The sequence below is a fragment of the Pantherophis guttatus genome, chromosome 6, assembly GCF_059756535.1.
Source record: "Pantherophis guttatus breed Tessera chromosome 6, ASM5975653v1, whole genome shotgun sequence".
Lineage (NCBI taxonomy): Eukaryota > Metazoa > Chordata > Lepidosauria > Squamata > Colubridae > Pantherophis > Pantherophis guttatus.
The window spans coordinates 96,917,409-97,197,500 of NC_142068.1; the positions used below are offsets into that span (position 1 = coordinate 96,917,409).

The 280,092-nt window shown below is 43.8% G+C and overlaps 6 protein-coding genes and 1 long non-coding RNA gene across 45 annotated transcripts in view; 2 read left to right on the forward strand and 5 right to left on the reverse strand.

Moving 5' to 3' along the window:
* The first annotated feature begins 5,752 nt into the window (after positions 1–5,752).
* PHYHIPL (phytanoyl-CoA 2-hydroxylase interacting protein like) lies at positions 5,753–64,408 on the forward strand. Of its 2 annotated transcripts, none has more exons than XM_034435357.2 (5): positions 5,753–5,883; positions 50,368–50,564; positions 59,921–60,095; positions 60,982–61,099; positions 62,809–64,408. In XM_034435357.2, exons 1-5 carry the CDS (start codon positions 5,757–5,759, stop codon positions 63,344–63,346), a joined length of 1,155 nt encoding a protein of 384 aa, XP_034291248.1. In that variant the 5' UTR covers positions 5,753–5,756; the 3' UTR covers positions 63,347–64,408. The 2 variants fall into 2 exon arrangements, with proteins under 2 accessions (XP_034291248.1, XP_034291250.1); XM_034435359.3 differs by lacking the exon at positions 5,753–5,883 and adding an exon at positions 26,429–26,770.
* Positions 64,409–69,615: 5,207 nt separating this feature from the next.
* On the reverse strand, positions 69,616–111,039 carry FAM13C (family with sequence similarity 13 member C). 6 transcript variants are annotated; one of them, XM_087871933.1, is made up of 14 exons: positions 110,610–111,039; positions 100,184–100,364; positions 97,553–97,674; positions 95,292–95,355; positions 88,716–88,803; positions 85,329–85,539; positions 83,702–83,840; positions 81,983–82,064; positions 79,566–79,762; positions 77,799–77,882; positions 74,768–74,863; positions 73,836–73,897; positions 73,098–73,199; positions 69,616–70,666 (listed from the first exon to the last, which is right to left on the reverse strand). In XM_087871933.1, exons 1-14 carry the CDS (start codon positions 110,957–110,959, stop codon positions 70,543–70,545), a joined length of 1,902 nt encoding a protein of 633 aa, XP_087728059.1. In that variant the 5' UTR covers positions 110,960–111,039; the 3' UTR covers positions 69,616–70,542. The 6 variants fall into 6 exon arrangements, with proteins under 6 accessions (XP_087728059.1, XP_087728056.1, XP_087728054.1 ...); XM_087871930.1 differs by having other exon boundaries at positions 73,836–74,020; XM_087871928.1 differs by having other exon boundaries at positions 73,836–74,023.
* Positions 111,040–114,940: 3,901 nt separating this feature from the next.
* Positions 114,941–117,965, forward strand: LOC148113198 (uncharacterized). Its single transcript, XR_015728384.1, has 2 exons — positions 114,941–115,290; positions 117,449–117,965. It is a non-coding gene; the product is annotated as an uncharacterized LOC148113198 (long non-coding RNA).
* A 19,585-nt stretch (positions 117,966–137,550) lies between these two features.
* LOC117676117 (protein FAM13A-like) lies at positions 137,551–149,206 on the reverse strand. Of its 3 annotated transcripts, none has more exons than XM_034435350.3 (6): positions 148,996–149,206; positions 145,620–145,776; positions 142,694–142,903; positions 141,553–141,736; positions 140,364–140,499; positions 137,551–138,043 (listed from the first exon to the last, which is right to left on the reverse strand). In XM_034435350.3, exons 1-6 carry the CDS (start codon positions 149,023–149,025, stop codon positions 137,879–137,881), a joined length of 882 nt encoding a protein of 293 aa, XP_034291241.1. In that variant the 5' UTR covers positions 149,026–149,206; the 3' UTR covers positions 137,551–137,878. The 3 variants fall into 3 exon arrangements, with proteins under 3 accessions (XP_034291241.1, XP_034291240.1, XP_034291242.1); XM_034435349.3 differs by having other exon boundaries at positions 145,620–145,779; XM_034435351.3 differs by lacking the exon at positions 142,694–142,903 and having other exon boundaries at positions 145,620–145,779.
* A 3,010-nt stretch (positions 149,207–152,216) lies between these two features.
* SLC16A9 (solute carrier family 16 member 9) lies at positions 152,217–166,335 on the reverse strand. Of its 5 annotated transcripts, none has more exons than XM_034435343.3 (6): positions 165,999–166,335; positions 161,026–161,255; positions 156,431–156,574; positions 156,034–156,129; positions 153,948–154,850; positions 152,217–153,219 (listed from the first exon to the last, which is right to left on the reverse strand). In XM_034435343.3, exons 2-6 carry the CDS (start codon positions 161,219–161,221, stop codon positions 153,026–153,028), a joined length of 1,533 nt encoding a protein of 510 aa, XP_034291234.1. In that variant the 5' UTR covers positions 161,222–161,255; positions 165,999–166,335; the 3' UTR covers positions 152,217–153,025. The 5 variants fall into 5 exon arrangements, with proteins under 5 accessions (XP_034291234.1, XP_034291237.1, XP_034291238.1 ...); XM_034435346.3 differs by lacking the exon at positions 165,999–166,335 and adding an exon at positions 165,219–165,478; XM_034435347.3 differs by lacking the exon at positions 165,999–166,335 and adding an exon at positions 164,915–165,146.
* Positions 166,336–177,502: 11,167 nt separating this feature from the next.
* On the reverse strand, positions 177,503–209,782 carry CCDC6 (coiled-coil domain containing 6). Its single transcript, XM_060694154.2, has 9 exons — positions 209,381–209,782; positions 196,394–196,543; positions 190,358–190,486; positions 186,522–186,625; positions 185,497–185,657; positions 183,248–183,404; positions 181,131–181,231; positions 180,439–180,563; positions 177,503–178,963 (listed from the first exon to the last, which is right to left on the reverse strand). Exons 1-9 carry the CDS (start codon positions 209,693–209,695, stop codon positions 178,811–178,813), a joined length of 1,395 nt encoding a protein of 464 aa, XP_060550137.2. The 5' UTR covers positions 209,696–209,782; the 3' UTR covers positions 177,503–178,810.
* Positions 209,783–217,139: 7,357 nt separating this feature from the next.
* Positions 217,140–280,092, reverse strand: part of ANK3 (ankyrin 3) — a 286,682-nt gene continuing 223,729 nt past the window's right edge. For 9 of the 27 annotated variants that reach the window (XM_087872279.1, XM_087872283.1, XM_087872293.1 and 6 more), the window contains 25 exons: positions 279,994–280,092; positions 274,802–274,904; positions 271,936–272,042; positions 268,505–268,537; positions 266,180–266,404; positions 260,421–260,575; positions 258,447–258,658; positions 257,071–257,278; positions 255,844–255,940; positions 254,689–254,917; positions 254,308–254,433; positions 253,340–253,462; positions 252,762–252,788; positions 248,549–248,630; positions 236,302–243,972; positions 235,558–235,632; positions 233,934–234,065; positions 233,331–233,474; positions 230,319–230,409; positions 228,390–228,771; positions 226,776–226,880; positions 224,406–224,489; positions 224,211–224,267; positions 220,291–220,376; positions 217,140–218,780 (listed from right to left, as the gene is read on the reverse strand). The exon at positions 279,994–280,092 is cut by the window's right edge and continues 25 nt beyond it. In XM_087872279.1, the coding sequence (XP_087728405.1) occupies positions 220,308–220,376; positions 224,211–224,267; positions 224,406–224,489; positions 226,776–226,880; positions 228,390–228,771; positions 230,319–230,409; positions 233,331–233,474; positions 233,934–234,065; positions 235,558–235,632; positions 236,302–243,972; positions 248,549–248,630; positions 252,762–252,788; positions 253,340–253,462; positions 254,308–254,433; positions 254,689–254,917; positions 255,844–255,940; positions 257,071–257,278; positions 258,447–258,658; positions 260,421–260,575; positions 266,180–266,404; positions 268,505–268,537; positions 271,936–272,042; positions 274,802–274,904; positions 279,994–280,092 (10,636 nt within the window). In that variant the 3' untranslated portion in view covers positions 217,140–218,780; positions 220,291–220,307. Of the gene's footprint in view, positions 218,781–220,290; positions 220,377–224,210; positions 224,268–224,405; positions 224,490–226,775; positions 226,881–228,389; positions 228,772–230,318; positions 230,968–233,330; positions 233,475–233,933; positions 234,066–235,557; positions 235,633–236,301; positions 243,973–248,548; positions 248,631–252,761; positions 252,789–253,339; positions 253,463–254,307; positions 254,434–254,688; positions 254,918–255,843; positions 255,941–257,070; positions 257,279–258,446; positions 258,659–260,420; positions 260,576–266,179; positions 266,405–268,504; positions 268,538–271,935; positions 272,043–274,801; positions 274,905–279,993 lie in introns of all 27 variants that reach the window. The other 18 variants (XM_087872280.1, XM_087872292.1, XM_087872287.1 and 15 more) reach the window with 11 other exon arrangements.

Here is a 280,092-nt window from a genome sequence, read left to right on the forward strand (position 1 = left end):
CTGACTCTGCTGCTAGCTCTGCTGGCAGCCGATGGGCCGCAACAAACCCACAGAGCCTTAGACAAACCACAGAGGAGGACGAGGAAAAGGAGCACAGAGTGAAAAATACAGAAAATCACAGTTGCAAGGACCGGTTTGTAGAGGTTTCCTGCGAGTGGCCTTCACTGAGGGTGGCCAACAGCCTGAATCCAGGAGAAATGAATTCTTATCTCTATAGTCACTTGTAAATTTTTCAGGGCCATTAGCCCTTATCTTTCTAAGCACTCACCCTTCATTGCTGTCTGTCCCACATTTCATCTGGAAATTAACAGGCACATAAAGAGCCTAGAGATTGGATCCTTGATCATCTAGGAACCACAGGAAAAGCTCATGCATCTTATACTGTGCTTGACATTATTGTCATTAAGAATTGGCTTGAGCATTATAGGTCCAGAAACATCTGTTGCTTGCAGTTCCTGGCAACTGAAGAGCCATAGATGACCATTCCTTTATTGCGCAAGAAAATTGCCAGGGACATCTTCAGGATGGAATAGAACAGAGGTCTTCAAACTTGGCTGGCTGGAGAATTCTGAGAGTTGAAGTCCACAAGTCTTAAAGCTGCCAAGTTTGAAGACCTTTGGAATAGAACAATGTTAAGATGGCAACCATGAAGGTGCAGTCAAAGTTCTGCCTACTGCTTTGCATGTTTTCTGGGTAAAGCCTTGATTGCACCAAAATGGAAGTCATCTTAACTTTTTTGAGGGCATACCTGGATCTGTTGATTGGTTTGCACCTGAATCCTACAAATTTGCTCCCATCTCTTGGAGGCACGGTGAATTCTCGCCTTACTCTCCAGCTAAAACATGATTGTTTGTGTTGTGTTTCAATGTGCCACATGTCTTTCACGATGTAGAACTTCACATCAAAGGAAAAGGTAACAAGAAAGGAATGAGGCAGGGAACCCACCTAAAATCAAACCCTGCCCATGCTGACAGGGAGAAAAGGAGAAGCGGGGAAGGAAGGAAGGTTGTGAACATGACAGAACAGAAATTCAGTTACTTTTATGGCCTTCGCATCAGCTTTGCACAAGTGAAATAAGATATTGTAGCCCTGCAGGCGTTCAGCCTTTTCAGCCTTGTGACTCAGCATTAATCCTAATCTACAGCACGGATTTCATGTTTCATTGATACCAATAAGTGTCTTTACCCATCTCCCTTCTGATGCCTCTCCCAAAAAAACCCTCCAAATCACACAAGGCTGATGGCAAGGGAGGGAGGGAGGGAGGGAGGGAGGGAGGGAGGGAGAGAGGGAGGGAGAGAGGAAGGAAGGAAGGAAGGAAGGAAGGAAGGAAGGAAGGAAGGAAGGAAGGAAGGAAGGAAGGATCTGTTGCTATGTTTCCGAAGTTGGGAACCACCACAGGCATGAGGCTTCATTTGTCTAGTTGGGGATTATGGGAACTGAAATCCAACACAACTGGGCAAGCCCAAATTCAACAGAATTGGGTTCTGTGCGTCTTAATTTTTTAACTTCTTGCACCCTTTCTGTACTTTGCAGAAGAATGCCTACTCTGAAAAGGAACAGTAGGTTGGACATCTGCTGTTCTTCTAGAACCCATTCACTAGTGACTCACTTTAGTGGCAACAAACGTGCCTGTTCCACACCAATTTAGCTGTTCTCTATGATGTTGTTCACATGTGTGCCTTCTACATGCATCCACACTAGACTTCATCCTACCATGGTCACCTGGAAACCATGATGGAGATAGACACCATGGAGGCATCTCTGCTTTGGATATGAGGTTCATCTCAGGATGTTGGCCAAACATTCTCCTTCTGCCAAAGAAAAGGAAATCCTACAGTATTGCACCTATTTTTTTTTTTCCTTCAAAGAACAAAAAGCTGCTTTGAGACACTGTGGTGCTGGATGGACAGATCTTCTGTCTCTTTCCTTGGGTTTTGAGGCTGAACTAGATCTTTTAGTTGCAGCTCTTAGGGACCTAAGTTCTGGAAAATGAAAGAATGATGCTGCGTCCTGAAGGATGGACCTTCTGCATCTCACACTAATAAAAGTTTTGGATAGCAAAATCTCCAAAGCCACAAGATGACTTCCGGAGAATCAGGATTAGAGTAAAAAATCGGGAGAATGAGACTGTTATGGAAATCTGTATAATTTAAAGTCATTCCGTGGGCAAGCACCCTATTTTTAAAAACATGATAGCTGGGGTTTTTTTTAGGTGATTGGTTTATTTATTTATTTTTAGGAGATTGCAGAGACTGATCTTGGGCTCCTCCAACCAAACGCTTCAAACGCTGGAAAAAGAGGCAGCAAGTTTGAACGTCGCTCTCATTGGGCAGCCAGCAAGTTATACAAAACAACCACTTTCTGTTCTCATGTTTGTTTGTTTTTTAAAGCATTGCAACCTACTGGTGTATTTCCCTGCCCCCTCCAAATCAGCTGCACCATCGACAGCAAATGAATGGGGGGGGGAGGTTTGAGTCTGAATGCCTTATGTAACCCATTTAGAGAACTTGGGTGCTTGTATCTTTGTCTGCATTTTTGGGACCTATTTAGCAGCCAAGGCTGGCTGAAACCCAAGATGACTTTGAAATCCGGGACTCGTTGATATTCTGTTGCAAGAAAGCTGAATAAAGGCTTCCTTGTCCTGAAGATTTCAGTAGACAGTTGTGTTTGTATCTCAGGCGAAGCAAAGTTTTAATATGTATGCACTTGGCTGATTTAAATGGAGTGTCTCTCCTCTCTTTAAATAAGAGTTTGCTCTAATTCTTTCTTGGACTTAATTTAGTGAAACAAATTCCCTAAACTCTTTTCTAAACAAGAGGGAGAACGAACAAAATTATTCTTTTATCTGAAAGTTGCTCTACATGCTTTAGCAAGAATAAAATATTGAGACTTAAGTTGCCAAGATTTTGGGATCCAATACAATGATTTTATTCTCTCCCAAGTAGGTCAAAAGAATAAATGAATACACATATCACTTTTCAACTAAACATTTTCCAGGACATGACAAGTCAAAATCAGTAGTTGACCAAGGTTATCACCAACACACTCCTTAGCAACCTTACAGAGCTCAGTAAAACTTCTTCCCTTCCTCTTTTTTCAAAAAGAACTTATGAAGTTCCTAGAACTGGAACAATCATGCATCTAAAGTACAATTAATAAGGCAGCAATATGCTACGTCATACATTATCCCTATTTCCCCCCAGTTCTGCATATGATTCTTCTAAATCCTAAACATTCTCTGGATCCTGGTGGAGCAAACATTTGGGCTACTGTCTCCCTAGATAATATTGCTTTGATGCAAGATTTCTGAGAGGGGCAGAAAAGTAAGAATGTTTCTAGTGACCCAACTCCTTCCCACTCTCCAAAGCTTCATTCTGTTCAGAGCACATCATCTCTCCTTGGGGCAGAGGGGTTTGGAGATGACTGAGCCTGCTTATATAACAATGGCAACTGCAAAACAGAATAACAGTCAGAAGGGAACTTGGAAGTCTTCCAGTACAGGAGTCTCCAACCTCGGCAACTTTAAGACGTGTGGACTTCAGCTCCCAAGTTTGCTGGCTGAGGAATTCTGGGAGTTGAAGTCCACAAGTCTTAAAGTTGCCAAGGTTGGAGACCCCTGTTTTAGTCCAACCTGCAACCTCCACACAAATGGCTGTCCAGTCTCCTCTTAAAAACCTCCAGAGAAGGAGTATTCACAATTTCCAGAGGCAAGCTGTTCCACTGATCAATTGTTCTCACTGTCAGGAAATTCCTCCTTAGTTCTCTCCATGATTAGTTTCCATCTGTTGCTTCTTGTCCTGCCTTCAGGTACTTTGGAGAATAGCTTGACCCCCTCTTCTTTGTGGCAGCTCCTTAGAGAATAGAATAGAATAGAATAGAATAGAATAGAATAGAATAGAATAGAATAGAATAACAGAGTTGGAAGGGACCTTGGAGGTCTTCTAGTCTAACCCCCTGCTTAGGCAGGAAACCCTACACCACTTCAGACAAATGGTTATCCAATATCTTCTTAAAAAATTTCCAGTGTTGGAGCATTCACAACTTCTGGAGGCAAGTAGTTCCACTGGTTAATTGTTCTCACTGTCAGGAAATTTCTCCTTAGTTCTAGGTTGCTTCTCTCCTTGATTAGTTTCCACCCGTTGCTTCTTGTCCTGCCCTCAGGTGCTTTGGAGAATAGCTTGACTCCCTCTTCTTTGTGGCAGCCCCTGAGATATTGGAACACTGCTATCATGTCTCCCCTAGTCCTTCTTTGCATTAAACTAGACATCCCAATTCCTGCAACCGTTCTTCATATGCTTTAGCCTCCATTAGAACACTGCTATCATGTCACTCTTCATTGCTTTACTCTGCTGAGATTCTTTCTGTAGGCAAACAACAATAAAGGAACTACTCAGAAGTAACTCCATGTGTTGTTCTTGGTTCTTGGGTCCTGACAGTAGCAGTTCAGATGGTGCCTTTGAAGAAGAAATCAAGAGGCAAAAAAAGAGAGTTTTGGAGACCTCTCCCTTCCTCATAAGGGACCCCCAATCTTATTTTGGAGAATTGCAAATATACTCAAGCTGTCCAATGTCACATTGGTCTCTTGTGCTGTGGTCATACAGTGGTCAATCCTAAACATCTCTTTTTGGACTGGATGTTTCAGCCTTTCTGCACTGTCCTGGGAGCCTTCTTCCTGGAGAACTTTTACTTAATTCCTTTTTTTTATTATTCTGATAGGTACTTTTTCTACAGGTAGGTCAGATGGGTAGCTCACTGATTCTTCAGGGCAAATCATCCTTACCCTGTGCAAATTCAATGTTTTCAGAGCTGACAGGAAGTTGACTTCACTGACCAATAGAAAATGTACAGCTAGGATTCTGTGGTGGACCTCAACGCATCTTAGATGGCTTCTAGTACATTGGGAAGGAAATCAAGATGTCTTTGCCACTGCAATTCACATGGGTGCTGCTTTGGCTCCCCATCAGATATCCCAAATGTCTACTGGCTAGACAGGCAGGGGATGATGATATTTGTAATCCCTATCTGAAGATTTCTAGTGGATGTCTATGTTAATGTAGAAACTGCAGCATAAAGCAAATAGGACCCATGAACTCTTCCCTACTGACCAGGGATGATGGGGAAAAGAGCTTATTTGGACCAGCTGGTGTTTATTTACTGATTTATTGCAGAGGTCTTCAAACTTGACAGCTTTAAGACTTGTGGACTTCAGCTCCCAGAATTCTCCAGCCAGCTATCCTGGCTGGAGAATTCTGGAAGTTGAAGTCTACAAGTCTTAAAGCTGCCAAGTTTGAAGACCTCTGTTTTATTGCTTATTTTACCAGGCTTACATCCTGTTCCACTTGAATACCGGCTCCTATAGTACCATACATGTGCACAGATTCAGTAAAAACAATAGAAATGACAGCCTGCCAACAAAATCATAAAACATTAGCAAAAACCATGATGATGTATTCTACTTCTGTGGTTCAATGTGTGCAGTGGCACAAGATCTGCTGAGTTCTCGGGCCCAAAAAAAGTGAACAAAAAGCCCTTTAAGCTCAAATCAGAGTAACGAAAGGAGCATCGTAGCTGCAAGATGATCCGCTAATGAATTGCAGCCTTCCCCGATATTTGGCGCCATTGCCAAGGACTTGGCAGCCAGAGCAGGCACTGAAGGAAAAGGGCACAAAGAGAGATTGGAAGGCAGTGTTTATGCCATCCGTTCTCTTTGTGAGGAGCAAAGTTATTCTCTGAGGGAGAAGCCACAGGTTGCCAAAATGATGCCATCCACACTCAAGGAGAAAGAGTTGAAGACCTGGGGAAGAACTTCGTCACTTGCAAAAGTCGGGAGAGGAAACACCGTGAAAACCAAGCAACAGCAAGGAGGGGACCCCGGACAGGCAGGTGAGGTCTGAATACGGAGGGCTGATTTGTTGGGGTGGAAAAATAGAGAGCTTGAGGTGGGCAGGAATGGAATGGAATACTTGGAGAAGACCTGCTAAGGTGGGCTGGATGACTCCATACAACCACATTTCATTGCAAGCTCTGCTGTTGTCGTGCAGGCTGCATCATTTGGTGACATTTGGGTTGATCAAGAAAGAAATTAAGGATAGGACCAAAGAGAGTTTTTAGAAATCTCTTTCTAAAAACTAAAAAGGAGTCTCTTCCAAATCTTGATGCCTTGTTTTATTTCTTCTATATAAGTACAGACATTTGTGACAGAAGAAATGAATAAATAAATCCATGCTGGTGTAAATCTTTCCTTCCTTCCTTCCTTCCTTCCTTCCTTCCTTCCTTCCTTCCTTCCTTCCTTCCTTCCTTCCTTCCTTCCTTCCTTCCTTCCCAGATATTTTTGGTCACTGAATGTGGATGAAATTGGGTAAATGTAATTTCCAGTTTTGGAACATATCCTAGGGATCTTTACCCTTGGGCAAAGTATGGTAATATGCAAAAATGGCTATTTCATAAGGCTGAACATTTACACCTTAACTGGTTTCTAAGTGGTCATAGCCAGGGGAAAAGAAGAAAGCAAAGAAGAGTTGCAAGGGGGGGGGGGCTCAGAATAAAGGAGAATTGTTGGAGGAAGAATTATAGAAAAACAAAGAAGGCAAACGACAATATGGGGTAGAAAAATATGGGGTAGAGTCCAGTAGAAAAATATCAGGAAATATTAAAAACCAGGGAAATTAACATCTTCTCAATGAAGGCCACCAATCCTGTGTTGTAGGTATCTGGGCTTCACCAAGCAAAATGAAATCAATTTTCTTTCATCTGTTGGTTCTCATCAGTAGCAATCTTATTTTAATTATTATAGCTTAATTTTTAGGTTTATAAGCCCCTTTGTGTTTGATTTGTTAAGTTTGTCTATAAGTGTGCTAGCGTTTGGCCACATGACAATTTGATTTGGGTGTTTGAGCCATATTCTCAAGTGCAACGAACCATAAAACAAAAAGCCCTCATTAGACCAGGCTGAGGTTCTGGGAGAGGGTGTTGCTTTAGACCAGGGGTCTCCAACCTTGGCAACTTTAAGACTTGTGGACTTCAACTCCCAGAGTTCCTCAGCCAGCTTTGGGAGTTGAAGTCCACAAGTCTTAAAGTTGCCAAGGTTGGAGACCTGCTTTAGAGCACTTCCTGTGAATGTTCTCTGAATCCCAGTTCATCCATTGTTCAAGCTGCTTCCTGAAAGAAGGGGGAATTGTGGTTTCTATGGGAGGAGTGAGTTCTTTTTAAGCGCTCATGTTACTTCTGAAGAAGCAGAGATTGTTCCCATTGTTGCAGCCTTCAAGCTATTCTCCCCGTCTGGCACTTGTCTGGTTTTCGTACCTGTTTCTCTGCAGACCAGAGGGAAGGTCATGGGGTGGGGGGAGGTCTTCCTCCAGAAACTTCCTTCCATATACAAAATGCAGTTCTAGAGTTTTGACCTGCGTTTTCCCATTACCTTCTGGCTCTTCTCTCTGGGCAAAGGTTTACCTATTTATTCTTTATTCTTGGTTTTATATTGTCTTGGGAAGCCCCTTTTATGGTGTGAAATGCTGCAGTCTAGATGCAGTCTCTGATAAGTAGGTCCCTTATGGTGAAATAAAGACATGTTGCATAGTTTGGATCAGAAGAATAATGAAGATAGTCAATCAAGACACGAGTTTCCTTTGACACCTTAAAGATTAACCAACGTGGGATGGCCATGGAAAAGACTGGTAGAGAGAAGATGGGTAAGGATGTTTACCTTGAAGGGCGGAAGAGTAATAGGCAGAGCACTGTGGTTGATAGACTCAGATCTGTCTTCTCCTTCTCACCCCAATTCTCTCATCTTCCTCAGTGGGTTACAAAATGCTTTGACCACACATGCATGGTTTCTGCCTAAGAAAATAAAACTGGGCAAGAGAGGTTATTTTCAGGGTTCTCTGCCCTAGCAGACTTTGCTGAGAAATTTTAGCTGATTTGTCTTCCTTTTTCTCATCTTTCCTTGCCAGGAACTGCAAATGACTGTCTAGCCTAGGACTGCAATTATACTTTTCTTTTTTTTTTAAAGCAGGGAGCAAACTGCTTTTTAAGATACATCATATTCATTTCGCAGAAGCCTGGTTCAAAGAAAGGTTGCAGAAAGGTTCAAAAACCAAATAGGGGGCCTGGTGGCTCAGCAGACTGATAGCATTGTGATTAACACCAGCTGTCTGCAATTACTGCAAGTTCGAATCTCACCAGGCTCAAGGTTGACTCAGCCTTCCATCCTTTCTAAGGTAGGTTAAATGAGGACCCAGTTTGTGGGGGCAATAAGCTGACTTTGTATAAATATACAAAAGTATGAAGGCTATTGCTTAGTGCATTGTAAGCCGCCCTGAGTCTCTGGAGAAGGGCGGCATATAAATCAATTTTTTTAAAAAAATCATCTCGAATCAAAGCACACACACAGGCTTTAAATTGGTCTCAGGATATGAGGAAGTTTTAGTGGAGGGGGTTGAACTTACAACGTTTAGATGAGAGATAAATAGAAAGATAGAGATAGAGATGGATAGATAGATTGAGGGGGGGGAGAGAGAGAGAACGAGACTGTAAATAGATAACAATAGCAATAGCACTCAGACTTGCATACCGCATCACAGTGCTTCACAGCCCTATCTAAATGGCTTACATATGACCCCAACAATCTGGCCCCTCATTTTACTGACCTGGAAACAGTGGTGGGTTGCCCCCGGTTCGCACCGGTTCTATAGAACCGGTAGTAAAACCGGTGGGAGGCTCCACCCACTGACCCCGATGTCATCAGAACACTTCTGTGCAGGAGCAAAGCGAGCGAGTGCGCACGCGAGGCCCCACTGCGAACCGGTAGTAAAGGTAGGTAGTACCCACCCCTGCCTGGAAAGGATGGAAGGCTGAGTCAACCTTGAGCCTGCTGCGCCATCACGGAGATGGAGGGAGGAGGGGGAGAGAATCAAAGGGCTGGAAGGAATCTTGGAGGTCTTGTAGTCCAACTCCCTGTTTAAGGAAGAAGAACTTATAGCATCCTGGACAGTTGAGGGATGGAGCACCCACAACTCTGGGAGACAAACTACTCCATTGATTAATGGTTCTTTTAGGAAATTCCTCCTTAGTTGTAGGATGGACCACTCATGAACAAGAGTCAGACAACTGGAGAGGGAGGAAGTTGCAGAGGTGGGATTCAGCTGGTTCGGACTGGTTCAAGCATACCAGATGCTAATTTTACATCTGGTTCACCGAACCGGTAGTTGCAAGGACTGGCTGGCCCTGCCCACCCCGCCCTGCCTTTCCCAGGAGTCTCCACACAGCCCGTTTTGGATGCCAGGTAAGTGCAGCACCCGCATGGAGCCTCTGGGAGGGTGAAAAACGGCTCTCCTGCAAGTTCCGTAAGTCCGGAAATGGGCCTGTTTCCAGCCTCCGGAGCCCGGGGGAGGCTCGAGGAAAGCCTCAGGAGCTTGGTAAGGGCGAAAATGCTCTCCCCCCCCCACCGTGGTGCAGGAAGCTGAGTAGGCCACGCCCACCATGGCCACGCGCACCCAGCAACCGGGCAGCGAAACATTTCCTAAAATTTTTGAATCCCATCCCTGGGGAGTTGTGACTGTAACATAGTAGCATTCATCAAATCTCTACTTGTATGGGCTAGTAGTAATCATATTGCTCCAACTGCTGCAGATTCATTGATTCTTCCTCTCTGAATCATCATCCTTTGAACTGTTAATTCCCATGGATTATGTTGATGATGGAGCACTAACCAAGTCTGCCTTCTCCCATCAGAGCTACACCCTGCTAGCAACTAGGTGTAGCACCACCTCTCTTACAGAATCGGCAAATCTCTTTTACAAATGTGGCTGTGCATTGTATTTTGTAAACATCCATGCTATAAATGAACATATCAATATTAATGACTTTCTGAGCAAAGAGAAATAAATGATTAACTATCTGGAATTCATTTTGCACCTCATTAGTTTTTCCAAATCCTTTCATTTGTGGGTTTGCATTTTCAAAGCAAGATTGTTTTATTATAATTAACGTATTGATGATCTTTCCATATTATCTTGGTAAATGTCTACACAATAGAATTAAGGCACTGATTACTTTTTACAACTGTTACTTTGATTTCATATAAATTAGAGTTATCGTATCTGGGATGCAGAAATCCTGGCAATCGGTAGATGGCAGCAAAGATATCCAGAAAGCTGCATGTTTATACAGATTTTTGCAACCTGGATCTAATTTTGTGGGAGAATTAAAGCATAGATGTGGGTTTAATTTCCACATCGGTGGAAATTAAAATCACTTTCCTTTGGACTGGATCATGCCTGGATTGAATAGATAACAATTAGATCCCCCCCACTTTTTTTAGTGATCACTTGCAGTTTTTGTTGACATGCGAAAAGGGAACATTTAACTACAGAGAACATTTATGAAAGACTCTAGAATCCAGTTCTAAAGAGTTTTCCCCTTCTTGGGTAAAGGTGCTAATGTTGCTTTGACACATTCAGGGAAAAACACCCTGGTTGTGTAGTTGTTTGGTGTAATATGGCAGACACCATGGCTCGTATCTCGCATCTGCTAGACTGAGGAATGCATCTGTTCCCTTTGCAAGCATGCAAGTTGTCCTTTAAAAGTTTAAAATAACACTTTCATGGATAACCAGAGCTGCTAATTAATGGAAGCTTAAAAAAAAAAAAAAAGAAGACAGTTAAAAGAGTCATTTTTAACTGATTATTTAATTCAGCAGAAAATATTGATCTAGGCAATATTTTGAGATTATTTAATGGAGTTATGGTTAAATGACAATAAATCCTTCACTGTGCAAGGAAACCTTATTAAATTCTGTATCCAGAAATCTATGCATAAATTGCTTTCAGCGATGAATTGTCTGTAAAGCGGGAAAAGCACCAATTAAAGCACTGATAAATAACATCCCATGTTCTAGAGGTTTCCCAATATTTTTGAGGGTCTCTCCAAGGAAAAGATCAGTAGTGGGGCATGCCAACATGAGCAGTAAAACCCAGGACATTCACTAGATGGTAGCAAAGAAGCATTGAAAACTCCAATTCCAAATCTGGAGTTTTTTCTTTCTTTTAAAGAGCTTTTGATGAATGAGATGTGAGGTGAAATCCATCCATGCTGTTGAGAAAGCCTTTGAATCTAATTCAATATTTTAGTATTGCTTTATGTATTTGGAAGCTGTGGAAACATCTAATGAAGTTGGGCAGATCATAGAATTTTATCAGTTTGGCCCTACTCAGTCCTCAGATGGAGGATGGCTTGGAAACATCAGAACTAGAGTAGAAACGAGGAAAGAAGAGACACTTCTGGAACTTTCCCAAGAGAAGGGCAATCACCAGCAGTCACGACTGACTGTGTGGATCCATACATTGTTTCAAACACTCTGGAGAACATGCACCTATGCAATATGTGCTCACTCCAACACGCATTTGGGTTCACACATTTACTAAACTGGGCTTTGTTGGGCAATGCACAATGCCTGGATTCACACACTCAAAAAGAAACCATACAGTGGTTTAGTGAAACCTGTGAATCACGGCACAATCTTCTGTTTGTCTGAAGGAAGGACTTTCTAACCTCAACCAAGCTAGAAACCAGGAGACAGTGAGTTCTAGTTCCACCTTAGACATGAAAGCCGGTTGGGTGACTTTGGGTCAATCACCAGGAGATGGTGAGTTCTAGTCAGTGGTGGGATTCAAATTTTTCTACTACTGGTTCTGTGGGTATGGCTTGGTGGGCATGGCTTGGTGGGGTGGCACCTTGCTGTGAGTGACATCGAGTTGGCCATGCCCACTCAGTCACATGACCTCACCAAGCCATGCCCACCAAGCCACGCCCACAGAACTGGCACAAAAGGCAGCTCCTGCGACCTATCCCTTTATGGTCTGGGTGGGCAGGCAGGGGTGAGCGGCAACTAGGCGGAGGGGGCAGGGCCAGCCAGAGGTGGTATTTGCCAGTTCGGCAAACTAGTTAAAATTTCTGCTACCAGTTCAACCAAACTGGCTGAATACCACCTCTGGTTCTAGTTCCACCTTAGACATAAAAGCCGGCTGGGCCAGTCCCTCTTCTCTCCCCAACCTATCTCATAGGGTTGTTATTGGGAGGAAAAGAGAAGGAGGAAGGAGCATTAAGTATGTACTCTGCCTTGAGTTATTTATAAAAATAATAAAGAAGGGACAAAAACAGTCTTAAAAAATGTAGTAGTTCAGCTTTCATTCTGCGTACCAGATTCAAATTTCAAGGCACCCGTGGTTGTTTACTTCCTGTTTTTATGGACTTCAGATTTCCTTTCTTTTCTTAGACTTGTGAAAGAAGATTTTGGCACATGTGAAATATGGGGATAAATTTAATATTGTGTTAATTGTATCACTTCTCCTCACTTTCACTCATTGCTCCAGTTGCCTGCACACACCGGGGGAATTCTTATCAGTCTGAAACAGAACCGATACTATCTGAGCTGCTATATTAACTCTTTCCTAATTTAGATTACAAAGCATACAGCCAAATGTTTCATCTAATCTGATCTGGAATAAACAAACACAAATGTTTCTTATGTTGTGAGTGCAGTAACTATCCAGTGTGAATTCTAAATTTTCAGATTATATAGAGGCCCTTTTCTCCCCAAGTGAAGATTCCTAAGGAATCTAATGCTAAGGCTAAGGAAATTTGGAATCAGTGCTCAGAAAGTTTTAATGTTGTGAGCAGTGGATTCAGCTGGTTCGGGCTGGTTCACGTGGGTTCGGGCGAACCTATAGTTAAATTGCTGGCTGGCCCCGCATCTCCCTGCCCTGCCCCTTCCAGGAGTCCCCACGTGCCCCATTTTGGTTCCCAGGTAGAGAGGTCTCCTAGGCCCAAAACGGGGCACGGGGGTGCAGCGCACCCCCCATGGCCTGTTTTTGCTCCCAGGAGGCTTCAGGGAGGTTTCCTAGGCCCAAAACAGGGTGCAGGGAGGCAGTGCATCACCTCTGCAATCCGTTTTTGCTCCCAGGAGGGTCAGGAGGCCAAGTGCTGCCTGTCACATCCTCTGGCCATGCCCACCATGGCGTCACCCACCCAGCCGATCATTAAGGCAGAGAACCAGTTGTTAAATTAAATTATTTACAACCAATTCAATTATTTACAACCAACTCACAACCAATTAAATTAAATTGGTTGTGAGTACTACTTTTACATTTGGTTTTGGTCTTACAAATAATTTCATTTTATCCATCTTAGTAGTTTTTATATTGGCCGAATGCTAAAAAGCACAGGGCCTGGTTGCTTTAACCACTACACCCTAATTCTACTCCAATGAGATTTTTTTGAAGGGAGGAGCTATCTTGCCCTTTGGGGGCTGAACCAGATATGGCTTCTGATCACATAGGAAGCAAAATGAATGATCAACTGATCCTGATGATCAACTGACTGCAGTGGTCTTCCATTGTGCCAGCTACTTTGGCTGGGATGGTGAACCTTCGTGCCAACAGTCCTTGTGTCCATTGCAAGAGAAGAAGGGCTCCCTGTAAGGGGAAAACCTTGTTGCTGCAGCCAAACCTAAATGGTTCTTGTCATTGAGGAGCCCCTTTGACTCTTCAGATTAATTCATTTTCTGTACAGAAATGAAACCACAGCTACTAACGATGCTCTAGTAGACATAGTAAAAAGAGCCGTGGTGGTGCAGTTGTTAAAGTTCAGTATTGCTGCCAACTGCCAGCAGTTCGATTCACACCAACACAAGATTGACTCAGCCTTCTATCCTTCCAAAGGTCAGTAAAATGAGGACCCAGATTGTTGGGGTCAATAGGTAGACCATTTAGAGAGGGCTGTAAAGCATTGCGATATGAACCAGCAGTGTGCAGCGGCAGTCAAAAAAGCCAATGCAATCCTAAATTGCATTAACAGAGGGATACAATCAAGATCAAAGAAGGTATTAATACCACCCTATAAAGCCTCAGTAAGACCACACCTAGAATACTGCATCCAGTTTTGGTCACCACACTATAAAAAAGAGGTTGAGACTCTAGAAAGAGTGCAGAAAAGAGCAACCAGAATGATTAAGGGACTGGAGGCTAAAACATACAATGAACAGTTGCAGGAACTGGGTCTGGTTAGTCTACTGAAGAGAAGGACCAGGGGAGACAGGATAGCAGAGATCCAATATTTGAGGGGCTGCCCCAGAGAGGAGGGGGTCAAGCTATTTTCCAAAGCCCCTGAAGGCCAGACAAGGAATAATGAATGGAAACTGAACAAGGAAAGATTCAACCTAGAAATAAGGAGGAACTTTCTGACAGTGAGAACAATCAACCCATGGAACAGAAGTTGCCTTCAGAAGTTGTGGGAGCTTCATCACCGGAGGCTTTCAAGAAGAGATTGGACTGCCATTTGTCAGAAATGGTGTAGGGTCTGCTGCTTGGGCAGGGGGGTGGACTAGATGACCTACATGGTCCCTTCCAACTCTGTTAATCTGTTAAATCCTGAGATGAAACATCTGCTTGATGCAAGATCCAAAACCTTTATCATCACCAACCAACAACAGAAAGGGTTCAGGAAATAGCTCTGTCCTGGATAAAAGGATGGTGGGAGACTCATCCATGATCTCTTGTGTCACCATTTTGAGATAGGCAAGTCAGAAATGGTGTAGGGTCTCCTGCTTGGGTGGGGGGTTGGACTAGACTCTTCCAACCCTGTTAATCTAATTAGAGGTATATAAGTAAGTGCTATTGCTATTTTCCATCTCCAGATCCAAGTGGCCTTGAAATTCTTTTCCAGTTTGGTTGCTTTCTCCTCCTCCTCCTCCTCCTCCTCCTCCTCCTCCTCCTCCTCCTCCTCCTCCTCCTCCTCCTCCTCCTCCTCTCTTCCCCATCTCTTCTCCTTCTCCTTCTCCTTCTCCTTCTCCTTCTCCTCCCCTTTTCTTTTTCTCGATAGATGGTGTGATACATTGAGAAAGCAAATAAAAACCATATTAAACCATCCAAAACTTGCCCCTCCGTATGTAATGAAAGCCTCCACGAGATCCTTGGCACTCCCACCCTTTCTATTTCCATCCCTGTCCTAGAGGCAAATGGAAAGTGCACCAAGGTCACTCGACAGTTCCTGTATCACAGCTGAGCAGTCCCTGCCTCACACAAGGCATTTGCACAGCTTGATTAGAGCTTGAACTATCCTGTCTTCTGGATGGCTCAGAATCCATCCCGCTTCCAAGCATTTCCCCAGTCATAACAGCTCGGTGTAATATGTTGACAGCAGCATCTCAATCAAGCTATTTTTAGCAGGGCAATATTCCTATCAAGCTGCTTCGTATTAGTCAGATGTAAATACAACCCTTCTGTTCATCCTATACTACCTAATATAAATGCCTTTAAACCATTATATTCCTCCCAGAGTAATGCTTTTGTTCCTTAAACACTTGCCATAGTCATTAATTTGGGGTGGTTTTTTTTTTTTAGAAGCGCTCTTCTTTCAATTGTGCACTTATGTTTTCTTGACTAATTGCTTATTTCACAGTTGTCACCTTTATTTTATCAAGCCTTTCATCCAGTTTCAAAATAGTTGCCATTCAGAGCTATTATCTGTTCCCTTTCTTTCTACTGGCAATATAAAATCTCCTTCAAGCCCAACCCAGTTTTCACACCAATAGTTTTTACGGATGCCTTCCTCTTGGTGGTTCTTTTTAATGCCAATTCTGGTCCCATTTTGCCATAGAATGTCAGGCAAAAAGAGTTAACAGAGGGACACACTTCTCAGAGCCCACTTCTCACCCAACAAATGCTCTGGCCTTTGCAATCTCTTTGTGCATCATTATATGTATTGTAATCATCTCTGATAATGGATTTGTGTTGGATTTTGCCGAAGACTCTAACATGCAATCTGTGAAGTGGTAGACTTTCTAGTAACATCTTCCATCTTCAGCAGACCAGGACTCCTATATTATTTGCAGTTTGCTGTTAGAATAGAATTCTTTATTGGCCAAGTGTGATTGGACACACAAGGAATTTGTCTTTGGTGCATATGCTCTCAGTGTACATAAGGAGAATAAAATACATTCATCAAGAATAAAAAGATACAACACTTAGTGGTAGTTAAGGTTACTAATAAGCTATCAAATCATGCTAGGAAACAAATAAAAACAATATAATTGAAAGATAACAAGCAACATGGTTATAGTAATAAGTGGGAAGAGATAGATACTTGTAAGGAAGAGAAGAATAATAGTAATGCAGTCTTAGTAAATTATTTGACACTGTTGTGGGAATTAGTTGTTAAGCAGAGTGATGGCATTCAGGGAAAAACTGTCCTTGTGTCTAGTTCTGGTGTGCAGTGCTCTATAGCATCATTCTGAGGGTAGAAGTTGAAACAATTTATGTCCAGGATGTGAGGAGTTTGTAGGGAAACAATGAATAGCCCCTTCTCATGTTCATAGAGATTCAGCTGTAACAACATAAAGGAGTTTTCAGATTTTTTCAGAAAGTAGCAACTTGGATGAATCCCACTGTTGGAAACCCGAATTGGAGCTCTCAGCATCTACAAGTTTAATTCATAGGTAGTCAGTATAAGCCACATACGCCTCATGACATCATTTGTGTGAAGACGTCAGAACATGCAAATTATCCTTGTTAACTTGCCCATTTTCCAAGCATCAGCACTAAGTGATCATAGCCAAAAGCAGGTTTTCTTTCTTCCTACAGAATGGACCAGCACAGGAAATATGACTCTGACATTCATGTCTGCAACTGTACTGGATATAAAGTCTAGTGGAAAAGTTGATTGGAAATGTGAACATGACCAGAATCACCAGCATACTCAATGAGTTGTCCTTAATGGTACTACATCTACATGGAGGGAAGTAAGCAGCGGGGTACCACAAGGTTCCATCTTAGGCCCAGTACTCTTCAATATCTTCATAAATGACTTAGATGAGGGAATAGAAGGGGAACTCATCAAATTTGCAGATGGCACTAAGCTAGGAAGAATAGCCAACACCCCAGAAGACAAGCTCAGGATCCAAAAAGATCTTGACAGACTTGAACAATGGGCCCTATCCAACAACATGAAATTTAATGTGGAGAAAAGCAAGGTTTCACACCTGGGTAGGAAAAACCAAAGGTACAAGCACAAATTAGATGAAACCTGGCTCAAAAAACAGTAACTGTGAGAGGGACATTGGAGTCCTAGTGGATGATCACTTAAACATGAACCAGCAGTGTGCAGCAGCAGCCAAAAAAGCTAATACAATCCTGGGTTGTATAACTAGAGGCATAGAATCAATATCACATGAAGTATTAGTACCATTATATAAATCCTTAGTAAGGCCACACCTGGAATACTGAATCCAGTTTTGGTCACCACGTTACAAAAAAGATGTTGAGACTTTGGAAAAAGTGCAAAGAAGAGCAACTAAGATGATTAAAGGCCTGAAGACAAAAACATATCAAGAATGGCTGCAGGAATTGGGTTTGGCCAATCTAGAGAAAAGAAGGATTAGGGCTGACATGATAGCAGTATTCCAGTATTTGAAGGGCTGCCACAAAGAGGAAGGGGTCAATTTATTCTCCAAAGCACCAGAAGGCAGGACAAGAAACAGTGAATGGAAACTAATTAAGGAGAGAAGCAACCTAGAACTAAGGAGAAATTTCCTAAGAGTGAGGACAATTAACCAGTAGAATTAACCAGCCTTCAGAAGTTGTAGGTGCTTCATCACTGGAGATTTTTAAGAAGAGACTGGACAACCAGTCTTGGCCTCCTGCTTGAGCAGGGGATTGGACTAAAAGGTCCTTCCAGGTCTATTCTGATTGATTGATAACCATGAGTAGATCAAGAGGGATCTCTTACAGCAGGCCTTATCAGCTGTAATGTTGTATGACTTGCAAATATAAAACCAAGCATTGCTGTCCTGTTGTTAATAGTAACCTGTTGAGTCCTGAAATTTGAAAATATGGCTTAGCTTGGCTTGGTAGATCTCAAGAATTGGGTAGACCTGCACTGCCATTCTCTACTTAGCAATCTAATATAATAAATCCCACCTCTTGAAAACACAGCAACTGTATTCCAGCCAGTGGTGAAATCTAAAATTTGTTACTACCGGTTCTGTGGGCGTGGCTTGGTGGTGGTGGGGGTAATGTGACTGGGTAGGTGTGGCCAATTTTTTTTCTTTTAAAACCATTTTTTCTACAACCTCTTCGGCAAAGAGGTTGTAAAAAATGCTTTCAAAAGGCTCTGACGATCCCAGCTGAGTTGCCTGATCGGCAGAGGCTTTTTTTCTTTTAAAAGCCTCTGCCAATCAGGCAACTCAGCTTGCATCGTCAGAGGCATTTAAAAGAAAAAAAGCCTCTGCTGATTAGGCAACTCAGCTTGGATCGCCAGAGGCATTTAAAAGAAAAAAAGCCTCTGCCAATCAGGCAACTCAGCTGGAATCCTCAGAGGCATTTAAAAGAAAAAAAGCCTCTGCCAATCAGGCAACTCAGCTTGCATCGTCAGAGGCATTTAAAAGAAAAAAAAGCCTCTGCTGATTAGGCAACTCAGCTTGGATCATCAGCTGACGATCCCTTTGATGATTTCAGCTGAGCTGTGCGATCATCAGAGGCTTTTTTTTTTAACTTTTAAAAGCATTTTTTTTGGCCGAAGAGGTATAGAAAAAATGATTTTAAAAATTAAAAAGAAAAGAAAAAGCCTCTGATGTGCAGCTCAGCTGGGCATGGGGGAGGGGGGCAGGGATTTTTGCTACTGGTTCTCCGAACCACCCGCCTCCATCGCTACTGGATCGGGCGATCCAGTCCAAACCGGGAGCATTTCAGCCCTGATTCCAGCATGACAAGTCCATAGGTCTGGCATCTCGAATGCTTGGAAAATACAACCAAGAAGACAAGGAATTAAGGATGCTATGTGTTAAGTCCTATTAAAATCCATGGGATTTATGTATCCAAAACTGATCGGTCATCTGTGAAGACCTCGGGATTTTAATTAGCCCAGATTGTTAGCAAATGAAAGAGAGTCTGCAGATACAGAATTACACAGATTTCTTCCTTCTAATTTCTGTCCATTGGAAGTTATAACATTAAACTGTTTTAGAGAGTATCCACATGAAAGAGTATTAAATTTTATATTCGGGTTTCTAAATTACGAATTATGACTGAACGTTTTTGATTATTGCTTGGGTGTAACATAATTGCTCAGGACTCTTGAATAACATTCCATATTTCTGTTTTCCTCTGGAATTACTGGTTCTGCTAGCATCCATTGACAAGACCAACACACTTATTTCATCTCGCCTGAACACAGGATTAGCCCAGTTTTCCAATCCTGCCATGCATCCTGGAAAATAGCATGACCTCTGGTGAACCCTGAGCTCCCTGGGCCTTTGAAAACAAACCAACCAAAACAATAGGAATTTTCCCCTCTATTTTCTCATTTTATTGACCTCAGAAATATAATGAAAAAGGTATCTAAGGGAAGGATTATCTTGAAGCTAAAAAAATACTGGCCCTAATATTTTTTTTTTTAAAAAAAAAAAACTGTTTTTATGTTGGAGCTTTATTGCATTGGGCCAAATAAAATACCTGCAAGCTTTTTAATGGCCTGAGTACTTGTTTAACAATGCTTGATGGCTGGTGATTAATAATTGTAGACCATGACTGTACACCTGACCAGCATTGGAAGGAAAAAGCATGTGTTGGTTATATTATATAATTACCTAATATTATTATTAATTAATACATTGATTAGAATAAAAAGGGAGGCATGAACTACATTCCACTGTGCAGATTTATACTATAGAAATCAGTTCTGCTTTAAAGGCCAGAAATGTTGGTCTATTTGTTTCTGCTTGACCACTTACAAATATGTTCCTCTGATTGGCATCCACTAATCCAGAGAGATGCATTTTAGAATCAGCCATTTTAATCTGTGTGAATTGTTTTTTAATCTATAAAAAACTATATTATCAAATTATCGTCCAGTCTCCAATCTTCGCTTTGTTGCGAAGGTTGTTGAGAGTGTGGTGGCGTGACAACTACCCCGATACCTGGATGAAGTTGTCTATCTGGATCCGTTCCAGTCGGGCTTCAGGTCACGATACAGCACGGAAACGGCATTGGTCGCATTGGTGGATGATCTCTGGAAGGCTCGGGACAGAGGTTGCTCCTCTATCCTGGTCCTATTAGATCTCTCAGCGGCTTTTGATACCATCGACCATGGTATCTTACTGCACCGGCTGGAGGGGTTAGGAATAGGGGGCACTGTGCTTCGGTGGTTCTCCTCCTTCCTCTCTGACCGTTTGCAGTTTGTGTTGGCAGGGGGGCAGAGGTCGACCTCGAGGCACCTTATTTGTGGGGTGCCGCAAGGGTCAGTCCTCTCACCCCTTCTGTTCAACATTTATGTAAAACCGCTAGGCGAGATCATCCGTGGTTTTGGGGTGAGTGTTCATCAGTATGCTGATGACACACAGCTATACATCTCCACCCCAGACCACCCCAATGATGCCCTTGCTGTGATGTCCCGTTGCCTGGAGGCCGTGCGGATCTGGATGGGGAGAAACAAGCTCAGGCTCAACCCCTCCAAGACCGAGTGGCTGTGGCTTCCGGCGTCCCGGTATAGTCAGCTAGTACCATCACTGACAATAGGGGATGAGATCTTGCTCCCCACAGAGAGGGCCCACAACTTGGGTGTCCTCCTGGATTCACGATTATCTTTAGAAGATCATTTGACGGCCGTGGCCAGGGGTGCCTTTTATCAGGTTCGCCTGATCCACCAGTTGCGTCCCTTTCTGGATCGGGATGCCTTGCGCACGGTCACTCATGCCCTAGTTACCTCCCGTATGGACTACTGTAATGCTCTCTACATGGGGCTCCTCTTGAAAAGCACCCGGAGGCTCCAACTGGTCCAGAACGTAGCTGCGTGGGTGATTATGGGTGCAGCTCGTTACGCCCATGTAACACCTCTCCTACGCGAGCTGCACTGGCTCCCGGTGGTCTTCCGGGTGCAATTCAAGGTGTTAGTTATCACCTTTAAAGCGCTCCATGGCTTAGGACCTGGGTACCTACGAGACCGTCTTTTGCCACCAATAGCCTCCCACAGACCAGTTCGTTCTCACAGGGAGGGACTACTCAGGGTACCGTCAGTCAATTTATGCCGACTGGTGACTCCCAGGGGGAGGGCCTTCTCTGTGGGGGCTCCAACCCTTTGGAATGAACTGCCCCCGGAGATACGGAATATCCCTGATCTCCGTGCTTTCCGCCGTGCCCTCAAGACCCTGATGTTCCAACAGGCGGGGCTAAACATACGAACATGTGAATGATTTTTTAAATGTTATCTAATTCTGGTTTTATTTAATTGACCAAACTAAGTAATAATTTTAATTAGCAATTTTATGATGTTTGTGTGTCTATATTTTTCTTGACTGTACACCGCCTTGAGTCCTACGGGAGAAAGGCGGTATAGAAATATAATAAATAAATAAATAAATAAATAAATAAATAAATAAATAAATAAATAAATAAATAAATAAATATACCACAAATGTGTAAAAAAAGCAAAATCTCCTTTCAAAATCAACACTATCCTTTCAAAACTTGGTCCAGAAGATGGAGGTCATTTAATTAGGTCCTCCCTCAGATAATTTTATGGGTAGTTCCAAGACAAAACTGGAAAACAAGACAAGAAGCAATGGATGGAAACTAATTAAGAAGAAAAGTAACCTGGAACTAAGGAGAAATTTCCTGATAGTGAAAACAATCAACCAGTGGAACAGCTGGTCTTCAGAAGTTGTAGGTGCTCCAACACTGAGGCTTTTAAGAAAAGACTAGACAGTCTTTTGTCTGCATTGATGTAGAATCTCTGATTGAGCAGGAGGTTAGACTAGGTGGCCTTCCAATTCTGTTACTCTGTTATTCTGTCTTAGCTAGGACTCTCTCTTCCTTCAAGAAAGTCCACCTCATAGTTGATATATTTCCAGCATCAAGGAGACACGACCGCCATCTTAGATTTCACCATTTAACTTTTGAATTATTTATTTATTTATTTATTACATGTATTTATATGCCGCCATTCTCCCGAAGGACTCAGGGTGGCGAACACAAGTTAAGAAACAAGTACAATAAAATCCCATTTTAAACCAAATAACTAATTAATAGTAAATAATAAAACCCGGAATCAGAGTCAGCCTATTTGTTTGAACAGCCAAGGCTTCAGGTCGCGACGGAAGGAATTATGATAATTGTTAGGCTTTCCCTGGCATTTCTTCCTTGTAATAATGTTTCTGTACACTGCCTTTTCCTTTATTCAGTTAATTTCATGTAATACTACAAGAATTAAAAACAGCAACTGACAAATAATGTGCAAGATCAAATGATCGACTTAGAAAACAAGATTTACAAAACACCACACTGGTTCCACTCCTAAGGGAAGAATTGCTAGTGAAAGATGCCAAATATATCTATTGGAAATTAATTGTTCTTTGCTAGAAAATGGATCAAAACCAACTCATTATGGTGGTTTCTACAATTCAGCTGGTGGTTAGTACAACTGAGCTTTCATCAGTATTTAAACCTGGAACCTAAGGTGAAAATGCTCCATATTGTTGTCATCCACAAATCCATAGAGCTGCATTTTAGAATCGGTTATCTTTGATCTGCATGTATTGATTTTTAATTGGGAGAAGGCTAAAATATTGTCAGGATCGTGGATGAATATCTATTTATGTTTTTAGTGGTCACTCTTTATTTGTGTTCTTTTGTCCTTGTAATTACTCCAAGAATTCTATGATCACTTTTCTTCAATGCAAGCCATAAAAAAGTAGCTTTCAAACCAGAGATGCATTGTCCACAAAAGAATATAAGAATCCACACAACCTTTCCTTGCAAACGTATTCTGCTGCTTGCACACCTCCTGTTTTGTAATGCAATATATTAAGATATGCAAATTCCAGTCAAATCTATACTCATATGATTTGCATAGTAATGCATCTGTCATGGTAGTTTATGTTTATGTTCTCGAGTATGTTCTTAATTTTTTTGTGCAGGATTTTCTTAGTTTTATTCTTCCTTAGCTTTCCCATCATCACCGTCTTTGACATTTCTTCAGATTCATGGATTCATTTGTGCTTGTAAGCATTATAGATAATCATCTGACATCTTATTTCTCTGGTTTTCAGTTCTGGATTTGATGCGTTTTTCACGAAGATTCATCTAGGCAGTTCTGAAAACATTGATGTGAGGAGATGGAAATAGTTTGTCCAAAACACCGTTGGGTATCACTCTTGCTTCCTGATGGTCATTTCTGTGGGCATTGGAACTGTTACGAAGATACCAGATTAACATCATTCCATCCCTGGGAATCCTGGGGTCATTCTTTTGGCTTCCTGGATACGTTTTATGGGAAATTACAGGAAAGATCTTACATACTATAAGACCCTGAATTTTTTCAGGTAGAACATATCAGAGAGTAGCTTGAAAAGTCACCACTAGAATATCTGATTCCATTAGAAAAGTCACCACTCAATAACCTGATTCAATTATTGACTGGTTGATTTTGGAAACTAAGAGGTGTGAAGGAGGGTTTTGCTAGTTGTATAGTACCCTGTTTTCCCAAAAATAAGACCCAACTGGAAAATAAGCCCTAGCATGATTTTGCAGGATGCTCGTAATATAAGCCCTGTCCCCAAAATAAACCCCCGTTATGATCATCAGCAGACAGAGGTGTTTCGTACTGTATTTCCCCCAAAATAAGACCTAACCGGAAAATAAGCCATAATGTATCTTTTGGAGCAAAAATTAATATAAGACCCAGCCTTATTTTGGGGGAAACACAGTACTTCCTTTGCTAGTTTTTGAATGGGGATGTTAACCTGAGAATCCCAAACTATAGGTGAAACTGGGAGATTAGGGGAGGAAAGGAGAAGGAGGAGGAATGGAAGAGACAAACCATTTTCTCAGCTTTTGAAGAAAACTACATGGATGAAATATATTAGGAATCCATCCAAACAGGAGGACATCTTTATTCTTATCTTTACATCCACATACATATTTACCTGGGTATAAATCCCATTGAATTCTCTTGTAATCTCTTCTTTTTTAACTGATCTGTATAGGATTACACCATAAATTGATTCCATATGTTAATAATATATGATGCACAATAATATTAATAAAGGAGAATATTTATAGCTCAGGATTGAAATGAGAGGTCCTTGGTTTCAAGATCAGCAAGAAACGTTGCAGAAAGGTCTGCAAGAAAACAACCAAACTAAGAGAGCACCAAGGACCCCAAATTTCAAATCTATGTTCTGAGCAAGAAAACTGATCTGCTTTGTTATGTTTTTACACATTTTACAATGACTTGTCCTTCAAGGACAGACACTGAAGTCCTGCAAATATCTGTTCAGTACAAAATCCTATTAAACTAAAGGATTATTTTAGCTATAGTTAAATTGGAAATAAGCCCATTTGAACTTAGCAGGCCTTATTTCTGTGAGGTGTGGAGCTCTACCTGACTTTATTAGATGACCAATTAATACCAGCATAGACTCTCATGGTCATTTGAGATAGATAAAAATGCATCTATGTGGAGAAAAAAATAGACAATGTCTGTGCCACAGGAAAGATGAAGCTGCAAAGAATTAGGTCTACTCTTTTAGGTCCATTGTTTTAAGTGAAGGAGGAAAGTGATGCTTGTGGAAAGCAAAACATTAGAATAGGCTATCTTACTTCAAGAGCTAAATTACAGATGATTAGATAGATGATAGCTAGATAGACAAGCAGACAGACAGTGGTTGGTAAGGTAGGTAGGTGGGTGGGTAGATTAGATAGATAGATAGATAGATAGATAGATAGATAGATAGATAGATAGATAGATGAATGAATGATAGTTAATTAGATGATAGACAGACAAACAGACAGCAGATGAATGGATGATAGCCGGATAGCTGGATAGCTAGACAGACAGACAGATGCCTTCATCTAGACAGAGAGACAGATGCAAAAGAAAACTATGTTTCTATAGGAACAGCTTGGCTTGGCTGATCTAAAAGATAGCCCAAGAAGGTAGATAAGTGGATTATAAATATTTTGGAAATATTATTTAGCTGATGTATTTTAAAAATATGACAAATTATATTTTCTGAAATGGAGAACTTTGTTCAAAAAAAGTTATTAAAACATTAAAATTCAGGATATGAGGCTGGATTCCTACTTCCTTGTTTCTTAAATGATTTTAGCAAACAATACAAATTCAGATTCAATTCAGAATTAACACACTCTTCTTTCACTCCATATAGATGCTTGTGGGGTACTAACTCAAGATTCTAAAACAAGATGGGATGATATATTATGATATGTATATTAGAACATATAATATACAGTGTATGTTCTAACGGCTTGCCTTTAGAAGTTCTGGAAGCTTTTAAGAAGAGACTGGACAGCTGCTTATCTGAAACAGTTTAGGCTCTCCTGCTTGAGCCAAGGGTTGGACTAGAAGACCTCCAAGGTCCCTTCCAACTCTGTTATTCAGTATTCTAAGAAAATTAATTGGGTGAATGAATGTATTGTGTACAAGGTTAAAATGCTGGCCAGTCATTGGGTAGAGCCAGCCTACTACAGTAAACTGTGGTGGGAAATCTCAAGGAGGGCATGTTTTACTAACTTCCTGGACTGATGCCTCCAGCTTCCTAAAGATAGTTATAATGTGGGCCACCAGCCAAGTTGAACCTCTCAACTTCCCAGCTGGACAACTGTGGAATTCTGAGCTGCCCCCACGGAACTAACCCACTCTGCCCAGGAGCTGAAAGGAAGACGAAGAAGGAACTTCATCCTGCAGTTGGTGTCACTAGTTTTTCTCACGGTTTGCCCAGACCTTGGATTTCAGGCCCAGCTCCACTTTCACTGAGAAAGGGGGTTTGAGCGTGCCTGGAAGCCCCGGTGCACAGACACTTGCAGGAGATAGGCTGGAGATAATGAACTTGAGAGTCCAAAGACCGGGGCAATTTCTTGAAACGCGCAGGGTCTCCGGGGGCAAGCTCAGCACCAAATCCAAATTTTCATGATCCAAAACATGAAAGCGGATCCAGACTGAAAGGGTCTGGAGAGACGCTTTGGTGGGTGGGGGGAGGGCAGCAAAAATTCGGCCTGGAGAGAGCCTCTACCTGCCTTTCAGCGGTCGGTAGGATCGCCGCAGCCCAAAATGGCAGCGTTCCCGCGGCCGTGGGTCAAGCCTTACGTAACCAACGGGGGGCGAGAGGAGGGGGGGCTTCAGGGGCTCAACAGGACCTTGCACGGCCGGTGAAGGGGTGGGGGAGCAGGCGCTGGTCTGCATCTAGAGCTGTGGTGGCGTCACTGCTAACGGCGAGCTCCTTCCTGCGGAGCGAGGTGAGCAGCATCGGTGCCTTCCTCCTCCTCCTCCTCCTCCTCCTCCTGCTCCTCCCTTCCCGCGCCAGCGCAAGGGCTCGCCAGCCCGTCGCTCCTCCCGTCCTCTAATCCCCGCCCGCTGCCAGCCAGCCAGCCAGCCAGCCCCGGGGAGGGACGGCGGGAGGGAGCGCGCGCGCCTCTGCTGCACCGCGCAGTTCCCAGCCAGTCGGGGCAGAGGCAGGAGCGCAGCCAGGTTGTCGCAGAGGGCGCCCTCTCCCACCCTCCTGGCCCCCCGCTGCTCGCCCGCAGCTCCGAGGGAGGGGGCGAGACCCGCGCCCGTGGCCAGCCAGTCCAGCCCAGCCCAGGAAGGCGACCAGTCGGGAGGATGGAAGTGCCTCGCCTGGACCATCCCCGGAGCAGCCCGGCCAGCCCCTGCGAGGATGTCCTCAAGAACCTCAGCCTGGAGGCGATTCAGCTCTGCGACCGGGACGGTGAGTTGGCGCTTCTCTCGGGCCTTGCGGTGAGGGCCGGTGCCAAGACCCCCCCTCTCCCCCCGGCCTTCTGCGCCGCCGGCTATGGACCACCGCCGCCCCCTTCTCGGTGCAGCCCGTCCTTGCAATTTGCTGCTAACAAAAGGATTTTTTTTAGAGGGAGGGGCGGGCTCAGCTGGCGAGGGAGCCTGTCCCTGCCTGGAGAGGAAGAGACCGCCGCGGCCAGGTTGCCTCTGCCTCGCAGAGCCCGGCTCTGCTGCTGCGGCTTCCAGGGGCTGCAAGGAGGGGAGGCGGCTGCTCGCTCGCGCGGACCCTTTTGGACCCGGTACGAGAGTCCCGGTTGCGCGCAGGCCGCGGGGGCAGAGCTGGGCCCGGCCGGGGAGCTCCTGGCGATGCCCCCTTCGGGAGAAGCCGAAGCCCCCACCGCGGACCCACCGCGGATCAGCCCCTTTGCAGTGCCTTGAATGGTGGGGTGGATGTGTGCCTGGGAGGAGGTGATTCCCGGGGAGAGAAGGCGAAGGGGGAGGCGGTTCTTTTCCAGCCCCAAACCTGTTGCGGATCCGCCCGATGCGCGGCGCGGCCCCGGTGATGATCCGGCCCCTCCAAACTGGGTGGTGACCGACCGAGGCGGGCGGAGAAAGGTGGCAGCTCGGCGTGTACAGCGAAAAATGAGAAGCGGGCGGCTGAGAGGCTTCAGCACCTTGGACAGGGCTCGGCTCCACTGGCCTCCATTGAGGGAAGACCCGCCAGATGTGGCGCTTCGGTCCGCTGCTCAGCCCTTTGTTCTGTACCCGCCCAGTTCCAGATGTTCGCATCCTGGGAAGCTGAGCGGTTTTTGCAAGGAGGGTATGATCTGCTATGGCAGATCAGTCCTCCCTTATTAATGAACCAGAAAGTTAACCATGCTTAACAAATGAAGTTTAGCTTTCACGTGTGCCAGGGTCAAACCAGCAAGCCTAGAAGGCTGTCCAGGAATCAGTTTTGTATTACTGAAGCCTCTGTGCCCAAGGCTTGCAGTGATTATGACACTTATTAGTTCTCTATATTTATGTATTAGTGCACACAAAACCCAACCCGTGTCCAAAATTTAATAATTTAGAGGATTATTTTCCAGAGTGCGGTTCATTTTTTATTTTTATTTTTTTGGCTAATCTGCTTTCCTTCTCCTTTCTTTTTTTAATGTACTTATCAAATGGCTTGAACATGGGGAAATTTAATGTGAAATGTCTGATCTCTAAATACTTAGCCTATTTTGAATGTATGCTTGAAATAGCTCCTGGGTTTTCAGGGCTGCAGATGAAGTCAGGCAACAAAGAAGGCTGGCCACAGCCAGCAGTTTTAGAGGGAGTATCACGTACTTAACCATTCAAAGGTTGGGCATTTATGCAGTTTCTGGGTTTAAACAGCCTTTTAAGATTTTGTACAACAGTCCACCATTACAGGGTGGATTTAATGGGATAATTACAAAGTATTTTAGATTGCCACTGCAATTACTTTAAAATCTTGGCTAAAGAAAGCTTTCTAGATCAGAGTGGGCAATGACATGGCAGTCACACTTCGTTTCCATTACGATAATATTGGCCATGCAATATCTTTTCCTAAATTTGATCTGATTGTTTTGTTTCCCTCAAATGCCAATTTAATGTGAGTGTGGGTGAGAGAGAGAGAGAAGTGTGATTTTTTTTCATTGCTGTTGTAATCAAATCAATTTTGAGATGCCACATGTTGAAGGCACATTGTGCAACTTTCTTTGTCTCATTCAAAGTGGTGTGAAGTTCATTGTAGTAGGCTGCTAATTGGCACAGCATGGAATCTGATTTATCAAGCCCAATCACCTCATAACAGCCTTATTGGTGTGTTCCCTCTTCTTGGATGAAAAGAAAAGGACAAAAAAGACAGACAGACAGACAGATATCAGAGGGAACGTGGCATGCTCTCTCTTGGATAGGCCTTAGATGTCCAGCTAATGCCTGGAAGGATTAATCTGCTCTCCCTGTGATGCTTCAAGAGCTTTTCCCACATCAAGGGAGATGGTGCACTTCCTTGAGGAACATCACTTCAAGGCTTTTCAGTGAAAGTGGAAAAAAGAAAAGAACATGCATTCATATGCTTTATGTGGACCATTTACTAGTAGAGGTGGACAGTCCTTGAAACATATTTTAGTGTCCAACAAGTGTCATTGAGGAGTCACAAATGCCTCTATGGGGGAAACGCAGAACTGCAACAAATACTCTCTTTGGCAGAAAGACATATATTCATTTGCCCACAATCCTTAGTGCAACATAAATAGCATTTGTTTTTAAATAAGGGGTGCCCTTTGTCAAGGATGCTGTAGTAGAAAGAGTATTCCTGAGGTTCTGACCTCTGTGAAAACTTGATTGAAATGGATAGTTGTTTCACAACAGTCTTTTGAAGGAGGATGTGAGTTTGATTGTTAAAATCTATATTCCTTAAAAATCCCCTGGGTGTTCAGCTCCTCTCAAACTGACAAACGCTTTAATTCCACATTTTTTTCAGTTTATGCAAGCCTCAACTAATACCAATGCAGTCTTTATTTGATTTGATTTTCAAGGATCTTTCACACAAGAGAACGTGCAGGTTTTTAAATTAACTTTTGTTTTAATTTGCACAAGATAAATCTAACCAGGCAGTGTAATCTTACTTATGGATATGGATACATTGAAAAATGTGAGCATAATCTAGAAACAGAATTATTTTTTATCTAGAAATAGGATGAACAATCAGTATTTCATTTATAGATGTTCTACAGTTTTGTGGTATGGCTCATTCTAGAATTTTTTTTTTTCACTTGAAGTGGAAAGTTGCTGGTCTTGATGATCAAGAGATGCTGGGATCATTTCTGGAAAAATTATTTCCCATTCCTTGCTCTTTTAGTGAGATGCCAATTATAACTTCCATTAGAAAAGAGTAATATTTTCAATCCCAGGGCACAACAATCTTGTTTATGGAAAGAAATTTCACATGGACTGTTTTTTTGCTCACAAAAACTTCATTGTGGTGTTGTTTTTTAGGCAAGACTCTAGGAAAGTGAAAGAGAAGTTGAAGCGCAACTATTCCATCTGCCTTATATCTTCCTCCTTCATGCTCTTCTTGTTACAATCAGCTGCCACTATCCTGCTTATTTTGCTGAATCCAGTCTAAAATGCTTTATTCCATTCAACTACTTCTTCTAATTCAAAGATATCTGTGGCCTGCGCTTTAGGTTTCTTCTGGTGTTTATTCGCATCAGTCTTTCTAGCTGCACGGAAATTGGAAATGTCTAGACAGTTTTGAATTATTCCCATTTATTTGGTTCTTTTGCAGTCTAAACATTTCCTCTTTTTTTGAGATACACCCACACCTCTGAATGCTGAGTACAAGTATGTGGATCTTCTTTGTAAGTTCATTTCACAGTCAGAGGGGCAATATATCATTTTTATGTTGGGAAAATGTGCATTGCAAAGTAATTTCCCGTATTGAAAATGAAATGCAAACATTTTAGTAGAGTAGCATCAGCCACTTATATTTAAATGATCATTGAGAGGATACCCAACTTAGCCTTATCCTGAAGGTGCAGAAATAGTCAGTTATAGAATCCTGTTCTTGCTTCTGATCATAAATACCCCTTTGGGTCTTCTTTTCTTTAAATTCATAATAAATTCATGTCTAGGCACCTCCAGGCATGATTATCTTATTATTTGTGCAGCACAGCTTTGTGAACGTACAGAATCTATATAAAACCGGGTTGAACAAAATCTCCTAGAATTATCAGTTGGACCTTATACGATGCGTTCATGAGATTATTTTTCTTGTGTAGCAACCGTGGAAGAGTGGCTCTTAATTACCCATTCATTTCAGTGGCATATGTTTTTAATTGCTTTTTAATTTATATCTCCCTTTCACATCAACAAATAATATTCACAGGAATACTCCAATATGGATTTCATCTTTCAAACTTTCCTTTTGTGATTATAATGGGTTCCTCATGGACTAGCTCCTGACAAACAGCTCTCTATTTCTCTCGTTTTCATTTGGTGCCCAGTTTTGTCTAAGTTTTTTTCCCCTTAATTGCTTAGCAACCATTCACCTCGCCTTCAGAAAAAAAACCTGTTTGTATAAAATACAAATATTATCCTTCTCTGTCCATATTTTTAGCCTATAACCTTTTAATTGAATGAACCAGATGCTTCAATAAAACATTTTCAAAACTTGATCTATTTTCTCACTGTGAGAAATTGTGTATTTGTCTGCATAAGTCTCCCACTTGGCACTGGATGCTATTCCTAATTGACATTTGCTCTTCCATTCATCTTTTTCGCATCTGTTTTGTCTTCTGGCTTCCTAGATTTCTTGGCTTTGAAAAGAGCAACCTATGGCTGGGTCTTTAGACACCAAGGTCTGGGTGATGATGGCCTGGATGCAAGAGCCCTTGGGGGCCTTGCTTTGTGCTGATGAAAACTGTCTAACTCTTTGGCCAAATTCCTTTCTTTTCTTGAAGCAACTCCACTTTCTCCAAATGGGCAAAGAGGCACAGAGGCAGCCCAATACACCATTAGGTGCATGGTGTACAAAAGAGAGCTCGGCCTCTATGATGCACATGGGTACCACTGTTTCTGCATTACAGTATCTGTTTCAGCAGGGCAGTGTGCAAGTAGCAGTGGAGGGTGGGAATACACAACTGTGTGGACCATGTAAGCTAAACTAACCTGCTGCCTTCAGGTCAGTGCAGGATCCTGCTTCCAAGTCAGTCCCCTTCCAGATCATCACCTTCCCTCTGGAAGTCCAAGTCTTCATCTTGGCTCAGGCAGTAAGATCTCTTGGGTAAGCCTTTCAAACATCTGGTAGAGAAGATCACTAGGAAACTTGGCTCAAAACAACTGGGTTGCCAAGAAGGATCCAGTGCAAAGCAGCCACCTTTGTCCTTCACTTTTCCCACATATCTCTCTAAACTGCCTTTTGAGTCTTGAATGCCTGTCCATCCCTCCGTCTCATATCCTCAACTCTCCTTTTTAACATTCTGGGTTTGTTGTGTTCCTACCCCATTAATTCTCCTTTGCTTTTTGTATCCAGTGCATTTCTTCTTCTTCTTGGCATGCTCATTTAAATTCTACTACCTCCTCTGATTTCATTAACACCATGGGAAAGTATCTTAGTAGCATGGTTGCAGGAGAGTATACTATTCCCATTCATCTGTGTCCACCAGCTTCTGATCAGTGAAATGCAGATTCATGTAACATTTCATATTTTTTGGACTTGGTAAATGGCGACACTTAACTGACCTGGGCTGATCTATGCAAAGTTGGGCCTAGTTAATATTGGGATGGGGATTGTGTGGATTTCCATGACTCTTAACTAGTTTGGGAAATCAAATCTGCAGTATTAAATGTCTTCCATGTCATTGCCAAGAAAACAGCATGGTTACTGTCATCAAGACTCACACTTAAGTTGAGGATTTCTTTACCATCAACACCTGGAAGAAAAACAATGAACTGCTAGAGTAGCATCAGCCACTTATATTTAAATGATTATGTCATAGCTTTATTTTCTCTGCCAAGGAGATTGGTCACTCAGCAAATCCAGTGCCAGTTAAGCACACCGTTTTCTTCCATAATTTTTTTTTTAATTTGAAAACTAGCTTGGATTTTGTATAGTTTTGACATTTGTCAGCTCATTCAAAAATGTGTGATTCAGGAGGGAGGGCATATATTCATATACAAGAAAAATTCAAGTACAATTAAACAAGAACAAGAACAATTAATAGACAATCATCAACGTGCCTCAAAATGCAGAATTCCTACCATCCTGGACCCCATTATCCCATTGGGCTCATCTATAGTTAAATGGGAGGATAGCATCTCTGAAAGCCAGTCATGTTTATGAGATGCAAAATCCATCATCTTTCTATTTGACTTTGAGCTACTAATTCATTCTCACTTCAATCTACCTAAGAGTTAGAATAAAACATCTTAATACTCTCATGTATTCAAAAGTGAACTTCTAGGAGCAATGCTGAGCTACAAAGATGATAGACAAGATTAGGGTAGGGTTATCTTGAGCAGCAGGATAAGGGAGAAAGTCATAGTGGAATTGAACAGAGTCTTGGCTGGTTTTCATGTTGAGAACCAGGGGGATTTTTAAACAAGAAGTTTTTGCTTTCTCGAGTTGGTTACAGTTGTTGATCAAAGCTATGAACAATGAAAAATTATCCAAGGATTTTCTTTATATCTTTTCCACCTGATTGCCAGAAGTCTTCTATTTGACTAGAGTGGCTGTTTCTGTAGTCATTTCACAGTAGGACCATTATCATTTTAATGGTGTCTATGAAATATTCCTTCATATTGGGGCAATTGTTTTAAATAATGATACAAAGTAGTCATAAATGTTAGCTCTTCTTTGGAGCCACTATTTCAATCTTCTCTCCTAAAGGCCTAGCATTTTCTGGAGGTCTTCATCATCAAGTATTCTGAAAATAAATGGCTGTTCTGCTCGGCTGTTTTGTTGTTGTTGTTCGTTTTTGCATGATGACAATGCTGTGTAAAAATTGTGATAGAGATAGATAGATAGATAGATAGATAGATAGATAGATAGATAGATAGATGGGATGGGAGGGAAGGGAAAGGGAAAGGGAAGGGAAGGAAAGGAAAGAAGAGGAGAGGAGAGGAGAGGAGAGGAGAGGAGAGGAAAGGAAAGGAAAGGAAAGGAAAGGAAAGGAAAGGAAAGGAAAGGAAAGGAAAGGAAAGGAAAGGAAAGGAAAGGAAAGGAAAGGAAAGGAAAGGAAAGGAAAGGAAAGGAAAGGAAAGGAAGAAGTTTACTCCATGAGCTTTGGAGCAATGTACTTTGTCACATCTCTTGATTGACCTTGAAATAATAACTTTTCACTTGTTAACTGGCACGTTGGTAGCTGAATCAATTTCATTGTGGTGTTTGTAGCTGAATCATTAATCAATGTTAGTTTTATTGTTATCACAAAGTGTTCCTGTCTCTCTTCACGCTTGAATGCAAGTACTATTTTGCATAGATGGTTTTGGAAATAATAATTGCATTTCAAAAAAAAAAATGTGCTGAAGGCTTCAGTGAACCTTGGCAAAGTTACTCCAAGCTTGGGGAAAATGTATTTGCTGGAACACTCTAAAATGACCTACTTTAGCTACTTTGTGTATCAAATGTCTAAAGAAATGACAAAGTGCATTACCAAAACTCAACAGCCCTTCCTAACGCTTGCCCGTTGATTGATCTCTGGGCTGCAGCTTTTTACGGCCTTCCAGGAGAGAGAAATCTGGGTTTTAAAAGCTGTTAAGTTCTACTATCTTTTGGTAGTTTTTTCTTGGACTGCTATGAGGAGGAAGAATCTCAAAAAGCCCTTCAGCATTGAAAAAAGTGGGAGTTTTCTAACACAGCCATTTACTTGTGCCAAATCTATATTAAGAAAATACTTAACTGAAGGACTGTGCTAAATATGGTGTTCCATCTAAAGGGTTCATTACTATGAGCATCATATTGTGATATATTTTCAGCTAATATTGATGTGTGTGCAAATTAAAGTACTATTTTCTCTTGCAACATCTGGGCAACAGGACACTCCCCAGATGTTTTTGGACTGCAGCAGCTCCCGTTATTTCTCACTATTAATCGTGCTGAGGAGGAGGACTGGTGGCAGTTCTGCAGCATCTGGTGAGCCGCACAATGTATTTGCCTGGTTGCAAAAACAGGCATCAAGCAATAGTATATTTTTCTTATTGAGAAAAGAATTGGCAGCTGAGATGTAAGAATGGACGTGGCAAAACATTCAGATGTTTTTTGCCATGACTGTTAACCTGACTTTTAAATCCACATGGAGCTGAATTCTTTATCAAATACAACCACTTATTTTGCTTTCTCTATTATTGCAGCCGTCCTCTGCCTTAAACTCAACCTAAACCTCTGAATATTTGTAGCTGGAAAGTGACCTATTTCAGTTCAACCCATTGATTCAGCTCAAATTCAAATTTGAACCAGATCGATTCAGCAGTTTAATTCAAACCCCCTAATTAGGTCACTTTGACTAAGCTGTCTAGAACAAGCAAAAAAAAAAAAATGTTGAGTATGTGGAAAAGTTAGTTCATAGAGATTTGACCGGAAAAAAATTGAATCAAATCTCTGAATCAATGTCTTACATCCCCATAATTATTAGGCATCTAATCCCATCTTGTTATATTTATTTCTTTAACACCAACAATAAAAAAGGTGCATAATTTTTGAAAGCCTGAAATATCATCCACCTTTTAAAGAGTGAAACATCCTTTTGCATGATGGCACATCTGTCCTTCATTTCATAGCAGATGAAAGTCCAAAGACCAGTAGTTGTTCAACCTCTGGTGCAAAATAAAACTACAGACCTACAATGGCATTCATCTCATCCTCATATCCTTCTTAATTGGTTTTATGAAATCCATGCACGGCCTCAGTCCAAATGGAGTCTAAGCAGTTTCTAGAGCCAGACGTGTCCTGGGAGACTACAAAGACAAGTCCATGTCATCTCATTGCCAAGATTTTCAGAGATAGTTTGCCCTTGCCTTCATCTTAGGGTTGGAGAGGAAGACTCTCCCAAAGGAAGGATTAGAATTTGGGTTTTTCTACTCTGAGTCCAGCATCCTAATCACTAGGCTAAGCAAGCTCTCTTCTAGGCAATTTACAATGTATGTCATACAACAGAACACTAATAATGCAATGATATAAAATCTAAACAACATATGATGCCTGTTTGGGGGATCCCAAGCAGATATTCCCCTATCTATCTGGATGAGATAGGCAGATTTGATTAGAAAAAGGCAGTCTCTTGGATAGTCAGTCTCTGAGTCATTAAGGGTTTTAAAGGTAGCAACAGCATTTCAAACCACACTCAGAAATAACCTGGCAACCAAAGCTGCTGCCACAGTAACAGGGCAGCATTGAAGCTGACCAGTGAGAATGCAGGATGCTGACTGGTCTCCAGGTGGACCTCAAGGGAAGTCCTAGCTACAACTGATTACAGAAATCTTAATCAGAGATGACAGGGATGAAAGGGCCTGCCCTGTTTGCATCCTGCTCTAAAGAGAGCTGCCTCTGATGCACAAATGAAGCTGAGCAGAGGACCTCCTAGCCAGAGCCCCCCTCCCCCTTGCTCTTCCAGCAAGAGACCTCCCAGATGGTGAACCTGCTGGGTCTGGAGAATACGACTCCATGGAAAATCAAAGGAAGCCATTCCGTCTTGCCTGAGTTCAGTCCAAGCCTGTTTCTCCCCATCCTGAGGAATATCCTCAAATTAAATTGCAAGGCCCAAAATAACATTTGTGCCTGGAATCATAACATTGACCTTCCAAACTCAGCCATGGTGACCTTGTAATGGCTTCTCATAAAAGATTCATAATGAAATCAAATACTTTCTTCAGAAATGGGTTCCTTAGACAATATTACACTGCCCAAAATTAAATCTTACATCAGTTTAGCTCCTGCAATGCATTTGATGAAGTAAGCTATTGTCCTATAATATTTTTTTATATATAATTGGAAAAACTGTTACCAGACTCCTCTTGATTTTTGCTTAAAGATAAAGGTAAAGGTTCCCCTCGCACATATGTGCTAGTCGTTCCTGACTCTAGAGGGCAGTGCTCATCTCAGTTTCAAAGCCAAAGAGCCAGCTCTGTCCAAAGACGTCTCCATGGTCATGTGGCCTGCATGACTAAATGCCAAAGGTGCACGGAACGCTGTTCCCTTCCCACCAAAGGTGGTCCCTATTTTTCTACTTGCATTTTTTTATGGGCTTTCGAACTGCTAGGTTGGCAGAAGCTGGGACAAGGAACGGGAGCTCACCCCATTACGCGGCATTAGGGACTCGAACTGCTGAACTGCCGACCTTTCGATCGACAAGCTCAGCGTCTTAGCCATTTTTGCTTACCATAGCCTAAAATGGCTCTACTCCTAAAATACATTTGAAGTCCTATAGTCCTATAGTCAGTTAAAATTCAAGAATCTTTCAGGATTTGGGCCATTTTAACTTTTTTAATTTTCAAGTCTTGGCTTATATAGTGGCTCGCAAAAGCTTTTCAGTAGTGTCTTAAAGAAAAACATTGAGAATCTTATTTCTCTTTTTAAAGTTGTCATGTTATCTCCAAAGAGTCCCATTGTGGTTTAGAATTTCTCCTTCACACTTTCCTATTTCATAATATTTTTAATTACCTCTTCTGTCACAATATACCCAGAAGAGATAGTTTGGGTATCTCCAAGGCATTGCTAAATGCTTATATGTCAGAATGAGCCACTGGGAGCTGGAGAAAGCATTTTACAAGGTAGCCATTAGATTGCTAGCAAAAGGGAATTTGAGAATGGAGAAATTTCCAAGTTTGTTCAGGGACTGTCAGGTATAGAATGAAAATTATGCCTTTCATTTCACAAAAATCTATCTAAATTTACAGCTGTTGGAAAGCTGGGAATGAAATCACACTATGTCAAAGTGTAACTCTGTACAGGTGCTCTCTCAAATCATGTTGCTTGTTCTAGGAACCATTCATACCTTCAAATATTCAAAAGATATATATATGTAACTATTTCTTCAAGATGAGTCTTCCAGCTCAAGAGACAAAATGCCATCCCTGCCCTGATCTTGCAGATGCTTTAGTTCAGTGTATTATTTCACTAATTTAGATTTTCTTGACTTTAATTTCCCAAGGAATGATTATTTGTAGCTCTGCCCAAAAAATGGTTTGTTCTGTTGCAAAATCTAGTTATAAACATTGGTCGTTTGGATCAGTGACGGGATTCAAAATTTTTTACTACCAGTTCTGTGGTGGGCGTAGCATGGCTTGGTGGGCGTGGCAGGGGAAGCATACTGTAAAATCCCCATTCCCATCCCACTCCAGGGGAAGGATACTGCAAAATCCCCATTCCCTCTCCACTCCAGGGGAAGGATACTGCAAAATCCCCATTTCCTCCCAATCAGCTGGGACTTGGGAGGCAGAGAATAGATGGGGGCAGGGCTAGCCAGAGGTGGTATTTACTGGTTCTCTGAACTACTCAAAATTTCTGCAACCGGTTCTCCAGAACTGGTCAGAATCTGCTGAAACCCACCTTTGCTTTGGACCCAGTTGCAACCAAATGCTGGAAAGAGAAATATTAGTTGTAAGCAGATTGATCTGCATCATTGCCATAATTGCAACAGGTACACATCTTCCTGGCGGAGGTACCTTGCCTTGGTCAGCATTTGGATGCAAGTTTCTCTATCAATAAAAGAGAATATCTGTAGCCAGGGTTGAAATGTAAGATCCTGAGTTTAGTGGTTTTCTTGCAGGCATTTCATGACCCAACTAGGTAACATCATGAGTGCTAAGCTCAGGTTGCTGTTTTATTACAAACTCAAGATGAGCAATGGTGAAGATATGCTCACTCCATGCATTTTCCTTTCTCACACATTTAGAAGTCCATCTTATAGGCATTTCCTGCTGTACCAGCCTAGAATAGAATTGTGCCAACAATCCTCCTTGCTATGTTCTGAAAAGGATCTTGGTAGGAGAGAGAGATTATTGGATATAAAGCAGGGGTGAAATCCAGCAGGTTCTGACAGGTTCTGGAGAACCAGTAGTGGAAATTTTGAGCAGTTTGGAGATCCGGCAAATACCACCTCTGGCTGGCCCCAGAGTGGGGTGGGAATGGAGATTTTGCAGTATCCTTCCCCTGCCACTCCCACCAAGCCACACCCACCAAGCCACACCCACAAAACCGGTATTTAAAAAATTTGGATTTCACCATTGGTATAAAGTCACCTCATGTTCCCTCTCTAAAAGTATTGTAAGTTTTCCTTTACTTGCCATTTCCCGTTTCATTCTTTAAAAAAAACTGAAGTCATTTTTCTTCATTTAAATCTCAGCAGATGTCTCTTACATAGTTTCATCCCATTTTTAAAATGCAATCTTGAGAAAGTTTGTATTAGGCCTGCTTGCCAAGTTGAAGCTACTAGGGACAGTTTCCAGCAGCCAACCACTTTCCAGAAAGGAATCAAACAATCAAAATCATCATTTTTATTCTTTCTACAACAACTTAGAGGAGTGCTTTAAAACCAGCCAACATTTTATGTGCAAATATATAAATTCAGCTATCCTGTTTTCTATTTTTCTGAACCCTATGCTCTTAAAACTATGTTTATAATATCAAGGATTATGGCCTTTGCTGGTTCATGAATCACACTCAGATATAATGTCAGTTCAGTTTCACCTTAATGTATCAACATGATGGTTGAACTGTGCAAAGCATGGTATATAGTTTATGGAATCATGGTCCATAATGGAAACTCAGCCAACCTTAGTTTTGTTAAACCAAAGTTCATAAAGCCATGTTGTGTGAATCCAGAAGTTCTCATTGGGGCCTAGGTCTACTGTTGTGTATCTGTGAAATTGTCCTCAAATTTCTCCTTGGCCTAAACAGAGTTACCCATTAAATCAGAAAGCAGATTACAACATTGATTTGCAATATTTGCATAATATTGGGCTCATTTTTAAGTATAAGATCCAGCCTGCTATAGTAGTTAGGGTCTTTCTTTTCGACCCATAAGGGGGAAAAAGTGTGGAATGAATAGACTTCCCTTTTTACTACTACTACTACTACTACTACTACTACTACTACTACTACTACTACTACTATTACTACTCATTCCTCTTTCCTTTCCTCTCCATCTTGTCCTCCCCCTCCTGTTTGGTTTTCTGATGTTTTGGACATTAAACAGAATTCCTACCGAGGAATTCTAAAAATTTTCTCCCCTAAATCAGTATGAAGATGCTCCCTGAAATGCAGATTGCTTAATGATGCATGCTTCTGCTACGCACTCAGGGTAGGACACCTAGTCAATGAATAGAGCGATGTTTTGATTGAGCAAAGAGTTGAATGACAGTGTTGGCAATGGACACGTTGTTTGGGCTTGATGGTGTGGCCAAGATTTGGCCTCAAGATGCTTTTGATTTGCTTCCAGCATTGCAAGCTTTCCTGCCCCAAAATTCCCAAGGTTGGCAAAGTTTGATTCTAGTCATGACAAGAACCAAAGTGACAGACGTGTCGAGGTTTAAGAGAGTTTGGGGGAGGCCTGTTTCAGCTTCCACTGCACTGAACTATGACCTGAAGAAAAAACACCACCATCACATGCCCCCAAATGCCCCCCTAATGTTCATCCTGCTACCTGAAACTCAGTCTGAGTTCCCAAGTGGATCCTGATTACTTTATTTTAGTTTAAACATTTTTGGGAAGGTTCTGGGAAAGCCTGTTAGATATCTCCCAGATGGGACACTCGTTTCCTCATCCATTTTTGCCTGCAGCATTCTCATTCTCCAAGCACTCCCCCCCCAAAAAAGCTCCCACCTCCCCTAAAAACTATGAATTTCATGGCTGAGGAAACTAATGGGAAGTAAGATACGATCCACGCTGGCATTTAAAACTCTGCAGGTCCATTAGGCGCCCATCCCTTTTCCAGCAAAAGTCCCTCTCAAGAATGACCTTGTCTGTCCATATTATGCCACTCTCGTCAAGAAGTATTATCTAACTTGGAGGGTCATTTGAGGTGATGGTTTGTAGTCCAGGTTCTTAGCTGTTAAAATTTACACCCTGCAGTCTAGGCAGAATTTTGAAATACTAATGAGAGTTCAAAAGCCAGATGCTGGTCCTTCAAGTTGTTTTGGTCTGGGCTGCCTTTTTTTCTGGCCTTCAACTGTTTTAATTATTTTAACCTTTTTTATGGATTGGGTAAACTGTCCAGATGAAGAGTTTATATATATATAAATGTTTTATATATATAAACTCTATATCTATCTGAACAGCGTGTTGTCTGGGTACAATTAGTTTTGAATAGAGATACAACAATAATCATAATGATAATCATAATATACATATCAATATTAATCACATAGTAATAGTATAATTAGCTCATCCATGTTAAAAAAAATTCAATACATAATTAATTATCCTTTTAATCTTTTTAGTTTCTAACCTCTGTTTCTCTTAGTTAGCTATTGGTCAAACAAGTCCCATGTTAAGAAATATTCTGTTTCTTTCTTTTCTTTTTTTAAAGTGTTAATCTATCCATCTCAGCATATTCTAATATTTTTTTAATAACACTTTCCTCTGCGGGGATCTCTTCATTTTTCCACTGTTGTGCAAACACAATTCTTGCTGCAGTTAACACATGTAAAATTAAATATGTATTCCCTTTATTATACTGTTCTGGTAAGATACCCAACAAAAATATTTCTGGTTTCAAATCTATGTGTTGCTTTATCGTTTTTTCTAGCCATGTATGTATTTTAGTCCAGTATTTTTTCGCCTTTGGGCATGTCCACTACCTATGATAATATGAACCTGGTATCTGATTACACTTCCAACATTTAGCTGACAAATTTTCAAACATCTTTGCTAATCTCGCTGGTGGCATTTTACCCTTTTTTTATGGATTGGGTAAACTTTCCAGAGTCTTCTGGAATAGATGCTCATGTTAAACTGAATAAATTAAATTATATTATTGAAAGCTAAAGGAAAAAGCAGAAACATCACTTGATGTTGCTTCTTGCTGATACAATCCACTCAAGACAGCAGGTTGGGACTAGCGATATATAGATTGGTGTACTTGCAATCCATTTTACTGCGTTCTGCATGTGTTCCTACTGCCATGAATCCATTAGAAGCAATAAACTCCAATCTACTCCCAGCAAGATCTATGGTGAAAGTCCTTTACATCCCTAATAAGAATTTAATGTTTGGATGTACTCTTGCAGTCTCCTTCTCCTTTCAAAGCTTTTTACATATTCAAAAGTAACCTGGTGGGTGAGTTGGCTAACCTAGATTTTTCATCCTAATGAACTGGATGTAAAGAATAACAGAGTCAGAAGGGACCTTGGAGGCCTTCTAGTCCAACCCCCTGCTCAGCAGGAAACACTATACCATTTCAGACAAATGGCTGACCAATCTCTTCTTAAAAACCTCCAGTGATGGAACTTGAGGATGATTTTAACTCAGAAAATATGACTAGAAAATTGGCGGCAGGGGTGGGTGCAAACACAATCCTAAACTTCAGCCGAGGTGGCGCAGCCGAGGTGGCACAGTGGTTAGAGTGCAGTACTGCAGCTACTTCAGTACTAATACCACTCTATAAAACCTTAGTAAGACCACACCTAGAGTACTGCATCCAGTTTTGGTCACCACACTATAAAAAAGATGTTGAGACTCTAGAAAAAGTGCAGAAAAGAGCAACCAGGATGATTAAGGGACTGGAGGCTAAAACATACAATGAACGGTTGCAGGAACTGGGCATGGCTAGTCTAATGAAGAGAAGGACCAGGGGAGACAGGATAGCATCTTCCAATATTTGAGGGGCTGCCACAGAGAGGAGGGGGTCAAGTCTTTTCCAAAGCCCCTGAAGGCCAGACAAGGAATAATGGATGGAAACTGACCAAGGAGAGATTCAACCTAGAAATAAGGAGAATTTTTCTGACAGTGAGAACAATTAACCCATGGAACAGAAGTTGCCTTCAGAAGTTGTGGGAGCTTCATCCCTGGAAGCTTACAAGAAGACACTGGGCTGCCATCTGTCAGAAATGGTGTAGGGTCTCCTGCTTGGGTGGGAGGGGGGTTGGACTAGATGACCTACAAGGTCCCTTCCAACTCTGTTAATCTGCCTGTTAAAGAAGTCTCCAAAGGTGCTTTTTTTCAAAAGTCCACATTCTGGACAGAGAGGACTGCTGGTTTGAAAGAAGGATCAAAGAGACCATCTACATTAAGACTGAACAGCTGTCTCTCAACAGAGGGGGTGTGAATACCACACCGCCTATCTCCTGTTTACAACACGGTCCTTTCAGCAGTTCCAAGAAGGTTCCACACCCGTTTGGATTCTGATTCAGATGATCCTGAGGCTACAGAAAGAAACCCAAGTGGCCTCAATGACTTTCAGAAAGAGTGCTAATGACCTGAGGACTGCAAGGAATATAATTCCATCGTCCACCATTCAGTCAGAACTGAAGAAGCTTCTTGGATGAGAAGTGAAACGTCTTCAAAGAAAAACAAAGAAAGTCCAATTGCCTTTTGTAAAAACCACCTTTGGGATAACTATGACCCGGAAGACTGATAATCTCCATGGGCATTTAGTAAAAATAGAACTTGAATTTCCGTATCTCATTGTACTCACTGTATACACTGAATACACTATACACTGTATACACTGTAGTGTATTCATTCATGGATAAAACCAGCATTTGAGAAAATAACAGATATTTTAGCCCTTACAGTATAATGTGCCACATTTTCGGCAGCTACACACTGTCCCTATCATTAACACTAACTTGATTTATTTTGCTTTCCTCAATGACTTGCTTCCCCTCTTTAAGAGTCCCTCCTTCTCTGCTAGGGATATTAGATGGCAGAGTTTAAAGAAGTGGAAACTTAGTTGGAGAATCTATTTTGTCACTCTCTTCTTTTGCACATGGAAAGTGTGCATGGGAGCAGAAGCTGCTGCTCCTTTGCTGAGAACCTGAAGTAACAACTGCAGGGCCTGGGGAAATAATTCCCTTCCCTGGGATGCATTTGTCCCCCCCCCTTTTCAACAAAAGTCCACAGGGCCGATGAGCAGTCACAAGCTCGTAAGTAGAACCCAGGAATGTGAAATCACCAACGGGTCAAATATTATTACTTCAAGGTTACATATTTTTAATGCATTAACATTTTGACACAAGGGAAGTGGAAGGGCATCATAACACATCAAGGGCTTTAAAATATTGTTAAGAAATTATTTTTATTACTTTTTAGAACGCTATTTCACCTGCAGTGGGTGACTATGGTCTTCTCCCTGTCATCTTTGCAACAGCCCCAGTGAAGTAGGCTAGTTTTCTTTTCAGGGATGGCATTTTTATTTGAAGATCCTGAAGTTATAGAACAGGGGTGTCAAACTCGATTTCATTGAGGGCCGCATCAGGATTGTGTTTGACCTCGGGGGACTGGGGTGGGCGTGGCCAGCTCGACGTCCCTTGTGTCGGGGCAAGGGATGTCGAGCTGGCCACGCCCACCCCAGGCCCCCGAGGTCAAACAGTTAAAACATAGCTGCATGCATCTACATTTGGCTGCTAAGCACTGAAGGAAAATCCAGTCAGAAATGGACTGGTGGGTAGATAACACATGTGATGTTGTTCATGTTTGATCTATTTGACATTGCATTTGTTTGTTAATCAAATTTATATAGATTCTCATTTGACCAAAGGGGATTCGAAATTAGTCAATGCTAACTTCTCTTGATTACTATCGACCATCACCTTTTAAAGCAGAGGTGTCCAACCTTGTCCACTTGTGGACTTCAGTTCCAAGAATTCCCTATCACTGGGGTTGAATTCTGGGGTTGAATTCTGGGGTTGAATTCTGGGGTTGAAGTCCACGGATCTCACACCTTCTTTAAAGTTTCCATGTTGTCATAACCAGGGATGTGTCATAACCAGGGATGAAATCCAGCAGGTTCTGACAGGTTCTGGAGAACCGGTAGCAAAAATTTTGAGTAGTTCGGAGAACCAGCAAATGCCACATCCGGCTGGCTCCAGAGTGGGGTGGGAATGGAGATTTTGCAATATCCTTCCCCCAGGAGTAGGGAGGGAATAGGGATTTTGCAGTATCCTTCCCCTGCCACGCCCACCAAGCCACATCACGCCCACCAAGCCACACCCACACCACCGGTAGTAAAAAAAATTGAATTTCACCACTGGTTATAACATCCACATCATTTAATCCCAGGATGTTCTTGAGAAAACATCTGGGCAAAAGTGGGGTTGGGTATATATTCAGAAAAGCCTTAAAGTTATTTACAGTTCCAGCTGGAATTGAGGGATGTGTAAGATAATGTGGCTTGCAAGGCAGGAAAATGAGTCAAAAATGGGCCATGGCTGCCAGATTCCAAAGGATTGTGCTTTGTGCAATTAAAATTTTGTGAGGCTTTGGCTGTTTGTTCTGCAAGGCAAGGCGGTAATGAAGAGTAGGAGTTTGCTAGCACAACATGAAACTAACATTGTGTTTGACAACTGTGATCCCTTTTAGTCACTGCTCATATGGATAATAATTTAATTATACAATTAGCCATTTGTGAATCAAGGCCCTGAGAGGAAAGGAGTGGAGGTGGGGAACAGAGAAGCAATTGCTTTCTCCAAAGAAGGGAGTGACTCAGACATTGACACCTACAGGACTGTGGGATGGATTATGTAGGCCTGTTGCTCCTCTGAGACTGAAGCCTTTGGGCCAATCTTTTGAGGGCTGCCAGGAAGTCCCACACCTTGTGGTGGAAAGGTAGAAAGGCCAGAAAGAAAAAAAGGAGAGGGGGGGCAGAAAAAGGCTGCACTTCTCCAGCTCTCCAAACTGGTCTTCAAATATTATCCATGGGAAGGAATTAGTTCAGCCCAGCTTGAGAGATTGTCTGCTTGGGAAACGGAGAAGGATTTTGCAAAAGATAATATTCTTTCTTTCTTTCTTTCTTTCTTTCTTTCTTTCTTTCTTTCTTTCTTTCTTTCTTTCTTTCTTTCTTTCTTTCTTTCTTTCTTTCTTCCTTCCTCCCTTCCTTCCTTCCTTTCTTTCCGTGATTGGCAGTAAAACCATCAATGTTATAAATGCTCCCTCTGGAAAAAACAAAAACAAAATCATGTCCCAACTTAGGCATTCTGTTTTCTTTTTAGTTGCTAAAATGGCCATTTGCATGAATCAAATCAGATTTGTGTGTGTGATAAGCAAAGAAATGGCTCATTAAACCAAGGAAGAAGAAGGCAGACGTCAAAAGTACCAGACCATGAAAAACACGGAGCTTTCATTAAGAGGAAAAAAATAGAGAGGGAGAGAAATGTTTTTCTCACGATGGATAAATATATTCCTTTAGTCTACTGTGTCAGTTGGGAACCCAGCCTTAAGATCATAAATATTAGTTAAAGATAAACAAGGCAAATTTAGTGTTTAAGGAAATTAATTTCAGTATAGAACAATTAAAATCAGTTGCCCTGATGATTATATATTAGTCTTTGGGGTTTGAATGCCGTGTCCACTAAAAGGAGCTTGTATAGACTAGAATTCATGCTCACTTCCCATGCTGTACAGGTAGTCCTCAACTTATAACCATTTTTGGGACGATTCAAAGTTACTACAGTGCTGAAAAAAGTGGCTTGTGTGACTTTTCACACATTACAGCATCTCCTTTCAAGTATTTTCTCATTAGTTTATCAAAATATAAAATACATAAATGCCAAGAAAAATGAAAATGATGGGAAAATATGGGAGGAAAAAGGGAAGAGGAAAAAGTGTAAAAGGGAAAAGAAACAAAAGAAAAGCATTGACTTCCAACTCCCTTTGACACAGTAGAATAAGGTAATAACATACAATCAAAACTTTTTACTTTTACATAATAACATATACTAGCCATTTCTACAACAAGATGACCGTTACAGCATCTCCACGGACTGGACCGTAAGTCTTCCCCTGAAGTTTAGCAATCTCCTTACCCCACCACCGCTATTATCACTTCCAGAGATAATTTGGGGCACCTCCACTGCTTAAACCTATGTTACAACCAGCGGCCCAGAATGAGTAGCTCTCTCTCTCTCCCTCCCTCCCTCCCTCTCTCCCTCCCTCTCTCTCTCTCTCTCTTCCTCCCTCTCTCTCCCTCTCTCCCTTCCTCCCTCTCTCTCTCTCTCCCTCTTTCTCCCTTCCTCCCTCTCTCTCCCTCCCTCCCTCCCTCCCTCTCTCTGTCTCTCCCTCTCTCCCTCTCTCCCTTCCTCCCTCTCTCTCTCTCTCCCTCTCTCCCTCTCTCCCTCTCTCCCTCCCTCTCTCTCTCTCTCTCTCTCTTTCTCCCTTCCTCCCTCTCTCTCTCTCTCTCTCTTTCTCCCTTCCTCCCTCTCTCTCCCTCCCTCCCTCCCTCCCTCTCTCTGTCTCTCCCTCTCTCCCTCTCTCCCTTCCTCCCTCTCTCTCTCTCTCTCTCTTTCTCCCTCTCTCCCTCCCTCTCCCTCACCCGCTCCCTCCCTCCCTCCCTCCCTCTCTCTGTCTCGTTGAGAGATGTAGCTCTCTAACCCTGCAGAAGATGCAGAATTGCATTGCACCCGCAAGATCAGAGGACCACAAGGAAGTGAGCCACCCACAAGCCATCCACACCTTTCAGTGGACCAGATGTAGAGGGAGGGAGGGAGGAGGCATAGATTTATTCATGTGTTTTGGGGGTGTTAAAAGGAAGATGGGGAAGCAAACTTTTTTTTTTTTTTTTTTGCAGTAAAATAGCGGCAGGGCCTGGATCCCACATTCACAACAGCCACGTTGGCTTTTCTGATCCCTCTGATGACCCCCTTGGCTTATTGCCTTAAAAATACAATATTTAATTTCCATTGAAAAGAGCGTTTAGTTTACAGACCACCCTAAAATGGCAGTAAAGCAGACAATTGCAGTTAAAGCAAGAAAATATAAGTCAAAGGTGTGGGGGAGTCAAGACGCTTTTACACATTCGACACCATTTGATTATGGTGTGCTGTTTTATTTTCCTCCTGTTTGTAAGATTTATTTTCTGTTTTTTAAGTAAGGCCGTACATTTCCATTTTGTTTTGACCTGTCTCGAGGCACAACTCCAGGCAGGAACATTGGAAGTCACAGAAGCTTGAATAGAGACATCTCCAGTCTCTTTCCTCATCCAGGTGATCCAGGTGATCATTTGTGGAGATCTTTTGAAGTAAGGGATGCGGTGGCTCAGTGGCTAAGATGCTGAGTTTGTCGATCGAAAGGTCGGCAGTTCAGCGGTTCGAATCCATAGTACTGCATAACGGGGTGAGCTCCCGTTACTTGTCCCAGCTTCTGCCAACCTAGCAGTTCGAAAGTACGTAAAAAATGCAAGTAGAAAAATAGGGACCACCTTTGGTGAGAAGGTAACAGTGTTCCGTGAGCCTTTGCCATTGAGTCATGCCGGCCACATGACCACGGAGACATCTTCAGACAGCGCTGGCTCTTCGGCTTTGAAACAGAGATGAGCACTGCCCCCTAGAGTCGGGAACGACTAGCACATATGTGCAAGGGGAACCTTTACCTTTACCTTTGAAGTAGATGCTGCCTTCCTTTCAGTTTTTCTTTTTTAACTTGATAATGGACCTTGTTCCATGATACATACCTTCTTTTGTGTTAGGCATGTCTGAGATCCAAAGCTCAGGTTTTTAAGTGATTAAGCCATGCTTGAACTAAGGCTCAAGATATTTTAAACCTTTTGATTTCAGGGGAAAAGGTGTAAGCAACAAATCCTGGTTAGCTAAGAAAGATCCCAAAGATTCCACTCTGGCTGGATTGTGGCCCTTTGTGAAGCAGGTCCCAATTCTTGTACCAAGGATTTTGGGAAACTGTCTGATTGTTCCAGCCTTGCAGTAGAACAAAGTCTGCTTAGAGTGGAGCTGCAGGCCTAGTGGCTTCAGGGCCATCCTCAAGTTGCATTCTTGGCTTTTCCACTGTCTTCACCTAGAATGTTCTTTGGAATTTCTCATCTAGCTCTCATCTAGTCTCTCCTCCAAGTATTAACCAGGTGTGGCCCTGCTTAGCTTTTCAGATCATTCAAGGTGAGCTAATAAGGGCTGCTACCCAGCAGAGTTCTGGTCTGATAGAGTGGCATCGCAAAAATGTTATTTGCCATCATTGTTGCTGCTTTCGAGAAGAATCCAGGGTGTTGTGTCTGAGCTGACCCAGCCTTAGCAGAAGCAAGAAACAGAATCCTTGTCATGAAAAAATCCTCTTTATTTACCTCTTGTGAATTAATTGCATTCACCCACCGAAAAGTCCAGGCAAGAGTCCTTCAAGGAGTTCACTGCAGTAACAGACCTTATCACTTCCTTGAGATAATTGCAGGGCCATGAGCTCCCAGCCAAAAGGCTGCAAATTAAGTTCTGGCAAGCAATCTTTGTGGCACGAAACACCATGAGCAAAATCTTCAGAAATATGAACTGTTGTCTCCTACGACAACCACTCCCCTTTCCTTCTATTTATTCCCCAGCCAGGAAGGGGCCAATCCATGTCCATGTTTGCTTTGCTTCCCAAGTTGACTCCTTGTCCTCCATTGCTCACCTCTCCTAACTGCTCTGTGCATATATACTTCTGGAACAGGCCCCAGCTGTTCTTCCTCCTCACTCATCTCAGCCTCCAAAGGCAGCTGCCTCTACAGTGGCTTGGAAATTTCAGACGGCCCTGGCTCTATCTCTGCGTCCAATGCAGAGCATCCATCAGAGCCTTCCCCAGACTCCAGAACTGGCCCAAGTTCCTCCCAACCTCCTCATCATCTGGAGTCTGCAGCCAGTTCTGCTGGTAGTTGGCGGGCCACAACAGTGCCTGAGCTGACCTTATGCAATGGGCTTTTTAAAAAATTCCTCCCACATTTCCTGAAGCCTCCTCACCTGAAAAAAAGTGGGGTGGTTGTCCAACCCTTCTGAAAAAATTCTGGGAGTTGGTGAAGAAATTCAGGTAGAATGGAAAACTGCTTTTGCCAAGGTCCAGTCAAGAGATTCCATGACCAGATTCCATGACTGCATTCCAGCCATGATTATTCTTATCAAACACTGATATTCCTGCTCGTAAGAATTCAAGAACCTTTGAAGTAGCTATATTTGAAATCTGCAATTAATTTTTGTGCTCATTTTTCCCAGGTTGACAATTAGTAGGTTGAAGTTAAATTAGCAAAGGAGTTATTTTTTGAATAATAAATGTTCTATCTGTCTTTAATTACTTCATAATTCTCTCCGGGTAGCTTTAAAAATCACAGTGGCTCAGCTCTGCTTTTTCTTGACTATTTTTGAACTGGCCTGTTAAGCCTTAACCAATGTTGAAAGGTGCTTGGAAAAAGCACTTTTGGGACAACAGGAGAAATTCAACCCTGCTCTGAGATCCAGGAAAGATGGCAGCATTTTGAATGTTAGCTGGGACATTGTTTTATTGGATGGATGAGCCAAGCTTCACCATTGGAAAAGCATCACTCTCACAACTACACTACATCACCTGCCCATTTTGACCCGGCCACTGCCCTTCCCTGTCACAATCGGCCCCAAGATGCTCTGCTATGGGGCATGGAGCAGCGATAATGCCCAGCTCCAGTTACCAACCTACCCAATGGCCAGAACTACTGTGTTTTCCCCAAAATAAGACCCTGTCTTATATTTTTTTGAACCCTGAAATAAGCGCTTGGCCTTATTGCCATGCGCTCAAAGGCCTGATTGGGCTTATTATCAGGGGATGTCTTATTTTCGGGAAAACAGGGTAAGTTACTTGGTCCAGTTCTATAGTTGCCTCTTCTTTTCCTTGGCTAAATGAATTCCAGCTGTGAGACAGCACACAATTAATATGCTGCTGCCTCTCCTTGAAAACCCCAAATTTGCAACTAAATTGTTTGCTAAGAGGGCATGCATGGCTCCACCTCCCAATCTCTGTTGGTGGGTTTTTGGGGGGGTTTTACAACTCTTTTGTTTTCCAACTTAGTCTTGGGTCTTTACCCCATCTCTCTCTTCCCTCTCATTCGCCCAAGGAATGCATGCCAAACGACGCTCTCCAGTTGTGCTTCTGCTAACCAGGGCTATGTTTTATCCATACCTCTGCAGGGAATAAATCACAAGACAGTGGGATTGCCGAGATGGAAGAACTCCCAGTTCCTCACAACATCAAGATTAGCAACATCACTTGCGATTCTTTCAAGATTTCATGGGACATGGACTCCAAGGCGAAGGAACGTATCACCCACTATTTCATCGATCTAAATAAGAAAGAAAACAAGAATTCCAACAAATTTAAGCACAAGGTAGGTCTTCCATTCCTATTGGCAGAAGAAGCTGCATGAAGCACTGAGCAACACAGAGTTCTGATTTCTCTACTCAGATCCTCATATCTCTACTCGTAGTATTAGGAAGGGGAAAATCATTATAAATTGCTGACACAAAATGGGTTTTCTCAAAGAAAGGGAACCCCAAGTGTAGGTTTCTACCTCAGACTTAAATTTTTCTAACATCCTTGCAGTGGTTTGGTACCTCTGTTTAATCCAGACCATTAAATGTTATAATTCATCAGGGGCTTAATAGGCATTTGATTTAGTTGTTTTTCCTGCAAAGTTGGGGAAAATTAACAATGAACATGTGCGGTAAGTCATGTTGGATTTTCCCTTCGGATTTTTACAGTAGTACTCCTTTATACATTTATCACAGAGGAAACACCATTAAAATTATGGGGGATTAATTCAGGGTTATATATACAGCAGTCACTTGATCTTTTCTATATAATCTTTGAGATGAACATTTGCATGAAATGTGTTTGAAAATATGCATTTTCACATGCATGTCTCCTACCCTGTTTCCCAAAATAAGACATCCCCTGATAATAAGCCCAGTTGGGCTTTTGAGTGCATGGCAATGAGGTCAAGCGCTTATTTCAGGGTTCAAAAAAATATAAGACAGGGTCTTATTTTCGGGGAAACACGGTAATTCATACATTTCTGTGTATACTTCCAATATTATATGCGAGTTGCTTTCCTAATATGATGCATTTATGTTTATGACATCTAGATGGATTTGGTTTTGTTTCATGAGATGCTGAGCCCTGGTTGAGCCAGTACTCAAACCATAGGTGACACTGGGGTAGTGCTAATTGACCAATGGGAAGACTAAATGCATTATAATTTGTGGGGTTTGGAATAGCACGCAGGAGACTCACATCAAAATAACTTTAACAGGCATTAGCTTGGCATGAATTGAGCTGAAAGTCCCAGAAACAGTGGGAAGTTCAATTTTTGTCTGAACCTTCAGCTCAATTCATGCCAATCTACTTTGATTATGACTCCATAGTTAGGTACATACCACCAAGTGATATGAACAGTAATAGTATGGACAAAGGATGATCATCATGAATTCTTTTTAGGAAACAGACAAACTGATTTTGAAACTTTCTTAGATATTATCCACTTCAAATGTCTCAGCAATTCCAGAATTTACAAAAATTACCATATTTTTTGGAGTATAAGACATTCTGGAGTATAAGATGCACATTAGTTTTTGGGGAAGAAAACAAGAAAAAAAATTCTGCCTCTACCTACCAGCATCCATTGCTATTCATCTGGCTAGCATCCTTGCAGCAAACAGCCTAGTCAGCTTCAGCACGTTATCGCAGCCTGATTCAGCATGAACAGCTGATTGGTGATTGGATCGGCCTCTTGGAATACCGCCAATCAGCTGTTCCAGGCTGTGGGGATCACCACAGCCCATCGTTGCCTCCGCACGTTGTGTTTTCGGCCTCCACACGCCCCGTTTTTGGCCTCCACGCATCACACTTTCAGCTGGTTCCAGGTGGCGGGGATCGATGGCAATCTCCGCTGCCTGGAACCATCTGAAAATGTGATGCACAGAGGCCAAAAACAGGTAGTGCAGAGGCCAAAAATGTGACAGACGGAGGCCGAAAAAGCGATGCATGGAGGCAGCAATAGGCGGCAATGTGCTGTGGCAATCACTGCAGCCTGGAACGGATCTAAAACGAGGCATGCAGAGGCCAAAAATGTGATGCGTGGAGGCCGAAAATGGCTGAAGGGTGGGGGCCAGCGGATGGGCAGGGCTTCGCCAACATTCGGTGTTTAAGACGCACCGCAATTTTCACCCACTTTTGTGGGGGGGAAGTGCGTCTTATACTCCAAAAAGTATGATCATTATAAAGAGAAAGAGAATGAAAAAGCAGTTTGAACCATTGTCTTCTGGAGATTACATTTGTTTCTTTGTAAATAATCACTGCAATAGTAAAATAGCTTCTCTTCTTTCCTGTTATCAAGCTGTTGTTGTTTAAATGGCCAAGTACGTCACTCAGTTACTGAATCTTATTCAGTCTCGATAATTTTACATGTTGCATAGCTTTGTGCTACAGACAGAAGAAAAGGTGCTATTTAGAAAGAAAGTAAATACCAAAATGTCAAGTGTTTGCCCTCTAAAGTACTTTGAAAAATATGCATTTAAAGGACAAATAAACATTTGACAGCTAATAATCCTGACCCTGAAGATGTGAGAAGGCTAAATCAGTGGCTGTTATAAAAACAGCAAAAATTATTTAGCCCAACTAAAGTTGCCTTAACACATGTGCTCCCAAAATTATTACTCTTCCCTTTTCTCACTCCAATTATGATAGGAATGTGTTAAGTCAACAACAGAGTTCCAGGTGCAGATCTGAACCTCCAAAGTCTTGGACTCCTGAGTTTATGTCAGTCTAGCATTGGAAGCCTAAATGTAATTTATTTATATTCACAACAACAATATGAAGTCACCATTGCTGGTTTTAGTTGGTTTTTAGTTTTAACCCTAACCCTTCATAAGCATCACGTTCTTCCCAAGAACTTGGAATGTATCGGGATTAGTACAGTAGTGGACAAAATTGTGGAAACCTTTTGGGAAAAGTGTATTTTCTAAAACTAGCTAATAACACCACTTTTTTTGGAGTAATAGTACCATAAAATTATATATCAATGGAAAGATAATTTAATCAAGAATGTAATGCAATAACTTTTATGAAGGATTTGCCATCAGAATAGCAGTTACAGTATAAAGAAGAAAAGAGAAACATGTAGAAAAAATGAGATATACAAGAATTATCACCAGAGAAAAAACGAGATATGCAAAAATGATCCCCATGTCAGTTAATACTTCGTTGGGTAACCTTTAGCATGAATGACGGCCTTACAACATCTTCCCATGGAGTGAACCAAGTCTTTTAGTTCTGCAGCTGTTATAATGTGAAACCAAGATTGAATGATGGCTTCTATTAACTGGGTTTTATTGCTGGGTCGCTTCTGACTAACCAGTTTCTTTCGTCAGCTCCATAGATATTCAATTGGGTTAAGGTCTGGGCTATTTCCAGGCCATTCCAGCTGTGGAATAGGATTATCTTGAAACTCCAAAAAAAAAAAGAAGAAGTGGTGTTATTAGCCATCAGACCTCAAAAATACACTTTTCCCAAAAGGTTTCCACAATTTTGGCCACTACTGTATATGTGCAGACTTTTTGCCACTGATAGATAGAAATTGTGTCAATGCACAAAAGGTTTTCTAAGTCCAAGGTTTTTTGACATTTTGGTTTTTTGGAGAAGCACTGGGACCATCACAGCTGGTTTATGCCACAATTTTTCCACTTTGATTTTCAGATCTTGATACTTTGTGATCTTCTCGAATTCTTTGCTTACTATCTCCTGATATTGACATATCAATTAACCACACTTCCTTCAGTTCAACGACAATTATATCTGGTGTGTTGTGCGCCAAAACTTTATCTGTCTACATTTAGAAATCCCTCAATATTTTAACTTGTTCATTTTTCAACTACTTTTTTAACTTGTATGTTCTCACCAATTTTTTGGTCATTGGCCTATGATAATTTTTACAGATGTTCCAATGAAGCATTTTGGCATCTGTGCCATCATGGTGTTTTCATTCTCATTGTTATTAATGTATGTAGAGGCCACAATACAAAAATATATGCAGATCTCCGTTTAAAAGGGACATTTAGAAGGTGCTCTGCTCCTGAACAGATCAATCTTATACAAGTAGTCCCCAACTTACAACAGTTCGCTTAGTGACCATTCGAAGTTACAACTCCACTGAAAAAAGTGACTTATGACCATTTTTCACACTGATGACCATTGCAGCATCCCCATGGTCATGTGATTTCCATTCAGATGCTTGAAAACTGACTCAAAGTTATGACAATTGCAGTGTCCCAAGGTCATGTGCAGAAGTGGAATTCAGCCAGTTTGGGCGAACCGATAGCACCGACGATCAGTTGGCTCCACCACCACCCCACCCCCGCTCTATCCTGTCCTTTATTTCCTGCTTTGTAGCTCATCTCAATCGCGTGGCACAGCTGATCCTCCCTCCCCGAGCTGTTCTACTTATTGTTGCTGACTTGGAGGGGTAAGCAGCTGAGCTTCCAAATGCTCCATTTTCAGCGCTGTGCGCGAGCACCTTAGGCACCCACACAAAGCGTGGACTCACTAAACCGGTTGTTAAACCGGCAGCTTTCCACCACTGGTCATGTGATCACCTTCTGACAAGCAGTCAAGAGGGACGTCAGATTCACTTAACAACCGTATTAGTAATTTAACAGCAGCAATGATTCACTTAACAAATGTGGCAGGAAAAGTCATAAAATGGGGCAAAAGCAGTAGTGAAATGTAAAATTTGTTACTACCAGTTCTGTGGGCGTGGCTTGGTGGGGGGGTAATGTGACTGGGTAGGCGTGGCCAACTTTTTTTTTTTTTTACTTTTAAAAGCATTTTTTCTACAACCTCTTCGGCTGAAGAGGTTATAAAAAAAATGCTTTCAAAAGGCTCTGGCGATCCCAGCTGAGTTGCCTGATCGGCAGAGGTTTTTTAAAAAGCCTCTGCTGATCAGGAAACTCAGCTTGGATCGTCAGAGGCATTTAATAGAAAAAAAGGGTTTTTTTCTTTTATAAAAGCCTTTACGATCCCAGCTGAGCCGCGCGATCATCAGAGGCTTTTTTTTTTCACTTTTAAAAGCATTTTTTCAGCCGAAGAGATTGTAGAAAAAATGCTTTTAAAAGTAAAAAAAAAAAGCCTCTGATGATTGTGCGGCTCAGCTGGGCATGGGGGAGGGGCAGGGATTTTTGCTACCCGTTCTCCGAACCACCCGCCTCCATTGCTACCGGATCGGGCAATCCGGTCCGAACCGGGAGCATTTCACCCCTGGGCAAAAGTCACTTAACAAATTTCTCAGTTAGCAGCATAAATTTTGGGTTCAATTGTGGTTGTAAGGTGAGGACTATCTGTATTCCTTTTGGACAGAAGAAAGAAAAATCTCTTTTTTGGAAGGAAATTCTACAGCCATGGGATATGACAATAGAGTTGTTTCTTTAGCTGGTAATGGTCTTTCGTTCCCGAAAAGATCCAAAGGGCATGAATAGCTGATCTCTGGGACTAAACCTGCCCCATCACTGCTTTGAACTGGGCTGGCAAGCAAATGAGCAACTGGTGCTATTACTTCTGTTGCACGCCCAAGCATGTTCTCACTTCCTCCCCGCCCATCAAAAGTGGAAATTGCACTTGCACTGAAGTGTGATGTAATGTGAGAGATTATGGGAAGAAAAGGATGGGCTAATAGACATAAAACAGTCAAGAGACAGTTGGTAGCTCAGCTCACGAATGGCAACTCAGCCCAGGTGGAAAGAAGCATTTCAGATCATCCAGAGACTCCACCGTAATTAACTCATGGTAACTAAGGATGAAAAAAACCATCCTGCAGTTTACTTACTCTAAACTAATATTAAATTCCTTGTGTGTCCAATCACACTTGACCAATAAAGAATTCTATTCTATTGAAGATTCCTTTCAGGTATAGTTCTTCCTTCCATGATCACATCTGCCTGGTTCTGGGCACAAAACCGGAAAAATCATTTGCAATTTTCTCCTCTTCTAATTTCCTGCCGCCTTCAGGGCTCTCCCTGACAAGGAGAACCCCTCCTTAATTATCTCCAATGCCAATAGCAGCTTCCTGTCAATGAGTGGCCTCCAGTCCAAGCGAGTCATTCTGCTCCTGATGAACTTTATGAACTTCATTAATGAGCTTCTGCTTCTGAAACATTTACGAGGTCCCAGAATATCTACCAGCTGTTCTGACCTAGGCTTCCCAAGAGCATGAAGCCGACTCCTCGTCCCGATAAAACCTCTTCTGTTTTGGTTAAAGGGAAATTCCTCTCCAGCAAACAGTCTTTCATGAGATTTCACAACTACAAACCTTTATCAGGCTTGGAGAGTTGCCAGGCTGGTATATTCCAAACGCCACGCTGTAGCAGCAATTCCTTGGCAAGAAGTCAGGAGCAGATCTTCACCCTCATGAATTGAACCGATTGTCTCCTGCAACCCCCCCTCCCCTTTTGCTCCTCTTTATTCCCTATGGGAGGGGCCATTCACCATCCACCTGTGCCTTTACTCCTGAGTCGACCCTTGTTCCTGGTTGTTCCCTTCTCCTGGCAGCTCTGCGCATGCGCACATTGGGAACAGGCTCCAGCTGTTCTTCTGCCTCACTGATACCCGACTCCGAAGGCAGCTGATAACTGTTGGACGGCCCTGGCCCCCTCTCTGCCTCTGATGCAGAGCCCTCATCAGAGCCTTCCCCAGACTCCAGGACTGGCCCATGTTCCTCCTCAACCTCCTCACTGTCTGAGTCTGCCACCAGCTCTGCTGGCCACTGGCAGGCCATAACACCAGCCTTCCCTGCCCTGCTGAAATAGTGGGCTTCAACTCTTAAAAACCCCAGTCAACTTGACCCTTTGTAAGATCCGTTTTCCCTTCACAGTTTAGCCTGAAATTCTGAACTTGGCTGCCTGAGAATATGTCCCCTTTGATGACATTCATACATAACTTATATATATCTGAGGTATAATATATTACACCCATGTCATGGTCTTTTTCTTCCCAACACCATTTCACCCCCTCTTCTAGCATGATTACCTACTTAATGAATGTTTCTTATTAATAGCTACTTATGGTCACTTCTGCCTGGAGAATTGGATATTCAGATGAAAAGGAGTTATATCTATGAATGTCATTGAGTCTGAATGAGGATGATATTTCGGTAATTACAAGATAAGGAGGTAGAAACTCAAAGGTTGACCTGCTCTGCTGAAGAGGCTAAATTTTGTCCTTCTGAGGGAGAGTTTGATGCCGTCTCGTTTTGCTTCCAATTAGACCAGCAAAACAAACCAGGAAGGCTCACTGAATCCTGATCTGTATAACCTTGCTCACAAGACAGGCTCCGTCATTTGTAGCTGTTTTAGTAAATTGTTATTCCTGTTTATTTTAATTATTCTTGTATTTCTCACTTATAATTTATTTATGCAATATTATTCTAACCGGATAAGAAGAGAAACTCAAAAATGATGGCTTTTTTTCTGTTAGGGGGACATATTGTTTCAGATTATCTTTTATTCTTATTCTTCATTTATGATACTGTTCATTTATGATACACCATTAGAGGGGAAAGTAACAGCGGTTATATATTTTATTATTTGCAGTATTTCCTGTATAATATTTTATTGGTTGTATTAGGTTTTCACTTCTAAATAATGTTTTAAGACTGGTGTGAAGGCTCACTTTTCCACTGATATGTTATCCTGTATTTACCCTGATTTTCCTTAATCTGTTTAGGATTACCAGCCTCTTGGCCTGCCATAAATAGCTTCCAAGGAGCTTTCTTTGTAATGGATGGTAAATGGCACACATGAAAGAACCATCTTACAATATGAATAGCTTTAGAAATCTGGTCAAATATAAGAAACACCCTGATAATCTCCTTTCACGGAAGCCCACCAACCAAATAGTAAACCAGTAATGCTTAAGAAATCTTAGTTGGAAGATAAACTCATTGCCTACGAAATGTGGAATTGCTATAATACTTGCAACCTTATTCCATCTCTTCTGTCTATTTAGACATCTTTCTCAAGAAAAAAGTAGCAATACCTCTAGTTTTATAGCCTTCCAAATACTACCGGTATATTTAGGACGACTCTGTCTGGGCTGCAATAATTCAAATTGCCAGAAGATGGCAACACATCAGGATTAGACTTTGCAATATTACCTTGCTGCCATCTAGTGACTTCTAGATCAGGGGTGAAATGCTCCCGGTTCAGACCGGCTCGCGCGAGTAGGTAGCGATGACGGCGGGCACTTCGGAGAACCGGTAGCAAAAATCCCTGCCCCCGCCCCCCATGCCCAGCTGAGCCGCGCAATCATCAGAGCTTTTTTTTTCCTTTTAGATGGCTCTGACCAGCCAAGCTCTGACATCCCAGCTGAGTTGCCTGCTAATCAGGCAACTCAGCTTGGATCGCCAGAGCCATGTAAAAGAAAAAAAGTTTCTTTTTTTCTCCCCCCCCCCCACCTCAAGCCTCCAGCTTGCTTACCTTAGCTGCTGGTCGCATGACGATCGCAATCTATTGCATCAGCAATCTCCCTGCCTGCAATCAAGCTCATCGGTGCTCTTTCTGCAACTTTAAGACTTGTGGACTTCAACTCCCAACAAAGCTGGCTGAGGAATTCTGGGAGTTGAAGTCCACAAGTCTTAAAGTTGCCAAGGTTGGAGACCCCTGTTCTATTGGGTAAGTTTTTTTCCCCTTTGGGAGCATTAAAAATAGTTAATTGGGTTTTTTTTAGTTGTTCTTTTTTTAGACCTAGCCATTTAAAGATTAGGAAGTTTTAAATTTAGCTGCTTTTATATAAAAATAAATTAAATTAAAATAAAATAATATTTGTGCAGCTTTCTGAGATTTAGTGTGTTTCTGTAGTATTTCACTCTAAGTACACAAACACACAAAATCTCACAAAGCTGTATGTGGAATTTTGTGTGTGTAAAGTGTGAAAGTTGTTTTTTTGGGCTTTTTGTGGCTGTGTGAGGTTCCTGCTTGTTGCAGGGGTCATTTTGGGTCTAGCACAGCTGCTTTTACATTGTGGGTGAGCCAGTTGTGTTGTGTTGTGTTTTGTAGGTTAAAAAAGGGCAAAAAAGTGACATTGACTTGACCATGCCCACCCAGTCACCTTACCACCAAGCCACGCCCACTAATTAAGCCACGCCCACAGAACCAGTAGCAAAAAATTTTAGATTTCACCCCTGTTCTAGATGTTTGCTAATGCCATTCAGTCAATGCAATACCAGCTCTGGCAAATAATTCTGCTTCTCCTACAACCATTATGTTATGTTTGTTAGTGGGATTAGTGTAAGAGAAGCATTCAGGAAATACCAACTTCCTTCCTTCCTTCCTTCCTTCCTTCCTTCCTTCCTTCCTTCCTTCCTTCCTTCCTTCCTTCCTTCCTTCCTTCCTTCCTTCCTTCCTTTGTCATGGCCTATCCCCTGAATAATTATCTTCTATTAGTCAACTAACAAGAGAAAATAACATTTCAAAACCTCTGAATTCTAGTAAGAAACTAACCTCATCCACAACCCCCAATCCCAGGTATCTGGAGAAAGGCATGTTGAATATCACACGCATCATAATATCACTGTGGAGATAATACAAAGTATATAATTTGACATGCATTGTGTAATTTGCATTGTTTGTGTGGTGGTGTCCTAGCACAGGATGTTGCTTGTCCACTCTACAGCTGTTCCTCATTTCCCTCCCCAACTAGGATGTGCCTACAAAACTAGTGGCAAAAGCTGTCCCCTTGCCTATGACCGTCCGTGGCCACTGGTTCCTGAGCCCACGGACTGAATACACAGTTGCTGTACAGACGGCTTCCAAGCAGGTGGATGGAGACTACACAGTTTCAGAATGGAGTGAGATTATTGAATTCTGTACGGCAGGTGAGTCCTCTGCTTGTGGGAACCAGCCTATGGCCAAGAAGCAGCTTATCAGAAGCAAATAGCAGTTAAAAGAAGCAGAAAGGGCTGGGTGCCAGAGTGGCCACTTTGGGACCGGGAGCTGAGTACTGAGAAGGTCAGGAGAATCCCCTGGGAGTCGGATGCTTCAGAAGATTGTGAGGAAGGTAGGAAAATAGGAGGTCAAGGAAGAAGGGGCACTTGATTGTTGCAAAGGTGAATAGAAAAATAAGTGACCAAGTTGAAAAAAATGCATTCAAGTGGTTTGCTGATCCATAGAGAAGGAATGAGGATAGAACCACAAAATGAACAGATGAAGGAAGAGTGAAAGACACAAAAGGAAGACCAAGAAAATCACACTTGGACAGAGCTGATGAAATAACAGAATAACATAGTTGGAAGGGACCTTGGAGGTCTTCTCATCCAATGCCCTGCTCAAGCAGGAGATCTGTACCATTTCAGACAAATGGATATCCAATCCAGAGAGAGAGAGAAAGAGAGAGAGAGAGTTGAGAAATTGAGAACAAAAGGTGGGGTATGAATCAAAGTATGGGCATGATAGAAGCGAGGCTGTTTGCAAGAAGAGGAAGATACGGAGAAGAATACTAAATAATGTTGCTATTATTAAGATTACCTTTTCTTTTTTCCTTTCCTCTTTTATTTCCTTTCCCTACTGTGTCTTACGCTCCTTCTGAACTTGACATCATGTTGCTTACCCTGAAAGAGAATAACCAATGGTGAAATAGGGACGCGCATATGGATAGGTGTGTGTTGCTAGCTTTGGGGTCCCAGTTGATAATAGCACCATCAATCATCCATTTGGAAGCACCGGTGTATTGTCCTCACTAAGAAAAATGTTTTGTATTCACAGATTATTCCAAGGTTCACTTAACACAACTTTTGGAAAAGGCAGAAGTGATTGCAGGGCGTATGCTTAAATTTTCAGTCTTTTATCGGAATCAGCACAAAGAATACTTTGACTACATCAGGTAAGTAAAGGCAAAAAGAACCAGCTTTCCAGAGATGCCCGGTAGTAGGATTCAGCCAGTTCGCACCACTTCGGGAGAACCGGTTGTTAACTTTCTGAGCAGTTTGGCAAACTGGTTGTTGGAAGAAATCATTAGGGCAGAGAACCGGTTGTTAAATTACACCCATGTAGTCCCACCACTGGAGATGCCTGATTGCATGTGGAGGAGAGAAGAGCAAAGCTTTTCCCACTGATAAGTGACAAGGAAGCGCTCAGCCCCTCAGTTTTAGGAGCAACCTGCTTCTTAATTAGCAACCGTTCCCTGTAAGTGTTATCATTGATAAGTGAATAGCAGGTTGTACTCTTCAGTACATTTAGTTCCAATATTCTTGAAATCTAAAAAAAGCAAAGCAGTTTTACCAGATACAGCTTTAAAAACAAGAAAGCCAAGTCGTTATAATATAGAAGTCTGATGTTCAGGAAAAATTAACGATGACGTCTAGTCTTGGAGTAGCTTCATTGCTGGCCTAGGATTAGCTCATCTGGCACTAGGGGGTCACTGTGCTGCCATCCAAAAAGGGATTGCTCTGCTGCCCCTCCTTGTGGTCCAAAATGGTTTGTCTCAACTTTTAATGATGTTCATCTCAGCCCTCTTTTGAGATGTGGAATCCACAATCTTGGTTCTGAGAAATTAAAAAAAACACAGAAGATGAACCTCATCTAAAGTTTTCTTCACTTCAATGCATGGAAAGCATAGAAGAAGATGAAGTAGAACTAGAACTCATCTTATGACATTAAATTTTGCCCTAATGGAATGCTTTTCTTTGTGGACAAACATCTTACCATGGATGTAGCACAATCTGTAGCCCTTTGGCCAAATCCAGTGACTTTTAGGAAGGGGACAGAAGTAGATTTACTGCAATATACCGTATTTTTCAGAGTATAAGATGCACTTTTTCCCCCTAAAAGAGGGTGAAAATTTGGGTGCATCTTATACACCGAATGTAGCCCCGCCCACCCGCCGGCCCCCACCCTTTGGCCTCTGCCTCCCAGCAATTTGCCTCCTTGCAGCAAACAGCAAACAGCCCGTTTCAGCTTCAGCACAGCCTGATTAGCACAAGCAGCTGATTGTCAGTTGGATCGGCCTCCCAACCATCAGCTGTTTCAGGCTGCAGGGACTGTCATTGCCTATTGCCGCCTCTGCATGCCCCATTTTCGGCCTCTGCTGTTTGCTATAAGGAGGCAAATTACTGGGAGGCAGATTTTTTTTTTCGTGTGCTAATCATGCTGTGCTGAAAATGAAAATGAAACAGGCTGTTTGCTGTTTGCCACAAGGAAGCAAATTGCTGGGAGGCAGAGGGAGAGGCAGATTTTTTTTTCTTGTTTTCCTCCCCCCAAAAAGGTAGGTGCATCTTATAGTCCGGAGCGTCTTGCACTCCAAAAAATACAGTAGATTGTTGCAACTTTTTAATTGTACTTTCTATTCTAAAAATAAGAGGAGCCTACCCTGGGCTGCATTTGGTCTTCCATTCAATATCACACACTGCCTAAAATTAGAGACCCTCTCCAATAAGATACACAGCTCCCTGATAAAAAGCAGATTTGGTCTCTGCCAGCATCTGTATTGTCCAGTTTCTCTGCATAAATGCAAACAGGATGAGGGGGGTCTGCATGGTCCCCACTCTCTAATGCCACCATAGAACTAACATGTTCCCCATCCTTTACTTCTAGAGAGCAGCATGGAAGCGTCCTGCAGCCCTCCGTGAAGGATAACAGCGGCAGCCACGGGTCTCCCATCAGCGGGAAGCTGGAGGGGATCTTTTTTAGCTGCCACACCGAATTCAACACCGGAAAGCCCCCCCAAGATTCGCCTTACGGAAGATACAGGTTTGATATCACAGCCGAGAAACTTTTCAACCCAAACACAAATTTGTACTTCGGGGACTTCTACTGCATGTACACGGCCTACCACTATGTCATTCTTGTCCTTGCCCCCGTCGGCTCTCTGGGGGACGAATTCTGCAAGCAGCGCCTGCCTCAGCTGAACTTGCAGGATAACAAATTCCTGACCTGCACCGAAGAAGAAGACGGGGTCATGGTTTACCACCATGCACAGGATGTCATCTTGGAAGTGATTTACACTGATCCGGTCAGTCTCTCCCTCGGCACAGTGGCAGAAATCACCGGCCACCAACTCATGAGTTTGTCCACTGCCAATGCCAAGAAAGATCCAAGCTGCAAGACATGTAACATCAGTGTGGGACGCTAATTTCCATCTCCACCCTCCTTAGGACCCTCCTCCGTTGCCTACGCCCTCTCTCCACCCTCCACATCAGACGCATGACGAATGCCCTCCTTCCCAGAAGCGAGCCCCTGTCACCCAGTTCTTCAACAGTTCCTCTCGCGGAGCAGAGCTACATGTTCCAGCCACGCTGGGGCAGCCCCCTAAACGGCATCCAGTGAAGTATCTTTCTCCCTTTCTGCCCTACAGCATTGAAGCCGAGCATGCTGGCCGTTGTACCCACAGCTTATGTGCTTTCCCTGTTCCGGTTGGATGCTGCTGGTGGGGACACGGGATGGGATGGCCTCACCGTGCCAGTCAGTGGGTCCCTGCGTCATGGGGGAGAAAGGAAAGGAGCTCCACGTGGAGACAGTATTATCTGCAGCCGCCCTGTGTAGCATGTAGTTCTGCCCTTAGCATTTCCCACGTTCCTTCCCTCCTGATCCGCCATTGCTTCCAACTGTTCAAAATCTTGAGGGTATTTTAGTTTTCTTTTCTTTTCTTTTTTTCCCTAGCAACCATTTATACATCTAGGTGCTGCAATTGGTGTTAATTTGTCCCTCCTCTCTCCATACTGCCAAATGTAACAAATCTATATAAACAAGCTTGAGTAAAATAAAATTTCCTGGCTTCTAAATAGTGTTTAAATATGCATTCATTTTAACCTACTGAACAACTTAACTGGAATATTTCTAAACAGCATGAACAGGTATAATGGCAGCATGATTAACTCTCACAAGCCTAGGAAAAAAAACAAATGTCAGCACTTCCAATGTGTCGTTTGACAGTGTTATTTATGTTATTTATATGAGCTAACAAACAAACGGAAGACCTGTGTTTCATCATAATAGAAAAATATTTTATTTGTACTGTTGTATAAAATATTATACAATCATATAGAATATATAGATGGCATTTTAATAGCAACTGTACACATGTCATGACAGCATTTTCCCTTATCAAAGATGTAGTTTGTAAACTTCAAATACTTGTGTATCTGTTCCTGTTGCTCTGACATGAGTTTTAATTAAAACAGATTTATGAAGGAGACCACTCTGGTTCAGTTATAAATGATGCAGCCAACGACACCGAAACACCAATTGCCATAGAAACAAACAAACATACAAACAAACAAAAAAATCCACTTAGTTTAGTCATGGGACACGGACCTTTCCCAAATCATTAAAAGATTCCTCCCCCCTCTTTTTTTTTTTTTTTTTTAGAAATCATGCTTCAACTTTTACATATATTGACCTACAGACAAGGTTGGTGGATAATGGAATTCATCTAATGCCTTCCTTTATGACACTATAGCAGAAAGAGAGTAGACCCTGTCCACCTTTTGCATGAAGCTCTGGTTCTTGGGGGTATCTCCCCGGGCTTCCTCGTCATTTCTGATGTTGTGAAATCACCACCCTTCACACATGAACATCTCATCTGGTCCTGTCCTCGCCCACCTCTCTCTTTGCTTGTGGGAATCCTCCTTCATCTGTGCACCGGAAGGACAAGACCAAGGGCTCTGCCTCTCCTTTTCATGCAATTATTACAAAAAGACGAAGGCTAAAGACAGTACGTGCCTCTTCCTGGAGTCTTCTTTGAATCTGGTTTCCGTTAAACCTGTGTTTCTTGAGAAGTCTCCTGATTGTCCACCTCTGACTCAGTCATGCTCCTTATAGAAGTGATCTTTTTTAAGCTGCGAGAATAACTCGCTTATAAAGTCTCTTCCTTTTTAATCTCAAGATGGCAGAAACCAGCCACGTCTATATTCTAGCCTATAGCAAACCAAGTTAGAAAACACGAAACCCAACCATCCGCCATTCATAACCATGACACTTAGATTAAATATCTGCATACATCATAATGCAATAAATTATTATCACTATAACAGAGTAACTTGGCGATCATCACGTGTGAAATATTAAGATCCTACAAAGTGCATGCTTTCAAACAAGCTTTGGTAATCATAAAAAGCAACATTTTATAGTATTGTGCTACAGAAAAGTGCTACACAAATAAAGATTAGAATGGACCACCAAGTAGTTTGTTTCATTTTGGTTACTATCAACCAAGCCCTGGAGATTTCCCTTGAAGAGGATGGGGTAGTTTACAATTCCTTTCCCTGAAATGTATTGGCTACTCTTTCCTGTTTAAGGGTTTGACCCCATAAATGCCTAATCTTCCTTCTTAAAAACTGCCAAACTGTGCCAAAAATCACTACTTAATTTCTGCACTAAATATATACGAAGCACACCATTTTAGCCCACTACCTTTTCCTAATTAATTTGCATCCTTCTGAATTCACCCCTTGTTTTTTGTGGTGCATGGAAAGGTCAAAGCAGAAATGCTACAGGAATTAAAATGAGGGAAGCGTTTGATCTTATCCCCGTTAATCTGATTAAACTGTTTTGGGCCGAGAGTGATCAGGAAGGAACAAGGTGCTACGGTCTTCATTTTTGTCACACGGGAGCCTCACAAAACCTTGCCACTCTTCAACGCATTTTAAACTCCTTTCATAAAACCTTTCCTACTGTCTCAGTATATGCTGTAGGTTCCTTACCATAGCTGGAAAGTCATTCCTTTGGTGAACGATATTCTCCCCACCCACCCACCCACCCAGATATGAGATAGGAAAACTGCTGTGTGGACTGCATTTATTTTTTTAGCTTCTTAATGCATAAGTACATTATTCTCAAAAGGGATGGCACATAATTCTGAAGCACTTATCTTTTCTATTCCTAAAATAAACAAACTCTAGATATTGGTGTCTATCAAGCAGAGTTCCACCAAATCACCTCTCATTTTAACATTTACTTCGGAAATAGCATACAGCTGAAAAATTATCTGTATTGTTTCGCTACTTTGTCCAGTGACTCTGGAGGTGACCAGTGGCCACTTCATCCTGTTGGCTGTGGCAGAAGATCCATGTGTTTCTGTTGAGCTCATGAGCAAAAAGCAAGCATCACAACATTAATCAGAAAACACAAACAAATGGACACACCCAACCGGGCAAGTGTGGGAAGCCAACCACAGACATAAACACACTGCAGGATTTAGGCTCTGTAGCCACTCAAAAGATTTAACTGATTAGGAGCATACGGCTTGAGGGGGTGAATTTCTCCTCCTGTTGCTTTCAGCCACATTACAATCTGAAGTACTGAGAAACTGACAATACCTGTGTCACAAACTGTCCCAAGAAGGAGGGAGCTTCCAACAGTAAGACAGTCAATGTTGTTGCATCTTAGAATCTGTTTTCTTGCAAAGTAACCTCTACATCAGAGGTCTTCAAACTTGGCAGCTTTAAGACTTGTGGCCTTCAACTCCCAGAATTCTCCAGCTGGCTGGAGAATTCTGTGAGTTGAAGGCCACAAGTCTTAAAGCTGCCAAGTTTGAAGACCTCTGCTCTACATCAAAGCATATTTATCCACTAAACCAATTCAAACCATCGCTGATGAGTGATTTGTTCTAGAAGATGCAAGGTAATATCTAATTTAAAAGAATATTAAAATGATGGGATATTCACACTTTTGTTCTGCTCTTACAAAGCATTCGCGCCTTCAGCATTTCTTCATATATGAGCTTCCTCAAAGAATTCCTCACCCAAAGATGGGGAGTTCTGGGAACTGAACATATCTGGGATAGAGAGAGGAATCATTTAGTGAAGACTGCATATATGACTTTATCATGTATGTCTTTAGTTTACATTGTTTTCTAGTTGATTATAATTAGTTACAGGTACCAAGTCAAACTTTAAGGCACGGGTCTAAATTTCCAAAGATACTCTACACAAGTATCTTCTCAATATTCTTGGTCTACAACTGTCGTAGTCTTTAGGGATTATGGAGTTTTACAGGTTTTACAGATTAACAGAGTTGGAAGGAACCTTGTAGGTCATCTAGTCCAACCCTCCCAGTCCCCGCCCAAGCAGGAGACCCTACACCATTTCTGACAAATGGCAGTCCAATCTCTTCGTGAAAGTCTCAAGTTTAATGCGACCCATCATCAAGATGCAAGGGCGGGGAAGATGGTGATAGACAAGTTTCACAAGCAAACTTCACCTGAAACTTTGGGTTCATATCTAAAATAGTCCCACTAACATGCTTAATACAGCGGTTAACTCCCCCCCCCTTTACCCTTCCATATCTGGATGACCTTCTCCTAAACTAACATCAAAGGATAGCCCTGAGCCATTGAAAAGCAGCCAATAACTTAATGATTCCCAATTATAAAGGGAGTGACAATCATGCCAACATGCACAATGCCAAAACAGAACAGATTTCTACAGCTGGGGAGGGGGATGAACCTTCCAAACTTGCAGGAATTGTTTTAAAAGTCCCACCAACCCTTCTCCCACCAACCTTCCTCCTTGTATGGAGCCCTGGCACTTGGAACAGGACATGGTCACAGAGCTGACCTTGGAGACAGAAGGGATGGGTGGAAAAACAGTGTGTTAAGCCTGGGAAACAGACTGATTCTTCCCTATTTCACTAGGGTATATGTAATGGGAAAGGAAAATTCAGTCAAAATTATGTGTGTGTCTCTCTCTCTCTCGACAAAGGATGGATCCAGTAAGACTTGAAGTCTGCCTCCTGACCTGTTCAGCCTTAAAGGACTGACACGTGGGCATGTGGCTGGCAGGTATGATCCCTCCCTTGCTTCACTTTCATCTCTAGGAGGAGAAACTGAGCTCTCTACATGGGATTCCCTTCCCCACTGTGATGTCTTGGGACTTCTGGAATCACCTTTCAGTTGTTCCTTTCCTGCAGTCAAATTTCAGTGCCAGAAGGATAGAAAACAACTTGCGTGCAGAAGGACAGGGAAAAGATAACATGGGAGGGGAAGAGGGGAAGTCCATATTCCATCTACTCCAAGCAGGATCTTCAAACCACAGGTGAGAATCCACAATATAATCCTTCGTATGGCATTAGATCCCCTCTGGACCTTTATAGAACAGATGGGGCTGTGGAATTTGGTTCCCACAAGCTTTCCACAGGCAGCTTAAACCCAAAGGAGCACGGGTCCTTCTTGGTTTTATGGGACAGATGGGGAGGTATGGTTTTTCCCAAATCCTGGCTCTGGGATGGAGGAGAATTAGTCATCACACCTACATGCACACTTAAACTCACACACAAATGCAAATGTATTTTTAGACACCCCACCCCCCAAGTGATTGTGGAAGCTGGATAAACTACACTTCTAGTATTTTTGTTCCAGTTTCTATTCTAAAGCTTGGACCAATTTTATAAAGTCAGAGTGTTGAAGTGTCCAAGAGAGAAATTGGCCCACTTTTCACCTCGTTTTCCCTATAAGTCCATGTTTGTACACGCTTAGTAGACATCACAATGCAAACCAGAGAGAACTCCATCACTCAGTCAAAAGTAGTTGTACACTTTGTGCAAAATCAGGAAACTAGGCTAATCTTGTTAGCTGCCTGCAGAGTCAATAGTTCAGAAGACAACCTGTTCCTTCAGTACAAAAGAGTACAAAAACCCATCCAGCTATTTTCCAAAGGATGCCCTCCCTGTTTGAATCAAACATTCTCGTTCTCAGTGCTTCTCTACCACTTCCACAGCCTGGACTGAACATTCTACGTGTCTTTGCAGCATCCAGAACCTTCCCCAGAGTACATGAGTGGCAGAACAGAACAAGGCCACTTTGGGAAGGAGACATCTCTTGAACATCAATTGACCCAAGGTTTAAGTAAAATGTAAGACTCTGCAAGGCAGGGAAAATGTGTAAAGATGACATTCCAATTGCTGGACTTCTCAATACATCCCATCAAAAAGCATTATGTCCTAATCCACTCAATCCCTATTTAAGAAAAGTCAAAAGTGGTAAAAACACAGAACGCAGATATGCTGATGTCCGTAACAGAGAGGGAAATTTCAATATAAACACTTCAGCTGGATAAACACAAAACTGATCCAGCTTTGGCAGCAACCTCTCACCCTAAATTCTCTCTACAGCAAGCTGAAATCTGCAAACAACTGCATTTTCCAAAAATTTCCTTCAATGTGCACAGAACAACAGTTCACCCACCGTTTTAAAAATTATTGCATAATTTAGTCCTGGGGACTGAGAACGGGTCTCGTAGCCCAAATGCTCCCTACTGGCCCTTGAATATTTCTGTAAGAATTATTGTGAGAATTTCACTAAGCATTGCTCATGTCTTTGCATCAAAAGCACCAAATGCTGCCTTCTTATTTACCAAAAAGAGAAAGGAAGATGGAGAAAGATGAAGATTCTCAACAGCCGAACTCTGTACTTTAGCACCATGTATTCTGATTTGCAATTGTAATTTGGGTGACTAACCCATGTTACATAATTCATGACATCCTGATGAGTAGGACATCATGACAGCTTCCATCAGATGTCAATGCTTGGTGTTGTTCCTTGTGTGGAATTATGGCATTCTTGCCCAAAAGTGGTGAGAGGCAGGCAGTGGGTGATACCCAAAATTCCTGAATTGGCCCTTTCACAAGATTACTGAATCTTGGAAAATCTCCCTGATCCCATACAAATCTCATGAGATTGCAATGCCAGAAGGGCAAAAAATCTCACAAGAGACTTGTCATTTTGTGGTTCTTGGTTAGATTGCTGGAATATCTCAGGCATAGGGGAAATTGTGCAATTAATTTTGAAGGGTTAATTGAACTGGAATTTCATAATTATGAGATTTTGCCCTTCCAGAATTCATAATTTTGGACATACCCACAAAGCCCAGCTGTGTACATACACACGGACTTCCCTGTGGGAAGCGCAGATCAAAGAAACGGCTCATCTTGCTTATTCCTTTGCCCTTCCAGTGTTGTGAGCATCGTTGTTCAAATGATGGTGGCCAGATAGTTTGGATATCAAGTATCCAAAATACGTTCCAGCAGAGCTTTGAGAGACCCGAGGGCTTCCCAAGCCACCTTCTTGAAATTGCATAGGGCTGCTGCTTCCCTTTAGCTCCGCAGCAGGCAAATGTCCAGGTGAAAACAGACTCTGGAATTAGGAGAGAATTCACAGGGAAGAGCCTGTCCTCCTCCATCTAGTCACTCCTTCCTTGTGCAGTCCCATGCCTGCTCCACCACCTTTCTGCTGTGCTCACCTGAGCATTATCACCTTAAGGAAGCGCAAGAGCAAATCACTGGGCAGAAAGAGCCAGCTGTTCTCTTTTCTCACATCAGGAAGTTTTACTGGCTTCAGATGGTTTTGGAGATATCGTGTTTGCTGATGAGAACCTCCAGGAGGCGGAGTTTGGCCTTGATGTGCTTGTACTCCAAATATTCCTCTGACATGGAGATCCGATCTTCCTTCTGGGGACTCCTGCAAAACAACAAAATGGGCATTCAGACCTCAGCAAGAAAGCATCCAGGATTCATAACATCCTTCTGACCAGGAGACCAAGTTTTCATTACTTCATTACTTTAGCCAGAGGAGTCGAGAGAGGGCAAGGGAGTGGGAAAATCCAAATGAGAGCCAAGGAAATATCTGCCACCCCTCCAGGCACAGGAGATTTAGATGTTTACTTGCAAAAGTTAGTCCCAAAAGATTAAAGGGCAATAGATATTCTGTGAGGCAGACAGTTCCACTTTCTCTTCTGGGGCTTTCTGAGATCTTCTTTTCTTTCTCCTGAATGGCAGCAAGTATACATCGTTAATAAAGACTGCAAACCCTCACCAGGGCTGGATTGAAGGGTTAGCTGGACCCAAGTGGTGGGATTCAAATAATTTAACAACCGGTTCTCTGCCCTAATGACCGGCTGGGTGGGCGTGGCCATGGTGGGCAGGGCCAAGGGGTATGACAGGCAGCACTCAGCCTCCTGAACCCCCTGGGAGCAAAAACGGGCTGTGGGGGGGTGGGATATGTGCTGCCCTCCCCCGCGCCCCATTTTGGGCCTAGGCCTCCCTGTACTTACCTGGGAGCCAAAATGGGGCGCATGGGGACTCCTGGAAGGGGAGGGGCGGGGAGAGGCCAGCCAACAATTTAAATACCGGTTCACGTGAACCGGCCCAAGCCGACTGAATCTCACCATTGGGGACAATTCTTGGCCAAGCCTCTGTTTCCCACTGTCCCCAGGAGGGAAAAGGAAGAAACAAGAAATGGGAGCCATCATTGCACCAATAATATCCTCAAAGCTCACAATTCTTGTGAATTTCTCCCCCACCAGAGATGATGGTGGGAAAATAAGTTATGTCTCTTAAAAACTGATGCTACACATGATGCACCAAGTGAAAATGATTTCTTTGGGGGTAAGTAAACAGAGTTGCCCACGCTTTGCAAAAGAGCTACCTCTTCTAGGTATCACCTACTGTACTTGATATGATCCTCCTAGGTATTCTATTTGGCGAGGGGGTCCTTTGTTATTGGCGCCCCCAATTTCCAAAGCCCATTTGTCAAGCATACAAGAGGGCCTTCTCCTGAGTCTACTCTCTTGCATGTTGCTTATTGCTGCAAAGTACTGTCTCTTCTATTAGATCTTTTGAGTTGATGGTTGATTTTATTTATTTTTATTTTTATTTATTAAATTTATATCCCACCCTTCTCCCTGAAAGGACTCAGGGCGGTGAACAGCCAAGAATTAAAATAACATACAATATAAAAGTTAAAATATTTAAAAATAAATTAAATTAAACGGCCGCCCCAATTAAAAACCCCTAGCAATACAATTAAAAAACCCCTAAAACCCATTCAGGCCAGGCCAGCTTGCTGAAATAAAAACGTCTTCAGGGCCTTACGGAAAGTGCGGAGATCCGGAATCAGCCGTATTCCGGGAGGTAGCTCGTTCCAGAGGGCGGGTGCTCCCACAGATATGGGGATGATGTTATATTATTTATGTATTTCAACCATTTTCTATTATTTTTTCTACCTGAGGACCAGTGGTGGGTTGCTCCCGGTTCGGTCCAGTTCTATAGAACTGATAGCAAAACTGGCGGGAGGTTCCACCCATCCGCCACAATTATCATCATGGGTGATCTGAGCATGCGCAGAAGTGCACGAGTAAAGCATGTGTGTGCACGCGCTCCAGTTGCAAACCATAAATGTAAGTGGAACCCACCCCTGCTGAGGACCCTGGAGGTCAAAACGTAGGGTAGAACGTGAAACAAATGAGTATCCCCAAAGCTATTTTCATCTAGCTTCTTTTCAGAAGATTGCTGAAGTTGTAAGTGACGTGCAAATAATCCTGCAGAATGACAATCTCCAAAGTGTGTGTTGTAACTTCAGTGTTCTCCTAGCAGTTCATGTGCTCATGTGCTCTGAGGTTAAAAATGTTACCATTTCCAGGAACACCAGGTGTCTAGACTGAAAGTACCTCTCTGTAAGAATCATTCTTCCTATTTCACACATTTGGGGATGGGTACTTTCTGCCATTATACTGTTCAGGAATCAAAATGTTTGGAATCGAAAGGTGCAGCCTACCTCCGTTTCAATAAAGAAAACACGAATACTTTTCTCGGTTATCACAAGCCTGGAAAATACCCTGTTTCCCCCAAAATAAGACATCCCCTGATAATAAGCCCAATCAGGCTTTTGAGTGCATGGCAATAAGGCCAGGTGCTTATTTCAGGGTTCAAAAAAATATAAGACAGGGTCTTATTTTCGGGAAAACACAGTACTAATAAGCCAATGCAGTGATTCTTCCAACCCATTAGAAACTTCCTGTGGTGAACCATTATTTGGGGGAGGTTTACAATGACTTAAATCAGGCTCTGCCCATCCATGGGGTTGAGATTTGACATGCACGCGACTGTCTCACCTTCCTGTTTGTCTAAAGAACTCTTCCTCAAATTCCCGTAATACTTTCCTTATCCTTTTCTTGTCGGCTCTAGTTTCTCTGAGATGTTCCAGAAGCACAGGCCTGCAAAAGAAGAACTGGAATTTTAAGATCTGAAAGAGTGGAAAACTCCTAAGGTGATAGTCAGTTGAGCAAATCAGGGTCCCAAATAAGCATGCAGTATGACAGGTTGTCCCTTGGAGAGACTCTCCTTGAGATGGATGCACCCAACTGCTTATCAGAAAATGTCGCTTACCTAGTTCCTAGTGAGTTCAAAACCATATAACAAAACAAGTATTATATTTATGATTACTTGGTAGTAGGAGAAGATGAATTTAAACCAATTGTGCAGATTTGCATTCTGCCCTAAGATCACTTTGAACACAATTTCCAAAGCGAATGATGGCACTTCTTTTCACTACTCTTTCCTATGAGCACTTAATAAGCTTGATTGAATAAAATAAAATAAAATAAAATAAAATAAAATAAAATAAAAATAAAATAAAATAAAATAAAATAAAATAAAATAAAATAAAATAAAATAAAATAAAATAATAATAATAAAATAAAATTAAATAAAATTAAATAAAATTAAAATAAAATAAAATAAAATAAAATAATAAAATAAAATAATAAAATAAAATAAAATAAAATAAAATATAAAATCCCTGATACCAACAGGTGCATCATAATGTCAACAAGGGGGAAGTTGGCACTCACATGGTGGCCTCATGTAAATTGGACATCGAGAGGGTTGGCTGCTTCGTCACACTCCTTCCATCCTGAGGTGAAACAAAGGCGGGTTCATTCTCCTCATCCGAGTGACCCATCTGTGCCTCAGGAGGCCAATGGAGAGACCCGGTGGAGCTACTCTGAGGAGGTTCTTCATCAGAATCTTCCTCCTCCTGCTTGGAACAGGGAACAAGAATTATCAGGGTCCCTCCCTCCCTCCCCACCCATCCTTCAAATGAAGAAGACCAGAACATTAATTCCAGAGGAAAAACAATTATATGAATAAACAGACTGGCCTGCTTTGTATTTAAGTATTAGAAATGTTGGTTGGCCAAGGCTTTCTTTGCGTTAAAAGCTTGCAGACACTTATTCAAGGTCTTACTTCCTCGTTATTAGAAGAGAAGTGTAAATAAACCACACTTTAGCACAGTGTCTTTCTGGGATATATGTTTGTTGTTCTCTGAGACTCTGAGACTTAATGGATGTCCCAAAGATGCTTTTCTAAAGGGAAATGGACTTTTTTGGGGGTTTTTCCTTGAAAATGTTATGCTTCTCACAAGAAGCTTTTTCAGTTCTGTCTTTAATGGAATTCTTTCAGAAGAAAGAATAACTGAACGGTGGTCTTTTTCCGTGCAAGTAACCACAAGTATATCTAAACCCCAGTGGTCACCAACAGCCTGCACTTTCCATAACTGTAAGAATTTGACAGAGTTTATTTTGATACTACAAACCAGTAATCCCAATCCAGCCCTATTTGAAAGTATGTCCAAGTAAGTCCCCTGGGTTTTATTTCCTGAAGAATAAATGTAGTGACGAGACCCTTATGCATAAAACAAAAGCTAATGTGCAACTTGAAGAGAACCTACAAGAAACATCATCTGGTGTGGTGCATTTCTTCACATAATCCTCATGAGACTTACAATAGTTGTAATCAAAGAGGGCGTTGATAGAAGCTGCTTTATAATTCTGTATCTTTCATAAAGAGGCTTCATCAAACTCCTGTCTTCCTGGTTAACCTAGAAAGAAAAAAGTAAGGAGCACCAGGTTGGCTCTGAAGAAACATCTGAAATTTCTTCTTAAAAGTCACAATCCATCTCTATGGGGATTTTTAAATTCCAACATGAGGAATGTGAGACACAAAATACAGTGACACTTTCTGTGCTGACGGGATATCACTTGTCCTAATTTTAATGTTGTTCTACACTTTGGTAAAATAAACAGTTTATCAGAACTGACTATATGTCCCTTGCACACTATGGGGTTTTTTTTTTCCTCCAAGAATTTAAAAAGATAAGACGTATGTTTGTGATTTGTAGTACCTTGTATTAGAGAAGCACCACTTCCAATCAGAAGCTAGACTGGTGCTCTACCATTCCTTACCACAAACTGGCACAATTTAATTCACATTCTCTGCCTAGTCTGCCTCTGGCAAAATTTTATATAACCAAATGTCGGTCATGCAACATTAAGACTGGCAGATCTTGGTCATTCCAGTCAAATCCCTTGCTGTCACTCTGCAATCTTAGGACATGATTTGGTACCACTTCAACATTTCAGGGAAGAATCAAGGAAGTGCTACAAGCATGGAGCCTCCAGTAAGGTGAATTATATATTGATGCCAGCTTGATTTAGTTCATGGCAGCTGTTCAAAACTGTTGGAAGGGGTTTCAAGAAAAGTCCTCCTCTCTTGTAGAAATTTTATATTCAGAGCACCAGCTGGGCTGTTCTAGGCAGAAAAAAATGGAATTGAGGCGAGCAGGCAGATCTCTGCCTCAAAGGGTTAAAACTGAATGGTTCACAAGACATGTTATATTCCTAGACAAATATCCCAATCATAAGCTGGTTATGCACAAAATCTTGCATATTTCTGAATGTTCGGCTCAATTCTTAAAGATGCATCACAGATTTTAGAACATATTTTGCAGGGAAATATACAAACATTAAGAGAAAATTCAGTAAGGTATATTTAAATATTCAGATGCATTTTTGTATTTGGAAACATTTGTATATTAATGTAGAAATGGATACATACACTAAAGGGACACAGACCCAAAGCAGACTGGCATATCCTTCTTGGCTATCAGCCCTCAACTATAATCCATCTTCAGTGGAGAACATACAAAACATGCATTGAGGGTTGTCGCACTAAGACACACAAGCCCAAGTATTGATAAAGAAACAAGCTGTGCTAGAGAACCCATAAAAAGTCAAAATGGTATGCAGAAGAGCATAGTCAATAAGCTCAGATCCAGTAGACAAGAAATAGATAAGAGGATATACGATGGTTTAATAAAGGAGAGGAGAAAAACCATGTAAGCCTTTGGCCTGTAGGTGAGATGCAGTCCAGAGTAATCTTTAGTGTGGTTTGCAACGGGTGAAAAACTATGTCAAATTGACCTTCCCTCCTCTCTCCGATTGCTTTTCCATTTTTGCTAATTGCGCAACACTTTGGATGTCAACTCCAAAAGCTGCTTCAAGGCACAGGAGAGCATGAAGCAGCATCTGTCTGCAACATCTCAAAGCCCTTCTTGTTTGCTGAGTGGGATGAGAAGCATCTTCCTCGACCAGCAACTGTATGAGGACTTAGGTATGAATGGAAGGAGGTGGATGGAAGGAAAGGATGGGAATTGTGGTGATGAATGGTTGTGAAACGGTTCTCTATGGTGAAAAAGAGAAAACGTCAAAGCAAGGCGAGGCAAGCCAACCCTTGTTTCCGACTGGGTTGTTCCGTCTCTTCACATCAAGTGGCAGTTTCTACTTAACCTTTGCTGACCTTGAAAGATAAGGTGAAACCTGGTTAGGACTTGGATGGAGACTACCAGGAAACCCCAGATGATTGACTAAAGGAGGAAAAATCCCAGAAAGTGGCAATGGCTAAGCACTTAGATATTACATGTAGGAGTTTGTATACGTGCAGGAATTTTCCTATCTTGGAAGGCAAACTTCAGATAAGGAAGGTTACATGCACTTAGGCGCCAAGAAATGGCATTAGAAAATAAGACCCTAAATCTGTAGATAAGAGGAGCAAGAGAAGAGGAAGTGGGATATATGTTATACTTTAACTATAGCTAAACATTATAAGTGCTTAAGCAAGCAGTAATGGTTAACCAAAGATTTTAGTTACCTGGAAGATTCTGTGAGCCAATGATATGCTGCCAAGTACGCTGTAACTTGTAGTAAAAAAACTATATAATGTCACTTTGTAAAGCAATAAATTACCACATATACCCTCAACCTCTCTGTGTGTGGTCATTTCAACAATTACGTTCAATGAAAGCTCAGGCTGGCTTTAATTTGTAGAATTCATTAATTAATTTAAGTGTTTTCTAGCCCTTTCATCTGACCTATCAGTGGGTGTGTTGGTACCCCTGATTAATGTGATGGGATATATCAACTGCACAAACTAGTTGGGAAAAAATGTACCAATATCCAGTGATCCTGTACTTGTGAAACCAATGTGCATCTTCGAGAATGTGATGAGATTGAGCAGAAGGGACCATTCAATAAAACACTCTTGTGTTTTGGGACCAAGGAAGGGTGCCTTCCCTGTTGCTGTGCCCCCCCCCCATCCCCCTCAAGATCCAGATGGCTCTCATGAATTTCAGAAAGTGTCCAACAGACATCTGGAGCTGGGTAGCTTCTAAATTGTGAGAGAGAGATAAAGGAAAGAGTTAAATGAGAAGGGGGGATAGATAGATGATCAACAGATGATAGAGATGATAGATAGACGATAGAGAGAAGAATAGATGATAGAGAGAAGATAGAGACAGATATGATAGAGCTAGGCATAGTTCAGGAACCTATGGAAGATGAGATGGTGGAAGGCTGCTTGAAGTATTGGACCTAATTCAAACTGACCTTGGCGTGTGGGCTGGGGAAGTTCAGAAACCACCTCCTGCTAAAAAGTAATTGCTAACCTGAAGTTGACCTCGCTTTCTAAGAAATACTTACAGGCCGTCCATGAATACTTTCAAAATACAGTAGGCTTTTCTGGAGACTGAGTTTTTCCAAAGCCATTTGCTTTTTTGTCATAGCCTAATTAAAAAAGAATGATTTATAGAAAAATTAACAATCGAGTGTTATCTGCTGGAGGGAAATCGGTGCACAAAATAATATGAATGAATTCGTGTGGTTTTTAAAAGTCACAGGGAACATTTTTTTTTTTTACTGCAGAATTTGGATGATGCTTGACTGCTTTAAAACTGGCTGACTCAAGGTAAGTAGGACCAACCACTAGGCGCCTACCTGTGAAATGCATCTCACTCATCGGCATTTTCTCACAGCTGGCAGTGAGCTCTGAATTTTGGTTCTACAAGCTTCATTTTCTCCTTGGATCAGACTGGATATTTTTTGCAAGATTCCTTTAGATTCATGGAACTGGGCAGACTTAGCCAATTACCTTTGTCCTTTGGGTTTGTCACAGACCCCCAAAAATTGATCTCAACCAGGGATGTCAAACTTGCAGCCTGTGGGCCAGATGTGTCACATTGCTGGCCATGCCCACTCCTATTTTAGCGAAGTGGGGAAAAGTTGCAATACGTCATGTGACGACGTGTCACTGCGAGTTTGATACCCCGATCTAAACTGAAAGTAATTTTAATTGCCTACAAGGTTAAATTTGAAGATTCACATTTATGCTTCTAATGTGGTTTTTGAATTGACTACACCAGCAGCCCCCAAACTTTTGGGTACCAGGGACTGGTTCTGCAGGGAAAGGTTTTTCCGTGGACCAGAGGGGGGATGGTTTCCTGTGCTGCCTGCATCCCATAGATGGGGCTTCGCTGTTTGTGCAGCCTGGTTTCTGGCATGCCGCAGACCAGTGCCTCTCCACGGACCAGGGGATGGGGACCCCTGGACTACACAAAGAAGTAAAGGAAGGTTGGGGGTGACTTAGACCAGAGTTCCCCAACCTTTCCGGCTTTGTGGACTTGCAAGGGGAAGAGGGGATGGTTCCGTGTGAGTGGCTGCCATTGCTTGTGCAATTGGACTGTGTGTACACACGCTTGCCTGCTGCTCACACAGGTGGGGGTGCACGCATGTGCTTGCCTGCCACTTCAGCGGCCTGGTTCCAAACAGCTTACGGCCTGGCAGTGGGGACCCCCAACCTAGACAACTAGCTCAGTTAATGGCTTGAGGATGAAGACTTTTGTTCACTCTTTGAGCTCCAATGTCCTCACCCATTCCAGATTACAGGCATGACTCTGATTTGAAAAGCACCACAAGAGAGGCCAGTGCTGTCACATGTTATGCAGTATCATGCCACAAATGACATATTCATCTCTTTACGCAGAGCATGCAACATCATTTTGAACTCATCATGGCTTCTACGAGAAACCAAAAAGTTTCTACCTAAACCTCAGAATCTCCAGATACAGCTTTGGACACCAAACAGGCTACAAGACGATAATTTAAAACCCCTTGTGCTGATGTAGTAAAACGTCACAACTGCCACATTTGTACCGGGTGACAATAATACACATTTGTACCCTAGTGCCAAAGACCACTAATATACAGTTTTCTGCACAAATGTTTGTACCTCTTTGGTTTTTCGCTCCTGTGGAGCTCATGCACACACACAGGGTCTGCAAGTCAATGTGGAAGGAAGCTCATGAAGGTGATAGGACATGACAGAAGCCATCAGGCGCATGCCAAGCAACTCAGCAGGTAAACCAGGTTTGCTGGTTTAGCAGACCTAAATGTTATGCCAGAACTGGGTACCTTGATGTTCTCAGGGAGCCCCAGCTGCTGTCGCTTCTCTTTCAGTTGCTTCTTCACCACTTCCATGGTTTCCTCCACCGAAGGACCGGTGGGCAAATCTGCTGGATCCAGCCTCCCACCCTCTCTGTCTGGCTGAAAGCTCCTTTGGCTTCTTTTGATGTGGAAGCTCTGTTCTTCTGACATTTTGAGTTTCAGCTCTGTGAGAGGAAAGTCCACACAATACCTCAACGGAGGAAACGCCTGCAGCCTACAGCTCCTCAGTTCATAAAAGGGGAATCGCATGACCCCGGGATACTGCCACCGTCATAAACATGACTCAGTTGCCAAGCGGCTGGATTTTGATCCCGTGACCATGGGGATGCTGCAAGGGTCATGAGTGTGAAAAAAATGGTCACCTTTTTTCAGTGAGGATGCAACTTTGAAAGGTCACTAAATAAAGTGTTGTAAGTCGAGAACTATCTGTAATATCCTGTGGATTGGGGTTTGGGGTTTTTTTTTTTACAAAATTTTGGTGTGGCACAAACAAAAGGGAAGTACAGATCAAAACTAGAGAAGGCAAGGAATTATCCTGCCTGAAGGCTATTTCGGTGCCCTTCCCCCACCCCTCCTTCTCTCAATGGCCTCATTGGCAGGGTAGAGCCAATTTAGCAACTCAGCTTCCAGCTTTGCTCATTAATTCTCTTCCTTGCACTTTATCTGTTTTGCATAGGCCTTGGTAATCAAATGGAAGCGGTAATCGTATGGATCAGATTACTCAGCTTTTTAAGATTTAAAAAGATGTCATTAAAAAGTCACACTGCGTATCTTCTGTTTCTTGAGGAACGTATTTGATCTCTGACATCCTCCAGTGCACGCTATCACGAAAATGTCTATGACGCCTATCATCTGATGCAGTGGTAGGATTCAAAAAATTTTACTACCGGTTCTGTGGGCGTGGCTTGGTGGGCATGGCATGGCATGGCATGGCTTGGTGGGAGTGGCTTGGTGGGCATGGCAGGGGAAGGGTACTGTAAAATTTCCAATCCCACCCCACTTCAGGGGAAGGTTACAGCAAAATCCCAATTTCCTCCCAATCAGCTGGGACTCGGGAGGCAGAGAATAGATGGCAGCGGGACCAGTCAGAGGTGGTATTTACCGGTTCTCTGAACTACTCAAAATTTCCGCTACCGGTTCTCCAGAACTGATCAGAACCTGCTGAATACCACCTCTGGTCTGGTGGAAATCTGACACTTGGGACATATTGAATAGGGAAATAATAGTTTCTAAAGCTGGTTTGGTATCCTAAGATCAAGCTTGGCATTATAGGATTGATGGATGAGAGGTATCCACATAATGAATCTGTTAGCTCTGCAGTAGCTCCGTCAGTGGAGAGCTGGGCTGATCCAGGAAGTGACTGAGATTTAAGGTTCCTGGAAAAGCCACAGAAACCAACACTGCTGGGTTTGCATCTCCAACAAAGTGTGAGTATAAGGGGGACTTCATTCTTCTCTCTAGTCTATAGGAAAGTCTGTGGGTCAGGGAGAAAATATAGCATTTTCCAGGGATCCTTTAGAGTGAATTAAGGTTTGGGTGCACAGAGGTTCTCTGTTGTGGTCCATCAGCGGCCAGCAGAGCTGGCAGCAGATTCGGACAGTGAGGATGTTGGGGAGGAACATGGGCCAGTCCTGGAGTCTGTGGAAGGCTCGAATGAGGGCTCTGAGTCAGAGGCAGAGAGGTGGCCAAGGCCATCTGGAAGTTATTTGCTGCCTCCAGAGCCTCTGAAGTTGACATCAGTGAGGCAGAAGAACAGCGGGAGCCTGTTCCCAGTGTGCGCATGCACAGAGCTGCCAGAAGACAAGAACAATTAAGAAAACAGGGTCGACTTTGGAGTAAGGCTTGGAGATGATTGACCCCGCCCATAAGACATAAAAGAGGAGCGAACGGGACATGAGCTTTTGCAGGAAGCAATTAATTCATCTGGTCGGTTCAAGCTTTGAAAAGTTCTGTTAGACTCTGTGCCAAGTTTGGCCTTGCCCTGCATCTGGCAATTAGCTTTCTGGCAGCATCCAAGGGAGATAAGGTGGGTGTTCATAAGCATTCCCCTGAAAGACTGATTGTGAAGCCTTTCGGACTGGGAATGACAATAATTCACAGCCATATGAATAAAAGAGTTTTGCCAGGACTAAGATTGTGCTTTATGCTTTCTAAGGAAGCCTAGGTTAGAACATTCTCAGAGAAATCCTTCATATACGATTTCAAATGCCTTTCTGCCCTGTTAGAGTTGAACTGGCTTTTCTTCCAATAGGAGGGATGGGGTAGAGAACGCAAGTGCCCCAGGATATGATTCTGTCCTTTTTTCCCTATCCATTAGGCTGAATAACAAACACTGTAGCTTCTTATACTGTGAGAAACTGGCTAGACACAGTGACGGTGTGTACCTTTTAGCTGTTTACGACTTTTGGCCAGGTCATTCATCCATTTCATTACTTCGGGATTTGATATTTTGTCAGCATGGGAAGGCTGCACAGAAAAGGGAAGAAAAAGGCAACTATCAGAAAGTGGATTGTAATGTTACTCTCATCAACACCAATACTGAAATCACACGTATCCCTGCCAAGGTACAGTTTGGTATTATTTGTCTAGAGCAGTCTAGATTCTCAACCTTTTCTTCACCCCCTTTAAATACCTTTTGTGGCCACAGATCATGGCCACGGACCCTTCCCCCCCCCGAAGACTTAACTCAAGATTTAAATCATAACATTTCTTCAAGCCTTTGTGGACCCCTTGTGATGACATTGTGGTACCCTAGGAGTCTGTGGATCACAGATTGAGACCTTCTCTAGTCTAGAGATGCCAGATCAACTTTCCAGGTAACATTGGAGAGTGATCTAGATCAGATCACAACTGGTCTGGACAGTCTTCTGAACCTAAGAACCATCTGGTCATTCTAAGGGATGAAAAAAGGCTGGATGAGAAGAGTTATTTCTTTGCCAAGGGCTAGAACCATCTGCAAGACCTACCAAGGGGGCCTGGCTTGCTGGTGGTGGGATCAAGGAGAAACATGTTTTCCTCTCTCTGTCATGCCTCTTTTCTTTCTTTCTTTCTTTCTTTCTTTCTTTCTTTCTTTCTTTCTTTCTTTCTTTCTTTCTTTCTTTCTTCCTTCCTTCCTTTCCTTTCCCTTCCCTTCCCTTCCCTTCCCTTCCCTTCCCTTCCTTTCCTTTCCTTTCCTTTCCTTCCCTTCCCTTCCTTTCCTTTCCTTTCCTTTCCTTTCCTTTCCTCTCACTTGCATTTATTTATTTATCACATCTATGTACTGTAGCTGCCCATCTCACAGCACACCTTAAAATCATAGAATCCTAGGACTGGAAGGGACCTTGGAGATTTTCTAGTCCAACCTCTTGCCCAAGTCCTTATTCCATCCCAGACAAATGGTTGTCTAATCTTTTCTTGAAAACCTCCATGAAGCTACAGGTCATCCTCAACTTATAACCTGGCATGGTTTTCTCTTGTTCACAGCCAGGAGTGAGACCACTCTCAATAGCCTTTAGCAGTATCAGTGCTAAAGTACTTTTCTTCCTTGTTTAAATATACCACACTATAAACATAAGTATGAATTTATGTTCTTTTCCTTCCCAAGCCATTTAGTCTTACTTTACCAGATGAGTCGATACAGTCAGGATGTACTTTCCCCTTTGGTCCTGTGTAATGACTGAAAACTAATTACTGGGGTTTTTGCTAGTCTCCATAGTAAGAAGTTAATCTGCTATTTCCTAATTTTCCTGGTAGTTGGTTGTTGCTGAGTGCTTTGTTTGGTGTGGTAAGATATGCAGATAACCCAGACTTAGGCATTTATGACATCATTGCTTAGCTAACTAAGCCTTCATGAGGTCACGTGTTTAGTATAAGGTTACTCATAGCCTCTCTCTGGTCTCCCAAAGCTGACACACAAGCATGAATCCTATCTCCTACAGTAGGTACTCAGATAATCCAAAATTTCTTTGCTTTAGCACTTGGGAACATCAAGAATGACGGAAACCACCCTCCACCCCCTGGGACCCACCAAGCCCAGATCTTCTCCCTCTCGTTGCATTTAGAAGCAGCCCCTCAGTCCTTCATGATCTCTGTGAGGGATCTGGCTGCTCCTTTCAGCTCCTTACCCGGTAATTCTTCTCCTCCTCAAACTTCTCTTCATATTTCCTGATTCTCCTCTTCAGGCTTTGCAGGTGCTTTGTGAGCTGTACCATGGTCTGGGGCACTTTGCTGTCCTCACAGCTGCCTCTGGAAGAACTTCTTGGCCTGGGACATTCAAAATTATGAAAATGAGTTTTATGAAACTCATAGATTTTATGAAAATTATGAAAATTAGAGTACCATTTCTACCAAATAAGGGCTCCAGCTACCCCGGAGTGCTATGATGATATGGGGAGATGGAAAATAAAGAGGAAGAGAGAAGAAGAGATCAGGGGAGAATTACAGAGGTGGAAACCTGCCCTGTCCTTGTTGCATTAAGAACTACATAATCTCCAGAAGCCAGCAGGTGATTTTATAGCAGGACCAAATAAATACAATCACCTAAGAAAGAATTACGCTGCAGCTAAAGGCATAATTATGGTGGTCAGTTGAGGAACAGCCACCCCGGACACAGGTTGGGCAGCTTATGTGAAATGCTCAAAAGCTCCTCCACATCCACAAGTTCTGGAGTTGTCACATGTACTGTATGATTATCAGCAGACGCTTCCTTTTGGCTGGTGATTCTGCTCAAAATGCTGGAACACGGATGCCTTGGTGTGAAACGGGCCCTGCTAATGATTTTCTTCTGAAGAGAACAGACCCAGAGGAAATCCTGGAGGTAGGAACCTCACCAAAGTTCTCACAAGTCTCACTGAGGGCATTTAAGAGGCTTCAAGGATTTTCTACACAGGCCTTAGCTTCGATTAGCAAGACTGGGGAGATGCATGTTCTAAACCTATTATCATATTTTGCACTTCCTTTATTGCGTATCATTGCATATTCTTGTTTTATTGTCCTTTGGGCTGCAGTTATTGATTTGGCACACGGCTAAAAGTCTCCTCAGTAGAACAATTTATAAATTCACAAATAAAACTGTAAATATTTGGCATATCATTGATTATTAATTTTAAATAAGCAGTTCTTTTGTAATGTATGATTTCTGTCCCCCCACATCTCACAAATGAAAATAAGAAAACCTTCCTGACACCCTCTTTTTCATTAATGGAGACCTCCTTGTCTGAAACTTCTAGTTCTCTGTTGTCCTTTTTCACTCTCTGCTGGGTTGCCCTCCAGTGATTTAAAATAGGAGCCAAGACGCTAACTCGCCTTATAAGGTTATGGTAAGGACTGTCTCTAAATCAACCACACTGAAGGAATGTTTACAGTGGAACAGCTTATTAGTTTTACTATTATTAAAAACCTGGAGGCAATTTGCTTTCTTGAGCAAATGAATTCATAACTGTTGACTCTTAGCTGATAAAAAAGTTTTTGAAGAGATCAAATAAGGGCCCAAGCAGTCACTTTGGGGCAGCAGGATCCCTCCGGCAAAACTCAGTGTAGTTTGAATGATGCATCTCATCAAGATTTGCAGCTGTGGGAGAAAAGGCTGCGGCCCTTCACCGAATCTGCAGCACCCCCATCGATGCCAATTTCCTAGGAAGAAGGGAGCTTCTGCTTGCCCCAAAGTAGTGCTTCCAGAAGAAGACAGTTTTGTCCTTAAAGGAAAACAAGGTTGTTTGCGCTTGGAAAATGGAAAAGGTTGGTGCAGCTTACATCATGAAGAGCTGAGCACTTGGTGGAGAAGGAGCCGATTCAGGGTCTAAGTTAAACCTCTGGCTTTGGCTGAAAATAGAGCAGCGAGGAGACAATAGAGGATAATCTCCATCCGTGATGTGATGCAGCAGCCTGCAAGTCCCTAAAGCATCTTGGTCTTCGGGTCCATTGTCAGCCTCCGTCTGGCCTTCTCTGTACCTCTGAGCAGGCTCTGGAAGGTCAAGGATCAAGAGGTTTCTCAGGGCAAATTCAATATCAGCCCATATTAAAACAGAACTCAAGTGCCACCCCAAGAAGGAAACACTTCCATAACAGACTAGAATAAAAATGTCCCCCCGCCTGAAGATTAGATCAGCTAAGGAGAGTAATTGATACCAGTGACAAATTGTAATTGACACAACTCTGGGAATCAACTTGCAGATTTAGAAGGCATCTTAGCTTATTCAATTCTTGCTGCCAAATATGCAGCCAGGCTAAATGCTCGATTATGATTTTGCCATATTCTAGTTTTCGCAAATGGAAGGTACCATCTGGGACGAAAAGCAATAAATAAACAATAACAATGTTTTTTTTTTCTATTTACACTATTATCCAAAGCAGCAGCAGATGGTATTTACTGGCTTTACATATTTTTAAGCTTAATTGTTTTCTCCTTTCTACTAATTTGTGTTGCATACAAAGATACCCAATAGCCCTTGTTATTAATGCTATTATTATTTATTGTTTACTATTATTATTATATTATTTGAATTTCCTTCAATTCCTTCCTTTCCCATTTTTTATTACTATTGCATCTTGTGTTGTTTACACACACACACACACATACAAATAGAGGGAAGGTTGGAAAGACAGACCCATTTCTTCTGATCCAATCAAAATATCAAACACATAATTATGAATTATAAGAAAAGCGAAGCCTGTAACCATTTAAGCAAAACATATAAAGCATGCAAAATGAATTGTTCACAATATAAAATTTGTACGCCAAAATGACTTATTGAACCAAATAACTAAGATTTATGAAAGAAGTAGCGCTATTAATAAGTCTGATTAAAGAAATTCAAAATACTTAACATTCTGGCAAATGTAACAATGCATCTGACTTTGCTTTCATTCCCATGATTTCTGAATTGACAGCTTCTATCATTTATGATCATGGATCAATCAACTCTGCACAATTCACGTATAAGGTCGGTTTAAATTAAAAAGTAAGTCAAGTTCCTTCCTTTTACATAAATACAGTACTTAGATGCCAAGGGAAAAACATCCCGCTAGCAAATGTCAATCCTTAAAAATTCTGCCCAGACTTTTGTTAATGCTCTTTTAAAGATATGAAGAATTGAATGATAGGTCTTTGGTACAGAAGCATGGACTCTGCTGACACTCAATTCCTGGCATAATTTAATTAAGCATTGAAAGATAACTTTGTATGCAAGAGATACATTGAAAATCATCCCAGAAGTGATAATATGTTTACAAGAAACCGTGATGTGTCCGTAAGGTTGACTCCACCTTCCATCCTTCTGAGGTGGGTAAAATGAGGAGCCAGATTGTTGGGGGCAAAAGGCTGACTCTGTAAACCGCTTAGAGAGGGCTGTAAAAGCACTGTGAAGCGGTATATAAGTGCTAAGGGCTAAGTGCTATTGCTAAAGGCCCAGGTGCAAGGCTTACAGCTACATGCGAAGTTCTCCCTTGCCCATCGATGCCCTCAGCATTGTCAATGTGGCTCTTTAGTAGGAAAGGTAAAAGAACAGCCTTCAGAATCACCTAGACAAGGATGCCCAACCACTCAGTGGGAATTAGGATGTTTTTCCAGACCCTTTCCATTAAAGCACCGGGTCCCCATATTGGCTTTTTATGGTTGTTACTATGATTACTTCATCTGGCCTCAAAACTGAGCTATGATTTGGAGAGCCTTAAATATTTCCCTTCCCAGAATTTTTTTCTTAGCTGATAAGCCCACTAAACAGGAGATAGAGAAGGGCTAATGACGGCAACAGGATGTTATTGTTAATGTTATGTTAGACCAATGCTTACCTTGAACTTATGGGATAAAATAGGATCTCCCAAATACAAAGGAAAACAAAGGATTTGAGTGTATTAATCTTTCTATGGAAGGTTGATGTAAGAAACATATGTACACCTCATGTATGTATTTATATATGCATATGTATATATGCTTATTTATCTGTTTAATTAAAGTAAATTAATTTTTGTTAGGATGGAATTGAGCTTTTACAATATATATATTTTCCTAAAGCCACCACTATTTATATGACGCAAATAAAATTAGTTACTATTTTCCCCTTATTATGCCCTAAACTAGGGGGGTCAAAGTTGATTTCATTGAGGCCCACATAAAGGTTGTGTTTGATCTCTGGGGGCCAGAGTGGGCATGGCCAGGGTAGACGTGGCCAGCTTCGCGTCATTCTCCTGTGGTGGCCTGAGCACTCTGCCAGCGAAAACGGGCTCCCGAGCGCCATTTTCAGCTGTGACAGGGTCCTGAAACCCAGCGATGAAATCCACTTACCTTCACTACCAGTTTGGGCGTGCTCTTGCCTGGGAGCATGCACATACTATGCTCACGCGTGCCTCTTCTGCGCATGTGCAGAACCTTCTGCTCATGTGCAGATGGTTAAAAAACAGGATGTAATGACATCCTGGCAGGTGGGCGGAGCCTCCTGCCGCAGGCGTTACCGGTTCGGTGAGTCTAACAGAACCAGGTGGATTTCACCGCTGCTGCAACCTTCTGCCAGAGAAAACGGAGCTCAGGAAGGCCACGGGCAGACCTTCTGAGCTTTGTTTTTGCTGGTAGAGGCACCAGAGGCCGGTCCTTTGCTGTTTCCAGGGTGGCCCCACAGGCCAGATCTAAGCACCCCATGGGCTGCATCCAGCCCCCGGGCCTTGAGTTTGACACCCCTGCCCAGGGATGAAATCCAGCAGGTTCTGACAAGTTCTGGAGAACCGGTAGCAGAAATTTTGAGTAGTTCAGAGAACTGGCAAATGACACCTCTGGCTGGCCCCAGAGTGGGGTGGGAATGGAGATTTTGCAGTATCCTTCCCCCAGGAGTGGGGAGGGAATGGGGATTTTGCAGTGTCCTTCCCCTGGAGTGGGATGGGAATGGAGATTTTGCAGTATCCTTCCCCTGCCACGCCCACCAAGCCACACCATGCCCACCAAGCCACGCCCACAGAACCGGTAGTAAAAAAAATTGGATTTTACCACTGCCCCTGCCCCTAAACTGTGATAAATCTTATGTTCTCAAATAATGCCTGAACTCAGATGCTTTTGGCAGATTCACCAATATACCGCATCACATTCAAAGGTCTTCAGGGCCCTTTAAGGATGAAAACCCGAGGGCATGCATTAACTGAACATTTTCTTACCACCGCCGCAATCTCTGTCAATGTGCATGCTGGTTGAGGCAGATGAAGAGGCTGGTTCCTCTGAAGCCACCAGCTGAGGACTGTCTTCCTGATTTAGCAAAAAGGCAGAAGAGAGGTCAGTTGCAGAACTGCAGGACAGGTTCCATTTCTTTTTGCCCTGGTAGAGATATTCCATTTTTGGAAGGACTAAGACATGGTTTTCATTTCCCTTCAAGCTCTAGAACAAAACAAGCAGTTTGTCATCCCTTTCTATAGGCAGGTCCAAGAAAGCAAAGTTAGTTATCTCCTTGTGTTCTCTCTGGATTTCATATCCCACGTTTCACACAGAACGTATTAATCCATCAATATGCTTCTGTACAAAAATCTTGCCTTTTTCATCTATCAAGTGAGTGTGGAGACCCATGGAGGTGACTGTTCTGTCCCCCTTCCCCACACAGGCAAACACACAACCAGGCACATCTGCCAAGATTTTATTAAGCAATCAGACTAGAAACCCTTGCACATAAGAGTTTTGGCAGTAAACTGCGAAATGTCTGCCAAATCAATTTTCACTCACAGTAAGCAAGAGAGAGTTTATCCTCAGTCTGGTTCAGTAGCAAAAAGTAATCCACGAAGCAAGAATTGGCCAAGGTCCAATCCAAATATGCACAAGCCAGATTTCAGGTAACGCGATGTGACTCTCAGGTTTTTAACTTTGATCGTCACAAAGTCTGAAGAGCAATCACACCCACTTTTATTCCTTGTGGGGTGTGGCTCAGTGACTCAGCTCAATCTCTGGCCCTCCCACACCTCTTTCATTGCTGCGCACGCTTCTTCCTCCGACGCTGCCTGGGATCAAGCCAGGATTCATCATCATCGTTCCCTATCTGTTGTTGTTCCGATATGCCTTCCTCCTGGCAATCCCAGGCTGTTCCTCTTGGCCTTCGGATGGAACCTGAGGCATTGCCAGAAAGGAGGGTCCTGGAGAGGGAGGCCTTGTCAGTTCCTCCCCATCACCTTCTGAGTCCTTTTCCTCTGTTAGGACAGACTTGGGAGTCAGGGTCACAACAATGACCTTGAGGGAGCCTTCCAGAAGCCATTAGGATTACCTCAGAGAGCTGACCACAGGGTTCTTAGGGCAGGGGTAGGTTCTACTTATCTTTACTACTGGTTTGCATTGTGCCCCCGCAGCTCGCTATGAGGATGTCCGGGTCAGTGGGTGGAGCCTCCCACTGGTTTTACTACCGATTCTTGCAAACTGGTCCGAACCAGGGGCAACCCACCACTGTGTTAGGAGTCCCTGCATGAGGGCCTACATGTTTATCATCCCTCCAAAACAGAGGTCTTCAAACTTGGCAGCTTTAAGACTTGTGGACTTGAAGTCCACAAGTCTTTAAACTGCCAAGTTTGGGGACCCCTGCTCCAAAATAAGTCCAGATACTAAGGAATTCAACATAGACTGAGTGAACAGTGTTGTCCACAAAAAGTGTAGTCTCATGATCTAGTCCAAATTGGAGGACATCATTGGTCATTCCACAAAGAAAGGGTTAGCTCCTATGAATCCCAGGAAAATAAGGAGTACAGTAAAAGAATGGAAATAGGCGTAAGTTCTCCGTTCAGAGAAAATACATTCCTTTATTAGATTCACTTCCTGCATCTGTCTGAGCCATAATTCACCTCTGACACCCACTATGGATTATGGGGAAAAAGCAGCCAATAGAATATGTGATTAGAAAGAAGGTTCCTGGTTTTAGCAACATTAATACAGTGAAGTTCCAGTTTTTGAAAATTTATCAGCTTTGAGTATTTTTACCACCTGATAAAAAATGGGAATATTAAAATAACAACAACAACAATATTGACTCCAATTTAAAATGAATTTGGCTATTACCTAGTCAAACACTTAGAATTTAGATCAGTCAAACTAGAATACTCTCAGTTTTTAATCTGTTTCATGACTATCATACATACGACAAATGATGCCCTTTCAAAAGGGGAAGAAAGATTTATTGAACAAAAGCTTTGAACACTTGATGATTCTCCTTGAGATTCACAGTTATTTGATGTCTGAAGTTCTCTAATAATATTAAGAAGAGCCCCATTAAATAATATCATTATATAATTTCTCTTTGAAATAAATGAATAGTGATCAACAAAGCATCAAAATGAAACCACCATCATAAGTAATCACTTACAAAAACCTCTCAAAATACAACACAAGGAAGGCAGTCAGGAGGAGAAAAAGAAAGTATAATTTCTGGTTATATTAAGCTCATGTATCAAAGGCTGAGCTTCCTCATTCAACTTTTCAGAATAACAAGCACAACAGGGTTAAAAGGACCTTGGAGGTCTTCTGGTCAGGGGCTGCCACAAAGAAGAGAGAGTCAAGCTATTCTCCAAAGCCCCTGAGGGCAGGACAAGAAGCAATGGGTGGAAATTAATCAAGGAGAAAAGCAACCTAGAACTAAGGAGGAATTTCTTGACAGTTAGAACAATAAAATCAGTGGAAGAATTTTCCTGCAGAAGTTGTGAATGCTCCAACACTGGAAGTTTTTAAGAAGAGATTGGATAACCATTTGTCTGAAATGGTATCGGGTTTCCTGCCTCAGCAGGGGTTAGACTAGAAGACCTCCAAGGTCCCTTCCAACTATTCTATTCTGTTCTATTCTATTCTATTCTATTCTATTCTATGCTATGCTATGCTATGCTATGCTATGCTATGCTATGCTATGCTATGCTATGCTATGCTATGCCATGCCATTCCATTCCATCCCATCCCATCCTATCCTATCCTGTTCTATTCTATCCCATATTTCTGTTCTGTTCTGTTCTGTTCTGTTCTGTTCTGTTCTGTTCTGTTCTGTTCTGTTCTGTTTTGTTTTGTTTTGTTTTGTTTTGTTTTGTTTTGTTTTGTTTTGTTCTGTTCTGTTCTGTTCTGTTCTGTTCTGTTCTGTTCTATTCTATTCTATTCTATTCTATTCTATTATTCCAAACTCCCTGCTCAAGCAAGAGACCCTACACCATTTCAACAAATGGCTGTCCAATCTCTTCTTATAAAAACTTCCAATGTTGGTGCACCCAAAACTTCTAAAGGCAAGCCATTCCACCAATTAATTGTTCTAACTGTCAAGAAATTTCTCTTTATTTCTAGGTTGGTGCTCTCCTTGATTAGTTTCCATCCATTGCTTCTTGTTCTGCCTCCAAGTGCTTTGGAGAATACCTTGACTCCCCTCTTCTTCGTAGCAGCTCCTTAGATATTGAACTGCTGTCATGTCATCCTTATTATTCCTTCATTTCATTAAACCAGACATATCCAATTCCTGCAACCGTTTTTTTTTATGTTTTAGCCTCCAGTCCCCTAGTCACTCAACTAAAGCAGGCATTCTAAATTGCAATAACACAAGCATTTACCAAGGATTAATTTCTGCTGTTTTCAAACCACTGATGCTTAAGACTACACATTTGCTTAGATGCACACTTCTGATCCGAAGGTCAGAGGCCCTCACAGAGAGTCAGTGCAAATAGATATTCTCTTGTAGCCTTCCTTCCTAAGATCTTTAGTTGTATGATTCAGACAGCATTAGACACCCAGGTCCCTAACGGGATGCACTGGACAGTGTCCCAATTCTCTTCAACCTGTGTGGAGTCACTCCTCCCAGCAGTCTCTGGTGCTATGCAAATGCAACCAGTGACTCATTCGGCTCCAACCTCTGGTGCTATGCAAATGGGTAACTTGATCCACAGGATGAAGTCCCAGTTCTCTTTAACTTGTGTTGAGCCACTCCTTCCCAGCAAACTCTGGGGCTATGCAAATACAATGCAAATGCAACCAGTCATTTCTACCGTACTGCTGGATCCATTTCTAATGCGGCATCATTTTATCTATGATGGAAATCGAGGAAGAGCTTCGCTAAAATGAACAGTCACTAAAAAGACTGTTGCCTAACTTTTCCAATTTCCTCAAAAGTATTTCTACTTTCCTCAACCAAAATAAAAAACTAATTGGGTGTGGACACCAGAGGTGGCAATATGTTTTATATAATGTGATTATATCCCCCAACACAATTTTTACATAACTTCAATTAGTGCGATGCAGTTTTAAGGAGGTGTAGCATCCTGTGCTACTTTCAGAGTCAATTCTGAACTATTTGTTAAAATAGATTTAAAAGGATGTTGTATCACGAGGAGTCCCGTCCTGGCTCAAACACCCTCCCTCTTCAATAAGGAGAAAACGAGTGTGACATGTGGATTATAATAAATCTGAAGAAAGGGATTTTTAACTGCAGAAGATTCTGGAGCTCTCAAGGGAAATCATCAAAATCTTATTCACAGGCCAAATGGTCTTATTCCATAGTTCTACCTAATCAAGCATAGAAAGTCCTCAGAGTTAGGATACAATTAGTCTTAAGATTCTCAGAGTTTTTTTAAGAAAAATATTAAAAGCTTCTGTAGGAGAGACCAGGCTGAGCCTGAAGGAGGGGTCATATGCATCATTAGTCTTGAGTTCCTTTGCACGCACAAGAGATCTAACTCCAACTCAGTTAACTCCATTAACTCTTATCTACCGCTAATTTGCCTTGACCGTTAATAGTTCAGATTCTTGCAGAAAGCTAGCCTAAAATAAACTTGTACTCATTTTGGACCTATTCTTGACTCCCAAGTTCTTGCACTGCTTCCACTTTTTAAGTCAAGAGACATGGGCTTGATTGTTGATGCCCCCTTCAAAATTTCAATCACTTAAGAACCGTTTCACTTTCAGCATTTATAAACCTACTTGAATGTTTTCATGTGGTTGTCCACAATTCGAATGAAGTCTACAAAACAAGCACATGCAAATAACCTCACAGTTCATGCAAAATGCAGAACTCTTTTGTTTTCCTTGGCACAGTCCTAAGGTTACCATAGGACATACTGTGGATTTTCTTCTCAAGCCCTAAGTTCAAGAAGAATATTTGCAGCGTCATGGGGAAGACTTTGGAGAGGAACAAAGAAGGAGGGTTTGTCCAAAGGGAACATTCAATCTGCAGCCCTCGTGATCTAAACTCATTCGTCATTGCTGTCCTGAAATAGCAAATTTTATCACAATAGAATTTTTATTATACATGTTTCCCACAGAACCCTGCAGATATGTTTTTATAAGCTTAGTGAGGATGCTATTCTATGCCCAAATTCAAATCAACAATACAGAGTCGTTTATTGTCTCCACTAAGATGTTTCCTCAACGATCTTCAGTTGGTTCTTCCCTATTCAATCAAGCCAGGAAAAAAATTTCTAAAATTCTTTCTTGGAAAACTGTTTTCCATATTTATCTTGCTGTTCTATCAGCCAGAAAGCCTAATACTCATCTCTTCCAGTTTTGCACATCCTTTCGCCCTTCTCTAAAATTCACAAAACACTTCTTAGGCATCCCATAATATCTTAGAGACTGAAAAGGTTTCAGAGTCTTCAAAAGCATTTCAATATTCAGAACAGAATCAAAATCCAACTATGGCTATGCTAGAAACTCATGAATTATACAGCTTAGTCAAGCGCATGATTTATAAAATACACACCCCAAAAAAGGGCCCATCAATTTGGCACCCAGAGATGGTCAAGCCACAATACAAATGTGCCCAATTGTGCAAAAGTCTACCTTTCTCAGACTTTTATGACAGCATTTGCATTCATCAATGTCTTATATTTATCTAAACTAAAGCTATATTTCTGATATTTTTGATTCAATCCAATCTGAAGAAAAAGGTTTTGCTTATTTTTCTATTAGTTTTGCAGATTCCTCTATTATTCCACATGAGACATATCTAACAAACCAGCATTCTGGGTTACGGATCTTTGATTTGCCCAGGTTTAGCTCTTGTAACTAGAGGGAAACTCCCTAAAATTTGGGTTTAAGGTCTCTGTGTGCTTCCTACCGGTATTTACTTACTTTCTTCTACAAGTGCTTTTATGTCACTTTAGCCAAAAAAAAAATAAAAAAAATTGAGCAGTTTAGAAAAGTGTTATATAATAAATTACACAGTACATACAGTCAGTGCTGGGCTGCTGCCAGTTTGGACCAATTCAGATGAACCGGTAGTTGCAACCTGTGGGTGGGCCAGCCAGGCCACCCACCCCAGTACTCTGCCGTCCTATTTAGCCGAGTTTTTTAAGCTGTGTGCATGCGTGCAAGCCGCACGAGCGAGCAAAGCACATGCGCGAAAGGCTGCATGCATCCGCGCACTCACATTTCTGGTGTTGGGCGAACCGGGTGTTAATTCATGTGCTGCCCGCCTCTGCATATAGCATGCCGTTAACAAATAATATCATAAAAATCATAAAACCCTAATAACTATAGAAACACGACTGTACCACATACATGAGTGGTATGCACAGCTGGCTGGGGAATTCTGGGAGTTGAAGTCCACACATCTTAAAGTGGCTGAGAAACACTGACCAACATCATCATCCTCTGCGTCCCCCCCTGTCTTTGACAGAATCCCAGCCCAGTAAGATCATTACTTGATGCCTGAAGGGAGCACCCTCTTTCATTCCTCTTATTAGCCTAAAGAAGATGCCGATACCATCTTAGGCCAAGCAATTTGGGACTTCTGATAGACTTACCTCAGTGAGCCTTTGCAGGTGTTCAGCGGCATCGTTTGGTGAAATGAATGCACTTTGATCTGTCCTGCAAAACGGGAAGGGGAGAGAGAGAGAATCACAGACCCTTCAGCCAACCAACATAACTGGAGTGAAACTCCATTAAATGAACCCATTTCTGGATTTTGCTTAGTTTTTTAAAAACAGACATAGGAGACGGAGGGATCCACTCAAAAAAATATCAGAGTGGAATGCTGGGCGATAGAAAATGAAAGTCATTTCCTAAACCTCTTTAATGCATTTACAGTCCTTAAAAGTTTATCGAAATGTATTCACTGTAATTATTCCTTATGTTATTAATCTAATCTTAATAAAGCTCCTACTCTGTAGTAATGTAATATATATAAATGGATGATTGAGGGAGGGAGATGTTTTCTTTAATTAAAAGCAGTAGGCCAATACTTTCCAAAACAAATGCAAGGTTTGCACACATCAATGTTTCAGTGAACACCAAATAAAAACTAAAAATTGCATTTTGGATTAGACGCCTCCACCAGCTAAAATTTGACTATCTGATCTGCTTTATGATTTCTTAATCCTCATTATCTATCATGAATCATATCTGGCTTGCTTCCATCAGTAAGGGGAAGAAACCTTGGATTAATTAAAGGGAGGCAAGCTTTAACAGGGCAGAAAATGCTGACGTTGAATTCACATTTCTTTTTTCTTAAGGGCCTGTAATTCTCACGTGATCACCCCACTCAGCCACATTTTATCCTCTCTGGCAAAGACTGGAGTCACCACTACAATGCCCTGAGTATGTCTGGTAGGCTAGTTTTCGAATAGTCATAGCCCACATGCTGGCTGGGAATTTTGGGAGCTGAAGTCCATACATCTTCAAGTTACCAAACAGTATGAAAAACACTGGCGTATAACTGTCTGAGGTAGAATAAGCAAATCCCCTTCTAAGCTTCCAGTTTAACAATTTTAAAATCTGCACCTTTGGAAACTCTGTGTCTCTTTTCATGTTTAGCTAATATTTCTGACTTACTGTAACACACCACAGCCCAGACTGTCTATTCTGATAGAAATCAAGATTTCCACCCTCTTCTTCACTGACATAGCATTATGCCTGCACACTATTTTCAAAGAAGACTCATTTTTCCCCTTTTCATTCAGAGTTTTTAATATATATTTTTCTCTCAAGCACACAGTATCTCAGGCTCCAATTGTAACAGAGAAATCCATGGAACAGGAGTCCATGTTTCGTTCTTTTCCAGATTTCATATTTTTGTGTGGAAACCTACCAAGAACTTAATACACCACCTCGTCTGATGTCTGTCTGTCTGTCTGTCTATGTATATCATCTATCTATCTATCTATCTATCTATCTATCTATCTATCTATCTATCTATCTATCTATCTAATCTATCTATTGTCTATCTATCTATCATCTATCAACTATCATCTATCTCTCTATCATCTATCTATCTATCATTTATCATCTATCTCTATCTATCATCTATCAACTATCTATCATCTATCATCTATCTATCATCTATCTATATCATCTATCTATCTATCATCTATCAACTATCTATCATCTATCAATCTATCTATCTACAGTATCTATCATCTATCTATCTATGTATCTATCATCTATGTATCTATCATCTATCTATCATCTATCTATCATCTATCATCTATCATCTATCAACTATCTATCATCTATCTATCTATCTATCTATCATCATCTATCTATCTATCTATCTATGTATCTATCATCTATCCATCTATCATCTCTCACTCATCTATCTATCTATCTATCTATCTATCTATCTATCTATCTATCTATCTAATCTATCTATCGTCTATCTATCTATCATCTATCAGCTATCAGCTATCTCTCTATCATCTATCTATCTATCATTTATCATCTATCATCTATCTATGTATCTATCATCTATCATCTATCTATCATCTATCTATATCATCTATCTATCTATCATCTATCAATCTATCTATCTACAGTATCTATCATCTATCTATCTATGTATCTATCATCTATGTATCTATCATCTATCTATCATCTATCATCTATCTACCATCTATCAACTATCTATCATCTATCATCTATCTATCTATCTATCTATCTATCTATCTATCTATCTATCTATCATCTATCGTCTATCTATCTATCTATCTATCTATCTATCTATCTATCTATCTATCTATCTATCTTGTTCCCAGAAGCCACCCAGACTCATTTATGGAAAAAGGAATACCTGGGTTGAAACTTGAGAGCTGTTTCCTGGTATCTGAGTGTTACGTTCTCAGCATATTCAGTAGCTGATGTCGCTGTTTTCTTCTGACACTCTGAGAGCCAAGACCCTGCATTTCCCATCTCCTATTCAAAGAGGGAGGAGCAAAATAAAACTATATTCGGGTAATTGGGAGCCAGACTGATGTTGACCATCTATTTTAGAAGAGGGGGGGAAATGAAATAGGGAGGGGGAGGAAGAGAAAGAAGACGAAGAGGGAAGTCAAAAATTCATCTTCTGCTGCTTAATACACATAGTCCTCGACTTACAATAATTCATTTAGTGACTGTTTAAAGCTGTAACGGCACTGAAAACAGTGACTTATGACCGGTTTTCACCCAAACGTTGCAGCACTCCTATGGTCACATGGTCAAAATTCAGACTCTTGGCAACTGACTCATATTTATGACGGTTGCAGTGTCCTTGGGTCATGCAACCACCTTTTGTGAATGGGGAAGCCAGATTCACTGAACAACAGTGTTACTAATTTAACAATTATGGCATGAAAAATTGTAAAATGGGGCAAAACTCGCTTAGCAGCCATCTTGCTTAGCAATAGAAATTTTGGGCTCAACTGTAATTCGAGGACTACCTGTACAAATATGAAGATGACAACGTGGCGATAGGGTGTGTGGGACCCTGTCAGTGCACTCTCGCATACAACACGAGAGCTCCTTTTGTTCCTCACCAAGTTCCTCAGAACCTTTGCAGGCATTAGGTAGAAGATTGTTTCTCCAAATTTGCTCAGGTCTTTTTTGAAGCCGTCCACATTATCCATCAAATCAATCAAAAAATCTGACAACATCCTGTCGTTTGGCATTCAGCACTGGAAATTGTTTGTTTTTTCCCCTCCTCTGTCTAACTTAAGATATTTCGGTTCGCCTTGCCTACACACTTGCAAATATCTCTTCGCAGCCATATGGGTGTCACTTTTTTTTTTTTTTTTTTTGAAATGAAGCCTGAAACTTTGAAGAAAGTACTATATGCTTCTCCCAATATTAAATTCTGGGCTTTTTCTAAGTTTTTTTCTCTCAGAATGCTGTGCTTTAGAAAGAACACTCTTTGCTCCATCTACCTCAAACAGGGGTGTCAAACTCTATTTCATTGAGGGCCACATCAAGGTTGCGATTGACCTTGGGGGGGCAGGGGGCATGGCCAGGTTGATGTCACTCATGTCAAGGGGGCATCTGTGGTGGCCAGAGCCCTCTGCCAGTGAAAATGGGATCCTGAGCTCCATTTTTGGCCATGATGGCCTCCTGCAGCCCTCTGCCAGCAAAAATGGAGCTCTGTTTTCACTGGCAGAGGGCTGCAGGAGGCAGTCACAGCCAAAAACAGAGTTTGGGAGGGCTACGTGTGGCCCTCCCGAGCTCGGTTTTCATTGGCAGAGACACTGCACGCTGCTCCTTCGTTGTTTTCAGGGCAGCCCCATGGGTCAGATCTAAGCACCCCACAGGCCAGATTCAGCCTGCATGCCTTGAGTTTGACACCCCTGACCTAGAACATCTTAACATCAGTTTTAGGGTCAAGGCTAAACTGGAAAAAGCCAAATCCTGCCAGTACACAAGAGATCGTATCACACACCACAGCAGGAAAATTCCCCATTCTTGACTTCTATAAGGCTGCTTCTGACGATAGCTTAAGTTTCAGAGAGATACTGATGGGAGGACAACTGCTGGAAAGGTCAGCTCAGCCCGTAACAGTTGGAAATGGCATTTTGTGTTGCACAGTAGGAAAGGCTAAGAAAGATCAGCTGTCATCAGTCTCTCTCCTTCACTTGGCTAACGAAAGACAACAAGCTCCTTGAATCACAACAGCAACCATTCAACTTTAAGAAGCAAGAAAGGTTTAAAAACTGCTTATGGCCACACTAAGAGCAATAAAAAAACCACAAACAAGCTTGGTACAGAAAGAAATCAGCATCTCATGCATTTTTTTTGCCAAATTGGTTTTCTCAGATACGTCCCACAACTAGCCTTACTAAGAAACTATACATACACACACACACACACAATCAGAATCTCTGCTCAGGATCTTCCACCCAAGAGAAAAACTGCTTCCTACCTACAGAAGAGGCTAAAATGTCCACCCACATACAAGTTAATGTCCAACCTGTCCAGGCCCAAAATGTCTGCAAAGGTCTTGTAGTATTAATGGTTTTTTATTTTATTTTTATTTTTTAAAATATTTTTATTGTACGTTTTCTTCATTTTACATCGCAATTTCAATTTTGCAACAATGATATGTTCGTTGCATCAGCACCTTTTAAATATACATGATGTTATACATCCTAGTTATGAGCATTTTTCTCTTGTTCAAACAATCCATAGGAAAAAGAATAAAAACTTGATATTGACTTGGATTTTTTTTAAAAAAAATGTCCCATCTCATCCCAATTGATCTGGAATGTTTGAAGATTACACTGTCTTTATTTTCAGGGTTTGTTTCAGGCTCTTCAGCAGCATTTACTGTACAATGCCCCCTCTCCCACTCACCCCATGCTGGAGGACATCAGCCAATCTTAGAAATAAAAATAAAATCCGGAGGCTTTTCTTTTATTACTGATAAAATTACAGCAAATACCTGCTAGCCAATTACCTGATTTTCTTCACGGGTTTTCCCATTTTCTGTTTTTGGAATGGATGTAGGCTTTCTGGATTTTAAGTTCCCCATGCCAACTCTTAGAGTGCCATCGCAGGGGGTCGGCGTGTCTTGAAACACTGCCTGACTTTCCTCTATGACTACAGATTTGTCTGGGTAGTTTTCCTTGTTTTCATCTCTGGGGGAATAAAAAAAAAATCAATAAAAGCACATCTTAAAAAGCACTCTAAAGAATTTTAAGCCAGTAAAACAGGGAGCAAAATGGTAGTTGCTCAAAGCAACACATCGATCACCAAGCTTATCTGAAAAATACAAATTTCCCTTTTCATTTCTCCTAAACAGACCTTCCCATCAAAATCACCAAGCCAACAATAAAGTTTCTTTATGTACCATCATTTTTTACACAGAGGGTAAGAAATCCACCCACTAATCCCAGACTTCCAGAATTAACTACTACAGCCAACTGATTCAAGTTTGCCAGATAAAAAAAATTCCCCAGAGTTTCCTGTTGTATGTATGTGGTTTTGGAAAACAGTACGATTTCAGGCTGGGCTCCAGGCTGATGATCATCCATCCAATAGCACTATAGCACTTTGTTTTATAAACTGCCCCATGGTGCTTTACAGCACTCTGTGAGTGGTTTACAGAGTCAGCCTATTGCCCCCAACAATCTGGGTCCTCATTTTACCAACCTCGGAAGGACAGAAGGCTGACTCAACCTTGAGCTGGTCAGGATCGAACTCCAAGCTGTGGGTAGAGTTAGCCTGCAATACTGCATTCTAACCACTATGCCATCACAGCTCCACAGCTCCATGCCTTGGGAATGTCATCCCATTCCTGACCTCAGTTGTCAGGTTTCCCTTTGGACAAAATTTCAATCCATTTTGTGTTGGGAAATTGCCGATGAGATAGATAGTGTGTGTGTGTGTGTGAGAGAGAGAGAGAGATGAGACAGACAGGCAGGCAGACAGAGAGATGAGAGAGTGAGAGAGATGAGAGAGAGAGAGAGATGAGAGAGAGAGAGGGAGGGAGGGAGGGAGGGAGGGAGGGAGGGAGGGAGAGAGAGAGAGAGAGAGAGAGAGAGAGAGAGAGAGAGAGAGAGAGAGAGAGAGAGAGAGAGAGAGAGAGAGATGAGAGAGTTTATGGAACAGAATTGTTCATGGCTGCATCAAGTTCACAATTCCAGCTATATTTAGAAAAGAAAAGGGTTGTGATATTGTTGGCTCCAAGATGTAGATCAGCCCAAAGAAATATACTTCATATTAAGACTAAAACTACTCCCTTTTTACCACCCTGTAATCCCTTAATTCAAGATAGAGTCGGGGCAACTGGATAGAGTTGAGCTTTTACTGGCCGAATGCCTTGCCTGACGCCATGCAGAGTTCACAATAGATATTTTTTTCTTTGTCTCCTGAGAGAGAAATATCTGCCTAGGACTGAACTCTCAATCTTCTGAGTGAGAGGCAAGTGTCTTCACAACTAGGCCACTCAATATGAAGATTAAAACTACCTTTATTAAAATTGGCTTGATTAACAGAATCTTGCCAGTCTGATTACAGTTTATACTCCCTAATTGGAATTATGGAGGTATTTGAGATATTTTCACATTCTTTTCAAATCTTTCTTCTTTATTTGGACTTAAGAATGCTTTCTTCTTTATTGTTTTGGTAACAGATCTCCCCTTTTAGAAATTGTAGAAAATATTCATAGCTCGGGTTGTAGATTTATGCATCCTCCGAGTTTGCTGCTTGGCTCCCAGACGTTTTGTTACCAGACTAGGTAACATCTTCAATGGGGTCGTAGATGTTACCTAGTTTGGTAACGAAACATCCAGGAGCCAGAAGCAACCTCGGAGGATGCATCTCTGCATAGATCTGCCCTTTCTCAATCCTCTAGAGCAGAGGTCTTCAAACTTGGCAGCTTTAAGACTTGTGGACTTCAACTCAGTCAGCTATGCTGGCTGGAGAATTCTGGGAGTTGAAGTCCACAAGTCTTGAAGCTGCCAAGTTTGAAGTCCTCTGCTCTAGAGCTGTGGTGGCGCAGTGGTTAGAATGCAGTACTGCTCATTGCCAGAAGTTCAATCCTTACCAGCTCAAGGTTGACTCAGCTGTCCATCTTTTTGAGGTCAGTAAAATGAGGATCAAAATTGTATGGGGTAATAGGCTGACTCTGTAAACTGCTTAGAGAGGACAGTAAAGCACTGTGAAGCGGTATATAAGTCTAAGTGCTATTGTTCTTACTCTATACTCCATGTCAATAATTCAACAGGACCACTAGAAGTTAACAAAGGATTAGAAATGTATTTCTTTGCTGCCACCTGGAAGTCATCTACCTCCTTACCTCCACTAACTCCAGAATTGACACAATTGCCTTCAATGATTTCTGAGGAAGTTTGTTCTATTGAACTTAGTCCCTACCAAGCCATCATCTATACTGGTTTGCATAAACGTGTTGTGTAAACTCAGTTTGACCCAAACCAAAATAGATAGTCTTGCATACACTGGTTTTTCTTCTTCTTCTTTATGGTTTTTTTTCATAGGCATGTCTTAGCCCTGAATATGTGAATGGTGCTCATCTCAACCTTCTTCAACTCAGCTGTCTCCAGCTTCCTCAAATCTCCTATTTCACAGCCAGCCGTGGTCCAGCTGTAGAGGTTTTGAGAGCTGTAGTCCACCAGGCTGCAGTGGACTATGTCATCCAGCCTTCTCTAATAATTAAACCAGCTGTAGTACAGTGTAACCAATAATCAATCCTCATTTTTAAAATCATCATATGTAAGAACGTGACCCTTGTTCTTTCTCTAAAATCACTTAATAAAAAGGATATGGCCAGAATTTTTTTTTATCTCTCTCTTTCTCTCCACTCCACATATTACACACTCAGTCACTCTGCTTTATTTATCCTTGAAAATTGATATCATTCCTGTTAATTTACATGGCTGCATCCTCTCAGGCGATCTCTGTCTCAGTTCTTGTATTAGATACCACTTAGCAATAGCCTTTTGACTTATATACTGTTTTAAAGTGATTTACAGCCGTCTCTAAGTGATTTAAAGAATCAGCATATTGCCCCCAACAATCTGGGTCCTCATTTTACCGACCTCGGAAGGATGAATCATTCGGTCAGAACTGAACTCCTGGCTGTGGGCAGAGTTAGCTTGCAATACTGCATTCTAACCACTGTGCTTTGAGGGTTCCTACAATACAGAAATTGTGATGAGCTAGACACTTGTTCAATTGAAAGGGAGCAACTATGGTACTGTGATGAATCCCTCAGCTTACTGGAATCATGATTTTCTCTTTTAAAAAGCAAAAGTCTTAAACCTTTATTTCCTGACCTTATAGAGCCGTGACGGCAAACCTATGGCACGCGTGGGATGCAGAGCCATCTCTCCAGGCATGCAAGCTGTCACCCAATTCTCTTCCGGTTTCCGGCACACGCATGTGCACCGGCCACCAGGTCTTCAATTTCTGGCACGCATGCATGTGCAAAGACCAGCTGGCTGGTGCACATGTGCGCTCCGGAAACTGTAATATCATCTTCCCGGCGTGCGCATGGCATAGGGTGGCTGCTCTTCCTGTTTCCAGCATGCACATACGCACGCACTCCCGTTTCAGCACTCCGTGCCGGAAAGGTTGGCCAACATTGTTATAGAGCAACTGCCTGGGTTCTCACAATCTCACAGCCAGCTAATCACATGCCCAAACTATTCCTAAATATTTGTGTTGGCAGCAAAGTAATCTTGGAAAGGTTACTACAATTCAGGCTTGCAAATACTCTGGCACACTTGGACAGGAGGAAGCCTCAGCAGGCAGAATATCATTTACTGTAGCTGCGTGACTCTGGAGAGTAAAATAGGTCACCAGTAACCAGAGCAAACTGTCTACTGTCCTTGAAGACATTTTCAGTAAGTTCTCCCCATCTGCTCCTCAGCCCTCCCACATGGAAAGGCTTATTAAATGGATAACTCGATCAGTGAGTAGGAAGTGATTCTCATCATGCCAACTGCACAGTCAGCCATCCAGACTTAAGTGACACATAAACAGGAAGCCACTGCTGGAGCAGGCATGGCGGTACCTGTCCTATACTGACTATTTTGAGACTTTATAATATCATTGACAAGAAGTGGACTTAAATGCCCAATCCTTGTCCAATGCAATATATATTATCATATGCCACCAATACTCCACTGCATTCTGAATAGAAAAACAGAACAGAACATTCCAACAGAGTTGGAAGGAACCTTGGAGGTCTTCTAGTCCAACCCCATGTCCAAGCAAGAGACCCTATACCATCCCAGACAAGTGGCTGACCAGTCTCTTCTTAAAAGCCTGCAGTGATGGAGTCCCCAAAGCCTCTGGGGGCAAGTCATTCCACTGGTTGATTGTTCTCATTGTCAGGACATGTCAGTCCCACCCAGACATGTCACTACCTAAACCACTTTGCCAGTTCTGAGAATTCCTATGGGACTTTTCCTTGAAAATTTCTGGGGATGTTCTTAATTGCCACAAGCATCAGAAGTTTGGGTTTAGCTTTTATTAGAGGTTGTATGGTTAATCTCAGCTATACTTCTACTTATTTTCTTCAAAATTCCATTGCATCTTTTAATGCCCACAACATCCTGTTTTACTTTTTGAAGTTATTCTCATCCTGACCATTCCTTTACTTATGCCCACACTTATTTTCTTTTCACAGTTGCAGGGGGTCTTGAGGTGGGCAGAAAACTAATATCTGGCTATGTATGAACTTTTTCTTAACTGTTTATGGATTTTAACTTGGAGGGCTATTCTGAGCTATAATATTTTTAGATCTTGATCTCAATGCAAAAAGAACTTCTTTTCTTTGTCTCTATCCCCTCCTCTTCCTGTTTCTGGAGTTTAAAATGTTTCCCAGAGTCCCCAGTCTTCAAGGAGAACATTTGGTCTCAAGTGTTCCACTTCTCCTTATACTTCAGGAGTGTATCACACACCCATGGTGGAACTCTGGGCACAGTTTGGTCCACTGTCAGTCCTCACCTTCTTCTGTGTGGAAAGGTTAATTCCTGTGATTCAATCTAGGGTAGAACTTCATGGACCCATTAAAAGTGGGTTTGCACCCCTGAAATTTCCAAGTATCTATCGGGCCAGGAATCCCAGCCTCTATCTCTTCTTCTTCTAACTCTGTTGTAAAAGATGTTGCTATATTAGTTTCCCAACCCAGTCAACTATTTTTATTTTATGTACAGCCTCTTGGCAAAGTCAAAGTATGTTTAGTCTTGATCAAAGAGTTGAAGATTCTATTTTGGTCAAAGTAAATTGGAAATGCATTATGCATCTGTCTGTCCCACTTCAGTGATAAGTCCCCCTGGGTTGGGATGATGAAATATATCAGCCTGCATGATACAGAAGTTCACAAGGTCCTATAAAAGCAGACATCTTGTAGTTCCTACCTGTTTAACTGGGCTTCCCATGAAAGTCTCAAAAATGGGTTTGTTAACGATGTATCCTTAGGCTCAAAATAGCTGTGTCCTAGAGACCGCTTTGATCCCGCAGCAAATCTGATTTTTTTCCCTTCAATTAATAACTAAAACATCAGGGATAAAAATATCTCCTGAATGCTGTTCTTGATATGTCCCAGATTCCAGAAGTGTTTAAATTTTAACATAATAGAAACCAGGGGTGAAATGCTCCCGGTTCAGACCGGATCGCCCAATCCGGTAGCGATGGCGGCGGGTGGTTCAGAGAACCAATAGCAAAAATCCCTGCCCCCTCCCCATGCCCAGCTGAGCTGCACGATCACCAGAGGCTTTTTTTTTTTAACTTTTAAAAGCATTTTTTCTACAACCTCTTTGGCTGAAAAAATGCTTTTAAAAGTGAAAAAAAGAGCCTCTGATTATCGTGCAACTCAGCTGGGATTGTCAGAGGCTTTTAAAAGCATTTTTTCTACAACCTCTTTGGCCGAAGAGGCTGTAGAAAAAAATACTTTAAAAGCCTCTGATGATCCCAGCTGAGTTGCCTGATCGTCAGAGGCTTTTAAAAAAAGTTGGCCATGCCCATCCAGTCACATTACCCACCACCACCAAGCCACACCCACAGAACCAGTAGTAACAAATTTTGCATTCACCACTGATAGAAACTATGAATTAGACCTTGGCCAACAGTTCAGTTTTCACTTTTTCACAAATTTTTAAACCGTGCCAAGAGACAGACTCCTTTCTTGCCATTTTTAAATCCTTCTTATGAAAATGGAATCATAAGCCTTTCTACTACCCTCACTTTTGCTCAGCAGTTCATTGGCTTCCTGGATCTTAAGTAAAGTTGTGAGCTCACCACTTCCATTCACCCCACCCCCCACCCCCATTTTGGCTTAGAAATAAAAACGAATCACTAAAAAGACTGTTGCCTAACTTTTCCAATTTCTTCAAAAGTATTTCCACTTTCCTCAACCAAAATATTGCCAGAGGTGGCAATATGTTTTATACAGTGGTTCTTTTATTGAATAGCCCGAAGGCCTTTTCAAAAAAAAGAAAAGAAAAGAAAAAGATAAAACAAATAGTTACAGAAATAACAGTCTAAAAATATATGATATATGACATTTAAAATTTAACAATATCGAAGTTCAATAACTAGATTTCCAAAACTAGATAACCCAGATAAGATAACTCCTCTCTAACTCAGCTCATCTTTCTTACAATCAATGAAATTCTTTTCGATATAACTGGCTCGTATTGCTGTCATCCTTTTAAGATAGCGAGTAATAGCCCTTACCAGGGGAGGAGAGTCTGCCTTCAATAGAAATGATAATTTATGCCTTACATTCCAGTGGGGAAATTTATTTATAATTGGGGACAGATATTGTTTTCTTACTTCCTCATACAACCTACATTCAAATATTATATGCGCCGTATCCTCCACGATGTTTGCCCCACATATACATGTTCTTTTGTCATACGGGATTTTCCGGTAACAGCCGAATTTGACGTTGGTATCTAAAAGTTCAAATCTAAACTTGACAAATAGCTCTCTCTCCACTGATGGCATTTCTAGATGTAAATATTTTTCCAGGGTAAAAGTTGTTTTAACTGCTGTCATAAGCTTAAGGGAGTGATTAGTTGAAAGAGTTGCCATGTCCATTTGCCCATGTATACCTTTAATCCGTTGTTTAACTTGCTTCAGTGTGTCACACAACGGGAACCCTACGCCATATCAATTCAATATTTCTGACAGCCGAGTTAGCCAGGAATACCTTTGAGGATTTGAAGTCTGCTGTTCTTCTAGGCAGATTTTGGGAAGTCTGCTGGCTTCTATCTGAGTCATTTTTAGCCAGTAGGCTACCGCCCTAGTAATTGTGTAGGTGAGCAGTGAAAAATGTCCCAATTCAGCTCTGATGGCTGCTGCCGAAGTGGAATTGTTTACCCCCAACATCCTCCTTAACAAATTATTTTGAGTTCTCTCCAATATGGGGGCCTCTATAAGACCCCAGATTTCGGCACCGATTAGAGCATAATCGGAACAAGTTTAGCCTGAAAGACCTTACGAATTGGTAAAATCGAGGTTGGTTGAATACGTTTATATGTTTTATATAATGTGATTATATCCTCCAACACAATTTTTACATAATTTCAATTAGTGTGATGACATTTTAAGGAGGTGTAGCATTTTGTGCTACTTTCAGAGTCAATTCTGAACTATTTGTTAGAATAGATTTAAAAGGATGTTGTATCACGAGGAGACCCATCCTGGCTCAAACACCCTCCCTCTTCAATAAGGAGAAAACGAGTGTGACATGTGGATTATAATAAATCTGAAGAAAGGATTTTTAACTGCAGAAGATTCTGGAGCTCTCAAGGGAAATCATCAAAATCTTATTCACAGGCCAAATGGTCTTATTCCATAGTTCTACCTAATCAAGCATAGAAAGTCCTCAGAGTTAGGATACAATTAGTCTTAAGATTCTCAGAGTTTCTTTTTTAAAAAAAATCAAAAGCTTCTGTAGGAGAGACCAAGGTGAGCCTGAAGGAGGGGTCAAATGCATCATTAGTCTTGAGTTCCTTTGCACCCACAAGAGACCTAACTCCAACTCACCTTGGAATATGGGGTGGGTGTGGTTTTTTTTTTAATGAACTTTTAAATTTAAAGTTTCCCTCGCTTGCCATGATCCTGAGAAAATGCTGGGTGGACAGCTGTTGTGTGCCCTGGAGGGAAGTTTCTGAGATCCCCCCAAGAAGGATCCTGCCTGGAAAGGCAAAGGGATAAAACTTCTAAAGCAGGGGTCTCCAACCATGGCAACTTTTAAGACTTGTGGACTTCAACTCCCAGAGCTTTGCTGGCTGAGGAACTCTGGGAGTTGAAGTCCACAAGTCTTAAAGTTGCCATGGTTGGAGACCCCTGATCTAAGGTGTTTTATCTAAGGCCATAGTGGGAAGATGGACCGTTTCTCTGTGCTGTTCCAACATTAATTAACAAGCACACACACACACACACACACACACACACACACACACACACACACACCAAAACCAAGATTTCTATATTTGGGTCACTTGAAAATACAACATTCCCATATTGGGGTCAGCAGCATCTTCGACCACAAGGCAGGAAGATAGGAACAAAAAGACGTTTCAAAAGAAACCATTAAAGCTTTCCCACTTCCCCCACAAGGGATTCAAAATGAATTTTAAAAGAAAACGGGAAGGCTGACAGAGTCCAAGTCCAAAGTTTGTGCAGAAAACCGTCTTGAATTTATTTCTTCTTTCTCAGAAGGAAAAATTTGGGCAAGTGTTTAAAGGAAAGGCAACTGAGAGAGCATCGCCCAAGGAGCCGAGATGGGGATGAGGGATTAACCAACTGAGGATTGACGGTGCCTGTGAGAGGCTGCCACTAAATCTGGATGTTGAATTCAGTAATTGATACCCTTAGGCTTCTTCTCCTTCTTTTCCTTTTTTTTTTTCATGGCCACCTGCCTTGCCCTGCTTTCTGAGAACATCAATACAGGGGCTTCCTGGGATTTCTGGAAAGTGGCTTTCACACCAGCTCCCTATTCAGAAAGGAGGATTATTTATTGCTTCCTTTCCACATCAATTTTCCTAATTTGACCCTGTGGTGGAAAAAACATGTCAGAAGACCAGGAAGATCTCTAAGCTTGGAGATGGGAGGTCTGGGCAGCAATCCAGGCCAAGCCCTGCACTGCCCTTTGGGGTCCTCCTGTCCTGCCCCAACCCCTCCCTTGTGCCTGCCCAGAGCCACATGGCCCCAACACACATGTCCTTAGGGATAGACTGCCTCTGAACACAGAGGTTCTATTGGGGTACGGGCAGGGCTTGTGAGCTGCAGGTGGGCCGGGGGTGGTTTGACTGATGAGATTTTTCCCACTCCCCGCCCCCCGTTTTCCTGATTCCCCTATACCAGTGGTTCTCAACCTGTGGGTCGCGACCCCTTTGGGAGTCGAACGACCCTTTCACGGGGGTCACCTAAGACCATTGGAAAAAAAATATTTTCAATGGTTTTAGGAATAATTTTATGGTTGGGGGTCACCACAACATGAGGAACTGTATTAAAGGGTCATGGCATTAGGAAGGTTGAGAACCACTGCTCTATACAAAGGCTGAGCAATGAAAAGTCGCTCACGGCAGCCAGTTTGATCTCTAGGAAACCATCTTTTCTTTTCTTCTTTTTTTTTTTCTTTGCTCTTCTAGTTCCAAAGATGACCAAACATGTTTCCTCCTCAACAAACACACACACACACCCGCCCCACGCGAGGTGCCTCCTTCGGCTGAAGCCCCCTTCCTCTTTTCTGAGCTCTTGGACAGACTGATAAAACGGAGCCCTGCACTTGTTATGTTATGTTAATTTGATTTATATGCCGCCCTTCTCCGGAGACTCAGGGCGGCTTACAGTGCGTTAAGCAATAACCTTCATACTTTTGTATATTTTATACAAAGTCAGCTTATTGCCCCCACAAACGGTCCTCAATTTACCTACCTTAGAAAGGATGGAAGGCTGAGTCAACCTTGAGCCTTGGAGAGATTCGAACTTACTTTAATTGCAGACAGCTGGTGTTAAATTACGGTGCTTAGTCTGCAGAGCTAGCCAGGCTCCTTCGGCTGCGGAGGGACCCTGGACAGCCGCCACTGATTGCCTCCTGGGTCTTCTCTGGTCAGGAAAGTGGACCTTAAGGGAGCCGGCCAACCTCCCTCCCAATTAATCGCCTCTCCCTCCGCTCCCTCCCCGGAGCTCCTCCGGTCCCGCGCCAAAGCCGGAGCCTCCAAGAGCTGCCCGCCCCCTCCTCCAGCTCCGAGCCCCGAGCCCTCCGCAGCCTGGGCCGAGCCCTCCATCCCGGGAGAATTCCCAGCTCTCGCGCCCTGCCCACCAGGCTCCCCGCCGACCGAGCAGGCCGCTCTTTCCACCCCCCGAGCGCCCCCGCCTCGCCCGGCCGCGGCACTTACTCGGGCAGCGCGGGGCTGCCGAAGCTCTGGGGCTGGACGCTGAAGCAGAAGCAGGAGAACATGGGCGCGGGCTCAACGCGGGCGGCCGCCGCCGCCGCCGCCTCCCCGGCTCCGTCTCCGCGCCGGCAGCCCAGCCAGAGGCATGGCCGGCCCCGGCAAAGCGAGGCTTTCACGCGGCGCTCGGCCAGCTCGCCCACCGGCGGCCCGGTCCTCGGCCGGTTCTGCACATGCTCCGCGTCCTCCCAGCCGCTGGGGGGGCGCCAAGCGAGGCTCCCGCCGCCCCGGCCGGCCTCCCCCGCCCAGTCGCCGCGGCGGAGAGAGCGCCCGCCAGCGCCGCCCGCCTCGGGCATCTGGCGAGGGCCGGTCTTGCCCGACCTCCGGGAGATGCGGGCGGCTCCTGCCTTGGGCTCCGGCGGGGCCTCTCGCGGGGAAGGCGGAGGAGGGAGACGGCACTGCGCCAGCAAGGAGGGCCGCGCCCCGGCAGCAGCTACAAAGGGAGGGGCGGGAAGGCGGAGGCGCCGGTGCTGCCCCCAGGGACGAACCGCACTCTGGGCACACGCGCACACACACCCCCGAGCAAACGGGCCCGAGACCTCAGGGAAGGCAACGCCCCCGGAGTCGGGCAATGGCAGAAAGGAGGCCGGGAAGCTCTGGTGGGCGCCAGCGGCAACCCCCGTGTGCCAGGCAGGCTCCTTCGGGAGGGCGGCAGCCAGAGCTGTTTCCAGGCTGGCTCAGCCAGCTGCTCTCCTCTGCGGGCCTTTGGGGCCTCCGGAAGAGCGGCGTCTCCTCCGAAGAGCCCCAAGGGGATCTTAGGGTGAGCAGGTGCCCGCGGGAGCTCCGAGGCTGCGGTGCCCAGGCCGCCTTGAGCAGAGGCCGGCCGCTGTCCGCCACCAAGGTGCTGAAGGCGGGGAATGGAAAAAACCAAACTGACGAGCAAACCCGCTCAGGACGGATTTAGGCCACCTCTGAAGTGGGCTAGAGCGGAGATGGTGAGGACATGTCCTCTTCCAAATGGTTACTAGGACACCTTCACGCCAGAGTTACTGGGAAGGTGAGGGGTGAACCCAGTGGACGTAGGATTGATGTTGCTGACTCTGAAAAACATGGGTGAGGCTGCAAGATGCTGCCAATCGTTTCTCTGGAAAGAATCTGCCAGAACTTAATTTGTGTCTCCTGAAAGAAAAAAGAAAAGAGGAAAGAAAAGAAGAAAATGATAATAAAACCCTGTATGTTTGAATGATTGATTCCCATGAATTGAACAATTCAAACCCAGACAAGACTGAATGGCTGTGGGTATTGCCTCCTAAAGACTATGTCGATTGTCCATCTCCGGTCCTGGGGGGAGAGAAATCATCCCCCTCAGAACGGGCTCGTAATCTGGGTGTCCTTCTAGACTCACAGCTAAGATTAGAGCAACATCTGACAGCTGTGGGTAGGGGGACCTTTGCACAGGTTCACCTGGTGCACCAACTGCGACCCTACTTAGATCAGGAGGCTCTCCTCACAGTCACTCATGCCCTTGTCACCTCACAGGTGGATTATTGCAACGTGCTCTACATGGAGTTACCCCTGAAAAGTGTTCAGAGACTACAGTTAGTTCAGAATGCAGCCGTGCGAGCTATTGTGGATGCACCTAGATACACCAACATTACACCAATTCTCCGCGAGCTGCACTGGCTCCCTATCGGTCTCTGGGCACAATTCAAGGTGTTGGTTATTACCTTTAAAGCTCTACATGGCTCAGGGCCAGGGTATCTTCGAGACCGCCTTCTGCCGCATAACTCCCAGCGACCGGTAAGATCCCACAGAGTTGGTCTCCTCCGGGTCCCGTCAGCTAAACAATGTCGGCTGGTGGGCCCGCGGGGGAGGGCCTTCTCTGTTGCTGCCCCAGCTCTCTGGAACCAGTAACCTCCTGAAGTCTGGACCATCCCCACCCTATTGGCCTTCTGGAAAGCGGTGAAGACCTGGCTTTTCCAGCAGGCCTGGGGCCATTGATCTCGCTGCTGCAAACTTGCGAGACCCAGCCATGAATGGAGTGTATGGGTTTTTAATGTTTTTTCAAAACAACTTTTATGATATATTGTTCGCATTATTTTTTGTTGTAAGCCACCCAGAGTCTCCAGGGAGTTGGGCGGCATAGAAATGGGACAAATAAATAAATAAATAAAAGGTTTTCTATGCTATCTATTTAGCATATGGCACGTGATAGCCAGGGGTGGCTGGTTTCCTCTGTAAAAGGAATTTTTTTCAGGTGGTGTTATCTTTACCCGTGGGATGCCTGAATGCCGGTAGCCAATCAGGGGAGGTGTCAGTATTCTGATGCTGCCATAAAAAGACGAGGCTTGACTTTTCACCTACTTATTTTCTCTGTAGATAATATCCCCTAGGAGATGGGATGGTGGGGGGAACATTCCTGTGGAGTGAGGTCAGAAGCTGGGGAGACTGACTTGGAAGATGGCCAATGAGAAGATGAGAATTGGGGAATGGAAAGGGAAGGGTTTGGGGGTCAGAGGGTTAGTATCGGCTACGACGAAGTCAGGGTTAGATCTGTCGTACTCAATAAATGGAATATTTCAGCAAAGATTAATTGTTTGGGAGTGCAATTTATTTGAGATGACATCGAAACCTGACAGGAGGTTCCTTTCTTATCCCTTCTGTGGTTTATTCATTCACGGGAATCGAACCGCCAAGCTACCGACCTCAGCAGTGCGCAGGCCCAGCATCTTACCAAGTGAGCCACTGCAACCCCTTTTTCCAGGCTGGTTTGTCCTGATAAGTTGGATCACAAGTCCCTCTGAGCAACCCAGAAGTGGGGTTGCAGTTCCCCAGCTTGGAAAGGGCCTGAAAAGATGGGTGACGTTCTCAGGCCAACCCACTTCACAGGGTTGTTGTGGGGAAAGTAAGAGGAGGAAGGTGTTAAATATGTTCACTGCCTTTCTTGTAAAAAATAATAAAGTCATGACGCAAATAAATCAAACCAAGATCTGCACAGCCTAAGCCACTGTGCTGAGAACAGTTTTTGCTTTCAACCCAATGCATTTCTTTCCTTTTCACCCTCCCCTCTTCTTTCTTCTTCCAAGAACAGCTGCCTTTGTTCTGGGGGAGGTAGGAAAGGTGTCTATGGCTCTCAGGGCAGCTAGCTTGGAATGGCATCAGTGGGGCATCCAGAAACAATAAGGCTTTGGCAACTGTTAGAGGGGCAACTGCCCTAGGGCAAGGAGGCCATGCAGTGGAGCAGGATGTTCTTTGCATCAAAAGCCTATTTCTAGTTCAGGGGTCTCCAACCTTGGCAACTTTAAGACTTGTGGACTTCAACTCCCAGAATTCCTCAGCCAGCTTTGCTGGCTGAGGAATTCTGGGAGTTGAAGTCCACAAGTCTTAAAGTTGTCAAGGTTGGAGACCCCTGCTCTAGTTTGCCTCTCCTTTCCTCCTCTCTTTCTCCTGTAGAATATGTAATCTAATTGGGGGACAGATGTAAACACATGCATCAGTCTTGGCTGCTGCTTGGACGCCTTCTCGGAGTCATTGCCATTTCCTCTGCAGCAGAACTGGGCCTGGCCTTGTCCAGAACCACCAAGGGGGCAGCAGACTTACCCCCTAGGAGCTGCCATGAAGGGGAATCGAGCAGCTGCTCTGCTCTAGTTGTCTATCTCTTCACTGCTCTGTGGTGCAGTGCTTTTGTGAGAGCAGGATGAAGCCACAAGGCCATTTCCCACCCACCCAGCCACCCACGCACACATACACAACATGTCAACTTCATAGAAAATAAAGAACTGGCTTGGTTTCCTTTGGCAGATGTGCTGAGGTAACCTGAAGGGTTGTAATGTCATTGTAATCCATGACTTCCCGTTGATGTCCATGACTTGCTGTCAAAACACTGACAGCAAGAGGCTGCAAACTGCTATGAATGGCAGTGAAACAGAAGTGGAATTTGTCCGTCTGTAGCTCATCAGGTCCCTTTGTTCCCAGAGGTTCATTATATTTGTACCACCTGGTTGAAACAGCCACACACTTTTCTAAGAAATGTATTTTCTCTAAAGCAAATGAGGACTTCCGTCTTTAGCAAAAAGACAATTGGAGGGAATTAAATATTTCCTCAGCTTGTAATGAAAGGCATCTCCCTTGGTGAGGGAAGCGCAGGGATCATTCCTTTTTTTCCCGCCAAGTTTTTTGTTTTTTTATTTTTTATAAAAATGTCAAATCAATGTGTGAGCAGTGTGGCACCTGGGGGCCATACATTCCAATACAAACAAAACTGATCAGATTAAACATTATTATTATATTCAATCGACATGTAATTTCCATAACAATACACATCTATATTAGGTTATCGTCTATCATTATTCAATTATCCTACCTATTTCTCGTTATTACTTTCATTTTATCAAGTGAAAATGTAATACATTAATATTCCCTTTATTTCTATCACTTATTCTAGCTTTTAATCATATCACCTGCCTACAAGAAAAGAGAAAAAAAGAATAGAGAGAGGGAGTGAGGGAAAAACAATTCAAAACAGCAACTGAGAAGAAGAATCATCCATCCATCATCTCTTGCCTACTTATACTTTAGTTGCTATGCTTTACAAGAAAGAAGGGGAAAAGAAAAAGCAAGTCAAAATTGGCAATATCGTTCATTCCTGTTGAGTCTTGGAGATTTGCTGTTGAACTCGAAAGTCAAGGTTAGTATCGGTTACGCTGACCCTTTGTGTGCACTCGATTTTCTTCAGAATCCGAGGCTACATCTGGTGATCCCAGCCTCTGCTTCTTCTGATTGAAGTCATGGAATATCTTCAATCCCGGAATTCTGAGTACACTTTTTTTTATCAGAATTTACGTGAAGTGAAGAGGGAAATAAGAGCAGCAAATAATAGTAATGATGATGATGGGCAAGGGGGAAATGACCTTTTGTGGAGACACAAATAGTCCTTGTCATGGAAAGATGAAAAAAGGGTGGATGGGATGCTCAAAAGCATTTCATCCAAAGAAACTTCCTGAGGACAGTTCCCTGGGAGCTAAAATAGCTCTCTTTCAGATCAGTTCTGGTAGCTTCAAGGCCTAGGCAGGCCATCTGCTTGGCCATTGCTTGCCTCTGCTGTGATCTGGATTCAGTGCTGAGTCCTTACAGCAGGTTTGGAGAACCACCTCTCATACCTGACCATGGCTATGTTCAGCCAGATAAGAGGTGCCCACAGAAGACCTCTTGGGGAATGTTGTGGTCCGCCAGCAGCCTGTGGAGCTGGCAGCAGTGTCAGACAGTGAGGAGGTTGGGGAAGAACATGGGCCAGTCCTGGAGTCTGGGGAAGGCTCAGACGAGGGCTCTGCATTGTAGGCAGAGAAGGGGCCAGGACCATCTGAGAGTTATGTGCGGACTCCGGAGCCTCTAGAATCTGACGTCAGCGAGGCAGAGAAACAGGGGGAGCCTGTTCCCAGTGCGCGCATGCGCAGAGCTGCCAGAAGGCAAGTACAGTTAAAACAAAAGGGATGACTCGGGAGTAGGGCTTGGAGGTGATTGTCCCCTCCCATAAGACATAAAGGAGGAGCAAAAGCACGTGAGCCTTTGCAGGAAGCAACTTTGTTCATTCTGGTCGGTTTAAATTCTGAAGCTCCGTTTTGACTGTGCTCCGTGTGGCCTTGCAAAGCTAATTGCCAATTAGGTCTTTGGCAGCATGTCAATGGAGATAAACATGGGTGCTTATCAGCCTTATCCAAAGGGACTGTGGCAGACTTCTGTCGGACTCTTTACCAACTCTTTGTGACTCATTACGGGCCGTGAATGAACAATAATTCACAGCGGTGAAATAAAAGAGGGTTTTTGGGACTAATTGTGTGCTTTTTACTGTCTCAGGAAGCCTTGGTCAGAACAGGGAGAGGGATTCTGCCTCCTCCACCTTCACTGCCTGTTCCTTAAAGTTGAGAAGGGGTCCCTGAAGCAAGGTGTTCAGAAGTGGCTGCATAGCCAGATGCACTGGCTCCTGGTGGTCTTCCGGGTGCGCTTCAAGGTTTTGGTTACCACCTTTAAAGTGCTCCATGGCTTAGGACCCGGGTACTTGCGGGACCGCCTACTACCACCAATAGCCTCCCACCGGCCGGTACGCTCCTATAGAGAGGGGCTCCTCCGGGTGCCGTCAGCCAAACAATGCCGACTGGCGGCCCCCAGGGGGAGAGCCTTCTCTCTGGGGGCACCTACTATCTGGAACGAGCTCCCCCCAGAGATACGGAGGATCCCGGATCTGCGCACCTTCCGCCGCGCCTTAAAGACCTTACTATTTCACCAGGCCGGCCTGGCCTAATTTTCCCCCTCTTTTATAAAAGATTTTTAAAATTTTAAACATCTTTTAGTATTTATATATTCAATTTTAAATTGGTTTTAAAAGTCTGGGGTTTTAAATTTGTCGGGGCCAAAATTATTTAATTTGATTTTATTCTATTTTTTAAATTTTGTATTGTATGTGTTTTTATTGTTTGGCTGTGCACCGCCCTGAGTCCTTCGGGAGTAGGGCGGTATAGAAATCTAATAAATGAAATGAAATGAAATGAAATAGATTTGTGTGCAGAAAGGAATCAGGAAGAGGGCTGCAGAGATATTCTTCTTGAAAAGCCTGAGCTTTTCTCAGCGAGGTGTGAAGGAGAAGCATGTCCTCTGCCTGGAAAAAAAATGAAAGTGAGAAGAGAATCCCATTTAGAAACCACCACCAGCCTCACACATACACTCCCCCAATCTCTGAGGTGCATTATGACACAACACCACTGCCTGGAAAAAGGCAGGTGTGAAGGTGCAAAACTGCCCTTAGCATCCTCCAGGTTCCCTATCACCTCTGACGTTTTAATTTATTTTAGATTCTCTTCAATGAATCGATGTGCAAACAGGAAGACATTCCCTGCTGCGAAGGGAAGCACCAGCTCCAAGCAGTTATATTTCCATCAGATTCCTGGATTCTTACATAAGGAAATGCGGCATAGCAGCAGCAGCTTCACGCTTGGCTTGGAAGTCTGCCCGCTGACTGGAAAAAAGAGAGAGGAAAAGGGAGAACTGTGTGGGCAACCTCAGTAGTTCGCCTCCCACTAAACGGGCTGTGATTTCTCCCACCATCATGGCAAATAGTTTGCAAGGGTGTTCCTGAGACGGTTTCCCCAAATTTCAAATGTGCCCTCATCCAAACCCCAGCCCCGAAATGTTAAAGAAAGCAGATGACCGTATGACCACTATTATTTATCCATTCCATCAAAGATGAAGCATTTTGTTTGTCTTCTTCTGGACTATTTTAAATAGAAAACAGAACAATATTCTATTGTACAATCCAATATTTCCCTAAGTTGCTCCCCAATCAAATAATAAAGATTGCTGCATTAATTTGTCGGAAAGTTGAAAGATTGGATTTTCTTAACTGAATTTTCAACTGGGCCTGCAGATTTCACCCAGCTAAGAAATTGAAATTTTCAGTGTTCTTAAGAAATATGAGAGAGAGAGAGAGAGAGAGAGAGAGAGAGAGAGAGAGAGAGAGAGAGAGAGAGAGAGAGGATAGAAATAGATGATAGATAGATAGATAGATAGATAGATAGATAGATAGATAGATAGATAGATAGATATGATAGAAATGATAGAAAGAGAGAGAGAGAGAGAGAGAGAGAGAGAGATTGAGAGAGATAGATTAAGATAAATTTAAGATATATACAGTATATTTTAAGACCCCTAGAACAGAAGCTCAGACATCTCTTTGAGATCTGGGCAGATTTTATCCATTCTAAAAGGTCTCCTGTAGCTGCAATGGAAGGGATTGCTGGTTTCTCCATACATTTACCCATCTCTTTATTCCGATTGTCATCTCATCCACTGAATTCCCATTTTTGACGTTCATTTCTTAGAATGAGGAGAAGCTGCTTCTGCTTGCTTGGACAGTGGAAAAAACCTTGGCGATGTGAGCAACTTAATAAATGAAGGTGTGGGGGTGTCTCATGCCAGGAGAAAAATTATGTTTCATTCAAAACTTGTGACTCAGAAGCATAGAGAAACATGAAAATTGGAACAGCCTGAGCAAAGGCAGCTCTCTAAAAATACCCAAGAATTCATTTCTCTCCTCATCTTCTGAGGCTTTGCCACCAGCAACCTTCTTAAGTCCCTTCATATACAGTATTTCCCTGAGGCACACCTGCCCTGCCTGTTTTCAGTTCACACCTAAGGATGGCCAGATCTGTTGGATTAATAGGCCTTCCCCTGAGCCAGAAGCTCCTGTGCTTCTATGTAATTTCATGCCTCATTTGTGCCAGTCAGGATTGACCTGCTTTATTTCTGTCTTGACTGCAGAAGGTTTGCTCTAGAATCATGCAAAACATGATCTTTCCAGCCACAACACTGAAGTTCTCTGGAGCTGCTCAGGTGAGAGGACCTTGCTGAAGGAATGTGTGATTGAACCCCAGTGTGGAATGGGGAAATAACTGGACTTTGTTTCTGTCAGAGTATATTCATGAACTGGAATAGGGCATAGCGACAGGTCAGCCAATGAGGGCTGTTTGGTAACTGAAACATAGTATTTGTTGTACGGGGTCATAAGAGACAGTTTGGAGGCTGGGCGTGGCTTAACTGTTCTGTACATAAGCTTGAGGGCACTAGCTTCTCTCCCATCCATTTTGCCTTCTCCATTTTGTGCTTCCATTTTGTGCTGTGTTTGTACTTGCTATTTCTCTTCTCTACAACATGGAAAAACCTACAAGGGTATTGTATGCCTTATGTGTTATGTAACAGATTTAACAGATTAACAGAGTTGGAAGGGACCTTATAGGTCATCTAGTCCAACCCCCTTTCAAGCAGGAGACCCTATACCATTTCTAACAAATGGCAGTCGAATCTTTTCTTGAAAGTCTCAAGTGATGAAGCTCCCACAGCTTCTGAAGGCAACTTCTGTTCCATGGGTTGATTGTTCTCTGTCAGAAAATTTCTCCTTATTTCCAGGTTGAATCTTTCCTTGTTCAGTTTCCATCCATTATTCCTTGTCTGGCCTTTGGAAAATAGCTTGACCCTCTGTGGCAGCCCCTCAAATATTGGAAGACGGCTATCATTGTCCCCTGGTCCTTCTCTTCACTAGACTAGCCATGCCCAGTTCCTGTAACCGTTCTTCATATGTTTTAGTCTCCAGTCCCCTAATCATCCTTCTTGCTCTTCTCTGCATTTTTTCTAGAGTCTCAACATCTTTTTTGTAGTGTGGTGACCAAAATTGGATGCAGTATTCTAGGTGTGGTCTTGATTGTATCCTTCTGTTAATGCAGTTTATGATTGCATTGGCCCCTTTGGCTGCCACTGCACATTGCTGGCTCATATTTAGCTGATTGTCCACTAAGACTCCCTCTCACAGTCACTGCTATTAAGCTTGGTTTCACCCAGTTTATATGTGTGCTTTTGGTTTTTCTTACCTAAGACTTTACTTTTCTCTACATTGAATTGAATATGTATATAAAGACGTTTTTGAATCCTGCTTAACAGTCTGCCTGTGTGTGCTGCAACAAACTCTGACAGTTTCTGCTTGAAGACATTTCACTTGTCATTCAAAAAGCTTCTTCAGTTCTGACTGACTAGTGGAGGGTGAGGGATTGATATTCCTTGCAGACATCTGGTCGTAGGCACTCTTTCAGAGAGTCACTGGGGGTTTATCTGTGCCCTCGGGGTCACCTGAGTAGCTCAAATGGGTGTGGAGCCTTCTTCAACATCTTCAAGGAAAAACAAAGTCCAGCTGCTTGTTGAAAAAGCACCTCTGGGACAGCCATGACCTGGATGACTGAGAATCTCCGTAGAGCAGAGAAGTCATTGGGAGGCAGCCTCTTGAAACACGCCATGGAGATTTAACATGAGGTAAATATGAAGAAAATAAGAGGAGCCACTGAGGGCAAAATGTGCATTGTAATGGCATTGCACAAAAGATGCAACTGTCATAATGTGCAGTGCAATCACAATCACACCAGACTAGTCCAAAACAAAATAAGCGACATTCATAATATATGAAGCTGGCCAGAAGAAAAGTGTCTGGAGCCAAGAAACCACTGTTGCTCATGCAGCATCTTCACCCAGACAGGAAAGTTTTTCTACCTCCTGTCTAGGAATAGACGAGAGATGGACTGATGAATGGGTCCAAGCCAGAACCCCCTTCATTGCCTAAGAGAGACCCCAAATTAAAATTCTGACATTCACTACGACCACTGTAGAAAGAGCCAAAGGCATCAGGCTGGAGTTCTGTTGTTTCTGACTGTCATGGCAATATTTGAGGGGCTGCCACAAAGAAGAGGGAATCAAATTATTCTCCAAAGCACCAGAAGGCAAGACAAGAAACAATGGATGGAAACTAATCAAGGAGAGAAGCAACCTAGAACTAAGGAGAAATTTCCTGCCAGTGAGAACGATTAACCAGTGGGACATCTTGCCACCAGAAGTTCTGAATTCTCCAACTCTGGAAGTTTTTAAGAAGAATACCTGTCTGAAATAGTATAGGGTCTCCTGTTTGAGCAGGGGCTAGACTAGAAGATCTCCAAGGTCTCTTCCAGCTCTATTCTATTTGGAATTCTATTCATTCAGGAATAGGATAGAGTTTCTGGTCGAGGGTATGCTTACCAGCAAAGATTGTTTTCCCCGCAGAGTGCGTAAAAAAACCATTGCGCTTACTGTATCTAGCTACTGTAAATCCCTTTCAAATTGTAGGTGGCAAGTTTTAATGAAATCAGGTCAAGACAAACTGTAAATACAAGATCTGTGGTAGAACTGAATGGCCAACTTGCAGATCAGAGGCAGTGACCCTACCTGGATCATTCTTCCCAGGTTCAGCAACCAAACCACTGAATTTCAATTTGGAAATTGAATTGCAGTTTGGAAAGGAGGTAGGTTGGATGATTCAGAGGAAGATGAAGACATTTTAGAGCAGGGATCTCCAACCTTGGCAACTTTAAGCCTGGCAGACTTCAACTCCCAGAATTCCCCAGCCAGCTGGGGAATTCTGGGAGTTGAAGTCCGCCAGGCTTAAAGTTGCCAAGGTTGGAGACCTCTACTTTAGAGCCATAATGTCACAGGTCTTCTTCTGTGGCCTTCAAATGTTGCTCATACCTTCAGCAATAAATTTCAGCTGGTGATCTTCTTGAAGCCATGCAGTGTTTCTACCTCTAATCTAATATAATACAGCTCTAACTTTAAATGGAATTCTACCCTCTGCAAGAGAAAGGCGGAAGGGGAGGGGAGGAAAGGCAAAATAACTGCCCACCTCTGATACATATATTATCTGCATGAACAAGACGTACACACCAAATTATGTAAAGGCTGTATGGGAAGGAACGATCCATCACCTCAGCGATGCCCTGAAGAGCAATAAACAGTCTCCGTGATCATCAATTATTTACCACATAAAAGCATGAGGCTCTACCAGGCAAAGCTCGCTCATATTTCTTTAAGCAAAAATGCATTTTGGAGCCAGCTAGTCAGTGGTGGGTTCTGCCGAGCCAGTAGCGGTGACGATATGAGGTCATCGAACCGGTTCTGGCCCACTCCTAGCCCCCTAGCCCCCGCCTCCCCCATTATTCTTACCTTTTATTTGGCCCCACCCCCAATCTATTGCTGCCTCCTGAGTCCCAGCTGATGACTAGAGGGGAAAAAACTGTTTAAACTCTTGCCGCGGGGCTTCAAAGGGCCGCCCTACAGATGATCAGTGTTAAAAGAAAACAAATGAGTAGACGGTTGCCTGCAAAAATACATGAGTAGATCAGTGCCTGCAAAAATAAATGGGTAGACCGGTACAGCTCTGCAAGCAGTTAAAAGCCTGGTAGACCAGTACCTCTGCTAAATCCTAAAGAATTGTCACATGACCATCAAGCCACGCCCACTAAATAAGCCACGCCCACAGAACTGGTAGTAAAAAAATTTAGAACCCACCCCTGCAGCTACTGTCATGTTTAACCCTACAGGTCCCGACTGACTTTCACAGGACCATCACATCCACCAAGATGGAGCCATTGCTCAAGTTCTGTGGTTCCAGAACTATGTTTCCAGCAGGTGCCTTGGGATGTTCCTAGAGAGGCTGACTGGATTACAGACATCTGTTGGGAAGGCACAGCTCAGCAACATAATCTGTTCTGGGTTTATTTGAGGAATAAACACCTACCTGTCCATGGACATACATGACCATCTCACTGTTCCATGTCAGGGAAAGCACTGTTAGAAAGGCTGAGTTCAGGTAGCAATCATTCCCCTGATGGTTTGCCTTCTGCCCTGATTGGAATGTGTGGAGTTGGCAATCACAGTATCCTGGGTGGGGGGCAGGGAGGGGGAGGCTGCAGTTTGAAGAAGTTTGGTACGTGGATTTTGAATGTTCAATGTTTCTTTCCCAAGATCTGGTCCAAATCCCACTTGAAATCCAGTTTTAAGACTATCTTATTGATGCCAAAGCATGAACGGAGATTTGTATAGGCCAAATACAGTGAATCACAATTCACAACAGCCCCGGGAACAATGCCAAGAGCAAAGATGCTGGGATGTGCAAGTTGATCATCTTCAGGAGAATCAGACATTGCTCATCCCTGCCTCAGCTTTAGTCTGTGTCAGCATTACAGCTGTGTTGGTGGGGTGAAGAAGCAGCTTAGGTTTGCTTCGATCCCTGCAAGCAAGCACATCCGAGGTGGCATTCAGCTGGTTCAGGCAAACCAGTAGTGGCAACCCCCAGGCGCAATCCCGTCCTATATCGCTGGTTTTTTTTGACACTGCACAGATATGTGGACAGCACGCGTGAGTGAATTGCTGTGTTCTTTGACGTTGCATGCATGTATGATGGCACGGGCGAGCAAATTGTGGTGTTCTTTGATATTGCACGCAAGCGTGGATGGCGCGTATGAGTGAATTGCTGTGTTTTTTGACATCATACACATGTGTGGATGGCGTGTGCGAATGAATTGCCGTGTTCTTTGATGTTGCACACATGTGTGATGGCACGTGTGAGCAAATTGTGGTGTTCTTTGATATCGCACGCAAGTGTGGATGGCACGCATGAGTGAATTGGGTTCTTCGATATCGCACGCATGTTGGATGGTGGGCGTGAGCGAATTGCCGTGTTCTTTGATGTTGCACACATGTGTGGATGGCACGTGCGAGCAAATTGCCATGTTCGACATGGCACGCATGTGTGGATGGCATGTGCAAATGAACTGCCGTGTTTTTTGATGTCGCATGCGTGGAGGGCATGCATGAGCGAATTGCCATGTTCTTTGATGTCGCACGTATGTGTGGATGGCATGCATGAGTGAATTGCCATGTTCTTTGATGTTGCACGCATGTGTGAATGGTGTGCGTGAATGAATTGCTGTGTTTTGTGACACCGCACATATGTGCAGATGGTGTGCATGAGCTCACATTTCCAGTGCTGGGCAAACCGGTTGCTATAGTATATGAATCCCACCTCTGAAACACATCTCTGCACATTAACAAGGCAAGTCGCTCCCATGGTTGCCTACAAGAGGTGGCCTCTTTGGGAGCCCTCTGAAGGACAGCAATGAGCAAGAAAAGGCACCCGTTCTTTCTCGGGCTTTTTTGTTTAGCATTTGGTTTTATGGGAGAGAGAGAAGAACACCCAGCCCAAGTCTACGGCATGTAAATTCTCATCAAGGCACACAAACTAACACATCCGTTAGTTTTTCAGAGCTTGATGCCAGAGGATATGAAGGTCCAGATCATCTGGTTTGCAACAATCCTTTTCAGTATGATTAGCCAACAAAGACATACCAGATCCTCTGGATTTAGCTGCAGCAAAATTCAGGACAGAGCAGAAACAGTGATGGAAGCTGTGATTAATTCCATTGTTCTTTTCTTTATTTCTCCAGGTATACCACCTGGCTTATGGAGGAATTTTGCAAAGCATCAGAAAGAGAAGTAAGAATTAAAATTAGAAATGGACCAAGTGGATTATCCTCTATCCAAAACAGGCACAGTGCCTGAAGCCTATATATGTATATATTTACCATCTCCAAATCTATTTTATAATAGAGATACCATTTCGGATTATAAAATGCACCTTTTTACCCCCAAAAGGAGGGTGAAAATCTGGGTGCGTCTTATAGTCCGAATGTATCCTCACGCAGCCTCTGAAACCTCCATTTGAGAGGCTGAAAAAAGCCTCTGAAACCTCCATTTGAGAGGCTGAAAAAAGCCTCTGAAACTTCCATTTGAGAGGCTGAAAAAAAGCCCCTGAAACCTTCATTGAGAGGCTGAAAAAAAGCCCCTGAAACCTCCATTTGGGAGGCTGAAAAAAAGCCTCTGAAACCTCCATTTGAGAGGCTGAAAAAAAGCCTCTGAAACCTCCATTTGAGAGGCTGAAAAAAGCCTCTGAAACCTCCGTTTGAGAGGCTGAAAAAAGCCTCTGAAACCTCCATTTGAGAGGCTGAAAAAAAAGCCTCTGAAACCTCCGTTTGAGAGGCTGAAAAAAGCCTCTGAAACCTCCATTTGAGAGGCTGAAAAAAGCCTCTGAAACCTCCGTTTGAGAGGCTGAAAAAAGCCTCTGAAACCTCCGTTTGAGAGGCTGAAAAAAGCCTCTGAAATGGAGGTTTGAGAGGCTGGAAAAAAAACAAGGCACAGAGTTTACAACCAAAGAACCTGTTGCTAAAGTTCACCTCTGGGAACAGCTGATTGGGGGTATTCCGGGAGGCCGATCCACCCACCAATCAGCTTTTTTCTTATTTTCCTCCCCAAAAACTAAGGTGCGTCTTATACTCTGGTGCATTTTATAGTCCGAAAAATACGATAATTGGATTCTAATGTGTTATTATGGAACAATATATTGCATAGAAGTAAACTATTCGTGGATTTATTTTGCTGTCCTGAAATTATGAGGCTGCCCAGGGCATACAAGCTATTTAATCAATTTCTGGAGCAGGATATTGCACTCCTTAAGGGTGCCAACTTCCCATTTGCAAAATACCAGCAAAGATTCCAGCCAATTCCTAATGTTGTTTTCTTTCCAAATTCTGCGATTGTTCTTCCGTTGCCTCCTTTGTCGCTCCAGTGTTAGGTCTTTGGGGAATCACCACTTTTGCTGTGCCATTAAGTATAAAATGGTATCAAAATTGTATTATTTTAAGCTTCCTTGTGGGAACCATTTCAGAGATTAGGGGGAAATAGAAGAGTAGATCTTGCCTGGCTAAAGAACTAGTTTCTTTTGTGAATAAGCACAGAGCTTTTAAACACTATTTTCCTTGAATTGCATTGCTCGTAGACAATTAACAGATTGAAAATAATGTGATCTCTGTAATCTCTCTATCCTTCCAGCACCTGTATTAAGGAGTTCCTTGTGCTCCTTATAAAAGTATATTTTTATTATTTTTCATCTTTGTTTTGTGATGCATTGCAGACTACATTCTCCCAACACATCTCTAAGGCAGGGGTCTCCAACCTTGGCAACTTTAAGACTTGTGGACTTCAACTCCCACAGTTCCTCAGCCAGACCCCTGCTCCAAGGAATCGTATCTGCTTTTTTCCAAGCAGCAAACAGCTGAAGAGTTGCAAAAATAAAAAGTATGAGACTGTGTTTTATTAGCTCGTTGTTCCTCTTCCTTTGAGCTTCTCTCCCTATACTTATAAAAATGGGCATTGGTGTTAGCATTAGTTGGTGTTGAAGGAAAATACTTCAGGGCCTATAGAAAATACATATTTTCTGATGTGTCTACCTTGCTTTATTGCTTAAGCCATTGTAGATAAATTTATGTGCAGATGTCTGTTTATGTACTATTTGATAAGACTGGATAAATTGCCAGGTGGCATCATGGCAAAATAAAGTTTATGACTAAATCTGAGTCTGAAAGTTTAGTAACTTAACTGAAGTAAAAGCAAAACAGGAAATTCTAGGAATGTTATATGTTGGAACTTCTTAAAAAGACTTTTACTTTTTTAAAATTTTAGATCAATAAAATGAACACTTAGCTGTAATGAGCTCTGGAAGCTTGAGTTGATCCCCCAAATGAGTCCTGGAGGCTTCAGTTGGCCACCAAAGAGCCCTAGAAGTTGACCCCCCAAAATACTAGAAGATGATGTTCAAGCAACATCTCTCCAGAAGTTTGAGTTGACCTGAAATGACCTCTAGAGGCTTGAGGTGACCGCCAAATGAACCCTGAAAATTTGAGTTGACCCCTGAATGAACCCTGGAGGCTTCTGATGGCCACCAAAGAGCCCTAGAAGTTGACCCCAAAAAACCACTGGAAAATGGTATTCAAGCAACATCTCTCCAGACGTTTGAGTTGACCTGAAATGACTCTAGAGGCTTGAATTGACCGCCAAATGAACCCTGAAAGCTTGAGTTGACCCCCCAAATGACAAATTATGTAAAGGCTGTATAGGAAGGAATGATCCATCACCTCAGCAATACCTTGAAGACCAATAAACAGCCTCCGTGATCATCAATTATTTATCAGATAAAAATTATGATGTAGCACATCAGGAATGAATACATCTACCTCATTATGAATCTGAAAAGTTTGGCAACAAGTTTTCTGATTTTTAAAACATTATTATTGGTGATGTGTAATTTAATAAAAGAAGTACAAATATAGTACTCAGGGAGAACTATTAAAACATAGACATTTTGTTGAATTTAATGGTTTCTTGGGTTCTTTGAAGTATGTGCCCTCACGAATCATGTTCTCTGATGAGAACATGCAGCATATAAATATTAAATAACTGGAGGACTTATGCTTCTGCTTCTCTTAAGTAGTGACTGATTGGTCTAATTGGGAATTCTCTTTTGGAAATCCCAGCAACAAGAGCTTAACATATACCAACAGCTCTGGTGCCTACATTGCTGCTGGGTCTCAACCCCAGAAGACATCCAGAGCAAATTATGTCTTTTCAATGTAGGTTCTGCTACATTGGCAGAATGTGGAAGGCCATGTCTACTCAATATCATTTGAAGTCCATTGGGTTGCTTACAAACCTGTGTTGCATTCACCCCTTGAAATAGTTTCCAGAAAATACTCCATCAGTTATTTTCTATTGAACCAAACTTTGCCATTATTATTTATGTCTTGGGCAAATTCGAGGTAGACAGGATTTGTGGATAATTTTATTCATTCACTATAATTACAAAATCCATCAATACTTGGTATAAGCACACACTGACTCAAAACTCTTGAGTTCAGGATTTTGTTTTGAGTACCAGATCAAAGTTGAACTAATTTTTCAACTTTGTTGAATGATAATCTGGCTCCTGCAATTAAAAAAAAAACCTACCCTGCTTACCACAAAGCAGGAAATAAATCAGAGAAAGCCTTCAGAAAGAGCTCGCACCTGAATGATCCATTCGTAGATCTTCCTGGAAGTAAATTTGGTTATTTATTCTGTCCTCAACTCATAATTGTGTGTGCATACACCCAAACAAGACAGGGGCGTGGTGGCTCAGTGGCTAAGATGCTGAGCTTGTTGATCAAAAGGTCGGCAGTTCAGCAGTTCGAATCCCTGGGGCCGTGTAATGGGGTGAGCTCCCGTTACTTGTCCCAGCTTCTGCCAACCTAGCAGTTTGAAAGCATGTAAAAAATGCAAGTAGAAAAATAGGGACCATCTTTGGTGGGAAGGTAACAGCGTTCTGTGCGTCTTTGGCGTTTAGTCATGCCGGACACATGACCACGGAGACGTCTTCGGACAGCACTGGATCTTCGGCTTTGAAATGGAAATGAGCACCGCCCCCTAGAGTCGGGAACAACTAGCACATATGTGCGAGGGGAACCTTTACCTTTACCTTTACACCCAAACAAGCACTGTTCTGTGGAGCCATTTTTATCCCTCAGCTTCTCTGTTCAGTGCTATGTGTGTAAGTTGTTAGTTTTTAAAATGGATTGCAATGTGTAATTAGATTATGCGTGTTATGAAGGAGCAGATTGAGCTGTTTTCTGCTACAGGGCAATCCTTACTTCCTACCATCTGTGCTATTGAGGTTAAACATCATGTCATTACCTGGCACTTATTTTCTCTGAATAGAAATTCAGACGGTATCTTTTTTTAAAAGGCCATCTGATTTCTATTTTTTTTCCCCCGTAGAATATGGTCTGAACAGGGAAGGTGACTTTGTGTTTGTCCCAAAGGGCTGCCAATCACAAAAAGTAAGCATACAGTGTCTGGAGAGAGGGTGGCTCTCAGAATGTCATTTATTAAATTAAATTTATTACATTCAAGTTTGTCTCTCCTTTCTAGCTTAGTTTACTTTACTTTACTTTACTTTACTTTACTTTACTTTTTACTTTATTGTCATTGCACCTTGTACAACAAAATTAAATGCCATCTTCAGTGTACATTATAACTATAAAAATAAAAAAACAAACACACATCCTTCACATTCTATACAATTGAATTGAAAACCTCTGATATTGCATTAATATTGCACTATACATTAGAATTCAATTCAGTTACTGCCCTGGGATAGAAGCTGTTTTTCAGCCTATTTGTCCTTGTTTTTATTATCCTGTACCGTCTGCCAGATGGTAATAGTTCAAAAAAAAAAAAAAGGGTGCCCAGGATGAGATGGATCTTTAAGAATGTTTTGAACTTTCTGAAGGCAGCGGGAGCTATAAAGCTCTGCTAAAGAGGGGAGGGGGCAACTAATGATACTCTGGGCAATGACGTTGACCCTCTAGAGTGCTGTCCTATCTGCCACTGTGCAATTTCTGGTTCCTAGTTAAAATTGTTTTATTTACGAAAGCATTTTAAGGTATAAATGTTCCATAATTTAATTGTACCTTTACACTGCTGTATTACTTTGTTCAATTTCTTTTTAACTTTGTGTCTGATATACCTCAATCTGAAAGCATCTGATGCAAAGGTGCTGTATACCCATTTCAGGAATATGTATTGGAGCTGTCCAGGCTTCACAAACACAACTTCGAAGTAGTGATCTGGGCCTTCAGAAAGGACACTGCCACCACTATTACCTCCTGTTAGTGCTTCTGCTTCTACTAAGTACCTGTCAGGTGTGCCTTCTTCAGCTTCTTTGCTTCACTGACATCCTGCCCAGAGGTGGGTTTCAGCAGGTTCTGACCAATTCTGGAGAACCGGTAGCAGAAACTTTGAGTAGTTCAGAGAACCGGTAAATACCACCTCTGACTGGCCTCACCCCCATCTATTCTCTGCCTCCCGAGTATCAGCTGATTGGGAGGAAATGGGGATTTTGCAGTATCCTTCCCCTGCCATGCCCACCAACCCACTCCCACCAACCCATGCCACGCCCACCAAGCCACACCCACAGAATCAGTAGTAAAAAATTTGAAACCCACCACTGATCCTGCCATAAAAATACAGGGGAGGGTGGAAGGTATTTGGGGTAGTAAAGTTCAGGCATGGGACTGAGATGACAAATGCGGGAGGGGAGACACATTGACAAGGGCCTGAAATGCCAAACCAGAATAAACCAGCTGCCAAGGACACCTGGCCTGGGAACAGAATGCAAAACTACATCGTTAGGCGCCAAGCATCCAAGCAGTTTCCAAAACATCAATATGGCATACTATTGGACACTGGTGGACTGGTCAAGGGGGGGAGGGCCAGGGAAAGGGGGAAAAGTGTAACCTTTGCATGGGAATACTCAGATTCAGCTTTACTTTCACTACAACCACTTAATTGTAATAAAAGAACCTGTGGTAGAAGTACCTTTCACTTCAATCAAATGGAATCAAAAGTCTTTCTTTCCTAGAGATCTAAGGTGTGGCAGGTCTGACAGTTGCTTAGACTGTTGCCAACAAGCTACAATCCCGAGATGTTCACATCCTGCCAGTGAGCAGAGTAGCCTTTCCAAGAGAGGCCAAGCTCACCCACCAGTATCCCAAAAATATTCAGTGATCAAAGGCAACCAAGCTAAAGAGGATATCTGTATCCATTCCTCCAAGTTCTTCTCAAGAGAGATCCAAATTTGCCAGTGTGCCCTGGCACCACTGTTGAAAAGAACACAGAGACCAAAGAAAGCAACCTCCCACCCATCACAAGGACATGTCAGTGGTCATTCTTCATGGTCACATCGAGCCTGGCCTCCTGCACTGCCATCTTGGACATTTTTGAGCACCCTGAATGTTGCTAACAGTTGCCATGACATCAGGCATTTAAGAAAGGGCCAGACGCATCCTTGCAGATATTTACAGGAAATCTCACTTAATAGAGAGGAAGGATATTTGAGGAAAGAAATGTAAAGATGAGGAGAAGAGATACATCATATCAAACAATTAATTCAGCTCATTATCTGGCATCACACATGTCTCACTGCCAGGTGAAGGTTAATAGAAAGTTTATGAAACTTGGAATGCAATTAAGTCTCTGAGGAGCACACAGCTAGGAGCTGTTGCAGTTTCCATGGCAACCAGAGGGCTTAAAATCAGCAACAGAAGATTAACTTGAAGGTTAAAAAAAAGTACATTAAAAATAGCTCTCCTCCAATGTTACTCTTACTGGAGAATGGAATGGATCAATGACAATGGAATGGAATGGAATGGAATGGAATGGAATAATGGAATGGAATAGAATGGAATAGAATAGAATAGAATAGAATTTATTGTCACTTTAAATGTACACTAACCAGCATACATTAAAATGAAATTTCATTGCATTCAGCTCTCAAAAGATAACCAGTATGCATATACCCACATGCACACACATATATGACACAGAGGAACAACACAGTCTAGTTCGAATACATGGCGAGAGAAACGAATCTTGCGAGTTTACAAGATGGATGGCATAAAGAACAAAGCTGTTACAGAATCTAGTAGACCTTCTGTAGATACTTCGAATCCTCCTCCCAGAGGGGAGCAACAGAAACAGACCGTAAAGTGGGCATCTGGGGTCTTTAACAATGCTTTGCGCTCTAAGCACATAGCACTTATAAACAGCATCCTGAATAATGGGAAGCGAGCTTCCTATAATCTTCTTGGCTGTCCTCACCACTCTCTGTATGGACTTTCTATCTGAGACTCTGCTGCCGCCAAACCAAACAGGGATGCAGTTTGTTAAAACACTCTCAATCGTGCCTCTGTAAAAAGTGGCCAGGACAGAAGGAGAAACATGTGCTCTCCTCATCCAACACAGGAAATGCAAAATGCTGGTTTGCACGCTTCACTAAAGATAACTAAAGTTATGAAGAGACCAAGAGACCATGCTAACACACACAAATAATCAAACTATGATTGTGGCAACCAATAGCCGAAAAATATTTTCCTGAAGCAACTCAACTGCTGATAAGAATGTCAACAGATCATATCCTCTAAATCTGTGGGTTTTGCAACTGTGGGCAGTGGTGGGATTCAATTTTTTTTACTGCCAGTTCTGTCGGTGTGGCTTGGTGGGCGTAGCCTGGATGGCATGGCAGGAGAAGAATACTGTAAAATCTCCATTCCCTCCCCACTCCAGGGGAAGGATACTGTAAAATCTCCATTCCCACCCCACTCCAGGGGAAGGTTACTGCAAAATCCCCATTTCCTCCTGATCAGCTGGGACTTGGGAGGCAGAGAATAGATGGGGGTGGGGCCAGTCAGAATTTTTACTACCGGTTCTCCGAACTACTCAAAATTTCTGCTACCGGCTCTCCAGAACTGGTCAGAACCTGCTGAAACCCACCTCTGGCTGTGGGGCACATGTTATAAACAGAAAGTTGGGTTTTGCCCCAACTATCTGGACCTTCATGCAAGCCAGCAGCATCAGCACACAAAATAAAGCTTCCCCAGCAGAAGTTTTGGTCGATGATAGTCAGCAATTAGCAGCATCTGGCAAATCTTACTTAGTCTTAGAAGTTAAGACCTGGTTAATACTTGCATGGGAGACCTTCAGGGAAGGTAGCAATGAAGATCCTAGAAAAGATACCCAGATGTTATGCTAATGTCCAGGCCTACAAAGAACCACATAGGCAACGGTTTTCCATGTGACTCTCCTTAAAGAAGCAGGATAGCAAGAGTATTGATGGTTTTGAACTTGGGTGTTAGAGGAATCTCTTGAGAATACTATGGGCAGCCAAAGAAAAATCACATGAATCATTAGGCAAAAACTGGCATTCGCATTTGAGGAGGCACAAATGGTTTGATTTAAATTATTATTATATTTTGGGCACATTATGTGAAGATCTCAAGAAGTCTAAAGGTAAAGGTAAAGGTTCCCCTCTCACATATGTGCTAGTCGTTCCTGACTCTAGGGAGCGGTGCTCATCTCCATTTCAAAGCCGAAGAGCCAGCGCTGTCCGAAGAAGTCTCCATGGCCATGGGGCTGGCATGACTCAATGCCAAAGGCGCACGGAACGCTGTTACCTTCCCACCAAAGGTGGTCCCTCTTTTTCTACTTGCATTTTTTATGTGCTTTCAAACTGTTAGGTTGGCAGAAGCTGGAACAAGTAACGGGAGCTCACCCAGTTACACGGCACTAGGGATTTGAACCACTGAACTGCCGACCTTTCGATCGACAAGCTCAGTGTCTTAGCCACTGAGCCACCATGTCCCTTGCTGAGCCACCACGTCCTTTACAAGAAGTCTACAGCGATGGAAAAATGGAAGGCAAGCAGAGGATAACTACCAGGAGAATAGATGGACTGAGTTACTTAGCATCATTGACCACATCAGAGACCACTGAAGGATGAAAGACTGCACTGATAACAGAAGGTCTCCCAATGGAGCTGCTAAGAATTGACATTGACTTGATGACGTATTAAATCAACAAGCAAGACTAGATTAGGATTTTTTTAAAGCAATGGTGAGCCACTCCCGTACTGCTGCCAAGAAAATCCCTTGGGTCTGTCTGTAGAGTTTCCTTGGATTAACTTCACTTGAAAGATTTCTCTTTTACATGTGAAAGGCACTGTTCCCATGGATTGTCTGGGCCCAACCCAAGCAAGTTCAGAGCATTCTGAAAGTCACCCAAAGGAAGGACTTGGGAGGAGTTTTGAGAATCTCATTTAAGGCAGGTTTTCTACAACTCTGAATCCAACACAAGGCATCATCCTGTCTATATACAGTCATGGCCAAAATTGTGGAAAACTTTTGGGAAAAGTGTATTTTCTAAAACTAGCCAATAACACCACTTTTGGGGGAGTAGTATCATAAAATTATACATCAATGGAAAGATAATTTAATCAAGAATGTAATGCAATAACTCTTATGAAGGATTTGCTATTAGAATAGCAGTTACAGTATAAAGAAGAAAAGTGAAAAAATGAGATATACAAAAATTATCACCATGTCAGTTCATACTTCGTTGGGTAACCTTTGGCATGAATTAAGGCCTTACAACATCTTCCCATGGAATGAACCAAGTCTTTTAGTTCTGCAGCTGTTATAATGTGAAACCAAGATTGAATGAATTGCTTCTATTAACTGAGTTTTATTGCTGGGTTGCTTCTGACTAACAAGTTTTTTTAGTCGGCTCCATAGATTTTCAATTGGGTTAAGGTCTGGGCTATTCCCAGGCCATTCCAGCAGTGGAATAGGAATATCCTGAAACTCCAAAAAAAAGTGTTGTTATTAGTCATCAAACTTCAAAAATACACTTTCCCAAAAGATTTCCATAATTTTGGCCACTACTGTATGATTCCTCACCAGTTTCAGAAAAGTTTAGCTCTCTTTCTGGGGGGTTTCAGAAAGTTTAGCTTTCTTTCTCTGTTCAATGGTTTGGCCAAAGAGATTAACCTTGTCACATACTTTGAAATTTCTCTGCTTTGGCTTAGTGCTATTGGAGATCTACTCTACCAGCAAAAGTCTTCCTTTGAAAAAAAAAAAAAGATTATGTCAGGTTAAAGAAAACTTCAATCTGACAGATAGGGAAAAAAAAAGAAAAGGTATCTCAGAAGTACATAATGAATATGCTATTTTTGATCTATCCAGGCTAGGCTTGAAGTGGAGGTTCAACTTGCTAAAGGAGAGAAAAAAGAGGATTTCATTCTTGTGTTGCCTTAGCAACAAGTCGATGCTTGGTCTCTTCCTGCAAGGGTTGTCAAAACAAGCCTGTCTACCTACCAGGGCTTCGGATGAGAAGAGGCATGCAGAGGAAATCAAGAGGGAGGCAGGAGGAGAGAATTCAGCCTTGGTGGGTTCTTCTCTGGAAGCTGGCTCCCTCTGTCCCTGACTTGTTGCAGCCAAAGGAAGCACCAACTCCACCTCCGATGCTAAGTGCAAAATTCAGACTTTCAAATCTTGCTCCAAAGGGACAGAAAGGAGCCTTTGACCACTCCCTGACCTCTGCCTCAGTTTGTCGAATATTATCTTGAAATTTATTGCAGCTCTGCTATGACAGGGTTATGTGGGAACCATTCCTTAGCTTAGAGCAGTGATAGGATTCAGTCGGTTCGGGCCAGTTCAGGCGAACCGATAGTTCGGTTAGGGTTAGGGTTAGAGTTAGTGGTGGGAGGCACTGTGTTGCAGTGGTTCTCCTCCTTTCTCTCTGACCAGTCGCAGTCTGTGTTGACAGGGGGGCAGAGGTCAACCCCGAGGCCCCTCATATGCGGGGTCCTCTCGCCCCTCCTGTTCAACATTTATGTGAAGCCGCTGGGTGAGATCATCCATGGTTTCGGGGTGAAGTACCACCAGTACGCTGATGACACCCAGCTGTACATCTCCACCCCGGACCACCCCAACGATGCCCTTGAAGTGATGTCCCGGTGCCTGGAGGCCATGCGGATCTGGATGGGGAGAAATAGGCTCAGGCTCAACCCATCCAAGACCGAGTGGCTGTGGTTTCCGACGTCCCGATATAGTCAGTTGGTGCCATCACTGACTATTGGGGGAAAATCATTGGCCCCCACGGAGAGGGCGCGCAACTTGGGCGTCCTCCTGGATTCACTGCTGTCTTTAGAAGAGCACTTGATGGCCGTGACCGGGAGGATTTTTTATCAGGTTCGCCTGATTCGCCAGTTGCGTCCCTTTCTGGATCGGGACTCCTTACGCACAGTCACTCATGCCCTCGTCACCTCCCGCCTGGACTATTGTAACACTCTCTACATGGGGCTCCCCTTGAGGAGTACCCGGAGGCTCCAACTGGCGCAGAGTGCGGCCGCGCAGGTGGTAATGGGAGCGACATGGCACTCCCATGTAACACCCCTCCTGCGCGAGCTGCACTGGCTCCCGGTGGTCTTCCGGGTGCGCTTCAAGGTTTTGGTTACCACCTTTAAAGCGCTCCATGGCTCAGGATCTGGGTACTTGCGGGACCGCCTACTACCACCAATAGCCTCCCTGGCGGCCCCCAGGGGGAGAGCCTTCTCTGTGGGGGCGCCTACTATCTGGAACGAGCTCCCCCCCTGGAGATACGGAGGATCCCGGATCTGCATACCTTCCGCTGCGCTCTCAAGACCTTTTTATTCCATCAGGCGGGCCTGGCCTAACTTTCTCCCTCTTTTTAAACAATTTTAATAATTTTAATATTTTTAATATTCAAAGTTTAAATTTGTTTTAAATTGATTGGGGTTTTAATTTGTTTGGGCCAAATTATTTAATTCGATTTTATTTCTGCTTTTTAAATTTTGTATATATGTATTTTATTGTTGGCTGTTCACCGCCCTGAGTCCTTCGGGAGTAGGGCAGTATATAAATCAAATAAATGTAAAAGTAAGTAAAAAAGTTAAATTGCTGGCTGGCCACTCCCCTCCCTGCCCCTTCCAGGAGTCCCCACGCAACCCATTTTGGCTCCAACGTAAGTGCAGGGAGGCCTCCTAGGCCCAAAAGAGGGGGTGGGGGGGTGCATCCCCCTGGCCCGTTTTTGCTCCCAGGGGAGTGCAGGAAGCCGAGTGCTGCCTGTCACACTCCCTGGCCACGCCCACCATTGCCACGCCCACCATTGCCACGCCCACCCAGCCGGTCATTAGGGCAGAGAAATTATTTGAATCCTGCTACTGGCTTAGAGTATTTGTTGCATGCCTATACTGTACATACACTAAACAGCAAAACAAACTGTAGGCAAAGGCAAAACTGTGTATCTCTATTGTTGGCGGGAGATCCATCCTTCAAGGTTTACCAAAAGTTTGCTTTGGAAAACCAGCCTACACCGAATCTCCCTTCCTCTATTTTGTCACGTTGGTTCAAGTTGTCTTGTGTTGTCCAACATATTGTTACCTCAAGAATTGTCAGCCTTGGAGGTAGGCCAGGCCAAGGCACAGATGCTGCAAGCACTATGGAAACTCTGCGTAATTCCTAACAGAGTATAAAAACAAAATCTTGAAAGACTGGCAGAGTCTTTCTTTCCTCTTTTATGCCAAAGAGAGTGAAGATTGGGCAATCTGGGTGTCTTTCTCACATACTTCCAGGGCTAAACAATTATTGAATTTCTTCTTCAAAACCATTTCTACACTCTTCTGCAAAAATGACCCAGATGGAACGAGTGGGGAAGCACAAGGCTGCCTTTATGGCATTCATCCCCTCCCCTGCCCAATTCTTCTCATGTCTATTCTTTCTTCTGGCAACATATTGTGGATTGTAAAGCTGAGGTTAAATAAGTAGACTTTTAATGGCATGGCTTTCACCTCACGGGAAAGGAAGTCTGGGCCTCAATCACAACTAAAAAGCAGATCAGGGAGCTGGAGAGAGAAATTCTCCCCTTTGCTCATCATTCTGCTGGACAGCTTTAATAGATCCCCTTTATATTTTCTGAAGAACTCTGTGCAGCTGGGAAAAAAACAAAAATAACCTCCAGGAGTAGAGAATTCAGAAGCAGCTCTTGAGGGTGGTATTTATAGAGAATGTTCTAAACTTGTCCAGTAAAACTGTGACAAGTTTTTAAGTGATTTGTTTTGCTGTTGGGAGATTGCAGGGAAAAGGATAGGATTTGTTTTGGATGTTTTCATTTCTTCCAAATTTGACCTTACCACGATGAAAAGGGCGGTAGCTAGCTAAAGATCAGCCTATTTGGCAAAACATAAGAGTTGTAGAATAAATAAAAACAGGGAGGAATGAAACCTGATAGCAAGGATTCCTGTCCAAGAAGGAGGAGGAAGAGGAAGTAATATTACCAATGTAGGTTATTTATTTGTTTGTTTAGGGCCATCAAAAATAGATTTGTTCCATATTCTAATACTTCAAATGGAAAGGACACATTAGGTAGTTTGTCTTCTGTTTTCAAGATGTTATCAAGGGTTCTCCAAAGGATGCACAAATTATGTAAACAGCAGATATTTATAGCCAAACGTCTGTTTGAACTCTGCATAGAGCTTGCACAGTATTATTTGAAAACAACTGTTTTCGGGTAGTATAAATCAGAACGAAGGGTGCTTGACTTGGAAATTGACGAATTTGCCCCAGAAAAGGATTAATGCGTTGCAAATCGCTACCTCAAACTGACCCTGTTTTCCCAGAACTGTGAGCTGAAAGATTAAAAACGCAACATTGCCACCACATGGATGGAAGGCGCCAGACAGCTCTGGGCATCCCTGGTGGAGGTTCATTTTCCTCTGTCGGTTGTGTGAGCTCTTGAGGTGGCGAGACAGGATGGAAAATCTGTGGAGAAGCAACAAGTGTTAAAAAAAAAAAAGCTATAGGATGGAGGAGGTAGAGGCCATTTTCAAAAGAAATGGATAATTGTTGAGCTGGAAGATCACACGTGGCCAGCGTGCCCTCTGCCTCTATTCTAGCATGCTGCTCTGTATCTATGGGGATTCTCAGTCATCCAGGTCATGATTGTCCCAAAGGTGGTTTTCGAAGGAGTAACTGGACTTTCTTTGTTTTTCCTTGAAGACGTTTCGCTTCTCATCCAAGAAGCTTCTTCTGTTCTGAACTGAAGAAGCTTCTTGGATGAGAAGTGAAACGTCTTCTAGGAAAACATATGACTAAAACATATGATGAACGGTTGCAGGAACTGGGCATGGCTAGTCTAGTGAAGAGAAGGACCAGGGGAGACATGAGAACTGTCTTCCAATATTTGAGGGGCCGCCACAGAGAGGAAGGGGGTCAAGCTGTTTTCCAAAGCACCTGAAGGCCAGACAAGGAATAATGGATGGAAACTGATCAAGGAGAGATTCAACCTAGAAATGAGGAGGGATTTTCTGACAGTGAGAACAATCAACCAATGGAACAGAAGTTGCCTTCAGAAGTTGTGGGAGCTTCATCACTTGAGACTTTCAAGAAGAGATTGGACTGCCATTTGTCAGAAATGGTGTAGGGTCTCCTGCTTCAGCGGGGGTTGGACTAGATGATTTATAAGGACCCTTCAAACTCTGTTAATCTGTTAAAAACAAAGGAAGTCCATTTGCCTCTTGAAAAAGCACCTTTGGGACATGTCACTTTGTAGATGGCTGTCCAATGTGTTTCTCTACAGCTCCTTGTTCTGGGACTTAGAATCTCAATGTCTCAGCAGGACATCTGGGTGGCAAAGGTCAAGCAGATTAGAAGCCATGGATTTCCTCTATCTTTAACTCCTTAGATCTAAATGACAGTTTAACCAGCAGCTCACCATATGGTCAATTTTTCCAGATCAAGGGGCAGACACTGAGAGCAAGCTATGCCCGGGAAGCCAGATTAAAAAACAAGCTTAGAATATTCCTCAGTAGTTTTTACATTGCTGTCCCACTGAACAAATTAGCTTTTCAATCAATATTGATTCTATAATTGCAATATAATGAACTTCATTCTATTCTTAAATCAGATTCATTCCAGACATTAGGCATGCTTGATTTAATAGTGGGTGAATTGATTAAATCTCAGTTGCCCTGAACTAATGTATTTGTTAACATTCAACGTAAACAACATTTTAGAAATAATATTAATAAAATAAAATAAAACTCTAAATGCACGGTTTGGAAATTGTTGTTATCTCTCTTGGGGATGGGAGAGATCCCTTTATAAATTGGTACCAATATGGAAATATAGGCTATGGTTTTCCCAGTTGCAATGTATGGCTATGAAAGTTGAACCATAAGGAAGTCTGAGCGCCAAAGAATTGAGGCCTTTGAACTCTGGTGCTGGAGAAGACTCCTGCAAGTCCCTTGGACTGCAAGGCTATCAAACTGGTCAGTCTTTGAGGAGATCAACCCTGACTGCTCTTTAGGCCAGATCCTGAAGATGAAACCCAAATACTTTGGCCACCTGATGAGAAGGAAGGACTTAGTGGAGAAGAGCCTAATGCTGGGGAAGATTGAGGGCAAAAGAAGAAGGGGACAGCAGAGAACGAGGTGGCTGGATGGAGTCACTGAAGCAATAGGCATGAGTTTAAATGGACACCGGGGATGGTAGAGGACAGGAAGGCCTGGAGGAACTTTGTCCATGGGGTCACGATGGGTCGGACACGACTGGGGACACAATGGGGACACGCAACTAACAACAAATGGAAATAGATCTAAAATCACAGAAATATTCCTAGTTTCCCTTTTTAATCTGCAACAGGAAAATTAGTTTAAAATCCAGTGGCTTATATGGCTGAATGGCTAGTTATTTTTTGGCTCTGAAATAGAGGGGTTTTTGCCCTCCCTACAAGGATCCATTAAAAATCAATTCTCTTTTTTGCCTTTATTCATTGTGCTCATGACTGTGACTGTGCAGCCCAGGGAGATATTAAGTTAGATCAAGGGAGATCCAAGGTCATATCTTGAACTGGTCCAACAGTGAGTGCTTCAACACTGGAGGCTTTCAAGAAACTGGTCAACCCTTTGTTTGAAATGGTGTAGGGTCTTCTGCCTTAGCAAGGAGTTGGACTAGAACAAAGCTGGCTGGGGAATTCTGGGAGTTGAAGTCCGCCAGGCTTAAAGTTGCCAAGGTTGGAGACCCCTTGGACTAGAAGACCTTCCAAAACTCCATTATTCTGGTCTTCATGAGAGGCTCTTACCTGGAACTGCTCTTCCATTGGGGACAAATGGTTGTTGGGGCTCTCCAGAAACAGATCCTTGTGGTGCTGAAGCATATGCAGGAGCATGGCATTGCAAAGGGTTTGCTTTTCATATGCCAAAGGGCTGCAAGGAATTCTAGAAAATGCACACCAAAATGGTAGTTATAGTAGTAGTAAGAAGGAGGAGGAGGACAAGGAGGATGGAATGCTGTAAGTTTAATGTTTCTCAGACTCAAGTTTTGCTCAAAAGTTTGAAGATGCTCTCTGCAACTCAGCCTTGGCTTCCTTTGCTTTATACCTTAACATGACTAAAAAAAGGCTCATTTTCTTGAATGGAAAACTCCCAATGATGATAAGGAAATAAATGAATGATTTTGTCAACCATCCCTTTCCTTTTAAAAGCAATAGTGCTTACACTTATATACCGCTTCATAGTGCTTTTCAAGCACTCTCTGGGCGGTTTACAATTATTTGCATCTTGCCCCCAACAATCTGGGTCGTCCTTTTACCGACTTCGATGGAATGGAAGGCTGAGTTAACCTCAAGCCTCATCAGGATTGAACTCCAGACTGTGTGCAGAATTAACCTGCAATGCTGCATTCTAGTCACTCTGCCACCATGGTTCCGTCTGATCCCAATATTTGATCCAGTGGTGAAATCCAATTTTTTTATTCTGTGGGCATGGCTTGGTGGGCGTGGTGTGGCTTGGTGGGCATGGCTTGGTGGACGTGGCAGGGGAAGGATATTGCAAAATCTCCATTCCCACCCCACCCTGGGGCCAGCCAGAGGTAGTATTTGCCGGTTCTCCGAACTACTCAAAATTTCTGCTACCGGTTCTCCAGAACGTGTCAGAACCTGCTGGATTTCACCCCTGATTCAACAATAAGAAGCATTACGAATTTTGGCTTTGCTATTGATGCTTGAGATATTTTTTAAAAAAAATACAGAGAATCTATATGTTGTGGGAGATGCAATTTGGATCATAAAATGATGTCATACTTCACTATTATCTGAGGTGCATCTTCAGAGGCCCATTTAGATTCCAGAGCCAAACATTAAATTATCACTTGCTCTAATCAAGTGATCCTGTAATTCTTCCAGTCTCACTCAGGAAGGATAATTAGATGATCAGACTATTAAAGGTGAATTAGATGGCAGCTCAGGATGAGGTGTCGAAAGAACTTCTTACCGGAATAACGTGGGGCCGAAAACAATGGCCAGATTCTCCAGGGTCATCTGATTCACATCACTGTTTGCAGCCACCTTGGCAAGAAATCTAATGAGGAAACGAGCAAGGCAACTGTGGGCTTCCGGAAGTCTATTGAATAGGCTTTTTAGACATCTTGTTTGCTCTGTGGTGCAGTTTTTATTCTCTGTGAAAGACGGGACGGTAATGATTAACAGAGGAAGATTAACATCAGTTAGAATTTGTTCGGTATTTCATAGGTGTTGACTCTCAAGGCATGTGCTCAAAGCCTTGCTGAATTGGGGTTCCCCAGAGATGGCAGCTGGCACGTCCTAAACAAAGAATTGCACGCAGGGCTCCTGAATACATTTGATACGGAGCGGCCTCCCTCCAAGGAAAGGATGGAGATTTCATTCCGTGCAGATGCCTTCAGAGCAGATTTATGGTGGAATTGGCGACCAAGGCCCATGTTTAGAGAGCACTGCTGGTCTTTTAAGATTATGCAAGGCTAAAGGAAGTGAGCGAGGGTTAAAAAAAAGACAATATAATTTTTTTAAAAAACATAATCAAGGGAAGATGGGTCCGGTATTGGAATTTAAGTAAATGTCATACGCATGTAACAATAAGCTAGCATGCAGTTTAAATTCTTGTTTGTGGCCCAGAATAATATTTTTGTTATGAAGGTATTATTATTATTATTATATGAGATTTCCAAATACAAACTGTAGCCTTGACTCATAAAACATTTGATTTAACTCTATTTGAAATTGGAGGAGGAGGAGGAGGAGGAGGAGGAGGAGGAGGAGGAGGAGGGAGAAGGAGGAGGGGGAGGAGACATCAAACTTTCTTGATTCAAAACAGGAGTGAAATCCAAATTTTTTCCCTACTGGTTCTGTGGGCGTGGCTTGGCGGGCATGGCAGGGGAAGGATATTGCACAATCTCCATTCCTACCCCACTCCAGGGGAAGGATACTGCAAAATCTCCATTCCCACCCCACTCTAAGGCCAGCCAGAGGTAGTATTTGCCGGTTCTTCCAAACTACTCAAAATTTCCGCTACCTGTTCTCCAGAACCTGCCAGGACCTGCTGGATTTCACCCCTGACTCAAAATAAAAATAAAAAGTGTTTTATGTACTTGCTGTACCTTCAAAAATAGCCCAAATATCAGTGCACAGTTTCTCCGGGAAAACAGCAGTTGGAAGCTGATTCAGGAATAGTTTAAGGAGGCCGGCAACAGAGTTGATATCTCCTTCCTTAACAAGATCAACTTCTTCGCCTTGATCATACTTTAATCTAAGCGCCCTGATTTTGGCTGCTGATCCATTGATCCGAAAGAGGCCTTTGTGGTTTAGCCCTAGGAGAACATGCAACATCCTGTGTTGTATATTGTTAATGGTAAATACATTCTTACAGAGCTCCAAGAGGATCCATGAACAAATAGAAGAGATGAGGGGGTTTGGAGGATCCCCAAGATTCATAAAATTATTTTAAAATATAATTATATTAAGGGGAAGAAAGGAGACCTTCCTCCTGCCAATTCTGATTTTTTTTTTTTAAAGGCAGGACGTTCTTTAGAAACATTTCCTTCTACAAATTTCTTCCATGAGACAGCAAAATGCAATAGAGTGTTGCTTTCTTCTTCTTCCTCCTCCTCCTCCTAGGTCAGGAATCAGCAACCCATGGCTCTGGAGCCGCATGTGGCTCTTTCATCCCTCTGCTGCTTCTCCCTGTTGCTGGTCAGCTCCACAATTGATAGGGCTTTCTGTTAGGACAGGTAGAGGAAAAAGGATGCCGTGCTAGGAGGAGACTCTATGGTAGCAGAACTGGACTTCCAATCAGCAGGAAACAGGACACCATGTTAGGAGGCGACTCTATGATGGGGGAACCGGACTTCCGGTCCGCAGAGGAAAAAGGGCGCTAGGAAGAGACTATGATGGGGGAATTGGACTTCCGATCGGCCCCAGAATTGAACGGGGGCTTCCGGTTAGGACCTTTGTGGTTCTTTGAGTGTTTAAGGCTGCTGACCCCTATTCTAGGTAATTTATTTATTTATTTATTTATTTATTTATTTATTATATTATATTTCTATACCGCCCTTCTCCTGCGGGACTCAGGGCGGTGTACAGCCAGGATAAAACATAGCATATAAAATTTAAAAACATTTTAAAAAACAATTAAATAATTTTGGCCCGAATTTAAAACAACCCAATTAAAACCGAAATTCGATTAAAAAACTAAGAGGATGGGATCAATAATACTGTGATCAAATAAAAACAAAACTAAATATAGTAATTAATGGTATTTGGCCACTGTGTCTTCATTTGTCATTCTATGTACAAAACCAAATTTTATTCATCCTCCATTTCAGGTGACAGTACCTAAGATTACCTGGCTGTAGGCATTATTTATATTACCATGGCCACAGAAGAAAAACCTCCTAGAGCAGGGGTCTCCAACCTTGGCAACTTTAAGACTTGTGGATTTCAACTCCCAGAGTTCCTCAGCCAGCAAAGCTGAGGAAAGTTGAAGTCCACAAGTCTTAAAGTTGCCAAGGTTGGAGACCCCTGTCCTAGACAACCTACTTGTATTGAACTTTTATGTTGCAAAGAAAAAAACCCCACAGTATCTGATGCAAAGCAAATCTTTCCACTGGATTATCATTGCAAAAACCAGCTAATAAATCTCAAACTGGCAAGCTCACTGAAACTGTGCGCCCAACTCAAAATAGAATGCGTAATAGATTTGCATATAATCTACTTCCAGATCACACAACTTTTTCCTCCAGATGAGGCTGTTTTCTTCTTTTATCTTGGACCTGTTGATTCTTGGTAGAGTTATGGAAAAGCGATGAGTCAAGGTGATACTGGAGATTAGAGCTAAGGTGGAGGCTTTGCCTTGGCCATGATCAGTTGGGTGGCAACTTCAGCAAATGCATCATCATTCAAAGGGGAATTTCCTGTATCTCCAGGATGGTTGGGGAAATGCCAACCAGCCTGCATTTACTTTGTCTAACTAACAGGTTTGTCTGTACAGTTAGAGGAAAAAGCTACCAGCCGTGATGGTGGCGCAATTTGCAGGCCAATTCTGCCTACTGCCAGGAGTTCAATCCTGACTGGCTCAAGGTTAACTCAGCCTTCCATCCTTCCGAGGTCAGTAAAATGAGGATTCAGATGGTTGGGGGCAATATGCTGATTCTGTAAACTGTTTAGAGAGGGACATATAAGTCTAAGTGCTATTGCTATTGCTATGCAACCTGCCTTGTGCGTCTAAAACTAGACTGAATTCAGCTTCCACCTTATGCTGTTTGTTCTTCATTGCTATGTCATGACAGACTGCCATGAACTGTGGGGAGAGGGAATGAAGGGGGAGGATGCTTGGGAAAACGAAAGTAAGTGCTGTATCTCTTCAAGATGCTGCCTCAAGTTCCCCCAGCTAGAAGAAAGAGGGAGCTGCAAGCTGCAAACTACACTTGGACTGACCATTATGAAAACATATTGCCTCAACCTGATTGGCCATACGGAGGTGGGCAGTGAGAGACAGCTAAGTGAGGAAAGGTTGAATTTAGGGATTTTGGCACGCGATTCTTAGTTCTGGCTTTGCATTGCTGCAATACACTTGACTTGTAATAAAACTATACTTTTCTCAACCAATGGAGCCAAGGATTGTATCCATTTAGAGGTTTCAGTTGTGGCAGGTCTGATACTGATGCCTATAGGTTTTTATAGGAGGAGGTAACTTCTTTTCTATCCAGAAATGCCCTTGAGAGGACAATTTCCAGATTATAATAATCCACATTTGATCCTTGAATTTGTTGATTCTGCTTGAGATGGGATCTGGACAGGATGACGATTTACCTGACAAACTCAGAACTGTCTATGGACAGTCATTGCAAAAGAAGAGATGTCTGGAGCCACATTTCATCAGTGACATTGAATGGACACCATTACCAGCGATATTAATCCCCAAAGTACATGCCATTACCTGACCAAATGCAAACACACTTCGTTGTGTTGAGAATTTCCATCTGAAAGCAAGAAAATGGTCACAACCAAGGAAAATCATTAACTTACCAAACTCTTCTAAATATTCCACTGTGTGTTGGACAACTAAAGGAAGAGACTGTTGTGTCGTATCCTTGATGACTACATCAAGGGGAGAACCAAAGATTCTTTGAGGCTCCGGTCCAATTTTGTTTCCACCGTGCTTCACTTTTACAGATGACAATGACTGCTGCAAAGAGACATAATTGTGCTGTTGCCCTTGCTTGCACCATAAATTTACAAAATTTATAAAATGTCAAGGTTCTAATAACAGGGATATGGAACTGAGTTGTGAGCCTTGAAAATTGTTGGGCATGGATTGATGTATTATGCAACATTCACTGAAAGTAATTGAAGGAGGGACATTTGTTAGTTCCACTAACTTGAGCAAAGATGTTGTGTGCCTTGCAACCTGACCTTCCCCCAGCCAATTAATATTTTAAATGAAATAACCTTACTGCATAAGAAGTTTAAAGTTTATAAAAATGTATAGTTTTTCTTATTCCTGCACCCACATCCTTGGTGTAAAATGCAGGTAAGCCTTGTATTACATTGATCTGCCTTCTTGCTTGATTTGTACACATACAATTTATGACTGTGGCCCACATGCAAACTTCTTGTTAATTATAACAGAAAAAGCCTTACACTTAATCAAGCGTGCATTTAGGGTGGGATTAAATCAGCCTTTCCTAAGTGTTTCTTGAAAACAAGATATATTACACCTAGAGGATTACCTCAATTGACTAAACAGAGCTCCCAAATAAAACAAAAATAGAAATAAGTTCTGTTTCCAGAAAACAATTATTTTGACACTTTTGGGTTCATGCCACATTGTTGCATCCATCTTTTTAAGATCTGCCATTGTTGCTGATGCCAAATTTGTTGCTTTGTTGTTTGTTGCTTAGTTTATTCATCATTCATGTTTCCAAAACTGCCCAGCTTCTTCATACCTCTTTCCCACTCATCCCTTTTAAGGACAAAACGAAGTTGGACCAGAGTCTCCAGGATTTTTTAAGGGTTTGTCCAGAGGTCTTCAAACTTGGCAGCTTTAAGACGTGTGGACTGTTGAAGTCCACCCGTCTGAAAGCTGCCAAGTCTGAAGACCTCTGGTCCAGACTATCAATTAATACTTCAAGAGTTAGTGAGAAAATTAGGGTAACATACATCTGGTGACATCAGAATAATGGAAGAGATCTTCTAGTCCAGCAGGAGACCTTATAGCATTTCAGACAAGTGGCTGTCCAGTCTCTTCTTTAAAAAAAACCCAGATGAAGCTCCCACAACGTCTGAAGTCAAGCCATTCCACTGGTTCATTTTCCTCACTCTTAGGAAGTTTCTCCTTAATTCCAGGTTGAGGTTTTTAAGAAGAGACTGGACACCCATTTGTCTGGAGTGGCATAGGGTCTCCTGTTTGAGCAAGGGTTGGACTAGAAGATCCCTTCAACTCTGTTATTCTGATGTCACCAGATTTATGGTACCCTAACTTTCTCATTAATCCTTAAAGTATTAATTTGATGTAACGGTAACAGAGTTGGAAGGGACCTTGGAGGTCATCTAGTCCAACCCCCTGCTCATGCAGGAGACCTGTACTAGGGATTCTAACCGCCGACCTTTCTGATCGACAAGCTCAGTGTCTCAGCCGCTGAGCCACAAGATCAAGCCCAAGGAAGACCTCGCCTTGCCTAGCCTGAGTGTTTAAAAAAAAACAAAAAACGGGTCTCTTCCAGGGACTCCAGGGCTGTGTTCACACGAACCGCTTCCCCTTGGCTGATGAATTTCATCCTGATCCCTTCCCCCACCACCCCAAAGCCAATCTAACTTTAACAGGTGCAAATGCAGCATCTTTACCCACGGAGCCGAGCGCGCTTGCTTGCACCTCACCCTTTTCCAAGACCCGGCTTGGTGCTGGTCATGGGAACCCCACCCTAGATGCTGCTCCGTTGTGCCAAGCATACTAGTCCTGAAGCAAAGAGTTTGACCCCCCCCCCGAGCTTGCAAAGTCTACGTGCGGACACCCATCGCCAGGGGTGAAATCTAAAATTTTTCCCTACCGGTTCTGTGGGCGTGGCTTGGTGGGCGTGGCAGGGGAAGGATACTGCAAAATCTCCATTCCCACCCCATTTCAGGAGAGAATACTGCAAAGTCCCCATTCCCTCCCCACTCCTGGGGGAAGGATATTGCAAAATCTCCATTCCCGCCCCACTCTGTGGCCAGCCAGAGGTGGTATTTGCTGGTTCTCCAAACTACTCAAAATTTCCGCTACCAGTTCTCCAGAACCTGTCAGAACCTGCTGGATTTCACCCCGCCCATCGCCCTGGCTGGCTGGAAATTGATGGTCTGGACAATACATTTCTTTTATTTTGAGTGGATGTCTTCAGAATCTGTTTTTTAAATCCTGCCTTTTTATAGAATGGTTTTGTGGGGCTCTCATTCATTTTAGACCCTGAATAATAGACCTGGGATGTAGACTGAGGGAGAGTGACAGGCCAAAGTCCCCTGGTGAGCTTCCTTGGTCGAGGAGGAACTAGAGCCTGGTGGTCCCCATTCCTTCTCCAACACTTTGACCCCTCCTCCTTTTTACCTCTATAATTCTCTCTTGAGCACCAAGTTATTGAAATGAAAGCTAGTATATATGATTCTGTTATTACGGACATGATTCCGTGTTGGGGTCAATATTACTTTGATGAGCAATATTAAATTGAAGTGAATCCAAAAATTTAATTCCATTCATTTAATTGTTTCTCAGGCTTGGAAAGCATCCTTCTGTGAACAGAAATTGCTTTTCTGCATGAAGCAGAGCATCTGGACTCAGCCCAGTAGATTCTCCTCTCAAGGCTGAGATAGCAAAATAAAAACTGGTATTCACACTCAAGGGACAATTCCAGGGTCTAAGGTCAAATGTCAGATGAACAGCTGTCACGTGAATTTCCAAGGGAGTCCAAGTAGAACAGGCTGTACCGTAATGCAACATCTCTCAAATATTAAAAAAGCAAATGCAGCTGAAATGTTCATCATTATTAACTTAAAGTTAGAATTTGATCATGAATATGAGTTTGACTCTTTGACTGTAGTGTGAAAAAAAAAGGGTACAGATTATTTTAATGCACTAAGATAGAGTAAACCTCATTGCCTTCAAGTAGTTATTTGAAATAAATCAAACCCAAATAAATAAGCCATATTCCTAAGTAAACATCCTTAAAATCAACGCATAAAAGACAAAATATTGACAAGGGGGAGGGGGGAAAAGGAGAACATTTACAGATAGTAACCAAGTAGGACTGGGACAAAGCCAATCCTGGGTCTTCTTGAAATAAATCAGTCATTTGCAGCATCCTTCTGCTCTTACGTACTCAGAAGGTGCTTTTGCAAACCCTCAGTTAAGCCCAAGGAATTTCGTTCCACTTACGCAGATGGAAATGGAGGCCCCCGTCCCCATGTTAAGTCTGAACCAGAAGTTCCCTTAGGAGAGAAGGCCCACTGTCCAACCATGGTGTTCCTCTGCCCATCGGCACGTCAACAGGGCTGGGGCTATGTAGAAATTCATCCTTCCAGGTAGCCTTGGCAGGTGCTAAAGTAAACAAACAAAGGCAGTCCTTAGCAGCACCAGATTTCTGCTTAGGACACACTCCGTACCTACTGAACCCTTGGACAAAAACTCCCTGGGATATCAAAGCTAAGGATGTTACCATGGCATCCTGCATACACACACACACACACACACACACACACACACACCAGGAAGCAATGACTTCCGGCAATGTGCTCTCTGGACAGCAGGACTAACTGGAGTGGCAAACAGGAGCCCTGGTGCATAAGAAAGGCAGAAATGACTCCATTGTGGGGACATTTCCAGAGACTTCATTCTGCAAAGAAGCAATGCACATTTTCAGATCTATAGTTTGTTAGGAGAAGGGAACAGGTGGGGTCAGAGCAGTGATGGAATTCAATTTTTTTTTTACTACCAGTCCTGTGAGCGTGGCTGGGTGGGTGTGGCAGGGGAAGGATACTGCAAAATCCCCATTCCGTCTCCACTCTGGAGCCAGCCAGAGGTGGTATTTACTGGTTCTCCAAACTACTCAAAATTTCCACTACCGGTTCTCCAGAACCTGTCAGAACCTGCTGAATAGCACCCCTGGGTCAGAGGAAATCTTTGGGGGCCCATGACCTAACAAGAATTTGGGGAATGCTAAGTCATCAGGTGTATGGTCCTTTGCAGGAAAAAAAAAAGTCAATTTGGAGGCCATGATGGTATGATTTAACCTCTGCCAGTTTTTTGTGTGCGTCATGCATGCATCTTTTTGGAAATGGATGCTTCTCTCTGGCCAATTGTAAGATAACCCCAGGCTACGCTTGGTTATCAGGCATTATGTGCGGGTAACGGAAGCTTCTCCGACAGCAGAGCACTCAGTGGGCAACAGGTGTTGATTGCACAGCGCTTGACAAAGGAAAGAAAGAGGACCCTCCCCTGCTGCCCACCCCACCTTCCTTCCTATCATGCACATTGAAAACACTCCACCCGCCAGTTCAGTGTCGGTTCCTGGCTTGTCCCGTTCTCATGCTGGCAGTCCAGGGAGCTGATTGCAGGTTCAGCCCTGACACAGGAGCAAATGGATCTTTGTGTCTGGAGCCCAACCAGTTGCCCAGGTGGTGTGATACTCCATGGAGAGGACCTCCCTTCCCCCAAGAGCTGCCACAATGTGCTTCTCAGCATTTCAAGGTCTGCAGAACCAGAGACGAACACAAACCAGAGACGATCATTGGTTGCTCTGCAGGGAGAGAGGAGCCAAAGACCCAACGGGAGTGAAAGTGCCTTTTGTTGCTTTTTAACAGGGCTCAAATGGTTTTGACTTACATGAATGCACAGCTGGAATAGGGCCAGAGACAAGCAAGGACTTGTGTAAAAATGCTTCTGTGGTGGACGGTGGAGAAATTTGGGCCATAGGCAGAGGTAGCATTCAGCCGGTTCAGACCGATTCACCTGAACCACTAGCGGAAATCACGGGTAGGCCCACCCGCCCACCTACTCACCTACCCACCGAGGCTCTATGCTGGCGAACCATTTCGCCGAATGCCAAAATGGGAGCACGCGTCTGCATGCAGGAAACTGGAAGAGCAGCTGCCTGGTGTACATGCATGCACCGGGAAGATGATTTTCTGGTTTCTGGCATGCGCACTGGCCACCTGGTCTTCCAGTTTCTGGTGCACATGCACGCGTGAAGACCAGCTGGTCGGTGCGCATGCACTCCAGAAACCAGAAGATCATCTTCCCGGTGCACATGTGTGTACCGGGCGGCTGCTCTTCCTTTTTCCAGCACTCCCACACGTGTGAAGACCAGCTGGCCAGTGGGCCGGAACCTGGAACAGCAACAGGCGATGGCTCCCGTGCCCAGAGAGATGGCTTTGCATGCCACTTCCAGCACGTGTGCCTTAAGTTCGCCATCACGGCTCTCTGCCATCCTATTTAGGCACATTTTTTAGCTGCACGCATGCGTGCAAGCCACACGTGCTTTCCTCGTGCGTGCTAACATTTGTGAACTGGTAGGGAAGGTAAGTGAACACCAGCCTTGGCCGTAGGCTTCATAATATGGACAGATGTTCAGAAGGAATTGCTGTCCTGACTATTGTATGCTCCTTGCCTAAAGAAACAATCCTCTTCCTTACCAAATTGCTTTTCTTTTACACACATCCATGTTATCCTTGCAATCAGAATTAATTTGACGATGAGTATGATCAGTATAAATGCAACTGAGTAAGCTACATGAACTTACAATGGAAGCCCCATTTATTTCTACAGAGCATTCAATAGCTGAATGCCTCCTACCAGTAACCTTACTGTTATTCACGAAGAACCATAGAATCCCAGAGGTGGAAGAGACCTTGAAGGTCTTCTAGTCCAATCCCCTGCCCAACCCAAGAGTCCTTATGCCATCCCAGACAAAGATTTGTACATACTTCCTCAACCAGCTAATTGGTTTATCTACCTGGCTTTCCATTTTTTTTCTCTAGGAAGCCTATTAAATGTTAAATGAAACAATGAACCATTTTGGAACAATCTGGTCAGATTTAAATTGAGTCAAATTTCAAGAGTGAAGATCTTTGGAAACTTTAGAGATGGATTTTTCTTCTAATGTAATGGAGCTTTTATGTGCTTAACTAGGAGACCAATGAACTACCCATTTTCAGTGGCTGCTTAAGGATGAACTACATACATAACTCCAGCGCAGGTGGCCAGATTGTGCACAGCAGCACTGGGGATTCGTCGCAAACACGTGTCTTCTCCACCATAGTGATGTTATATAACAACTGTGGCAAACCCTTTGCACTTAGTTCTTTCCCTTTTAGCATTGAACCTACAATGGGCCAGTTTATGGATTGCAACTGTAGTATAATCAGACCATGTATAATTGACAGACTGGATTTTATTATAGATTTTCGTTATTTATTATTTTATAGTAGAATTTTTAATTGTATATTTACTGAGCGTTTTTATTTGTCCTGGTCTCTGGTCTAAGACTGTAATAAATTGATTGAATTGAACTAGGAGTTTTGCTACATTGCAATGTTATAAGATCCCTAGGGAACTCTTGTCTTGAATTTGTAAAATAAATAAAATCAATATTTCAGTTCTGTGGTTGGTGGTTTCTTTAATAAATTGTATTTATTCCTTGGTTGTATAGATTTCAATTGAATAATTTTTAACAGATCCTAATGGAAGATGCAGTAACTTTTTTGCCATCCAACATCTTCACTGGTATTAAATGCTACATTCTTGTCGTGCTGTTTATAGATCACGGGATCTTTTGGCAACCTACGAGATTCCTCAGGGAAACAGGGTCTTCGGTCACTTTCATGACCCTCAGGGTGAGGCAGCCACTCCCAACCAAGCAACACTAAGATTCCTGAAGAAGGAAGAAGTACTGTGCCAACTTGGCCAAAATTAAGTACAAGGATTACATGTAAATGAATATAAAATACATTTGTTGCACCAGAAAATACTTAGCAAAACTGTAGTACAATACAATGTGAGTGAGAAGAGGAACCTCATTCAGAAGACTGAATATGCCGGTTCTAGATCCAACCGTTTTGAATACTTGCCACGGCTTGCACACTTACCCTCCTGATCAAGGAGGAGGAGGAGGAAGCTCGTCAAGAGAAGCTCCACCTCAACAGCTGAGCTTCACTGCACCTTAAAAGTTTCTTGCTCAGTTGCAATCCAGCATTGTCATTCCTAGGCACAAGCAGCATTTTGCTAATTATGGGCAATGGCAAAGCAAAAGGCCCCGTTGTGTTGTGTGAACACATTAGCTGCAATGGCCAGGACTTGATGTTTTGGCTCAAAGGTCCAAGTGTTTCAAAGAAGTATCAAAAGTGTCATTAAAAACCTTTATAAATAGATGCAAAAGTTACTAAAAGTATCGGTATAAAAACAACAGCAACTATTCCATACGGCCATTTACACTCTGGAGGCAGCTGTGGAGGAATAAGTGTTTGGGGTTTGGGCCGATGGTAGGCTTCGTTCCATGCCAACAGGGAAGCACGACTACAAGGAGGAGGAGCCCTCCGAAGAGCACACACAGGCCACTGAAGTAGAAAGCCATGTCGTAAGAAGCGGTCCAATCATAAAACCAACCTGAAAGAGAAGAGAGAGAGATGCCAAAAACGGAGCCAAGCCCTCCTATCTCACACCCATGCCATTAAAGAAGATTTCCCCTTCCATAAAATTGTCACACCAGAACATGATTGCTGAGGAAACTGCCAGTCAAGGGTGCCAGGGCTTTGAACCCGAGCCATTGACAAGCCACAATGGCAGCCAATGGCCCTACTCTTGCCGGCTGTTGTATCACGTAGGTGGAAAGGATTACTGTGTGGAGCACAAACCAGGATACGAGTTTTTAAGGATACTGAGAATATGCCGCTCTACTTTTCCATTGTAATTGAATAATGCTACATCTCCACATCTTGTCAATCAGAAAGCTCGACAGTTCAGCGGTTCGAATCCCTAGTGCCACGTAACAGGGTGAGCTCCCGTTACTTGTCCCAGCTTCTACCAACCTAGCAGTTCGAAACCACATTTAAAAAAAAGCAAGTAGAAAAATAGGGACCACTTTGGAACACCTTTGAAAGGTGTTCCATGCACCTTTGGTGTTGAGCCATGCCAGCCACATGACCACAGAGACGTCTTCGGACAGTGCTAGCTCTTCGGCTTTGAAATGGAGATGAGCACCACCCCCTAGAGTTGGGAACGACTAGCACATATGTGCGAGGGAACCTTTACCTTTACATCTCCACTAGCAGGTTCTGCAGATGGAGGCCATTTTTGAAAAGAAGGCATGGCATCTGGCTGAAATGCCGACTTACCTACAACTGGGGGTCCAAGGCTGTTTCCAAGTCCAGCGAAAAACATCAAGATGCCATAGGCATGGGTCAGTTTCTCGATCCCCACCGTCTGGGTTGTGACATAAGGGAAAATTGACCAGTTTCCCGCCAGGAACCCTAAAACCCCCGAAAGGATTGCCAGAGTACTGTAGCTTTGAGCGAAGGGGATCAAGACCAAGGCCGCCGCCGTCAAGATCAACGTCAGGATGTAGAGATATAAAGCGTTAATCCTGTCTACATCCGCCAGGACCCCCAGGGCCAACTTCCCCACAGCGGTCATAATGCCGATGATGGAGATCAGAGGGATGGCACAGTCCCCCTCGATGACGTTTGAGCTCCTCGCCACGTCCTCCATGAGCAAGGAAGGAGGGAAGGCGCCAACGTCGAAGAGGAAGATGGCAATGAAGAGGGCAGAAAAGACTTTGTTTTTAAAAAGACTCAGGGTGTCCTCCCAGTAATTTAAATACAGGTCCCATTTCTGCTTAGCCAGTTGTTTGCACAGGTAAGTTTGTTCTGCAACTTTCTTTGGGTAGCTCTCTGCCTCTCTTGGGGAGGCCGAGAGCAGCTGGCTTTGAACTGGGAGTCCATTCGCTTGGCGGTTGCTGTCCGGCACCTGATTCTCCCCTTTTCCCTCACTCTGGGCCTTTTCAGGTATGGTGATGTGTTCTTCACGAGAGAACTTCTCTTTTCTGTTATAAATGAGGTATTGATCTGGAACCTTCTCCGGATCAGGTTTCTGGGCCACCGGCAGAGGCCTCATCAGGCTGCCACAGGCTAGGATGTTTAGAGAGAGTGCGCCAATGATCAGCAGACAGCCATCCAACCCATACAGTTCAATCAGCTCTTTCTGTAAGGCAGCATAGATGAAAAGGCCAATGCTTGACCCTGCAAGAAGGAAGAAAAGGAGCATGTCAGTAGATACATATCATTGTCTGCTGTGCCTTGGCTCCCAATGTAATAAATAGTATAAAAATAATATAAAAAGCTGCTGAGCAGAACAATAGCATCAAAAGGTTTCTAGAGCAAAGCCAACAGTTTTGGTTTTCAAAATTGGTGTTTCCACAGAGGCTGGAAGGGCTGAACCAGATCACCCATTCCTGGCTGAGTCCATTGTCTCCCTCCCTCTCTCTCTCTCTCTCTCCTCTCTTTCTTACTTTCTCTCTCTCTCTTTCTCCTCTCCTCTCTCTCTTCTCTCTTTTTCTCACTCTCTTTCTCTGTCTCTCCTCCTCTCTCTCTGCTCTTTCTCTTTCTCCTTCTCCTCCTCTCTCTCTCCTTTCTTTCTTTCTGTCTCTCTCTTAATCCTTTTCTCCTCCTCTCTTTGTCTCTGTCTCTGTCTCAGTCTCTATCTCTGTCTTTCTCCTCTCTTTCTTACTGTCTCTCTCTCTTGCTCCTCTCCTCTCTCTTTCTTCTCTCTTTCTTTCTCAGTCTCTCTGTCTCTCCTCCTCTCTCTCTTCTCTTTTTCTTTCTCCTTTTCCTCTCTCTCTCCTCTTTCTTTCTTTCTGTCTCTCTCTTTCTCCTTTTCTCCTTTCTCTGTCTCTCTCTCTCTTAAAATTATCCTATCAAAATCTAGCTCATGCAAAGGACCAGCATTGATAAGCATTGATTTCATGATAAAATTATGGAAGTGGAGGAATAGCCTGAAACTGATCAGAAGTAATGTTTAACCATGATAAATGTAGATCGATTTTTGGCATTTGGATGATATAATCTCAATCAACCAAACTCTGTGTTTTTTTTTTGTTTGTTTGTTCTTTTTAAATTTTGATTTATATGCCACCCTTTTCCGGAGACTCAGGGCGGCTTACAAGGCGTTAAGCAATAGCCTTCATACTTTTGTATGTTTTATACAAAGTCAGCTTATTGTCCCCACAGTCTGGGTCCTCATTTTACCTACCTTTGAAAGGATGAAAGGCTGAGTCAACCTTGAGCCTGGTGAGATTTGAACTTGCAGTAATTGCGGGCAGCTGGAAGCTAAATACTACCTTTAACAGTAGCATTAGTCTGCTGCGCCACTCAGGCTCCTGTTTAAGGTCATTCCAACCAGACTGTCAGCTAAAAAAAAACCTACCTGTGGAAATGAGACCGAGTGCGAGGCCTCTACGTTTGTCAAAGTATTGGCACGTGATTGTGACGGTGGCTGTGTACAATAAGCCACATCCAAGTCCTAAAGGCATAGAAAAGTTTATGGCATATAATCAGTGCCCCAAAACTCTTGGCTAATGTGATTAAAGTTCAATGAAAGGACACAGGGAACCATTCTGGAGGGTTCCCCAAACACCTGCACCATTCACCTGAATATCAGGGAAATTCTGGGCCCCCGCAAGTCTTTTGGAAATTCAGCCACCCACCAGGGAAGATTAGGGTCTAGGTTTAAAGTCCACCTTCTAGAAGATGCCTTTAACTCCTGACCATTTGATTCTCTTGCTATCTGGCAGAGCCAAAGAGGACCTTGGGAATTTTCTTACCAACAATAATTCCATAGGAACAAAACAGAAAGTAGAGATTGGGAGCCAAGCTGCTTATCATCAGGCCTCCTGCCACCATGAAGCTACTGAAGATGGTCACTGGCCGTGCGCCGAAAGCGGAGACGCAGGTGCTGCAGATGGGACCTCCATGAGGACAATTGGGGTGGGGGGGGGAGAGAGAGCGAGAAACATAGGCACAATCTTATTTTGAATGATTATAAAAGGAGTTGATCAAGAGATTGGTTGACCTCTCTTATATCCAAAAAAAGAAGGTATTTTAATGCTTATTTTATCATTTTTACACCAGGAGTGTTCTAACCATCAACTAAGCCTCTGAGAACCACATTGGAGTTGTGGCAGACCTGCACCATGCCAAATCCCCTCTCCTCTTTGTCACAGCAAAGCTGGCTGTGGAATTCTGGGAGTTGAAGTCCACCAGGCTTCAAGTTGCCAAGGTTGCAGATCTCTGCCCTAAAGGGAGTTACCTGGCTAATGCTCATGTGACTGTGTATATATAAGATTTTCATCTATGGACTTAACCAATAAACCCATCGTACTATACATACAGCAGCAGCTGGTTCCTCCCACTCTCTGCCTCTCAGCAGGGACAAAACCATCCATATAACTTTTTCTTCCCATCAAGTGTTTAGATGAAACTCCTGTTTGCACCACCCAATGTCCTGTGTGCCTGCACAGGGATCAGTCCAGCTGAGGATCATGGGCTTGATTTTCGATTCAACTAGGACTGTAGACTTCTTAAATTGAACCAAACCCTATGAGGAGTTAGCCTGATTTAATCTGCAATTCTGCAGCAATTTCTGGGAGAACAAGGTAATAATTCCTTCACTTCCAACTGTCCCAGGGGTGAAATCCAAAATTTTTCCCTACCGGTTCTGTGGCCGTGGCTTGGTGGGCGTGGTATGGCTTGGTGGGGCAGGGGAAGGATATTGCGAAATCTCCATTCCCACCCCACTCCAGGGGAAGGATAGTGCAAAATCCCCATTCCCTTCCCCACTCCTGGGGGAAGGATATTGCAAAATCTCCATTCCCACCCTACTCTGGGGCCACCCAGAGGTGGTATTTGCTGGTTCTCCGAACTGCTCAAAATTTCTGCTACCGGTTCTCCAGAACCTGTCAGAACCTGCTGGATTTCACCCCTGAACTGTCCCCCTTCCTCCATGGATTTGTGGTATCTCTACTCTTGTTATCCTTCTCCACCGCTTTGCAAGAGTTAAAACAGCCAGAATTGACTGAAAGATAAAAAAGAGGTAGAGACTGTTTCAAGGAAATGCAACAGAGAACTGATGGGAGGATATCTGAGATCTGGGAACCAAGTGACCAGTTTTAAGCCTATTAGATGTTTCAGTTTTCAGCCTTGCATACCATTTTAATTTAAAGAAACTCAAGACTGAAGGTAATCCGTAAAACAGAGAGCCACTAAGTAGGCCTGTGCATTTTTGTGCCTTTTCATGACTTGGCACCAGGAGCCGAGGGCTAGACAAGTTTCGCCACTCTTACGAAAGCAAACACCTAGGATTGTTCGTGGTTTTGCTCTGTTCATCAGGGATTATGCCTTCCTGTTGAAGGATTTTGCAGCAGGGAAGACAGGTGGGGTAGGACACGGAGTGAAGTGGGCAGGAGCCCCACCCTAACCCTAACCCTAACCGTGACCCTCTGGGGCCCATCAGCTTGGGATGGACAAGCAGGAGAAGCTGAACAAGGTCTACCTTCCCACCTTTCCTCTTTCAAGCAATGCAGTCCATGTCTTCTGACTTTGGGGAACAGACATTGCAAGTGTCTTCAGGTCTCCCAAACCTGCAAAGCCAATTTGTTCAGGAATGAAGGCGATGTCCGTGCACAATGAGGCAGAAGCAGTCCAACAACTGCAACACCAGGGGAGCTCCAAGGAAGAACTTGCCCTTGCTAAAAATGGAGTCCCTTCAGATTAACAGAGTTGGAAGGGACCTTATAGGTCATCTAGTCCAACTCCCCACTCAAGCAGGAGACCCTACACCATTTTTGATAAATGGCAGTCCAATCTTTTCTTGAAAGCCTCCAGTGATGAAGCTCCCACAACTTCCAAAGGCAACTTCTGTTCCATTGGTTGATTGTTCTCACTGTCAGAAAGTTCCTCCTTATTTCTAGGTTGAATCTCTCTTTGGTCAGTTTCCATCCATTATTCCTTGTCTGTTCAGGTGCCTTGGAAAATAGCTTGACCCTCTCCTCTCTGTGGCAGCCCCTCAAATATTGGAAGACTGCTCTCATGTCTCCCCTGGTCCTTCTCTTCACTAGACATGCCATGCCCAGTTCCTGTAATCATTCTTCATGTGTTTTAGTCTCCAGTCCCCTAATCATTCTGGTTGCTCTCCTCTGCACTTTCTCTAGAGTCTCAACTCTTCTGCCTTTGGGCCTTAACCTGAGATTCAGAGGGGTTCATTTCTGGGAGTTGAGGTCCCCAAGACTGAAAGTTACCAAGGTTGGAAAACTTGCTCTAGGGGGCCTCGTGACCTTCCCATGGAAAGCATCTCTTGGGGAACTTAAAGCCCCAGTTTCCAGCCTTTCTCTACCAAGTCCACAAAAGAATCAGAAGGCAGGGCAAGAAGCAATGGATGGAAACTAATCAAGGAGAGAAGCAACCTAGAACTAAGGAGAAATTTCCTGACAGTGAAAACAATGAACCAGTGGAACAGCTGGCCTTCAGAAACTCCATCCCTGGAGGTTTTTAAAGAGAGATTGGACCACCATTTGTTTGAAATGGTACAAGGTTTCCTGCTTGAGCAGGGGGTTGGACTAGAACAGGGGTCTCCAACCTTGGCAAAGCTGGCTGGGGAATTCTGGGAGTTGAAGTCCACCAGGCTTAAAGTTGCCAAGGTTGGAGACCCCTAGACTACAAGATCTTTATGATCCCTTCCAACTCTGTTATTCAGTTATTCTATTGAGTCGAGGCAGCTTCCTTCCTTTCCCAGTGTTTTACAAGCAACAAAGGCTGGTGGTTTTTTTAAGATTCACACCTCTTCACCATTCATGAGGATGGTCTATTTCCATTCCTCACTCCCTTCTTCTTCTTCTCCCCCACCTCTTCTTCCTGCTTTTCTGTTCTTCCTTGCTTGAACTTCATTTTGCAAGGCCTGCTAAACGTACAGACTTCCAAGGCATTCATGTTTCCACTTTTAAATCTATTTTTACCACAAAGCAGTTAGAGAAGGGCCGGCAACCATCTCCTTTGCTGTGACTCACACAACTCTCCAAAAAAGCCTTTGTATTTTTAACACCTTTAAAGTATGCAAAGTCATTGTGGTACCTTTATAAAATCCACCAAGGTCAAAATCATTATTTTAGATACCAGAGAAGTTATTATCACCTCCAATGGGCACTGTCAAAAACCAACCTCTTATCAGCCCTGCCCTGCATTAAGGAAATTTGCATATAGATGCAATTCTGCCAGATCATTTATTCAATCTCTTATTACTCAACTCTGTTCTACAAATAGAGAAGCAATTATTGCTTCTCCTGTAATCTGCATCTGCATATCTTTATTTTTTTTTCACTGCAAAGTTTTAAAAGCATTTTCCTTCACTGCTTCTCACACATGTATTTAAAGTTGGCTTAAATAAATGCATTATCATCACCATCACTACCATTTTTTAATAAAACAAAAGGACAAAGTAGTTTACAATAATTAAAATAATATTTAAAAGCAATAGGGGGAAAAGTACCATATTAATCCGCATACTCCACAATTCCCTTACAAATGTCTGACCTGCAGAATTTTAGAGGACAATTTTGGAAGTAAAAACAGATTCTCTTTTTATGGGGCATGTTGGATATTTTTACATTTTATAGCTCTTTGTCCTTCCCCTGAATTGAGTCAAGTTAAATGCAGACATGCTGGTAGAGTCAACAGCTTATAAAAACCTAACTCTGCAAATGGCAACTTCTATTTTAATTCTTTTTGAAATTAGTGTAACTTATACCTCTTGTGGTGAATACACAGAACTGAACTATCTAATTTGCGAAATTCTGGCCTTCAATTTTCCCTACACTAAAGATGCTGTGCGTGCAAATATTACAATTCTAGAGATTCCCTATTTCTCGCATCATCTAATATGTAAAATTAGAGACTTGCCAAGCTACAGTAGCTGTTTCTATGATTAGAATGGAAATATATATATTTGTGCAGGAAAGGGGCTGCAAATCTTTAGTCATCGGTGCTTCAGATATTATGTGGCTCTCACAAAGCAAAAACCACAACATTTGTCCTATTCTTAACTGCCTGCTAAACTGAAATGGAAAGCAACTTTCCACAGAAATCATTGCCACCACGTTTTTTGGTACTAAGTACAACGGCAATGACTTGCGTAGATTATCTGAAGAGTCCAGGCTGATGGCAACTAAATGATTATTTTTAAATTTCTTGTAATAAAAGTTACTGGTTTGCAGCCGTATATCATTTCGCATTGAAAGGGCATTGCTGGAATTGATCTTCCCACTGAAAGAAATGCCAGCCCCTTTTTTAGTGGATTTCTTTAATCAAAGGTCTTCTAAATAAATATAAAGGTTAGAGATTTCTTTTCTTTTTTGCAAGGGAGACTTACTTGCGAGCAGCCCCACTCCACTGGCCAGGGATCCGACCCAGGCAGTCTTTCCTTTCCCTTCTCCAAAGAGGTCCAGCCATTCCATGTAGAGCACCCCAACCGCCAAGGGCGACCCATAGCACAAGAACTGGGTGAAGAAGGAGCTGAGGACTATCACCCATCCCCACCCACCATCGGGTGATTTCTGGAACACCATTTTCCAGCAGGATCTGAGGGGTCACGACCAAGCCCTGCAGGGAGAAAGAGAAACAAATGGGGGAAAAGGGGCACAGCTGACTCAATGCTGGACATGCACTGAAGGCCACGATGAATCTGAGCTCAAGGATGAGAAGAAGAGAATGACACAAGACCTTGGGAACCTGTGCCAAGGCAAACGGCCAGCAATTTCTGGTTTCCACCGGACTGCTCTCAAAAGCCGCATTCAGGCCCAGGCGTTTTCTCTCACAGCCACTGGCTGGACTACGGTCTGTCCAAGTTGTGGCTTTGTGGTCCTCTGGACCAGCAGCCAATTGGAACAGCCCTAAAGGTGATGCCACAAAACTGCTCTCTTCTCTCTTCTTCTTCAATGAACTAGAAGCTGTGGGACCACCTGGTCCATGCAGGTTGCTGAGCAGGATTTGGGGCCTGGACATCTCCCCTCCTTGGCTGCCAACTTGAAGATTTGAACATCTAGATCAGGGGTCTCCAACCTTGGCAACTTTAAGCAAAGCTGGCTGGGGAATTCTGCGAGTTGAAGTCCTCCAGGCTTAAAGTTGCCAAGGTTGGAGACCCCTGATCTAGAAGGACCACCAGGGATGCTTCTTGCAGACGAGGCTTTCGTTTGCAAGAAAAAAGTGGCCCTTTAGAGCACCATCCCTGGGAACAGGGCGAGAGTCATGCCTGCTGCCATCTCCTCTTTGTCCACTACTTAACCCAAGGGGAAGGTTCCATCAATATTTTTTTTGTGAAATGCTGCGCACTAAAAAACAGAACACTTGAAGCTCTTGGATATTTCTGCAGCTAATTTTGATTCAGGGGTGTGTGGGGGTACTGAGGTGGGGTCACATCTAAGAAGACTTTACCCTTCTGACCTCACAGTTTTTGCCAAGTTCTTGTTGCCCAGAGAAGGTGCCCTTCTGCACTCCCAGATCCTGGTCTTCATGAGGCAGCTAACTAGAAATTAACAGACCTTCCAGGGGACGATGCAAATTCTTGAAATGTGTTAAAAGTCTGAGCTGCTCCTCCTTAAGGGAGCTGGGTGCCTTGTCTTGACTGTCCCATTTGGTGAACAAAATGCATTCCTGGAGAAGGACTTTGGATTACTGTTTAAATTAACTTGAAAGCAAGTTAATCTTGCTGCAAGATAGAAATAAGTTGTCCTGCCATTCCTGTCCTTACAGCAAGCATTAATGTCCCCATCAAAAGGCTCAACACTCTAATTTTCAACAATCCAAGCTGGTTCTTTCCAAAATCTCCTCTCTGGCTCAATAACCTGCTTTACCTGCAGGTTGATAAGGCTGTTCTCCTACACCTCCTCAGCCCTGGGGCAAAATTTCCTTCCCAGTACTGCAGCTGTGTATTATACTGGGATATCTAGACTGCAATGGGAAGGAAAAGGAGCTCTTCTCGAACATGTATGACATTCAGCCGGAAGAAAGTAAAAATGCTTAAAAGCTGAGCTTTTATTCACTAAAATATTATTTTGCTCCCATTAGCTGAAGCACAGAGGAAGGGTCAACACATTAGGACATATCACCAAGTCAGAATGTTTTTCTCCTTCCGTCCACACATGTGGGAAAGGACCTAAAATACAGGAGTAGCCTCACCACCCTATCTTCTGGCCTGCTTTCTGCTTGAGTTGTTCCACTGAAACCTCTTGGCCCAGAAGTGCAGACACAGGGTCTGTCCAGACGGTGAAGGCACCAATGAATCCTAAAGGTTCCTGAGGAACATCAGAAGGGCTGAGATGATTTATCTAGAAGACCCAAAGGGGCTTCTGGCAGCCTTGGGTGTCATGTTGCATCCACCTGCAGCTGTACCCAGGACTGTGGGGCTGTCTCTGCAGCTGCAGTGGGAGCCCAAAGAAGACGGGTTTGGCTTAAGAGCTTGCCACCCTGCGTGCTCCAAACCCCCTTTTGCACTGGACTGCATTTGAGCTGCACAACCAAGAAGAGGTGAAGGGCAGCCTGCTTATCAAGCCCTCCCTGTGACAATTGCCTCAAGCCACCTCAGTCTACTTCATCTCACATGCAGATGAACACAACAGCTGCCTTGAGCCCAGAAGAACCTTGTTTCCACCTCCAGTCATACAGAGAGTAGATGTGACTCAGGGTTGAACTGCTGTGCTCTTGGTTGTCCAAGTCTGTTTTCGTTTTTTTGTTTCCTGCAGATGTTTTGTTGCCAGGTTAGGTAACACCATTCATAAATGTTTATGTTGCAGATTTAAGGCTTCCTCATGTCCTCAAGACTGCTTCCTTCTTAACTGATGGAACATTTCGTTTGTGCCTAGATAGAGGTGAAGGGACAGCCAAGAATGTGTTTTCAGGATAGGATCACTGCAGCCCCTCCCTCCCTCCCCCCTCCCCCCAAATTTCCCACCCCACTTGATGCTTCCTGCCTAATGATCTATTCTAGCTTTCATTCAGGCTTGTGTTCAGCACATCAGTCATCCAACATTCCTTCAACATAATGTTTGCATCCTAAGGCTTTCCTTGTCTCCCTTTCTTTTCTCTTTCTTTTCTTCTCTTTTCTTCTTCTCTTCTCTATTTTCTTTTCTTTCTTCTTTTTCCCCCTAAGACTGCTGCCAAGATAAAAAAAAAAAAAAGAGCGTTCTACATCTGATAAGTATGGTCTCCTTCAGACTTTTGGTAACTGCAAGAATGTTACTTTTTGCAATAGATAATCCTATACTTCAAACTTACAAACTTCGTCCTCTTTTAAGAAGCTTGGAAACTGAAATTCAAACCTTTTGCTCTCTTGTTCTATGGATGTTTGCCCTCCACAAGAGGACCCTGCTTGCCCCCCTCCCCAGATATGAGTCACCGGGATTGGGGGAGCCCCACTTTTCAAATCCATGGAAAGGTTGACTTCAGTGAGGTTTACTCTTGAGTTGATTTTCAGCAGCCTCCCTTTATGCTAAGCCCAATTAATTGGCTTCTATGCTTTTGCTTGTTGATTTGGGGGGGGGAGGGGTGTTTCTACTCAAAGTATTCCTGCACCTAAACTGAGAAGGAGGAAAGATATACCTTAAACATGGTAGACTCCCACCCACCCACCCCCTCCCCCCAAAAGCTGCTTGGAGATTATGGCCTTGTTGGGGGATCTCTGCACCCAACCGCAGCTGCCAGGAGCAGAGGGGAAGTCTCCCTCGTGACGGGCCCTGTGGATGTGTTCACACATGAGCGTGAAACCACAACACAGGCTTCCCAAACCACAAGGACCGGTCCGTGTCACATGCCGAGCTCCACACCAGCAAACAATCTGACAAATAAATAAATAAACAAGATGCAGGATTTGGCGGGTTCTTGGAGCGCCGATTAGCAGCTGCACCGAGCGAGGACAGGTGAGCCCGGCAAGGTCTTCCCTTCGCCCGCCAGGAGCGGAGGGAGACGGGCCGAGGGGCCCCCTTTTCTTGCCGGCCGGGGGATGATGGGCCAAGAGACGGCCAGCGCGGGGAGAAAAGCAGCTTCGGACGAGGAGAAGCGCTTTCTCCAGAGTTGGGACCGGCCCGAAGACCAAGCTTCAGGCTTTGACCCCCCCCCCCAATTCCCCCGGACACACACAGCCAAACTCCCTCCGGGGCCCCAACCTTCGGCGTGTTCACTCAGGAGGCAGCCTCCCTGCAGCCCAGCAGCTGCTGGCAAGTCCGCCTTCCCACCTCCTGGCCAATGCCTCGGACTACAAAGCTCACCCTCCCCTGCCTGGCGGCCACGGTCCTCGCGCATCAAGCCGGGGACTCGCCCGCCTCCCTCCGCCCCGTTAAACGGCCAGCTCTTTTCCCGGCAGCCGGCCGGGGCTCTTTGCAAGTCCTCGTCCGCGGAAAAGCTGCGCCTGGCTCTCCATCCCTCTCCGCCTGCCTCCGTTTCCCGGGGCTGCCGGCGGCAGAGACCGAGGAGGAGGCAGGCAGGCAGGCAGGCTCGCCCCCTTCCTTCCTTCCTTCCTTCCTTCCTTCCCTCCCTCCGCTCCCCTCCGCTCCTCTCCCGCCTTCCCTTTACCTGCCGCCCGCCCTGCCTGGTGCGCCCTGCCTGGCGCAGCCCTCCGGCCTTGGGGAGCCTGGCTGGCGAGTGTCCGCGGGGCTCCCTTCCTGCCGCTTCGCTGCAGCCGAGGAGCCGCCGGCCGGCAGGCAGCCAGCCAGCCGGTCCAAACCGGTTGGAACCGACGACAGGGCGGCGAGGCGCTTTCGGGAGAGGAAGGCGGCGGCATCGCGGAGGCTCGAGCTGCGCTGCTCCGCCCGCCCGCCCGCTCGCTCGCTCGCTCGGCGCCGTCCGCCAGCAAGGGGCCCGCCCGGCTCAGGGCCGGATCCTGCGCCCGCCCGCCCCCCGCCGGCATCCGCCTTGCGCGCAGCCCCATCTGGGCTGCAGGCTGCGCGCTGGAGAGCGCCGGGCCTGGCCGCGCATCCCTGCCGCCATCCTTCGCGCCTGGCAGCTCCCTTGGCCCCTTTGCCACGATCCCGGCCAAGGCGGGATGCCCCGACCCGCTTCCCCTTGAGTCAGGGGGGAATCCTATGAAATGAGCCCCCTGGGGAGAGGTGGAAGGCCGGGTAAGGGGCGACCCTCTTGCCCTTGGGGTTCTCAAGGAGACAAGCCCCATGGCTGAGGAGGGAGCGATTCCCCCCCTCACCCAACTCATGGCAGGAACTGCTGCCCCCACCCCACCACCCCACTCCCCAAAGCCTTCCATATGTGGCCAGAGATTCAGCCAAATCTTTTTTCTGGGCAGCAGAATCCTTCCTTCCCTGCCTCTGGTTCCTTCTCTTCCTCATCCCTTCTTCTTACCTGGAGACCTTCAGCTAAGGTGAGGTTGGACTCAGAGACCGGCCATTATTCGAGCTTCTGAGCTGCTCCATTCAAGAGTTCGGTCTGAAAACAACAGTTGGGCAAACAGACAACATGAGCTGGATCCCAATGACCATGGGGAGACACTGAGTGTCTCTTCAGCTACCATTTGGTGGTCATCAGGGTTTATGGAGACCAGGTCTGAGAACTTCAGCTGCTCAAGAAACTAATGTGGAGAGGGAAGAGAAAGCAGAAAACAGAGTCGAGGATGAGTACAGAAGAGAAGCTGGAGTGGGTAAAGCCAAGCGCAAGAGACTTCTACAGAACTCTGTCAGTCTTCCTCCTTCCTTCTCTGTCTCTTAAATCTTCCTTCTCTCTTCCCCCTCCCCCCTCCCCTTTTTCAATTATTTGCTTCTTTCCTGGTCTGTTTGTTTATTGGGTCTTGGGTTACATATGATGAGTAAATAAATATGGACTCTGATTCTCAGAAATGGTGGAGGAAGGATCCTTGGACACCCAAAGCAGTAAAAGAGGAAGTTAAGAAGTAGTAGTGATGGAGGAGACACTGGGTGAAAGAAAGGTCATTGATTTCTTAGATGACCTTCTTATTTTCTTTTTTTTTTAATTTAATCTTTATTAATTATTTACAAATAAAAAAACATATAATGTAATTATCAAACAGATATGAGTTATATATAGGTACACAGCACAACACATAAAGACAACCACATATAAGGACTAACCAGGGGTCATATCGATCCCCCAGATACCTATTCATAGTTACATCCCAGTAAATCTGTTTGTTCAGATAACATTGACTATTTTAAATACCAAATGCTATCTAATTATGACTAAGTATATATGTAATACTATATTGTTTACTCTATGTTTGTCCTCTTCTTTAGCCATATATACCAGCGTTCCCAGTTACTGTAGTATATGGATTCTTTTCTCTCTCTCAGGATATACGTTAATTTGTCCAATTCGGCACAATTCAATATCTTATTTATTATAAGTTGATCTGACGGTGTATTTGCATTTTTCCACTGCTGGGCCAGTGCCATTCTCGCTGCTGTTGTAATATGGATAAATAGGTGCCAATCTTGTTTGCCCACGTCTTTTAGTTTGATTCTGAGTAAGTAAGAATCTGGAATTAGACTGGTCTTAGTTTCCTTTAAGAAAACATTTTAAAAATATAGAAAAGAAAAGCTTAATTTAGGTTAAATTAATCTACATTAAATAAGATTAAATAGTTTTATAATGCTGGGGTGTCATATGGAAATCCAAAGTCTCAGCTAGATGTCTTTCTAAGATCTCAATTTATGTCTATGGAGTTTCTCAGTCATCCAGTCATGGTTGTCCCAAAGGTGCTTTTTCAAAAGGCAACTGGACTTCCTTTGCTTTTGCTTGAAGATGTTTCACTTCTCATCCAAGAAGCTTCTTCAGTTCTGAGAAGAACTAAAGAAGCTTCTTGGATGAGAAGCGAAATGTCTTCAAGCAAAAAGCAAAAGAAGTCCAGTTGCCTTTTGAAAAAGCACCTTTGGGATGCCAATTTATGCAAAACATAAACGAGCAACAAGCCAATAAAGGGGGTTCCAAAATGACTTCCAGCAAGCAGACCTGCCATCTTCATTGGCTCTCAAGGCAGTCTTGCCCAAGGGAGGGGCAGCAGCAAAAGTGCCACAGGCATCTGGCACATCCTGTGGAAAGAGAAGGATAACTCCAGAGGTGAGGGTCACATAATGTAACAACTGGTTCGCCCAGCACCGAAAATGTGAGCGCTTGCGCGGCTTCAAAACCACAGCGATATCGGACTGGATAGCGCCAGGGCAGGTTGCACCCACTGGTCGCAACTACTGATTCTCCTGAACTGGTCCAAACTGGCAGCAGCCCACCTGTGGATAACTCCCTGCTGTCTCCTGGAACGATAAACGGAAAGGCTTCCAAAGAGAAGATTTCAAAACCACCTATAAACCAGAAGACATGTAGTCCTGAATTTACACATTCATTTAGTGACCCTTCAAAGTTATGACGGCACTGAAAAAAGTGACTTGTGACCAGTGGTGGGTTTCAAATTTTTTTACTACCGGTTCTGTGGGTGTGGCTTGGTGGGCGTGGCTTGGTGGGTGTGGCAGGGGAAGGATACCATAAAATCTCCATTCCCACCCCACTCCAGGGGAAGGTTACTGCAAAATCCCCATTGCCCTCTGATCAGCTGGGACTCAGGAGGCAGAGAATAGATGGGGGTGGGGCCAGTCAGAATTTTTACTACCAGTTCTCCGAACTACTCGAAAATTTCCGCTACCAGTTCTCCAGAACTGGTCAGGACCTGCTGAAACCCACCTCTGCAGAAAACCCATTTTTCACTCCAAAGACAACTGCAGCATCCCCCACTGTCATGTGATCCAAATTCAGACGCTTGGCAACTGATTCATATTTATGACGGTTGCACTGTCCCGGGGTCAAGTCACCTTCTGAGGAGCAAAGTCAATGGGGAAGCCAGATTCACTTAACAACCGTGTTACAAGCTTAACAATTGCAGGGATTCACTTGCAAGAAAGACTGTGAAATGGGGCAAAACTCACTTAACCATGGTCTCGCTTAGCAATGGAAATTTTGCACTCAATTTTGGTTGTAAGTTGAGGACTACCTATATAAATTATATAAAATATAGTACATATACTTTATAAAATATAAACTATAAAACTAGAATCCTGAATTATTTTATCCTGGTAGAAGAGCCTTTGAGTCTCACACTTCTATCTTGGACCCCTCTTTACAAATCTTTTCATTATTGCTGTGATCTTTGATTTAATGTTAGATTTCTTGCTATCTGCTTTGAGGTCTGTGGATGAAAATGTGGGAGAATGCTCCTTTTAAGAGAACACGGCCTAATTTAAACTCAGTGCCATTTTGGATTCTGTGCCCCAAAATTTACCTTTCTGGAATTAGGGCTGTAGGAAGCTGGATTTCTAGCTTCTACTGGAGACTAAAGCTAGTATTCCCTTCACCGTGTTCATTAGACAGAAAAAAAATCTCTTAATAATAATTAAACATCCTCTTTCAAAATACCTTTCGTTCTTTCCCTGAATTCTTTCTCAAAGATCAGTCCAGCAGTGTCCTCTGCCCTCCGCCCGTGGCTGTACAAAGCATCTCTGGGCTTGTTTTGTCTTTTCTCTCCAGAAATATATATATATATATCAGTATTTGAGGGGAAGGAGCAGGAAGATAGATAAGATAGGCAGATAAGGGGAACATGGTGGGGGACTCTGTAATTTTGCACACACACAGTCCTCCCCACAAGGTCAGGGTTATCCAAAAGACCACTCACAATTCAAGGGCGAGTTAGATGCTGTCCAGTTGATCTGTCTGGCTACCTGCAATTTGGCAGTTTGAATCTCACCAGGCTCAAGGTTGACTCAGCCTTCCGTCCTTCCGAAGTAGGTAAAATGAGGACCCAAATTGTTGGGGGCAAGAGGCTGACTCACTCTGTAAACCGCTTTGAGGGGGCTGTAACAGTGGTGGGTTCCTCCCAGTTCCGCCGAGCCAGTTGCGGTGACGATATGACATCACCGAACCGGTTCTGCCCCCCCGCCCCCACCCACCCACCCCCAGCCCTTGCGTTATTCTTACCTTTTATTTGGCCCCACCCCCAATCTATTGCTGCCTCCTGAGTCTCATCTGATGGCTAGAGGGAAAAAAACTGTTTAAACTCTTGCCACATGGCTTCAAAGGGCCACCCCACAGCTGATCAGTGTTAAAAGAAAACAAATGAGTAGACCGGTGCCTGCAAAAATACATGAGTAGATCAGTGCCTGCACAAATAAATGGGTAGATCAGTGCCTGCAAAAATAAACGGATAGACCAGTGCCTGCAAATATACATGAGTAGATCAGTGCCTGCAAAAATACATGAGTAGATCAGTGCCTGCAAAAATAAATGGGTAGACCAGTGCCTGCACAAATAAATGGGTAGATCAGTGCCTGCAAAAATAAACGGATAGACCAGTGCCTGCAAATATACATGAGTAGATCAGTGCCTGCAAAAATACATGAGTAGATCAGTGCCTGCAAAAATAAATGGGTAGACCAGTGCCTGCAAAAATACATAAGTAGATCAGTGCCTGCACAAATAAATGGGTGGACCAGAACGCTCCAAGAACAAATGGGTAGACTGGTACAGCTCTGCAAGCAGTTAAAAGCCTGGTAGAGCAGTACCTCTGCTAAATCCTAAATAATTGTCACATGACCATCAAGCCATGCCCACAAAATAAGAGGCGGAAATACAAATGTAGACACACTCTCTCTTTCGCACATTCACACTCACACACACACACACACACGCACACCCTTTGTTGTTTTTTGCCGCTGGATCATGTGGGGCAGAGATGAGTTGGAGCCTGCAAGAGATCCAGAGGCCACCCCAACAAGAGACAGTGGCAGCCAGAATGAGTGGGGCAGAGGAGCATTTGCATCAGAATTGAACCAGTAGTAAAAAATTTTAGAACCCACCCCTGGGCTGTAAAGCACTGTAAAGTGGTATATAAGTCTAAGTGCTATTGCTGTTGCTATCTCTCAAAGGAACTGGGCCAGTCTCTGGAGGACTGGCTTCCCAGAGGCAAGGAGGCCTGGAGGGAGGCCTGTCACTTCTGAAATTAAGGGAGTCGCTTGGAGCAGAAACACCCCTGGCTGCGTCGTGAGATCCCTCTGAAAACATCTGCCAGGGCCCCCTAAAAACAGGACCACAGATGGTCCGCAGGCCTGGCTGAGCTGAAGGCAACCAAAAAATAATAAAGTTTTTAGTTGCTTAGATGGAGAGAGTCAACCAGAACAGCTGCAGGCCACACGGCTGGGTTCAAGCTCTCTTTTAGATGCAGGGGGTATATAGAAAGCAGGCTATTGTTCTGTTGGGGTGAGGTGCTTGGTCCTTTCCGCACTCACAGAGGTCTTTGTGAGCAGCAAATGGGAGCCACCTGCTATTCCTCCAACAGCTGGTTTGTGCTGGGTCTTTTTTCTGTTGAACATCTCCCCCCCTGCAGTCAAAACTCGGTTGATCAGCACAGTGGAATGTCTTTCCTCACTTCCTCCTCTTCCTGTTGATAAACAGCACCGAGGATCTGGAGGTGCAAAATGTCAGCCAGAGAAATCTGAAAGTGGCTTCATGCTGGTGTTTGGCTGCTTTCCAGACACACAAGAGGCGGAAATACAAATGTAGACACACTCTCTCTTTCGCACATTCACACTCACACACACACACACACACACACGCACACCCTTTGTTGTTTTTTGCCGCTGGATCATGTGGGGCAGAGATGAGTTGGAGCCTGCAAGAGATCCAGAGGCCACCCCAACAAGAGACAGTGGCAGCCAGAATGAGTGGGGCAGAGGAGCACTTGCATCTTCTGATGGAATCCCTTCCCCCCCCAACCGACATGCAGGGTATATCAAGAGGGAAGGGGAAACAGTGGGGCAGGACTTTGAAGACTATCCCCACCCCGGGCTATGGACTCTTCCTGGGGTCTCTGCCCAGAAGGGGGTCTTTATAAGGAGCAGTTGGTAGGCAGTTCTGAGCTGCTGCCCTCCTCCAGTCAGAGCAGGGGTGGGATTCGGAATGTCTCCTGCTACAGCCCCAGCCAGATCTGGTCCCATTTTTAACAGAGTTGGAAGGGACCTTATAGGTCATCTAGTCCAACCCCCCACTTAAGCAGGAGACCCTACACCATTTCTGACAAATGGCAGTCCAATCTCTTCTTGAAAGTCTTCAGTGATGAAGCTCCCACAATTTCCGAAGGCAACTTCTGTTCCATTGGTTGATTGTTCTCACCGTCAAGAAAGTTCCTCATTTCTAGGTCTGGCCTTCAGGTTCTTTGGAAAATAGCTTGACCCCTTCCTCTCTGTGATAGCTCCTCCAATATTGGAAGACTGCTATTATGTCCCACCTAGTCCTTCTCTTCACTAGACTAGCCATGCCTACTTCCTGCAACTGTTCATCGTATGTTTTAGCCTCTAGTCCCCGAATCATCCTGGTTGCTTTTTCTCTGCAAGAGTCTCAACATCTTTTTTTAGTGTGGTGACCAAAACTGGATGCAGTACTCTAGGTGTGGCCTTACCAAGGCTTTATAGAGTGGTATTAGTACTTCCCTTGATCTTGATTGTATCCCTCTGTTAATATAGATTTGAAGCAGATTTTTTCTTGCTGGTTTCTCTCCCCACAGCCAAACCCCTCTGGTTCATTTTCTGAGAAGGATCTTAGTAATCAACCGGCATCCTCTTCTATATCCTTTCTTTCCAGGGACTCCAAGACTAGAAAGAGTAAAACAATCACCTGTCACTCCCACCAGAAAAAGGAAAAGGGGAACCAAATCTATCAATTACATCCACACAGGTGAAGTTTTGATTTTCCCCAGGTTCTGTTACTTCACATGCTGCTTTTTGGCACCCTTTGGAGATTTAGTTCAGTCCCTCTGGGGCAGCTACTCATCCCTGTCTCCAATTTGGTCTGGTGAGAGAGACACTCTGGGTCAGGGGTCTCCAACCTTGGCAACTTTAAGACTTGTGGACTTCAACTCCCAGAGTTCCTCAGCCAGCTTTCCTTTGCTGGCTGAGGAATTCTGGGAGTTGAAGTCCACAAGTCTTAAAGCTGCCAAGGTTGGAGACCTCTGCTCTGGGTCACCTTTTTAAAATGAAATTCCACCCTCTGCTCACATTTGCAAAGGACCGTAAAAAGATATTCGATTAACTCTTTTTAATAAACATCGCATATAGGAAAGCTTTCTTGAGCTTAATCCGGAAACCCTTAATTACACTAGAAGAATTAAGGATTAAGTTAGGCCACGGTTAACCAAAAACAAACACTCAGTCCTAGGTAATAACCTAACAGGGCGTAGGAACTTTAGCACTGCAGGCTTTTTAAACGAGCTGACATTTTAAAATATTGCCATTTCCAAAACAGGCGCTTGGAAAAGAACCCAAGCAAAATGCATTTATTTTCAAGAAAGCTGCATGACAATGAGCGTAACAGTCTCCACATAAACAAGAGGCGATGCATCCTCTTAAATGTTTGGCGGAGAGGAAGTAACACAACTCTTTTGGGAGAAGAAACCCAAATCTAAATATTACAACATGTCCTACATGGGGGTTGCTCTTACAGAAGCTGCAACCAATGCAAATACAGTTACTGGTTTGCCAATTACGTGGTGTCTTAAGCAAGAGCTGGGGGGAAGCCAGCTCGGCACCCTACCCTTAAGGATCTTCTCAAAAACAACAAAACTTGAGGGGGAGGAATGCTGTTTAAGCAGGTGCCCACAACTGAATCAGAGGCCAAGAAAAAAATTTGGGAAGGTCCCGCCCTAATGAATCAGGCTGTAAAAGAGATAGTGGGAGATTTGTACCTTCAGACTTGCAAGATTCTAATGTAGCTTTAGAGTAAAGTTAGAATTAGCTCACCTTGTTGTGTTTCCCATCTGGTCTACTTGGGAGGCTGGCAGGGCTCCATATTAGCCTCCCCCCCACCCCCAATCGTAGCTTCTGCTTGTACATCTTCTCAGGGTCACTGGTTCCACCCTCCAACTGTTGGTGTCTGGCTTGAGTTTGCTTTGCTGTACCTGGACTCTTTTTTTTCTGTGTCCTGCACTCAAGGAGTGCGAGAGAAGCCATCTGGGCTGCCTTGTTGCAGGCGAGACCTGCACTCGGCCAGACTTCTGCTCAACTCTATTCATGGCTCTTCATAAGGCTTCACCCCCAACACCTCCCTGAATCTGTTCCAGTTTGTCCGACTCTCCTTAAAGTAGGGGTCTCCAACCTTGGCAACTTTTAAGCCTGGTGGACTTCCAACTCCCAGAATTCCCCAGCCAGCAAAGCTTAAGTCCACCAGGCTTAAAGTTGCCAAGGTTGGAGACCCCTGCCTTAAACCATCCTGTCTAGAATTGGAGATGGACCTTGGGAAGGGTTTGTGTGTGCTTTGACTAACGCAGGATAAAATGCAGTGATGGCTCCTTGGAAATGACACTTCAGTTCACACAGCCTACAACTGCATGTGCTTTTCTGCAACCACACCACCAAACTGGCTGGCACTTTGCCATCATATGCCAACATTTTTCGCAAGTATTGTGGACTGTTGCTAAACCAGGTATTTGCTGCCCTGTGCATATAATTTTGGCATTCCAACTAAACAACTTTTCAGGTGTTTGACTTAAAAAAAATCATTATGTATATTCACTTCTTTAACACGATCGTTTCAAATTCCATTTATCTGAGGGAATATCCACCATCCTACCTGATTTTCTGTTACCTGTAAATCCGATAAGCTTCTTCCCTGAGGCCTTATTGAGAGAAAATATGGATGAATAAAGAATACAGGACGGATTATTGGGAAAACACCTCAATATCTTTCTCTGCATCAATGAGCACTTTGAGTGTTTTCTGGAGCCATTTATGCATTCACTTACTGTAATTATCAGGCCTTGCAATCCACGTAAACTAAGTTGCTCATCAGAACATTGTGAGATATTGATCAGGTGCTTTCCTAAAGTCAAGCTATATTAAGACTACAGGATTTTCATACCTGACTAAGGAAGTTACCCAGTTAATGATGGTCTTATCAGCAGACGAATTCCGGTTTGTATTTCATACCAGGATACTAATTCCTTAAGTATTAAAAATGAGCTAATTAACTCTCTCGTACAGAGGTCCTCAACCAGTACCAGTCCGCAGCCTGTTGGGAAACAGAAGCGCAAGTGGTGGGCAATTGCACGAAGCTCCATTTGCACAGGCATGGGATTAGGTTGTGCGGGCAAAACTGTCCTGTCCTCCATCCCCTGCCATTGCCTCTGCCAGTCCAGAGTCGGAAAGGTTGGGGACCAGGTCAGGAACCGCTGCTCTTCTTTCCAAACTCTCAGGAGAAGTAAGGAAAGCATGATTTATTGGGACACAACAAAAACCCTACAGCTTGCTGTTTGTCGCTCCTATGTTAGCTTCTTTAAACAACGCGCCCCTTAGGTGGCATTTGTGGCTTAAAAGTTCTAAAGCTTAGACAATAGGAGGACAAAAGGAACCACTGTCTAGAGCAGTTGAGAGGAAGGTTATGGGGTTTCCATGACTGTTAACGGAAAAGCAATTATGTCTTTCTGACGCTTCTGGTGCCAATTGCCTTTCCCTCCCTCCCCAAGCCAAGATAAACAGCTCTTTTCTACCTCACCGGCTTGAAAACAGGCAGTGCCAGTTTAGATCAAGAGAACAGCGGCTTTTTAACTGCACCTAGGAAATTAGAACTATGTCCAAGGAGCTGACAGAGCCGCTCTAGGGATTTTCTCCATGAAAACCCTCAAGTAAACCCAATGGGTAGGAAAGACGTCTTTAAAAAAAAATAATCATAGAAATACAGCCTAGCTGGATTATTTTACAGGAGGGAAGCTTTAAAATCTGGTTGGCCAAACAAAAGGCTTTGGCTCTTCGGTTTCATGACTGAAACAGCCCCTGCCCCTCTCCAAGGACTGAGACTCTTCAGCAGAGCAACAGAGGCGGTGATGGGCGCAGGATAACTCCAAGGATGTAGGTTCACTAGCTTTGCTGGAGGCAGTCACCATCCGCTCCAAAGAAAGGTAGGTGTGTGTGTGTTGTTTGTGTGTGTGTCTCTATGTGTGTGTTTTTTCTGAATGCTGAGAGCAAGGAAGTCTTGGAGATGATGACAGAGAGGCCCAAGTGAAACAGGGGAGGTTCAAATGCTAATGGTTATCTGTCTAATCTAGATATGGACTTTGCCCAAGATTTAAGCCACTGAATGACCCTCTGCACAACACACAGATCCAATGAATTTTCTCCGAATGTTTTTCCATGCAATCTGTAAAAAAAAAGCATGCAAGATACTCTGATGGTTTTCATTTATACAGTAGCAGGAATCGCGTGCTTGGGGGAGATTGGGGATCATGTTAAAAAGACAATGGTTTGTGACTGCAGCTTTAAAGAGGAACTTTAATGTTACATTACACCTTTTTTGACACTCCTGTGGCCCCGGGAGACAAGCATTCACTTGAGTCTGTTTTCTTATTTCAGCAGCCCAATGAGTGGACGTCACTTGTCCAAACCTTAACACCGCATGGGGAAAATTGTTTGATTGGATCACGATATCTCTAGCTTGCCAGGATCTACTTTCTGTTTGCAGGCGGCCATGCAGAAACATGGGAGGACTAAGCCAGGCTCACCCGTCTCAAAGGGCCCACTAGCAGGTCCCTAATTGTTCCTGCCAGCCAAAGCAACTAAAATAACCAACCAACCAACCAAAGCGGAAGTCTAGCATTACGTCCGAGCCAAGAGATCTGGCTCCCTGCTCTCACATTTACACATCACGCACCGACTTCCTCTGGTCCTTTCATGCAGTGATGGACAAACTCTTGACCTTCAGAAGCCACACTTAAAAGTGGGGGAAATAGGGAGGAGGTGGTTTCATTTCTGGCACTGTCTCTCCCCCCGACCCACCCCGGTCTTGGATTTATATATGCTTAACCACGTGAAACCACGTGAAACCCATGCTATACCTTTTACGTTTTTTATCTTATAGTATTGGGAGGGGAGAGAGAGCGCCATGCACTGATTTTCAGGTATTGACTTATAACAGTCACCAGAAATGTTGAAGCAATCTAAATTGGTTAAGATGCTGGGCTTGTCAGCTGGAAAGCCAACAGCCGAAGGTTCGAGTCCTGACGGGGTGACCTTCCATTACTCACCCCGGCTCGTGCCAATCTAGCAGTTTGAAAGCATGCAAATGCGAGTAGGTAAACAGGTACCAAGGTAACAGCTTCATGCTGGCCAAGGGATGACAGAAGCATCTCTCAGACGACGCAGGCTCCGTCGGCTGAGAATCGGAGATGACGCACCTCCCCGTCGAGTCGGTCACGACTAGGCAGGGGAAAACTTTAGGCCTCTTTCAACCTGTGCTTAAAGACTCTCAAACAAAAATTAAGAAGCAGCAGCCGTGCTCCACGAATTTGAAGGGATTATGCCAGGGGTGTCAAACTCAATTTGAAGGCCGCATGAGGGTTGTTTGACCTCAGGGGGCTGTGTTGGTTGTTGCCAGGGTGGGCGTGGCCACAGTGGGCATGGCCAGCTGGACATCACTCCTGTCGGGGGCGCCTGTGGTGGCCCGAGTGCTCGGCCAGCAAAAACGGGCTCCCGAGCTCCGTTTTTGGCTGCCACGGCCTCCAGGGCAGCCCTGTGGGCAAGATACAAGTACCCCGCGGGCCGGATCGGGCCCCCGGGCCTTGAGTTTGACACTCCTGGATTATGCCTTCAATGCCTACTTTCCATTTCATAAACATGAAACCGTACAAACGTTGCAAATCAGATTTTTTTAAGCCTGGGCTTCAGTAGTACGTTTAGGTATGACAAAAATACAGAACCGTCTCCTGCTTCGTACTCTCTTAAGGACTTGAGTAAGGAGACTTTTCAAAGTTAGGAAGTAGGAACCTCAAGAAAGGGAGGGAAAAAAAGAGACTTCGTTCCACTGCAAAGTGAAACAAACCATTTATTTGTGCTAAATGAATTGAAAAGAATGTATTCCAGAATACATTTCTTTATACATTGTACCGGCTTATGCTGCTAAATACGCATTTGCTATTGTCACCTAACTTTCTCTTGATCCTTTTCTACCAAGCAATACAACACTTTTGGCTGTTTACCATATGCTGCTATAAAGGAGCACCTCCCATCTGCTTTAATTTTTCTTCTTCCAAAAGCCTAACATCGCAGTTTAAACTTTCAGAGAGGAAGGGCCACACCATTAAAATATTTTAAACAAGGGGGAAATCAGGCTTTTTTCTTTTTTCTTGCTTTTCATAAAAACTGCTTTCCTACAGCAGAAAATCAGAGAACAGCTGTAGATGGCCCCAAGCGTTATAATGAAGCAGCAGGATGGGCTTTACAAGGGAGGGAGGGAGGGAGGGAAGGAAGAAGGGAGAAAGGAAATGGGAAGGAAGAAGGGAGGGAGGGAGGGAGGGAGATCCATACATCTTACAGGGTCTGACATTTCAGACAGTACCAACACACTGGATAAATGGGGGGAGGGTTTGCGCATGTATGCTCTACTTGAGTCTGGAAATTAAGGGACACAATTCGAGAAATGAGGTGTCGGGCCTTTCACTTTCGCACTAAAAGCTGTACTGAAATGTAGAGCTGATTTGCCGTATACGCTGGAAACACACCGTCATACCTGGGAGCTTGTAATGGAGAGCCCATGCCTTAGTCGCAGAATGCAAGATGTTGTGAAGAACCAGAGAGAACTTCTCCCTTTTGAATCTCAGCAAGGAGGAAGCAGGGGGGGGAGTAGGGGGGAGATGGCAGGGAGGGGGTTTAAAGGAGACGCTGTACCGGGGAGCTCAGCAAAACAGGAGGCCGCAATACCCAACGCAGGCACTGGTGTGCCAGCCACGGCAGGCGTGTACATGGATGTTCCTGTGTCAACACTGATGGGTTTGGGTTGGCTTGCTTCAGACGGATGTGGCAGATCTCATCCCGACGGCTGCGTTTTGGAGAAACCGAGAGAGGATGCTTCTTGCGCAGACGGGGCCCCCCCGGGGTGGGCGATGCTCAGGCACCACGGCCCACCCCCTTCCCTGGAAGGAAGCGCCTCGGATGCGGGTCACGTGCTAACGCCGGAGGAGGTCCTTGGGCAAACTGGTACAACACAATGAAACGGTGAAGCCTCGACAACTTCAGTGCAAGTCAGTCAACTCTAAATTGACCGTGGTTAAGCCTTTGGCTTGTAGTAAACTGCTCCGGGGGATGAGTCCAACTCTGAAGGCAGGATCGCTGGCCGGGGCACTAAGGCTGAGTGGAGGGCTGGAAAGTAGCCGGCTGGGGAGGCGGAGGAGGAGGCGGGGGTGCCGACGGCAGTGGGGTCTGCGTGTTCGGAGAGGGAGGGGGCGTGGGGCGCTTGAACTTGTCTGGGCTGTTGCTTCTTCGCGGCAAAGGCCTCTGCAGGAGGAAACAAACAAGGGCTGGGATAATGACAGCCAAGTCCAGAACCAGAGAGATGCCCTCATGCTGGCACACATGAGCTGCTGGGAGAGCTAGTCCCAACCAGGAATCCTGGCAGGGCTGCCTTTCTCCGAGGCTCACCCTCAGCAGGCCAAGCCGGTGAGGAGAAGGAGATGCTTCCACCAGAGAGGGCAGCATAGCCTCAACTATGACGCTGCATTAATAGCTTCTTTTAGAAGGGGCATACAAACATTTTCCATCTGTACCCGTGACACCTCCCTGACCCTTGTCCCATGCTACATTTACGGTTATGACTTCCAGCCATGTTCTCTGCAACTGAAATCTGGCTGGAGCACTTCTTAAAACCGGGCCAGAGGATCCTTCTACGCTGATCTCCTCCTCTGTGCCCCCACCCCACTGCCCACCTGGTGGTCTCCAGAGGAGATGGGCTTCCATTCTGGAAGGGCTGCAGGCAAAGGAAGATGGGGGAGCTGGAGGCAAGAATGCTAGAGTTGATCACACATGGAGGGGGAATATATTAGTCAATAGGGTACATCATTGTGGCAAGGCTTTCAGTTCCTTGTTGAACTCAAAATGTTGCCCCAATTCAAAATTACTTGCTGAGTAGAAAAACCTCATCCATTGCAACAGCAAAAAGTAGTCTGATGTCTTTTTGTGATTTTAGAAAACTGGGCAGTGAAAGCTTAATAAACTAACAAAAGAGAGGAAAAAAATGGAAGATACCATTTATGATGATAAACTGATGGTTGGCCCTGAACCTGAATCAACCTGGGATGATTCATTTGTCAAGAAAGGGAGGCAAAGGAAACAAAATCAACTTTGCAGCTTGTATTCTTTATGGTTTGGGGGGTTTATGGGCTTCATAAATCTTCATGCTCAGGAAAGTCTTTGGCCTTTTGTTCTGGAGAGGGTGCTGGTGAGAAGGAGCGGCTAAATGGGGCACACAAATGCATAACACAAAGAAAAAGAAGAGCTGTTCGTAATCGTGGGAAAATCATCAATCAGGTGTCCAATGCAGCGTTTCTCAACTTCATCGACTTTAAGGTGTGTGGATTCCAACTCCCAGAATTCCCCACCCATTAGGAGGTGAAAATAAAGTTGTCAAATTCGAGAAACATTGCTCTAGTTTAAAAAGAGAAAAATGGGCTTGGTAGCATTCCAGTCTGAAAAAAACCAGGAAGCAGCAAACCCTAGGGCAGAGATCTTCAAACTTGGCAACTTTAAGACTTGTGGACTTCATAGCTGGCTGGAGAATTCTGGGAGTTGAAGTCCACAAGTCTTAAAGCTGCCAAGTTTGAAGACCTCTGCCCTAGGTGGTTAAGGAACTGTAGAGCAGAGCTCTCCAACCTTGGCAACTTTAACACTTATGGACTTCAACTCCCAGAATTCCTCAGCAGTTCTGGGAATTCTGGGAGTTGCCAAGGTTGGAGAGCCCTGCCATAGAGACTCACCGTAATGCTGTGGGATGGTCCCATATGCTGCACGTGAAGGCCAGGCGAGTTATAATAAGACATGCCAGCTCTGGTGAGTGAAGTTGGGGGAGTGAAGCCAACGGTGTGACTTGCATACGAGAGACCTGCAACCAGAAAGCGAGAGGGAGAGGCAGCAACATGCCCGTCCAAGAGGAAGAAGGAAAGGCAGATAAGAGGTCTGCAATTTTGTTGACAAGGTACTGGTGCTTCCTGGTCAGGCCAAAAGGGGAGACGCCATTTAAGCGTATAATTGTATCGTTTGCCCCAACCCAGAAGTTTCAAAGCAGGAAATAAAATGGCCCTATCTGAATTGGAATTTAACGCTAGGAGTGGCTGGGTGGTAAAATCTGAATAAAATAAAACTTTTTAAAAAAATCTAAGGCTAAGAAAGGATATAAAAGGAAACATGTCAAAAAACTTATAAAATCTCTTTCTGAGTTACATAAACTTTAACAAGTGTTTGTGGTTTCCAATAAATCCCTGAAATAAAAATGCCTTAAGCTCTGTTTGTTGACTAATTACGTACCCAGATTTCAATATAATCCATCTGCTTTAACTTCCTGAAGTCTGAAGAGCCTCCACTCACTGGTTCTAGTGGAACATGACTTACATACCCAAGCAAGATACGCGTGTGCCAAAGGCAAAAACACAGAATTTTCCGCATTTCTTACCTGGTGAGATGGGTCTGCTAGAACTTGGAGAAGGTGTGTATGGAATTGGACTTGACACAGTGCGAGGTCTTAATCCTTGCGCAGACATTTCATTAAAGTATCTAATTTAAGAGATACAGATCAATTAATTTTAATTTGCCACAAATCTATTTCCTTACTTTAGAAAGAAAAAAAAAAAATCAAGGAGTCAGTCCACTAAAAACAGAAGATGGCAAGGAAGTAATAGGCAAGAGAGAGAGAAAGCAGAGCTGCTTAACTCATTTTTTGCACCAGTCTTCACGCAAAAAGAAACTATAGTCCAACCTACCAAAAACGTAATTGTAAAAGACAGACCAGAAATAAAAGTTGAAATAAGCAAATAAAATAGTAAGAGAACACCTGTCTGATCTTGATGAATACAAATCACCGGGACCTGATGGATTACATCCCAGAGTTCTAAAGGAACTGGCAGATGTCATCTCAGAACCACTGAACCACATCTTTTAAAAATCCTGGAGCACCGTGGAACTACCAGAGAACTGGAAAAGAGCTGATGTTCCCATCTTCAAAAAAGGAAAAAAAACCAGACCCAGGAAGCTACAGCCCAATCAGCCTAACATCAATACCCAGGAAGATACTGGAAAAGATAATAAAAAAACAGATCTGCCAACATCTAGAAACGAGTAAAGTAATAACTAGCAGTCAGCACGGGTTTGTTAAAAACAGATCATGCCAAACCAATCTTATTTCATTCTTCAATATAGTGACTAAATTAGTAGACCAGCAAAATACTGTGGACATAATATACTTCAGCAAGGCATTCGACAAAGTAAACCTACTTTGACAAAGCAGGCAAAGACAACCTACTTCTTAGTATAAGAAAAAAGTGGGACAGATAGCATCACCACCAGATGGATTCGTAATTGGCTGACAAACCATACTCAATGAGTAGTCCTTAACGGGTCTATGTCTACATGGAGGGAAGTAAGCAGTGGGGTACCACAAGGTTCTGTCCTAGGCTCAGTACTCTTCCATATCTTCGTAAACGACTTAGATGAGGGAATAGAAGGGGAATTTACCAAATTTGCAGATGATACTAAACTGGCAGGAATAGCCAACACCCCAGAAGATAGGCTCAAGATCCAGATAGATCTTGACAGACCTGAACACTGGGCCCTATCTAACAAAACGAAATTCAACATAGAGAAAAATAAAGTCTTACATATAGGCAAGAAAAACCAAAAGTACACATATAGACTGGAAGAGATTGGACTGCCATTTGTCAGAAATGGTGTAGGGTCTCCAGTTTGGGCGGGGGTGGGGTTGGACTAGATGACCTACAAGGTCCTTTCCAAGTCTGTTAATCTAATCTAAGATTCTAAAGGACCTTCATGATAAAGTTAGTACAACTGACTAAATAAGAACATTTTAAATCATTTACAAGGATGATCCTAATAAAGCAGATATTTTAAGGCATGTTCAGTATTTTACACCATCATCGTAAATATCGCATTATACTTTTACACAAATGTGTAAGGAATATGGGTAACAAAGCTCATTTCCGAAATGCTTCAGTGCCAAAAGCTTAGAATTGTCTCCTGGTGCTGCCAACCGCAACTCATCCAACCTTCTTCAAAGAGCGTTGTCTGCTCTTCAGAGGAATTCTCTGCAGGTTTAACTGAGTTATCCATTCAAACTCACAGGCTGGCTATGCCAGCTTAACTGCACGACAGTGCCAACTTCAAAGTAACTAAGCTGCCGGCATTTCATCCCTTCCAACCAACAAAGCTGGTAGACTCCAGATATTAGAAGGACTCCTCAAAATTAACAAGAGCCATACAGATCAAGCAGCAGGAGAATCCCCATCAGCTCAGCAGACCTTGCCATCTGGGCAGAAGGACTTTGTGATATGAGAAAGTCAGGGCTGCCTCCTGAAAGAGAGGGGCCACCAGGCTGTGTCAGGGCCCTGCCTGCCCAACATCATCCCTGCTTCTGAGGCTGCTGCTGGCCTGTCCCTGCAGAGACCTGGAATGACCCTTGGCTTCAGGTTAGGCCCAGTTCTGTCAATTGCAGAAGAGGAAGTGACAGACTTGGAAAAGCCCCAGAGCCCTGAACTCCAGAATAAGCTAAACCCAAACCTTTCATCGTCCATTTCCAGACTGGATTCACTTTCAGACAGCTGCCGGCACAAGGCTTCCCTTCGCTCCATCTCCCTCTGCAGTTTCCTTTGGAGCCTCAGGTTCTCCTCTCGCATGTGACGTTCTTCCTCCAGGTACTGGGCCATCTTCTCTGAATCTGGGGTTTCAAGATGGCTGGTTATTAAACCCACGACTGTGCTTTAAAAGGACCACAGATATTGGCAAATGTTGCACAACTCAACCCTCAATTCAGCTGAATCAAAGAAGGTGAATACGGAGAGCTGAGCAAATCACAGTTTAACCTTAAACTGGCATTGAATTGGCTACAATTGGAACCATCCATGGTTCCCCAAGGTCAAATCATACCTATCAGAAAGTTGTTGAGTTAGGTAAAAGTGAGAGTGGCGGTGCCTGGTTCAGGCAGGCTTAGCAGCCATCCTCAAAAGCAGGGGTCTCCAAACCTGGCAACTTTAAGACTTGTGGACTTCAACTCCCATAGTTGTCTGAGGAATTCTGGGAGTTGAAGTCCACAAATCCACCAGTTGGCAAAGCATTAGTTGAGAAAATCTCAACACTTCTTGTCCCGAAGGAGTAATTTGGACAACTGTCTCTGTCATGGTGGCAGAAATGACAATATAAATGTCCAAAAACTTAGGGAGGGGAGTATAGGGAGGAGAAGATGGCTCAGGAATTCTGGGCACTGAAGTGCACAGGTCAGTAAAGTTGCTAAAGTTGCTGATCTCTTCCTAGAGTTTTGGCCTAAACGGGAGAGTTGGGGACAGAATTCAGAGATAACCCAGAGTGCTGCAACCTGATGGAGGCCCAGAAATCCAAAAATTGTCCTGGGTCACGTCCCTGTTGCTACAGTCACCCACCAGGCCCTCAAGGACAACTGTGGGGCAGACAGAAGATAAGGGTAGAGGCCCACAAGAGGCTTTTGAATTCTAATGCTCTAGGCTAACATTTGCACATTGGCCACCCTGATTCCCAGACGTCTGTCACGCTTACTTCCAAGGGACAGGCAAGGACACAAAGATTACAGCCTCTGATCCCCTTTGAAGTGACAGCACTAATTTTGCACACCTTGCCAACGAGGACTCAGCTCAAAAACAAAATGTCTTCTTCATTTCCCTCCTCAAAGGACGCTGATTGCCACTAAATGCTCTGTCTCAGAAAGCCAAGTTGAAATATTGCCGCTAATTTCTGCCTAGAAAAAAGGCTGCCAGTTCAACCTATTCCGAACGCAGGGAGTAGGCAGAGGAGTCACCGACCCACAATTATCCAAGGCTGGAAGAAATACAATCAGCCAAGATGGCTGCTCTCTTTGCTTTTTCAGTTTGAAACTGAAATTCAGGGCCTCTTCCCCTATTTATTTCCCTGTCTTAAACACAGATTTCAGGATCCTACCCTTATTCCCTACACCCTACATTCCCATCCTTGTTCCTTGGAGAAGGCCCCTCCTTCCTTGTTCCTTGGAGAAGGCCTCTCCTTCCTTCCATTTTGTGCTGCTTTGTGGCCTTCCTTGTCAATGTCATTGCACTTCTTAGCTCACAACAAGCTGCTCAGTGCAAAAGGACCTTGCACTCTGTGTGTCCAGAGAATGGCATAATGCTCTTAAATAATATTAAGGCATTAACAGCTAAAGTCTTCTCTCTAGATCCACCAATGTTCCTTTCCGAAAAATAATAATATACAAAACTCAGACTGCGGCATTTTCACATCTTTCGAAAAGACCTTGTCCAAATAGTTGGCAATTTAAATGGAGCTAAACATGGTCAATGGTCTTCCCCATTTGGGACTGTAAAAAAAAACACCCCACTATCGTTTATAGCAAAGCGGACCTAATCATTTTATGGTGAACTAAAGTAAGATAAATGACCTGAAACTTGTATTCATCCTACTTGAGGGGGAAATGTAGTAACAATAAAGGGGAATATTTGTAGCTCAGGGCTGGACTGTGGGGTCCTTGGTACTCTCTGAACTCGATTGTTTTCTTGCACACATTTCATTACTGAAACTAGATAACATCAGCGCTGATAATGTTACTGAGTTTGGGTAATGAAATATCTGGAAGAAAACAAACAAGTTCAGAGAGCACCAAGGAAAACATAGATTGCAGTATGGACAGACTGCTACCTAAAAAACAGCATTCTGCTTCTGAACTTGGCCTGGAAATCCCCCCTTCTGGATCAGGGATAGTTTTACATGACGCAGGAGGCAGGGCAGCCAGATAAGAAGCCAGGACTTACGCTGTAGCTGAGCTGCTCGGAGCTGTTTCTTTAACCTCTCTACCTCGTTCTTCAGAAACCTGATATGCCGCATCATATTTTCTGGAGAGTCTATTTCCATTGATATGTCTCTGGGCGATGGAGGAGCAGACACAGGCTGGTCCAGTTTCTCCTGGAGAATTCTGAAATTTTTTAAAAAATGGTTATATTGGCACTTTTGGCTTCGTTTCTTTGGAGTGTGTTAACAGAAATCAAGATGATCTGAAACGGGCAATATTCTCTTTTTGGCAAAGAAAGGTGAGCGCTGCAGAAATCAAATCCGCACACATAGGAATTGTGAGAAAGCATTATCTGCCACACCTCTGGAATGTGGGCAACCACTTGTCACATGCCTGGGGAATCCACATGAAAAATCAGGGCTAAAGCCAAGCCTGGTGGCCTCCAGATTTCTGATTAACAGGCCAGGCAAGTGGTCATCTTACTTACTCCATGTCCAGGGTGGGAAGGAGGCAGGGATTCCCACAAGCATGAGGTCCATTTTTGCTCCCTTCTCTCTGAACAAGATTGCCTCCGTCTCAGAAGGAAGATTCATGGCACCACTTTAATTTTTTTTTACAGGTTTAAAAATTTTTTTTAAAAAAAGGTTGGGAGAACAAAGGATCAAAGTGAGGCCCATCCTTTCATTAGCTAGCATCCACATCTGTGTGTTTGTGGATCCTTCAAGTTCTGCTGCTTTTGTGAAATTTTCTGAACACTGTGGAAAGGACAAAAATCGGGATTGGGCACAAAGGTTTATAAATAGCAGTGGCTAATATTTAATGTGAGACGCATAAAGCAAAGCCTAGTAACGGGACAGAAAGGGCCCGTTAGCAGTGAACCAAGCTTAAATGCCATGTTATATTTGCTCTCTGGTATTGCAACATAACATAGTTTACTGTTTTCTTCTTGTGTTTTTTGTTTTGCCCCTTGCAATAGCTACGTTTCAGGGAGAAGTTGTAAAATCTGCCCCTCCCCCACCCCCCACCCCAATGGAGGAGAAAATTCACCTTTTTTCAGCTTCAAGTTTGTCCATCCTCTTCCAGAGACGGTTCACAAGAGCTTCTTGTTCTTGTTCAAGTGTGTTTTCCAGATCAATCTTCTCGCGTCTTAGCTAGAAGGCAAAGTGAGGTTAGTTAAGAATGGGCCTCCCCTTTTGCTACATTTGAGCTGGATCACAAATATCTTTTGCTTGCACAGTTGAAATAAATTCTGTTGATCCAGAACCTTGGAAACAGAAAAAAAACCCTGTTATGCTTTTCTTTCTGTTTATTTAGAGGAATCTTTCTAATTAGGTTTCTTTTTAAATCATTTGTCCAGGTCAAAAGGAAGTTACTTTCCTGCCAGGTTCAATGGCTGGAGAGGCTAAGGCCTTGGCCCGGAGGTCACTTGGCAAGAGTCCGGAACTGGCTTGGCTGCTTGTCTCCGAGATGGGGTGGGATACTTTGGGATTCCCAGTCTGGACTGCAGCCTGAGATCTCCTGCTCAATTCCCATCCGGTTCTAATCTGCTCCGATCCTGATCAGTTCTCCAGCTCAGCCAAGGTCAACCTGATGCTGCCACCCAGCCAGGCCTTCTCTGTCCTCCTCTCATTATTCTTGCTTTGAGGAGTTTAAGGCAAGGCCAGCCCTCTTCACTCTCCTAGGAGGGGAGGCGGGCTAAGAGAAAGCAACCAGCTTAAAGTCACCCAGACAGTTCCACAGTCAAGGGGGAGTCCTGAACACAGAATTTGGGGGTCCCAGCCTGACGCTGTAACAACAACATGGTGCTTGATGTGACCAATTCAGGCCGTTCTCATTCTGGGGAGTGGCGATTTTGCAAGTTTTGGGAAGCGAGGGATGCTTTGTGCCAAATTCCCTTTTCATGACAATTGTTAAGTCTCACTTGGTTTACTAATCAAAGCATAAATTTTACTGGGTCCCCAAACTCAGTGGCAGCTCTTTGGAGAGGCTACCGAAGCAAAAGATCTAAAAATGCCAGCTCCAACATCCAGATTAGTGACTTTTGGATTATCTCAGGCGGGGGGGTGGGGGTGACTTTTGGAGTTGACGAGTGGGTGCTGCCCTCCAAGGGTTGCTGTTCCATCTATTGGCCAGAGATGACCTCCCTAGCCTATTCCCACCACCCACCATCCCTCTTACAGGCTTCTGGCACCGGTCCAACTCTTTTTCCAGCTTTTCACGCAATGGCCCAATATTGTAGATGTTTTTAAGTCTCGGGGAAAATCCTAAGAAGGAAGGTGAGCTGAGAGGCAGGGACCAATCCCAATGTCCTGCTGGGGACATTTCTATTCCAGCTTGGAGCAATTCCCATTCCATCGGCAGGCTGGCTGAGCTGTTCTGCAGGGCTGGGCTGGGTGCTTCTCTTCCTCTAAAGCAGGGATCTCCAACCTTGGCAACTTTAAGCCTGGTGGACTTCAACTCTCAGAATTCCTCAGCCAGCAAAGCTGGGAGTTGAAGTCCACCAGGCTTGAAGTTGCCAAGGTTGGAGACCCCTGCTCTAAAGGCACCCACTGCTCATGGGGCTTGATGGAAAGGAGGGGACACTGGTCACCAGCCAGGATGGCAAGAAGGGGCAGAAGGTCACTTGGGGAAGGGGAGCAGCAGAAGAACAATTTGGGAGAAGGGCCTGGTCTCTTGGCAGGAAAGTGGCACAGAATGACTGGTGTAAAGAAGCAAACAGACCTGTTGCCAATCTAGGAAATGGGTGCCCCTCAAATTACCAATCCTTGATCCTTGGTTCAAATGGCACTCCAGGCACAAAGTGGGCTTGTTCTGCCTCTGCTGTGTTATCCACACTGCAGACGAATGGAGCCAACTGCCCTGCCAGCCAACCAACCACTCCCTGCCACTAAGCAGAAGAAGTGCTCCTCGGAGGGGGGGGGGGAGCATTTCAAGTCAGAATGAAATGGGATGAGCCCCCAGGAGCAATGACTGTTAACCTCTCTGAGTTGCACTCTTATTAGGAAAACTGAACCAATTGAATAGCCACCCAAAGTAGTAACAGGACACTTTCAAGTTCAATGAGCAAATTAACAATTGCCCGGAACGGCCCCAGCTGCTGCAGTGCAACTCAAAAAAACCCAAACAACCGTTCTAAAAAGAGGTGATGGGTTAGGTCAGCTACTGAAGCAGAGCCAGAGGGAAGAGATTTCCTGGTAAGGATGTGGCAATCAAAGGAAACTCCCTAAAGGTATTTGCAGTTTAGCATTAGCCCTTAGTGCTGAATTCAGGGACACAACTAAGCTTCTCACAAAGGCTGGCAGGAGGCAGAAGGTAACCTCTAATTCTCAGGCCCGAGGAACACAACCACTGCAGTGGTGTTCGGAGTCCAGAGTAACCACAATGCTCCCATGTGATGGGCTGGCCAAGGAAGTTCTCAGCTGAGCAAAAGCCACCCACCCAGCATAACCACAAGGAACATTTCTGGTTTAATCGGGAGCCAAAGGCAGCATAACCCACTACGGGCAGAGCTGCCGAGGAGGGTTGTCTGTGCACACACACACACTTCCTTCTAGCACAAAGACAGAGCAGAGAACACATCAGGGCTCTGTAACAGGCAGGTTCTTTTTGTTTTTTAAGGGAAGAATCCAGTATTCGACAGTATTTGACAGAATACCGTTATTTTAGAAACGGATAGTGGAATCAAATCCAGGAATCAAATGGTAAGACCAAAGAATCCACCAGTAATAATGGTGGATAATAATGAGGCTATAAAAGGCTCTTAGAATATAAAAGCAAGAGGAATGAGGAAAAACTGTAGCAAAACGCAGATAAAATACTGTTAAGTCTCTTGCATGTGAATAAGTGGCAAGGGCCCCCTTGGGATCCTTTTCCTTCTATTGCAAAAGTGCAAAATCTTTTTATCAGGGAGGTCTTTGGCTAGCCTTGCTTATTCTTAACACCAAGTATTTATCTGCATAAAATTTAGAAAACAGATGTCACCCTTACTAGTAGACAAGAAAGGAAACACGACCAGATGAGCTAACTCAACATTTATTGTAAAGCTACACTGACAGAAACTTGCAGGTCTGAAAATACAAGTCTCCTGCCTTCTCCCTTACAGCCTGAGAAGTTCCGGAGGATTCTCTCTTTCTCCTCCTGCTAGGCAGCTGAAGGCTATGCCCTCTTTCATCTGTTCCCTAGGCAGCATTTCTTCATCCTTTCTCACATACTATTATAACATCCCACAAAACCATTCCAATCAATAATGCAAGATTGGATCTTGAATATAAAGTTATATTTAGCAGCTGGAGGTGGCTGCTGGACTGATGGCAGACTCCCCCTCCTCCTTGCCCTCTGCTCTCTACCTGTCCATTTTTCTTTTATCACAATCATATAGTTGTATTGCCCCTTGTGCTCTTCTTCGTTGTTCATTTTATTGCTTTGTTACCATACTTCTGTGCTGATCACACTCTTTTCATTTCTTCCTTTTTACTGTTGTAAAACACCTAGAGTAGCCTCACAGCTAGATAGATGGCAAATAAATTTAACAAAAAATAAAGGCAAAATAAAGTGGCAGAATCCTCACCATAGAAGAGGAGGAAAAACAGTTTCTGAATTTCAAGTGCATGTCACCAATTAGCAGCTCCGCAAATGGGAAAAGAATCACAAAATGTCACATGACGGCAACATGATGCCCCGAGTTGAACACCCGTGCTCTGGATTTTTCCCTAAGCACAATCCTCCACTGAACCTCCCTCCAGACGCAGCACCTTCCCAGCCCGTCTCCTCATAGATCAATCCCTGCAAAAGGAATGTTTCCTCTCCCCACAAAGCTGGGCTGCAGGCTGTACTGGTCACCAGACCCCCATCACTGCCAATGTTCCCCTGCCTCTGGGACTTACCTGTTCCAGAGTGAGCTGCTTTGAAATGGTGTCGTTTTCCAGTTTTTTAATTTTCTTCATCAACTTGTTGACTTGGAACTCCTGCTCCTGCTCCAGATGCTGCTCCAGCTCTGCCTTCTCATGCTGCAGCTAAGATCAGGAGAGAAGTCAAAGCCCAAAGGGTCAGCATTTTGCAGCAGCAAACCAACTTGTATTTTACATAAATATATAAAATCTGGCCCTGGTCAAACCCAGATTGGAAGTGAAACATAATATTAACAGCAAATATGAAGGGCACATAATGTATGAGGCAATTCCACCCAGAAAATGCTTTTGTGCCTTTTGAAAGGGGCAACTTCAGCACAGGAGGAAATTTCTATTCTGTTTGCTCTCTCTTACCTGCTCTCTGGAACAGGTAAGTTTTCTACAAATAAGGACAAAATATAGCAATCTGCAGCAAATTGGATTTCTAGACATTTCATGTGGGGATGAGGCTCAAGGAGGTTTTTAAAGAAAGACTGGACAGCCCCCTGTCTGAAATGGTATAGGGTCTCCTGTTTGAGCAGGGGGTTGGACTAGAAGACCTCCAAGGTCCCTTCCAGTTCTATTCTGACTTTCTCTTAACTTTTTTCCCCTGACTTCCATATATTTCTTCTCCTGCATAACACAGGGCTCTACTGGGCACCCCTGACTATCTCCTGATCTTCCGGAGCAACCCCTGTCTTAACAGGGTTCACTTTTACCACGCTCCTAAATCCGGAGGGGAGTTTCACGGTGGGCTCCTCCCCAAAGTCCCTGGTGTATTTTTCACACGGACACCTGAAAGCACCAAGCCTTTCTCTGCTGGTTGCTCCATCACAAAGCATCACATTCTGGAAAGGACCTTCTGAGCCCAGCATCCTGGATATGCCTGAATCCTAGAACCCACTGCTAAGATAAACTCGATTTGTCATGAACCTTGGAGATGAACTTAATGTACCTCCTGTATGAATAGGCACACGCTAGATCACCAGGACGACACAGGATCGGACCCCATACCAAAAGAGTAACTTCAATTGGAGCCCCTGGCCTCTCCATGAGGATTCCTGCCTCCACCCATTTTCTGAAACATTTGGGCTGCTCTTGCAAGACGCTGCAGAGTGGAGCTTGCCAGCTGTGCCAAGCAAGTGCTCTGATCCATTATTTTAGGGACTTTGTTTTCTCAAAAGAATATTTTATTGCTAATCTTTTTGTTCCTTTTTTTAAAAAAAAGGTTGATGTCACTTTAAAAGCAGTTATTCTGCCCTGGTTCTTTCCAAAAAGAGACATACAAGACTGGTCTTATCATCCAGACTTCCTTGATAAAATATATTAACTCAGAACTGACAAGAGATCAAACAAGCCCTCCTCGCTTTTTGGAGCCGACTTCCTCCATATGTGCAGAAGTCTAAACTGTAGACAAGTTCAGACAAAGACTGAATATTTCTGAGTGAGAGCAACAAATATCCAAGGACCCTTCCAATCGGCCTTATTGTGTAGGGCTGGAAATCCAGTTGTCGATTTTCTGTTTTGTGAAATCAATTTCTCAAATTCTCTGAGAAGGATGCAGGGTAAACCGTAATTCTATAAACCTAAGGGTAAAAAAATTCAAAGTAATAAGCAGCAGCTGGATACCAAATCAAGAAATAACTTTTCTTAGGAGGGTTCCAACCACATAATTGAAAACACTAAAGGAACTGGTGCCTGGTGCAAATCCAACAGGGCTTACAAGAAATATGGAGGTTGGAAATATCAAATAGATGTCACAATGCAAACACTTGAGGGTCACAAGGGAGACGGCTGTTCTTATACCCAGAATATCTCATGGCTCCAGATCCATGTATGTTTATTCTACAATAATCTCCTTCCTACTATCGAGGAATGGACTTTGAAGATGGCCAGTTTTGCAGAGATGGCGAAGATTTCAGCATATTTAAAAGATTGTTCACAAGAGACTTATGAATGGGAATGGAAAAGGTGGATAGAATATGTTCAGAACAAATACCAAACTAGAAAGTACCAAATAGCTTTTATTTGAAAATAATGTATTAGAAATATCTTAATGTAAAGAGATAAAGAGGGAAAATAATATAGGGGGAGGGATGGGTTCAGGTATATATATCAGTATTATTAGTTATGAGTACATAATAGGGAAGTCTGGGGGGGAGGGTTAGGGAGGGTTAGGGAGGATGGGAAGTTTGGGGAGGGAGGTGGGGGGGTGAAAAAAGGGGTGAAAATGTAATTGTAAAACTTTTGCAATAAAAAATAATAATAATCTCCTTCCTCACCTTTCACCTCTTCTACTAACAAGGGTCTTCCCTTCCAAGGTACCTGCTAACAAGGGCTCACAGTATCTTTGCAGAAGATTATGGAACCAATGATGCTGCTACTGAAAGCTAAAAGAACGAAGTGATCTTCCAAGGGCAATATACACCAGATGACTGGAGTGGAGTGGAGTGGAGTGGAGTGGAGTGGAGTGGAGTGGAGTAGGACAGGACCGTGGAGGTGTTCTAGTTTAGCCTCCTGTTCAAACAGGAGAACCTATACCAATTTAGATAAGTGACTGTCTAGTCTCTTCTTAAAAACCTTGAGTGATGGAGCATCCACAGTTTTTGAAGGCAAACTGTTCCACTGGTTAATTGTCCTCACTGTTAGGAGGATTCTCCTTAATTCCAGGTTCCTTCTCTCCTTGATTAGTTTCCATCCATTGTTTCTTGTCCTGCCCTCTGGTGTTTTGGAGAATAATTTGAACCCCTCTTCTTTGTGGCAGCCCCTCAAATACTGGACTACGACTATCATGTCACCCCTAATTCTTCTTTTCTCTAGACTAGCCCAGCTGTTCTTCATATGTTTTAGCCTCCAGGCCTTTGATCATCTTAGTTGCTCTTCTCTGAGCTTTTTCCAATGTCTCAACATCTTTTTTGTAATATGGTGACCAAAGTTGGTTGCAGTATTCCAGGTGTGGCCTTACTAGGGTTTTATAAAGTGGTACTAATACTTCACATGATCTTGATTCTATGTCTCTGTTTATACAACCCAGGATTCTATTAGTTTTTTTGGCTGCTGCCACATACTGCCGACTCATGCTTAAGTGATCGTCCACTAGGACTCCAAGGTCCCTCTCACAGTTACTGTTTTTGAGCCAGATTTCTCCTAATCTGTACTTGTACCTTGGTTTTTCCTGCCTGGGTGTAAAACCGTGTTTTTCTCCACATTAAAATTCATTTTGCTGGATAGGGCCCATTGTTCAAATCTGTCAAGGTCTTTTTGGATCCTGAACTTACCTTCTGGGGTGTTGGCTATTCCTGCCAGCTTAAATTTGTCATCTGCAGATTTGATGAGTTCCCTTTCTATTCCCTCATCTAAGTCATTTATGAAGACTTACTTACACTTATACACAAGAGCAACACAATGTTTTGGCCCTATGGGGGAGGGGGAGAAAAATATGTTCCCTTACTTCTATATTTTAACTGTTTATCTAATAAAGTTCTCTTTAATGGTTATGCAAACTAGTTTAGGGAAGTCTGAAAGCTGTGGCAGACAGTTTTATAGACTCAAGCACATCTTTTCCATTAGTTTATGTACACCCATGAACCGAGCAGCACTAAAAACTTCAAAAGAAAGAAATGACAGGTGGACAGTCTCCAGAGAGTTGCTAGATGAGCAGACAAGGGCAAATTCAGCTACAGTATTTCCTTTCCTCCAACATACAGTATAAACATTTGGAAATATTGTGCTTTAAGATATAAACAATATCTCAGATTGATTGTTGGCGAGTGCCTTTCTAAAACCCCGTCCAAATGTTACAAAGGACATACACACTTCTGACTCCTCTGAAGCTGTTTAGCAAGGAAGGTCCTGCAAAACCAGGAGAACCCCTGCAAAAGATTCTCTCTTTCAGCCACAAGATCTGCACTTTAGATCTCAAAACGGATCCTGGTTATTGTACCTGCTCAAACAATAAAAGTTGCCACATCTCAAAGTACCAGAAGTACTTTTTGAATGATTCAGGAAGAACAGAGGGTTTTGAAAACAGAGTAACTAATTTTATGCATTTAATAAACAAACCCTGGAACAGTTGCAACACTATCAATCCCATAGAAAAGAAAACCTCAAATCTAATACAGTTGCAAAAAACAAAAAACATTTCTACCTCTAGGTTGGCTGAAACCCAAATGTGTCTAATTTACGAAGTGGGAAATAAGCCAATTAAAACAGGGTAAGGGATTAGAAGGCAGTAAAATTCAGATTTGCTTAGCAAAGTATCTCCGTACAGAGATCCTGTCCTGTCCTGTCCTGCCCTCTCACCTCTTTCCTCTCCTCTCCTCCCAGGGCTGTTCATTCCCAGGAAGGCAGGCAAAACAGAGAGAGGAACAACTGATGCAACACCACCCCCTGCAGGTTCTTCAGAGAAAATCCAGGATTGTCTAGGCAATCTAGGAGCCCAGCTCATCCTCCACAGAGAAACCCAGCATCTACTAGTTTTGCTCTCTGCAGTGCACCTCTTTGTGATGAGCCAAGACATACGCGTCTAGCAGCAACAGGTTCATATCTTGCTTCCTGTCACACTTGAGCAAACGTGGTGTGGAAAGGTGGTCCCCAGGGACCCCAAAAAGCCACAGAAGGGTTTGAAGATGCCTATGAAGAAGCCAAGACTGGCAACTTTTTCAATGTGGTTGAAGCTAAAGAATATTCTCCAAGATGAAGGTACAGATAAACTCTGCTTTCATAAATTATAAAAGGCCTCGATCCAAGAGTGGTAAATTCAGCAACTCTGCATTAGCAACCTTGCAATGACGAAGAGCTGGACTAGAGAAGAGGAGGAGGAAGAAGAGGAAGAGGAGGAAGAAGAGCTGTTGTACTTTGCTTTTTAAGGTTCTGGATAGTATCATCTGAACCTTGCTACTTGGATATACAACATTATTTAAATAGAGGGCATTCCTAGCAGATCCTGGAAGGAAAAAAATATAGACTGGACTGTCAAGAGAGCAAAGATGAAATATAAACACTGTAGCTGTTCCCCTTGGCAGCCTTGGAAGTCAACACACACACAGACACAAATGTTTTGAGTTGATGAAGTGCGAAGGGAGTACAAAGAGTTGATCCAAGGCAAATTCCAAAGCAATTCAAACACATCACCCCCTTTGGATGATGAATCTGCTCAATCCGTGCACTGAATCAGAGCCACTTGATCACTTTTTTTTTTCAAACTTGGCACTTTTTGAGATGCCCAGATTTTCCCATCCCTAACCTTAACCCTGGCAGGGAAATTCTGGGCCTTGAAGTCCACACATCTCACAGGTACCCAACACTGCATTAGGAGCCTTGGGGCAGGGGTCTCCAAACTTGGCAACTTTTAAGACTTGTGGATTTCAACTCCCAGAATTCCTCAGCCAGCAAAGCTGAGAGTTGAAATTCTGGGAGTTGAAGTCCACAAGTCTTAAAAGTTGCCAAGTTTGGAGACCCCTGCCTTGGGGAATCTCTGCACAGCAGCAAACACCACAGAGTTGAGTTCACTTGTTCCACTGAATAGGATCTTGGGGTGATTCACATACCGCAACTCACATAGTAATAATTTTACTATAGGATTTTGAAAAAAGCCCTTTATCATTTAATTTTTGGAAATGGGATGTTTAAAGCTTGGTTTTCCCTGATTTCTATTTTTTTTAAAAAAAAAAATGGAGAAATATTCTCTTTTGCAACCATCTTCCTTCTTTCCCTTGGTTTGTTCCCTCCCGTTTGGAATGTTTAGGTGATAATGGCAGTTAAGACATTTTTCCTAGACACATAATCCTTTTTGATAACCCAAAGACGCTTTTTCAAGGCGACTGAATTTCCTTGTTTTTCTTTGAAGACGTTTCGCTTCTTCAGCTCTGAAGAATCCATATTTCATTCTAATACCTGTTGCTTAAGGGGCTGAAATGATGGTTCCAGTGCCAACAAACGCATTCCCTATCTAACAAGAAGAATGGCCCGAGCAGTTCTTATTTTAGAAGTGGGGGTGGGGGGGGGGAGAGAGAGAGAGAAAAGAAGCCATACCTGCATCAGCTTCCTGGAGAGTTCATTAGTGAGAAATTCCTCCTCCTTTTCATAATTCACGGCCAACGTCTCCTTCTCCTTCTGCAAAGCTTGAATCTTCTTAAACAGGGTGTTACTGATGAATTCTTCTTCTTGCTCTGCTCGGGCTTGCTGGAAGAGAAAAACACAACCTCAGAACTGCTCTGGAAGGCATCCTGCAGCTTCCTCTGCTTATGCTCTGGGGCCACTCAACTAAACAAGGTCGCCAAGAGTTCTGTCCTGAAGACCCAAGCCTGGTATCTTTGATGCAACCACCGTGAATATCACCCTGTTTGTGGAGGGTCTAAGTCAGTGATGGCGAACCTTTTAGACACCGAGTGCCCAAATTGAGCGCGCATGCCCAAACGGAAAGGTGTGTGTGCATGCGAATGTGCGCATACACAAACATGCACATCAGTGGTGGGTTTCAAAAAATTTTACTACCGGTTCTGTGGGTGTGGATTGGTGGGCGTGGCTTGGTGGGCATGGCAGGGGAAGGTTTCTGCAAAATCCCCATTTCCTCCCAATCAGCTGGGACTTGGGAAGCAGAGAATAGATGGGGGCCGGTCCAGTCAGAATTATTACTACTGGTTCTCCGAACTACTCAAAATTTCCACTACCGGTTCTCCAGAAATGGTCAGAACTTGCCTCTGATGCACATGCATGGACATGTGTGAACGTGTGCATGCGCAGACATGCATGCGGACATGCGCAGCAGAGCTGGCCAGCAGGAGGTGGGGCATCCCAACATCGGCAGCGCAGCAAAAGGCAAGACCTTTTTCTTTCGTGAGCTTCCGTTTCATCGTTTGCAGGGAAACAGAAGCTCACAAAAGAAACGCCAGAGATCTGACCTGGGGTAACGGCGCACTTGCCAGCAGAGAGGGCTCTGCGTGCCAGCTCTGGCACGCGTGCCATAGGTTGCCATCACGGGTCTAGGTCTCTGCTCTAGGCTGACACAGAGGAAAGGTAGGGATCCCGGCACCATAAATGCTCTCTTGCAGTCAAGAGTGCTTGGCTCCAGAAATGAAGCCACACCAACCACAAACCAGGATAGAAAGGATATTGGGGGGGAGGGGGGTGTTTTCTGTAATACTCCGACACAGACAGCGCATTTTTTCAGCTTCAAGGAGTTTGTGGGCAGAGATCTGTTCCTGTCACTGCACTGAGCTTCCTGGGACAGGCTGCAAATACTTTTAGCCGTCACTGATGCAGACTCTCCTACTCCTCAACTGCAGATCAGACTAGTCACAGAGCCAGCCGTTTGGAACAAAGTCCAACTGCCCACCGTGCTTGGCTTTAGTGTAAACAAGGTTATGTACCGCTGGGGGGGAGGGAGGGATGAAGAGGAGGAAAGAGCACAGCCTATGCTTGGTGAACAAGAAGGCATCGACCCATCCTGGGCAGGACGAAAACACAGGGCAACCCAACAGATTTTCTTTTCTCTTCCCAAAGCTTCCTATGCTTCTAACTCTTATAAGACCACAGATCTCACAGTCAGGAGAATAAAATTAAAAGCAAACTTGAAAGCATGAACAAACCATGAACAAGGGAGCCAAGCCGTGGCTTCCATGCAAGCTGCTCCACCCGTGTCCAATGGAGTTTACGACTTTCCTGGACTGAAGCAAATCTTATTGGTGTAACAGTTCAACCTGCCAATCTGGTTTGCCATTCTGGTTTTGCCAGGCAATTGCAAAACCGATGAAACAAGGAGCGTATGAACACAAGGGTTACTTAACTCAGCCTAACAGTTTAGAGCCAAAGCAACCCAACTGGCTAGAAAGTCGAATATAATGTGAGAACTCTGCGCCTTCCCTGGAGCTCACGAAATGCCCGCAAATGATCTCTGCGTGATGCCAGCAGCGGGAAAGAGATCAATGCCCTACAGCCTTGCCTTGAACTTGAGAAGGAAGAGCAGGCAAAAGATTAGGGCCAAGAGAAAGGGATGGAAGCCAAGTTGGCAGGGCTGGATTTACAATTCAACGGATTAATTTATGATTACCCCTCCCAAATTAATGATTACCCTGTTGAAGCACATTGAAAAGCACAGACCACATGAGGTTTAGAAGAGCTCTGGGGTGGGATGCATGCAAACGTGGGGGGAGGTACATGATGGGAAAGGACAGATGATGGATGGATGGACAGACACACAAAGGTGCAGGAGAAAGTAGTACATGAAAAATCTTTAGAGAGCGCTAGAAAAGTTGGTTCCTCTGCTAAACCACTGTGACCCCTTTGCCCCAGGAAATGGTTAACTGAAGCCAAACCACAGTTGACTCTATTGTTGGGTTTTTATTTAACCGTCTCTTTGGAACTTACATCCAGGATCTCCAAGTCTGGAATATCCTGGTCTGGAAGATTTAGTTTTAGAAAAGTAGGAGAGCAATTTCAGAACTGGATTAGTGTGTGTGTGTGTGTGTGTGTGTGTGTGTGTGTGTGTAAGAGGGAGGGGGAATAGGACACTCTGCATCCCCTGCTGGAAGTAAAATCTGATTCACACAAAACCAACATTTCTCTTAAGCTCTGTAAGACATGTGCAATTCATATTATGATTTGCTGTCAACTGCAGAAAAGGTCATTCTGACATTTTCTGCAAACCATGACTTTAAAATTCTTGGCTAGCACTATATGCAGCAGTACAGAGAACAGAACTCTGTATATTTGACTGCAATTATGAATCTGCCATCTTTTATTCCTCCTTATGGCTGGAGAAGTGGCATAAATGCCATTAATCATCCATGCAGGAAAAGACACCTCAGGGGAAGCCGTGCTGGAAAGCTATCAGAGCTGCAAGGAGGCGGCACCTGACATCAAATCTAGTGCATGGATTCTAGCTACCACTGTCTGCAACTCCACAGCCCACCACAATCTCCTTGACGGTTGTTCTTGCAAATTTTCACACCTTCCAGTTTTTGCAGAAGCTGTGCTGGTGTCATAGAAAGACATTTTTTATTGCAGAGACTGAATGATTTCTAAGACAGCCTTCTTTACCCAGATGGAGCAGCAGGACAATTCTGGGAGTAGAAGTCCCACATTTGGTGCATGCAATCATAGGAGGCCAATACTTATGAAATTCTGGGAGACACCGGGGAGCATCGGGCTTTTCCATCAGTGGCCTGTGGCGCCCAGGAAGCCTTACTTTAAGAAGAGAGACACTCCTACTGAGAGACAAAATGGAAGGGTTTAAGAACACTGGCTGACCAGGAGAGGGGTGAGGTTAATACTGTGAGGCCCAGCGGTGAATCCTGCAAGAGAAGAAAGGCTGGTGGGAAGACATGGCATCAAGAAAATTGGGAGGAGGCTCCAAGTCCTCTCCCAAAACTAGGCAAAGAAATTTGAGCAGAGAAGGAAGTGGAGAACCTTAAATCCTGGACCAAAGAACAAGACCGCAAAGGATGTTTACCGCGAATCTCTCCTTTCCAAAACGCAGCCCCAGACCTCAAAGACGCAGAAGAAACCCGAGACTCTGGTTCAGTGAGTCTACCAATCGTGGTGTTGTGGTCCGCCGGCAGCCTGCAGAGCTGGCAGCAGAGTCGGACAGTGAGGAGGTTGGGGAGGAACATGGGCCAGTCCTGGAGTCAGGGGAAGGCTCGGACGAGGGCTCTGTGTTGAAGGCAGAGAGGGGGCCAGGGCCATCTGGGAGTTATGTGCTGCCTCCGGAATCTGACATCAGCGAAGCAGAAGAACAGTGTGAGCCTGTTCCAAATGTGTGCATGCGCAGAGCTCCAGAAGGCAAGAACAATTAAGGAAAAAAAGGGCAACTCGGGAGTAAGGCTTAGAGATGATTGGCCCCTCCCATAAGACATAAAAGCTTTGCAGGAAGCAATTAGTTCATATAGTCAATTCAAGCTCTGAGAAGTCCGTTTGACTCTGTGCTCAGTTTGGCCTTGCAAAACTAATTGGCAATTAGGTCTCTGGCAGTGTTTCAAGGGAGATAAAGGTGGGTGCTTATCAACATTACCCTGAAAGACTGTGTCAATTGGAGCAGACATCTGTCGGAATCTTCACAGACTGTTTGTGAATTATTATGGGCTGTGAATGACCATAATTCACATCTGTCTCAATAAAAGAGTTTTTTGGGACTAAGATTGTGATTTATGCTTTCTCAGGAAGCTTAGGTCAGAACAGGTAGAGATGGAAAGATGGTGCAGAAAAAGACTGGATTGCCAGAGGGGGTTGATCCCCCTCCTTCTTGCCTGGATTAGGAGTAGGTAAGGCAATCTTTGTAGGATGCGGTGGCTCAGTGGCTAAGATGCTGACCTTGTCGATCGGAAGGTCGGCAGTTCAGCGGTTCGAATCCCTAGTGCCGCGTAAAAGGGTGAGCTCCCATTAATTGTCCCAGCTTCTGCCAACCTAGCAGTTCGAAAGCATGTTAAAAAAATGCAAGTAGAAAAATAGGGACCACCTTTGGTGGGAAGTGTTCCGTGCGCCTTTGGCATTGAGTCATGCCGGCCACATGACCATGGAGACGTCTTCGGACAGCGCTGGCTCTTCGGCTTTGAAACAGAGATGAGCACCGCTCCCTAGAGTCGGGAATAACTAGCACATATGCGCAAGGGGAACTTTTACCTTTACCTTAAGGCAACCTTTGATCCAGTGATCTCTCCAGGGCAAAAGGCAGCACAGCCAAAGCCCGGGAATACCCCCAGGAGCAGCAGAGACCATCGTCCCCAGGCAACTCCTTGCCAACAGCTCTCGAGGAAGCTGAAAGGGCTCCAGGGCATCGCTTCAAGGACTGGTCCCAGGTGGGCCTGAGGCCCTGAACAGAGTTCACTTAATGAGCCCTGGCAGAGGTGTAAGTCATCAGCGGGGAGCCTCTCCCCAAAGCAACAGGCCGTGAAAGGGGAGGTTGTAAAACTGAGGCAAAAAGGCTTACAAAGAAGAGACAAAGATTTGCCAAAACTTTTCAAGCAGGGAAACCAACAGGGCTAAAATGAAGGGAAAGGAAAAGAAGGAGGAATATTCTACAGGACCATGATGGAGACTTCAATGCGCTACGACGGAGTGGCTGTTCCAAGCTGAGCTCTAACCTCTTCCTCTCCTCAAAAGCCAGGCAACCTCCAGCTCAGGGGTCTCCAACCTTGGCAACTTTAAGACTTGTGGACTTCAATTCCCAGCTTTGCTGGCTGAGGAACTCTGGGAGTTGAAGTCCACAAGTCTTAAAGTTGCCAAGGTTGGAGATCCCTGCTCCAGATGATTCTGAGCAGGATCTGAGATTCTGAAAGGTCCTCTATCTCCCTCTGGAAAGATTCCTCTGCCTAGCCAAAAGGTCCAGACATTGCACATCTTAGGCTGGGCATATAGGTCTTTAAAAAACAACAACAACAATGAACCACAGCCTGAAGCTGTAATACTTGCTTTCGTATTGAGAAGGCATAATAAGATCAAGGGGAAGGGAGGATTATTTTGTGTTTACAGAGCTGGAATGGATCTCCAGAGGCTTAAACTTTCATTAGTCTCAGAGTTCGTCAGGCATTTTGTGAGAGCTCTGTGGGGAAATTCAACCTTTGCACTAGTTTCTCTCTCTCCGAGAGACCGACACAACCACAAAGGCAGGAACCCAGAGGGTAAAAAAATGGACGAAGGAGCTGTTGGCTTCCGGGAGGTCCTCCCGATTTCCTCCTGAAAGGGCATTATGGGGGCAGTTCCAATCCACCCACTAGATTTGGTGTGCAAAGACAGGGCATCAAGGAAACTGGGTGGGGGGGAGAGAGACGCTTCCAAATCTACGCAAAGGAATTTCAGCTTGATGATCCTGAGAAGGAAATGAGGCATAGAAAGAGAGAAATGGAATCAAACGACTTGCTGGCTGGCAACCCCTTAGTCTCCATCTTAACTTCCTCGTTTCTTTAAACGTCTGGAATTGGAAGTTAATTATGACTACAGATGCCGAGATTAACCTCAGGATATGTTCCTGATATTAGAATTACAGATGAGCCTTCCAACTGTTCTTTCCATCACAAACGTTAAAGGAAGATACTGCATTTGCATCTTTATTGCACGAAGGTTCTGTTACTTGAATTCCAAATTCTATTTTGAAAAGTACATAAAGCCCCACTAAAAGGTACCCGCCTCCACAGAGTATCCTGCCTTTAATTTGCAACAGATTTGGCTTTTCAAATCTTTTTGACCCGAAACGTTTCCACATATAGAAACCAAGCTCCAGCATTAGGCTATCAATGAATCGCATTGCTCCCAGAAAGAACTGGGTTTAGCTGTGGTTTTTTTTGGGACAGAAGAAGCAGCCAGAGTCATCAATAAGATGCAAAAAGTAAGTCAAAAGGATTAAAGTGGTTTCAATGATAAATGAATCTGTATTTTCATGCAAATTAAAATGTATTCCTGAAATAGAACAAATTTCATTTGACTTTTAGAAGGAATAAAATATACGAGCCACAGCCTTCACACCTATCAGCGCTAGAGTGAAAATTCACAAGCAGCATCTTGGGTTCCCCTGGACGAATGGAAGGATGGCAAAGTATTCAAGAACTTCTCCTCCTCAAGAGCTTTTTAGAAAAGCCACCTTTTCCTACAAAGCCAGAGGAACTTTAAAAAAAAGTTAAAGCTTTAGAACAGGGGTCTCCAACCTTGGCAACTTTAAACCTGGAGGACTTCAACTCCCAGAATCCCCCAGCCAGCTTTGCTTTGCTAGCTGGGGCATTCTGGGAGTTGAAGTCCTCCAGGCTTAAAGTTGCCAAGGTTCGAGACCCCTGGGCATTTAGTTTCCCCAACATGTAATCATTTAACTTCAAAGATGGAGTGGGAAACAAGAGTGGTCAGAACACTAAGAACAAGTTGGCAAGTCATTTTTCCCAGAGGCTGTCATAACTTAAAATCGTTGTTAAATGGTTATAAGTCAAGGACTAATTCTACTTTTTCCTCCAGCTCTCTACTCTGCTTCTCCTTTGCAGGATAAAGTGGGGTGGGAAGCCCTCAGTTCCCGAAGACATGTTGGGCTCACCTTGGTGGTGGAAGACCTTTGGCGCAATGCTCAAGGCCAGGTAGACTCCCTACCAGGTGAGTATGTTGGTAAATTAAGAAGGCTGTTATTTCACAAGTTGTTTTCTTGCAGTCTCTCACAGAAAGCAACTGGAAAAACAGAATGTGGTGGAAGACAACAGTGCTGGTGTCAAAAGGCTGGCAGGAAGGAAGTCTTATTCCTGGCAACTTGAAAAAGCTTACCTGCCACAACATTTAGCATTTCTGCCCTGTAAACTGCAGAGTTCAGTTGTTGGTGGCTTTTTTATAGCACACGTGGAGACAAAAAAAAAAAAAAAGCAAGTTAAATTTCCAGTGTGCTCAACTGTTCTATCAAATCCCTTGCTCCTTTCCATTATGGCTTCTTCCTGAAATTTCCTTTTGATTTTCTCTTATGAGGGGAACGTACAATTATTAAAACAATGTAAATGCCATGCGCTGTGCGTTAGGAAGAACCCGCAGGTTGAATTGGATGGAGTAAAAAGAAAAAAAAAGAGCAGCAGCTGCTTAAGCCCCAACAGGCTTTGGGCTGCAGCCCCTCTAAGCCTCCTACCCCGGAAAGCCCCCCAAGTTATGGGAGCTGCATTTGAAAGGGGGCCTATTCCTTCTCTAAGGGAAGGCGCCACTCTCTTCCTGCAAGGAAGCAGAAGACGGCCAAAGGATTCTGGATGAGCTGGTAGCAACTGCTCAACTGGCAGCAGTCTTTAATGCAACTAAGCAGCCCAGAGCAGGAGTCTCCATCCTTGGCAACGCTAAGACCTGTGGACTTTAACTCCCAGAGTCCACAAGTCTTAACATTGCCAAGGTTGGAGACCTCTGGCCCAGAGAACCTCCAGACTCTGGCCTAAATCCCCTTATATCTCTTCTGAACTAAGTTTGACTTCTGATGAGCCCTGAGATCTCTTGAAGTCTCCTTTCCAAGAGCAGGGAAAGGACCTACAGGACAGGGCAGTCCTGGGATCACCTCAAGTCAGCCAAGTTCAGGCCCAGGTCCATATGCACATGCCAGGTGGCAGCCCTTAGTATGGAAAGGGGGCAAAAGAATGGACTATTTTATTAACCAAGAGTAGGATGAACCCCTTTGTACCCCATCTCTCTTCTACCAAGAGCTAACACAGAAAAGAAACTCTACTGCACACAGGCTCCATTTTCATCCAATTGCAATAAGCTTCCAGGACCAATCAAGGAACCTGGACTTCTCTGCTCCTAGTTCAGCTCCACATTGACTCAGGGGGACCAAGAAGAGGGAGAGACCCAGAGGCCCCCAGGGAAAGAGGGCTGAGGGAGGGCTACCCTTCTCCCGTCAAGCACCTTCATCAAGTACCTCAGGCACCCCTTAGCACTGTGCCTCAACAAGAATGAGAAACTCCAATAAGCTTTCATCCTTGTGTTGAAATGCTTAGCCATGGCCTGCTGATCAACTACCATCAGAGATGACACAAGAGCCATCTGGATCAGGCACCTAGTAGGGCAATGCTTGGGAAAACACTCTTTTGCTGAACTAAGAAAATCTGTCCAGTGGTCTCCCTGGGTAGAGCCAGCGTACAGAGGAAACACTGAGAAGAGCATTAGGATACCTCCAACTCAAAGTATTTTTGGAGGAGGCAGTTACACCTCGATGTAACTCCTCTGTTCAGCCTGCAGCCGGATGCCAGATAATTGTGCCACATTTCTGAATCAAAAGCAATTACCTCTGATTTCCACTCGGAAAGGGCTTACTCCAAATAATCTCAGCCTTTGGAGAAAAGCTTCTCTGGCAACCAATCCTCTTAGGTAGCAAAGTGGTTTGTTTGAGGGCCTCCAACTGAAGGCTGTCCCCATTTTTCTTTCTTTTTCAGAAGAAGAAAGGCATCTGCTGTCAGAAACTGGCCAATTTCAACAGATGTTCACCCCTCCGACGATACAGACCATACACTCTGCTCCATTTTGATTTTAGGATCGAAACAGATTGCCTTCATTTGCAGGTATCATAATCTTTCCCCATTTTTTTTTTTTTAAATAGGGCTGCAGAAACCAACCAAGAAATTCAAGGATCTTAGAACCTCTCAGAAAGTGAAGGATTGGTGGCAGCAAAGAACTCCCTCCCCAGGTTCTCTTTTGGGAAACAGATGTATTGTGTTAGGTGAGGGTAGTTCTCCAGTTTCCAAATTGGTCCACTATTCCTCCAAGACAGAACTATCTTATAAACATTATTTTTCTAACCTTTTATTAATGCTAATTCAATTCTCTTCATTTTAAATTCATCAGGAGAAATGCCTGAATTAGATAGATAGATAGATAGATAGATAGATAGATAGATAGATAGATAAAGATAGACAAATATATAGTCTATATATACTCCTATTTTTATTTAAAACATGAACTGAAATTTTGACCACCGAAAAAAGAGGAAGCACTGTGATAATAGCAAGCGTCCAAGACTTATGTCAACATCTTTGTATTGTGCCAGTGGCTATGGTCTGTCCATCTGCTTCAAGTGATTCTATCAACACCTCTCCGTGTTTCACTGGATTTTTCAAAACCCAAACAGGTGTTGTAACCAAGATGTTAAATCTGTTAAATGCTCATTTTACAAAGATATTCAGCAATGTAAAAGGAGGGATGCCAACAGGTTGCTAGCTAGAGGACTGCTGTACTATGTCCATGTGTTTCTTCATCTTTCCATCATATCTGACAATTCACCTATGCTCCTGAAATTCTGAACATACAGAAGTCTTTAGGCCGAGTTCTGACCATGTAAGATGACATTACTAAGAGATGATTTCAGGGAGGCAGCATAATGTAAGCCTGTGTGAGTGTGTGCACCCGCAACGCTCCTTTTTAAGCATCTTCTCAAAATTCTTTATCTTCATTTCCATGGATTTTGTTCACTCTCTTTTTCTGATTTTCCCTTGTTACAAGGAATGGTAGCTCCTTGTGAATTGCTGGGGTATGTTGATTATATGGCAATGGTGTTGATTAAGAAAATGCTCAAAGTGAATTCTGGAGAAAAACAACATTTGATTACATTGTTTCATGTTTTTTCTTTCTTTTCCTTCTACAGTCCTCAATCTGAGGTGTAGAAGATAAATTGGGGTGATTATGACGGCTTCTTTTTTAAATTATTAAAGGGAAAATAGGACCTTCTTCTTAGCTATCCAGAAGACTGATGTAATACTACTCTTCATTTCATCTTCCTGCAGATTATCCTTCAAAATCTAATTGATTATTATTACTTTGAGACTCAAAAGTATATTTTTAGCGACGATGTTAACATTTGAATGTTTTAAATGACTAAGCTGTCAATTTTTAAACTGAAAATTATGGCAAGGACCAACATCTTTCACACAAGAATCATTCAAACCATTATCACATTTTTTGTGTGTGTGCTTTGCTTCTTCTGATGCTGAACATTGCTTAACATTCATGACTCATGACTATGAAGGGCAATCTTTGAATATTTAAGGCTGGATGGCTGGATGATCAGGGCCACATCTTGCAACACAGAGTTCATCAACAAACGGAGCAAACAAACTTGCAAATTATAGTTCTGTAATATTAGAATGACTCTCATGAACTTACACGCAGATTGAGAGTTATTAAATTTTCAGCATAAGTATGCATGTTCTATAGTACCATAAAAGGAAGCAGTAATTTGTGGAGAAATACCATAACTTGCAAGGTGTCCGTAAGAATTTATTTGTGCTGACTTTAGAGCACTGCATTTGTAAGTGAACAAGTCCATCATGATAAAGAAAGGAGTTATATTATTTTAATATGTAAATTTTAACCAGCTAGCATTCCGACTGCTACTCTAAATTTGTGGCGATTAATAATATACATTATTATTTTTATGGCTTGAATTCTGCTGTTATAAACTGATTTTTAATGGGATAACTTTGAAAGCCAGATAGTTAATGCTAATGTAATGAATAAAACAGTGTGATTATTAACTTTCTATTGTACACTTGGTATGTCTCATTAGAGGTTCCCTAAATAAATACAAATTATTAGAAGAAACTTACAGTTTTATGAACTAAAAGATCTTCTCCTGGTCTACTTCAGCATTTTTTACAAGGTTTTTCATTGCAACTCATTTGCATGTAATTGTGCATTCACATGATTAAAACTTTCTTTAATGTCAAGGTGAAAGTGCCCGTCAGATTACTTCTGATTAGAAATGCCATATTACATTAATTTCTGATTTCCTGAAGAGGAGCTGGAAAGAAATCTCAATAACTCTGAGCTGGATGGTGGACACTATAATTCAGTAGATACATCAAATGCTTACTACTTTGGACCCCCGGAATGGATCCAATCTTCAGAAGCCAAAGCCACTCAAACATTAGGACCATGAAGGACACATCGAATGAGATCCTTCAGCATGTCCATTTCTAACACCAGAAGACATTTAAAAGTCGCAGGGGAGTTCCACATCCAACTCAACTCTCCACTCAACTCCTCTTACACAGCTTAGTCCAGAAATGGGCTTGCTGGGTTATTCTCAGCCTTTCGGAGAGCAGGAAATAACATTGCCGTTGTATCACCGCCTGTTACAGACAGACAGACAGAGACACACACACTTTGGAAAGTCAAAGTGATTTTGCAGGTCACTGCAGCATTTCAAGCAAGAATAGAAAGCAGACCAAATTACCTCCCAGCAGACAGGCAAATAAATAAGTGTGCACCTCGATTTCTTGTCGGTTACATCTTGAAACCTAACTCAGGAGGAGGCATGCATTCCTGTCCTAAGAGAGAGGTTTTTTTAAATTATTACTCCTAAATTAGGTGAGGGGAGGAGCCCTTATCCACATTCAAGAATTCGAATCCGAGTAAGGGTATGGCTAGCTGATGAGAGCTAAATAGCCTGAAATAGATCTATACTAGTCTCCCTTTATTTCTTTATCAGCAAATATAAGTTTATATATATGTATATCTCCCATATATCCCATCACCCGGTTCACGCCCATAGAGAGGGCCTGCTCAGGGTGCCGTCAGTTAGACAGTGTTGGCTAGTGGCCCCCGGGGGTAGAGCCTTCTCTGTGGGTGCGCCCACCCTCTGGAATCAACGCCTGACCTTCGCAGCTTCCGCCGTGAATTAAAAACTTGGCTTTTCAAATCCCTCGACCTGGACTGATGGGGTTTTAAAGAGTTAAATTTTAAATTTTTTAGATTTTATTTTGTATGGTGGCTTGTGTTTTTATTATTGTGAGCCGCCCTGAGTCCACTGGGAGACAGGGCGGCATATAAACCGAATAAAATAAAAATAAATAAAAAAATAAATATATTTATTTATTCCTAGTTGTCTCCCAAGGTGACTTCCTCCCTGCCAACACACACACACACAAAACACGCCTTACACACCATCCAGAAGCCTCAGAAGAGGGAAGATCTGGCCTAAGTGGAAGGAAACCCCAGAATCCCCCCCCCCCACACAAAAAAAGACAAGGCAGACAGACAGCGCTGCCTGCCCAGCCCAGAAAAGCAGCGCCATCCATCCATCCATCCATCCATCCTGAGGCGGCTTTGGCCTTCCAAGGCTCCCAGGATTGGCTCGCAGCTGCTGAGGGGGGCGGGGGGGGGGCGATCCCTGGCTGGGAAGAGGCCGGGCTGGGCGAGGGAGTAAACGGGGAGGCTGGGCAGCTGCAGCCCCGGGGAATCCTGGCTGGTGCCTTCGCCCCGGTTGCCTCCTCCGGCCCTGAGCCGGGTGGGAGTCAGAGGCGGCCTCCTCCCCACCTGAGGGAGGGGCGCCTGCGGAGAGCGGGGGGGGGGAGGGGCGGGCACGCAGAGAAGGGGGCGGGGGGGGCCTGAAGGGGGCGGGCCCCGCCTGGAGGCCTGGCCGAGCCGCAGGGGGAGGGTCTCCCCTCAGGGCCGGGGGGCTTCTGCGGAGGGCAGGGCGGGTGGGGGGGGCAGAAAGCGCCGCGCCCACTGCTTCTCTCCCCCCCCCCCCAACTGGGCCTGCCTGCCTGCCTGCCTGCCTGGGCGGCTGCGGGGCGTCGCGGGCGGGGCACTCACGATGGTGACGCTGGCCTTGCGCAGGTCCCGGTTCTCCTCCTGCAGCGCTTTGCACTTGAGCTTGTAGGTCTCCAGCTCGATCTTCAGCACCTTGTTCTCCTGCTGCAGCGAGGCCAGCCGGTTGGTCAGCTCCTCCAGGCGGAACGGCGAGATCACGATGCCCGCCGCCTTCCCGGGGCCCGACCCCGGAGCCCCCGCGCCCGGCCCCGAAGAGCAGGCCGCCGCCGCCGCCCCCGGAGCCCCCGCCGCCGCCACCACCCCGCCGCCGCCGCCGCCGCCGCCGTCCGTGTCGCTCTCGCTGGCGCTGTCGGCCATGCCGGCCCGAGGGAGGGAGGGAGGGAGGCCGAGCCAGGCGCCCTTCTCGCTCCTGCCGCTGCTCCGCCTGCCGCCCCTGCGCGGCCCCGCCCCGCCGCGCCGCGCCGCCTTCCGCCTCGCGCGCGCCCGCCCGCCCAAGAGGAGCGCCGCCGACGCCTCCCGCCGCGCCCACAGCGGCCCCTCCGGCGCCCTCCGGCACTGCAGCCTCCAAAGGAGTCCCTTTCTCCGCCCTTGCCCTCTTTTAGAATCGTAGAATAAACAAGGTTGGAGAGGGACCTGGGAGGGAGCTGAAATGTAGTGATTTTATTTTATTTTATTTTGATTTATTTTTATATGCCGCCCTTCTCCGGAGCCTCAGGGCGGCTTACAATGCGTTAAGCAATAGCCTTCATACTTTTGTATATTTTTATACAAAGCTTATTGCCCCCACAAACTGGGTCCTCATGATATGCTACCATCATGTGTGGAGATGCTATCATCGTGATCTGTTACCAGCGTGACAGCGTGCTGCTGTTTATTATCTACTGCTGTTTTTGTATGGTAAGAAGATTTTTGTATCACTGGACTGATTTGACTGGCAAAGACTTGGATTGTTTAAAGACTATGAGATTGCTTTTCACTATTGTTGTAGAATGATGGAACCAAACAACATTCCTGGGTCAGCCAGAGACTGTTTTTATTGCGCAAGGTTCAGAGGCAGATTGGTTCTTGCTATCTGAACAAAGGAAAGAGATCTAATACCCCTGTTTTATACTTTTCCAAGACAAAGGATTTTGCTAGCACAGCAGTTTTCCATATATGGTTAACATACATCCATTACATGATAATTGACATTTCCTAATTACTAAATTCCTGCCCTAATTTATAGTACATGAGATAATTTTAGCTAAACATCCTCCTTAGTTCTGTATCCGCTGATGCATGGATTTATGGCTTCCTTTGATAATAAGTAACTTCTTGTTCCATATGGATGTCCTTACATTCTTGACAACTAGGTTCTTCAGAAGATATATATATATATTACCCAGGATGTAATTTAGCTGACTTAGTGTAATCTTCCAAACAAGTATTGTTCTTCCCAACCAGCACATTTCTTTCTTACAATAATGTGAATAAGGAGGGCCCTTCAGTGCTCATATAGCTGATCCTGCATCATTCACATTACTATAAAGTAAAAACTTTGATAAACCAGTTTGTATGTATTTTATTCATTGCTCTCAGCACCGTTTCCCTGTGCTCTACACTCTGCTGGTTGGTTAACACAACAATATCCTTAACATCTTCTAGTCCAACCAGCGGTGGGATTCAAATTTTTTGACTACCGGTTCTGTAGGCGTGGCTTGGTAGGCATGGTGTGGCTTGGTGGGCATAGCAGGGGAAGGATACTGTGAAATCTCCATTCCTTTCCCACTCCAGGGAAAGGTTAATGCAAAATCCCCATTTCCACCCGATCAGCTGGGACTTGGGAGGCAGAGAATAGATGGGAGCGGGGCCAGTCAGAATTTTTACTACCGATTCTCCGAACTACTCAAAATTTCCACTACCGGTTCTCCAGAACTGGTCAGAGCCTGCTGAAACCCACCTCTGACTCCAACCTCTGCTTGAGCGCAAGATCATTATGGAATGACAGAATAACAGAGTAGGATGGGACCTTTGAAGTCATGTAGTCCAACCAGGGGTGAAATCCAATTTTTTTTACTACCTGTTCTCTGGGCATGGCTTGGTGGGCATGGTGTGGCTTGGTGGGCGTGGCAGGGGAAAGATACTGCAAAATCCCCATTCCCTCCCCACTCCTGGGGGAAGGATATTGCAAAATCGCCATTCCCACCCCACTCGGGGGCCAGCCAGAGGTGGTATTTGCTGGTTCTCCGAACTGCTCAAAATTTCCACTATCGGTTCTCCAGAACCTGTCAGAACCTGCTGGATTTCACCCCTGAGGCCAACTCTCTGCTCCAGGGGGAGAATGTTACAGAATCACAGTCAAAATGGACCTTGGAGGCCATCCAGCCCAGAGGTGGGTTTCAGCAGGTTCTGAACAGTTCTGGAGAACCGGTAGTGGAAATTTTGGGTAGTTTGGAGAACCGGTAGTAAAAATTCTGACTGGCCCCACCCCCATCTAGTCTCTGCCTCCCAAGTCCAAGCTGATCAGGAGCAAATGGGGATTTTACAGTAACCTTCCCCTGGAGTGGGGAGGGAATGGAGATTTTACAGTATCCTTCCCCTGCCACGCCCACCAAGCCATATCATGCCCACTAAGCCACGCCCACAGAACCGGTAGTAAAAAAAATTAAATTCCACCACTGATCCAGTCCAATCCCCTGCTCAACCAGCACAGCCTTAACAGAAATATCCTAAAATCTGGCTTTCCTGGGGCAACAGCTGGCGGGGGGGGGCAATGTTCTGGGGCTGGTGGATAATTCAGGCTCTGGTGGTCATCTTTCTATCCTTCCGGCCTCATTTGTTGACCGGGACTGCCGGTACCAAGAGCCAGCCTTGCTCTCCTTACTTCCTAAGGCAGATCTCACCATTCAAGGTCACAGCCTTTCCCATCAGACAAGCTGGAGCATCCCAAAGTCCCCTTGGGGGCTGGCAGCAGAGGGGAGTCTGTGGGGAGACCTTCTGGATCTGCTGGACACATCCCCCTCCTTGACCCAGGCGACCTCCTGGGCTACAGCTTACCTCGTGGTCTCACAGAGAGCGGAATTTTAATTCAAAAGCAGAGTTTAAGTGTGGTGTAAGGCAGCCTTTCTCAACCTGATGCTGTGATCCTCAGTTCCCAATATTTCTAACTAATAGACCTGGAGACCATAAAAAAAAATACATGGGTTGTATGAGCTGGAAAGGAATAAGCTACAGATCTTTATCCATCTTCTCCACTAGGTACAGGGGTCTCCAACCTTGGGAACTTTACGATTTGTGGACTTCAACTCACAGAATTGAGGAATTCTGAGAGTTGAAGTCCACAAGTCGTAAAGTTCCCAAGGTTGGAGACCCTTGGACTAGGATGTCGTTGTGCTTGGATACATCCTTGACAAATTCCCCCTGGCTTCTGAGATCACCTGTATTCCAAAGTGCTCACAAATAGGGTGCCTCCTCCTCCTCATTTTTAGATACCGAGACTACCTTTCTTCTTCTCTAATCTGGCACCTCTGGAGTTTCTTAAAATTATAGTCTGCACTTCTTCCAGCTACTTCCAACACCCTGAGAGGCATTTCAGATCATGGGAACATTATTTACGTTCAGTGGCTAAGGTTCTTAGGATACCTCCTTTATTCCCCCAGAAGTTGGGTTCCCTTCTCTTCCTCAGGCATCTTAGCCATGGCTCTCTCCCTCTTCTGATAGAAGGGAGGCATAAGCAGCCCTTCCCCCATCTAACTTTTAATTTATTTATTTATTTGTCAAGCATATATAAGATAACAGGTAAAAGTATAAACATAATTTGAATACATGAAAAGAGTAAGAGTAAAAAGGAATATTAGGACAGGGACGGTAGGCACGCTTGTGCACTTATGCACGCCCCTTACAGACCTCTTAGGAATGGGTTGAGGTCAACAGTAGACAGTTTAAAGTTAAAGTTTTGGGGGTTTAGGGAAGAAACCACAGAGTCAGGTAGAGCATTCCAGGCATTGACCACTCTGTTACTGAAGTCATATTTTCTGCAATTGAATTTGGAGCGGTTTACCTTGAGTTTGTATCTATTATTTGCTCGTGTATTGTTGTGGTTGAAGCTGAAGTAGTCATTGGTAGGAAATTGTGGCAGATAATTTTATGTACTACATTTAGGTCAGACCGAAGTCAGCATTGTTCTAAGTTATCTAAGCCTAAAATTTGAAGTCTGGGGGCATAAGGTATTTTATTGCGGGTAGAGGAATGGAGGACTCTTATCGTAAAATATCTCTGGACTCTCTCAATTGTATTTATGTCTGATATGCAGTGCGGGTTCCAGACAGATGAGCTGTATTCGAGAATTGATCTAGCAAATGTTTTGTATGCTCTAGTTAGTAGTACAATATTTACCAGAGAAGCTACGCAAGATTAGGTTTACAACTCTTAATGCCTTTTTGGCAATGTTGTTCAGGGGGCTTTGGTTCTTAAATCTTTAGAAATGAGTACTTCCCTATGGAAGAGACCCTCTTCCATCCCAGGCCTTCCTCGCCAGCTCATCCTTTAAGTTTCCTGATATAGGTTCCCACTATGGATGGGTAAGGCCTTTTCATCTCCCTTTTGCTTTTTTAGTGTGTCCATGAGGGTCTCTATTCATCTCTTAAGCTTTCCTCATTTCATTACACTCATTTCTGCCTGCATTTTCAAGGCCTGGAACATTGCTCATTTAACATGTTTGTTAAAATCTAGCTTCCTGTAGTCCGAAGTACATAAACTGCTTCTTCAAATTCTCCTCGCTGAGGTAGCTTGGAGGCCAGTGTGACATGGTTATATTGACATCTTCAGACTGTCAATCTGAGAGCTGGGATTAATCCAGAATCGCTGACCCCCTTGTTTCTTCTCCCATCTTCTGGAGGGAAAAACCCCATTGTTTGCAAGAAAAATTTTTTTTTTCTTCAAGTCCCATTTATTCCCATTGGGATGTCATCTTTCTCCTTGAAACCATCCTGTCTCCCTCCCTCCTGAACAGATGCTCTACCCTCCTCAGAGATTGTGTCCTGCTGGCCTTCATGAAGATCTGTTATCTTCTCTGACCAGTCTTTAAGAAGAAAACATTGGCCTCTGGACTTTCACTTTCTCTTTCAGCAAGGAGAGAAGTTTGCATTTGTATGATTAGCTTGCCTTTCTGGTTTAAGACAAGCACAGCACACCTAGTAAATCATTAGTGTTTCCTTGTGCCTGTCTTTTCAACAGGATATGAGACTAATTTGCTGCTTTACACTCCCCTATTCTTACTAATTTTCCTAATCTCCACTCTTCCAGTTGCCTCTCCTTCTTCTAAAGCAGGGCTCTGCAAATTTGGGAACTTTAAGACTTGTGGACTTTAACTCCCAGAATTCCCCAGCCAGCCATGCTTGCTGGGGAATTCTGGGAGTTGAAGTCCACAAATCTTAAAGTTCCCAAGTTTGGAGACCCCTGTTCTAAAGAGTACTGCTGCTAAATGAGCTTCTCCTTAAAGAATATTGTCTCCCCATTTGCTGATTACGTGATCAGTGAGTCAGCTTGAGTTGTCAGCCTCCCCCCCAACTCCCCAGTAACTCAACAAAGAGATGAATGTGCCACTCCACAGAATCTGTCAGTTAATTCTCCCCAAATTTAATAGATCATTTTCACTAATCATCAGCTTGCAAAATTCTTCATTCCTCTCTCTGGCTCAAAGAGCTTGTCTCATTCACTCACCCCAGTCTATGTTTGTTCGATGAATGCACGTTTTCAATAGCTTCAAGATAGAAATTAAACAGTGGTCCCCTATATATTGATATTTGTATCAGACATGGAGAACCCCTGGATTTTAAAAAAGTTGGACAGTATTTATTAATAATCATTTTAGACCTTCTTTCAGAGCAGAAAATTATCCCTGGTCATTGGCCATAATGGAGTTGTGATGGCGCAGTGGTTAGAATACAGTATTGCAGGCTAATTCTGCTGACTGCCACGAGTTCAATCCTGACCGGCTCAAGGTTGACTCAGCCTTCCATCCTTCCAAAGTCAGTAAAATGAAGATCCAGAGTGTTGGTGGCAATGTGCTGACTCTGTAAACTGCTTAGAGAGGACTGTAAAGCACTGTGGATGGATGGATGGAGGGAGGGAGGGAGGGAGGGAGGGAGGGAGGGAAGGGAGGGAGGGAGGGAGGGAGGGAGGAAGGAAGGAAGGAAGGAAGGAAGGAAGGAAGGAAGGAAGGAAGGAAGGAAGGAAGGAAGGAAGGAAGGAAGGAAGGGCAAATGAGAATGGAAGAAATAGTAATGTTAAATTACCCAACTGTTGATCTGGTGTTCACCTAAAAAAATCTGATGAGAGTCTGAAAGTCCTTGGGCATTACACAAATAACACAAGAGGTGTGAATCCAGGGTCTTCCAGAAAACTTCTCAAAAGAACAATAGTTTGCAAAAGGATTAAGAAAACACTATAATTTCAATCCATCCTCTCCTTACTGAAATAGTAGTTTTTATATTGATAAGCAGTACAATTTATACATCAACCAACCATTGTCTTGTTGAAAGAATGGAAAAGTCTCAAGAGGCTCCCAAAACAATCCTTACAGTCCCTTCAGTGTTCTACGTGGCAGTCAGCTCGGTGACTAAATTTTCTTTAAAATAGGTAGCATTCCCACTGATTATTAAATGATACAATTGTTGGCAATCTTACCATTCCCTAAAACAGAAAGTTACTACTTTCATTTCATTTGTAATTCCAGAATTATATTTGTTCTCCATCTGTGATTCAGTCACCCTTCCGCTGTGCATCAGTAAAACAAACTCCAGACCCTCTTAATGGTTCACTGATCACTTGAAGTACAGAAATGTTGGTGCTTGTGAGGAAGGCCTAGGATCAGTGGTGGAATTCAATTTTTTTTACTACTGGTTCTGTGGGCATGGCTTGGTGGGCGTGGCAGGGGAAGGATACTGCAAAATCCCCATTCCCTTCCCACTCCTGGGGGAAGGATATTGCAAAATCGCCATTCCCACCCCACTCTGGGGCCAGCCAGAGGTGGCATTTGCCGGTTCTCCGAACTACTCAAAATTTCCGCTACCGGTTGTCTAGAACCTGCTGGATTTTACCCCTGCCTAGGATCCAGGATCCGGAAGCACTTGGCTCAGGAGGGAGATGAGATGGGAGGGGGGGTGGGTGGGTGGGAGGAGAAACTCAGGGTCCTTGGCTCTGAAAATTGAGCATTCCCATCCCTTCCAAGCCCCCCCCCCAAAGGTCTGAAATGAAAGATCTCAGAGGCAACCATCAGCAGGCGTGAAAAGGAAGAGAAACAAGAGCTTCTGGGGAAGAAAAGGAGAATTTGGAGTGGTGGAATCTACTTTTGATAAAAGGCAGACCTGGATGAAAGGTGAAATACAGAAGGCAGAACAAGAAGAAGAACAAAGAGAGTAGATGCTGAAGGCACAGGTGGGACCCCAGAAAGGCAAGACAAGAAGCAATGGATGGGAGCTAATCAAGGAGAGAAACAACCTTAGAACTAAGAAAATTCCTAACATTGAGAACAATCAACCAGTGGAACAAATTATCTTTGAAAGTTGTGGGAGCTTCATCACTGGAGACTTTTAAGAAGAAATTGGACAGCCATTTTTCAGAAATGGTGTAGGTCTCCTGTGTGAGCAGGGGGTTGGACTAGATGACCTACAAGATCCCTTCCCAACTTTTTTTTTTTTTTTTACTGTTACTGTTTCTGAGGAGGGGTGGAGGAATTCACAATCCTGAGGGGGCAAAAGGGGAAGGCAAAGCTTGCTCAGGGGATTAACACCAGGCACAAAGCATTCTGACTGCCATGTCATTGAAGGGTTTTAACACAATTTATTTTATGCTTAAATTATCAACTAGATCATCCAGTGTTGGTGGGGTTTTTTTTTCATACATATGTAATTAGAGCTATTATCAACAAATCCTGTTTCCATATGAAGATAATTAACAAATTAAAAGTATTTCACCAAAAACCCAAATAAAAATGCCCTTTAAAACACAGCAGCCTTAACAACCTAATATTAATCTGCTAGGATGATTACACATGATTGGCTTCCTGAAAGATTCTACATCTTAGAGCCAGTACACAATATAGTAATATTTTTACAGCGTGCTGCCACTCTTGTTAGCTAAGAAATTCTCTTCCTTCCTTCCCCCTCCCCTTTTTTTTTAAATATCCCCCACTGGGGATCCCAAGAGCATCACCCCAAACTGCCGGAAGCTGCAAGCATTTCCCCCAGTGGAAAGCAGGACAGGTAGCATCCCCCCGCCCTCTGCAAAAGCAACTACTGTATATGTTATGGTGTCTGTTTAAGTTTGAGATCATTTCCAGCAGAAAAACTGGCAAGAGCAACAAACATTAGATGAGGGGCTTTATGTTTAGAGGTTATGGATAGGCTTCCACAAGCAGCCCTGCTCCTGAATAGCCGCCCTGCCCAGGCGGCCTCGATCCTCCACCCACTGCAAGCAGAAATGAGGAGGCTTTCCTTAGCAGCTGTGCTTGATGAACTGCGCCCCAGGATCCCGTCTCTTATGTCGCAATCTAATATATTTGCAAAACTGGAAAAGAGTTCATCAAAATAAGGCGGAACGCATGCATCAAAATATTAGTACTCTGGAGAGAATCCTTGATTTCACAGAACTACGGAATTCCCCATCTTAGGAATCATTAAATTTGCAGCAGATTTTAAAGATTTTTTTTTAAAATCAAGCTAGCCTTTTTGCATATACAAACATTATAATCGCTAAATGTACAAGAATCTGTGAAGATACACCCAGAATACTCCGTCAGGTGTAGCGGGACCTCCGAGACACTGATTTCTGTTCAATGCAAACGCAGGATTCAGTTTGTGAACTAGGAGGCAGTGCCTGATCAGCCTGCATCCCCTACTTCTCTTTAGAATTTACAACATGTGTTATTTACAATGAGACAAGCAAATGTTAGTCTTCTTTGTTTTGTTTTGTTTTTTAAAAAAATGAAAAAAAATAAAGGTGTATTTTAGTACCCTGACAGTTTGGGTCTGAGAAAAATAAGGCGAGCTGTTGTGGATTTTAATAATTTTTAGTGCCTTTCGGTAGTTTGAACCATTCTCCAGTGTCATTTGAATCTCTCTCGCAACAGGAATTCCTCGGTTCCGCCATGGCTTTGCGTTGCTTCTGTGAAGCTGTCGTCTAGGAGCACCCTGGACACTCGTCCCTTCTTCTCTCGCTGCATCCTCTCTAATGGTGTGAATGAAAGTGGGTTTCCATGCTCGTGTAGAACTGGCTCATGCTAAATTAAATTTGTTTTTGTTGTGTTCTTCACATAAAAACCATGCGGTTAATGTGTGGAAGCAGCAAACACACAGACGCGCGCACACGCACACACACACTTTTGTCCGTGACTTGATAATTCCTGTTGATTTCATTCGTCCTCGAGTTTCTCTCTAGAATACTGGCAGTAAAAGCACACAGTCTTGGGTCAAGTGGAAAAGGATGGGGAAGAGAGAAAGAGAAAGAGAAAACCGGCGTTAGAATAGCAGTGAGTCTTTCAACTGCAAATAATAATTCTGCATCTCTTCCATAAAATAAAAGACCCACCCTACAGCCCCCAATGCGTTGACCCATTCATCTGGCCCAGAGTGGGCCATGTTGGACCACAGCTTCGGCTGCCCATAGACCCCGAGGTACAGCTGCCACCAAGAGGGTTATCCACAGTGGTGGGATTCAAATAATTTAACAAGCGGTTCTCTGCCCTAATGACCGGCTGGGTGGGTGTGGCCATGGTGGGCGTGGCCAAGGGGTGTGACAGGCAGCACCCAGCCTCCTGCACCGCTCTGGGAGCAAAAACAGACCACGGGGGGCGGGGGAACGCACCAACCCCCACGCCCTATTTTGGGCCTAGTAGGCCTCCTTGCAGCCTCCTGGGAGTGAAAGCAGGCTGCAGGGGCCCCGCACTGCACCTGCCTGCGCCCCATTTTGGGCCTAGTAGGCCTCTCTGCAGCCTCCTGGGAGTGAAAATGGGCCTCCTTGCGGAGCCAAAATGGGGTGCATGGGGATTCCTGGAAGGAGCAGGGCCAGCCAGCATTTTAACTACCGGTTCGATCGAACCAGCCCGAACCAGCTGAATCCCACCACTGGTTATCCAGGGCCAAGAGGTTTAGTACCTGAAGTACAAGGATTACCCACCCCAGGTACTATATTAGAACAAAACGGAAGCATAGCCAGAGCAACACATAAATCCAGTTTTTTTCAAGTCCTGCACTGGTTAAACAAGCTTGATTTTCAGCCACCTCTTCAGGAAAATGTTTCCCAATTCAATGAGCTAAAGTAAACAAATGAGATTAGAACAAAATTTTCCAAGCTGGAAGTTATCTGGTTTGTAGGTTACAAAATGTAACTCATATCTGATTAGGCTACTAGTAGATGACTAAACTTAAATGGCGTAACGCCCAGCCCTCTGAAGGACTGCCTGTCCCCCATCATATCTGTAGGATCAGGCAGCTTTGGCTCCATTCAGATTCCACCAATTAAGTCCTGTCAACCTAGAAAATGGGCCCTTTCTGTTGCAATACGTAGCTGACCCCCCCCCCAACCATCTTCAACCAGCCCTAAATCCATGGTTATTCCAGGGGTGGGCTTCAAAAATTTTAGCAAGGGGTTCTCTGCCTGGTTGCTGCGTGGCATGGCCATGATGGGCATGGCCTAGTCGGTCTCCTGGCGGGCGGGTGGGCGGAAGCTCCCGCAGTCGCTGCTACCGGTTCGCGTGATCCAGACAGAACCGGCTGAATCCCACCACTGCCCCCAACTCACTGAATGATGGGAGCCCCATCAGCCCAACAATGGAAGGGCAATGCAGAAATTGTTAAGCCCCGAAGAAATTGCTAAGCCAAAAAAATAAGCTCTGAGTCTCACATTGCTTCATAAAGATTTCTTAATTGCTTAATCCAAGTATGAAGAATACAAGAGTTATATATCCAACTGACCATTCACTGTTTGGCTGTTATGAGTAGGTTGTCTTCTCTGCATGCCGGGCTTCTTTTTTCATTTTCACTTTACACCCTTCTCCCTGCTTTAAAAAAGAGGACACACCATCAGATATCAAGTGGATGCTCTCATCGTAGCAGTTATACAAGACAGGGAATCAGTACTAAACTGTAAAATCTATACCAGAGGTGTCAAACTCAATTTCATTGAGGGCCGTATCAGAGTTGTGTTTGACCTGGGGGGGCCGGGGGACATGGCCAGCTCGACGTCACTCGTGTCGGGGGCGCCTGTGGTGGCCTGAGCGCACTGCCAGCGAAAATGGGCTCATGAACTCTGCTTTTGGCTGCAACGGCCTCCTGCAACCCTCTGCCAACGAAACCGGAGCTTGGGAGCGCTGCCCGTGGCCCTTCCAAGTTCCATTTTCACTGGCAGAGGCACTGCTGGCTGGTCCTTTGCTGTTTCCAGGGCAGCCTCATGGGACGGATCTAAGGACCCCACAGGCCGGATCCGGCCCCGGGCTTTGAGTTTGATACCCCTGATTTACACAGACTACTGGGAGCGGCGAAAGGCAAGTAGCCAGTAGCCACGCAAGATGATGACATGTGTGATGATGACACATGTAGCACAATTCCAGGCTCATCATCCTGAAATAAGTTTTTGAACATCAAACAGAATTCTGAATATTTCATTACTTCTTCTCCCGCTTTACAAATATCCCATGCTGGGTGATTCCAAGTTAGCAGACCCTTTGCAAGCCAAATTCTGCTGATTTAAGGAAGGTTCAAAGCTTTACATTAAGTTGATTAGTCACGAAAGATGCAACTGGGAAAAGGGAATATTTGCCAAAGCAAAACCTATCTGCAATAAAGATACTAAAAGTCCCCCAAATATTTTTTTTCCCCCATTTGAAAATTCACAGCTTAGCAATACAGTCAAAACCTTGATTCTTCAGACCTCCAGCAGACAGCATATGCCATGGGCATTTTGTTTTTCTTTTTATTTTGGACTTCATCCCTAAATAGTGGAGAAAATCCATGATTTCCACAACATTCCAGACAACTGATCTAATTTACATCAACTGCAACACTTCCGTCATGATGTTCCTTTGTGCCATTTGTCTCCATTCCGTGCCATTAAAGCAGGGGTGTCAAACTCGATTTCATTGAGAGCTGCATCAGGGTTGTATTTGACCTCGGGGGATTAGGTGGGCATGGCCAGCATGACGTCACTTGGGTCGGGGGCGCCTGTGGTGGCCTGAACACTCTGCCGTTAAAAAATGAGCTTCTGAGCTCCATTTTCGGCTCTGACGGCCTCCTGCAATTCTCTGCCAATGAAAACGGAGCTCAGGAGGGCCATGCACGGCTCTCGTGAGCTCTGTTTTCACTGGCAGAAGCACCACAGGCCGGTCCTTCACTAATTCCAAGGCAGCCCCCCCGGGCCAGATCTAAGCACCTCTGGGAGCACCCCGGGCCTTGAGTTTGACACCCCTGCATTAGAGTAATGACAGAATTGAAGAAAGGGCAGACAATGGAGACAAATCATGGAAAACCACTGACAATATAATTACACAAAGGATATCAATTAGGTCAAGGTTATCAATTCTATTTCCTCCACCCCAACTGTCCATTCACTTGAGGTTTTGCTGCACTTTGCTAAGGAATATAGAAGAGGGATATCCAGGGTTACAGGTAGTCCTCAACTTACAACAGTTCATTTAATGACCTTTTGAAGTTACGACACCAAAAAAGTGACTTATCACCATTTTTCACACTCCTAACTGTTGCAGCATCCCCATGGTCATGTGATCAAAATTCAGATGTTTGGCAATGGACTCATATTTATGACGGTTGCAGTGTCCTTTTGCAACCTTCTGACAAGTGAAGTCACTGGGGAAGCCAGATTCACTTAACAACCATGTTACTAACGTAGCTACTGCAGTGATTCACTTAACAAATGTGGCAAGAAAGATTGTAAAATGGGGCATAAGTCACTTAACAAAAGTTTCACTTGGCAACATAAATTTGGGCTCAGTTGTGATCGTAAATTGAGGACGAGCTGTAGCAGCTTTGAGGGGGACTTTATTGGAGTAGCTTCTGGCCAGCTTTTTATGTTTAGGTCTTCTACAACTTCTAACCCTGAGGTCTAATCCCTCTGAAAGGCAGTGGGAAAGTTTGAAGGAAACAGGAAGTGGGGAACCCCATGGCTGGGGGGGGGGGGCTTAGAAAATTAGGAAGTTTCTGAACCAGGCCTGTGATTCTGGACAATTGTCCTCAAAGCCCTTGGAGAACTGGGGACAATCAGATCAGACTGATAGAGAAAGTTTAGACCTGGGACGGACTCTTTAAGTTTCAATACTGCTTCTGCTGTTCCAAGAAAAGTTTTCATATCCTCCTTGTCCTGATTTGTTAGTTCTGGTAAACAGTTACTAGTTTTCTTGCAAATCTTCACCTCATCCAACCTGATGCACCTGGCCTTCTTTTTCACATCCTCCCATTGCCCCCTAATTAAAACAGACACCCCTTTTAATTATTATTATTATTATTACTTCAATGTTAGATTTACAAGTCAGCAGGGCAAACTCCAAAGCAGCTTGGGCCTGGTAGCCTTGGGGAAAGACATTTCCTGTTCTGCCCCGGTGTTTCCAGATTCCAGGTGTAAGGAGCATCTTCCCAAGAACAGGGAGTGACAGAGAAGGATGGAGATCTCAGCTCCCAGATGTCTGGCAAGCAGATATGTTTGTCTCACCCACAGCCGCACCATCTCCCTTGCTATAGCCAGTGAATGCATAGTTAGGTATGCATCCCCCCAAGGAGCATTTGAATCCCTCACCCACACCCATCAAGCATCCCCAGGATCTGCCTTCTCTTCTCTTTGGCTTTGATGGTCCATGGACCTCTCCCAACTCACCGCTGGCCCCAGAGGCCAAGACCTGCAGCCAATCTCAAATGCTGTTTGATCTGATGAGCTTTTCTGGTGGACTGGTGTCATTGTAAGAGGGAAGGAAAGTACTAACAATGGGGTCTTCTTTTCAGGATGAGCAATAGCCTGTTTGTTAACCCCTAGGCTCAATCATCCTCCAGTTTGTCAAAAATAGCATCCAGGTGAGAACCTGGGCCTTGTGCGGTCATGTATACCTTATTATTTAGAAGAAGACAGGTGATTAGAAAGATTGAATGTCTTCTTTTTTTAAAAAAAAAATCTTTCTGCCCAGCTAATAGAAAACTGGATTGCCATCAGTGTGTGAGGACTGATCCACTGGAAGAAAAGAATAAGGGTGTTCTGTGAGAAGGGAAGACAACATATGGATAGGATATCCATTTGGACTTGAAAAACCAGGTCATGGGATGGATCATCAGGGGAAATAGCTACCAATGTGGTCTCCAGGAGTTGAAAACCACTGGATGGCCATCCCATAATCCGTTTCATGCTTGGACTCTTGATCCCTTGCCACATTGAACTCGTGCACATCCTGCAGTATTTATGGGGTGGAGGGCTCATTCTGGAAGGTTTAGTCTAATTTTGCACCCTCAACCCTCCCAAATCCTCTTCGTTAGTACCAAAGGAAATGCTCAGCACCCTGTCTTCCCTTGGTAGATGAAACTGGCCAGGAGGCAGAAGATGGGAAGAACAAAGAGCCCACAGGGAAGAGCCTGAGATACGGTTATTCACAAGTCTTGCTAGTAAAGCCCCCCTAGCCAGAACAGCCTTGGGGATGGTCCTTTGGAGCCAGACGGTGAAAGAGCAGCTGCCGGCCAAACACAGTTTATTCTTTCAGATCAGGCGCACCACTTGCTAAAAGCACAAGCATTTTGCCTTAGGGGGGGCGGGGGGGGGCAGAGGTTAATTGGCAAGCCACCAGCCACTCAACCGCGTTTTGAGCCCAGAGGGACCACTGCACCCTGCTCAGCTCTTTCATTACCCTGATAGGTTTTTTCACGTGTGGGATAACAAGGCGTCTTAATACTTTCCGGGTAACCTGTGAGAAATAACATAGGAAAAACAAAAGTCGATACGTGTTCTGCCCGAGTCCGGAAGGACACAGTTGATGGACAAAGAATCCATAATTTAGGACTCAAAAAGAAGGAGAAAAAGGAATCTGCAGGAGAGAATTTACTTTTCGGGTGACGGTATTGCCTTCTTCGTCCGTGAACTGCTCTTGCGTGACTGATTCACCTGGAATGTTTTTGGCTTCCTCGCCCTAGTAGAGAACAGGTCAAAGGATTAGCCCTACTCACTTGGGGCCATCTCTGCTTTTCAACACCAGTCCAAGCAATAAACTCATGCCAAGCCAGGCCAGATTTTCTTGTTAGAGACAATCAGACATCTAGAGTGTCTTATGACACATGATTCATGGTTTCAATTCTGTGGATCATGCTGAACATATACTTATGTTGTCAAAGGCCATTTATGGGTGGCTGCTGCTTTCAGGAGAGCAATTTATACTGTGGATTTGGTGCTGTATACCTAGGAAATTCGTCTAGGAAACTCAGGGCTAAACCCATGGAGAAGGTTTTGTAAGAACTCCCTACAAAGGGAGTTATTGGGCACAATCACTACTTCATTTTGATAGCCCTGAGAACCTCTGAAATAATTCTTCCCTGCTGCCATCTCAATCCTCCATAAATCTTTTTTTGAAGACAAAGTTATTACTTGTACAATTTTATGGATCTTTATTCAGGAGAAGCCCATGCTTAGTTGTGCTGGTCCTAATACAACCCTTGAACTAAGATTAGTTCTTCATGAAAAACAGTTTACCAGAATCTCTCCAAAGATGAGTAAAAAAGCAGAGCTCCTTTATTCCCAATGACTTTGGGCAGATAAGGCTTCTCACTTATCTCAAGAAGCTCCAGCTGGTCATTATTTAGCACACAATCACACTGCTTGTGCAAGATGTTTCCTTGTATGGGAAGCATCATCATATTAGGCAAAACACTCACTGATGAGAGTTTTAAGAGCCTTAGATAATACCAGGATGGCTGGGGGCTAAATTAACCACATAGAAAGATTAGAGAGTTGAGAGTCTTTATGATGCTAACAAACTCTTCTGTGTCCTTGTTTTACTCCATCTCTTGACAACGCTGGGGAAAGCTGAGGAAGCTTTGAGTGTTCATACAAGATAGGATGTAAACTGAATCATCATTGTTATTATCCCAACAGCACCAGCAAATCAATGTCACAACCTACAACAACAGATCAGCTTCCCCAGAACTACCTTCACGAGAAGCCTTGTGACGTCCCCGGGATTCCTGTCAAACTGGATCGGGAGCAAAGCCCAAACAGGTCCACAATCGCACAAAACTGGAAGAGGTCCAATGTCTCTGTTTACATTGTGGTTTGGACTATCTAGATCAGGGATCTCCAACCTTGGATCTCCCAGAAATTCTGGGAGTTGAAGTCCACAAATTGTCAAGGTTGGAGACCCCTGATCTAGATCGCAGGTCTGGATGGAGGTGTTGGTAATAATCTCTCTCCCACCCTTAATGCTCACAGTATTCTTTACTGTTCAACAGCAGTAATTGTGTGTGCTTGTATTTACACAAGCGGCTTTGAGGAAGATATCCAGAAGAATGTTGTGAGAAAGAGAAATTGAGTTAACACATTTGTTTGGAGAGCGTCATTGATTAAACTATGGGGATGATTCAGGACATTTTTCCTCTTAAGATGAAAGGCAAAATGGCATCAACTATGCATGGACAAACACGAGCAGGATCGATAGTTGAACCCTTCTGCAACCCTGATTGTGGAACAGACTGGCTCCTGATTCTCAATGCAACAGACAAGTTGAAGGCCTTTCCAAGGACCTTGACTTTTTCCCCTGATTTTATCTTTCCATCTGTAGAGTCCCCCAGTTACTACACCCAGTCGTGGAATACAAAATTTTTTACTACAGGTTCTGTGGGCATGGCTTAGTGGGTGTGGCCAGGGGGTGTGATAGGCAGCACTCGGCCTCCTGCACCCCCTGGTAGCAAAAATGGGCCACAAGGAGGGACGTGCTGCCCCCTGCACCACATTTTGGGCCTAGGAGACCTCCCTGAAGCCTCCTGGGAGTGTAAATGGGCCGCGAGGAGGGATGCACCCCCCGCACCCCATTTTGGGCCTAGGAGGCCTTCCTGCACTTACCTGGGAGCCAAAACGGGGTGCGTGGGGACTCCTGGAAGGGGCGGGGCAGGAAGGGGCGGGGCCAGCCATCAATTTAACTACCGGTTTGCCCAAACCGGCTGAATCCCACCACTGACTACACCACTTTTGAACACATGTAGCGTATTCAACTACATTCCAGTGCATTTAGAGTCATGCATATACAGCCATGCAACACAGGACGGGATTATGCGCAACAACCCAGACTGCAATCTGGTAGGTCCTCCCAAGAGGTCTGTAGGTTGTGCAAGGGACAATACAAAGAGAGTGTCTAATGGTGAGCCACACGATCCGCACTGCAGTCCAAGTCCACTCCATGCCAAGGGGCACCACCATCACACAATACCTTCAGAAAGAACCGCCGGCGATAAACCCTCGTAACGATCCTCTGCTCTTCACCTGAACTTGAATCACTCTGAATCTCACATTCAGTGTCACTGTCACTCAACTCCTGATAAATGCAGTTTTAGTAACATTTTTACTGGCTCGTTTAAAACATAAAAATGAATCTGAGCAAGAAGAGAGGAGAAATGGCTTCCCCCAAATTTAGATTCACCTCCCCCAACTACCATCCTAGGGACCACACTTCTAAATGAGGGGCACACAGCCATGTTGCCTTGATATCGTTTACGGCAGGGGTCTCCAACCTTGGCAACTTTAAGGCTTGTGTAAGAGATGAAGCTGGCTGAGGAACTCTGGGAGTTGAAGTCCACAAGTCTTAAAGTTGCCAAAGTTGGAAAACTCCGGTTTATGGCATAAAAACAGATTTGCACATGCTTGTGCAACAGCTGTAAACTCTTGTGTCTACAAGCTTTTTATGAGCAGGGAGGGACCAGAGTGCAGATACACCTTCCTTACACATTTCCCCACTATTCCTTGCTACCCTCAAAGATCCTTTCATTTTATAGCAACAGCTCTGTTTTCCAAAACCAAAGCTATTCTCGCAGTGTTATATGCCCAATGCCCCATCTCTTTCTAGACCAAACTAAGATTAGTGGCACGTTCTTCTTTTGTTGTTGTTGTTATTGTTAAACAGGATTTGAAACACTACTTCGAAAAGCAGTTTCAAATTTGAGTTATGCCAAGAATTTTGCTTAATTCTGCAGACCACCAAGGCAAAATAGTCCCTTATGCTTTAGCTCTCCATCCAGCTTTATGTATATTTTCCCAGCCAACAATGCATATTCTGTCATGAATTTCAGGAAAGAATGGTTGAAAAGTGCACTATTTGCATGGAGAATCCACCCTCAAGCTGGAAGTAAGGTCAACCTGCTACACAACTGAAGCACTTTCTAGGGATTTCTCCCACCCCAAAATGGGCTAAGCTATGATTTGATGGCATTTGGAAGGTGGATGCATCTTACACAGTGGTGGGTTTCAAATTTTTTTTACTACCGGTTCTGTGGGCGTGGCTTGGGTGTGGTGTGGCTTGGTGGGCGTGGCAGGGGAAGGTTACTGCAAAATCCCCATTTCCACCTGGTCAGCTGGGACTTGGGAGGCAGAGAATAGATTGGGGCGGGGCCAGTCAGAATTTTTACTACCGGTTCTCCGAACTACTCAAAATTTCTATCAGTTCTCCAGAACTGGTCAGAACCTGCTGAAACCCACCTCTGATCTTACATACATTTCCTGCCTTTTGTGGGACTTTTCCTCATGGCTCAGCCGTTTTGCACGAGCACCTCATTTATGTGTGTATCTACACTCACATTGAGAACCTGGCTTTAATCAAGGGGAGTTTGGTGAATGGATGGGGGGGGGGGAACTGCAGAATAAAAACATGATGCTCTGCGCGTTTGATTCCCGCACGGCCATCACGGGGACCCTGGCATGCAGCAGCTCGTCTCCCGACCACGTCTCAGGGACGTGGAGGAAGGGGCAGCTGCAGGAGAAGCAAGAATGAGTGGCAAATGGTGGCCTATCTCCTCCTCCCTGAGCAAACCAAAGTTTGTGGCATTTATACCTTGTGTTCTGATGCAGCCGCTATTCCATCGTCTTCCTGAGCTTTTGATCTTGGCTTGCTGCTGTCAGAAATATTCCAACTTGTCTTTTTCATGCTAACAGGCACAGAGGTTTTAGGTGTATCAACTGCTGGCTTGCTTGCCTCTTGCAAGGATTTCTGGTGGGATGTTAGTGAGATTGTTTGCTGCTCAGTTCGGAGAGAGCTTTGCATTTTTGGTTTCAGAGTTTCCTTGTCGCTCTGTTTCCCTAGACTGTTCACAGAGTCCTGGACAAAAGTCTTAGCCTTTGCTTCTAGCGTAGATTCCGAGTAGCTCCCGTTGGTCTCCAGTTTTCCTGCTTCCCCTTTGAAATATGAGGTAATAGAATCTCTACATTGACCAAGGCTGCAAGAGAGGAAGAGCCAAACCCAAGAAATAAGTAACGGTATCATTAAATCACTTCTCCACAGGTACTCCTCAACAGGCTGGCATATAGGGATTACAAAAAACTGTGACTGCAGCTCTAAGGTAAGTAATTATCTACAAGTTGTGGCTCTGGAAGTTGGTATCATTCCAGATATGCCATAGGATGTATCTAGCTTCTAGCCAATACGAGTCTTGAAGGATCATCGTGATCCTCTTCGGAAATAAATCTGGACTTGAGCAAGGTGAGTAGGCTTGCTCCTCTGTTCCATAATGACAAGATGCTTTTGAACAGCAGACAAGCTCCAAAGGAAGAAAGATTTCCCCCGATGGATATTGACACACAGTTGGGTTGATCCTGGATTCTTGTGGGAACAGCCTACAGCTTCTGAAATTTTCTCTCTGTATTCCCAGGTGATTGGAACAGCTAACAAGATCCTGATAAAATTGCCAGATGTTGTAGGCACATCCACAAGGAGCAGGAACCCTTGGTGATCATTCTGGAGCTTTGGAATGGCCTCCCCAGAGCCTGGTTGTCTTTGTCTCTCTCCCTCCCTGCCACTCCCTCCCCCCCTTTCCTCTCTATCTCTCCCTCTCTCCCTCTCTGTCCCTCCCTCCCTCCCTCTCTCCCCCTCCCTCCCCCCTTTCCTCTCTATCTCTCCCTCTCTCTCTGTCCCTCCCTCCCTCTCCCTCCTCTCTCCCTCCCTCCCCTCCCTCTCCTCTCCCTCCCCCTCCCTCCCCCCCTTTCCTCTCTATCTCTCCCTCTCTCTCTCTGTCCCTCCCTCCCTCTCCCTCCTCTCTCCCTCCCTCCCCCTCCTCTCCCTCCCTCCCTCTCTCCCCCTCCCTCCCCCCTTTCCTCTATCTCTCCCTCTCTCTCTGTCCCTCCCTCCCTCTCCCTCCTCTCTCCCTCCCTCCCCCTCCTCTCCCTCCCTCCCTCTCTCCCCCTCCCTCCCCCCTTTCCTCTCTATCTCTCCCTCTCTCTCTGTCCCTCCCTCCCTCTCCCTCCTCTCTCCCTCCCTCCCCTCCCTCCCTCCCCCTCCCTCCCCCCTTTCCTCTCTATCTCTCCCTCTCTCTCTCTCTGTCCCTCCCTCCCTCTCCCTCCCTTCCCTCCCTCTCTCCCCCTCCCTCCCTCTCCCTCCTCCTCTCTTTCCCTCTCTCTCTCCCTTCCTCTCTCTCTTCCCCTCTCTATATTTGGGCTCTTTTAAATCCTTTGAGAGCTACACTTAGTCTCCTAGAATTCTTTCTATCTCTGCTTTGAATGAGGATTAAGTGCTGGCTTTGATTTCACTGCCCTAAATATCAGTGTATATCTATGTCTTGAGAACATCAGAATTGGTCTATAAAATACCATTAACTAAATACTTAAAGCTATTGGTCCCTTCTTTTGACGTGTCAAATATTTACATGCTTCCATCTAGCAGGAAACAAATTAAGACACGTATTTTTTTAAAAAAAACCTCCACAATATGAGAAAAGCAGAAGAACTGATCAGTCTGAGACTTGGCTGTGTCAGCCTTATCGCCCCGTACCTGTCGTCCAATCGATTTAGCAACTCTCCGCTTATTCTGCGTCCTGAAGACGTTGGTTCCACCTTGACTCGGGGGGCCTCGTTCTGCCAACCTGTAATTGAAGACATTTCCTGTTCGGCCTGCTGCACATAGTTAAGTATAGACAAGACTTTCTCTTCTGTCATTTCCTCAGACTCGGCAATTTCTTCAAGGCAAATATCTTCAAACAGAGACTTAAGCTTTTTGTCCGTCAGCTCCTCATCAGTACCAGACCAATTTCTCTCGTGGCGTTCAGTCCTCACTAAGGGTTGACTACTCTCTTCGCCCAGCATCTGCATTCCAGCATAGCTACCGAGATACCGAGGATAATCCTTCAGGTGGATTTCTTCCAGTGGGTTTTGGCCTGCATCTTTAGAGGCTCCTTCTATAGGCACCGAGTATTTGCCATCTTCCAGTGAGGTGTCTTCTTCAATGACCACGGGAGGTCCTTCAGCCGTCTCTTCTAGGTTTCCCTGTGAAGTTGCTAAGACATCACTCAGTCTACTAGGAGTTCTAAGGGGTGATTCTATGCTAGAGAAATCACTAGCCAAATCATCTTGATGGAAATGGCTGGGTGGCACGAAGCACAACCCAGAGGGGGGTTCCAGTTCCATTTGAAAGGTGGGGTAACCTAAGGAAGACAGCACATTTGGACTGATTGCCATGAAGAATGGAGTAACATAAAATCAAGCATTCAGAATGGCTGAGTACTTAGAACATGAGAACTGCATGAAACAGCAAGAACAATTGAATCAGGAATGGGACAAAGAATTCTTCAGAGAGCACAACCAAACTGAAGTCAGCAGAACTGGGAGCACAGCACACACCGGCAGCTGGTCTCTCTCTATTCACAGCTACTTTGATGATTTCTCAATCAGCTGGACAGAATCTCAATTTTTGGTTCAACGATTATATATATATGAATAATGGCGATCTGCAGCATAACAATTCATTTCTGCTTTTATTATGGCTCACAGTGTTTAAATGGAAAAAATAAATAAAGTAGCTGCCTGCAAAACAGGCTAATATTTTACAAGAATTTTAAAAATTGCCTTCATTTTTATTATAGGCATCTCTTTTTAATACTGACCTAATAACACCACGCATAATGATTATTGTGCTACATTCTTCAATTTAGTCAGTGCCCTTTGCAAATGGATTCGATGTAGAAAATAGAAATAAATTTCAGGTAGGACAGAAAAAGGTAGTTCTTGATCTATGACAGGAAAAGACAACCTATGGGGTGGGGGAAGGAGGGAGGGGAGAGAATCTATAGATCAACTCCAGGAATCGTGTAACTCTAGAGAGGAGAGTATTGTGATGAGTGAAGAGACCTTGGTGATCTTGGAGACACAGGCGATCTTGGTGACACAGGTACAATCAGAAACACTGAGATCAAATAAAGAAAAGGAAAGGAGAAGCATGAACACAAAGGAGCCATTGTTCCCCAGGACAGGAATGGCCAAGGCAGCATGTTCCGCCCTTGTCAATTTTTAATCAAGGTGAATTCCAAAATGTGGAAATCGGGGTGTCTCATGCTGGCTGAGGAATTCTGGGAGTTGAAGTCCACAAATCTTAAAGTTGCCAAGCTTGGGGACCCCTGCTCTAAATGTTAGAGAAGGTTCCACATCCTTCTAAGGGGATCAATGAATGTGCTCCTCATGTTTACTAGAAGGAAGCACGGCAATTACCAATAGCACTTAGACTTATATACCACTTCACAGTGCTTTACAGCCCTCCAAACTAAGCAGTTTACAGAGTCAGCATATTGCCTCCAACAATCTGGTCATCATTTTATTGACCTCAGAAGGATGGAAGGCTGAGTCAACCTTGAGCCGGAGAGAATCAAACTCCTGGCAGGAGGCAGAGTTAGCCTATAATACTGCATTCTAACCACTGCACCACCACAGCTCATGTCAACCTGACCATTGACTGTGGCACTGTGTGCTTGTCAGAAAATTATTCCCAGCATCCAGAACAACAGCCAGAGTAAGGAAAACATTGCAGGAGACTGAGCATTGACCATGCCTGTCCTAGCATTTAGTTTCAGCATAGAAATGAAATGGCAGATGAATGGTATAGTTGCATAATCCCACAGGTAAATATTAGGCTAACCCATCTGACAAAAATGGGACGTTCAGCGTTGAGATATGGCATCTGGAAGCGACGTGCATTAATTATGATGTTGGTTGGTTGGTTGGTTCTCTGAATCCACTGAGAGAAAGTTAAGATGCAGTCTGGTCTTGGTGAGGATAAGGAGCTTTAGAGATGCTTGGAGAAGAGGAAGGACAGAACGCAAAACAAGAGAAGCACATTCTTTTTAGAGGGAAGAAACCCATTTCACGATTGAACAGCACAAGCCACATTTCAAGAACAAATTTCTTAAAATGTCCACAGAACTTATATTTCTGCATTGCAGCGATTTAGGGGCCAGCCCTGCTGCTCAGAGACGGGGAATGCTTGATGCCTTGCATTGAGCCAGGAAATGCTTCCCTCCCCCAGGAGGCAGCACCCCAGAACATGGATTCTTGGATGTATGCATATGCAAGTCGACACATGCATATATACTCATCTTGCATGTTCAGGCCAGCACAGTATTTCATAAGCAGCCTAGCAACATGTCAAAAGCCAAAAAGTAATTGCTGTAACTTTGTTCTTGATTGCACCTCCGTGTTTGAAAGCAAAACATTAACAGCCTCAAGAAAAAACTCTGGGTGCTGAATTGGAACATTGGAGTTTCATTGCCTGATTAGGGGAAGTTTCAGAATGCAACTGCAAAGTTTGCAATCGCACCTCAGGACTACAGAAGCAATTTGCAACTCTGTTAAATCAAAACAAGTGCTGGTTTAGTCATACCCTAAAATGTATTTTGTTAAGTAAGAACGTATTTTAAGTGGACAAAAAATCTCAAAGTCCCATGTTATTAGATCAAAAACATATATATTTGTTACTCACTTGGGGAAAAAATACATAAAATGAAACAAACTCAGTTACCATCAACAGTATCGTGGAAAACATTATTTTCATCTGCAAAACTTCTGGTGCCTGATATGTTGCCATAATCAAATATTGGTCCTTCCAACAAAGTTACAATGTCGATCCGATTGATTTTTGTTAATACAGAAGTTAAGGCATCAGCTGTGGGGGGGAAAGGACAAAACACATTAAAATTATTTTGTGCAACTTTTAATTCTTTGGATAGGTGGTTTCATCGATCCCATAGGAAGTGTAGAGGTCTCTAAACAAAAGAGGAGGCATCAACTAAATGTCAGAGATGGGAGCACATGAGCTGCAGTGCCCTGTACATTTTGAATTGCTTATTTATCAAATTCCAGCATGTCTTTTTATCAGTGAACGCACAATGCTGCGTAAATCAAAAACACTTAACAGTGTGTATTGGCAACTTATTCTCCAAGGCATTGTGTCTCTTTGCAATACTATACATGCACGAAGGTTGGACGACCAAGGCTGTTGGATAAAGAATATAAGCACTCTGGACACAGAGGGGTTTGGTCTGTGAGTGTTCATTCACACATATCCCTGTAGGGAAGTAGGAACTTCAAGATGCAGCCCTTTCTACACAAATCTTAAACTTACTTGTAGCATTTTTTCCATCTCTTATAACCCATTTCTTTAACAACATGAAGCTCTGAGCAATTAAAGAATTTGGGTTTTCCACTCGAATCTGATTAATTTCGTCAACAGAAAAATTCAGCTCTCTTGCCAGTTCTACAGTGTGGGAAAGAGAGAAGAAAAAATAATTATTCGTGTTTTATTTGAACAGCCCATTTAAAAATCAAATGTATTTCTGACATCAAATGACACCACCAGTTTTTATTCTCAGAAAATTCAGCCTAAACTTCCCAACACACCTCAAAGGTCAAAAAGTGTAGACCAGGGGTCTCCAAACTTGGCAACTTTAAGACTTGCGGACTTCAATTCTCAGAGTTCCTCAGCCAGCACTGGGAGTTGAAGTCCACAAGTCGTAATGTTGCCAAGTTTGGAGACCCCTGGTGTAGGCAGAGAATAATGAGAGTCATTTTCAGAGACAACCTTGAGTCGCAGACTCAGGAAGCGAGGATAAGATAGCTATGGGTCTTCTCTCCATTCTAAGTTCTTTTTACTTTGTTGGTCTCAGTCTGGACTGAAACAATGGTCCAGGCAGGGGGAGGGCAACCCTTGACAACCTCCAAACATACAACATTATGGTTTGGACTCCAAGTTTCCATATACAAAGCTGAGACCAGAGACTCCCCTGTCATCATCACAACCCAGCTCCATTTGCTCCCAGCATTGCATCAAAGGACCAGAATTGGAAGGACATCTGCTGTGGCCAGAATGAGGGCAAAATGAATGGACTCGTCTGGGATAACTCTCCCTCCTCCCTAACATCCCCACCCCCACCCCCCCCAGGATAACAAGTGCAATGCTCAATCCTTCCCCTTCCATATCTGAGATGAATGCCAACTGGGCAGCCTCCAACACCTCAGTAGGAAACAACGAAAAGAATCTGGCTTTGTGGCTTGCTTGGCTATTGTGATGATTTATTACACAGCAAGAAAGGAGATACCAAAGTCATAGGAGAAGACTCCACATGATACAAGCAAGTGTCCCAGTTGTAGCAGCCCTTAACTGGCCTCAGCTGACCTTAATCTGGGTAGCATTTTGAGAGGAGCCTCCAGGCAGCCCCAGGGCTGCAGAAAGGACTGAGATGACAAAATATCATCTAGAAAAAGGTAATATCTCTGACACTGTAGTGCTGCTGCCCACAAAAATGACATGGATGCATCAACGGAAGCATCAGCTCAACAGGACCATCCTTAACTCCAATAATAGTGTGGAAGGATGTTTTTCTTTATCTTTTCTTACCAGCTCTATTATTTATTTTTGAAAAATACCAGGAGCTCCAAGAACTCTGCTCTTTCCCATTTTTCAGCTGAAGAGCAGAGCAGGATGGACCTGGGACGAATACGTTTGCCCTGCCCTCCCCCCTCCATCAACGCACAGATACACACATCCAGGGAGACACAACAAGGTGAGCCTCTCAGAGGGTTGCTACTTTCTAGAGCAGGGGTCTCCAACCTTGGCAACTTTAAGACCTGTGGACTTCAACTCCCAGAATTCCTCAGCCAGCAAAGCTGGGAGATGAAGTCCACAGGTCTTATAGTTGCCAAGGTTGGAGACCCCTGCTCTAGAGCATCATAATATTCCAAACCCTTACCTGTCCAGCTAAGTCCCAGGTGATCAGCCACAATAGCCATCCTTATATCTGTCCGCTCGCATGGGCTCTGTGGACCTGTGATTTACAATTCTTCTATTAAAAGGGTAATGTGAAAGGGTGCTCAGCACTGACTAACATAACTGTAATACACTGTGTTATTTTAATAGGTGCTTTTAGTCCAATTACTAAAAAGAATGGAATGCCCTGTTTTGGTTCTTTTTTTTAAAATATATATATAGATATATATATATATGCAGATTCGCAGATCTGGAACTTTCCCCTTTGAAAGGCTAGTAGTGCTCATCTACATGATGTAAATATTGTGTAAATGGAACCAAGCATGCTGACAATCTATCTAATGAGTTGAATAACATGATTTAATTACTGGTGGAGGGGAGGGGGAAAAAATAGCCCACCAGGAACTAAAGAATGAAAAAAATATTCTTTCTTTTGACAAAGGGCAAAGTTTGACTGTCTGGGGGCATCTGGGGGCAAACATGAATGTCTCCGGCATGCGTCCCTAGCTATCTACTATACAGACTTCACATAAAGGAAGAAAGAAGAGTATAAAAGACAAAACATAGAGATGACAATGACAGAATGAGAACTAGAGGAAGTCTACTACACAGGCAATCACAACAGTTCATGCACTAAGATCAACAAGTTTAAAGTTTTACAAACTAGGCTTGACTTCCACAGGGTGAGCCCGGAGAGCTCCAGAAACCTGACTCCCTCCATTCTCACCAGTCCTTCTCTTACTCCTCCTCCTCCTCCTCCTGTCACTGTCGGACTTTTCAATCTTTGATTTTAAAGGTGCTGCCTCTGTTCTCATATCTCTAGCGGGCTTCGTTGCAATGGATGGCTGGAAAACTTGAGTGGCTTCGGACAGGGATGTGGTTCTTGAGGTACTATCTTCTTCTTCCTCCTCCTCCTCCTCCTCCACCTCCTCAGATACTCCTGGTGGCATTTTTTTCTGTTCATCAGATAGTCGGTCGACAAACTTTAAAGCCTCACCGCTAATTCCCTTAAAATATTCAATAGAATGTTTACATACCTCCCTAAGCTGACCTTGCTTTGCTTTAACAGTTGTTGCGGCTGCAGCTGCGGCAGTGACGGTGGTGGTAGATCTTACCTTTAATGGTAATTTAGAAGGAGAAGAGTTGGCCTTGCTTCTCTCTATCTGCCCTTGGCTTTGAGCTGGTGGCACTTTTCTAGCTAAGGCCAAGTTATGCCTCTGTGTGTTTTTTATGGGAATCTTAGACCTCCCCTCTACGGGTGGAGAAGAGCTGCACGGCTTCCTTGGGTCAGCCCTCCTGGCCTCCCTGACATGACTCCCCCTACCGGTCTGGCTAATGCTATGCAGCACAGCGTCTTTGGCTTTTACGGGAAGCCGGGAGCGTGTTCGATTCCCGACTGGTTCGGAGGGCGCCTGCTGCTCTCTGAGTCTTTTCTGCTTACAGACTCCTTGGGTTGCACCGGGACCGTTTCCTGAAGGGTGTTTCATTGGATTAGCTTTCTGGGTGGGACATTTGGACTCAAAGTGTTCATTTAGCACTACTGTACAAGTGAGGTGATTGGTAGGTGTGGTGCATGGGTCCAAATTGTTGTTGTTATTAAAATTATCTTTTGGAAAATCATACTTTTCTGCTTCCCTACTGCTGGTCTGGTTAAGCACAACTGTGTCTGCAACCTCCTCTACAGCTTCGCAGTCTAACCCCTGAGTCCCTGGTGTCACCGTCTCTAGCTTATCTGCCATTTCCCCAGACATGTCTTTCTTCAGCGTCATGGTGGAAGCCGAAATGCCCATTTTAATCGGTGTGCGCAATTTGGGATCGACTTTAGAAGCGTGAAGCGCCACGGACGACTTCTCCAGTGAGCTACAACCAGGTGTTGCTTCCATGCCATCTCCACTGGCCTGGAGGATGAGCTTAGGTTCAACTGTTGGCGTTTCTACTTCTCTCTCTATGGTTTTCTCTACCGTTTTGTCCCCTGACTGCGGCTGTGTGATGGCAGTGACTTTATTGTTATCCCCTTCCCCCTTGTCCCCTGACTTCCCTTCAGAAGTATGCTCACCAATCTGAAAAAATTGGAGTCTTTCTTCAACAAAATCCCTCTTGCTCATGTCAATTGCACCACTGCGAGTCATCTCAAACATCTTCCCTTCATGAAACGGGAAGGGGTTGGGCTCACTAGTTGGGGTACTTTCATCTGTCGGCGTCCTAGCTGGCGTCGTGTCTGGGGTGGTGGCTGGAGACCTGTCTTCCACCGCCAGGCCAAAAGGCTTGGTGTCATCATCCCTGCTTTTGGATTCAAAGACTTCATCATCTCCACGGTTACTGGACCAAGGGTCAAAATCTAGGCTCTTGGTGGCTATAGTTTTAAAAGGAGTGGCAAACTCTTCATCTACTTTGTAACTGAAATATGTGTCAGGAAACACGGTCCTGTCAGGATGTCGGCCTTCCAAAGTGAAGAACTGCGCCCCCGACTTTTGTTCAGCCTTATCGACATTTTTTTCAGCTGCTGGACATTTTGATAAGGGTTTCTTCTTTTCCTCAGAGCCGACTTTTTCCTCCTCCTCAATAATTTCCAGCTTACTTTGGCTAAAACTCCGATCAGTCTGTTTCAAGATGCCTTCAGTAACCCAGCTATCTTTTTTAGTTTCTACTGCTGGATACGCGTTCTTGGAATCGCTCTCGGTCAGCCCATCGTCCTCATCTTGCAGATCGTACCCATCGAGAGAGTCAATTTCGGTGGCGTCTGTATCGTGGGAGAATTCTGCGGTGGTTGCTATTGAGCACTCGGTAACTGACTGGTCATTGTTCCCATTTGGTGCCACATCATTCTGGGGGGATTCGAGAGCCAAATCAAATTCATTGGACTTTCTGGTCTCCTTCATTTCAGAGAATTTGCGCGTGGCGATCTCCTTCCGGTCGTCTTCGATATCGTTCAGTTTAAACATATATCTTTTAATTGGAATGGGCTGGTACAAAGACTCATCATCACTGGAGTCGCTTAGATCTTCTCCTGGCAGCACAGGAGAAGGGGGCTGAACGCGGATGACTGGTTCAGCCAGCTGACGCCTCTCAAGTTCATCCTGAAGGTTGACTTCTGTCAGCTCCATGTCGCTCTCAGAGGAGGGACGCGGCTTTTCTGGTTCTGAATGATCAGCATCTAATGGAGGAGGTGGTGGAAATTCAATGTAGGCCACCCGGTTTCCCTTCGGCCTTTTGTTAGATTCCCTGTCCAAGTTAACGGGCAGCTCTTGCTCAGTTGGGGGCGACTGTTTTATGGAGGTGGACTTGGCTTCGGCCTCCTCCTCAGACTCCTCCGACACCTCGGGGATTGGGCTCGGTTTGCCGGGTATGTAAGCAATGAGTGAATCGGGTGTTTTGGAGGTAAACTCGTAACTCACTTCCTCTGAGCTTGGTGTCTCTGGGGTTAGGGGGCTTTTCCCAGAACTGTCCATAAAGGACACCTGTTCTAAGGTGTCGTCCTCTGGGCTACCTTGGGGGGAGGGAAGCTGCTTCTGCTGCCTGGTGGTATAAAACCCCCCTCTCGTCTCTTGCACTGTCTTACTTTCCTGACTTACAATTTTTTTGATAGTTCCTTGCTGTACCTCTCTTTCATACTGCCTCCCTACCTGAACAAAACTGACATAAACAGGTAGTGTTTTTATCTCCTTTGCTGATTCCTCTGTTGCTAAAGGGGATGGTTTCATCAGGTCAAATTTCTTTGCGGGAGACAGTTTTCCTGGACTAACTTCTAAGGAATCGGGTGTCTTACTAGGGGATGACTTTGCTTCCCCCTGAGGAGGACTTAACTGGAAGCAACTGAGTTGCCTGGTGCTGGCTGGACTATATTCTACCCCTTTCTTTTGTTCAATCTCATCAAATTGTCCCTCAACTTTTTCCTTATCCATTCTGATGTGGGGCAAGCGAGTTGGCAGTTCGTGGCGTGCAGTTGGGGACTGTCCTTCAAGAACGCCACCTGCCAACATACTTTGCTCTTCTGAAACTCTTTCTGGAATCTGGGGTGCCGTCAGTGGTTCTTTTTTCTTAGAAATCCTATCCCTCACTTCGCTGGGATAGTCCCCTTCTCTGACAAGGTATTCTCTATAAAGCACCTTTTTGGATGGAGACTTTACAGTCACTTCCTTCACCTCCTTAGAACCTGATCCATTTGTGGACACTTTCTGCTCATATTCAGTCACAGTGATCAGTTCACCAGATTTGGCCAAATCTTTAGTCTCAAGAGGGTCAATCTGGTTTTCTTTCACTACATCTTGCACAAGCACATGGGAAAGTTTTTCTCTCTGGGCTTTAGGGGAGGCTGTCCCAGGACTTTCCCATGTTCTATAAATCTTTTTATCCCAGTGCCCCTTGGCTGGGACAGGCACCGCACTGGCACCATAGGCCAAGCCCTTCACCTTTTGCTCTGCAAAGGCAGAAACGGTCTTGCTTGGTATTTCATCCTTGGCCTTGGGGACCTTCAGAGGAGATGCATCCTCAATAATTTTGCCTTTGCCCCTGGGGCCATCTTGAAAGCAGCCGGCAGGAGGTTCCTTCTGCAATGCTAAATTCCCATCCACCAGGTCTATCTCTTTGGCCTGTTTTTCTCGGGAGTAAAACTGATAGACTGGGAGCTTGCTGTCCTGCAACTTTTTCACTGGGATTTTAGATGGCGCATCCAGCTTTTTCTCCTCTGGAAGCATCTCCTTACTTTTGGAGCCCAGGCTCTGTTCAAATTTTAGCCTAATGGAACTGAGCTTGGATTGCTTCAACTGGAACCCAGTTGGCAGAGCCTCTGGGATTTTGCTCTTCTGAGCTGCTCCCTTCAAGTCCTTGCTCGGCTGAGAGAGAATCTGCCTCTCTGGGCTGCTGGGCAAACTGGCTGCCTTCCTCTCCTCAGATTTTGGCCAGCCCTTCCCATCCTGAGCACAGACTCCTCCTCCTCCTGCCCAGTCGCTTTGTGACTCAGAAGCAGTCACCTTCTCCGGACTGCTGCTTGCTGATCTAAGGCCCACACCAGCTTCTCTCCCATTCCTTTTCTGCTGCTTCTTCGGTGATTGCAACTCATCGTTCAGTTTCTCTGTCTTGTCCCGGAAGAACTGCGATACTTCGGTCAGCTTTTCTTCAGCCTCCTTAACCGTCCTGTCCACCCTATCTTCATACATCAACTTTTCTCTACCTCTGTCTAATCTGTTCTCGGCAAAACGCATCCACATAGCATGCTTTGGGCTACTAACATCTCCGGAATAATGCAACACTGTCACTTTCTCATAAGGATCATCTTTTGATATTTTACCCACACCATTTTCTGATATCTCTTTAGAGATTTTGGTGAGGATGTCTTGTGGGGATGCTGGGGCTACTTTTTCTCTGGATCGTTTATCAGGCCCCTGAAAGTCTGAGCTAAGGGGGGGGACATGGTCAGTAACTGACTCCTCGGTGTCTGAGTAAGACACATCTAGCTTTTCTGAGAGAAGCATTTTCTCAGCAAACCTGTAAGATTCCCCTCTTAGTTCTGACAACTCATCGTCATGGTACTCTACTGAGTGTTGACTCAAAAGCTTCAAGGTTTTGTACGAGTCATCAGACATAAGTTGGGCAGAACTAGGGCGACTGTCTTCTTCCTGGGAGACAGGAGTGTTTACTCTAGAAGATTCCAAATAAGAATGCAGGGACTCTTCAGCTGTCAGTTCTTCTTCTTCGGGCTGACCTTGTTCATCTGAACAAGGAAGGGCCTCCTGCTTTTCCACATCCCCTTGTGACAAGTCTTTCTGATATACATACATTTCTTTCTCTGGATGCTTTTTGGTTTCTCTAATAATGACTTCAGTAGGCTCAGCCTGATTACCTTTTTCAATATGGACCTCTATTATACGCTCCAGTTTGGGTTTCATTTTGTAGTCCTTCTCTGCGGGCTGGGGTGACATTTCAGTGGATTTGCCAGCCTCTGGGGAGACCGAAGACTTATGCTCAAACAGACCTGCCAGCTCCTTGGAAGGGTCCCGTCCTGACTGAAAAGCTTTCATGATGTCGTGAACGGACATGGTTTCCTCAATTCTCTCTGAAGGACTCTGAGTGCATGGGGGTTTGTGGTAAACCATTCTGGTGGTGGTACTTATGTGGGTTTCTTCTTTCACACGGACACCTTTAGCCAGGGCACACTCGTCTTCGCTACTGGCCTTCACTTGAAAGGCATTCCCCTTCCCCTTCAGGGAGCTCCCATTGGGCCGGGGCTCCAGCTCCATGAAGGTGCTGACCACTTTGGGTGTGGGTGGTTCTTCTGCGTGAGGCTCAGAGGCCTCTCCCCCCGATGAGGGTTCATAGCTACGGATCACGTGCACCACTTCAGTTCTGGTCTCCGTGATCACAGGAGGGAGCGGCACCTCATGGAAAAGGGGCTTTGGCCCCGTGCTTTCTGCACTCTGTGGGGCTGAAGGGGTCTTCTCACTCCTGGTCTCAAAGCCACTATCGGACAAAGGACTTTTATCTTGATCGTGCTGGGAAAAGTCATCGGGAGACTCCAAAACAGTGTCAGTTCCAAAAAGGGAATCGGCAATTTTACACAATTCTTTCTCAGAAGTGGATGGCCTCACGGAGGCTGGCGGCATTTTAAGTTTATGTTCTTGTAATGCAATGGCTGGTTTTAGAACCCTTTTCTGCCTCTCTTCCCCTTCCCTTCTCCCGTCGTCAAACTTGTACTTTAAACTCGCCAGGGAGCTACTGCCAATGTCATTTGTTAGGTAATCAATGACTTTGCTCAAGTTGTAATCCTTTTCGGAGACAGCTCTAGCTTTGAGCTGCACCTTTTCTGGGATAATCAGAGGAGGGATGATCATGCCCTGGCATCTGGCTTCGTCAATCTCACCTGCACTGAACTCTACCCATTCCTCCTCAGAGGAGTGTCCTTTATCGTTCTGAGAGAGTTTGGCCGAGGCTTTATTCTCTACACAGACATCTTTTTTCAGTATCTCGCTAACTTTGACTAGGTCCTCTTTGACTTTCTCAACAAGCTTAAAAGGTTCTTCATCATCTATTCTACCCTCTTTGGCCAGCTCTGGTTGGAACGCCTTCTCCTCCATTACATCTGTCTGCAATATTGCTGTCATTCTCATTAGGTCCTCTTTCATCTCAGCCACATCTTTTAATATCTCCTGACTAGAAGATAAAGATGACGGTGTGGACAACTTAAGGGCGGAGGGTGCTAAGAACAAAGATGATTTGACGGGAGATGAGGTTCGGTTAAAGGGAGATTGGGTGCATGTCTCTGTAGTCAATGTTTTAAGAGGTGAGAGCAAGGCAGCTGCTGATTTGGCCAGGGAGGGTGTCTCAGGGAGCTTCTTTAGTGCTGGTTCTGACAAAACATTGACTACAGAATAGACTGGCACCGTGATGGTTGATGAAGTTACTGACGAGGTAGTTGCTGAGATTGACCCGAGAGACGCATAGAGCATCCCAGTGGAAGGAGCTCTGATTGACTGAAAGGCGGACGGAGTCGAAGACACGTGCGACCTGAGTGGAGAAAATGGCTTTGCAGGAGTCGCCGGCAGCATTTTCTCAACTGTGTCACTGGCTGCTTTAACGGCACAGCTTGCGGAAGCGGCTGCCACCCCCATCTTCTCCTGAAAGGCAGCCGTGGCCTTGGGACCGCCGATCAAGCTGATGGGAGATGGGTATTTCAAAGGTGATATGGATCCGTTCACCATGGCCACCTCTGGGTGCCCAACCGTGTGTTTCACGGGGGATGCAGCCATTGTGACTTTAGAGGGTGACACGGCATCAACTGCTGATTTAGCAGGAGACGCCACCGATTTTAAAGGTGAAGACAAGAGAGGAGAGGCTGATGTGATGATGGACTTAAATGGCAGGCCTGAAGAATACATGTTAAGGTTAGATTTGGGAGAGGCCGGAGGCGTCATGGTAATGGATGACCTCTCTAAGAGAGACCCAGCTGTGGTCACAGGAGATGTCCGAGTGGGGAACCCAGAAGCCGACACCAGCCCTTTCAAACCAGCAGCTTCCGTGGCGGTAGGAGCTCTGACCAAGGACCCGGGAGAAACTTGCACATTATAGGGAGGCTGGGAAACCATGGTTTTCATAGGCGAGATTGTCCGAAAGGATCTAATTGGAGAGGCTACATCACTAACGGATTTAACGGAAGATGTGGTGGAGGCTCCTAGCGTGGATTTGATGGGCGAAGCAGAGGAAACCGACCAGATTGACTTTAATGGGGAAGCGGTTGGTGTGTTAGAAGACGAGCTGGAGAGGGACGTGAAGCCCGATTTGCTTTGTCCAGGCACAGTGATGGGTGCTGTGGTCCATGACTGATAGGGTCTTGCGGACAAGAATGGCTTGTAGGAATAGGTGGTGGGCAGGGATCTCGTAGCCGTGGCACTCCGTTCAACTGTTTCTTAAATGGTTAAACCAAAATAATATATAGAGATATATAAAACGTAAAAATCAACAAAAATGGTTGAAAAACAGAGAGACCAGAGAAAAAAATTGGTCAGTAAACGTTTTGTAATATTACAAAAAAAGCAAATACAATTGTTCGCATGAAATCAGAATGAAACAGGTAACAATCAATGGCTAACAGGAGGGGAAAAAATAGGAATGAGCCATGTCATAATGGATAATCAAAAATGTTTATAAAAAGGGAAATGGAAAAAGACAACAAGAAATGAAAAACAGAAAAGCACAAGGCAACCGAATCTGCAGACAATGAAGAAAACAGAAAAGGCTAAAAAACAGAAGTCCACGCTGGTCCAAAGTAACAGCCACTATCAAAAATTCTTCTCTCACTTCCTATTGACTTTCTGATGTGCTGAATTTGAAGTTTTAAATCTTTCAGTTCCATTTGCCTGTTAATTTATATGTCTTTGCTGCCAGCAAGGGTCACAATTTCCTCAGGATTGTCTACTTTTAAGGGCTTTAACCATTTTGTTAAGTTCTTGTATAGGCTTGTGCGTGTGACTCTGAGCAACTCTGCTTGAGAAACACTCCCAAATCTTTCATGCAGAGCCCCCTCCCCTCCCCTCTCCCCCTCTCCAGAAATCTCTCAAAGTGACAGGCAGTTGATGTGCAAAGTGTGAAGCCAGGGGAATAAAGTCAGACCTCTCTCCCATGCACGCTTGGTTAATGCTTCAGGCTCACAAAGCCAATAAGAGCAAGAGCTTTTCTGACTCAAAGATTAAAACAACAATGAATAAAAAATCCTCTGAAAGTCAAATTATTCATGCAATAGTCCTTTAGCTTGGTAAAACGTAAATAAAAAGCTTCATGTGGAATGACTTTAACAAGCATTTGTCATACAGAAAAAAAGAGTACAATTAATGAAAAAACATGGCAAGCGAAGCAACCAAAACTTTTCACTTTTATTCATGCATGATTTATCATGTCAAAACAAGCATGAGGAATAAAATGACATGTGCGGTGTGTGCTATGCAGAATACATCAATATTCAGAATTATTTCCACAGAAAACATTTTAAAAGAAGAGCCCACTTTTTCTACAAGGCCGAATGTCTTGGTACCTTTTGAGAATATTTTTTCAAAGCAAGGAATGCAAAATTCATATCCCACATTTAAAAGCAAATGATGTTATTTGTGAAAATGGTTTTCCTGACTTCTCTGCTGCTGATCTGAGCGTGCTAGTTTAATCTGATCCCGAGGGCTGCTGGGATTATTAAAATGTATAACTTTCAAAAAAACCTTCCAAAGTCAACTGAATTTATCCTTCTAAGACTAAGTTTAAATTCTAAGACTGAACTGTCAACCCTAAGGATAGCAACTCTACAGTCCTATCATTGGCCTTCAAAGTTCCTCTTCATAAGATACAAGTGATGATTTGATTTGATTGATTCATTCATTCATTCACTGCCCTGATTCCACAGTGATTCTGGGAGGCACTGACATGGGGGCATCAGATGATACTCTATAAAAAGAAGGTCAGTTTCAAATTAGGAGATTCTTAGCTACATTGATGGAGTTTTATCACCAGCTTCTTCCCTTCTAGTAGAGAGACTGGTGGGGTCTGGTATAGAGGTGGTATTCAGCCGGTATGCACTGGTTCACTCGAACTGTTGGCAGAAATTTGGCCAAGGTCGCCAAACCGATGGCTGGCTGGCCATGCCCCCGAACCAGTCCCCCGGTTGCCGCTCGCTCACCCCGCCTGCCATGTTTGTCACCGCCATGTTCTTCATGCACACGCATCCCATTGCCTTACAAGTCCAAGGGGATGCGCATGCGCGAAGAACATGGCGGTGACGGCAGCAGCTTTTTCTGCAACCTTTGGTACTTTTTGGCGGCTTGTGGTAAGATGCCGCAGCCGCAAGGCGCCTCTCAAAAAAGCAGCAGCTGAGAGGCTTCTTTGCCAGCTGCTTTCCAGCAGTGGCAGCTGGCTGGGGGCCACCAAAAACTCTGGTCAGCTTGCCTTCTGGACTCTGGACCAGCCGCCACGGAAGGTAAGCAGCCCGAACAGAGGCGCGGTGGTGGGAGAAGAAGTGGGGCTAGGGTCGGGGCCACTAAAGGAGGAGAAACAGGGGCGACTGGCGAAGGGAGGGTGGGGGCAGATAGGTGGAAATTTCCAAAATTTTCCTACCTTTTCCTGTGGGCGTGGTTAGGTGGGAGGGTCATGTGACTGAGTGGGTATGGGTGTGAGTGATGTCAAGTTGGCCACGCCCACTCACACATGGGGCCCCCCACCTAGCCACGCCCATCGAACCGGTAGCAAAAAATTTTGAACCCCACCACTGGTCTGATAGGTAAGAATGCTCATTGTTTAATTTCCCGTGTGTTGTTATATTAAGGAAGCTAGGGGGAAATGCAGTGTGGTAGGTGACAATCCAGTACCAGCAGTTGGGAGCTCTGTGCCTGTGACACCAAAGTTTTCTTAATATAGTAGCTAGAATTTCCCAGTGCAGGAATGTAAAAAATGTAAACAAGTTTGTACGTTGAACATACAAACAAACAAACTGCTATGCAGTGGAAAATGTAAACTAAGAGGGCACCAAGATTTAATTCAGAAGATATGAGTTTGAGAATCAGCTACAACAGCCAGAGACTGCCAACTGCTGACCGTGGCTCATGTTACCACATCACGCCGAGTCTCTGGGAAGCTTTGAAGAGTTGAGCTTGCTGAGGGGAACTCTGACATGTGAGCTAAAAACAAAACAAAACAAAAAAATGACGATGGACCAAAAAAGGTCCAGGGTGCTGCTAACTTTGCATCCATGGAATGCCTGGGTCACAGAGGCTTTGAAGAAAAGGGAGGACCATCGTCCTGAGCTCGATCCCTGAAGGTTCTAATTAATTTATGGCATGCTGATATTAAAATGATAAAGGCATAACCTCCATGTCAATGAAATAACCTTCTTGTATGCTTTTCTTAAAGTTACTTTGATAATATTTCAAATCAACCGGGCCATTTTTCTAGTAGGTTTTCCTCATCGTATAATGAAAATTTTAATTTAAAATTCTATGTATCTATTCACTGTACAGTTGACCCTAATGAAGTCCATAGGTTGGACTTCTGTAAGATTAACTGTACAGTGAATAAATATAGAATTTTAAATTAAAATTCCAACCTTTAATTCTATAGGTTGGAATTCTGTGACTATGTCTGATAATACTTTGGTCCAACCTATTAATGCAAAATCCAATTCCTATGTGGAGGCCTGTAATACAAATACACAGGGAGACCCAGATTCCGTGCCTGTTAAGTGTCGTTAACTATAAGTAAAAGGGAGATTTTTATTAGGAAATTCATGACATTCCAGAACAGAAGTGCTCTAGGCAGTTGCTTTTTCTAAAATAAGCTTAATTTGAGAGCGGCTCAATGTAACATGTAGTTCAGGGGTGTCAAACTCAAGGCCCTGGGGGTTGCTTAGATCTGGCCCACAAGGCTGCCCTGGAAACAGTGAAGGACCGGCCCATGGTGCCTCTGCCAGCAACAATGGAGCTTGGGAGGGCTGTGTGCGGCCCTAGCGAGCTCTGTTTTCGCTGGCAGAGGTTTGCAAGACGCGATCGCAGCCAAAACGGCGCTCGGGAGCCCGTTTTTGCTGGAAGAGCACTCAGGCCACCACAGGCACCCCTGACATAAGTGACATCAAGCTGGCCATGCCCCCTGGCCTCCTGAGGTCAAACAACAACCCTGATGTGGCCCTCAATGAAATCGAGTTTGACATCCCTGATTTACATCATAGTTCACGGGTGTCAAACTCAAGGCCCGGGGGGTGCTTAGATCTGGCCCACAAGGCCACCTTGGAAACAGTGAAGGACCGGCCCGCCAAGCCTCTGCCAGCGAAAACAGAGCTCTCAAGGGCCACGTGTGGCCATCCCAAGCTCCGTTTTCGCTGGCAGAGGGTTGCTGGAGGCCATCGCAGCTGAAAACGGAGCTCGGGAAGGCGCACGGGGCCCTCCTGAGCTCTGTTTTCAGTGGGAGAGGATTGCAGAAGGTGTCTCAGCCGAAAATGGAGCTCGGGAGCCCGTTTTCGCTGGCAAAGCGCTCCGGCCACCACAGGCACCCACGATACGAGTGACATTGAGCTGGCCACGCCCACCCCAGCCCCCCGAGGTCAAACACAACACTGATGCGGCTCTGAATGAAAATGAGTTTGACATCCCTGATGTAGTTGGTCCCCAACTGAAACGCAACAGTGTGCATTTTTGGATTAGCTGTCAATCATGAGATATCACCATCTCTGGAAAAGGAGCCAGACCAACTTCTTTGGCTAGGTAAGCACAGAAAACCAATTCTCCACAAACGATTCATGTGGTCCATGAATATTTCAAGATAAAATGTGATTGGTGTCCTTTTTTTGAGTTTCTCAAAGTTGTTTGTGCTCGAGAAGAAGAGCACTTGCATAATTGGAGGGTGTTGCCTACTAACTCACACCTCTTCCAATGACATAAAATGCAACACTGATAGAAAAAATGTCTCTTTTAATGAAAAATTAGTTTACAATCTTAGTACATTAGGAAACTCACTCATGCCAGGCTCAGTCAGATAGCTGTAGCGCTTACGTAGAGCGAGGGACACAAAGTTCTGTCTGCGGTCGGTCTTCTCCGTCTGTAAGAAAACATATTTCTCCTTGGAACTTGGAAGAGACATCCCCCTTGAAAGCAGATGCCCTTCTGTATTTCAATCACGGTCTTATTAACAGAAAATAACAAAAAATAAAATAAAATAGCAGGGTTGGAAGGGACCTTCGAGATCTTCTAGTCCAACCCCCTGCTCAAGCAGTAAAGCTCGTGCTATTTCATTATCCCAGCCTTGTTTTAAAGCAACAGTCGAGGTAGGCAAAGACTTGCTCTAAAAAACAGGGAATATTCTCCTCATCCCATTCCCAGGCTTAAAAAGGCCTCAGGGATCCAGTGGTGCCTAAAGAAAAAAATTCTTGCACCTAAGAAGTCTTAAGGGCTTGAAAGCGATATTGGCTACCCAGGGGTGGGTTCTAAATTTTTTTACCACCGGTTCTGTGGGTGTGGCTTATTTTGTGGGCGTGGTTTGATGCTCATGTGACAAACAATTCTTTAGGATTTAGCAGAGGTACTGGTCTACCAGGCTTTTAACTGCTTGCACAGCTGTACCGGTCTACCCATTTGTTTTTGGAGTGCACTGGTCTACCACCACACTGCCTTTTACCACTGATCAGCTGTAGGTTGGCCCTTTGAAGTGCCGCGGCAAGAGTTTAAACAGTTTTTTGCCGCTCTGCCACCACCGAGAGCATCGGAAACAGCTTTCAGGCAGCTTGGCCTCAATTGCCAATCTACCACCACCGAGCGGTTTACAAGGAGCGGATCGGTTCTAGCCAATCAGTTGGGAGGCTTCTTGGCTTCTCAATTTAAAGCTACGATATCTTGTTTTTTTTCTTCTCTTCTTTGTCAAGTGAGCCCTGATTTTTTTCCTTCTAGCCAATCAGCTGGGACTCAGGAGGCAGCTAATAGATTGGGGGCAGGGCTAGGCAGAGGTGGTATTTACTGGTTCTCCAAACTACTCAAAATATCCACTACCAGTTTGCAAGAACCGGGGAGAACCGGTAGCAACCTACCACAGGACTACCTACAGCTACACAATCTGGTTTATCTTTTCCTGGCCCTGCAATTCAGAACAACCAACTTTCCATAAGATGAAGCCCCTTCTTGCCCACCCCTCCAGCTGATCTCCACTTAGGTGTATTTTGATCCAGTTTCAAAGCTTGAATTTTGAACAGTTAAGTAAGTGCTTGCAAGAAATAGAAAAATGGAAGGATATTTCACCTTACCAAGGGGGGGGGGGGGCGGAAGAGGGTCCAGTTTGTGCAAATTCTATTGGTGTATCTTAAAAGTTCAATTTAAGATGAAATAAATGTCACCCTTCTCTTATTCAGCTGAATTGTTCACATAACTGGGCATATATTATGGTCGCTTTCTGTGGTAACTAGAAGATGGATGGCCACAGCTCCATTCTCCATATTGGGGCACAAAAGAGAGGAAGATCAGGTACCCTCGGGGCTAACTATGATTTAACCTAGTATGACCTGATTTGGGACATATCCCTTCCCCTGCTTCCTTCAGTCCCACATCATGGAGAGCAGAATGAACCCAGGGCCCTCTGGCCTAGCTCTGTTGCTGCCCCAGTGTCCTAAATTCATGATGCATTTGATCCACAATGAAACAAGGAGGAATAAAAATGTGGGAAGCTGAATCCCACAAAACTTGCCATTCATAATGTCATTCCTAAACTATACAGATGCAGTCTCTGAAGCAGAGATCTTCAAACTTGGCAGCTTTAAGACTTGTGGACTTCAACTCCCAGAATTCTCCAGCCAGCTGGCTGGAGAATTCTGGGAGTTGAAGTCCACAACTCTTAAAGCTGCCAAGTTTGAAAACCTCTGCTCTGAAGTCACATTTTATGGAGCAGAATCATGCAAAGCATTTGCAAGACGGCTTTGATGTGAGCCAAGCACCCTTCCTCCAAGGCGGGCACCCTGATCTACTACCATGGTGCTAGCACTTTCCCACAAGTGCGTGTTCCAAGTGCAACTACAGTTTTGTCTGTGCCAGGACTGGATCGCGGAGGCAACCTAAGAAGGCCTCTGAAGCATTAGTGTCGAGTCTTCCAATGGATGTGACCGCCTTTGAAGAGGGACACTTTCCACACAATGCCTTGACCTGGGATCTGGTGATCCAAGACCAAATGCAGCTCCCTTGAAGAGTGCCAGACAATAATCTAGCAAGGCTAAGCCTTAATGGTCATATCACAATGTCCCCTTGGTATATAAGCTCTCCATCACACTGCACAGTGACATCACAATGATGATTTCTGGCTACAAATGAGAGCACCCCCACACAAGGTTACAGTTATACACTGAACAAATTTGGGGCAGATTTAATTGAGGCCAATCAAATACTTCTGCCAAAATCAATTTGCACAGAAAGCACATAAATGACAAGGTACACCCACTTTAAGGTGAGTACAGAAAGGACAAATAAAAGGCATGGAAGGGGTTGGTTTTTCTTTCAATATGCACAAGGGCAAGGAAGGGGGATTAGAAAAACCAGCTTTCAGCAATTTCTATCCTGCATCCCTATATACGTTTCATACTTTTATTTAGCAATAGTTATAGGAGTATCTATAAAGAAGCAAAATGATTGGGGGAATTTAAAGGATGTTTGATTGGAACTGATAGAAAATAGGTATTTGATAGCTGGGAAGGGTACCAGAATGGTTGAACATCCCAAGTGACTTAAAGATGCTGGAATTGGTGATTTAAATTCCATTAACTGTAAAGGCAGCATAAAGCCCATGTTTAACTCTGCTCAAATTATTGAGTTTAACAAACTTAACTCAAGCTGATTCTTGATTTATATATACACACACACACATATGTTTTCTGAGGTTTTCGCGGGTGTTTGTATGTAGGTCTTTGGTTATTTGGGTTTTCTCCCGCGTAAAATTGGAAGCGTCTTGGCGACGTTTTGACGAAGTCTCATTCGTCATCTTCAAGCTGGTGTTTTCGGCTTCATTGTTCCTAGAAGCCCGAAGCCGAAAACACCAGCCTGAAGATGACGAATGAGACACTTCCAATTTTACGCGGGAGAAAACCCGAATAACCAAATACCTACATATATATGTATGTATGTATGTATGTATGTATGTATGTATGTATGTATGTATATAATGTCCCCTATCAAGCCAGTATGAAACAGTTGGCACAACTATAAATCTCACTGAGACAGCCTTCCTCTTCCTCTTCCTCCTCATACTTTGCCAATAGCTGGCAGTTTTGCACCAAGAACCAAGGTCCTGACCAAGTATCTTCAGTGTAGTCCTTTCCAAATGGGTTGTAACTAACATGTCAGAACAGCTGATAATTCAGGTCACTGTAATCCCAATTAATGTGGAAGGCATCCGGTTTAGATATTCACAAGCTCATTCTTGAGTGTTAACTCTTTGTGGTTCAAACACTGTAGAAGATTTGAGAGAGATGTTTGTTTGTGTGTGTGTGTGCCTACAGAGAAAGGGTTATAATAATAGAGAAAGGGTTATATAAATTGTATATTGAAAGTTTGAAGAGGAAGTCAACATGTGATTTTAAATGAATAAAATGGTTTTCTGCTTATTGGAAGGAAAATGCAGTATTTTCCTGGTGGGGTGGGGGGTCAGATATTTAAGGTGACACAGATTTAGCAAATGTGACTGTAGTTTGCATGAGTTGCATTTATGTACGTGTAAAGGTGAATCATTGGGGGTTCACGCAGATCCATCCCACTTCTGAACTGATTTAAAGTTCTCAGATCTGTTTGTGTCCTGCCTCATAACAGCCTGGTGCTGGAATAAGAGAATTTGGTAGGTCCCAGCTACCCACAAGGAGCTTTTAGCTGAGGGCAGGTCATAGGAAAGTGCAGACCATTGACTGCATCCTAGTAAGTCATATTTCCCTCCACAAATACTTGCGCAAAATGTGGCTCAATGTTTTGCATGGGAGGAAGAGGGGTGAGAGGCTGAATGTGAAATCTAGGAAGAAAAGCGCCTCTATTGCTCTAAGCAGTATGTGGTACATCATTGGATGTTTGCAATTTTTCTATTTCACAGGAAAGCATAAACAGGCATAGAGTTTGAGAATCTGGGGTAGAAAAACCTTACTGCACGATGACAGAAATTTGAATATAAGCTCTTGATTACAGTAAAGGTAAAATAAAAAGTGTTTTGTATTACCTCGTCATCTTGATCTGATTCTGTTTCCTTTGGGTCCCAAGGTGAATTGCAGAGACAAGGAATATTATAACAGACAGCAGGGAAAAGAATATCAGGATATGAAAAAGGCCGAGTAAGGGAGCACAAAAATGCAAGCTAATTCATCATAGACAAACCAATGTCAATAACAACAACAACAAAAATAGGTTAACAAACAAAACTCTTAACATCAAATGCAAATCAACACATGACAATTACTCAGAGCAGAAAGTCTAGGAACTCTAAGCAGAAGCAGGATCTGCGAAGAAAATTTCCCAGCCTTAAAAACAACAGAAACTACAGCAACTGGGAATTTTAAAAATGCTTTCTGCTGAAAGTGTGCAAAACACCCTGAGTCCAAAATTGTTGAGCTCAGAATCACTCAGCGCAGGACATTTCCAACTCGAGATGCTTTCCACACTTCTACTTTCTGCATACACAAAAACAGTTAAGACATAGGGAGTCTGGCTTCATCCAAGGAGTCATTTCTATTGGTAGCACGTACTACTGTAACTCTTAATGTTGCTACCGGGGATCTTAAGCTGCCCCGTGGGATGTACCTTTTTGTGTGCTGGCAGGGTGATATTCAAGTTGCAAACGGCCATCTGGGGGAGACCCTTGGTGGTCTTTGGCTCTTTCAGGAAGGATAAGCGGCCACAAGGCTCTTGGCTGGTGTCTCTGATCTACAAGTCAGTAAGACATCACACATCGGTTGGAAAGGAGGGCTCTAGTTTGCATTTCCACTACATTTAGTTTGCCAATTTAACCAAAAGAAGAACATCCAAGAATATTTCTTGAGAATAGAACACATGCTAAGGTGGGATCCCCATTTATGCCCCTACAGTACAGATTAGCTTTCCAGAGAGGTTGTGCTCTTTTCTTCCCAATCTAGGTTGCCAAAATCCAATATTGGGACAGCAACCATGAGGTCCCTCAGTTGTCCAAGCTTCATAAAGCTGCAGGAGTTGGTCAAAGTTTGGAAGCATTTTTCTTTACGCCCAACTTTTCTTCATAACAGACTTACAGGACTGCTGCCCTTTAAGAAACAAACGCCCATCGTGAATAAGACTCCTTGGATTCAGAGATGGTAACTATTTCACACCATCTTGAATGGGCCATGAGGGCTGCCTAAAAACTATCAATCTGGGGGCACCAGAAAGATCTTGGCCATTTCCAGGTTCACCGTTTCCAGAGGTGATGATGAGCACTTGGAAAGGACCTTCTGAACCCCAAACCAACAAATCAGATTGTGTCTCAATGCAGGGATGCATACAAAGAGCAGCAAGATTTAGTCTTCAACTAAGGGGCTAAGAGGAAATGCTGGAAAGCACCTCAACCATCAGCAGGAAGCTCATTCCATGCCTGGTTTTGTCACCAACCCATCTCCCCTAAGAGGTTCACGTCAAGCGTGTGAGGCACATGGAGAGAGCCATCACCAGAAATATCCCAAGCATGTCCTTTCGAAAGAACAATGTTGTCAGATCACAAGAGCTTTGTCCCCTGATCTTATGGCAGCCATGGCTTTTACCTTGATAGAAAATGGCAGTCTATTTTCTTTGAAAGCATAAAAATTAAATACAAGCTGCTGTCCTCCTTTGGTTAAAGGAGCTAGATTTCCATAACAATCCACATAAATGGGTTTTCCTTCCAAAACCTGTTGGAGAAAGAAACAACAAACCTGGATTAATACCCAAAGAATTAAAATAAATGGGAAGTGTCTCACTTCACGAACTTATTTTTCCAGGTTCTTATGAGACAGGTTACAAACTTTTGATCTACCTTTGATTTGAACTGAATTAAACCGAGGCTGATTTGCACAGGCTGAAGCCATGTCATATTTAATACATTTTGAAAGGCTCGCCCACAGTCCATCTTTACCATGAAGGCCTTGCTGTTAAATCATGAATACCTCAATATCTTTGCTTCTTGCGACTTCTTCAAAATTCTCCTGCTGCTCCAGCGTTTTGTCAACTTTATCATCTGTCATACAGAAGCAGCGCAAATTGGATTCCACAGCATCGTTTGTTTTGGCAAAAATGACAAACTTGGCCATGTAAGGGACACATATCAATTCCCTATATAGCTGTGTGGCCAACCCAACTGTTTCAAGAACTTGATGGCAATCTGCTAACCAAAACCTAGAGAGGGGAAAGGGAAAAAGATTAGAAAGACAGATAGATAGAAAGGCATAAACAATGAGTTCATTTTCATACATTTAGTTCATAAGGACATGAACAAAATAAATATTCCATCGGAATACCAATCAAATTATGACTCTTCCTCTATAATAATCATCTGTCTAGAACAGAGGTCCTCAAACTTGGCAGCTTTAAGCTATGTTGGCTGGAGAATTCTGGGAGTTGAAGTCCACAAGTCTTAAAGTTGCCAAGTTTGAAGACCTCTGGTCTAGAATAATGTGTCCTGAATGTATATGAAGAGCTCCACAGCTTTTCTTCAATTTTAATTCACTTTCAGATGCTTTTCCCCAAAACTGGAAGTGCACAAACTAGAGAGAGTCATGTTTCCTTTCTTTTTCTTATCACTTCAATTGAAGTTGGTCTCTGGTACACATTTGGATTTTCCTCCAGAGACCAACCTTTGAGTCCTCCCAGCTTTCTTTCTAGTTGTTGCACAGGAAGCTTATTAAAATCAGAGTTGCAACACTGGATGATGGCTTACTTTTTAAGTGTTCTGTGCACAGAGGATCAACAAATGACAATCTTTCCAACTCCCTAATGGCTTTTTGTAAATGATGGAGCTGTAGTCCATGGGAGCTGCTTGGGTGATTTAGGGCCATTCTTCTACCTACCCCAGAAGGCTGCTAATGTTATATTCTATGAATATAAGAAATTAGGAACAAGGAATGCAGTTGATGAGCTCTTTGAAGAAAACCACTCAAAATTGTGGTTGCCATCCAGAATTGCATTTTGTGAAATGGGCAGCTATTAAAAAATTGATTAATTAATTAATTAATTAATTAATATGTCCAAGTAAGTAAATGTTATTTTCCTTTCCAGATGAGGATGAAGGTAATCTGCTTTGTAACCCTTGCTTTTTGTCCTACCTGGCTGAAACATTGGTTGTGAAGGAGACACAATCATTCACAAAAGTGAGAGGGGTGGTTCCTGTGATGTCTTCCCACTGTGCTGGTGACGTACCTCCTGCAGAAGAAGCAAAAAAGACATGCAACTCTTTTAAGAAAGAATCTCAGCTTTGGCCCAGTCTGGAATTGTGCTTCTGTCTGAGCCAAAAGTTATGAGCTCCCAAATCCCGTAACCCTGGATTCCCGGTCTTCTGTTTCAGATGGAAACCGACAAAGTTTCCCTCCCTGCCTGTGGATGATGGAGACAGGCCTTGGGCAGGGAGAGAAAACACACGTGTGTGTGTGTGTGTGTGTGTGTGTGTGTGTGTGTGTGTGTGTGTCTATGAGGAGCCTCTTGGGAGGACTCAACTCCAACCTTGAAATAAGTGTAGCTGACTAAGGAGATGCTAAAACAAAGAGAATCAAACAGCTGGTAAATATGGTCTCTGGGTATCTTCCAAGACCAACACTCAGTAAGGACACCTAGAAAGTCTAGAGACACTTTTGTGCATAGATGATAGCAAGATAGTAACGGGGGAAGGGGGAGAGGGAGGGGAGGGAGGGAGAGGGAGGGAGGGAGAGAGGAGTGGGGGAGAGATTCTTTTACTCCAAAAATGTAAAATATTTTAAATACTGTTCAGCAAAATGTTTAATCAGATCTCTGCTGAAAGGAAAATATGTGTATCAAAGGTCAAAAGCTTCAGTCAGAAATTTGCAGAAGGAACACAGAAAATGTAGACTTTAAGACAGGGGTGCCAAACTCAACGCCCGGAGGGCCATCCTGGTCTACCCAATGCGAAGAGGAAACATGTTTGAGGAGTGGCGTCAAGCTAGCCATATCCACCTGGTTGGCCACATCCACCCAGTTACCCCCCTCCCCCCCGCTCCCTGAGGTCAACCACAGCCCTGATGCGGCCCTCAATGAAATTGAGTTTGACACCCCTGCTTTAAGACATTAGGAATTTAGCAGACTTCTTGGAGTTATTGCCTTCCTTCCAGCCTCCCAATGGAGTTGGGTTGGCCTGAAATTCTAACCAAGCAAGCAGGTCAGCTTCTGTCCATCCTGCTCACCCCAGTCATGGTGGGGCTGGGGAGAAGCGGCCTGAGGCACCCATGACTAACCCGGGGGGGTCACACGACCATTGGAAGAAGCTGCCAGAGGGTGTGCAGCTCATCCTAAGGAAGCGCATGAGCCCTGCTGGGTCTCACCTGTGATGCTACACAGCAGTCGAAGGCTGGGTGTGGTGTCGCCTTTGTAGCCGTTGGTCACTCCTTCCCCAGAGGGTGGTGGCACTGGAATCGTCATTGTGATGGGCTTATGGAATTTCCTTCTTCTGGGTTCCACGGTGACAATGGGGCTGAAGGTGGCTTTATTCCCAAGGATCTTCTTAACCATTTCGTCCTGCACTGGTTGAGCCTATTATTAATTTGAGAAAGAGTTTTTAATGGCTATATGCATTGTTTTTCAGAAAAAGTGAGTTGTCTTCTATTTTTTTTTCAAAATGTGAAGGATTTGTCTTGTCTTGTCAAACTCACTAAACATATTCATATAAACTAAGCTCAAATCTCAGCAACTTAGTGACCATACAATATCTTCCAGCCACAAGATGGGATTGGTTTTCTCAGGATGGTTTCTGATAGTCATTGAATACCCTCCTTGAAGCACTATGACACTATCCTATAAATATATGGGCTTCATCAATGTTTTATAAAAATACACTGATTTATCCTCCTTTGTCACCTGCTGAAGTGTCTTGAACAAAGAACTTCTTGTGATCTGACCAAGTTGCCCAGAAAGTCCTGAACCTTAAACACCTAATTACAATCTCACAAGAGACTATATTTCCAGGATTAATTTTGGGATCATCCCCCACGTATGAGCAGCACACATTTCTTAATATCCTTTAAAAATCCATACTGAGAATACAGCTAAGCAGGAGATACACATTGTTCACAGCAGCATAGAATATAACATTAGCTTTTCCAGATCCACAAATCATTCCAGAACCTCAAAAACGGCATGTATTGTATCATTTCTGTAGGTGATGTGAAATTTTCCTGAATTCAGCTTTAACAATAAACATCCGTGACAGATATCAGTCCAATGAATGCAGATTAATGCCTAGCCTTTTTTCCAATTTACTTCATGTAAATTAAATCAGTTTCACCACCAAATGGGGGGAATCTAAAGAAAATCTCCATGTGATGATAGAACAAAAATCTTCTATCCATGTGTTGATACAATAAAATATATTGCTTCATCTCATTATGAATAGAGTTGAGAAGCTGGATAAGATTCAAAAGGTTAATAAAATGTTAAGAGGGAGAAAAGCCCTTGTGGGACTTTTAGGAAGCTATACTTGAGAGAGATGACCGGATGACAGCTGTAGCCTCTCTCCAGGGAAGGTCAAGAAAAGAAGTCCTGTCTTGTCTGTTCACCAGAATCCAACTGGACTGAAGAGGGGACCTTCTGTAAAGGTGTGCAGAAATGGGACTGCTGTGCTGTTGGGCCTGAATGGAGCCAGCCAGTCCCTGACTTGGGTCTTCTCCTCCATGGGATTTCTCAAGACAAGAAGCTCCCTTACCTGGAGGCCCACTCGAATTCTTTTCGTCAATGCGCCTTCAGGGAAAGCAGCTTGGACCCGAGACAGAGTGGTGCTGCTTAGGATGCCTCCTTCCGGCCCAATCTGGTTGCTCTCTTGCTTGATTCGGGAAACCACCGCAAAATACTGAGGGAAGTCCTTGGTGACGATTCTGCAGATCCGCTTCTTCTCCAGCTCTTCCACAGTGTCCAGCTCTAGGAAAGGAAAAGGGGCTCAAGACTCATCTCCACATCACCACTCAGAAATTCCCCCCCACCCCCCAGAGAATCCCTTCACCAGTGGTGGAATTCAATTTTTTTTACTATCAGTTCTGTGGGCGTGGCTTGGTGGGCGTGGTGTGGCTTGGTGGGCATGGTAGGGGAAGGATATTGCAAAATCTCCATTCCCACCCCACTCTGGGCCCAGCCAGAGGTGGTATTTGCCAGTTCTCCTAACTCAAAAGTTCCATTACTGGTTCTCCAGAACCTGCTGAATAGCACCCCTGCCCTTCAGTCTGTCAGCCTCACACTCAAACCTCTCTGAATTAACTTCGAAGCAGGCAGATTTTAGTTTTGCAAGCACTTCTTCTGTTTCTATTTTCAAGCTTGGTATTATGCCTTTTCTCAGAATGTGTTTGCTTGAACTTTGAGTCAGGCAAGAATTATGCAACGCCAGAACCAATGTTCTATTTAATTAACATTGCACTTTTCTACTCAAGTAAATTAACAATTTATTGTTAAAACTTTAAAAAGTATATCCAGATTCTTCAATAACAACACACCAGGAGATATTTAAAAGAAGTTGGATTTACAGTTTGAAATCACTTTCTTTGACTCCGAAGCATTGGGCAAGCACATTTGATACCGATACCCATCCAAATATATCTTAAGTGGCTGAAACGGCACAAGCTTATTAAAAAAAAATTCTGAGCCTTTTAATAACATTTGTAGTCTGCCCGACTCTTTCTGATTTTTAACTCTCCTCCTGCAATATCTGCTAGATCAGGGGTCTCCAACCTTGGTAACTTTAAGCCTGGGGGATTTCAACTCCCAGAATTCCCCAGCCAGCTGGCTGAGGAATTCTGGGAATTGAAGTCTGCCAAGCTTAAAGTTGCCAAGGTTGGAGACCCATGTGCTAGATCAAGAGAGTCACATTCTGAATCTGCTTGATGTCTCGGTCCCTTTTAATATCTATCTTGGCCAGTAGATGGTACTCCACTCAGCAAAACCATGTTGGCTTTAACATTTGAAAAGACGAAGGGAGGGGAATATTTAGCAGACAGCAAAGAACCAGAGAGCTGGGAGACTGCTCAGTGCAACCAGAGAGCAGGTATAATGCTTATTTAGAAATTTCTTCATTTGAAGGAGCCCTTTCCCACAGAGAGGACCCAGGCATTCTTGGAGACTCCCTAAGTAGGGGTTCAGAACAGCAGTGATGCAGGGAAAAAACCAGAAACGTTAGAGCAAGGGGCCCAAGCCCCCTGTCAATGGACCAGCACTGGGCCAAGGCATGTCAGAAATTGGGCCACGCAAACAAGCGAAGTCCCATCTGTAGAATGCGGACTGCACCCAAAACCACACCCCTTCTGGTCCATGGAAAAACCTTTCTCCACGGAACCGGTCCCTGGTGCCCAAAAGGCTTGGGGGGGGGGGCTCCCTAATACTTGTGCTGCTTAGTGAGCTCTATCCTTGACAGAACCAAAATATCAAATAGATTAAAACATCAGCATCGTGTTAAAAAAATATATCAAAAGTTGTAAAAAAAAAAAAAAAGGATAGCAAAAATTATAAGCATAGACTGTGATGCTCAAATGGTCATCCTTTGTTTCTACCGGAAGAAAATCTGTAGAGAGAGAAATCTGCTCCATTTTTTCCCTGCCCTTTCTTCCATGGTCCCGATCTGAAGGACTGTACCTATTTTTCACTTTTGCACCATCTCAGTTCTAGCCACGGACCTTTGCAAGGCGAGTGCCATTACCTTCATTCATGCCATTCAGGACCTCCAGGAGGTTCTCGTGCTTGCTATCGTACTGATGCTCTTTCCAGGTCTCCCCATTTTCACTCCGCAGCACGATCAGCTCTCGTTCCTTTCCTCGCATCGATCCGAAATGGGGGATTTCCACCACAACCGGACTGCATCAAAGAAAGAGAAAAGCCACTGAGGCCGGAAGGCTCCCCACGGCCGCTGTGTCTCCATGGGTCGGAAACGGGCTCGGTTTGCCATTCGGTTTGCAAGCAATTAACAACTGGCAAAGCCACGAAACCTTTCCCGCTTAACCTGCAAGTGACCGTTGGATTCACCCCAACACCAAACTGAGGTTGAAAGCAGACACGGAAGTGCTGGCAAACGCTGATTCACATGAAAACAAGAAGTTACAGAAATACATACAAGCAAATGAAAAAGAAACTTTTGGAAGTTGCTTATGCAGAAAGAGGTCATAATCAGGAGATGTGATCTGGCAAGAAAGATCTGCTGTGACAACGCCAGTTTCAAGGAAAGCTGCTTTCTGCACCTGAGCTGCTCTACATCATGCAATGGATGTTAACGTAACAATATATATTTTTTTCTGCATTCATAATTTCTTCTGCTTTGGGCAAGCGTGAAGAGAAAAACACGGTGCAAAGAACCCAAATGACTGAGAATCTTATCCAGTACCTGCCTGGCCTCCCCTTGAGACTGTCCCAGCTCTCTCCCTTTCTTGGCCACGGATATCACTAGAGTCACAGAGGCCGCCATTTTACTTAGCAACTCCCGAGAGTTCCCATTTGGCTTTATCTTTTGGGGAGCACAATTTAGGTGGATGGTTATGGGACAGATAAACAGAGAGATGGATGTCTTTGAGTATGCAAACTGAGAGAGGGCTGGTCCTGCCCTTACCCCAAATGCAAAACTTACTCAGGGTTAGCATGTGTGTGTGTGTGTGAGAGAGAGAAAGACAGAAGGGTGAGGGTGGGAGGGAGGGAGAAGGAGAGACAGAGGAAGAGGGAGGGAAGCAGATAGAGGGAGAAGGGAGGATGAAGAAAAAAAGAGAGAGGGAGGGAGAGGGAGAAAGAGGGGTGGGATGGAGAAGAAAAAGAGGGAAAGGGAGAGAGGGAGAAAGAGATGCTTTTAACGCTGTGCCTCCGAATTCTCTGCAAAGAGAGATGACACAGGTGCAAAATAAGCAGGCTCTGTCTCCTGGCAAAGAAGGGACCATTTCAAGCTCTCTTTTCTGCCCAGCTTAGGAGCTGCCCAGAAGGGAAAACAGGGAGAGGTTGTGCAAGTCTCAAGAAGGTGGTTTGCACTGCAGCCCACGGATTTCCCACTTTGCAGGGAAAGAAACCCTCCCTGCAAAACAGCGTCTCAAAGAAGAGCCACGTTGCAGACATGCTACTTCTGTTTTTCCTTGGATGGAGATGCAGAGCTTTCTCAGCAAAATGCTCACAATGAAATCAGACAACGGAATGACTGCAACTAAAAGGCAGAAGATGCAATGAGATGCTAACGTCCTACTGAGTTCCAGGAGACTTATTCCATCATAACCACATCCTAGATGTGGGACCCACCACCATCAGGGACCCACCACTGATGTTTGGACCCTGGTTTCCGCCCATTCCTTTTATTTATTTGTTTGTTTATTTTTATTTATTTATTAAATTTGCTGGCCGCCCATCTCGCCATAAGGTAACTCTCCTTTATGCAAAATCTCCCACTGGTTTTATAGAAAAGATGAGGCTTGAACCTGGGTGACAAGGGGAAGATCGGCAAGCTTCTTCTTGGAGATGTTTTCCAATCTCCAAAGCTATTTTACAACCCTGAGATTTATTTATTCAACAACATTTATATGGCTGCCCAGATGATGCATGGTGATTCCACGGGGCTTATTATACCATTAAAATTCTGTAATATAAAAAACCCCTAAGACCAGCCCCTGGCTCAAGATGAACCCTCGAACAATTCAAATTAAATTTTGACCAGCCATGAGTGGTTGGCCAGGTTCTTCTTCCCCTTCTGGGACCATCTTCCAATGAGTAGGGCTGATGGCTATAGCAGAGCAGCTCTGTCTTGGGAAGGGGCGTCTGCAGGACAAAAAAGCCAAGAAGGGGCCACCATGCTGTCATCAAAGTTCTAGCTGTCACAATATCATGTCTGCTCTCTTCTCTTTTTTGACCATACGCTTAGGACACCCCTGTCTGCCATTGTTGTAACTTACCATGCCCAAGTTAGTGAAACTGATCAGCTACGTACAACCCACCCGCCTGGCTCTTTCCCCAAATATCAAGAAGCAGGTGATTTGCACAGTCACACAACACAGCAGTCCTGTGTAGCTGTATGCACACCCCGAGTTAGCTAAGCCCTGTCCCTCTTTTCCAACCCCCTGTAAGTAACGGACATCATAACTCAAGAGCCTTCCACCCAGAACTGCAAACCCCACCGTGGAAACAAAGCAGAGGCACCCTCTTTATTTCCTACATGAAAAATTTAATCACAGAAAGGTAAGCATTTACGGATTAATATATTTCAGTAATTTCCTACTGAGCTTTATCGGTGGGAAACAATGACAACTCATCATCTTTTACAACCACAGAGCATCTGACCATGCTGAGAACAGGCAGTGAACAGTCAATAAATAAGCAGGATGGGACACAGATGTTCTTCTGCATTTCCAACTATGGCATCAGGAACAAGGGCATTTTTAAAAATGACACTTAGGACACCATCCAATCAATTTATCCTCTTTTACAACACTGATTTTATTACTTACATTCTTAATGCCATGAGATGGAAAGGTTCTTAACTCTACTTAAATTGTGCCTTTTCTTATTTTTCCCCCCCAAGAACAGAGATTGTTATTCAAATTAGACGACTGGAAGAAAACAGCACCATCTCCAAGGCCTGTGGCATTTGGTAATCTAACTTTAACGTGGGGCTCCCCATGTACTGGAACACATACTGAAACACACCAACAAATACCTTCTAAATGCAATCTTTGTTGGTTAGTGTCTCTCTGGATAAAGCCCACACAGTTATGTCCATGAATAGAAACAAAACTCACAGGGAAGGTAGGACAGGGACTCAACAGAGGGCTTGGAATAGCAGGATAGATTAAGTTTCACAACTGTGGCATACCAGCTGCCAATATATTTAATGGGTTCAACTATTCTAAATATGAATTCTTTTCAGATCAGTGTAAATGGGTAGTGTCCCTGCGTGTGAATTCTAAATATAAATGCTTGTAAATTAGACACACAAACCAACACATACACATAAATGTATAAATTATATACATATATTAATTATAAACATTTAAAAGTGTGTGTGTGTAGATATGCAACTAAATATGGAAGAGCTAGATTGGAGATAGTGAGGCATTTATGGTAATATATGGAACAGAAGCTCCTCCTTTGCTGATAGAATTAGCCAACCTGCCACTCCTCATCCTTTCAAGGATTGTCTGGCTGCATTTACACTCACACAACAAGTTTCCCCAGGCTACTTAAATATCTACCCTGTTTCCCCGAAAATACGACCTATCTTGAAAGAAAGTCCCAGCTTGATTTTTACAAATGCGCCCAATATACTTACGAGATGACCTTCTGCCACCGATAGCCTCCCACCGGCCAATACGCTCCCACAGAGAGGGACTCCTCAGGGTGCCATCAGCCAAACAATGTCAACTGGCAACCCCCAGGGGGAGAGCCTTCTCTGTGGGGGCACCTACCCTCTGGAATGAATTGCCCCCAGAGATACGTATGATCCCGACCTATGTACCTTTCGCCGTGCCCTTAAGACTTTACTGTTCCAACAGGCTGGGCTGGCTTAAATAACAAATTTTAATGGGTGTTTTAGTTTTTTAGTTTTTAATATAAGGGCCAAATTATTTAATATGTTTTAAACTGTTTTTAAATTTTATGGAGATATGTGTTTTATTGTGGCTGTGCACCGCCCTGAGTCCCTTGGGAGAAGGGCGGTATAAAAATTTAAATAATAAAAAATAATAAATAAATAAATAAATAAATAAATAAATAAATAAATAAATAAGCCCTGCCCCCAAAATAAGCCCTAAATAAGTTCCTGAAGGCCTCTGACAGCAAAAAGGAGGGTGGGGGTCGGGGTGTGACGTGTGCACATGAGATTAGTCAGTGGATGACATCCCCTGAAAATAAGACCTGGTGCCTTTTTTGGTGGCAAAAAAAAATAAGACAGGGTCTTATTTTCGGGGAAACACGGTACATAATATTTTTTTAGTTTTAATTGGGGAACAGGGTTTGGTAGCCTTGAGCATTCTTCAAACCCAGCCCATTCCATTGGGTTCGGCTTCATTGGTGAGCAGCCTGTAATGCAATCACCAACCCAAACAAGGAGGAGCATCTTCCCAACTGGGTCTTCTCCCAAGAATTTGAATTATATGTGAGGTCTTGGCAAAGAAGCTGGGGGGGGGGCTTTTCTCAGGGACAAAGAGACAAAGAAACTTGGGAGTCTTTGGAATGCAGGAAAAGAGCAAAGGCAGACACCCACCCCCACCCCATGCACCAGATTGCAGGGTATATCTAATAGTTTTGCAGATAAGCGCTTTAGCCTGGCAAGATTCTGTCTATTGATGAGCAAAACAATGAAGGAACTACTCAACATTTCTTTGCTTTGAATCAGAGTTGTTCTTGGTTCTTTTGGCCTGACACCATCTTAGGTTTAAATTGGGCCATCCTTGTATTACAAATATTACTTGCTGAAAATGACCTCATTTTCTTCCCATTTTGGCCCATCTTCTTCCTCCACAAACTGAGTTCGAAGCCTTGTCAATAATTCTATCAGCAAAATTAAAATAAACACGTGTTTTGGGTGGATCTTTCTTTTTGAAAGGTACAGTTGATGCAGCTGAGACTGTAAGGAAAAGCTATTCTTTAAAAAATTAAGAAAAAGCACAGAACTTATGAAAGCAGAAATGCTTGCCGTGAATTCCACATGCTCAAAGCACAAGATCAGGTTGAACAGGAGCAGTGTTAGACTATCATCATCAAGCCATTATGGTTTCACTGCCTGTGAGATTTAAACCAACGGGAAGCTTTTGCTGTAACTGTCGTAGGGAACGTAAAAGAGATGGGCATGATTCAACACACAAAACCAGAAAAAAAAAAGCAAGTCAAAACCGAAAACAAGAAAAGAGCCGCAGACGTTTGAAATCTTTGCTTAGAAAGAGCCTACCCAGTGAATTTGGTCCCTTGAGGCCCAAGCTGCAGGATTCGGCTAACCAGGCTCTCGCCCTCAATTAAAGGGGGAGGATTGGTGGGAAGATGCAGTTTACTAGTAGCATCCATGCAGCAGGAAGAAAAACAAGAGGGGTAATTAGGAGCCAGAGGTTGACAGCTACAGTATGCTTATTTGCAGGTTAATTCTTCTGCTCTTGGTGGGCAGCAGCCAAGGAAGAAGGAAAGGTGGAACAGAGTGTTTCTTTAGAGAGACAGGGTGTCTATGGTCACGGATTGCTCTGCACACGAGTGGGTAGCACTGCCAAGGCTGACTGGACCCCATGGCAGAGGGAGGTCTCTGCTGAACATCCTCCTTTCCTCCTTCCATCCCATCCCACCTGTTCAAGAGACGCTCCCTCTGAGCTCCATGGGCAGTTGGCCTCCAGGGAAGCAACACACGTCACAAACAAGTCAACGAACACTCAGAGGGTGATCACAACAGGAAAGACAAGGATCCAACTGATTAAGGAGGAAAAGCCACTTGAGTGATCGGCCCAGAGGGCCACTTACCCCAGGAACTGTGCCCCAGAAGGCCCCATCTCAATCAGCCGGCTGGCTAATCCTTCTCCTTCGACCATGGGTGGGGGGCTGGCCAGCTTGGCTCTCTTCACCAAGCGGCAAGTGATGCGGGTGGGAGCCGTGCACTTGCGTGGCGGGATGATGATCCTCATGCCGTGGTGGCGGCTGCCACGCATGGAGCCCCCCCGGGCATCCACCATAAAGCTGACCAGAAAACTGGAAGAGGAATGGGCAGCGTCAGGAAAAGCTGGGATGGAGCAAAAGATCTCTAACATCAACCTAAAGCACTGAGAAGGAACAGCTGGCCCCATTTGGGTGCAGGTCTTCTCAGGAGGAGGTGACATTGAGCCCACCACTCTGCTCCCTGGAGCAGCCAAGACCATTGAGGCTGAATTTGGATAGGACTGCAGGGGCCTCTGTGGCTTTCAGGCAGCTGATTTCTCAGCAAAGGGTACAGATAATTCTTTGCATGAGAGATTATTTGGAGGAGAAACAGCAGGGTTTTTTTTTTCTTATTTTGATCACATGATCGCATGATACCATGGCTAAGGATTGCACAGCGTCTCCCATAGTGAAATTATCAGTGTATGATTCATGCCTTATCAGCATGAGCAATTAATCATTTAACAATTCTTTACACTCTATTTCTTCAGAAACTTATCAGAGCAACATGCATGTGTGACATCATTTTTCCCCTAAAAAAAGGCTTCCTGAAAAAAACTGTCTCCTTTCTTTTTTCTTTTAAATCTCTCATCTTCAACCTGAACTTTGTGTTTTACTGCAGTTCCTCATAGTTGGTTTCTTAAAGAAAGCAGCCAACTTTGATCCCATTGCTGCCCCATGGAGGATGTTCTGGCTTTCTTTTGAAAAATTCTTCCAATTCTGCTGAGCTCAGAGGACAAAAATAAGACCTCCTTGAGCCACGTGAAGTTCCTGGTGACTTCTTGGACATCCAGGTGGGTTTCCTTAGTGATAAACGACCCTTAGGAGGAAAGAGGTTTGCCATCTTCAAGACTGACCTTCATCGTTCCAGGCTAGCCTGCAATTCCCCCAGGATTTCCTGGTGACTGTCCTCCAGGTCTTACCCTAGTCCAGCCTGAAGATCAGGCAGGCTGATGGACCAATGAGCCAGAACAAACAGGGCAGTGCAGCTGAGAAGAAGTTTTTCTCAAACTGGACATGGCAGAGGTGTGAGGCTCCACGAGCAAGTTATAGCCTTGTGTGTTCCCTTCACTCCTCTCAAATGGAATGGGACAATCAGCTCATTGGCCATGAGATCCATCTAACCCTCAGGCTCTGCTGGAATTAAATACTATTTATTGAAAGAGGCCAAGAGTGCTCCTATGAAAGCAATGGCAGACCACTTCCACACGGTTCCTCAGAAAGCATCATGGACATGTCCAGTTTCCGCAGTCCATTCGCCCTTAGAGCTGCCTCTACAAAATAACTGCAGCTTTCATTCCGCCTACTTCAAAGACGAGTTTAAACTGCTCTGGGTTGGTTGGTTGGTTTCTTGCTTCCTTAACTTGCTTTGCACATTATTCTAAAGCAGGATTTGTTTGTTTTTTGTTTATTAACTATCCTTTCTATATTTCCAGGCCTAAAATCTCAATGTGATTGTAGATTAAAAAGCTGCTTCCTACAAATTCTTGATTAAAAAAAAAAGGCTGTGGACCAATATTGAATTTATAGAGAATGGAAGCATGCCAAAAAACCAAAAATCACTCTAAAAATCTGGTGCTTTTCTCTGACCATTTGGCTTAAACAACACTGTTGATGCTAAATTGAATACAGGCATGGTTAAGAGCTGATCATGGCTTGATTTTTCAAGCTCAGCAAGTACCTGGAATGTGCAACTACGGTCCCCTAACTAGAAAGACCACAGAAGCAAGCTGCAGTTTGATTGTTAATTATTTTAGGAATAGTTCCTTTCTCTGCCATAGATCCTCACTGGCAAATTCCACCAGATTAGCAATTCCTCTAGTATTTCTGATCAAAATGCCCAAGACCCTTTGTTAACTAACCTGTTTATCAGCCCTCCTAGACATCAGACAAAAATTTTTTTTCATGCAGTTTGTATAAATGACATTAAGAGTTAGTGACCATCTAAATCATTATAAGACTAATGATATGAGTTACAGAACAATTTCTAAGGCACAATAATAAAGACAACAAGTAGACAAAGGAGGAAAGTCTACAGCAGAAGGTGGAAAGACTGGAGACGCACTGAAACATCAACAGACATTGCAACTGGGGAGGAAAAATAAAATAAACACACAGAGAGGCAAAATGAGAAGTCACAGACAGCGTCATCACCTTGAATCATACTGTGGGAGTGGAGAGGAATAGCTGCAAAATAATTTAGAAAGCAAATTGGGGAAAAATTAATATGAGATTATTAGAAGCAAGCAACAAAAATGTTGATCATAAACAAAGGCAGTATAACAAAAGCAAAGCATTTCAGTTTGGTCCTAGGTGGTGGAGAGAGAGATGGGGGTTATTTCCCTGTTTTTAAAGGGAAAGAGATTATGCGATAGCGATGTACATTTGGCTGAAATTAAAACCTTTGCTCAAAAATTGGATGGAGATGACGACCCATATTCTGGCATGGGATAAGAAAAAATTAAGGATTGTTTTGCATTGTGCAAGCATTCTTGGAACCTGGATTATGTTAAAGGATGTAACGCTGATGGCAAAGGATGTTCAGTTGGTTTATGAGAGCAAGTATTTTAAATGTTTGAGAATGCAAATTATCTGAAACAATGCAACACATATGAGGGCATATATGTTTGATTTTGGTTTAGCTTGTTGTTTGATCTCGGGGCCCTATTGGTTGAAACTCCCAGCTGATGGTTTATTGAGTTTGCACATGTCTAGGAGAAAATACAGTGCAAATGTTCAGGATAAACTGCATTTGCAGCAAAGCTCTGAGATCCTACCCCTTGCATCGATTAGCACTGATTCTCTCTGCTCCTGTATATCTTGGACCTAGTGCAGAGATTAAAAGCATTTGCTGCCAATTTCAATTAGTCACACTTACGGTTTCATCTGAATCCTAAATCATGGTTAGCCTTAAAAAGTACTGTGGAAAAATCCAATAAGCATCCAATTAAATGGAAAAAAAAATAATAAGAGTGGTAGCAGTGGTGGGATTCAAGTAATTTAACAACCAGTTCTCTGCCCTAATGATTTTTTCCAATAACCAATTTGCCAAACTGTTCAGAAAGTTAACAACCGGTTCTCCTGAAGTGGTGCGAACTGGCTGAATCCCACCACTGGGTGGTAGATGATCAAGATTTTTGAAGGGCTATAGAAAGCGTTTAACTTAAATCGCACAAGGCCAGAGACAGAAAACAGAAACAAGTGGCCCAAAACTACAAACGTTGACTGTTTGGATGCCTGGATACTAGGAGTTTCCAATTTCTAGGGGAAAATAGTGAAGGTTTAACAGTACAAAGCCACTAAGACTTGACGTTTACCTGTGCGGGAAAAACTAAGGGATTTCAGATATAGGAGTTACACTGAATGGTTTAATGGACATGCTTGAAAGGGAAGGCGAGTGCATTCTTGATAGCCAGCAACGTGGGGCCTGACAGCCATTTGGGGACACCAAGGCCCCCTTTACCAGAACACTTTACAGCAGAAGTCTTCAAACTTGGCAGCTTTAAGACTTGTGGACTTCAACTCCCAGAATTCTCCAGCCAGCATGGGAGTTGAAGTTCACAAGTCTTAAAGCTGCCAAGTTTGAAGACCTCTGCTCTACAGAGTTCCCATCTTGTATGGCCAAGAAGTATTTTCCCAGCTGGTCTTTGGCGTCTGATGTGCAAGTTTTAACAGCTGGTGCTTGGGCAACCATTCTATGAACTGGCTGGTTAATCCTTTTGGTGGGAGTTATTGGGAAGGAACGATACTCGCTTGTGGCCACGTCTTTGCCATCTCGCACAATTCACAATTGTTTAATCTGTTGTGGGAATCTAGAGATTTAGCAGCCCCCTACAGAGATAAAAATGGCCTTTCTATGCTGCAGGAATATTTCCTAGCTAACATTTAAAGGGAAGGGAGCAAAGTATTCTCAGTCGGAGTGATATGAAAACAACTGCCCCTTTTCAAATGCAGCTGCCCAATCCCTATTTCATGCATGTTGGATGCATCAGCTAAGGAGATGACTGTCACCATATTAATAGTACCACAAACAATGTTGACATTTGGGGGAACCAGAGAGTTTATTCTAGACTTCTGTACTCCTGGAATGAATTTAAATAAAGCTGTCAATTTGGGATAAGCCAGTAAACAAGACTGACAACGATTAGGAAAAGTTCCTGAAGAATAAAGCTATACTGTGTATCTTTTTAAAAGCCTCGTTCATATTTTGATTTGGTGGTAGGAAGATTATTTTGCTTTTACCTCTAATTATAGATACACTTTTGAAGGGAAGAAGAGGAAATGGAAGCTACCTTGTAATTACAGCAAACATGTCTAAACATTTAAAAATAGTCTTCAGGGGATTATTACTAGCATTTGAAAAATATATCTTCTTTTTTTGGCAGGCATAATATATCTTTCAACTTACTGGGAAATCAAATCATCTTAATCTTGCTTAAATGGAACTGAAATTCATGGAACTTGAGCTGTTTTGTTGACACGTACCTATTTCTCTGTCATGCACCTAGTCTAATTAATTATCAATGCTAATTTCTTTGCAACAGTGAATGCAACTGGTGCAGGTATGAAAAAGGAACCCTTAGATTAGATGTCAATCTTATAAAATATCTGTGTTCCATAATGTACTTCTAAATCAAAGCAGTGGACTAAGAGCTTTTGAGCTCAGAGTTATTCGTGGGGGCGGGGGAGGCGGTCAGCAGATGAACTTGGTGGTTGAGCTCCAGTCCTCTTTGTGATCCTATATTGGTGTGCTCTGAGCCTCCCTCTCTACTGATTCTGGCTCGCAAGGCACATAGTGTTAAGATTATAGAGCAAAATCAGCCACATCCATGAGCAAAACAGACACATCTCTACTAGCATATGAAGCAGTTTCAAGGTTTCTTATTAGTTAAAGGAATGGAATCAGAATTTGCATCTGTATTTGTATCTATCTATCTATCTATCTATCTATCTATCTATCTATCTATCTATCTCTAGATATACATTAAATGAAAAGGTTCTTCCATACATCCAAGATGAAGAAACTCACAACTATTTCAGTTCCTCCAAATACACCCAGTTGAGTCATGGATGAAACATGTTTACAGCATTGTGGATTAGAAGGAGAAATGTTTTGACTTCTAATCCCAAATTAATCTCAGAGCAAGATAAGAGATTTGGCACTGATATCAGGATCGCCTAAAAAGCTCCCTATTATGGAATAGGACTTCCCATGGCTTTAAATGTTTAACTGAAAAGCCATTTCATTATTTATCTTGATATGTCTCTCTCTTGCTCTGGGCTGTTGAAGTGGTGCCCAAGCTCAGGTCAAAATAATCTTTTAAAGATATTGGTTTCATTGTTTTGCTATCAGAAGCATCAACTTTATTGCTAGGTTTCCTGTTCTGTCTCTCTTGATTACTTTAAGCTGTTCTAAGTGTTGGTAGCAGCACAATGACGGTGTAGACATTCAATAACAATAAATATCAAATTCCACAGTTGGTATGGAGGAAGTGTATGTCAAGGAAGGTCACTGTGAATAGGATATTCCCTCTTCTCCAAGCCATTGCCTGGTTTCACCCTGAGTGAAGTACCAAACTACTTACCCTGAGTGAATGGGGCTGGACACAAGATTAACATTATCCAAGGTTTCTGCAGCCCAGCTGTAGTGCCGGAGGGAATCCGAGTCCACTTCTCTAGGTAATGTTGGGGGCTTCAAAGACATGGCCAACAAGAAACAATTAATTCACCCAAGAAATAAGAAATATTCTGTGCTTTATGACAATCAAATTCTTAAAACAGAGGTCTTCAAACTTGGCAGCTTTAAGACTTGTGGACTTCAGTTGAAGTCCACAAGTCTTAAAGCTGCCAAGTTTGAAGACCTCTGCCTTAAGAGGTCCTCTGGAAGAAATGATCATGGTTATTGCGACTGTTTTACATTTGATGGATACTTTGTCAGCTTTACTTACATGGTTAGAGCTGGTAAGTGGGCTGGCTCTGCTCTTCTCTCTTATTAGTGTTGTCTGCCACTTTTCCTTCAAAGAAATCTCCGTTCTCCACTTATCATTGTTGTAACACTAAGGTGACTATGTGACTAAGATGACTAAGGTGACTGTGCAGCCATTGTTCCCCAAATCTCTGGGTTGAATGGGGTTTTGGAGCTACATCTCCCCATGCAATGCCCAACCATTTCCTTCGTCCATTGTAGTCAGAAGATGAATGAAAGGGGGACAAGTGATTTCATTCAAGGCTCTTGCCCAGGAACCAAACCCCGTCTGTGAGCCAACTGAATCAAACTCATCAGCAATTGCTTCATTGCAATATCATCCTATAAGAAAATGGATGCCTCACTTATAACAACCTGTCAATTTTAAAAGGCAAGGGGCAGATACTCAACACATAGCATGCCTGGCATGAGGCCCAGGCTTCTCCCTTCCACCTCTCTTGATAAGCAAGAGAAGGAAGATTCTGAGTTTCTAATTCAGATATTCTGCTATTTCTCAGAATGCTTCTTTTTCTGCATCCCGCGGGGGTGGGGTGGGTGAGGTGTCTATTAGCCAGAGAACTTACAAATTCAGATTGGCTATGGACACTTTTCATGCCACTGGTAGGTCCAGATTTGGTGTTCTGTCAAAAGTGGAAAGAAGAGGCAGCTCCACCAATTAAGTAAAAACAACAAAGTCAACCTGAAGTCCAGGCTAGACATCTCTGAGCCAATGGAGGAGGAGGAACGTGGGCAAAAGGCCTATGTCAGACCAGAGTCTGCCAGGTAGTGGCAGAGCTTACTGTAATGGCGGCCAGCGCTCTTGTAACTTGTGCAACCTCACAGCTAGCTCAGCTCTTAAGTCTGATGGAACTCAGGACCTGGGCAGTTCCTGAATCAAGATGACAGCCAGAAGCACACCACTGGATCTCAGTACACCTAGCAATGGGTGGGCCTTCTACTGCATAGTTGTGGCCACTATCTTCACTGTACTGAACTCCTCCTCCTGTGGACACACCATATTCTGGGTAGCAGCGCGACAGCAATCAGATATGTTGCCTATGTCCCGATGCCACAGCCCCTATTTTGTGACAGTGTAATGCAGTAGAAATGTGTGTTTAATTTAGCAAAAAAAGGCCAGCATCTTTTTATTTAGCTGAAGTGTTCCATGCTGGCTTCCAATTGTAGCTATAGCTTATTCAGTGGCCTTCCTCCCTGAACTACAGAAAAAAAGCATTCAAATTCCACAATGTCTTAAATCAAAGGGACATTTCACTACAGATGTGATTTCAGGATATAAACAGGAGCCTTATCTTTGCAAACTGAAGGCAATACTACATAAAATGCACAGGTATTCTGCTTAATTAACCCTGTGTTTAGTCACCTGGCATCCATTAACAATAATAACAATCTAAGAATCTGAATTCTAAGCATGGGCTCCATTGGCCTCGGGCTCTTTCTGAACTTTGATTTCCAGGGGCCCTGCACTCTGAGGTTGTTGGGAGCTGTGGTTCAGCAACGTTGATTGCTTTTAATGGATTAATTGCATCAACAGCTGACTGATGCATTAGCCTAGAATTCAAATTTCATCTTTGATGCAAATTGCTTGTTGTTGTTTTCTAACTCTACACAGCCATGGAAAGTAGCAGTATACAAATATAGTAAATATATAAATAAAAAATTGGGAAGGCCGACAAACTGAGAACTTTTCAACCTGGAATTTATGAAGAATCATGGACAGTCACGGAAATGGGGTTACCAGCTGAAATTCCTAGCTTATAGGGCATTTTCAGTTTGGTACTCCACAATTTAGGCCAAAAAACTTCAAGCCTTGGTATATATTATGGTCGCTTTCTGAGGTAACTAGAAGATGGATGGCCACAGCTCCATTCTCCATATTGGGGTGCAAAAGAGAGGAAGAACAGGTACCCTCAGGGCTAACTATGATTTAACCTAGTATGACCTGATTTGGGACATATCCCTTCCCCTGCCTCCTTCAGCCCCTCATCATGGAGAGCAGAATGAACCCAGGGCCCTCTGGCCTAGCTCTGTTGCTGCCCCAATGTCCTAAATTCATGATGCATTTGATCCACAATGAAACAAGGAGGAATAAAAATGTGGGAAGAAGCTGAATCCCAAAACTTGCCATCCATAATGTCATTCCTAAACTACACAGTCTCTGAAGCAGAGGTCTTCAAGCTTTAAGACTTGTGGACTTCAACTATGCTGGCTGGAGAATTCTGGGAGTTGAAGTCCACAAGTCTTAAAGCTGCCAGGTTTGAAGACCTCTGCATTACTGCAATAAGAAAATAAAGAGGAAATATCTTGTCCATCTTCTCCTCCCCTAATCAGCTCAGCTAAAAATTCCAGGAAGCATACCCAGGGTACGCTGACTGGTAAGGATGGCAGCCCCAGTCCAATCAAGCTGAAGGACTGCAAAAAGGGTGTATTTAAATCCCAACCCCCAGCCAGAGTCATAAGGAACTCACCGTGTCCTTTGGTGGCACCAGAAGTTCTTCGATCATCACGCTGTCCCGGGTGTAAGAGCTTCTATTCAAGGTGTACGACCTATCCGAACTGAAGGAGCGGAGGCTGGTTGTATTTACAATTTATCAGAGAGTGTGATGATGAGGATGAGATGAACAAAAGAAAAATTAATTCATGCAACTTCCAGGGAGTAAGCTCAAGCTCTTAAACCACGTGTAACTGATGTGGGGGAGTTTAAAAATGCTACAAGTGCAGTTTTGATGAAGATTTTAGTGATTTCCTCCTGCCCCCATTGACAAAATCTGAACAGTTTCATCATTTATTCTGGCAGTTTCGTTTTGTCAAAGGAAGCCTTCATATATTGTCCCTCAGCAGAAATTAGGAGCTGTCTTGACAGCTATTTTATCCATTTAAAATCAGACGGCATCTATTTGAATGTGGTAAAAATGCAACATTGAAGCCCGATATACACCAGGTGTACAATTACCAACTGTACACCTGGTGTACACCTGCCCTTCAAGAAACTGAAGGGCAGTTTTGAGAAAATTCTCCTATAAGTCTGCATCTGTATAAGTTTTGGAATAAAACTAAATTTGGAATAAATCATAAATTCAAAGTTATTACATTGCCCATTGAAATCAATCATGGTTATACTTTGAATAAACTTAATCCCGAGTAAATTTATTCAAAGTATAACCATGATTGATTTCAATGGGCAATGTAATAACTTTGAATTTATGATTTATTCCAAATTTAGTTTTATTCCAAAACTTATACAGATGCAGATTTATAGGAGAATTTTCTCAAAACTGCCCTTCAATTTCTTTAGCCTAGATCTCTTCACTTACGTAGATACTTCTTTAATCAATGTTTTACTTGCCCTTCAAATGATGGCACTGAGGACTGTGGATTTATTTTATTTTGCATCACACAAAAATATGATTGTGTATCTAACCATGCACAGCTAACAGTTTGTAAAACAAGGAATGATTTAGAAATATTTTGGTTAACATAGGGGAAAAAAACCATTTCCCATTAATTAAGACAGCTTTATTCTGACCTTTAACTCATCCATATTATTGAGAATCTTTCCATGTTGTTTTTAAGAATTGAGCTCTCAGAGAGGCTATCTGGTCTATACTGGCCTTCTTTGAAAGGGTGGAGCCCACCTTAAGAACTGACTGCCCTACCCTTAAGAGGGTCCCCCATCTCTGGTCCCTGGCTGTGCACTTGAAGCACACTCTGGACTTCCACTTCAAGTGCACCTCAACAAGGGAAAGCAGCTTGCTCAAAGGAAGCTCATTCCAACCTCAGGCCTTTCAGATTAATTGGCCATCAGAAACAAAGGAGAGGTCACGGGCCCATCCTTTCGGAGGTTAACTTGTTCAAATTCCAGGGTTAAGATTAGAAGGCTGCCCTTTATAAGCAGAGAGTCCAAGAGCTTAGCTCAGTGGGGTAAGGTAGGAGGCAGAAGGGAGACATCCCAAGTCCTCTCTCCTGGTAAGATTGTCTCTTCGTTGTATGCAAGGGATACAATGGGATGAACATGCCAACCTAGCATCTTCTCCTGAAGTTTGGAGGAAAACAATCGGAATCCACCAAAACAAAGGCTACGCATTTATGTCTAATGTTTTAATCCTGGAAGTTACATAGAGCAAACGTTAGAAGACATGCCACGTTTAAAAAAAAAAGCTTACTGTTGCAAAAGAAAAAGGTCAAATAATATGCATTCAGCAAACAGAAGAGTGTCTGGAGGCTAACTTAAAAAACTAAGAATGCATAAGTGGCTTAACAGCATATGACAATGACATGCGCTCTGCACTTCTGAGTAAACCTTCCCAAATTGTGTTTTCTACAAAAAACCCCCTCGCTTTTAGAATATTTATCTTGTGGATTGGTCACCATCTTGAACAAGAGGAGAATTTGGTGGATTATTCAAGCTGTCCATCTTATCAAGCCATTAAGCGCTATAAACCCCCCGAGGGCATTTCACTGCAGTCATGGAAAACAGCATTATTTGGATGCAATCGAGTAGTCATGATATGCTGAGATGCTAACTCAAAAAAACCACAAGCAAGCAGAGGAATGAGAAATGGCAAAATCAGAGAAACGTTACCAGGCTGCGGCCATGCTTCCTTACCTGACCTTAGGACTAGTTTTAGAAATGTACACGGGAAAAGGGAAAAGAAGAAAAAGAAGGAGAAATAGAAAGCAAAGAATCAGTGGAAAAAAAGCACAGTGCCAGAGCGGGATGACATAGCCACCGAATTGGGGGGAGGGGGGGAAGCTTCCTTGGTTGATTTTCCCACTCAGTGGTGGTACAAAATTCTTTGGTTTTAATGATTTATTTATTAAAGAAATCTATGTGACTGCCCATGTACTAACTCTGAGTGGCTATATAAAATCTCCATCCAAGGAACTTTAGGTAAGAAAAAATGGGAAAACACTCTGCTTGTGATCCTGCAGAACTTCCAATGGGCATCAACAACTCTTACATGGACAACTCCCGGCCTAATATAACCTCCTGTCATGTTCTCAGTTCCTATGGGATGATAGGAACAGTTCTCAACCCAGGCTGGAGAACCAGTAGCCAGCAGATGCTGCTCAACCACAAGTCCCTCTGCCTGGACTGAGCTCCCATGGCCAATGGCATGAAGACTTGAGTCTACGCAAAAGTCTACTTTTGATACTGACAAAATTGGGGTGGTGGTTAAGCCTCAAGAGGAGGTTAATTGTTCAGAGCTAGTTTAGTGATGAGAATGATGTACTGATAAGGTCAGTACTGAAGAAACCTAGCAGAGATCTAGTTGGTTCTGATCTGATCTTGTGGGCAAAACCTTTTCAGTGCCAAACAACACTGACATGGCTCTTCCTAAAATACATTCCAACCTTCTTTTTAGTTTATTTTTATGGCAAAACCTTTTATGAGAACCCTGACGTATGACTTACACAAGGAAAGGGCTAAAAAGAGAACAGTGTGACCCTATTATCAATGAATGATACATTTAAGATATATACCACTTGCCATGAAACTGTTAGGCAGTTCTTAGCACGGTATCCTTATGAGGTACTCTTAGGGGGTTGCAACAGGTTTTAGATTGGCTGAGCTCTCCTAGATCAGAGGTCTTCAAACTTGGCAGCTTTAAGACTTGTGGACTTCTATTCCCAGAATTCTGGGAGTTGAAGTCCACAAGTCTTAAAGCTGCCAAGTTTGGGGAACCCTGTCCTAGACAGTCCCAATACATCATTTTGATGTCTTCCTGGGTCAGTTGCATCCCAAGGCCATCAAGAAAGCAATGGTCAGGGATGGTCTTAATGAGCAAAGGCAGCTCTAGCCTTTTCTGGAGAAACCTGATCTTTTGAAGGCTCCAGTCAAGAGGTTTTCTCAAAGTCTCTGTGCAGGGTCCAAACACTTCTGCTACTGTTGCCTGACTGCTGACAGAAGAGATACAAGAAATTCATGCAATACTTATATTCTACCAATCAATTTCAGCCAACATACTTGTAAAGCCAATTTAAAGTGCTAATTAACGGGAAAAAGACTTAAAAGGCTTTAGTGTAGCAGCTCTGAAATGGAAGTGGACTAACAGAAGTCCACTTCAGCAGTTATTAAGAAAACCTTCAAGTTTCATCTATTTTCTGTAACCTTAGTGACATGATAGTTGCTATTGGTTTAAATGCTTCTGATCACAATTTGCATTTGTCCCTTAGTGTTTCTGGATATAAAGAATTGTTTTATGACTGTTGCGTTCACCTTAGGTGAACCAGTTAAAAATTTGAGGTTCTACCAAAGAGCAATAAAGACAGCTAAACAGCTCTGATCCTAAGGGAGGGAGAATAGGGAAGTGACAGATTAACATTCCATGAATATCTTTGGGATGTGTGCATATGTTCATTCATTGTTCATTCTTCCAGTAAGTACTACTCGCTAGCTTAATATTGAAATATTCTGTGTTAAACAACTGAAACCACAGTTTACATTTTGTGGAATAAGAGCCCAGATAATAACACCACCAATGGAATGTTACACTATTTGGATAAGAAATCTGGGAAGACTAACACCCAAAAGACTTCTATTTATCTGGCAGAGTTGTGCAATGCTGAACTCACATATGATTGAGTAAATCAGTGTTTCTCAAACTCAGCAACTTTAAACTGTGTGTGGACTTCAAGTCCCAGAATTCTTCAGCCAATCCACACATCTTGTTAAGTTGGAAAGGTTGAGAAATACTGGAGTAAATGATTTCCATAATTCAGAAGGTTTCCCACAAAGGGAGAGTCTAAAGGGCTAAGTGGGGGCATAGGCTTCTGGACCAAGGCAGACCCAGGAACAACCCCAAAAATTCACTCCTGTCCGCACTGTGCCTTGACGGAGATGCCACTCGCTGTCAGATAATTAAAGGACCTTCTATAAGCAATCATTAAGCTATAGGAAAATGTCCCCGGGGCTGAGCTTGGGAGGTTTAATTATTAGCCTCGCAACAATTCCACCGCCTGTAAACGGACTCCTCTTTCCCAACTGAGAAAATCATCTCCAAAATGATGGCTTTATATGTTTCAAGCTTAGCAAATTGGAAGATGCCCTCGCTAATATGAGCTTTCTGCTTATCCCGCCATGGCAAGAGGGCAGCCGGTAACCCATTTTCCTCCCTTGCGAGAAAGCTGTGCATTCCTTTCGAAACAAAAGCTGGCAAAGGGCTTTGGCAGCAAGGCAACAACTGGCAAACAAACTGAGACAGTGATCATGATCCATGGGGATGATAATGCATTCTTTTGGGGAAAGGGAGCCATTAACTACCAAATAACCTAAGAGACATCTGACCAACCAGTTTTTCTTTGGACCTGTCGAAATGGGGCTTGGTGGCTCAGCTATGGGAGTCACACACAAAGCTCTCCTCTGTTTCCAAAGGAAACTTCTGATGGATCTGGAGTGTGAGCAGATAGTGGCGATTCATTTACCTGAATCAATGAATGAGCCTATTGAATGTGGTGGAACGGAAGCGGTGGCTTATAGAGCTACTCTTTTGCCATAACAGAACTCTTGTGGAAGGCAGGGCAGAGATGAATGAAAACAATGAAGGCACCACTGAAAGGCTGGAAGCAACCAGGCCGTGACATTATGGGACTTGAATGAACTTCTGCAGAAAGAGATGTTTTCTGGAAGAAGATGCTTACGAAGAGAACGTGCTCATACCTGGCAGACCGGGCTCCCAGACTGAAGCCCACGTAGCCTTCGGCAGGCAAAGAATCGTCCCCTAATTCTTTGAGATCCTGGGGTCCGAGATACTTGTCC

Coding starts and splice junctions, on each gene's coding strand:
- PHYHIPL (XM_034435357.2), top strand. CDS start 5,757: ATGATGCCATCCACACTCAAGGAGAAAGAGTTGAAGACCTGGGGAAGA. Junction 5,884..50,367: donor AGGGGACCCCGGACAGGCAG/GTGAGGTCTGAA, acceptor ATACCTCTGCAG/GGAATAAATCACAAGACAGT. Junction 50,565..59,920: donor CCAACAAATTTAAGCACAAG/GTAGGTCTTCCA, acceptor CTCCCCAACTAG/GATGTGCCTACAAAACTAGT.
- FAM13C (XM_087871928.1), bottom strand. CDS start 110,959: ATGCCCGAGGCGGGCGGCGCTGGCGGGCGCTCTCTCCGCCGCGGCGAC. Junction 74,024..74,767: donor CCTCTTTGATTACAACTATT/GTAAGTCTCATG, acceptor CCCTGTTCCAAG/CAGGAGGAGGAAGATTCTGA. Junction 70,667..73,097: donor TTCTTTAGACAAACAGGAAG/GTGAGACAGTCG, acceptor GTTGTTTTGCAG/GAGTCCCCAGAAGGAAGATC.
- LOC117676117 (XM_034435349.3), bottom strand. CDS start 149,025: ATGGGGACGGGGGCCTCCATTTCCATCTGC. Junction 142,904..145,619: donor GGAATATTTAGAAGAGTTTG/GTAAGTTAATGA, acceptor ATGTTCTCCTAG/GGCTAAACCACAAAGGCCTC. Junction 138,044..140,363: donor CAATGGAAGAGCAGTTCCAG/GTAAGAGCCTCT, acceptor GCTTCTCCACAG/ATTTTCCATCCTGTCTCGCC.
- SLC16A9 (XM_034435343.3), bottom strand. CDS start 161,221: ATGGTGTTCCAGAAATCACCCGATGGTGGGTGGGGATGGGTGATAGTC. Junction 156,130..156,430: donor TTCCTATGGAATTATTGTTG/GTAAGAAAATTC, acceptor CTATGCCTTTAG/GACTTGGATGTGGCTTATTG. Junction 153,220..153,947: donor CCTTGGACCCCCAGTTGTAG/GTAAGTCGGCAT, acceptor CTTCTCTTTCAG/GTTGGTTTTATGATTGGACC.
- CCDC6 (XM_060694154.2), bottom strand. CDS start 209,695: ATGGCCGACAGCGCCAGCGAGAGCGACACGGACGGCGGCGGCGGCGGC. Junction 190,487..196,393: donor TCTCCAGGAAGCTGATGCAG/GTATGGCTTCTT, acceptor TCCTGATCTTAG/CTGCAGCATGAGAAGGCAGA. Junction 185,658..186,521: donor AAACTTGAAGCTGAAAAAAG/GTGAATTTTCTC, acceptor AAAAAATTTCAG/AATTCTCCAGGAGAAACTGG.